Source organism: Perognathus longimembris, chromosome 3 (assembly GCF_023159225.1).
Source record: "Perognathus longimembris pacificus isolate PPM17 chromosome 3, ASM2315922v1, whole genome shotgun sequence".
NCBI classification, from domain to species: Eukaryota; Metazoa; Chordata; class Mammalia; order Rodentia; family Heteromyidae; genus Perognathus; species Perognathus longimembris.
Window position 1 is genome coordinate 52,610,978 of NC_063163.1, and position 288,358 is coordinate 52,899,335.

A 288,358-nucleotide genomic window follows, 5' to 3' on the forward strand; every position below is an offset into this window, starting at 1 on the left:
TTGAATTGATATTTTCCTGGGCTATAGATATGGTGGTGAATCATTTCTCATGCCACACTGGCAGTAACTAACAATGATCACAGCTCCTGTTTAACACAACAGTTTCCAGAGACAGCAACTAGAGTTTTCCAGCGTGCTATTTTGCTAAACTAAGATGTTTGGTAAGTGGATTCAAGGTAAGTTTGATTTACAATATTTTCAATGTATATTAGGCTTGTCAGGACATAATACTCCTGTACAGAGTTGAGAAGCATTTGTATTGTGATAGAGTAAGAAGCCTGAAGATTCAAAGCATTTGCCAGTGCACATTAGAAATGTATTAAACATAGCCAAAGTTTTTACTCATCAAAGCAGAACTCACCACTAAGACTAGATTTTGCTCCCAAGGAAACACGGAGCCCACTACTTCTTTTAAAGAACAGTTACCGTAAGTAATCCAGGGTGTTAATGTAAGAAGAATGGCAGATTCAGAATGTGGCAGTGGGGCATTACCAAACATGCCAAACAGCTTTGGTGTCTATGCGGCAGGGTGAAAAATCAGCTTCTCCAGACCTTTCAACTCCAAGGCCCTGAAATGTAGCCTGGAGCTTGTACCTAAGGAATGATTGCTATATCCTGTCTCTCTTAGGAAAGGAAGAACACACAGGGAATCAGGTCCAAAGGCTCTTGACTCTTCCATCCTGTAGCCAAGGGAACCAAATTCCTACAAGGAGAATGATTCCCCACAGCAGAACTTTGAACGGCATGAGTAATACCCCAGCCCCATGGACTTCTGGCAAAGGATTATTGACCTGGGACACGTAGAAACTAGGTTCTCTTAAGCAAGGGTTCCTAACAACTAATTATACATTGGACAGTGGGATGTGTTTCTCTACTTCCAACTAAAGGGAAATGACACCGAATCAGAGTTGAATATGCGAAGCAGGACAAAGAGTAGAAGATCCTGGAATTGCAAGTGAGTGTCATTCAGATGCATAAGGGGTGTGTACCAACTTGGTTGGCTTAGTGCCTGTGAGATGTGTGGCAATGTGATGCACCCTAATTCCACTGAACTAAAAGATGGAGAAAGAAAATTAGTCTTCCCCCCTCATTTGTTAAAGTCATTCCTCACAGAATTGTTTGCTATTTCAGAAATATTAAGGGACATGTCCAAAAGAACGAAGGCCTTAAATTATGTTGTGCATACCCAACAGAATTTTACATATTCAACAAAAGTTGTATTTTAAAAGATAATTTTATAATTGGGGGTATAATTTAAGTGAAAAAATACAAAATTTCATACTTAAAAAATTCCTCTTTATATATACAAGTAAAATCTGAAAGAAAAAGTCTTCAAATATAACCAGCTCTCTCTTCCTGGTAATTTTATAGGTGGTTTTAATGTTGCTATTTCTACTTTTCTGTGTAAAAAAGAACTTTAGACATCAACACATATTACCTTTAGATTTAAATGATCAACTTTACATAAGAACAGAGAATAATAATTAATGCAATGAATCAACACCGCATAAGCATAATTAAAAGTTGCATTTATACTAAAGTAGAGACACTAGAGGGGCTGGGGATATAGCCTAGTGGCAAGAGTGCCTGCCTCGGATACACGAGGCCCCAGGTTCGATTCCCCAGCACCACATATACAGAAAACGGCCAGAAGCGGCGCTGTGGCTCAAGTGGCAGAGTGCTAGCCTTGAGCGAGAAGAAGCCAGGGACAGTGCTCAGGCCCTGAGTCCAAGGCCCAGGACTGGCAAAAAAAAAAAAAAAAAAAAAAAAAAGTAGAGACACTAGAAACAATCATCTAAAATAATAGGCATATCCATATAGGCAGTAAATGGTACAGCAATGTGCCATTCACTGTGAAGGGTACAGAGGTTTCAGAAAGTAAAACCCTAGCTCCAACTCCAGCAGGGGGAATTCAGGAGTGCTTAGGAAGCTGAGAGGGAGCAGAATTACAAAAATGCTCTACAGTAAGTGCCTCGGCAGAGGTGATAAACAGTGAAGGAAAAACCAGAAAATGTGATCTGCAAGGCTTCCCAGAGGAGGCAAAACCTGTGGTCAACCTTGAATGCAGAGTGAAACAAACAAGCAAAAAATAGAATAATAGCATTCAAGCAGACCTATTGTGTAAAAAACATGGAGTGGGTGAGAGAAATCCCCCTTAATGTGATTCCCATTATACCAATACTCAGGAAGGAAAAAAGAGAACATGAATTGACTTAATCACGGTGAGGATGGAGAATGGGAAAATGACTGAAGCAACGTAAGGACATGTGGAGGAGTTCTGGTATATCTTTGAGATTCCTCTCTTGGACAGTAGTAGCAATAGAAACCACAGATTTGGAAAAGAAAATTTTGGAATATTCATTCAGGAGGTTAACAGTATATGATCCTGGAGCACAATGATCCATTAAATCTACAAGTACTTATTGAGCATGACCATTAGAAACTGCCCTGGGTGCTGAGAATAAACAAGCGACGAAGATGGACAAAGTCTCAGGCCTATAATACTAAACAAAACAAACAAAGCATCTGCGTGTAGTGAATGCTATTAAGAAGCTGGGTGCCATTGGAGGGAGTAACTGAAGACAGATAAAGTATCAGTATAGGCTTCTTTGAGGGACTCAAGAAAGATTTGGACTAAGCCAGTGATGTCATAATAATAGTATTATGGTTTGTAGCATAGACTGAGTCCCTTTCATGCCAAGAGGATTATGACATTTCATCCATAGGACACCATGCCTTCAGAGGGTGCTATTGAAGAGCTGAAATTTGAGAGGCAGTGTAACTCTGTAGCTCAGCTCCACACTTGAGCACACATAATTTCTGAGTGCACTACACTGAGCCTTGAGAGGGAGCTGCAGCAAGGTGTGAGAAGAAGGAGCCCAAGGAAGGTATCACCTGACCACCATAGAACAAGAGTGTGTCAAGAGGAAGGGAATGGTCAACAGTATCCACACTACTCAGAAAGGACAACCACCACCACCACCATTAGACTTAGCAACTAGGTGACATTAGTGAGAACAGGTTCAATGAGTTGGGAAAGGAGTCTAGAGGAAGGAAAGAAGACTTTTATTTTCTTACTGCTATCTTGGGGAATTGAAATCAGATACTCTGACTTGAACCATATAATAGTCATTTTCAAGATAGGGTCACAATTCATGCCTGGGATGCAATCCTCTTTCCTTTAGCTGTAACTGGAACCTGAATAAAAAGTCTAAGTCACCCTGAATTTCCATTGAGCTTGTATACTTTGCATCTGTGGCTGCTACATCTGTACAGCTGTGAGATTTCTCCAGCAGTGCCAGCAGCTGGGCCCTGCAGAGGGCTAGGGCTTGTGGATGACATGAGCAGCTCAGGCAGCACCTGTTCCCAGCAGTTTGCTTCAGTCTTTCATCTGGCTTCTTGTGGACAAGCCTCAATTCATGAACCCTTCAACAGCCAGAACTAAACAAATTTTAAATGCCAGGGTTTATCCTCAAACTTGTCATTTAAGAAAAATCCTTAGCCCCAGTCAATTAATAAAATGAATTTTAGAATTTAAAAAAATAATGGAAACCTAGGCTCTTTGGAGCTAAATAATCACTGAATTACTGGACTGTTCCTCATACAGCTCTATTGTATATACAATGCCGTAACTACTGCTTCTGATTCAGTGGGAAATCATTTTTTTTATTTTGTGATGGTTTTATAAAAGCCAGAGACATGCTGGGTGCAAAGGTAGCTCCTTGCCTGTACTCTTAGTTACTCAGGAGGCTGAGAGCTGAGGATCCGGGTTTGAAGACAGTATAGCAAGGAAACTACTCCAACTAGCCAACAAGAAGCTGGAGGTGGAGTTGTGGCTCAAGTGGTAGAACATTAACTACTCTTGAGCACAAAATCTCAGGGACAGTGCCTAGGCCCTGAATTCAAGGCCCAGGACCAGCACACACACACGTACACACACACACGCATATGCACACGCACACACACACAGATGCATGCCTGCACCCAGGCACATGTATGCACAGCTTTCCTGGGAATATCGTTGTTCAACATTTTGTTGTTATATGGAACAACAGCTGCTTAAAGAGAATGCAGAGTTTCAGAGCAGAGTATTGATACTAGCACATGCATATGAAACAGAGGAAGATGTCATCAGCAGGGTATTGGCATGGGTCCAGAAGGCAATCTGGATTAGTCTATAACTGGCTGGCTGCCATAATTTTAAGTCCACTTCTTATCCATGCCTTGTTGCATCATAACTGACAACTCCAAAGCTTTACCAAGATGGTACAAAAAAAGCTCATTTATAACTTTCTAGCTGGTGATAAAGTATGCCCCACTAGTAGGTACTTTGCAATATATAAAATGAGAAAATGAGGTAGTAAAAACTTGTTTTTACCATCATCATCCCACCCCCCAATTTCCACAATAAAACCTTCCATAATAAAAGCTGAAGAAGGAAATATTTACTAAATTATAGTCATTTGTACAGAGATACTTAGGTTGTGATTAGTTTCAACTCTACATAAGTCAGTAGCAATTTATACAATAAAAGGAAAGTTGAAATGTTTTCTTGAATTTTCAACTGTTGCATAACGCATTTCGAAATGCATATAAACAGCTGATTAAATTTTGGTGATTATTTAGCAGCCAGGTGAAAAGAAACTTAGAGAAAAATTAAATCCAAGCAATTTTACCATTTCAAAAATTTAGAAATTCTCCTAGAATTGTTACCTTATATAAGACATTAAATTATATCATTGAGTGGCATCAAGTATTGTCATAATTACTTTCTCGCAGGTCCCCAAGCATCACAGTAACAGGGCCCAATAGGCTGAAGTTGTATTACCTTCCCACTATGCGGAGTTGAAACTCAGAAAAATTATTTGTCCTTTTCTTTTAGTGTAAAGATGATGTACAGAGGGGTTACAGTTACATAGGTCAGGTATGAGTACATTTCTTTTTGAACAGTGTCACCCTGTCTCATTTTCTCCCATTGATGTATTTTTTAAAGAGCCAGTCCATTTCTTCTCTTCCCTTTCAGAAATCAGTTAATTTCTAATTATGGCCCTGTGTGTTATGCCATTTGCTAAAATACCTTAAAGTTATTTTGTCGTATTTTTCCTTCTCCTCATATCTGGGGGGGGGAGGGAAGAGTGTGGGCCTGCTGCCACTAGCCAGTACTAGGGCTTGAACTCAGGGCCTCATGCTCTCCTTAGCCTTTTCTTTCCAAGCTGATGCTCTACCATGTGAAGAAGCACATCTCCACTTCTGGCTTTCTGATGGTCTCATAGAGTTTCCCTTCTGAGCTGGCTCTGAAGTAGAACCCCTAGATCTCAGCCTCCTGTGAGCCACCAGTGCAAGGGTGCAGAGATTACTGCAACTGCACACAGATAGCAATACTTTCTCCACGTGTATAAATCGGTTTTATATAGGCTCTTTACAGTTCGACTTTAATATTTGCAAGTTCTTTTCCTCTGACATGATGGCTTATGCAATGGAAATAACATTTGGGCTCTTGGATTCATTTTCGTTTCACTGTTGATTGCACTTGGATAATTATTTCATTGATGGAACCAGGAAAGATTGACATAATGCAGAAATGCCAGTATAGAAGTTCAGCCTAACAGACTAGCTGGTTTCAAGTGACAGGAGTTATTATGGACTTACTGTGGCATATTTGAAATTGTTATTGCAGTTGTGATGGTGGCCGTTTCTGGACTGAAAGATGGAAAGTGTCAGGAAATGGGAAGAACATGGACCAGCCGGGTGGAAAGGCAGAGCGAGTGGGTGCCACAGGCCAGGCTGTCAGGTTGCAGGGGAGAGGGAGGAGGGAAGGCGCGCTCCTAGGAGGAGTGGGGCGCTAGACTGTCCCGGGGAGGAGAGCGGGAGGGCGGGGAGGGAGGGGAGCCGAGTGGAGGAGCGCGGGGCGGAGGGGAGGGAGGAGAGGGAATCGGCAGAGGAGTTGACAGAGCCCCGAGGTCCGCCAGGCTGGACGCCGCCAGGGCGGTCAGGCATCCCGCCCAGCTCAGGAGCGACCCCATGCCGCGTGCGCGGCAGGTCCCGGGACCCCAGCGGCGGTGCCACGCGTGGCTTCTCCAGGCCCCGGGAGTCTGAATCGCGGGGCCACGCGGGAGTGGCGGTGGCGAGGGATGTGGACGGATCTACCATGACCAGCAAACCCAGAGCTTTGAGAGCTTTCCAAAGGCCGCTCAGGAGGTCCATCAGCGAGCAGCTCCGCGACTCCACAGCCAGAGCCTGGGATCTGCTGTGGAGAAACGTCCGGGAGAGACGGCTGGCAGGTCGGTGTCGCCACCACTCCGGGACCCGTGGGAGGCGGGAGTCCCAGACCGCTGTGGCAGTGGGCTCCAGGGCTCGGGTTCCAAGCTTGGGGTTGGGCCGAGCCGGTCTTCCGCACTTCTCTCCCCCGGCCGATCGGGCCCCGGCGCCGCCTGCCCCTGGGGGTGTGGGCGCTGCGCCCGGCCGCGCGCGGACAGTCCCCTCCCCCTCCGCCCCAGGGTTCCGCGCCCTCGGCTCACCTGGACAGTCCGGCCATTTGGTCTGGGGTGGCCCTGCATCACCGCTATCCCTTCTCGCCCCGTAGCAGAGGTGCCCACATGGCCCTCCGCGAGGGTTGCCCTCTCCCAACTCGGCTTTTCCACGTGCTCCCTGTCCCGTGCGCGCCTGAGGGGGAGGCAAGGCGAGCAAGGCGGGGAGCATCGCCCAAATTTGAGAGATTAGACTTCCAGGGGCGGAGGGAGACGACTTAAAGGTAGACAGGTGGCCCATGGGCACTGGTCCTCCCCTCCCTGGAAGCGCTGTGCAGCTGAGGACCAGAGAAGGCATTCGCAAATGCAGTTGCCAACCCACTGCCCAAGAATCAGAGGGGAAAGGGGGACTCGCGAATTCGGGGTCCTTAGGAATTCCTGCTTAGATCAGAAGACAAGCCCCCTCCTTAGCACCTCCCCCCTCCGCCTCCCTGCTGTATCCCACTTCTATCCCACCCCCATCAAAAAAAAAAAAAAAAAAAAGCTCTTGTGGGACCCTGAGTGTATGGGGTGATCCGCCTGCTCAGAGCCCCTTCTTAGGTGTTCAGGGGTCTTGAGACTCAGCACCATAGCTGACCCTGTAAGGGAAAGTGGCCCCACTTCACCAAGTGGTCCCTGGGCTCTGGGTATGGTTTTGGTCTCCTTTGCCCAGATAGAAGCTACTGGAAAACGCTTCAGGAATTGGGGAAAGTGTGATGACCATGTGAGGTAACCATGAGTCGAGTCTTCGGACCTTGTTGTCCTCCTCCAGCCGCGGTCATCTGTGAAGTAGAGTTCTAGAGATGACCCTCTGGTGCAGAAGGAAAAGTTGCCACTGGTGAAGTGGGAGAGTCCGCCTTCCGTAAGCTCCTCCCCCTTTTCCTACTGAACCTGGAGGACAAGTCTTTTGTTACAGTTCTGTCCTTAACTCCAGGCAACCACATCTTCCCACCTGCCTGACAATATTCTGGAGCAGATGTTCTGGTGCTTATCACCTGGAACAGATCGGTTTTTATCAGGCCAACTAAACTACAAGAAGGCATTGGAAAACGATTCCAAAACTCAATGTAGTGGACACGAATTGTCTGTCTCCTATTTTCTCTTTATCAGAGTGTCTCCATTTAGTAAGCACCCAAGAAATAAACAGACTTTTCAGTCGGATCCAGAAATAAATTGTGGTCACCTAGTAGTTTCGACTGCTGATTTTTTTTTTTTTTTAAGACTTGAATGTTGGTTGTGGACCTCAATTAATAGCAAGTACTTGCCCTGATTCGTGAACTAAATTGTATAATCTATACGATGAGTAGTACTAGGGCAATCTTTGTGGTCTGGAAAGCTTGCATTGCTTCATAACTTCAGAATGCTTCCTGCAAACATCTTTCGTTGCATCTGTTATTTAAGTTTGTTAAGTTTGTTAAATCAACGAATCCTCGGGAAACAAGAAGGCGCTCTAGGAGAGCTGCCAAGGCTGTGCTAGGTTGTTGTAGAAACTAAAACTAAAAAGATGACTGCAGCCCTGTGTTTTTCAAAAGGAGAGCTGAGAAAGACTAGAATGTGATGTGAATATTTGAAACTCTTAAGGTCATCCCGAAGCCATAGATTGGACGTGAATTTTAGGCATCACAAGACAGTGGAGGAAAAAGTGGTTTGCTTGTGGGAAACTGACCATAGGTAGACATTTTAAGACCATGAATATTTGGTGATTATGGTTTAATGTGGCTTCAGGATGGTAAGTCCAAGAGTTCACTCAGAGCTGTGCAATTATTTTTTTAATAGCAGTATGGGGTTTTAAAATATTGAATCAGAATATTAATATCTGCTTACCCATAATCTGCTTACCACTCTGCTCATAAGGGATGCCAGCCAGTTATTCAACTGGGACTAAACAATCCTTGTGTAAAGCAGCCTTCAGCTTCTGCTTCTCTTTCAGCGAACTGGGGTGTGTGCCACAAAACCCAGCCAAGACCATGAAGGAGCTTTTAGATGCAAATTGATTTTCTTGGGTTTTTCTTGCTAAGGTAGCTAAAATGTGGAACTTTGGCCATGAGATACTGAAATACTTAAGTTATTAAGGTTGGCATCAGTTCCAGGTAAAAGTGTTCTTCATTTGTAAAAAGTCTTTATATGACTCAATTTGCAGTATCAAAATAACCAACTATATGAATGTGTCCCCAGAGGGTACCTACCCTCTCAAGAGACAATATAGGGCTGTTGTCTTTTTATTTTTCTTTCGCCTTCTTTCTTCCTATCAGATAAAAGGTTGTACTGGCTTTTCCTTAACTTGCTTTAAAAGTTTTTCTTCTTACACTCAGTCAATGGAAGTGTTCAAGTGCTTTACAAAATATTTATGTTTGTTATTTAGAACATTCTGGAAATGTTTGTTCTCCCACTTGCTTTTTTATATATCCAGGGAGAAATATTTTATTGTAACTCAATCTTTTCTTTATGAAAAGTTGTCTTATCAATTGAGCAAAAAGACCAAAAAAATGCAAATGTTTAAACATATGGACGCCTGTGTATTCCTGTGGTGTGGAACAGTATTCAGGGAGGAGGAGATCATACATAATGGGGAAACATTTTTTAACATAGGTTACAATGACATTAATAATGAAACTAACAAAAGGATAAGATGAGAGCGTTGTTCATACATGTTCGTTTCATAGCAAAACTATGTGAAGGAGTTAGTGTTAAAGAATTGATATTAGTAGCCTTCTTATATGTTCTAATTGCATATTCTATGTTAAATTTCCACTAGCTTATGGTGGGTGTTTTTTGTTTGTTTGTTTTTGTCAATCATGCTTCCTAATTTCCCAAGATGCTAATCTTCATTGGGTCATCATTTTTCATCTGTCATCTCAATATTCAATATTGTATTACTGGTGGGAATTGTTTATTTCCAAAATGATTCATTTAGTTAATGGTCAAAGGAGGTTCAAATTCAGTTAATCTGAACTCAGAGGACAACTATGCCCATTTCCTAGACTTTGTGGTAAAACAGGGATGCTTAAACCCCTTTGCAAGTCTTCCTATCACTTGCAGTCCGATTTTACACTCTGATTTTATTTTTTTTCAAATTTTTATTATCAAACTGATGTACAGAGAGGTTACAGTTTCATACGTTAGGCATTGGATAAATTACTTGTACTGTTTGTTACCTCGTCCCTCATACCCCCCCTCCCTCCTCCCCCTTTCCCTTTCCCCCCATGAGGTGTTCAGTTCACTTACACTCTAATTTTAAAGGCATAGCAAAAAGACAACCTTTCTTCTTTCCTGGAGTGCAAAAGATAAACCTATCCACCTAAAATACTTTGTTCCCTGTTCATCCCATCGAGCTGGCTAGTCATTGCAAGACCTTATAGGAATTTGAAACAAACAGGCATATACATCATTTTTGGAGCCCCTATATAGCTCATCCCATCTGCTGTAGCAAGGGCTACAGGAAAGGCTGTTGTAAGCCCTAAAGGAACTGCAAATTTTTCCACATGGCTGAGACAGGCTTCCCCATTTCTGTACTCAGCCACTGTGGCAACAATTCTAAACATTTATAGCATCATTAGATATTCTAGGCTGAAGACTACCCACTAGCTTTAGGTGTTCCTAAGTAGTTTGAGCTACTTCTGAAATGTAAAGGTCTGAGGAAATCCAAATAACTTTTCTAAAGCTTCCTGTTCCTTTATTTAAAAACTTTATTTTAATGGAAATTAAATCCATATATTTGATTCTTTTATACTGACATAGCAATATGTAGGTAGTTTGTGAGCTAATTGATGTCCAAGTCTTTTGATCTCTTTTATAGCTTCATGTTAAATCATTTCTTAGAGCCACAGGAAGTTATAGTGCTCCCAAGAATATTCTAACTTAAAACACTGAAAAGTTTGAATTTTATTAGAAACATTAATTCCACTAAATTTCTATGGGTCCTTGTCTTGTTAAAACAGGTCCATTCATTCTCAAAGTCAAAAGTAGCATCCTGAGATGTGATGTAAACACTAGATTGTGACTTTACTGTGAAGCAGGATCAAGAGTAAAATAGGGTCATAAAAATGTTCCTTATTAAAAGCCAAACATATTCCATGATATCACAAGTACAGGGTAGTACTGCCTGATTCTTTTCATGTACCTCATATCCCTTTTATTATTATTGTTATACCAGAAAGATTAGAGAAATCCTACTTTGTCAGAGTTCTGTGGTAGCTTCTGTTATTTGGACCGTATTGAGATGTGACTTCCATTAATAACAACTCCAAACACCTTCTAAATCAAGTAAAGGCAATAAAACCAGAGAAGGAAAGCATATCACTTAAGTCAGGGTTCTCCCCCTTTGATGCACAGAGACTCTCCTGGAGCCTTTCTAAGCAGCAATACCCTGGCTCTCTCCCAGAAACCCTGACTCAGTTCAAATGAGGTCGTAGAGTAATAGGGTTTGTTTTTTTTAAAGCTCTGCAGAAAGTTCCAGTGTGTAGTTGGGGATTTAGAACTACTGGTTTACATTAATTACTGCATGGTAAATTCCAGAATTCTGGCTCTGATCTGAAATCTGAAAATCCAAAATCTGAAATGTTTCCAAATCTGAAAAATTTGAATGTTGACATGATACCACGGGTAAAACTTTTCATACCTAACTACAAGTGATAGGTTGTAGCAAAAATTCAGGTGCATAACAAATAGTTTATTCATCATCCCTAAGAAGGAAAAAAATAAACACTCCCAGCCCCTTTATCTATGATGTACAAACTTTATCAAGCAGAAAATCATTAAACATATTGTGTAAGGTTATTTTTTATTTTTTTTTTTTTGGCCAGTCCTAGGCCGTGAACTCAGGGCCTGACCACTGTCCCTGGCTTCTTTTTTGCTCAAGGCTAGCACTCTGCCACTTGAGCCACAGCGCCACTTCTGGCCATTTTCTGTATATGTGGTGCTGAGGAATCAAACCCAGGGCCTCATGTATATGAGGCAAGCACTCTTGCCACTAGGCCATATTCCCAGCCCTGTGTAAGGTTATTCTTGAGTCATATATAGTATACACAAATAAATTTCATGTTTAGACATAGATCCATGCCTAAGATATCTTATTGTTTACATAGAAATACCCCCAAAATGTTAAAAAAATAAAACAACAAAAAAACTCTGAAAGCCTCAAGCCTCAATGATTTTGGATAAAGGATATTAAAGTTACATGCTAAAACCCCAAGAAAACTTTTGCGTAAGTGGTTTTCTCCTGTTATAGAAACAGAAGAAAAATAAACACAGTCTGTGGTGCTGGGAGAATAATGAAAGTACTAATGGGAGTCAGAGAGTAGGAGGACATAATGTCACACACACATGGACAGGCCCAAGTGATAAGATGAGGTTGTGCTTTGTTGCAAGGGATAAAAGTTTGGTTGATCCTTAAGAGAACTTTGGGAAGTGAAGTGACAGGCTTAAGTAAATTATAGTCAACAGTGGCCCAGGTGACAGTGGTGGGAAAGAAGAAAAAGAGAGGATATTGAAATGTCTTGAAAGTGGAGATGGCACTGCTGACCCATTGGTTGTTGGAAGTGAGGGAGAAAGATTCCCGGCTTAGAGTCTAATGGAGGGAGCAACTAATGGAGAAAGGTGCTGCTATTGACTAGGATGGGACAACTGGCAGATTTGCACAGAAAGGATGGGCAAACTGACCACATTACTTTTGGATGTTTAATAGGCATTAGATATTAGGCATTAGAATTGGATGTGTAAGTAAAGCTTGGAAGGAAAGTCAGAGCCAGGGTAATAAATTTGGGAGTTATCAACATATAACCACTCTACAGAAACTTGTAACTCCTTAAGAATTTAATACAGGTGAAGAGAGGGGGACAAGAATAAGTTCTTTATCTAGAACATCACATATGCTATATTCCTGAAGGGGAATTAGAAAGGTATTAGCATTGTCCTAAATTCTTCATTCTTCCAGAAAAATAGTATAGCTCTATTGAGAAATTTTTTGTGACAGACTTGCTAATTTGAGACTAGAATTGTTGATGAAAAAAACAATTAGAAAGATAAATGCCTCAGTAATAAAAATGCTTTTAAATTTACATTTTTATTGTAAGTTAAATGTTTTTGAAAATTGTGATGCTGGGGTTTGAGCTCCGAGCCTTGCACTTGTTCAACTTGCTGGGCTGGTGTTTTTGCCACTTGTGCCATGCTTCCAGCCCTATTTTTTTTTGCTGTGTGTTTTTTTTTAATGGCTTCTAGCAGATTTTCTTGCTTCAGACTATTGTTCTCAAGATCTGTCTTCTGAGTAATTAGGATTACAGGTGTGAGCCACCAGTGCCCAACAAAAAAAGTTTAAATAATATCAAGTGGGAAAGATTTCTCAAGGTATTTCCCTCTCCATTCTCATAAAAATGAAAAAATAACTAAGTTAATAATAATGGTATTAGAATGACCACTACATTTTCTGGTTACTGTACTTGTTGAGCCTGTAGTATCACAGAGTAGGAGCTTTATGTTGGACAAGTGTCTTCTTCTGGTCATGGTATTCAAAAGTAGTTTAATCAACCAAAGCTTTGCTGGTAGGAAATGTTTCCTTTATTGATTTTTTCCAATATTTCATTCATGTGATAACTTTATTAACTATACTTTGTCCATAGAAAGGTTGATTGAGGTAAAATTTCACAGAGAAAACTAAAAAAACTAATGTCTTAATCTAGGGAGTTTGTCAGAAAAGTACATAAATATGGCCCAACTTATTGGTATTATACTGGCTAGCCCTCTGCGGTAACACAGTTTCCTCATAAAATTGGAACAGAGAATAACTATGTGAAAGGCAGATGGTTACTATGAATAACTACAAGCCTACCTGGTTGGCTGAAATTCCTTGAGAAGAGCACTTTACTTTTGTTGTTGTTGCTCTGTTATGTTTTGTGAGTCACCAGTCTCATCATTTAGGCATGGAACAATGTCTGATAACATTGAGATCTACTCGTTTGTGCTTTGTAAATTTTATGTTGAATAAAACAACTTCTAAAGAAAAATATGCCTGGAGACACCATAGTTTTCTGAGGATTAGTCAACAGCATAGTTCTATTTCATTCTATCCCTTTGCAAGCTTGATGTTGCAAAATGACGACAGTGGTGGTTTGAAAAGTATTACAACATTCTTGGTCCTTGAATATTTAGTCCTAAAACAGTCAAGTTGAAGGACAAATATTTTTGTCATGTCTGTAGTTAGTCAATAAGAATTTATTGAGCCATGAAATAGCACCCTTGTTAAAGCATGTTGGGAAAGTCTTGTAGGATATTATTTCCAAACTGTGGTTATATCCTGACAAAACACATAAATTTTATTATGCTGCTCAAATCACCAAATTCATCCATTTGATCAGAAATAATCCAAGGTTCCAGAAATTGCAAAAGGACAGTATAGAATGTGCTATGACTATAAATCACTATTTTGCAAATCTGCTACGTCAAAGCATCTTAACTTCTCAGGCAGGCAGACTGCTTTATTAGCATGTTATTCAAATAAAAACTTCAGAATCTTATGGTTTTGTTATTTTACCAAAGAGTATATGTTGTCTATATTTCACTAGGACATAATGCATTCGTTGTAGATACCTTTCTCTTTTCTACATAGAAAAATAAATAAATAAAATTACCCAACTCCATAGAAATCAGTGCCTTCATTAACAATGCTATTCAATTGGAGAACCTTATACTTCTCATCATTTCTCAATATAGATAAAGTGCCAAAACTTTGAGATATACTACATGAATTTCTAGGACTTAGAAACTAAAAATCTTGGAATCCTTAGAGGATCTTTGAATATGTTTTCCTTTGAACTCCAAGATTGGTGGTTAGAATTAATGCTGTGAGAGTACAAATGTATGGTTATCTGGAAATCATGACAATTACACCAATCCATTATTGTATAGAACCTGTGGGCCATGACAAAGGCAACGAGACAGTGATTTTCTCTCCCCCCACTCCCTTACCAGATGTTGATCTCAATTGTTCATAAAACCCTTCAAAAACAGTGACAAATCACATCTTTCCTAGCCACCAGGAGCTGTTCACATAGCCTTACTGTTTCTTTCTATTACTTCATAAGTAATAGAAAAGATGAACAATTATTATGATGAAAGTAAGTTTAAAAAGTATTTGTTCTAGATGCCAATATCTCAAGCCTGTAATCCAACCTACTCATGAGGCTTAGATCTGATTTGAAGACAGTATGAGCAAATAAAGTTGAGAGACTCTTATCTCCAATTAACCAGCAGAATGCTGGAAGTGGAGCTGTGGCTCAGGCGGTAGAGTGCCATCCTTTAGCAAATAAAGCCAAACACGAGTACAACACCCTGAGTTCAAGCACTAGTACTAGTACAAAAAGAGGGAAGGTTTTGTGTATTTTTACTAGTGTCTTAAAAGCAGTCTTACATTTTCAGAAAAGAAAAAACAACAATGAAATCAAATCTAGCTCAAATCTCAATCATTGGAAAAAGTATATTTTCTTTGTATTTTTTATTAGCATGCATTAGTTGGAGAAGAGAGGTTTCGTTGTAACAGTTCCTGACATACGTACAATCTATCCTGATCAAGCTCACCCCCTCTACCATTCTCCTTCACTTCCTCCTTTCTTAAAACAATTTTAACAAGCTTCATTACTCTAATTTTATTTATGCCAATAAATTACTTAGACAAAACTCACCCTCACTTACCCTTTCTATTAGCTGTCCCTGTTGGTACCATTTCTCCAACAGAGCATGTTTTATGAGAAAAATATACTGCTTTAAAGACACATCATAATGGTGGATAAGAAATTGAAGCTATTTGGGATACATATATGTCTATAAGAATCCTGTGTAATTGGTTGTTAATGTAATCGGTGAACTTAGCACTATTCAGTCACAATGTTGATATAGATATTTATCATTTATGACCTCCATGCTCTGAGCACAGATTGTGTCCTCAGTGAAAGTTCATTCATTCTTGGTTTATGTAACCATAAAGCAAAGTATGGGGTTGGCAGGGTGGGATGTGCTGGTAGATCAGGAAAACAGCACCTAGTGGTTAACAGCAGTTAGTACAACCAAGACTGCCTCTGCCATTTACATAGCAAGCTGTGGTGTTTTAGAATTTAAGATCTATTTCACTTAGCATTATCTTATGCATTCATAGGGGCATAGCTATTAGGCTCTTGTGATCCTCTGCTGTGACTAGCCTAAACCTGTGCTAATTATTCCCTATGAGGGAGACCATAGAGTCCATGTTTCTTTGGGTCTGGCTCACTTCACTTAGTATAATTTTTTCCAAGTCCTTCCATTTCCTTACGAATGGGGCAATGTCATTCTTTCTGATAGAGGCATAAAATTCCATTGTGTTTATGGACCACATTTTCCTGATAATGCTAAGTGAAATGAACTCCATGTTATGGAAACAACTGTCATATCACTGTTGTAATTATTTTCAACATGTGATGTGAAACAGTAGCTTCTATTGTTGATGATTCTCTTGTATCCCCTTCCTGTGGTTGTACCTGCACTATCGCTGTATCTTATCTGAGTACATTGGAAACTGTATATATACTGGTATTCGAACTAGGAAAGTGAAAGGGAATACCAAAATCCAGAGACACGGGATAAAAAGACAAATGACTACAAAAGCAATACTTGCAAAACTGTTTGATGTAAACCAACTGAACAACTCATGGGGGGAGAGGGAACGTGAGGGGGGTGATGAGGGAGGAGGTAACAACAGTACAAGAAATGTATCCAATGTCTAACATATGAAACTGTAACCTCTCTGTACATCACTTTGACAATAAATGAGGGGGGAAAAAAAAGAATTTAAGATCTAGAAGCCCTATTTGCTCCAAGAATTTTTGAAAATGTTTTTCCATTACACTTCAAAATTTGGAATTAGAATAACAATGTCAGAGTACAAATGTATGATTATCTGGAAATCATAACAAGTATGATTATACTAATACATGTTACACACTTCCATACAATAATGGTAGGCTAGACCATTGAGGTAATCAAATCCCAATAGTCTTCATTTTCCTCTTCTTTCAAAAGGTGGATAGTCACAGTACTTACCTCACAGGGTTGTTAGGAGGATTAAATGAGTTATTATTTACAAATAATTTAGTTCCATGTCTGGATCACATTAAATAATATGTGAGTTTTTTTCGATAAATGGAGAGAGAGAGAGAGAGATACAGCACAGCAGAGACATGTCTTGACATGTCTACTCTTGGCATCGAGTCTTGACAAAATGTGAAAGATTATTTTAGCATTAACTTTGATCTGCACATGTTTTTCACTTCTGGATGCCTCTGCCTTGTTTATATATTTTTGAACCCATGCTAGGGCCCATATCTAGGGATTTAAAACCTTTGTCTCACTCTATTTACCCTAACTAGGATTTTTTAAAAAAAAACTTTAGCATGATTGACAGCATTCTGTATAGATTTATTAGTGTTACAATGTAAGAACATTTTGTATAGATTTATTAGTGTTACAACATAAATCATTTATTATGCTAACATTTTGTTTTTCTGGAAGATCATCAATTACAGTTTGTACATCAAAAACACCATTAGCTTCAGTGCTATGAAACTAAGAATTCATTTGCATGCCCTTGGCCTGAATGAAATTTGATGTGAAGGACTAATTAACATGAGAGACATTGGACTAGATAATCTCTAAGGTCCCATTTAGCTTGAAAAATCAATAAATCAATAAAACTCGGCTGTGGGCCTAGAAGAAGCATACTGAGAAAACATAATATCCTGAGTGTGTACCTGAATGAACACACACTGGGCTGAGGTTTCATCTCCACAGCGCCCATAGGTTCGTTCTGTGTGGAGGGCACACCCTGCACAATTTTACCCAGTGCTTCTGCAAATCATTACTCTGCAGTGTGTGGATGAAGAACTACCAGTGCGGGTGGTCATGTGACTTGGTCACCTCATACACTGGTGATACCCACAGGACTCTAGGACCCAAACTCTCAGCAGCATATTGCACTGAGCAGCCACATGGACCTATTTTCAGAGCCTAGTTCCTCAAGGAAAAGGCTGGAAAAGAAAAGGATGGAACAGAGCAAGCATACTGTAGCATTTTGGCATGCCAGTATCCCTATGCTTTTAATGACAATGATTAATGATGATTTTAAATATTGACATAACACTTCAAAGCTAAATGTTTGTCCCTTCATGGAAAATAACAGTAGCTTAAAAGGTTTCCACAAAAGTCTTTTGAGGAAGGCAGGGTAGATGCTATCATCTTTATTACATTAATAAGACAAAGGATAATAAGATAAAAAACTATGTGATACTCAAAGGCGCCATGGCCCAGGTGTGCCAATGGGATCTGAATCTAGGATTCTACTCCAGTGCTTTGCTGTTTTGGTCATGTTCCTGCCTGGAAAATGCAGTGAAGCATGGCTTGCAAAGCTGATTGGTGCATCAGAACTATTAGCACAGCTTTGTAGAAACTAAGCTTATGTATGTGTTGTGTTGTGTGTGTGTGTGTGTGTGTGTGTGTGTGTGTGTGTGTGTGTTTAAATTAGCATTCCAGGTGATTTGATTGGTGATTTGTTTGCCTGGCACTGTCTTCCCACTGAAATGACTGAGGGTGGTTCTGAAATTTCATAACTATCTCAGATGTCTGTCTTAATCTGCCTTCCAAGTATTATATTTTATCTCCTTATCCCTACCTAGAATCTACCCATGTTTAAGGACTGTCATGATTTCACTGCCAGTGCCATTCTGGATGTACCCACTCTAGCTTCATGAGGGTCACCATTTCCCCTGTGAGTGCTTTTGGAGGGTGGAAGTCAGAAGGCCCATCTCCTGTGGGAGTCAATGGGTGTCAGGTTCTTCATCCAGTGGCCTCCACATCTGTCCTCTTTAATGATGCTGAGGTAGTGATCACAGTCCCCATTCTCTTTTTGTTTTGTTTTGTGCCAGTCATGGGGTTTAAACCGAGGGTCTTAGCTTTTGCATTCAAGGCAGGCACTCTACCACTTGAGCCACCTGTCCACTTCTGGCTTTATGGTCATTAATTGGAGAGTCTCGTGGACTTTCCCACCCAGGATGGCTTCAAATCGCAATCCTCAGATCTCAGACCCCTGAATAGCGAGGATTACAGATGTGAGCCACCACTAGCACCAGATTCAAAAACTCTATTTTGAAGATGGAGTAAGTGAAGAAACTTGATTGAAGTGTGAGGTCTGCACAGGCAGGAAAATGTGAGTGGGCATCTCCAGCCTTTCTTTGTGCTCTGGTCTGTCTCACTAACAAGATTTCTTTTGTAGTAAAATAGGGAAACTTTGCCTTATACTTTTATAAAAATCCTTCACCGCTTGAGGAGCAATCATAGCAAAATGGTCCAGTAGTTTTTTGGACACTGATGACTCATGACTGTAATCATACTTACACAGGAGCCTGAAATGTGGAGAACTCTGATTCAAAGCTAGCCCAGGCAAAAAAACCTACTAGACTCCATCTCCAGAATAACCTGCAAAAAGCAAGCCTGGAGGTATGGCTCAAGTTGTAGCATATCCACTAAGAAAGCAAGCCAAGCAAATGTAAGACCCTGAATTTAAACCTCAGTAAAGTATTTAAAAATAAACTCAATTGTTGAAAAGTTAAAAGAATGTCTTCTCATACCACACTTCTTTTTTTTATTTTTTTATTGTCAAACTGATATACAGAGCGGTTTACAGTTTCATATGTTAGGCATTGGATACATTTCTTGTACTGTTTGTTACCTCCTCCCTCATTCCCCCCTTCCCCCTCTCTCTTTCCCTTTCCCCCATGACTTGTTCAGTAGATTTACACTAAACAGTTTTGCAAATATTGCTTTTGTAATCATTTGTCTTTTTTACCCTGTGTCTCTCGATTTTGGTATCCCCTTTCAGTTTCCTAGTTCTAATACCTGTATACACGATGTACAGGTCATACCACACTTCTTTGGGGATTCTTTCTTTGCACTTGTTCAAAAGATGCCACATGTGTTAAGGGCACACCTTATAAATTGTCCTTCCCAATCCATTCATTTTATTAAAGCTGTTGAATCTGAGAGATGAAACTAACCTGTTCCAAGTTGCATAGCTTGTTAATGATAAATCTGAGATTAGAGCCTGTCTTTCAATTACATCAAGTGACACTTAGAATTACAGATGATTTTGTACTTGGCCATTCAGCCATAAGCACAACATGTGAAATTGTCTGCTACAGTACAGACTTTGGGGGCTTAAGGAGGGTATCTTCTTGCCATCAGGAGCAAAGCTTTTCCTGTGAGATAAGTGTTTGTTGGAAACCTGGTTCACTGACTAAGTGATGTATTAAAGGGAGAAGGACCTGGCTGAAGGGTATTAAACACATCTGCTTGCTCCCCACTAAGTGCTGAGTTTATCTCCAGTGATGCTACAACTGCCTGGCCTGCCACAATCCCATCCCCAGGTGTTTAGCACACCTGACAGCTTTGTGGATTTATGGAAGTTAATCTTTCCCTGTCTGCCAATGTTTTTCTAAAATGCCACTGGAAATTTTCATTACAAAAAGAATAAACACCACTTTTATTACATGCTCAGGTGGGGAAAACAGGTAAGGAATTGTTGAACTTGAAACATTTAGGAGAAGGGCACAAAATCAGTAGGAAGTGGGTGAAAAAATATAGCAGAAGGTCCCATCAGCTGCAGTGAACATTGATGAAAGTGAACAAAGCAATTCAAGGGCGGTGATAGGAGGGAGGGAATGAGAAAGAGGAAACAGCTGATAATAAGCAAAAGGAAAGAAATGTACATATCACTCAATCTGGAAGAAATAGTTTTATTGTTAAGGTTCATAGAGTTCATAACTTTGTAGATTAGAATGGTGATGCTTATAATTGTGAAGTTTAAAATGGTTTGTGACTTTAGCTAAGTATAATTATGCTACAGAACCATGAAATTTATGTGGTTACTTAATCTCAATAAAGAAAGTTTGGGGAGTAAATAGTTATCATGTTTAAAACAGAAAGTTGCTTTGGGACCATTTAAAAAGTTGCAGAGTTAAAGAAAGATAAAACAACATTTCAAAAAATCTTCCAAATTTTTATTGTTCCCCCCACTTTATGGATACTCCAAGATTCTCATTAACTTATTGAAGAAATGTTTATTGAGCATATACAATGCTAAACATTGTTCGGACTACTGGAGTTTCAGTGTTAAACAAATGCACAAAATCAGTGCTTTTGTAGGGTCTTTCTCAAGTGGTAGAAACAAATCATCACAACAATAAGTGTGTTACTGTTAAGTATTAGAAATAGCACCTTATGAAAAAAGACAAAGACGTAGAGGAGATGTATGGAATGGGACACTGTTTGTGATCTGATAGGCAGCTTGGGGTATTAGAACAGAGCCATAGAATGATGCTAGCCTGGTAGCTTTCTGCTGCAGTCCCTTTCTAAGTTGCTGTCCTCTTCTGGTTTTATTTTCATACTCTAAAAGAAGGACAAAAGAGAAATCCCTCTGGAATCTCTGTTATGAAGCCACAAATTCTGTTCAGGGCTCTCCACCCTTACCATCCCCACCCATCTTTCCACCCTTACCATCTCCTAGAAGTCAGGAATTCAGTATATGAATTTGGGAGGACTCTTTGGCTAATGAGCTTTGAGGCAGTGAGCTTATAAAATGTTCTGGATAAAAGGGACAGGATGGGATTCCTGAATCAGGAACCTATATAAATGGAAGGCAAGGGAGGTTGGTGGGGCTTGAGCACAGCAAGAGAGAGCAGTGAGGAATGAAGTCTACAAATAGCCAAGCCCTCTGCAGCCTTAGGCCTCAGGATGAGTACAAGTATGAACTGGGTGATTTACTATGAACAATGGCCTGGTTTATGATGGAAAAGGTGGAAGGAAAGATAACAGGCTAAGAGAAATAGCAAAGAGATGGCTTAGAGATTTCCCTGGATTATCAAACTGCTTATGTCTCAGTAATAAAAAAGAAAAATTCCAATTTCTGATGAGAAATGTCACTGATTCAGCGGAGGAAGAAATATATACCGTGATCCTATGACTTTTACACAAATAGGAAAGCTTAGATTAACTATCAATTCAAAATCATTTATTAAGATTCACTGAAAAGTCTGTTCCTTGTGTATATTCAATTGAAAACTTTTCCCTGATATTTGTACTAAAATATAACTAAAATTACTGAATGAATATTATATGTCAGATCTTCTATTCTTTGTATTACAGAAAAAAGGAAGATGGGATTAAAAAGCTCCACTGTAACTAATCCTGAGGGAAATTTTGGACAAGTACAGTAGAAGCATAAACAGGCTGGTGAGATAGATAAGAGGAGAGTGGCTTTGCAGAGGAGAGAAACTGAGTTGAACCTGAAAAGAGAAAAAATTACATTTTATGGAGAAGAAAATGTGGAGTACATGAAAGAAACAGAGGCAGGAACAGCGTCAGTAATTACTCAACATTTCTGAGACCAGAGGTGCAACATGGAGAGCTAGCTGGGCAAAAACAAATAGGAACTTTCAGATCTGAACTTTGCGTGCTGTTCTTAGTTAGTCTGTAAGTTCTTTTATAAACTAGGATCATAGACAACCACCAACTTAATGACTTTTTGACTTTATGATTGCACCAAAGAGATACACAGTAAGATAAAATCATACTCCAAATTTTGAATTTTGCTCCATTCCTGAGCTACTGAAAATCAGTCTCATCATCTCTTAAGATGCTGGGTAGTGGCAGTGAGCTGCAGTTTTCAGGTAGCCACACAATCATAAGGGGAAATCAGTGATACCTCAGCAGTAGGTTTTTAGATGCTGCTTTTGCTGTTTTTGTATCCTATCACATCTATAAAACTATGGTCTATGTGAAGTAGTCAATAGTCAGTAGTGAAATGTGAAATAGTCAATGCTTTATTATTAAAAAAAATCAAAGCTTTGTATTTTTGTATTAGATGCCTGTACCCAATCACAGACTAATATTAGTGTTCTTACATTTTGAACTAAGGTATAAGGTTTGACAGGGTATTTATACTAAATGCATGTAGGACAATATTTTAAACTCATAGTAGGTTATTGAACATAACTCCATCATCTCATGAGTCTAAGATCATTAGGTCCTGTTAGTTTCTGTACCTGTTGTTTCAGAACTTTGTACAATAGTAATCATTAGAGCTTTTCTAACATGGATGTTGCAAAGTTTGAGGTCCTCTACAGCTTGTAGAAATGACTTTTGCTAAACTACAAGAACTACTGGAAATGGCCTGTTTCCTCCCTCTTCAATTTCTTTACTCTAAGCCTTGGTGCAGTTTCTTGGGTATGCAAGCTTTGTCAAATGTACATTGGTAGGTAACAGGACTTTGAAATATAGTTTTCACAGTGAACTCAATGTGAGTTTTTAACTTATTCTTCAGAAAGCTGTTGGATAATTGTTACTTTAAAAGGATGCTCTTGAAAAGAAATCTGAAATGCATCTCAAAAATTGTATGTATTCATTTGTAAGCATTTAGGATGACCTACTTTCAACAAGGTCATACCTTGGGAAGACAAAAACAGTATTTTTTTTCTTTTCAAGGACTTTTGGGTATCAATGATCCCTTATAATTTTTATTTTCAGCAGTACTGAGGTTTAAACTCAGGGCTTTGTGTTGGCAGGCAGGAACTCTACCATTAAGCCATACCGTCAACCCATTTTTTGCAGTGGTGTATTTTTAGATAGGGTTTTGCTTCTTCCCCAAACGCATGTCTGGATCACAGTCCTCCTATTTTATGCTTCTCATAACCTGGATGACAGCCACACACCACCTTGCTTAATTTCATTCACTGAAATAGAGTCTCTATGTCAGACTTTCTATCCAAGCTGTCCTGGAACAATTATCTTCCAGATCTTATCCTCCAGCTAGCTGGGATGACAGTCACATGCCACTGCCTCCAGCTATTGTTTGAAAAAGGGTCTCAAACTATTTGCCGGGCTACCTTGACCTGCAGTCCTCCCAACAACAACATCCCAAGTAGCTAGGATTACAGGCATGAACCACCAATGCTCAGCTAATTCTTAGAATTTTCATAAGAAAACCTTACAATCCTGGAACTTAAATATATTTCTAGAATGATTTATCAATAGCATAAGGGGTTTTATAGTATTTCATTAACATTTTTTGAACTTGTTGATGTTAACCTCTCATGGAAAGTTGTATTTATTTTTCTAACACACTATAGGCAATGGGGAGGATGCCAGAAGAAAACGTGCAAATTCATGATGTGCAACTTGAGAATCTGCAATACACAGATGCATTATAACACTCTTTTTATTCACAAGGAGTTCCTCTCTGGAGTCCTCACATACCCTTGTTCGCCTAAGGGCCCTTCAAATGTCATCAGGGCAACAACAAAGTCACACACATGAAGTAGGCCCTCTGTGACATTCTTTATGAAAAGCATTGAACTAAATCATTGCATAACCAATCATCTGCATGTGAAAGGGAGTGGACCCTTAGAGAACCCAACTGAAAACAATGCTGAGCTTGATTGCAGTCTTCACTAATAACTGCCTGGCATCCTCAGAACTCTCGTTGTGACCAAAGTCCCCAATTTGGAATGTTGGAAATATTAATGCTGCACTTATGTCCAGAAGAGAATTATGAGCTAAAATTATAGGAACTATTAAACAGTCAGAGACAGACTCCCATCTATTTATCAACTCCATTTCTCTTATCCTTTCTTGATTAACCTCTCAAAAAGATTAATGATTTTCCCCAGTTTGCTTGGAAGCATTGCTCCCTTAATGGAGATTTTTAGCAAAACTGACAATAGCTGCTATTGATGAAGTTCTTAGCATGTGCCACACATCCTGATAAAGACTTCATATGAATTATTTTACTTTGTTCTAATTCCTATAGGGTCTGTACTATACTTTGCTCTAATTCCTATAGGGTCTGTACTATTAGCATCCCTGTTTTATAATGAAATCACCGAGACTTTAGAATGTTATAGAACTATTGACCTGGGTTCTCAAAGCTAAGGAGAACTCACACACTAAGATTAGAAACAGAAGATGTATTTCAAGAGCCTATCAGTCACTATACATATTGGTTAAGAAGAGGGCTGGGGATATGGCCTAGTGGTAAGAGTGCCTGCCTCATATACATGAGGCCCTGGGTTCGATTCCCCAGCACCACATATACAGAAAATGGCCAGAAGTGGTGCTATGGCTCAAGTGGCAGAGTGCTAGCCTTGAGCAAAAAGAAACCAGGGACAGTGCTCAGGCCCTGAGTCCAAGCCCCAGGACTGGCAAAAAAAAAAAAAGAAGAAACTATATCCCATTCTCTATTCCCATTGTACTATCTGGCTCCTACTTCACATAAAAGTCATAGATAGAAATTTTTATTATAAGAACCAATGGCAATTAACTACAGAGCCCTGTGAGGAGGCAGTATATAAAAAGTAAACAACATATGATGCATTAAGAAGGATTAAACCAAAATAAAATAGATTTCTAAACATACTGAGGTATTTACATCCAAATTATTCCTCTTTTCTCTCTTTCCCTCCTTCTCCTCTCCTCATTATCCCAACAATGTTTGAAGTTCCTTTCTGGAAATTGCCAACTATTGAACCACAGGAAAATATAAACTTAATTCTTTTTTGGTTAGATTTTAATTTGAGATTCTTCAAGAATCTCTACTTCCCTTTCCATAGATTTGCCACTGAATAGCTTAACTATTTTAAATCAAGTCTGGTTTTAAATGTAAAAATTTGGCATTATTAATATATTTTGAAAGATGAGTTGTTTCCTCCTTTAAAATTATATTTATTTACAATTATAAAAATAGCATGTTTATAGAAATCAACTACAAATAATCATTGCAAACTTCTAAAGTATACTACAAAGAGTATTCTGAAAATGTTTCAAGCAAGCCAGCCTTTAAAAATACATATATAGTTTCCCAAGAGAATTCCTTTGATGGAGATAGCAGATGTATGGCTATTATGTGTGGTTTTAAATAATTACTTTAAAATTATGTATCTGATGTAATGTTCTAAGATAGAAACACTAGATATAGATAAACACACAGCTGTTTCTTAGGTGAACCATTGCCCCCCCCCCAAGGAATACTTTAATAGTTGTAACTTCTTTTTTAAATTGTAAACCATGTACCAGACATGCATGTTACTGATTTTAGTACTAGTCTGGTAGGTGAATGATCCCTTTGTTTTTCATATGATCCAAACAAATTTCAATAAGACTTGGAAACTTAAGCAAGATTGCTCATGGGTAACACTGCCTTCTTTAAGAAATATGTATTTAACCAAAGCATCAAGTGGAAGATCAGTAGTTTTTCTGCTTAAATGGAAAAGGAACCTACAAAATAAATGACAAACAGCAAGCTGATTGTTGGCACACTACTACATCTCAGGTGCGATATCCAGTCAACCCTGTGTATTTTTAGGTTCTACTTCTGTGATGTCAACCAACTGAAGATCAAAATCATTTGAAAAAAAATCCCAGAAAAATCTGAAAAGCAAGCCTTGGACTGGTTGCCCCACGAGGCCTACCCCACTTACTCCATATGAATGTGGTGATAGAATCGGACACAGGCATAGCCTCTGCCTGTGCACAGAGCCTTGCTATCTCTCTAGAACACATTAAGGATGGTTAACCTCATGTCTAGTTTGTGTACCATACACTTAGACCTCCCATGCTGTGTCTGTACTGAGCATGTTCAGATGGTTTTTTTCCTTGTTATTATTCCCTAAACAATATAGTATGACAACTCTTTACATTCCATTAGATGGTGTGTGTGTTTGTGTGTGTGTGTGTGTGTGTGTGTGTGTGTGTGTGTGTATGTGCTTGCTAGTACTGGGACTTGAACTTGGCCTGTGCTCTCACTCGCGACTGGCTGCTGCTCTGCTACAGAAACCAGGCCTCTAGTTTCAACTACAAATGGATATGGTGTTTGGGGAGTTCTAGAACCAGTTCCTCACAAATATGCCTATATTCTTAAATTAATAAATGAGATAATCTAGGTGAAAATGCTTGAGAGAAAGACCTTTAATGGATTCTCAAGTTTTAGTACACAAGAAACACTTTTTCAATGTGCATAATATATATAAATATATAGTAAAAATATGTATACCCCCACACATATATATGCTTTTTAGAATAGAAAATTGAACTGATGGGGGTCCAGGATTCTGAATTTTTAGAACTTGATCCAGGAAATTGTGAAGCAATTGATCTGTGAGCCTCACTTTGAAAACACCATTCTATCACAAAACAGATGCTCTAAACATGATTTCCTCCCCTTTCCCTGAATGCCTGAGCACAGGAAGAAATCCAAAGACAATAGTTTAAACCAGGGAACTTGGCACATGGGGTGCTTATGGCCAAAATCAGATTTCATTTCAAATTTAGCTTCTTACCTTGATTATCTCTTTGTAAAGCTTCTGTGTTTAACTAAAGGGAGAAAATTCTCACAGAAAGCTCAGTTGATAAACCTCTGCTGAACTCTCCCAGTTTGGGGAACAACTAGAGCAATGCCAGGTGGGGATGAGGGGGGATTTCCTGTTTATTTGTGTTACTTGTCTAAAATGATTTTCTACATCCTGTGATTTGTACAGTTGTTCTAACAGGAAGCTCTTATATTTAACATCATTGAAGGATAGTGCTCATGTTTTTGGAGGAAAGGGAGGAAGAGTTAGACCTCCTCAGCTCTTTTCATGAATTGATGGGTGACATGTTCTTTCAGACTCACTTTTTGGCTTCTCGGTAACAATATTAGGCTTCACAGAACTGATTTGTGACCCTGTGCAGTTCATGCTTCCACAAGGCAGTATATGTTTTTTTTTTTTACTCTTTTTTCTCTTCTCAAGTGTATAACATTTGGATAGCTTTTTTCATCTCATAGGAGGATCAAGGGAAACAAATAAAACAATTCTTTAAATTAGCTAAGATGAAAAGGCACTATGAAGAAAGGAATTCAAAACCTTAGATCACATTAACATTTCATAGTTTTTACTACTCTTTACTTTTCTTTCCTCTATACAGACAGAAGAATCAGGAAGTTTCTGAGATAAGCCATTGGCTGATGACAGAAATCAGAATTGCAAACAAAGTCCCTCATCCTGTTGTCTTATGGACTTATTGTTTAGCATTTGGAAATTTGGTGAAGGCTGGAGATAATGGTTAAACTGAATCATCACTTATTCAATATTGAGGAAATAGACTAGAGATAGATAGATAGATAGATAGATAGATAGATAGATAGATAGATAGATAGATGAAAGATGGAGAACTATGTATACCTTTGATTGTCAACAAAGGAAAAGATGAATGGCAGAAAAACAAGTTTCAGGATCTAGAAACAGTTGGCCAGTAGGAATGTCTTCATAACCCAGCCTAGAGAAGCTAAATCCATATCTAAAATGGAAGGTTTTAGGGACAAAGTTGGCATAGCTATAGAGGAGCAGCAGTATATACTAGTGAGTATTTATTCCAACTTTTTAAGGTGGTCAGAAGATACACATTATCTTTGCTCTAGGTGGTAAACCTACAAATTACCAAAAAAAAGAGAAAATAACATATAATATCTCTTCACTAACAGCAAGTTTAAAAAATATATATTATATATAAAACAGCCATGTCCATAGGGGGATATGAAAGAGGTGAAATACCACTCTTTTCCTGAATAATTTACATGAATATTTTCAAGTTCTTGGAGCAAGTTCTGGAGGATTTTCTTTTAAATAAAAAGGCAGTGAGAACCATCTAGGCTTTGATACTCAAAATCTATTTCTCTAGTCAACATCAGCTTTTGGTTTTATGTTTGGCAGACTTTGGTATAAAGATATATGTCCATATGGTCTATTTAGGACTTCAAACTCTAGATAAAATAATAACATAATGTATTTTCTAAGTTAGGTTTGGACCCTGGCCCTGAATATAAAGGGCTTTTGTTGTGTAGGCTTATGGAATATCCCAGCTGGGGAGATGCCAATGAATAGATTGAGACAGATGAATTTTGATGAGTGTCTGCACTGTTCACACCCCTTTAGCAAATGTTTTTTGAATATTCTCAAATCACAGTCTTAACTTTGAAAACAAATTTGAATTTGCTTACTTTAGAGCCAATAGTAATTATTATCATTAGTAGCCGAAAAATAAAATATTATAAAACATTATAATTGTATAATTATAATTGTATATTGTGTTATAATTATATATTATAGTTATATGTTAATATAATTATATTATATTATTTTATTATACAATAAAATATCACCATTAGCAGCCTAAAAAATATCTCTTCTGTTTTTACATCTTAATAGTACTAAATTCTTATGTCATATTATATCTCTAAACCTCTCACTGCCTTATACATTTAAAAAAGCATACTATGAATTTGAAACCAGGCTTTGGCAGAAAATTATTTCAGCTGTTGTGAAATCTCGCATTTTTTCCCCTGCCCAAAGTAGGTGATCATCAGCTGTGGAAATAGTCTTATAAAACTCCCAAGAGGAATTTAAGAGCCTATTCAATGTTGTGTTGTTGGACTTTTGTCTCAGTTAGAGACTAACAGTTCAAAATTACTAGACTAGAAATTGGACTGGCCCAGGGAGCAGTTTCATGCAGTGATATCTCTCTGCAGCCATTTGGTGGGGGTCTTAGAATATCTTCTGAGTGTGATCTATGTCTTTGCTCATATTTTACCTTCAAAGGTTGTTTTCTCCTAGCATTAAGTAACTCAAAAGTCTAGAGAATCAAGCTTAAAGTATAAGAAAACAAGAAGGCAACTGTATGGAGATACTGCAGCTAGATGATATAATTAGAGCATAAGTACATTTATTAATACATTGAGTTTCTGTGAAAAAAAAGGCATTTCGATGGGTTCTGCAGCACAGCTGGAAAGAACGCTTCATCATCCTTGCATGTGACCTCAAGGTAGATTGCCTTTATTGGACAATCTACATATTTAGCTATTCCGAGGCCATCGTGGAAGCGCGGTGGATGAGGTGGAAGGTGGTACGGGAGTGTAACAGGGGTATGGCACTATCTATAGGACTGGCTGGAGAATTCTTTTTTACAGAATTGAGCTGAGTTCTGGAGAACAGTATAAAGTCCTTAGGGGAAAAATCTGGAAAGAATTCTACCAGACTATGGGAAATCATGTGCGTAAGTTCAGAATCAGAAACACATTTGGACCAGAGAGGGGTGTGGAGCACAAGGGTGTGGCCAGAGGATCAAGGACCAATGGTTGATGAGGCAGTACACACCATTAATGCAAAGGTATGCAGTCCACCTGAGGATTTCTTCAGGAGGCTCCAGTGAGTGGCTCTTGTGGGTGCTATTCATTTTCTGGTTAGAATAAAAATCCTGGAACTCTATGAATTATATTTATATATAAATAAATACCAGAACGTGTGTGTGTGCGCGTGTGCGCATATGCCTGAAGTTCCATTTCTAAGTTTCTTTTTAAAAAATCTCCATTTCTAAAGTTTTTTTTAAGTTTGATTTTTGGGGGCCTGTGTGTGTCTGTCTGTCTTCTAAAAATAATCATACTCCTGAGCATTCATAATGACCTGACAATTTTGACTGCCTTGCTATCTGTGAACCTTGATTGGCTTGAATAAATTTTCAAAAACTCAAGTATTAGTTCAGATCAATAGAAATGTAAATCTGGTCATGTGATCGTACCAAAAATTCACTTAGGTTTTTTAAGCCAGCAGTTTGTTCTTTTACACTTCTGGAAATCCCAGTTTGTAAGTCTGAAAATAAATCAAGACTTCTGTACCAAAATAGAAGGCTTTCAGATCTTACTTCTGAATAGCTGGGGAAGATGTCTGCAGCTCCTACTTCACATCTGTACCCTCAACAGCTGCTAGGTCATGGCTACAGCTCCGGCATGTGCTCATGTTTTTCAGATGTCCCACATTTTTTGAGCAGATGTAAGCTGCCAAACTTTATTTGGAGAAAGCGTGCCTCTCCAAGTTTGCAAAATAGAATTTCTGGTTCATTTGTTAGAAAATGAAAATATCAGATAGATTTTTAATGTACTGGTGTTGGTTGACGTCCTCAACCAAAGCATGTGGAGAACGACACAAACAAGAACCGGAACAGAGGGCCTCCTTCAGCCCATGGGACAAGACTATGCCATTGCATTGTTTTGAGGGCTCGTGTTACTAAGATTGGGGCTGTTGATTTGGACGTTGTGTACATTGTGAGGAAATAGAAGCCACTCTTGTCTGACTATCACCATCAGCTCTGAAAAGTTATGTAAGTGAAAATATGAGATACTACCACAAGTTCCTTAACCACAAGTGGGTAAGGAAGTCAATCTTGAAATGAGATATTTGTTAGAGAGATGCATTCATGCTTATCTCAATACTTTGATTAATGAGTAGGGAATTGATAGTACCTGCCAAACGCCTACTTTATGCAGAACATTCTTTCGCTCACAAGTCATAGCAGAGGGATAAAAAAAAAATTAGAGGATGAAGTCTTTTCTGTCTAAATCTGACAAAAGCATAAAATACGCATCCTTTGTAATACTGAAAAGGTAATACAATGCAGCACAAATTACAAACAACTGCTGAGTTATGAATATTAAGAGAATAGAACACTTGAATCAGCCAGGATGGCAAACAGAACTCCTCTCAGAGGAGATGAACTTCGGGTTGGCCAGAGTAGGAAGCAAGCAGTGCTGGCCAGTTCCCATGGGTGAGGTGAAGCAAGTAGGAAAACCCAGTTCTTCAGAGCAGCTGCCTTACAGAGTGCTTCGTTTAGCAAGTGCTTCATCAGTGTTCAAGTTTCTCATAGGAAAAATGGGGCTAATAAAGTTTTGAGGGTCTACAAAACAAGATCATATGTTTAAGGAAACGGTAATGGCATAGGGTAAGTTCCCAAATTATTTACATTTAATATGCATTATGGTTTTTCATTGTAGGAGTTACAGAAGTTTATAAGTAATCCTCCATAGAAAAGCACAGAGGGAGAAAGCAGCCTGTTTTCGAAACATTTTATCAGTTTGGGGGGTGTTTTTTGTGCCAATACTGAGGCTTGAATTCAGGGGCTGGGAGCTGTACCAGAGCATTTGTGCTCGCAGCTAGTGCTCTACCACTTGATCCACAGATCAACTTTCCAGCTTTTTTGGATGGTTAATTGGAAATAAGACTTTCTTGCCTGGGCTGGCTTTGACTTGTGATCCTCAATTCTCAGCCTCCTGAGTAGTTAGGATTACAGGTGTGAGCCACCAGCACCTGGCTTTAGTCACTTACTTGTCTTCAGTTTTAAATAATAGAAATGATATTTGTCTGTCTGTCTGTCTATCTATCTGTCTATCTACCTACCTATCTATCTATTTATTTATTGTGCCACTACTGGGGTTTGAACTCCAGGCTTCACACTTTCTCTTGACTCTCTTGCTTAAGGCTAGTGCTTTCCCATTTGAACCACACCTTCACTTCCAGCTTTTTCTTGTTTAATTGGCCATCTGAGTCTCATGGACTTTTCTGCTTGAGCTGACTTTGAACCAAACTCTTCAGATCTCCATTTTCTGCATAGCTAAGATTCTAAGCATGAGCCTAGAATAGCTCATGCTAAACAGCTAGAAATGCTATTTTTAAACAGTATTTAGTGATCTTTCTTTGGGTGATTTCTAAATGTCTCTAAAATCTAGAAATAACACACACACATACACCTATGATTACAAATCTGATTCAAGGCTAATCCAGTTGGCTAAATTTTAATGATATATTTTTAGGGAAAGAATATGTGATTCAGACTGTGACCAATTAGTTGCATCTTGGAAATGCCCCCAAAGCATCACGTGTCAAATATTTGTCGCCATGCTATAGAACTATTGGATAGTTGTGACACCTTTAAAAGGTGGAGGCTAGTGGAAGAAAATCAGGTCACTGGGGCCATGCCCTTGAAGGGAAGGTTTGTATCGCAGCACCTTCTACTATCTTTCAACTTCCTGACTGCAAACCGGTCTCCCCTGCCACATGCCCCTGTCAGTTTGTGCTGCCTCACCCACAGGCCCCAAATCACCATGGTTCAAAGCCTTCAGCTGTGAGCTGAAATATGCCTTGCATTTTAACACATTGAATATCTCCACCAGGATTATAGCTCATGGCTGTAATCCCAGCTACTGAGAAAGCTGAGAGCTGAGGATCATGGTTTAAAGCCAGCTTTGGCAGGAAAAGTCCACGAGACTCATATTTCCAATTAGCCAGTAAAAAACTGGAAGTGGAGCTATGTCTCAAGTGGTAGACCACTAGCCTTGAGCAAAAGGGCTCAAGGATGGTACCCAGGCCCCAAGTTCAAACCCCAGTATTGGCACTAAAAAATAAATAAAAGTTATATTTTTGTTACAATGACACAAAGCAAACACATCATGCCAAGAAGCTCTACAATCCCCTTGATATCAGTACAGGCCCCAGGAATCCTGGCATGTGGCCACTTCGTGGGGAAAAAGAGCCCTAGTTTGAGCCAGGCAGCCCTTGGCTCTGGGCTCAAGTCACTTAATAAAACCAACTCTTTTTTTTTTTAACCATACAAAATAGGTACCCCTAGACTTTGTTTAAAGACCAAGAAACAAAACATGCCAATATTTGTACAATTTCCTAAACCTCCTCCAGTCACAATCTAGAAATTCAAGTACTGTATTGCACTTTAGTTTCAGCAGTAGCCAACAGCTGCTTTGAACCTTTATACATTGTGCTCTTGAACTAGTGCTTTCTGTATCCAAATCCATTTGCTATGTATAATAGTGGGTAAGTTCTGCTAGCCAATTTGACAGAGAAACTGAGGCGAAGTGAAGCAAAAAAATTTGTCAAGGGTCAGTGAGTTAGCAAGCAGCCAAGCTTTAAGGGTTTGAGCTGAGAAGGAGTTTTCCACAAAGCTGTGCTCTCATCCACTAAGCTGTAGACCCTCTTCTGTATTAGAAATACAGTTAGGAGTACACAATACTCACCTTGCCTCTGTTGGGGTTTGGTTCGAAAGCTTTTATACAGCTTTATAAACATTAAGCTTTGGAACTACCTTAGAGAACCTTAGAGCTCATCTATAAATCTCCTACTCTTTATTTTACAAGTTCTGACTGAGCACCTGAGGGGAAATGATTGTTCCCATGTTGCTCAATGGCCTTGATTACAGCAAAATGGCAGATATCCGGGTCTCTTGTCTTCTCAATCCACTGTGCCACCTCCCTAGCTTAATAGAAGATTATCTACCTTATCATTAAAATTTCTTTCATTTAGAAATTATTGAGATACAGTTTACATAAAATGCAACCTGATAAAGTATATCCTCTGATGTCTTTTGGTGTATTTACAAAGTTATGTGTTACTCCTATTTAATTCCCAAACATTACCCTCAAAAGACACCCCATCCCTATTGAAAGTCATATTTTATTTCCTCTTCTACAATTCTTGACAAATATGAAACTACTTTCTGTGCTCGGAATGAATTTGTCTATTCTGAGCATTCCATGCAAATAAAATGATATTTTGTGTCCGACTTATGTGATGTATTCAGTGTTCATCTAAATTACAGAAGTAAACATTTCATTTTTTTCCTTGTTTATTTTGTTTGGAAGTTCTGGTGTTTCAACTCAGCCTTGGGTTTACTCAGTTCACTTGTTCTGTTGGTATTCTACCATTTGAGCTATGCCTCCAGCCTGGAATTTTGCTTATTATCTGGCTCTGAACCCCAGTCCTGGAGATCTCAGCCTCCTGAGTTGCTAGGATTATAGATATGAGGCACAATCACCTGGAACTTTTTTTCCTGTTAGCATTTCAGGAGTGCAGGATATACTGATTAAACAAAAAATAATTTGAGTAAAAAGAGACTAATCACAATCAATATTTATGAGAGTTGCTAGAAAGAAAAAAGTCACTGTACTGGCAAGATGGAGATCACTAGTGAAACTGTCAACCTGACTGTCTGATTAAGAGGGTTTGTGGCAGAGTGAGGGGAAGAAATAAACGCAGTAAATAAATCTCAAGTACATTCTCAACAAAAATTATTAAAATGTATTTGAGATCCAGTTCAGAGGCAGCACAATGTGTTAGAAGGAACACTGGATTTGGAGTCAGATTTGCTTTCATAATATTATCTACTTGTTATAGGTATAACCTTAGTCAACTCATGGCCTAAGTATAAAGCTTGTTTTCTCTCACCAGTTAAGAGGATATTATAATACTAATAATATTACACTGGCATGAAGATTATAAATAATGAATAATCCAGTTGGTGACAGCTCTAGGCACACAATAAGGTATAAATCTTCTTTTGCTACTTTTATTTAGTGTTTTGTTTTTCACAAATCTGAACCAAGACTGATCCATGGGCTTTGTAATGAGATGACTGAGAAGTGGTCACAAAAGGGGGGAAATCACTTTCATGTTTTGATTGGGAGCTTTCTTGGTAAAGATTCCAAGGTTTATTTCTGATTAGCATAATCCTATACAAGGGAAAATGTGTATGGCAGGAGGCTGCCTAGGGGACTAAGAGGTTGGGTTGTAAAGAAAGGCACAACATAGGGTATAAAAATCCCTAACATAAATGTCTTCTTCATAATCATCTTCACATGACTTTTAACAGAAAAAAAATTACTACTTCATTAACAGAGCTCAATGCTTCTATAGATCTGAGTTTTAAATCAGCCATAGTTCCTAACTAAAGAGCCATATAATAAATAGCATACATAACAACAGTACAGCTCCTGGCAATTGCTTAAAGGATAAACTTAAAATCATTTGGGAAACATGAAACACTGCTTCCAAAATCCTATTTCCTTTACAGCAATCCAATGGAATCCAGGACTCTACAGAGAGAATGTTATGCTGGATTTCCAAATGGCATGGTTTCTTTTTATTTATTATTAAAGATTTTTCACTTTTATTTAATATTCAAGAAGTCAGTTGTGGTTTATTTTTGTTTTTGTTTTTGTTTTTGGTTCTCTGACTGGGAACCAAAGAAAGTCAGTTATTTTAGTGAAATGGTTGAATGCTTTGTCGTGGCAAAGTTAGAGTTGTAGGCCAAATTTTCCTTAGAAAATTTTCATAGTTAATAAAAATAAATAATGAAGTCTAGGATCCTTTGCTTTAAGACACACTGCCTCTGAAGTCTATAAACATTGGTTCTTGTCATTACAAAGACATCACCAGGAATTTCTAATGACCAGTGATGTTAATAGGTAGCTTTACCAATCAGGGCCCTTTATGATTTGCCCTTTTCTCATTCTCTGAAAATAGGTCTTTCTCCAGTTGCCAATCCAACCACTGTTCCTCATGCTGTCATAGTTGACTCTGCCACATCACATTTAATTCTAAAGACTGATTAGCCAGGGACAGGCCTCATGGCATCCAGTCATCGCTACATAGCATGAAAATGAGTAAGGATATACAAAATATAGTTGTAGAAAAGATATAGATTAGCCCCCCAAAAAGTTTTTTAAAAAGTCAGGGGGATCCGCAATTGTATATGAGTACTTGGGGGGATGGAAATAGAGTGAGTAGTTTTTCAATGCACATGTGAAAGATCTTGTATCTTTTTCTTTGCCAGTCCTGAGGCTTCAACTCAAGGCCTGAGCTTCTGACCCTGAGCTTCTTTGTATTCAAGGCTAGCAGTTTACCACTTGAGCCAAAGCACCACTTCCAGCTTTTTCTGAGTAGTTTATTGACGATAAGAGTCTCTCAGACTTTCCTGCCTGGGGTAACTTTGAACCGCTATTCTCAGATCTCAGTCTCCTGAGTACTAAGGATTACAGGAATGAGACACTGGAGCCTGGCTGAAAGAGTTTAATTGTGATCAAGTGGCTATGAAATAAATTATTTAAGGAGGATTAAAAAAAAAACACAATTTCCTCCATATAAGATGACTTGGACTAGCTTCTTATCCCTTCTTTGCTTTACGAGTATGATCATGTTACTACTAACACACTAAAGAAGAGGTGTGGAACTATGCAATATTTTTAACAAACAGCTTGAGGTTTCATGTAAGTTGCATGGAATGCTAACAAATTGGAGGAAGGCAGAGACTAGACAGAGATGTTGTGGCATGTTCTCCAGAAAAAAAAAACAACTGAAGACAAATTTTCAGACATAAGTATAAATTGCCCACGAATGGAGTAGAGAAAGCTGCTTTGGAAAGCCAGCAGTCTGTGGAAAAGCATAAAAACCTGGAGAACTGGAAGTAAAGGATCTAGAGTTACTGGCCACAAACCAGGATGCCTGGAGAATGCGCAAATGGAAATATTCATTTGGCTTGTATTTATTGGATTCATATGAATTTTTATTAATAATGCAAGCATTTATTCATGTTACACAGTCATGAAATTTCCTTATGAACTAATATTCCTATTCCAATTTCCCTGTTTGTCTATGAGAAAGTATTTTGGGCAATGCATAATAATTTTAATTAAAAATATAATTTTAAAAATATACAATATATAAAACTTTTAACTTATATGTATTTTACTGGATTTTCATATTATTCTTATTCATATTCATATATGTCCCAGATAACCTAGAGCATTTTGAAAAATTTCCAACAGCAAATTTGCTCATCTTACCAAGAAATTAAAAGCAAATTATGTTCTTGGATTCAGAACACAGCTTCAAAATCTAAACCTTTTGGAACTCATTGTAGTTGGCTTAAAGTTGCTATTACCTAGCAAGAATGTTGTTACTGAGGAAAAAAGACCTGGCTCAACAAATGCATCAGTCTTCATGGAATTTTGGTTGTTTGTTATTATAAATTTTGTTGTCACTTTGATCTGCATGAAATGTTCCACAATAAAAGTGTCTCCCAATCCAACAACAGGTATTCATATACTTAGCCAGCAGACTTGCTGTTTGTTTTGATTGGCAGAGGAAAGTCATGTTGCCACATGTCTAATCAAAATAAATTAACCTTGCCATTTAAACTGACTCATTTAGAAGGAACAAATCCACAGACCATCTACATTTCAGAAAATATTCAGAAAAAAAATTGAGAACTGACAGATTTCATAGATTCTCTTACTTTTATTTGCACCAGCTCTTGACTTTGACCTCCATTCTGAGTCAAGCAAAAGGAAGAAAAAGAAGAAAATAAAATCATAAGGTAGAAGCTGGAAAATTAGAGGATAGGGCGTGGTATTAAAGAGTCAGAGAACGAGGGGAGGAACAGGAAAAGGCATGTTTTAGTTTCTGGAGATAGGAATTTAGGCATGAAATGGCCCTGACAAAGGAATTTCAACTTGAAAGACTGTCTTTCCCCAGCTAGGTGGCATCTAGAACCTAAGATTGGCATTTGAGAAAGGGAAAAAATAAAAAAAAAATGAATGTAGTGTTTTTTCTAGGGCATAGTGAGTGGGTTGTTTTTCTAAAATAAGTGGCACAGGCTTTAAAATAGTCCCTCATATTTTAAAGTCACAGTGAAGGAAATCAAGAGATAAACATATTTTTACTGATTACACAGCTTTATGGCATATATATTTACATATATATGCAAAACATAGTTATTTCATAGTGTTCCAAGTCCCCTCACATCTTTCTTTTGTACTGTTATGTGAATCCAGGACCATCAAGCTGGCTCTACCACTTGAGTCATACTTTCAACTTTTTTTTTTTTCCGCTATTTTCAGGAGAATCTTGCCAACTTTTCTGCTTGGGCTGGCTTTGAATCATGATCCTTCTGCTCTCAGCCTCCTGAGATTACTGACATAATCGAATTGCATCCAACTTGAAGCATAACTTTTTAAAGACAAACTATAACTATTTGCTGTGACAGTAACCTTATACTCAATAGTAGACAAATCTTGCCTCATAGCATGAACATTGTTTTTCAGGAATTTAAAGAATCACACTGTTTTTCCTTCAACATAAAACTTCACAAGATAGACCCATGCAAGAAAAGCAAACTATAAACAATGAGTCTCACTTCCCAAGTTGCTTTCCTCCTGTGTGGGGCACAGGAGTTGGTCCCACCCTTAGCCTTTCCTCAGCATTGTTCCCTACTCTCTCTGAAGCTACATGTGCTCTTGATCCTCTGAGCCTTTGCGATTTCATCTTTATATTCTGGAGCCCAAAAGAAGCCCACTCAGTTTTTTTTTTTGGCCAAATGAATAAGGAAATGAATAACTTCTGACTAGAAATGGTGAAATGTGGAAATAAAAATGATCTACAATTTAAAGTTCAAATTTTCACCATCTGCCTGATGATCATGGAATAAGATTGATTAATCCAGATAAAGTAGACTATTTCAAGACCATGACTGATGAACTCACTAAACTAAGATTTGAGCCAATTTCATTGCTAAATACTATATATAGTTTCTACTATATTTTGCTGCCTATGAAAAGTGTTAATACACAGTGAGTGGAATGTGAAAAGATTACATATAATACATTAAATTTTATTCAAGGTGGAATAAGAAAGCAGTCTTTTGCCAAAAAGCTCAGAATACTAATAGCATGTCATGAATGCTCATATTGACTTGGTTTGTTATTCTTTATAATGAGAGAGGAAGAGAACTGCTAGTATTTTATTAACCTGCTCTTCGAAGTTGCCATCAATGATATATTAACTGCTATTTATCAGTCTGTGCAGATGAACTGAATTACAGTCTAGAGATATAACTTTCACTTGTTGAGAGAGAGAGAGAGACTAGAAGGGCAAAGAATTTATCATAATCCTAGGTGTATATATATATATATATAAAACATAAATACACACACATTTGTGTGTATGTATTCCTCTTTCTAACTTCCTAATGATTTTTCTTCTTTGCAATCTTATCTTTAACTGATTTATACCTAGAAGACACAGGTATAAGTCAGATAAAGATAAGATGGTTCTTTTAGCAAAAGAGAAATTAAAACCATCCATATATCCACATGCATGTGCAGTAGAAAAGAGAGAGTCAGGGCTAGGAGTGAAGCTCAGTGGTAGAACACTTGCCTTGCATGCATGATGCCCTGGGTTGGACTCTGAGCACAATATGGGGAAAAGAGGGGAAGAACAATTAAGGCTCCATTCAATATGAATAATGGATAACCAACTCTCTGGAAACTAAGAAGCAAAAAGCCTTTGAAACCTACATTTTCTCTAGTTACATCCCTTCTCTCCCCTCAAGGAAATATGTCAGTAAGCCATATATAAAGACTATATTAAAGTGAATCAGATTGGGAGAGATGGGGGAGAATGATGAATAGCCAACAGTGATCAAGACACCTTGTGCTCATAGACTGATATGTCAAATTGAACCCCCTTCTATAATTTTTTTAAAATTTTTATTATTATTTTAAAGGTGATATACAGAGGAGTTGCAGCTATACATCAGGCAAAGAGTACATTTCTTTTCAGACAATGCGTCCCCTCGCTCATCCTTTCATCCCCACCCACAAGTTGTAAAGTTCATTTCAACATAGTGTCGAGTGAGTACCACTGCTGCATTTGTTCATCCTTGATTCCCTCCATTTCTGTGCCTCCTTGCCCTCCCAAAGACAAAGAAGATGAAAAGAAAAGGAAAGGGGGAAAAAAGCAATGGAAATCCCTCTGTAATACTACTTAAAGATAATAAAAAGTAAATCAGAGGTAGATCAGATGTACTGATGAATCTCTAGAAATGTGATTCTCTATGAAGGAAAAATGTAAAGGAACAGCATTGGCAGGGCTTAAGACTAGATATTATCTCCTCTCCAAACCTCTTCTTGGAGCTTTCTGACTTCACTTCCAGACCCTTCCTGACTTTCTACCATCATCTGAAGAACAGCTATCTTTTCTGCTAATATTTGTAGTCCAAGAAACATTGCAAGTGAGAAAGAAAATGCTAGATATACTGAGTGGGAAGCAGATATTCTAAACATAGCCTTCTGTGCTTGTTACAGATTCCTTTGGGCCATTGTTCAATGTATTTAGATGAAATGTAAGTTGACCAGAACTGCTTTCTCCTGCTTTTCTCTCCTTAGCTTCACTGACTCACCTTATAAATGTAAACACTAGCAACATCTCCTCCCCTATGCTTGACCTTGGGCTACATCCTGAGGTAGTATGTGGTCAGCTATCTCTTTGCTGAGATGGCAAATGGACCCATATTTCATTTTTCCACCATCACCTCTATTGTGAAAACTCCAGCTTCTACTCCCAGCTTTGCGCAGGCCCTTGATTCATCTCTTGAACCTATAACCCTCTTATTTCACTTCAGACTCATGATGAGTTCAGAGAAGGGAAAGTAGGTGTATCACCCAATCTAGGATCACAGAGAAGGTGTAGCTTGAATTACTACTACCAGCTTCCTTTTCATCAAAACTGACCATCTAGAGCTTTTGGATTAATAAAATGTAGTCAATTCTTGGAATTCTGGGTGATGCCTAATATATATCCAGTGGGTTTTTTGTAATAAAATTTCATCTGATTATCTGAGATCAGTATGAAACCTTTAGAAAGTTGTGCTGGCTGGAGAATCACAGATGCAGTAGTTTATGAACGCTCTTATTAATGACCTGTCACTGAGGCTCATACCCATCTCTGAGACTGCTAGGATTCACAAGATAAACTGGACAGCAAGAGGACACAGTATGGAAGAAACTGGGTGTTCCCATGGGACAAATCATGTTTTGTCAAGACATCTGACTAAAAGAACTAGGTGGAAACAAGTAGTCACTGATAGAGTTCAAACTTGGCTCCTTCAAAAAAATGTTGATAGATCTTAATCTTGATAGATGTTTTCCAACACTTTAAAAATACATATATGGGGCTGGGGATATAGCCTAGTGGCAAGAGTGCCTGCCTCGGATACACGAGGCCCTAGGTTCGATTCCCCAGCACCACATATACAGAAAAAACGGCCAGAAGCGGCGCTGTGGCTCAAGTGGCAGAGTGCTAGCCTTGAGCGGGAAGAAGCCAGGGACAGTGCTCAGGCCCGGAGTCCAAGGCCCAGGACTGGCCAAAAAAAAAAAAAAAAAATACATATAAACCATATTCTCATATCCATATCAGACCATGCTGGCTTCAACACCATCTCCTGCTTTATTTTCACCAGGCACTGTTTATTACTTGTCTGCACAGGCACATTTTATTTAGAAGAAATAATCAAAGGAAGAAATAAATCACCACATGGGAAATAGACTAATTCTACAAGGTGAAGGCTGATCATTGTCAGAGGAGATGGTTATGTTTTAATTTTCCTCCCTCCAGAGACTGTGTATGAGGTGTTTTTCCCCCAGGTCTTCTGAAGCAACTACTATAAATCCTCATGTGGAGCAACATTATTGTCTCTCCAAATATAGCCCTTTGTGTCAAAGGCCAAGATGGAATGAACCAATGGAATTCTGCCCAGAAAGTTTTGTAAATATACATCCATTTGATATAAATTGATGAGTAAGAAAATGGCACAATTGTTCAGTTACCAGAAATTATTTTAAATGTTTGATTATAAATGGACAATATTTGATTTTAAATGAACAAAGGATGTGTGTATGTGTATGTGTTTGTGTGTGTGTGTGTGTGTGTGTGTGTGTGTGTGTGTGTGTGTGTGATTGCCAAGAGAGAAATGTAGGTATAGTATAAGAACAGAAAAATCCATGGACAATTTGAGCCATGAAAACAGAGCTCAGACCTTAGTAGATTCTTGTCTGGATAGAAGCACTCCCATTGTCTTACTTCCATTCCCATATGGAAGGTGAGGCTTGCCTACATGTTACCACTGATTCCTGTGTTTTAATATATCACAGTACTTACTACAGGGTATTATAATTGTTGCACTTGTTCGTCTCCCCCATCAAAAAGCAGTCTATGCCCTTCATTTCTTTATGGTTACACTTTCCTTTAATGGGAGATTAATTCTAGATCTCCTAACTGATACTAAATTCCACTAGTGCTCAGGCTCTTATTAAATGAGATAATTCTTTGTATATAACCTAAGTGTATTCTCCATTGAAATTTAAAGCAAGTCTATATCACTTAAAATACTCAATGCGAATGCTATATTATACAATATTGTTTAGAAAATCAACATAAGAATAAAAAAGCTGTACATGTTTGGTACAGATAATACACACACACCCCCAATATTTTCAATGCACGGTTGGTTAAATCTAAGGATGTGTAACCCACGGATTCAGAGGACTGGCAATTCATGACATACATGATAGATACTCATTACTAATAAATCATTACTGAATTAGCTGGTAAGCTATACAACCAACATGGATTTGTTTTGCCAAGGGGACACTTTCGGCTAACTACTATCCACTCTACAAAATCAATTTGGAGTCTTGATTAAGAACTTTTGTTAACCTATGTAAGTTGTTCTGCTGATCACTGTGGAAGACAGAGATAGAAAAGATATGTGTCCCCGTGTAAACCTAGATGTATCCTCAGGCTTCTTTGGGACCCTTTAACATACCTAAGCCTTCACCTATTGATTCTCTGAAGAGTTAGTGACTGTGATGAAGTAAGTACTTATTGTCTGGTCAAGGTATGGACAAATGAGCCTCTCTTGTGGTCAATTTGATGTCAAAGGCATTAATAGCTGTTGATGTACCAGTGAAATCATCGTGCTCTCACAGGCTTATTTTCCTCAGACTATTGTGGTTAGCAGTTTTTTAACTTATTTTTTTAGTACTGATGATGAAACCCAGGGTGTCAAATATACTAGGTGAGTGCTATACTGTTGAGCTTCAGTCATATCCCAGAACTTTAAATACTTGACTATAGTATGAGATCCATGAAGATAGATGCTAACTATATCAATTCTCTTCATCATTGTGATTCTGATTTCAATCACACTGATGATTGGTAAATGCTTTCTAAATAAAGGAAGTTTTAACATTTCCTGTTAAGTTCCTGTAAAAGAGACATTGAAAGAAAACAAATACCTACAATAGAAAACAGAGACAGATAGGTAAAGTGAAATGTTTTGAGGGTCTCACTTGTGGTTTAGACAATGAGCTCTTGTGGGTGTACAGCATTCTCATAAATACAATTCATAAATATAAATAATATTGAGGTAAATCTTAAAGAGGCAGGTACAGTTTCAATGTGTAGATGTCAGGAGGGGCTTTACTTTCACCCTTGTTTTTGAACTTGTTCATTAAGATTATAGAATTCTCTTATTCAGAGATATGGAGTTTTTAAATTATACAGAATTCTTATCTTTATGTCTGCAGGGAAAATCAAGTCTTTATAAATTGAACTTTTTATCACATGGAATGTTTCTAAATGTTTTTTTTAAAGGAGAAAGACTTGTGAATGTAATTATATGAAATTAATGTTAAGTACAAAAAAAACCACATTCCAACAAAGAGTTTAAACTCTTTGGAAACCTGAACATAGATTTTAGATATTTTTCAGAACGAAAACACTACTCTAAATCAATAAGATCTATAAGAAAAAATACTTTTAGTGATAAGTCATATTTGAAATTTGATGCAAGTGAGATAATATCAAAGCAATGCCTAAGCTATCCACTAACCATGTTAGATACCCATGGCCCAGTAGAAGATCAAACACCTCAAAATTAAGAGCCTTCAAACTGTGCTGCAGTTGGCAGATTTCACAACCTGGGAAAACCCATAAACTCACCTGCCTTGTGAATGAAAAGAAGAGACAGCACTAGAACTTCAAGCTATATTGGGTCTCAAACTTTACTGGGTCCAAGGGGGCACTTGCAGATCCTGTTAAAATATTTGTTCATTGAAAGAGGTTTGAGATTTTGCATTTCTAAAAACTTGGTAGGATGCCATGCTGCTTCTTGTTGGTCTCACTTAGAGTCACAAAACCTTAGAAGTCTTTTTGGACATAGGCAAGGAGGAGGAGAAGAATAAGAATAAGAAGGGGGGGAGGAGGAGGAGGGGGAGGGGGAGGAGGAGGAGGAGGAGGAGGAGGAGGAGGAGGAGGAGGAGGAGGAGGAGGAGGAGGAGGAGGAGGAGGAGGAGGAGGCAGACTTCTCAGTGTAAGAAAGGGGGAAATAGAGAGAGATAGAGGGAGAGACAGACAGACAGACAGACAGACACACACACACACACACACACACTCACAGAGAGAGATAAAGAGAGAGAGAGAAGTGGAGCCCTGAAAGAGCCTGCTGTAGGCTCGTGGGGGCCCCTGTTTGATAGCCCTCTTGGAAAAGTCTCAGCTGTTCTTGCATCTGGTAGGGTCTCTGTCTCCTGTAGACCCCTGAGAGTTTGCTCAAGGGTCATTTGGAGATTTGATTCCATCAGAGTCTTCAAGAAGAAGAGGAGGGGTTATCTCCACCAAGTTGCTCTTGTCCCTAACCATTTCCCTTTTGCCTCTCCCTCAGATTTGCTGTTGTTCCAGGGTCCTAGGTAAGGCTATGGGTTGAGAGCTCATTAGGTGTCACCTGGGTGATGGCGCAACCACAGAATTCTCTAGAAATCCTTCTTATTGAGGGTGTACTGTGGTGCTCATGTTTTTGCCACTTCAGGTTAAAGCAATTATCTATCTTCCCTGAGTGTTTGGCTTGCAGTATGTCTCTTTGTTCCTTCACTAAATAAATGTCAGCATTAATGGTGTTTAAATTCCAGTACCTCATAGAATATGTTTTGTGTGACTTGGTGCTCTTTAGGTGTCTGGCCAGTAGTGATCACACTAGCAATTAAGAATTTTATTTTATTGAGCCCTATTCTGTTTCATAGACTAAAATGCAAGTTTTATGGCATTCCTATTTATTTTTCGAACAAGGATACTGGAAATAGGGAAGATATAAGTGAGGTCTAGGGAATACAGGACAAACTACAATTTGAATCTGAGTTTCATTGGTTCCAAGCTTTACTCTGTCTTTTATGTCCCACAGCCTCTTTGAGGGGGGCCACTAAGCTAGAAGGGGGAAACTGAAAGGTATGTGGCAGGCAGTGGGCTTCAAGGTGTTTTGAAGAATGGAACAATAATAGGTGACACAGAACAATTTCAGAACAAAGTGTGTCACAACTGAACCAGAAGTAAATCTTATAAGGGAGTGCGGAGAACAGAGAAGGCCCTCTTACTCAAATCTTGCTTGTGTGTATTATGTGTCAGTGTGCTGGCATTGGTGCTTGAACTCAGAGACTGAGCACTATCTTTTAATTTTTTTAACTCAAGACTGGCACTCTACCACTTGAGCCATAGCTCTTCTTCTGGATTTTTAGTTGTTAATTGGACACAAGAGTGTTCAGGCTTTCTTGCCTAGACTGGCTTCAAATCACAATTCTCAGATCTTAGTCTCTCAAGAAGCTAAAATTACAGTCATGAGCCTGCTAATAAGTAGGATATGAAAGAATGAGAAGAAAGCTTCCTGGACAATGCTGACAGAGGAGGCATCTCTTTCCAATAACAAAGCATTTCAATGGACTTTAAGACAATAAGGACTTTTTGGCAATAATGCCAAATTGAAAAATTCTAGGCAGTCATTGTAACACATTCCTATAATGGAAGCTATTTAGGAAGGTGAGGCAAGAGTATTGAGAGTCAGGGTACCAGTTCAGGCACAGTTAACAAGACCCTATTTCAAAAACAAAATCAAAACCCCAAGTGATAGGGCACTTATACATGAATGAGGGCTTGGGTTCAGGAAAGAAAGAAAAGGAAGGAGGGAAGGAGGGAGGGAGGGAAGGAGGGAGGGAGGAAGGAAGGAAGGAAGGAAGGAAGGAAGGAAGGAAGGAAGGAGAAAGAAGGAAGGAAAAAGAAGAATTTGAATTTCATTATCAGTGGAGAATATTCCAATATTGATATGAAAATTTGCCTGTAAAAGAAACAATAGATCAGAAGTGTACTAAAGGCGAATCTGACCACACTAAACAAATTATTTCTGAATGAGCTTTTTTGTTGGCTTCAGGAGTAGGACAGAAACTAATGATTGCATATATTTGGCCTTCTTATGAATATGTATAAACACACATATATATGGATGTATATAGGCATATAAACTGTTTTGTAGAAAAGGAAAAAGGCCAAATAACTGCTTATAAATAGTAAGTGATAAAGGCAGTATTTGGTATTTTGCCACAGGAGAGTAGTATGACCAAAAGAAAAATATGGTCCACTGCTATCTCAAGAAACTAAACATTCTGTGATGTTCAGGAAAGATAAGAGTGAGGGTAAGACTAGACACAAAACATGAGTAGGACAAACAGAACCCTCTAGAAGGGATGGCCAGCTTCTGTGGATTGGAGACAATAATGAGAAGAAATGGATAAGAAAGGCATTTTGAAAGATGAATCACTATGCTCCTTTTGTTCTCTCTTTCTTACAAGTAATTATTTGGAACACTAAAATTTCTGTCTAATGATATTAGGCCTTAAAGAAGTTCAAACCATGTAAGAGAGTTTCTGTGATCTTTGGGCAGATTTCCTTGTCTCTCTGTCTTCCATCTGTAGTACACAGGCAGTTGGAAATTCACTGAGGCTGAGTGAAGTTCCTCCTCCTGCTCTGCCCTAATGTGAACCCTTATTTGGGCTTGATGCTTTCCTCATATACAGAATGTAATTAGCCACAAGACAGGATATTTGGCAAAGGGAAATCTAAGAAGCCCTATTCATGGTTCCACCTTATGAAACTTGGCCAGAATTATCTTTTCGGGATGCTTTCTTTTGAGCTACTTTAAATGTGCATGTTATTGCTAAAAGTTGTAAAACTGTCCATACCATACCATTTTTGTATCTTAACATTTTCCACTTACAACCATTCCACTTACTGATGAATGGAACGTGGGATCCAGCTCTTCCTGGAGATTCGTACTGAGAACCAGGATGGCCCTGAAGGACTCTGAAGTCAGGCAACAAAAGAGGACATTTTGTTTGCTGTAGATTGAGAGGAGCTCTTGCCATGGGTCCTGTGCTGGAAACACATTTCTGGTGCTCAGTAAGCATTCTCTTGTGATTGATTAGTGTTGAGTCATCTTGGTGGGGCAGGCGAAGGGGAAGGTAACCACGCCTGGCTGTTTGTGTTGCACTTGGTCTGTTTAAACAGGTCTGTGCTGTGAAGTCTGTGACCATGCTGGGACTCTAGGAGGTTGTGCAGAGGCCACTGCGGGCATTTATAACCATCAAAGCCTGACTTCTGGTAATCTCAGCAGAGTCTCTCTCTGTACAAGCACACATTGTATGCGTGTGAACTAATTTAAAAAAATCACTCTCTATGGCAGTGCTGTATAAAACAGGTACCATGTGCTAAGCACTGGTAGCTCATGCCTGTAATCCTAGCTACTCAGGAGGCTGAGATCTGAGGATTGCCATTTGAAACCAGCCCAGGCAAGAAAGCCTATGAAACTCTCATTTTCAATTAACCAGAAGAAAACTGGAAGTGGAAGTGTCACTCAGGAAGCAGACTTGAGCAGAACAGCTAATCACATTTGTATGTGTGTAAGCACACACACATGAGCACGGGCATACACAAACACACACAATCAAATTTTCAGTGCTTCCAAAAATTTCCTTAGTTAAATTACCTCTCCTAGCCCAAAAGGGGAACCTTCACTGAGCTCCCAGCCAGAAGTCTAAGAATTTGATTTCCTACCGATACCTAAATATAGATATACATTTTACTTCCTTCTTACTTTCTTAGGTGTTCTCTTTTTATAGTATGTTATTGTTCTTTGTACTATTTTCCTTCCTTGTATTAGGAATAAGTAGGGAAAATTCTATTATATTCTTGAGTGTACTGAGCTAGATTTACCCAAAAAGCCATATATTATATAAAACTTGTAATTCAATTATTAACCTTTATTCCTCCATGGTTTGTGCATTACAAATATGTCCAAATTTGATTCAATGCCCAGCTTTGCAGAACATCAGATAGGAAAGAGTTGTGTATTAAAAAGGAATCAGGATCAATACAAGAGTTCAGCAATCTTAACCATCTTAAATGGTGCACTTTTTATTGGTAATTTACAGGACAGATAATGCAGAGAATCAAGAAAGTATTTTCCAAAAGATTGATCACAGGATTTATTTAATGAATATACTTCCATTTTATACTTGAATTATCATTTAGTGATATGAAATTACATTTATTATTATTCAAGATGGAAAGGAATTTATAGAGTTATCCTCAATGTAAATGAGGGAAAATTTCTTAAGTGAAGATAGGTTATTCAAATTAAAGTAAAAAAGAAAAGTATATAGTTACCTGAGCAAGCCTTAAAGAAAGAGTCAAGTCAAGTAGCACTGGTGACTATTGACTGTAATCCAAGCTACTTAGGAGGCTGAGATCTGAAGATTAAAGTTTGAAGCCAGCCTGGGTAGACAAATCTGAAAGACTTTACCTCCAACTTACCAGCAAAAAGGCTGAATGGAGTTGTGCCTCAAGCAGTAGAGTGTCAGCCTTCAGTGAAAAAGCTAAGGGAAAATATGAAACCCTGACTTCAAACCCCAGTATCAGCACCCTCAGAAGGAAAAAAGGGTAAAAAAAGGAAAAAAAGAAAATGAGCACTTGCTTCCATTTCCAACTATGACAAAAATAAGCAGCATTTATAAAATATCAGATAGTATATTAATTACAATTTTTAGCAAAATTGTTGGAAGAATACTAAAGAGATAGATACATAACAGAAGAAACACAAGTGCCTAATTGATAACCTATAGGCAATAAGGCTCCATAAAGAATAAACGAAGCCAAATCAATGTGGTTTGCCATTTTGGTAATATAGCTAAAACTGATCAGTCCAAAAAAGATTGTGGGCAGTGAGTGATTGCTTGGGATGTTTTGCCATGATATCCCTATAGAAGCATACAGACTAGAAAACAAGGTAGCTCAATTTGAGAACTATAGCTGTTTAAATAGCTGTTCCCACAGAGCATAGAGCAATGAACAGAAGTCACCTAAACATCATCTGTAGAGGTCAGTTGAAAGTCAGCCTATCAATTAAAGACACAGCAAGCAAGCTTATAGATTTTGAGATTGATGTAAAAGTAAGGCAGGTAACTAAAATTTTTCTGATGCCTTTCAAGTTTTCTGAAGCCAAGAGTTACTTATCCCTCCAGTCTCTACAAATTTTTTAAAGGGAACTTAAATTGCACTTCATTCAATATTCAAAGCATATACTTTTGCTACTAGTCAACCAAAGAAAAATGTGTATATTTAAGCTGGTTTTTTTTTTGTTTTTTTTTTTTGCCAGTCCTGGGGCTTGGACTCAGGGCCTGAGCACTGTCCCTGGCTTCTTCTTGCTCAAGGCTAGCACTCTGCCACTTGAGCCACAGCGCCACTTCTGGCCATTTTCTATATATGTGGTGCTGGGGAATCGAACCCAGGGCCTCATGTATACAAGGCAAGCACTCTCACCACTAGGCCATATCCCCAGCCCTTATTTAAGCTGTTTCTGAAGGATAAAACTTTGAGCTATGTGTCATCCAGTCCTAACTTGTTGTATTGAAAGAAAAATGTTTATGCTTGATTAACAAAGCATACACTTATATTTCTGTAAGGACTCTAAATTTTAGTCCTTACAGTTGTATCCCATGATTCTCAACACAGCTATTTATTCAGTTATTTATCCAACCTGTTGCAATTGATGTCTACTATGTGCCTGGCCTTGAAGTAGATACTGAGGACAGAGTATGAATGAAGTAGACCCAGTCCAACCAAAAAACTAGGCAACACATCAGTGAGTGAGCAGATGTACATCATTACGGAATTGGGGAAGGTGCTCAGGGACAATAAATAAGACACTCCTACTTGTGATGAGCAGAGGGATAATCTGTCTGGAAATATGTTAGTGAAGCTGACTGGGAACGCTGAGAAGTGATGGGAAGCCTATAGGAAGAGCACTGCAGACTGAGGGGTAGGATGTTCCAAGAGAAGATTGACAATGGAGGAAGCTGATTAGAAGACTGATGATGACCAGGGAGTGGTAAGCAGGGTCCAGATTTGGCAGGACCCAGAGGGCCAAGTAAGGAATATGGACTTTGTTCTAGGTGCAATTGAAAAGTATTTGGAGTAATGATTATGAGGTTTAGTATGACACAAAGAATACCACACATACCATAATTTTGGAGGTCCTTATGGAAATTATAAACTTAAATAATGCTTTATATATAATACTACTGATATTACAGGAAATATGAAATTATAAACTAACTTTTGTCGGCCACTCTCATTGTCTTTGAAGATATTGATTCTTTATGACGACCAGGAAAATCTTCCCAAGGGTTGTAGTACCTGGTGATCTATGTTTATATTAAATTACTGTTGCTTTCTTTTCTCTTAATCTTATATGTTGAGTGTTGTAGTTGGTAGTATTTCTCTTTTGTTTTGTCTCAGAGTAATCATTCAGGGTTGCATGGTTTGTATTTCTATCAACTGTTTTCACCCTTGGCTATTATTCTTATCCTGTCTTTACCTTTGTCCATATTCGCTCCATTGTTTATTTTTTCACTTTTTATATTATAGATATTTTTGTTAAGTCACCAGGGAAAACAAGGCAGAAATCATTGGAGGAGAAAACCATAAATTGAAACTATTTCAACAATTACAGTAAGTTAAAAACATACTACTGACTTCAAAAGGTTATTTGCTAGGGCTATATAAAAGAGACAGCACTCATGAAACACTGATTTTATGAAAATAAGTAAGTGCCACACAGCTTAAGTATTTATTTAGCCTCCCATATAAGATGAATATGTGGTATAGTGATGAGTTTCTTCTGTCTTTCCTGGCAGATAGACTCTTGAGGGCAAGGGCCACTGTTACCATTGTATTTTCCATACCTACTATGTACTGTGCAGACTTTTGGTCAGTGTTAAATTCATTAATCAGTAAACATAAAGTGCAAAAAATAAGATCACCTGCAATATCAAATTGGATCACAAAAGTGCAATTAATTGAGAGGATACAGTTAATTAAGAGAATTATTTGATCTCACATGAGAACTGCAATAATAATCAGAGGGATTCAAAGTTGTTTACTATTCTTTCTAAATCTAAGATTTAAAAATTATGTGCCTTTAATCGATGATGCAATGACTAAATGGATTTCATATGGGCCTCTAAGAGCCTAACCGAATTGATAGGTCGCATAATGACTGTTTACTGATTATTAACATGACTGGAATTAAATAATAAAGATTTTTTGTATTAGTCATGGCAGTGTACCTGAAGATAAGAAGTTTTTAACTGACCTTTGTGGATGGAAAGACTGAGAATGGCATATTGTGAAAACAGCTAAGAAAAATGAAAGAATGTGAATTTGGTTGGAATGATGGGGCATGGGCCATGGTACCAGGGCAGGCCAGAGCAGATCACAGATCACATGGGCTGGAGATGATGATTGGGTTTCTGGTGACTGGCATGAGGCCAGAGAACACATTGAGAAGCCTAAAGGCAAGATTTAACCAAAGACAATGGAGAGAGCTGAGGTTTCAGTAATACCCAGACTCCATATACTGAGACTGAGTTACTGACCAAAAGACCGTATAGTTTGAAGCCTGTTATGGACAGGGCTGGGCATAACTGTAAATGTGGCTACCATTGGCTTTCTTACATTGCACTTGAACTGGTGGTACAGGAAGATTGGGGAAAAGTGTTGGCACAGGGTTAGGCACATATATCATGGCTGTTGGATATCCTCCAACACTGAGCTTCAGAGCCCATAAGAAGACTGACATAAACCCACGGTGTTTCAGCTCATGTAATTTCAAAAGCATATTTCCAAATCACTATTGCATTTTTTTCTGTCTGCCACTTGCATCTCAAACATTTTCCTACTTGGCAGCCCTACCTTGGCTCACTGCACAGCTGGACTGTTGAGGAGGCTGGAATGTCTGTGAAGGAGTAAAAGAAGCCGCAGACAGATGAAAGCATGCTGAGCCATTCCTGGCTCCCGTAACAGCAGCCCTAGCTTTCTGCCATGTGGATACAGGATTCCATTGAGTGCTAATCTGGGATCATCTGTTTTAAGATTGAAATATACTAAATAGACCTAGCTTTGTTTAGAGATCAATGTCAGATTTTTGACTGTATTTGAGAAGTTTGCAATGAGAAGAAACATCATGGCAAAGGCAAGGCATGACCAGAGCGGGCTTTGACAATGAGCAGAGAGCAGAGGACAAAGAATATATTCTACAAAAGAGGGGTTCTCAAAGAGGGGCCTGCCTCTGTGTGGGCCTGGCTGCTACTTCACTTTGGGATCAAGTACAGTGCTCAACTGTGGGCTCCTCCTAAGCAGTGGCTGTCGTTGATTAATTAAGGGTTCTGGGCTCTATCTTAGCACATCCAGGTCTCAATCTCAATGGGATTTTACACATCCAATGCTTGTATTTCCATTTAGACCTTCCAGAGTCATGAAAAATTAAACAGGATTGGGATGATTGTCGATTTCTCTCTATCTGATTTCTCCAGCACAATTTCTGTGCCACCCCTGGCCTGGCCTGCCCTTCATAGGTGACAGTGGAGAGGATCAAGATATCATTGGCTCAGAGACACACAGTGGCTTTACCCTTGCTACATGTACTAGGACATTATTTCACCTCTGTGGGTCTTAGTTTCCTTTCCTGCAAAATAGAGTACTTTTGAGGACTGCTGTGAAAATTAATTAAAAACTTGGCAGGTACTCACCACTGATAGCTCCTTTGTTTTCTTTCTCCCCCTTCCCTTCTTTTTTGCAGTCTTTAGTTCATCAAGCATCTGTTTATTGCACCCCAGAAATAGTGACTAAACACAAAGTACACATAAAGTGACATGAAACCCCCACTACATATGATAATTTAAAATATGCTCCATAGAAAGAAAGGTAAAAATAAGTGGAAAGTAGAAACTAGTACCACCCATTTCTAAGTGACAGCTCCCAAGTTCCAAGTTCAAATCCCAGTACTAGCATTCACACACACACACACACCCATAGAAATGACATTATATTAGCATAAAACAAGGAATTAGTGACACACTAATGAGAAAATAATCTTGCATATCTACTTTAAATGTTACTTATACTACTTTGGAAACATACACTGACCAGAATATGGTGAGCAGTTGAATTTGTAGATACCATTTGAATCATAAAATTAGACTTTAAGGACCTTGTATATTAATTGAGTTCTCTCTTTCTAGATTCTCTTATGAAAACATTGTGCTTTTCAAACTTCAGGCTTTATTCTAAGTAGCCTTTCTTTTAGTTGGGAATTTAAAAATCTCCCTTTCAACCCTCCAAATTTAAGTTCAATCATTGTTCTTTATTGCCAATCTATAGAAATACAGTTTTATATTGCCTTTGCTTATATGTCAAAGAGCACATATTTATTATCTTATTTGTGATGTTTTCAGAGCAAGAGACTTTCACCATATTTCTTATTATGCAAGAGAAAGGGACAATGAATCGTTTTGTTTTGTTTTTTAGTGACCTGGCTATAATATACCACAGTATAATCTTCTCATAAAGAGTCATTCCATTTAGCCTTTAAAATGAAGGCAAAAAAGCAATGATTGCTAGGTTGGCAATGGAAATGGCCAGTCTCTCTTTAAGTGTTATTCATAGCTATAAAACAACTACACAGTATTTCCTGTCTTTCAGTGTTCTTTACATGGCTTCTTGGAACATGTCCAGTGTTCTCATATTCCATGTCCTCTTCTCTTCCTTTCTTTTCCTATCTTCTATTTTCTACCAGTGATAAAGTGATAACTGCTAAGTGTTTGGCTTTGGATGGAAGGTTTGGGACCAAGTTGCCCCTGTGTTGGTCTACAAAGCCAGAAGTATGAGCACAAAGTAGCCGACAATAATGTCTCGAATAGATAGTACCCAGCTTTGACTGTGAATGTGGCTAACAGACCTTCTAGGTATCCAAACTGTAGTAGAGTGGTAAACTTTTCTATATTCATGCTGTGTTTTAACATACTAAGGGCTAGATCTTACTTCTCTTTCACCTTCTACAAAGGGTGCTGAGAAACAAACCTTCAATTAAACCCCCTCCAACATGAAGTCAAGCAGCAATGGCTCATTCCTATCATCCTAGTTACCCAGGAGGTTGAGATCGTAAGGATCTTGATTTAAACCCAGCTTTGGAAGAAAAAAAAAAGTCCACAGGACTTCCTGTCCAAAATAATTACCAAAAAAGTTGGGCTGAAAACATGACTCTAGTGGTAATACACCAGCTGAACAAGCAACTCCAACAAATGTGAGTCACTGAGTTCAAGATCTAGTACTGGAAAAAAAGTTGTTGTTTTTTTTTTTTTTAAAAAAAAGCTCCAGTCTCATGCCTGTAATCCTAACTAGAGGCTGAAATCTAAGGATAATGGCTCAGAGCCAGCCCCAGTAGAAAAGTCCTTGAGACTCTTATCTCTAGTTACCTAGCAAAAAATGTCAGAAGTACTGGTGTGGCTCAAGTGGTAGAGCACCAGCATTGAGTGGCAAAATCTAAGAGACAGCACCTAGGACCGAAGTCCAAGCCCCAGTACTGGTATTAAAAACAAAAACAACATAAAACAAAGTCCACTCTATGATCCAGAAAAATCTTTCTTTTGTACTTGAATGCAAACCTAAAACCTAGTAGTGCTTGCCTCTTCTTGCACTGTCATAATTTCTAGAACATATATTCTAGACTCAGGCTGACAAAAGTTCCCTCAAGAGAAAGTATTAAAGCTGACCAACATTAATAAGCCCATGGCAACAGAACTGAGGTCCTAACTGAAGTCCTGTTAAACTTCTAATTGAGAGTTTCTCATTATTAGGATTATAAATTCCTGGCTAGGCTCCATTTGAGTTTGAATCAATCAGACATAAAAGCAAGCTGGCCATATGCTTCTTTATCAAAGGACTTTATTCATTTAGCCTCAGGCTTAGAATTTGATAACATGTTTTCTGTAGGTTTTTTTTTCTTTTCACATCAAATAATTTTAAAGAAAAAATATGTGAGGGGGAGCAGAATTCTAACTACTCCCATATGGATATTTGAATATGGCCAAATTGAATTACTTGCCGTTTCCTTAAACACACACTTTGATTTCCAAGACTGCGCACATGTGAGTAAAAGATTCTCTTGCAGAGCCCTCCCCTGCCTCCTGCCTGTTAGAATCCCAGTCTTTTTTCTTTTTCTTATAGCTATCTAAATATCTTCCTCTATCTGGCTTGCTGTCATCAACCCAATCAGAAATAATAATAGAGCTTACCTAGCATTAGGTTTGTGTCTTTCTTGAGACACCTTACATATGCGGTCTTGTATTACAAGCTTCTGCATAACTTCTCTGCTGCTCTATGGCTGGTTGGCAACAGAACCTTTCTCTCTCTCTCTCTCTGTGTGTGTGTGTGTGTGTGTGTGTGTGTTGCAATGATTCCTGAGAGTTTTTACAGGTGATGGGTACTTGAGTAGTTTGCTTCTTGGTGATCAAAAGTGTGAGTAGTAGAAAAAATAAATGGGGAATGGATATCCCTACATTACTGTTAGGGAAAAAAATCCTTGCTCCACACTTAGCCTCATGAAATCTTCTCAGTATGAGCCCTTCAGGTACCACTTCTGAAGGGCAGGAATCTATATTGACATTTATTCTGGGAGGGAAAAACGTAATTGTCTCTAGAACCACTACACTGGATTCGATTCTTGGTGGTTGAACTCAGCTAGTTGTGCTCAGTTCAAGTCAGTTCTTCTTTAAGGTGTTCAGTCCGTCTACCTCCCTATCTGCCTGCAAGCTGCCTTGAAGAAAGTGCAGAAACTTCCCTTAACTTTTACAGTTGGAAGCTTTCCCTCTGCTTACTGGGTTCCTGGAGCCTCTCCCCTTCCCTGCTTTAGCTCTCTTCGCTGCGTTCTGCGCTCGGGCAACCCGTAGCAGGTCCAATACCTGTATTTGCCCAGGAGCCCAGCGTGGCAGGGATCCGGGCTGCGGGAGCTGCAGCTCCGCTGGGGCCTTGGGTGGATGGGAGAAAAAAAAAACTCCCAGCCCGAGTCTGCCGGGTGATTGGCTCCCCGAGGTCACGTGGGGCCCCGGAGGGGGTGGAATTCGGAGTTGTAGCTCTTGGCACTCCCGGTCTTTTTTTTTTTTTTTTTTTTTTTTCAAAATCGCTGGGCTCCGTGGCGCTCTCTCGGGCTCGGTTGCCTTTGACCGAGACTTGCAGGAGATCGCTGGCAGTCGCGGGCAGTCTGAGGGGTGGTGGCCGTAGACAGGCTGCCGAGATGTTGAGTCAGGTGCCCCGGCCCCCAGCTTCAGGCTGCTACTACCTGACTCCCCTGACACCTGAGGGCCAGGAGATGTTCCGGCGGTGGGACCAGACGACCAGACGCTCTCCATACAGGATGAGCCGGATCCTAGCGCGCCATCAGCTAGTAGCCAAAATCCAGCAAGGTGAGTCTGCAGCCAGGACCCCAGGCTGCCCGTCGGCTCTCTTTCTTACTAACCCAGTGTTGAAAGCTCTTGCTCTCACTTTGCAACACACGGATTGCTGTGCCACGCCGCTCCTCGGAACTTTAAAGCAATAATAGTAACAATAGTAATAAGTTCAGGCTTCCGGCTTGAAGCTCACCCCGACAGCACCTAGCTGTCACAGAACTCCCTAACGAAGTGCATCCAACGCCTCCCCGTATGACAGGGCATCGTTAATTCCCCAAACTTAATGTGTGTCTATAGAACCAACGAGAAAGGTTTACTCTGTGTACTTATTCTCTCTCTCTCTCTCTCTCTCTCTCTCTCTCTCTCTCTCTCTCTCTCTCTCTCTCACTCATTCAGATCACATTCAGAACTTGAACACTTGCTTGTTCAGAGAGGGGCTGGCCACTCATGTCCGCCCTGCCCAGTTTTAACACCAGCCTCAGTGAAGAAGGGAAAATAAGAATTGTATGAGGGCCATGGGTGCTGACAGCAGCAACCACCTTTTCCTTCCTGCCTTCCTGTGTGTTGATGTCCGTCGTTGCCGCCGACTTGATATTGTTTTTCTGGTACAGGATCAATGTGTCTGTCTGTTCACTTCAAAACAAATTCCTGTGACATGTACACAGAAGTACTAGCCGGCTAAAGCCAAAGGGGCAGCCTGTTCAAGCTGCTAGACTTTGCTGTTTTTATTTTCAGAAAACCAGCCCAGAAGCAGGGACATTACTAAAACTTATTATTCTCCCCAAACAGCTTACACCAATCCTTAGAGGGTAGGTCCTGAGAAGGTAAAAGACAAACATCCATCCATAAGAAGCCCCTGACTGAAGGCCATTTAAAAGATACAGACACCCAATTAATCACACACACACACACACACACACACACACACACACACACACACACACACACCCCTTCCTGGACCAAAGGGGGAAAAAAGACCCTAAATTATTACATTGGTGCTTATAAGTGCATCAGGGATTTCAAGAGCCACTGTCAAAAATACAGTTTCCAATTGAATAAATGAGCGTTAATATTACATTGAATTTTAGAGAGGAAGTTAAGGTTTGTAATCGCAAAAAAATCTTATTGGAATGTTTCCAAAAGGAACAATATGTATTCTAGTGAGCAGCATTTGATGAGATTGTTTCCTTGGAAATTGGGGTTTGTTTGTAAAGGTTCAGGAACTGGTTATGTGTGAAGGATACTGGTCCTACTTACCGGTCTGAATTCAGGAAGGATATTATGTCATTCCATAAACTCTGTGTTCGGGTCTGGATTGAATAGAAACAAAAGTATTTCCCTGTTGCTTGATTTAAAAATACATTAGGCTGAGAATAAGAACCAGCTCCATTTTAGTTTCAGAAGTTTTTACAATGGACTTTATCGGGTGCCATCACCTTTCTGGACTGAGGGGTATAGTGAATGGTTTGATGATGATCTGTCATCTGCAGTCCATAAGAGTATATGGCATTTAAAACAAAAATGGATGAAACTAGTAGAGATTTCTTTGTATACCTCTTAGATGCATTTACCATAACTTATTTTATAAAAATGATTTATATTCTTTGGGGGGGTGGGAGTTATTTTTCCAAGACTAGGAGTTCTTTTTGTTTGTTTGTTTCTTGCCAGTCCTGGGGCTTGGACTCAGGGGCTGAGCACTGTCCCTGGCTTCTTTTTGCTCAAGGCTAGCACTCTACCACTTAAGCCACAACGCCACCTCTGGCCGTTTTCTATATATGTGTTGCTGGGGAATCAAACCCAGGGCTTATATGACGCAAGCACTCTTGCCACTAAGCCATATTTCCAGCCCAAGACTAGGAGTTCTAAACACATACTTTATTGCTAAAAGTTCAGTATCACATGGGCACTCTAAGTCTATGGTGCATTTTCCTAATTAGAAACTTTAAGGGTTTCTGCCTTTGTATGCTAGGCAACAGAAATGTTTGAAGCCAGTGAATGTCAAAAAAAATTAAAAGTGACAGTTAATATCACTGGAAAGCATGATAGAATTCCAAAAATGTTGTGTTCAGAAATAATTATTTGTGAATTTCATAAAACTACTTAGTAAGACTGGGAGAGCAGGTACAAAATAATTTCACTGGGTTTTCCATATTAATTGACCTGTTTGCTATCACAGTAGAAAACAGTGATTGTGAATTTACAGTATATCAGGCATCGATGTGAGAGCTCCCTATGAATTTTGATTTTTTTCCCTACAAATTCTATACTTAGGTCCTACTGTTGTACCCCTTGTGGAAATGAGAAAAGAGTGGCACATGAAGTTAAGTAACTTGTCTAACCCATATACAATATGAACTGGGATTTGAATACAGCTCTATGGCCAATGGCCTGTTATTCTGTTTTTAGTTCTTCAGCTTTTAGAATAAAAACTGAACTATTGAAGTTATGATTGAATTCTGAATTGTGTAATATGCCCAAGAACCTTTAGCCTTTTCTACAGCAATGAACTGTATTACAAAATCAGAATTGGCCATTTATGATGAGATGTCCAGTTTAGGTTTTATTTCTGTGCTGTGGGTTCCACTCTCCCTGAATACTTGGTACCCTGTAGTACAGAAGGGCAAGTTATTTTACTAGCAATTTTAATCATTCAAATAAAGTTTTTCAAGTGCCTACTAAATTAATAAAAGTATTATTTTGCTAGTTTACCTACTAGTGTCTTGAAATGACAGCCACATGTGGAAAATTGTTTTGCATTTCTCTGCTTTTGATCTTTCAAAGCAGACTTAGTATTATATAAATACAGTTTGGGGCATCGTTGCTTATAATTTCTCATGGCTGGTGAGAGCCGTGCACGCAGGAGTCAGTTGCTCCCTACTGACCTCATTAGAGTGAGATAATCATTGAAAAGCATGGACATGATTCAAGCACAGATATACTCATGGAGAGGAAAACAAGGAGGAAATAAAGGAACTTTTCATGATACATAGGATCAGAATTCATTACCAGGATGAATCTCAACTCGCTCATCTTAAGGTACACTCTGAAATGTACATATACAGTTGCCTTAGCCATTTTTGTTGTTGCTCCGGCATTGTTGAATCCAATAAAAAGAGAAGAGATGTTTAAAACAGAGTGCTATGTTGAAGAGTGAATGTGGCTGTATTGAAGAGTGATGTCATGCTGCCCTTCACCCAACCCTCACATTTTTGCCTGAGTCAATAGGGAAATTGTTGTGGAGAGAATAGAAATAATGATGATCCTTCTTTCCTTCACTGGCAGGCACTTGGGAGAGTGATGAGGAAGGATACTGAGTGGGGGAGGAGGAGCATGTCAGGCCATGGGAAAAGAGAATTTGATTTTTTTCCATTTTTAAATTATGGTATAATACATATAATATTAAATTTATGATCCTAACCATGTTTCAGTGCATTGTTCGATAGTATTAAATATCTTCACTATTTGTGCTTTGGAGCCATCAGTACCATCTGTCTACTGATTCTTTCTATCTTGCAGAATTGAAGCGCTAAACCTATTAAACACAGAATCCTTACACTTATTGCCTCTGAGCTCCTGGAAGCTACCAATCCACTTTATAGCTTTATGAATTTAACTATTCCGGACACATAGTATAAGTGGAATCATAAAGTAGTTGTACTTTTGCAACAGGCTTATGTCACTTAATATAATATCTTGAGGCCTATCTCTGTTATAACATTTTGATAGCATTTACTTTTTTTAAGGTTCAATAGTACTCAGTTGAATAGCTATACTAAGTTTCTATATTGTATACTTTTTAATTTTTTTTTTTTTTTTGGCCAGTTCTGGGGCTTGGCCTCAGGGCCTGAGCACTGTCCTTGGCTTCTTTTTGCTCAAGGCTAACACTCTACCTCGTGAGCCACAGCACCACTTCCGCTTTTTTTATGTGGTGCTGAGGAATTGAACCCAGGGCATTGTGTATGCAAGGCAAGCACTCTACCACTAAGCCACATTCCCAGCCCTAAATTTCTATTTTTATACTATTTGCTCTAGTGGGTATCAAGTGGGAGAATTAGATTTGTGTGTTGCTATTTGAAAGGCATGAATTCTCTGATATAAGAGCATCAAATGTAATGTTTACACCCTTACCTCCCATTTGGAAAATCCAAATCTAAGCAGATACATAAATGTGATTCATTTCACTTTTGAGGGACTTGATCACATAGTTAAACTTACTTAATTTTTAAAAATCTTAGAAAACAGAATGATATGGCAGGAATAGCAGCGCTGAAGCCCACAGACATAGGAAAGGTGAGATCTGGCTAGAGATCTGGCTCTCTTTAGACATTCCCTTATTCTTTACTGTGTTGTTCCAGAACTTTCCAGGACTTCCATTTCTTCTTGAGAAAACAAAATAGGTGGTTACACAGATGTTCTGGTTCTCTTTTGGTAAGATTTCCTCTGAAGTTAAGTCAGTAGCTTGTAAATGAAAGTATAAAGTTCAGAGAAACTTAAATCTAACTTAATAAAGCCTATATAAGGGAAGCACAGAAGCTCTATTACATGTAGTCAGCCCGTGGTTTCTAAGTTTTTTTCAGTTTGTCAAAGAAATGGTAGAGTGAAAGTCAGGTTTTTTTCCCACCCATGTTGTTAACACATTATGTGACTTAGGGGAGAAGAACGCAATTTCTTTGGAACTTCTTTCATAAAATGAGGGAATTTGGATTGATCTAGCTCTAGAGTCCTCATCATCTCTGAAATTCTAGGATTCTGTGTTCACAGCTATTGCTTAAGAGAAAGGCAATTCTTATTTACATTTTTTTCTTATGGTGTCATTCAACTTTACCTGGACATGCTTTCTGATATTTGCATAACACTCTTATTGTTCATGTAATAGGAATGTGAGGAAGTCCAGTTTTAGGGCCTATTTCACTGTCAATACTATTATAATTAAAAAGAGACTTGTAGAAACTTTATTTTCTCCTGGTCTAAGACTGGAGAGGAAAGTAGTTGTGATGCTCAATCCAGTCAGCCGTGAGGTGGGAAGGGCCTGGAGAATGTGTGTTTGTGGCGCACTCACCATATTATGTCCTGTCTTCTTGATGTAAACCCACAGACAGAGAATGTCACTACTAGGGAAAGTAATGAAAGTTGGATTATCTCATATACTCTTTTATCTGAAACAAGCTTTAAATAGAGACAGCCACTGAATTGAAATAAAGTGGAATAAGCTACTTTTTAAAAATGTTCCCAGCATTGCATTGCAAATGGGAATGAATGACATATTCTCCCTCATTACTCTGTCAAATGGCATGTTTGGAATTTGCCCAACCTAAGTGGTGAGCATTGCCCATTCTTGATGAGACCCCCGGCCAACTGGGTGGTGTCAGTCTAAATTAAACTATCACTTGTTCATATGGTATTTCCCTATCTCTATGTTTAGTACTTTCTTACTTAACTATTTTCAAAACAAGAGGGTAAATCCAGTGGCAACACAGAGAGCAGGCTGAGAATGCATCTGTCATATATTGCTCAACTTCTTAAAAAAAGTGTGTGTTGTTAGGAGGGGTCAACTGTCATAAATTCACATTTTATGAATCAGAGCCTGTTTCTATTTAGTACCAATGACCGAAAAGCCTATACAGAAAGGACACTGTTTTAACCAAGCTTACGGGAAAATAAATCAAGTCAATGAACTTTGAGTAACATTTTAAAAATTATTGCATAGTAAAAAATTCTGAGCAGTCATGAGATGAGTTATAGAAAGAAGTTAGCAGAAGTTTTCATATAAACATGAAAAATTTGACTTTTTTTTACTTTAACCAAACTGCGGGTTCAGTAGTCCCATGTTACTGTTTTTATTAGCTCTGATTACATAAACACACATCCCAGATGCAAGCAGTTGCCAAATTTGGACTTTGGGACATTACTTTAAGGGAATGGAGATTTGTTTTCTCATATATTTCCCTCTATCACCTGTGCTTTAATGCTTAATAATATCGGGGCAAAAGTCAGTTCTCAAGATTCCTTATTTCCTTGGAAACTTAATCATGGACAAAGATAAAAGCACTAAAAAATAAATCAACACCACCCATAATCAATTGATGATCCTAAACATTCAAAAGAAAGAAAATGAAAATTCATTTAGCAAACCCATTGTGTAAAGAGGAATAGATAACTAGAGGCTTTAATGTAGGTAGGTTATAAATGATGATACATCTATTTCTGCCTAGCACTAGTCGTGAGAATGCACTGGAGGGACTACCAGAAAATATACACGAAGGAGGTAGGCAAGCTCAATCATAAACTTTACACCAGATATTTTAATAAAATGAAGATCAGATAAAAATTCTGCCCCCTTTGCCCAGAGGCAATTAGAATACAAATTAAACCTAAGGAAAAGAATCCTGTATTAATTTATGTGAAAGGATTTGAGGTGCTTTATAAAAGGACATATAACTCATAATAAATCTGAAGAGAAGAAAAATGTCAGATAGTTTAGGAGACAAAATAAATAGAATTAGGAAAATACGTTGACATAAAGGTACAAGGCAATGAATAGTTAATGGAAATGGGCTACAAGTCAACCTTGACATTTCCTAATCTAGGCAAAGAAGAAAACCTGCTGAAGGGAAGATTGTCCGTAAATTCTAACATTGCCACAGCTTTCCCTGGAGCTTGGTGTTTGGGAGAATTTTCTCCCAAGAACCTGAGAAATAAGAGTAATCGCATAAAGGGAACACTATAAAGTATGGTGGCTGGTGTTTCTAGCTATTGTTACAATGACTTGAATAGTGAGTTCACTTGATTTTTCTTACAATACCTGGCCATAGAAGCAAGAACACTACAACACATAATACTTCAGTAAAAATTAGTTGAAGGCAGAGTGACTAGGTAAGGAGGTTGACTGAAGCAATCGTCCCATCCTCTGTCTTAATCTAGAAATAGCATGGAGATCATCTAGAAGCCATTGTTTAAAGTCTATTTCATGGAACACTAGTCCTATTGGTTGAAAATTCCAAGGAGAAAATATTTCTGTGGTTAAGTAATTTGGGAAATGTCACATCCTTTTCCCCTTTTTGGAAATTCACACTTAAGAAAGGCTCTGAGAAATCCTGAAGAAAGTAGTTTAAGTTTGTTTAAAATGTTCTATTTCCTGTGAAGCCACTTCTCACCAGATACCAGGAAGTGCCATCTTGCAAAATCCTGGGGATCAGGTTTGGAAATGTTGATCGAGGACAGCACCCAGGGCTATGGTTTGTTTCTCTAATACTCTTTGAATAAGTTCCTACCGTGTATTAGGCAGTAAATGGGCTGAAATTGTATTTTACAGAGCTCAATTGCAACTTTTCTATGCTCTTAGTGATGGACAAGTCTATGTATATTAAAACCAACTAGGTAAATACAAGACATTAGATGTATATATGCACACACTCAAGGTCTGTGCTTGTTTGGCAGGTGCTCTATTGCTTGAACCACACCCATACTTCAGCCTTTTTGCTTTAGTTGTTGGGTTTTGTTTTGTTTTTGTTTTTGTTTTAGATAGGGTGGTATTTTTTTTTTTTTGGCGGGAGGGGGGCAGGACTTTGGATCTTGATCCTATCACCTACACCTCCTACATAGGTATATTTACAGATGTTTCCAACTATGACCTGTTTGGGGGGGTTTTCTTTGAGATGGGCTCTCAATAACTTTTGATTATCTGTACAATAGCTATCTTTTTATGAAAACTAACAAGGAAATAAAGATTTTAGCTAGATTAGGCAACCTCAGTGTGTGTGTATATATATATATGTGTGTGTGTGTATATATACATATATAGGTCATATTTTTATATATGATATATATGTATACATATGGCAGAAATTTGAAGGAGTCTAATAATTAGGAACTATTAATTAGTACTCTTGAGCTGGAGAAAAGAAATGACTGCTTTCTAGATCTGGATTAATCTACTCTATAATATAGTTGAAATCCTGGTTGAGTTCCAAAGGGGTATAATAAACTTGTAGTTAATTCAAGGATAGTCCCTGACTATTGGAAACTGGAGGCCTCGCTCAGGAAAGAAATTGGAAAGCCTTTAGAGTTTCAAACTCTCCTTAATGGTTGATGAACTGGACTTGTTGAAGCTCAGGCAAGTATAGGTGGCTCAGTATAAGCTGTGTAAGCCATCCGGTTGTATAAGCAATTTAGCAATTCCCAGGAAGCTTGTAAACATAGTTGTAAGGTAGTTTTCCACTTGCTAGTATTTGCACTATGAATGGTGATTTTTTAGATAATTCATAAAATATTAAAAAGAAACTACCACAGGATGTGAAAGAGCTTAGCTATATTCCATGTAGCGCCAAGCCAGTACTCACACAAAAATGATATAATCTACGGCAGGAGAAATTACCCTGAAACTTTACATACTAACATTTGAAAGGTTATAACTTCATTTTTGAAAAGCTTAGAATCTGAACAAATGTAAGTGGAGAACTTAGAAAATAGCTACAGAATATACTAATATGCTAATGTTATTAGATAAAACAAAACCATAGAAATAACTCCGAAGTTTCTGAACAAATGATTTCCCTCACAAGAATCCTGATAATTTCATCTGAGGGAAGCAGAGATGATTAAAACACAAAATGATTTGTGTTAGTTTGTCTTTCTAATAGTCTGATAAAACACAAGGGTAAAACTGTACAGAGAGACTGTACTGGATGGTGACAATCACCAAGTACCTGATTTACATGTCAGTATTAGTGCTGAATTAGATATTCTCTTCCTGCATGCCAACTATCTCCATCCTTGTTCATTTTGAAGGTCATACATATGGATACAAGAGCCTTTGATTGGCATTTACTCTGTGTAAGCAAATAGTAACTTTTCAATACACTTATATTCAGCAGATGACACCAAAGGACTGGAAATAAGTATATATTTTCATAAAATCATATTTTTCTCTAGGGGCTTAACTATTCTGAAATTATGTATAATATTTGAAATTACTGTGAGAAGTCAGAAATATTCAAAGATCTTTTGTTAATGATATCCCAATCACTTCCAGCCAAATAAGACTAGAGTTTTTCAGAGGTATTTAAAGGCTCTTACCCTGTAATCCTAACTAATGGAGAGGCAGAGAGATTAGGAGGATTGCATCTTGAAACCAACCAACTAGTTTGAAATCAATAATATAAGCTAGGTGTGAAGGCGCTCCTCGGTAATTCCAGCTGAGTAGAAGACTGAGTTTGGGTGGGGCACAATTCATCCAAGCCCAAGCAAAAAGTTAATGAGGTCCCATTTCAACCAAAAATTCTGGGTATGAGAGATATGTACCTCTCATCTCAGCTACAGGAGAAGTGTAAATATGAAGATCTCAGTCCAGGCTAGCACATGGGGGTGAGGGATTATCTACAAAATAACCTGAGCTCAACGGGCTGGAAGCTCTAGTGATAGATTGCCTACCTAACAAGCATAAAGTTCTGAATTCAAACCCCAGTACTGCCAAACTAATAATTATTTTTTTAAAAAAAGGACCCTCCCAGACATTTTGAAGAATACAATATATTTTCCCCAAATGCATGTTTCACAAAAGACAACGAAATCTATTCCAAGCCCCTCTTGAGTGGACTTACATTAAACCACGTGCTGTATATAACAGACTCTTGGTTATCAGACCACCTTGTTTCCACCACTGATAAATCTGCCTGTGAATCTCCTTGAAAATGTGGATCCTCATCATTTTACCATTCAATGCCACCTGTTACATTTTCAGGTTGAAGACAAGTAAATCTGATTAAATGTTTATATTAATGGCTTTCTTAAAGAAAGAGAGGAAAACAACTGGGCAAGCAGGAAAAGAAATCAGTCTTGCTGGATGTCTTAAAGACTGCAAAGGACAAACAGTACAAGAAATGTATCCAATGCCCAACGTATGATACTGTAACCTCTCTGTACGTCAGTTTGATAATAAAAATTTGAGAAAAAAAAAAAGACTGCAAAGGAATCCTCTTGTGTTCCATCCCAACACTGGGTGTAATACAATTCTGCCCTTAAGTTTTTAAACATATTATCTATCACTGACCAGAGAATCAGATGCACCATACTTACCTGGAATACTCATGATTCATGCCTTCCTGTGACAGTCTTCCAGCAATTATTCTGTTGGCCTGATATTGAAACTAATATTGCTTTTACAGGCAAATAATTAAAACCTATTAATTGCATTTCAAGAAATGCTTTCTTCCCATTTACAAATAGCCCTATAGGATCAAGAATGGACTTGAGAAATAAATCTATTCAACTCGAACTCTAAATGTTCCCTATCTACAATTTGGAATCCTGGAGTTATTCAGCTTGAATTTGATGTCAAGTCCTACATCTTCTCAGCATCCTAATAACAATAACTTGGTCCAAATGGTTCACGGTAGAGAAATGGTATCAAGTCTAAGTTATTAAAAGGATTACATGAGAGGAGATGATGCACACAGAATACAGTGTCTCGCACACAGAAAATGCCTAACATAAGAATAAGCCAAATAAACATCCACTTGTATGAGATCTTTCCACATGTCAAAGGAAGAGTAAACTATGAACTCTATACCATACTTACAAAGACAGACAAACATAATGCCACATTTCTGTATGTCCACCACAAACTTTGAAACAAGTTTTTGTTTTGTTTTATCATAAACTGTAAAGATAACCATTGCCTTTCTCAGTTGTGGTTTCCTGTGGGTAGCAGTTACCCTTTCCCAGGTACCCTGAACTGGACTGAATTGGTGGGTATAGACCAAATTTCACTTTCTGTAGATGAATTAAAACCTATCATTCTATAGAACAGACAGTTCTATAGAGAGTGTCCCTGATTCTAGGATTCACTTGATAGTTTCTGAAGTTTAAGGACTTATAAGGACAAGGCTGAGTAAAAGACTGGAAATTTTGTGGAAAAGATGTAGGAACAAAGCTCAAGGGAACTAATCATCATTAACCATTGATACTATCAATGTGACATTTAGATTTAAATTGTAGTTACTTAATGATTGAATGCCAATCCTCTCTCTCTCTCTTTCTCTCTCTCTCTCTCTCTGTGTGTGTGTGTGTGTGTGTGTGTGTGTGTGTGTGCATATGTGTATGTGTGTGCGTGCCAATACTGGGGTTTGAATTCAAAGCCTTGCAGTCTTGCTTAGCTTTTTCACTAAAGATGTGACACTGTACCACTTGAGTCTTGGCTCCACTTCCAGCTTTTTCCTGACTAATTGGAGCTAAGAGTCTCAGATTTGTCTGCCCAGGCTGGCTTCAAATCTTGATCCTCAGATCTTAGCTGCCTGAGCAGCTAGGATTACAGACATGAGCCACTGGTGCCTAGTTTTGAATGACAATCTTTTAAAAGCCATTCAAACTCTGTGAGTGCCCTTCCTCCAGGGATGGCTGCACATGCACTAGGGGAAGCCACCCGACCTGGATGAGAGGTGACCTTCGATGAATCACCTGAGCCTTCTGGACCTAAATGTCCTCTTCCATAAAGTGAATCATAAACAGATTCATCTGTAACTGATGTTCCGGAAAGAAAGCAGCACACAAGCTAGTGCTACATTAGTCATGGAAAATAACTTCGAAATTATGGAACATGGTAATGGTACTAATGGGCTGTATTAGTTTGCTAGGATAACAAAATTAGTTTGCTACCATAACAAAATGCCACAGACTGGGTGACCTAGAAAACAGGAATTCATCTCTCACTGTCTGGAAGCTAGAAATCTGAAGACCAGGTGCTGACAGAGTCGCTTCCTTCCAAGCCTGATGATGTGTGTGTACCTGGGTTCTAATTTTTGTCTTATAAGAGCACAGTCATATCAGACTAGAGTCTGCCTACATCCCCTTATATTGTGTTTATCGCTTCTTTAAAACCCTTAGCTCCAAATTCAATCACATTCTAAGATTCTAGTGCTTCTGACTTCAACATGTAAATTCTAGAGAAACAATTCAGCTCATAATAAACCCTATGTTTATTTTCCAGCTTGATTTGTTACATTGAAAGAGAGAAGGGGAACTAAGTTTTATAATGTGCGTATGCTTATAAGGTGCCATCCTAATGGTTTACATCTTTGTATTTTGAGCAATATTCATAACAATTATTGAAGTCAGAGATTAGTGCAGGTTCAGTACACTTAATCTGAAAATCTGAAATGCCCCAAACTCTGAAACCTTTTGAGTGCTGACATGACACCACAAGTGGAAAATTCCACACCTGACTTCACTTGGCAAGCTGCAGTCAAAATGCAGGTGTACTAAGACATTGCATAAAAAATTGCCGTTGGGCTAAATGTGTCAGGTGCATATGTAACATAAATGAATTAGGTCTCATCACGAGCTACCCCATCATATACATTCAGATATTCAAAAATATGAAGAAAATCAGAAATGTGAAACCTTTCTTGTTCTACAAATACTAGAAAGAATATTCAACCTATATCACTCTATTTTTTAGTAGAAAAGCTAATTATAGGCTGAAAGAAGTAGGAGTATATATCTAAAAATTTTCTTCTAAAACATATAAAATACATTTAAGAATCTCTGTAAATATATATACATATATAATCTCTAATGCCTAGTTGACAATTTTAAAATTAAAATGTTTCTCATTGCCACTTCAAACATGTTACTTCAATTGGTTAAAAGTCTGAAGTCATTTTATTTTATTTAAGCAAATAGTTTTATTTATTTATTTATATACTTATTGTAGAGTTGATATACAGAGGGGTTACAGTTACATGAATCAGATAATGAGTAATAAGTATAATTCTGTTTGAACCATGTCTCCCTTTCCACCACTCTCTCCTGGTTTTTCCCTTCTGTGGCCACCCACAAGATGTACCGTTCATTTTTCACATGGTGTCTAGTGCATACCACTGTTATATTTTTCACCCTTGTTCCATGTTTTCTGTAGCCTCCCTTACCCTCCCAAATACAAACTATTAAACAAGACAAAAGGAAAAGAAAATGGCAATGATGACAACTAAAATGTTTCTTATTTCCTTTTCTTGGAGTTCATTTCACAGAATATTATTTTATATGATCATATGCACATAGCTATCGAGCCTTTGTCAACCACTCATGAGCATATTCTCCTTTGGCCTCAGTGTGTGAATGGCTACAGTCTTATATCATTTAACATGTTCCAGTATAGATACATATATCTATATATCTATATCATTCAGTGTGTTTACATGTAGATTTACAGGCACATTATAATTAGCACAAATGAGGGAAAACATGAAGCCTTTGTTTCTTTGGCTCCATCCTACTTTGCTTAATATAATTTTTTTCTAAGTCGTTCTATTTCTTTATGAATGATACACTATCATTCTTTCTGATGGGTGAGTAGAATTCCATTGTGTATATATACCACATTTTCTTGATCCATTGGTCCAAGCAGGGACATCTAGGTTAGTTCTATATCTTGGCTATGGTAAACAATGCTGCAATGAATGTGGTTGTACTGGTGGAAGCAAATCGTTTTAATTACTCATTTTATTTAAGGATTTCATTGTTTTTCCTGTGAAGAGTTTTCTTTATATTTGTTGAATCCTTCAGCTATGGAAGACTATATATAACTGTTAGTTGCTGAAATTTGTTCTTAGCATTGAATAGATTATCATTTTCCCAAAACAAACCATATGGATGCTTTTGCTTCATTTGTTTTATAGAGTATATACTTCTAGATGCCCTTCCAGATAGAAGGTCCTTTGTAAAGAAGAGACATATGAGTTAGTAGTCTTATATATCACACTTATTAAGTATTAATCCTGGACCTTATAAAAACCTTGCTTCATAGGGTGAAATATTTGATGTTTCCATATGGCATCTTGTGAAGTTGTAATATTAGTGCCTTCACTGATGTGTAGTACTTGATTGCAGAATGGGTCTGAGTCTATTGTCTCTTTGAGTATATGTGTGAACTGCTGTTACAAACTTGGATTAGGAATCTTTGTTTTAAAATCTGCCTTTCTGAGACCTGGAGAACACATATGCAACTTTTCTTCCTTTGAGATGTTTCTGATCTCGTTTCTTGAATCATTCTCCTGAACATGGAATTAAATGGAATGGCAAAGCATGCTTCCTTGGGTAGGTTCTGTGGAAAAGTATAAACTCACTTGATAAGGAAGCTTGGCAGTAAGCAGCTGCCATTGTAAAACATTAACTAACCAGCAGAATAGAGATTGTTTCAGAGTCCAGTTTTTCGTACTCCCTCCCCCTATTCAGTAAAGGGACTTCCTCACTAGCAGCTTTACAATTGCAAGAGGCAGTTGTACTTCTGTTTGTTTCCCATGAGACTTCCTTCAATGGACTCCTTCATCTTTGGTTACCTTTGTAGATCTGGCCCTGGACACTAGCACGTCTATCCTGTGAGGCTTATTGCTTTTGTTGCATAATTCCAGGAATGAATGCAGTTGAGACAAGTTCTTTTCAGCTCATTAGCAGCCGACTGCTTGAGCCTGTACAGCTGCCCCTAGAGCCTGGAGCTGGCTGGTGAGCCTACCTCCCTGGCTGCAGGGGACATTCCCAACAGGGTCATCCAACTGAAAAGATGCAGGCACCAGCCTGGATGGTAAGACTCATTAACACTAGATGCACTTGGGGTTGGGTCATTTGACTTTTAGAGTTCATGCCACAATTTTTAGCTTTTGAAATACTTATAAACTTTGAAACATAGCAACTACACATGTATAGCTACCTTTCTTGATAACTCCCTATGATAAACCAGGAACTATTTTTAGTGCTACATACATATATGATTCTTTAGTTTTCAGGAAGACTGAGAATTAAGTTTACTCATCTGGAAAATAAACATAATCAAGAATAAAGATCAAGGTTTGTAGTTGGGTAAGAAATGTACTCACTGACTTACATATGAAACTGTAACTCCTCTGTACTTTGACAATAAAGAAATTTTTAAAAAGCTCAAGTTTTGCAGTGCGATAAATTATCAGAGAAGCCACATTTGAAGGATAGCACCTTGGAGTCTTTATTAAAGCTTTAGTAGTCAGCAGGCAGCCAGTTGTTACAAAGGCCTGCAGCTTACAAACACACTTACCGCTGTCAGGAAACAGACCAGAGAGGAAAGAAAGAACAAAAACAATACCAACAAACTAATTCAAATCCAATGGAGAGCCGAAGTGGGTCACCATAATGACCAGAGACGAGCCAGGAGACAGGACACAGGATGTGAACATGGAGTGGAGACATGTGGCCTGGTGTAATGGTGCCTGAGCTAATCTGACCCTAAGTAGGGTCAGGTCAGGGGGCAGGGTCACAGGAAGCTCCCAGCCCCAAGCACTGGACTAACAGGTTCCATAACCTATATGCCAAGTGCCCACCTTGTCTCCAGGGATTCAGGCACACCCATCCCTGGAGGTGGGACTTTCCTTCCTCTAGGAATTCAGGCACACCCAAAAAGACAAGATGCCAGACCCTACAATTCATGTATGGCCAAGATGGCAAAGGCCAGACCTGACCTCCTTACTTCAGTTTCACAGCACTCATTTTCCAGATACGTAAACAAAGTCTGTGAGAATTACATATGCTTTCTCAAAGTCACACAGCAAGTAGGGGGCAGAGTCAGAGTTGAACTCAAGTCCAGATGACCTGAGAACTCAGGTTGTTTAACACCCTGAAAACCTCATCCTCTTAATTAGAGCTGGCCATGTTTGCTTAGAACCAAAGAAGACTTGGAGTTTTGCTTTTCATATTTATGGACCTTGTTGTCCCCACATTTTCCCCTTCCAGCTGTTGGAGGGCCTCAGAGTGCCACTAAAATCAGCAGTACCATGTGACCATCCTGCATAACTCCCTTCCCCCTGCCCTCTCAGGGTTGGCAGCTCTTTATCAAGAACTCTCTGTCCAAAGTAAATGTCAAGCAGCAGGATTCCTTGCCAAGGGTCTGAAACCAGCCTGGTTAGGTAGGAGCAAGCCTCACAGAAAGGGAAAGGACAGATTCCTCCACCCCCAACCTCCTTTCTCTACTTCCGGTCCTTCAAAATGCTGCCTTTCTTCCTCGAAAGTGCTAGGGTGGAGTCCCTACCCTCCTCCACATTTCCCTAGGGCACTTGGGGTTTAGAAGCTCACATGACCTCAACAGTGGGTCTTTTCAGACAGCATCTGAACTGCACTGTGGCATGGATGGTGGAGGAGAAAATGATCATGACTAAAATTGCAAGCAAGTGTATTAAATTAAGATCCCCATTTCTGGAAAGAAGTCTCAAATGGAGATTTTTTTTTTTCTTTTCCCTTGCAGATTCAATAACTCTGCTTTCAATCACAGCTGAGGGTGGCAGACTAGAATAATCCCAGTTGTCCTCTGCACTTGTAGCTGGGGAACAGTAGCTAGTCAGAAGAAAATAACAATGTCCTGCCAACTTCTGCTGTTTGTGAAATTTTGCCAGAAGCAAAACAGGATCAAAAATAATAAACAGACCTCCTCCCTTGCTGCAAGACTGCTATTTACATAAAGAGGCTAATGAACAGAATGCTCATGGAGTGCTCAAGAAAGGCAATTTTTAAGAAGGAAATAGTTCACTTAGGGGTTTGGTTACATGTGATTTGAATTTTTCCCCTACTATTGGGTTTCCAGATAGATAATCTATCCCATAGAGAATGACATTTCTCTAATATAAACAGTCCACACTGTGGACAAGTTAGACGGACACTAGTTAAGAGTTGCTATCAAATACCCACAGGAAGGGAAAATGAATTTCAAAAACAAAGGAACAGTCCAGCCAGTCATGGTGGTTCATCCTTGTAATGCTAGATACTCAGGAGGCTGAGATCTAAGGATTATGCAGCCTAGGCAGCAAAGTCTGTGAGACTCACATCTCCAGTTACCCACCAAAAAGCCCAAAGTAGAGGTGTGGCTGAAGTGTTAGAGCATTAGCCTTGACCAAGGCAAAGCTCAGAGACAGTGCCCAGGCCTTGAGTTCTGGCACAAAATAAAAACTAAGATTTAAAAAAATCAATGTAAGCTATAAGGAAAATTGAAAATTATTGCCTCTAGTAGAAAGAATAACCTGGATAGAGTACCTAGGTAACAGAGATGCTTTTATTTCATTTCTAATGCCTCCGGGTTTGTTTGTTTGTTTGTTTTTTCATTTATCAAGTAGGAATAATATTAGCTCTTGCTAATATTATAAATAAATGTTATTGAGAAAAAAAGACATTGTGAAATCAATGCAAATAGAAGATAGTGTGCTGTGTTCTCCAGTGGCATAGCACTATTGTACACTTGCTACAGGGATCCACTGCTCTTACCTGAATACATGAGCCACAGTAAGCAAGACTCAGTTCTTCTGTACCCTCAGGTAAACACAAACCATCACACCAATTGCTACTCTTGCATAAAAATAATTCCTGTCATTCCCTAAGAAGATAAGAGATATGCTTTGAGTAAACTCTAGATTGTTAATTAGGGTCATTTCAAACTCTTGTTTTTCAATTTTGAGCTATCAAGAATTTTATTTTGTACTTTTGCTAGGGTAGTAAGCATTTGTGTCACCCTTAATGAATACCTTTTTTTAAAAATTATATTTTGCTTAACATTAGTAAGTGTACAAAGGAGTTGTATGGAATCAGGGTTGATGACAAAGCCAAGTGTTGTAAAGCATGCCCTCTCAGGGCTATGATTCCATGTGGCTAGCTTCTCACTTAGAATAAGCTTGGGTGGCAGTCTAGCTGGAACCTTAAAAGTGCTTCCTGGTATCCTAGCAGACTGAACAGCTCTGAAGAGACTGAAGAAACCTAGTGTCCCTACTTAGATGGTCTGATAAGGAGAAGTCATGCTTTGTGTCTTCCTGCTGTCCTGCTTGGCACAGTGTGGCCTAGAAAGGTAGAGCAGCAGGGTGGAAGGTACAAGATACACACACCATATATATATATATCTTTTTATTAAATGGAATATATTGATATCACATTTAAAAATTTATTCATTTCTTTATTGCCAAAGTGTGTACAGAGGGGGTTACAGTTTCATATGTAGCGCAGTGTGTACATTTCTTATCCAACTTGTTACCTCCTCCCTTATTTCCCCCCACGTCCCCCCTCCCCGTTTCCCTCTCCCCACAAGTTGTGCAGTTGGTTTATACCACATAGTTTTGTAAGTATTGCTGTTGTATTGGTTTGTCTTTTTATCCTTTGTCTCTCGATTTTGATATTCCCTTTACCTTCCCTAGTTCCAATACATGTATATACAATATCCAGGGTACCAAAATCAGTTACACATTTTTCATTCTAAATATTTGTGGAGTAGATTGGGTGGGGGGAGGTAGGTGGCTGGAAGAGGGTACATAGTATGATGAAGCCTGTGTAAAAGTCTTTGAAAACTCTTGGTGATGACTTGGTAAGGCTGGGTATCTTGCAAGCAGTATCATTTCAGAGGAACATGAATGAACCGATGGTACATGTTTGTGATGGAGAAGTGTCTAAGGTTGAGGTTTGCCAGGACCTTTTACTCCAAAATGGAACTCTAGAATTCCTCCATTGGCTCCTGTCTTTACACACAAGGCTGAGACAAACTTCCCTCCACCTCCACAGAGGATATATGATGCCTTTCAGTTTCCCCACAGCCTTTGCCTTAGCAGAGCACTCTTTTGTTTGTTGCTAGTTCTGCTCTGTGGATAGTTATTTAAATGGATTACCATATTTTGTGATTAATGTTTATGATTTGACATGGGAGTTATGAAACCTTTAGATCCTCAATTTGTCAGAGAGAATCAGACATTTTTCCTTATGGCTCTGAGAGGCTCTATGTTTTCTTTATGTTGTTGTTGATTTTTGTGTGTGTGTGCCAATCCTGAGACTTGAACTTAGCACCTGGGTGCTGTCCCTGAGCTTTTTTGGTTCCAGGTTAGTGCTTTACCACTTGAGCCACACAGACTTTTCTGCCCAGGCTGGCTTTGAACCATAATCCTCAGATCTTAGCCTCTTCAGTATCTAGGATTACAAGTGTGAGCCACTAGTGCTGGGTTTATACATTTGTTTTGAAACATATACTTTGTGGATACAATATTCATTGCTCAAACACATTGATATTTTCCAGACCTTGGCTCAAACCCCAGTTGTAGTACTTGTTAATCAAGTGAATCCTGATTTTGTTAGCCTATTTCCTCATCTAAAGTAGAAATAATAACAACTACTACAGTGACTGCAACTACTACTGCCTAAAGTTGCATGGTAACTCACCATTTTCACATGTGTAAATTGCTTAGCATACATCCTGGTTCCTACATAGAACTACAAAAAGAATATTGACATGTGCTATATGGCCTATCTTGTCATGGATTAATTACTTAGGGGGCGTTAAGGACCACTATCATAGTGGATCTGAATTTTGTGTGTGACAAATAATCCCAGAAAAGAAGAAATATGAAAAGGGCAGTTTAGAAACTGCACTTTATTTGTTTGTTTGTTTATTGTCAGTCATGGGGCTTGAACTGAAGGCCTGGGAGCTGTCCCTGAGCAATTTTGCACAAGGCTAACACTCTACCACTTTTAGCCACAGTGCCACTTCCAAGAAACTGCACTTTTAAGCCAAAAGTTTCCTAACCAAATAGATTTGTTTTTGAAATGAGATAGCTATCAAACTCCAGATATAAAGAGCAATAATTTTAGTCCTTATGCTAATGGCAGCAACCCCCACAATCCCACAATATGAGCTTCAACTCTGACCTGAAGTTAATGGAACCATGTCTAATTTTGATAATGCTTCATCTTCAAATTTCAAGTCTAACGTCTTAAAAGGAAGCACTGAGTATTTAAAACATATGCCCAGTCAGCTGAGAACACACAATGCTTCCTCCTGCCTCCTCTCATAAGACAGAGTAAGATGAGCCCAAGTGAAGCTGTTCTACCTTGCTTTAACTCCCCACCCCCAATTTCACTGCTTGCTGTGTCTAGAAGAAAGAAGACAGCCCCATCAAAAGCATCAAAAAGTATCCTCAGAGCCTAGAATTCCCTTAGCTTATTTTAAAGGAAGCCTTTTAAGTCTTCTGTGTTTACTAAGTTTTGCAAAATTCAAGACATCGAATCTCAAAATTGTTGTAACTCACTTCACTGGCTTACAAAAAATGAAATGTATCTATTGCCTTTCCCTTTTTGCATAGAATATAGGCATTCACTCACAAAATCATTTATAAAATACCTACTGAGGGCCAAGTTTACTTAGATCCTTGAGCTATCATAACACATCAAAAGACAATTGATTCTACATTTGAAGGGATGGGCCTTAAACAGATGCTGTGGAGTGTTATACGGTTGGGACTGGCCCATGAAGTGAGAATGGAGATCTATGTAGTGGAAAGCTTCCACTTCTACCTATAGTTATTGGGTTGCTGCACTACTTTATTGTCCCATTGTTTCCATCTCCAAGCCGATTTTAGAAAGAATTCTGCCTGAGATTACTGGAAAGGTGCCAGAGGACCCATCCTCGATGTCTAGGGAATCCTCTGTTGAAGACTTCATTGGTTTTTGCCCCATTCATTGGCCACATGTCTTCCTCAACATCTAGATAACTGGATTCCACTCCAGGCACCTGGAGGTCACTGCCTTTTGTGAAAAACACATTATCCCTGAAAATCTGGAGCCCATTTTCTATGGAGAACTTACCAATGCTGCTCATATTGCACTAACATTTGTTCTCCCTCTGGATGGGTTAGCATGGGATAGTGGCAGATTTCTCATGAAATCCACTTTTATTACATAGCAATGACTTGCCCAAGTACTGAAGAGAAACAACCCTTTAGAAATGAACATCCTTTTTTTTGGTATCAATTACACTAGTGAAGAATCTTATCTAGTCAATATTTCAACAGATATTTCTATAAAGTCAGTTGTGTGCAAGATCTGTGCTAGCATTGTATATGATGCATCAGTTATATAAAACATGATTGCTAAACTCAAGGAGATTGACAGTAAGTGAGATAAGACATATAAACTGTCATAAATCCAAGGAATCCAAGACAGTATATGATCCAATGACTGACAAGCAATCTACAAGTGTTTGGGGGAAGTGTGTATTGTGCATCGTCACCAGGGTGGAAAGGATAAGAGGAAAGGTCATTGAGCCTGAGCTATATTTCCAGGGGACAGAAGTCCATTGAGCAACAGAATGGCCAAGCAGGGAGGTAGAATAAGATGAAGAGCATATTGTGAGTCATTAGGACTATAGCTCAAATCCAAGACAGTGTGGGCAGAGCAGAAGTTAGGGGAAATATAGATGATAAGGTTGGGGGAAGAGGTCAGACTGCAATGAATTTGAAATGCAATTAGTATAATCTCTGGAGGGGGATGATTAGAAAAGGAATAAGATGAAAACAGTTCAGAAAGATGAATTCATAAATATAGAATTAATCAGACTGAATATAGAGTGATAACAATAGTTATTAAGCATGTATTTCATACAAGTTCTTCTAAACAAGATAAATAGCTATCATATTTAGTTTTAAGAATAGCAGGGACTTACCATAGCCAAGACATGGAATCAACCCAGATGCTCCTCAATGGACAGTGGATCAAGTAATGTGGTATATATGTACAATGTAATTCTGCATTTCCATTAGAAAGAATATTGTATCTTTCATAAGGAAATGGAAAGACTGAAAAAAAAATATATTAAGCAAAGTAAGCCATACCCAAAGAACATAGGTTGCATGGTTTCCCTCATTTGTAGTAGCTAGAATATGCTTATAAATCTACAAATAAACACCCTGGATGGTAAAAGACAAAAAAATACACTTGGACATGATAAATTGAACAGAACTCTAGACATTCACATAGTGAGACAAAAGGAGGATATTCTTAGGAAAGGCTCACAAGGGCTCAATAGCTATGTGCATATCATATAAAATTATGTCTATTGAAATGAACTTCAAGAAATAAGAGATTTGCTCATTATTTTGCTTTTGGTTTTTTTTTCTCCTTTGTCATTGTTTATATTTTTTTGTACTTTTTGTCTTGTGCATAAGTTGATCTGTTTGGGGGAGGGTAAATGTGAGCACAAAAACAGTGGGACAGGGGCTGGGGATATAGCCTAGTGGCAAGAGTGCCTGCCTCGGATACACGAGGCCCTAGGTTCGATTCCCCAGCACCACATATACAGAAAACGGCCAGAAGCGGCGCTGTGGCTCAAGTGGCAGAATGCTAGCCTTGAACGGGAAGAAGCCAGGGATGGTGCTCGGGCCCTGAGTCCAAGGCCCAGGACTGGCCAAAAAAAAAAAAAAAAAAAAAAAAAACAGTGGGACAAAGGGTGAACAAGAACAGCAGTGATACTTACTATATACTATAGTGTAAATAAACTATACAACTTATGGCAGACGGGGGTTGGGAGGGAAAAACTAAAGAAAGTAAGAGGTGATACTGTTCAAAAAGAAATATATTCATTATCTGTAGCCGCTTTTTACATCATCTTTACAATAACAATTAAAGAGAAAAGAATGCAAGTACTATTGATTTTCCCATGGAAAAGATTAAGAACATTTAGCCCCAGAGAGGTAAAAGTAACAAGCTCAAGTTAAACCCACACAAATAGCAGAGCCAGGAATTGAACCCAGTGTTGTCCAATGTAGAGTTATTATTCCACAGTACAGGTCTTCTTCACTATAGCAATTTAAAAAAAATAAGTTGGATACAGCTCTTTAGTTTGGGGGAATTGCAAAAATATTTATATGTTTTATAAAATTTTAATGTTTCAAACATCTAACTTATCTCCCGTCTTATGATCTTCCTGTGCGCACCATGATAAAAATCTATTAATTGGAATTGATTATTGCACTTTCTACTGGAGATTTTCATTCTAATTATGACATCTAGTCAGTGACCTGTGTTGTCAGTGATTCTTAGTGAAATCTGCTTCTCCTGTCACAGAACTTTCACTGGGTTGTAATTAAATTGCCCAATGAAACAATAAACACATTTATTTTGCTTTGGGCATGATCCCTTTAAAAATGTATTGGCGAGGAATAAGTGAAATGAAATACTGACAGTGAATGAATTTAATATGTGCAGTAAGAAGATTTCAATTTTAAACCCCTAGTCATAACAAATTACCTTGAACTATTTCATACTTCAATAAATAAACTTTTCAAGAGTATCATGTACCCAAATACAGATGTAATTTAGTTCCTGATTTTAGGAATGTGCATTTTAAAATTGGCCCAACTTGCTGGAAACCTCAAGATTAATTTGTAATAAAACTAGCTGAACAAAAGTCTCTATAGAATACCTGTTCTTGTTTATACCAAATTCCTAAACAGCTAGTAAACACTTGCATGAAGAAAGAGAATTGCAAATGGTAACTCTTTCAGAAGTAATTTAAAGATGTTTAAATATTTTATGAAGTATGAAATCACACATACTTGCCTCAGGCTTGCACCCCACTGATATTGAATAAAAATACTCATAAGAGCTATTAATGTAATATTTTACTGCTCTAACTGAATTTTAGTTCTTATTCGGAATCTGGCCACAGGATAAATCCAAATTAAATGAGATGACTGGCGAGAGCCTTCAGGAAACAGAGTTTGTGTGCTTCAGGGGAGAGACAGACCTGACGGAAGGTTAGAATGATTCAGAAAATGAACAGTGCCAAACTAGGGATCATGCTCTTCATTTGCTCTTCATCCCCCTACCCCTTCTCCAGCAACCTCTCAGTTCTTTACTCCTGTTCAGAAAGCAACTTTCCACCATCTCCCTCACTGAATGCACTCTACTTTCATCTCCTTCAAGACTGGTCTGCCTGCAGATCAAGATAGGCAAATGTATATGGTGGCTCATGCCAGGTCTTTCTCCTTGGCAAGTGGTAGCCACACTTGTTCCCTTGGCCTCTCCTAGCAAGCAAGAACTGAAGGCTGCTGCCCAGCTTCTGGATCACTACAGGTTATGATTTAGAACACACTGCTCCTGACCATGTCTTCTCAGGAGAGCACTCTCTCAGTCTCACACAAAACATTCTTGTCCGTATTTATTAGGCATAGGTAAGTCTGCTTTTCCTGCTGGTCAGATCTTCACAGAAGCCAGGAACCCAAAGGAGCACTCTTCCAGCAGGAGTGGCATTCTGGGCTGTGTGCCTGCTATTACTGCTATGTAACCACTGCTTCAAACTTAGTGGTATGAAACAGCCGTGTGATGATATGCGTGGGTGTTGTGGGCAGGAATGTGGAAAAGACACAGAGCAGATGGCTTGGAATCCTCTCTGTGATGATTGTGACCGGAGCTGGGAAGACCTAAGGGGGAGGCTGGCTGAGTGATTGGGTTCCAGGATCCTCTGAAGCCTCTTTCCCTTTGCGATTACCAAGGCCATGCTGTTGGCAGACCTCAGCAGAGACTGCCACTGGCATGGCGACATGTGGCCTGTGTCCTCTCTCTTTGGCTGCTCAGGCTTTCGTCTTCCCTATAAGGAGACTTTGTTTCAAGAAAGAGAAAGTTGAAAATATGTGTATTTTTATGATCTAGCTTTGGAAGTGGTATGATGTCATTTTTACTGTATTCTACTAGTCAACATGGTTACAAAGATCTGCCCAGAGCTGGGCCTGTAACCCTAGCTACTTGGGAAGCTGAGATCTGCAGATTAAGGCCCAAAGTCAACGGGGGCAGACAAATCTGTATGCCTATTATCTCCAACTAACCAGTGAAAGAAAGTTGGAAGTGGTGACTCACATAGTAGTGAAAAAGCCAAAGATGAGCACGAGGTCTTGAGTTCAAACCCCAGTACTGGCACCAAAAACGAAAACAGTGATCTGCCCAGGCCCAAAGAGAGATAACATAGTCAATAGATCACAAAGGGGTCAAAGAATTTGTAGATATACAATGTTCCCTTTTTATTCAATTTCACTTTCTGCCATTTTAGTTACCCACAGACAGCCATGGTTAGGAAACACTGGATGGAAAATTCCAGAAATGAACAGTTTGTAAGTTATACATTGAGTAGCATGATGAAATCCTGTGTTTTTCTATGTCTTGCTTGGGACATGAGTCACCCCTAGGTCTAATGTCTCCACTACCCACCTGTTAGTCACTGAGTAGCTGACTCAGTGACCAGATTGACTGTGGTGGCAACACAATGCTGTGTTCAAGTTCATTTAATAATGACCCCAAGTACAAGACTAGTAGTAATGCTGGTAATTTGGATATGCTAGAGAAACCACAAGTGCCTTCTTTAACTGAAAAGGTAAGAGATCAATGAGGTATTTTGAGAGAGAGAGAGAGAGAGAGAAGAGAGACAGAGAGAGAGAGAGAGAGAGAAAGCAAAGGGCCACAGCTTTTATTACAGCAAATGGTTATATAATTGTTCGATCTTATCATTAGTTGCTATAATCTCTTGTGCCTGTTTAATAAATTCAGCTTCATCATAGGTATGCATGAATAAGAAAAATCAGAGTACATATAGAGTTCTGTAACTCTCCATAGTTTCAGAGGTCTGCCAAGGCATGGATTAGCCCCTTAGAGTAGATAAGGAGGCCATACTGTAGTTCAAAGCAGATTTCATGGGTTTCTTCCACTCTTGTGGGCATGTGGTTTATCTGGCTGAAAGCTACAACTGGAATCATCACATAAGGTGACTTTGACTTTGCCCCCAGATGTGAAAAGCACCAGGTGAAATTCCATGTACACTTAGTAACAGTGCACTGATTCTTTGTGATTGCATTTGTATTTGAAGACACTGTTTGGACACACTGTTGTATTATGTCTCACAACCCTGTAAGGTGGAAAGGGAGAGCCTACCCCTACCTCTAACCCCAGAATCTTCAAGGGTTGAGTTCTAGAGAGGACTCTCCAAGTGAGACAAACTAGGTCTTAGTTGAATCCCACATCCTGTGTTCCACCCTAACTTCTTTCATTTTACTCAGCTATTTCCTTTGCTGCTTCCTAAATCTTTAGAGGTAGAATTAAAGTTTCTGGGTGAGGTTTTTGGAACATTTAGAGAAAATTGAATTCCTTCACATCAGGGTTCTCAAATCAAGACCATTTTGCCTTCAATGAGACATTTATTAAGATCTAGATCATTTTCATTGTCACAGCTGCTAGGATTAGAGAGTATTGAGGCTCAGGAGGATGCATTTTTACTGTGTTTGGTGTTCAGACATCATCTGAAGCTCTACACATACCAAATGATAATCTGATCAACAGTGTCAAACAGTGTCACTTGTGAAAAGTTGATAATCTTGCTTTTAAAAATCAGGAAACTGGGGCTCCAAGGGGCTGAGTGACTTGTTTGTGATTCACTAACTAGGAAGCAATGGAGAGAGAATGTAGGACCCTCTCCCCCCATTTTTTGAAGTGCTCCCTTTCATGTCTTATTTATGGAACTTCTGATGGCCATGCCACCTCACTATACAGAGAGAAGTTAAAGAGAAGGGTGTTTTCTCCTGCTCCTTGAGTCCTGGACCTACCCAAGAAACAGGCAAAGGCCTGAGGTGGATATTGCTGTGTACCTGCAGTGTTCTTTTCTCTGCAGGTAACAGGTGCAATGTTCTCATAAATACCATGAAGGCTTTGCTAAAACTGGGATCGAAACTGGACTTCAAACCTTTCAGATTGGGACCTGTAAAAAAAATATGAAAAACTGGAGAGTAAGAAGCAAATAATGTATGTGTGGTGTGTGTGTGTGTTTTGTGTCTGTTCATGTGCAACTGTACACATGTGTGGGTTGGGCACAGTGGGGTGGGGTAGGGTAGTAGGATGGTTGTAATAAGATCTTATCTTACAATGACCATCAAATAGCTAATTACATGTTAATTTTGAAGGTAATTGTTTTCTTATCCTGCAAACATGCTCAACAGGAAATAAATCTAACTCCCAGAAAGTTCAGATCATTTGTAGGTGGTCAAGAAAAATAGGCTCATTCTCAGCTTAAAATCCCAGGAAGATGTAACAGGCAGGCTAACAAATACAGCTCTGGCACAGAGCAGCTGCTGACAGATGAGGCCCAGTTACACACCAGGAACAAGAGAGAAAACTACAGTGACAAGCAAAGACAGGCCCATGCAGACATGCCTGACTCTCTGTCAACCCCATTCATGCCACCTGGTGGAGAAGTCTTTCTGCAGGTCATCCTTTCTGGCCATCACTTGGCATTACGTGTCAGTGCAAGAGCCGGCTTCATTTGGCCTAGAATAAATGAGCTTGCAGGTAATGCGTGACAGTGAAAATCTCATCTACTGACACTTATGACAGTGACAGTGGTCAGGCAACTGTCCTCTCTAGTGCCATGGCTGTTGCTCCTCAGTTTCTTTTGCTTCCCAGTTTTAAGCCTTCTCTCTTCATTTCCAAATAAGAGGATGCGTACAATCTAGATTGTTCTCTCCAATGAAGCATCTTTCACCACTATCTTCTCCCAGTTCTTGGGCTCAAATTCACCAGGGAAAGCCTTCTAGGGCTGAGCAAAAGAACAAAAGAGAAATCTGCCCTGCCTTCTGCACCCTAGCAGTTCAAACACATACAGTGTTTTAACTGTTCTGGAAAGAATGAAGCATTCATAAGCCGTTCCATTTTCAAGGGAAAAAATTTCCTGTGACATTTTAATCCCAGTTTGTGCTGGAGCATTTTTAGAGTTTTCTTCTGCCAGTCATCTCAAATGTTTTGTGTCTTTCCATTTTAGCTGAATTGCATATTATGAGCCATGACCCACAATAAAAAATAACGCCACTGTTATTGAATGAAAGTCTCGTTCTTTGGGTTATTCTGGGCTATGGGTCAGCCTATAAATGCTGACCTCTGAAAGTCCAAAGATGTTATCTGGTTGAGTCTTACTGAGAGAACAAAAATGAACTGGGAGATGAAAATCACCACCTGGGATCCCCAATTTGGTTTATATTTTTGTGAAATAGTTTCTATAAAAGACCTGAGTAAGTGCCATAGCAGTCTTCCTAATCGGAGAGATGGCTTATTTCTGAGATCACTTGTCTGCTAACTGGAATGTTCTAGAGTCTCTATTCTAAATTAGGGTTTCTGGCTGAGTGCTGGTGGCTCAATCCTGTAACCCTAGCTACTCTGGAGGCTGAGATTTGAGGATCATAGTTCAAAGCCAGCCCAGGCAGGAAAGTCCATGAGACTCTTATCTCCAATTAACCACCAGAAAATGGGAAGTAGAGATGTGGCTCAAAGTGGTAGAGCATTAGCCTTGAGTGAAAAAAATCTCATGAACAGTGCCCAGGCCCTGAGTTAAAGCCCATGGCCAACAATAAATAAGTAAATGTTTTTGTGGTTTGCCACAATTGACATTTGGGGCCCATCTGACTCTTTCTGGAGAGATAGCTGTTCTGAGCATAGTGAGATGGTAAGTGTATTTGTGATTTATATTTTCTAGATAAAAGAAGTACATAGCCACCCACGTTGCAAAAGCCTTTGTTACATTCTTACTTGCTTCTAGGATGGCAAGTTCATTCCCCCTGTTGAATTTACTGCTTATCTAGATAAACAAAGAACACAAATGAATCCATTCCTTTGTTCACACCTTTAACAAACATCTCAGAATTATTGCCGTATTGCAACTTTCAGGGAAGAATTATGTGACTCAAAATAATTACATCAGGAACATCCTCTACTGAAGATAGGAAAGGACTTGGCTGATAAGTTCCGGGGAAGAAGTCTTAAGTATGTTTCAAAGTGTTCAGACTTACTAGAAATTCTAGTTTCCCATTACTTCTAGAAGTATTTATATTTTCAAAAGAGGAAAAAATGCAATTTCCCATGATAGGGAACATTTCAAACTAAATTTGTGAATTATTTTCTAAAGATTTTGATAAGGCAAAATTTAAGATCAAATGTAGAGTTTTAAAATACCCTGATATCTGGATGCAAGTTGTACAAACAGTCAAATTAATTGATTGGATATTGGTGACCTCACTGGTCAATACACATTGTGTGAGCCCTGTGTCCAAGCTGAATCTCAGGAAGGTATGTACTGTGCATTTAAGCCATCATGTTCAACCTTTGTTCACAGTACAAAGCAAAATTGGATGTTTACATGACTCTAGGCCTCAGAGTTGATAACCTCCCCATAAAATGTGGCAGGCAGTAAAAAAAAAAGACGAGAACAGACTTGCCTCAACTGTGGAAGCAGCATTGGCCAATGTCTGCCCGCCATAAGCAGCAGCAAGCTTCCTGGTACCCAGATCCCTAGCTAGACACCCTTCCTTTTTCTTTCATTGAGAATAAATGTGAAGGATGCTAGTATAAGGGGGCGGGGAGGCCCGTTAGAATCCATGCAAATACCTGGTCACCGTCATTGGCATGTTTTAATTCTGTGGGAGCAATGTGGTTTCATCTATGAGAGAACACTGTGGAAACAGAAAGACCTTGGAGGAAACATGGCTTTCACCAGGACTAACCACTGAAACTGGACTCTACTTCTCTAAGCTCCCTGTACCTCAGGTTCTCTGAAGGAATTGAGATAACACCCAACTCAAAGAATTCCTATGAGGACATTCATTCCTTAGATAGGTGGGAGAGTTGAAAATGGCCTGAGCTAGGTATTGAGTATATAGGGTGGAGGCAGTGTTGTTAGTAACACATTACCTACATACCTTGCTGTACCCATGAGCTTGTAGTTGAAAACTGGCATTTTTTAAGAGTAGGAGTAAACAAAATCATGAAATATCCTAGCAACACTAAATAGCTCTGTTTCTTCAAAATAAGGAAGCAAACTATTGGCTTATCTCATAATACTAAGGAGTCCCTAGAGGCTCTTCCACGGAGCCGAGCTAGTGCCAGCGTGGTGTGGCACCATTGATTGCAGAGCTGACAAATTAGCAGTGAGCTGTTGGAGAGGGTGGGATTGAAGAAGTGGGGAATTTTTATAATACCTACGGAAACAGACACAGGTCAAGCCTCTAAATTTCCTTTCACTCCAGATATGATTTAGAATATCAGTGGTTTTGGGGTATCTATCCAAAAGACCACAAACAAAATCACAGTAATGCCACCAGCACAACAATGTTCATCGCAGCACAATTTGTCATAGCGAGAATCTGGAACCAACCCAGATGCCCCTCAGTAGACAAATGGATCAGGAAATTGTGTTACATATACACAATGGAATTTTATGCCTCTATCAGAAAGAATGACATTGTCCCATTTGTAAGGAAATGGAAGGACTTGGAAAAAATTATACTAAGTGAAGTGAGCCAGACCCAAAGAAACACGGACTCTATGGTCTCCCTTATTGGGAATAATTAGTACAGGTTTAGGCAAGTCATAGCAGAGCATCACAAGGCCCAATAGCTATACCCTTATGAACACATAAGATGATGCTAAGTGAAATGAACTCCATGTTATGGAAACAATTGTTATATCACAGTTGTAACTACTTTCAACGTCCTATGTGTATCTGTAGCTTCTATTATTGATGATGTTCTTGTATCACCTTCCTGAGGTTGTACCTACACTATCTCTGTAATCTTATCTGAGTATATTGGAAACTGTGTATACTGGTAATGGAATTAGGAAATTGAAAGGGAATACCAAATTTGAGAGACACAGGGTAAAAAAAGACAAACAACTACAAAAGGAATACTTGCAAAACTGTTTGGTGTAAGTGAACTGAACACCTCCGGGGGGGGGGGGGAAGGGGGAGGAGGGAGGGGGGTATGAGGGACAAGGTAACAAACAGTACAAGAAATGTATCCAATGCCTAACGTATGAAACTGTAACCTCTCTGTACATCAGTTTGATAATAAAAATTTGAAAAAAAATAGAATATCAGTGGTGACTTTTATACTACAGAAAACTGTGTCAGCCAGCATTTTAACACTATATAGCAAATGACTGAAATAGTCAACTGATCAAGAGAAAATGTTTACTTCGGTTTATGGCTTTAAAATTCCACTGCATCCGGTGAATACATTGCTTTGAGGCCTGAGAGAAGAGGAGTAGCAATCCTGGTAAGAGCACGTGGAACCTATCGTCGCATCTGCTTGGCAGAAAGGGAAGAATAGCATGGTGCCAAAATCCAACATCCTCCCAAGGGTGCAATGCCGATGCCTTACAGGCCTCCCACTAGCTTCTCCTCTTACCACCTCTTTTACCTTTACCACCTCCTAATAGTAGCAAGGTGGGACCAATACTTTAATACCCATATGTCTTTGGGAACATTCAATATCCAAAGTATAGCAATTGGCCACACTTGGTTGGGCCTAACCAACCACAAAAAGGGGTCTTTTGTCTTTGACCCTGAGACTTTTTTGTCAGTTGTGGGGCTTGAACTCATGACCTGGGTACTGTTTCTGAGCTTTTTCACTCAAAGCTAGCACTCTACCACTTTGAGCCACAGCACCACTTCTGGTTTTCTGGTCATTCATTGGAGATAAGAGTCTCTTTGACTTTCCTGCCCAGGCTGGCTTTGAACTGTGATCCTCAAATCTCAGCCTCCTGAGTAGTTAGGATTTCAGGCATGAGCCACCAGTGCCCCATGGTCCTGAGACTTTTTTAAAATGCACTCTTGCTGTTTTTAGTATTCAGTTTACATGACAAATGTGTGGAAGACATGATGATGTGATGAAGGACAATAAGATGAAGACTAGTCTCTCCCAGGAGATAAGCATATCAGATCATGGAACGGGACACCAGAGTGAATGTGACATTTAAGTGTTCTCATTTTAAAGAGGTCCTTCTTACATTCAGTGAATATACTTGCCTGGATAGCCTCTTAATTGATATGTTTCTACTAGTTTTTAATTTCTACTAAAATCTCATAAAAAGAATAGTGCCCATCCTTATGAGTATTCAGATTTTATAAATTATGTCTGTTTGTTTCTGAAAAGATCATTTCTCTGTATCTGTTCTTTCATTTTCAATGCATGCTTAGTCTGCATTCTATTATAAACTGGGAAAGAGCAGACATGGGCTCTGCTCTCCACAAGCTTCCATTTCAGTGGGTGTGGAGAGGAAGAGAGAGAGGCACAGAAGTTATGACAGTGAAGAACAGAAGTGGTGCAGAGGAAGTGCAGGGTGCACAGGAAGCCAAGAGCCCACACTAAGTGCTTAAGGATGGCTTCTGTGGTGCGTGCATGCTCTAGCTCACTGAAAGAAATAGCCAAGAAAAAAACAGAACAGAAAGGTTTTTACCTCCAACACTACAGTAGAATGGAAAGAGGTTTATGGGAGAAACATCTCCTGTGCTGTGGGTAAGCAAAGAGAAAATTAAGAGGAGGCCTTCTTTTTTTTCCCCCTCCATGGGAGCAGAAGCTTGAGTAGTTCATGGAGGTTCTGAACGGATGTGCATGATGTATAATTATGCCAAATGGATTGCTGGAGCTCGTCTTTATATCAGCCTGAAAAGTATGTGTGGCTCTATTTGGTCCTCCTGAGAAAAACTATAGGTAAAGATTTAATTGAAATTTTATTTTATTTTTTGACAGTGCTGGGGATTGAATTCAAGGCCTTGCTCTTACTAGCTAGATTCTCTACCACTTGAACCAGCCTTTTTGTGGAGGAAAGGTTTCACATTTTTTATGATATTAGCCTTAGACAGTGATCTTTCCACTATGCTGTCAGCATTACTTGGGTCACAGGCATATACCACTATACCAAGCTTGTTTGTGGAGATGGGCTGGCCTTGAACCTTAATCCTCTAAATTTCTTCCCCCAGAATACAGACATGCCAACCATAACTGCTTTAGTTTTTTAATTTTTTTTTAATCTGATCTCTGTCAATATTTGGTAGATGAAAGAGAGATACACAGGTAGATAATGAGAAACATATTTAGATCTTCACATTGTTGTTCATTGAAGGGATGATTCTAAAACATATTATGTTGCTTTGTTAAAAACAGCCTGAAATATTTTTTGTAATCCACCCAGGTGCCTTCTAAGGTAGAGAGACTCTAAATAACATACACTAAAAAGACCTTCCTTAACTGCCTTACCCCTTTTTCTTTTTCTTGACTTTCTAATCTTCAGAACAGCAGATAATGTGTTCTGGCATTTTAGGTCCTTACAGCTATTAAATTATTCCAACATTCAATTAAAAATCATCCAAAACATTCTTTTTTTGTTCTTCAGTTGGCAGCACAGAATAACTTCAGTTTAAGCACATGTATTTTTTAGAACAATGATTATGGAAGCATTTACTTCAGTAACATAGGTGGTTACTACTCTCTATACCAAATAAATGAGGAACCCTTGGCAGTTGGAACCATTGATCCTACAGTCTGAAAAAGACACTTTGAGTAAATCTTGTAGCTGGAAGGAAATTTCAAAATGTTAACTTTCACCAGCTTAACCTAAGAAGCTGATAAAAGGGAGAGCTGTCCGTTTGAAATGAATCTGAGCCTTATCTCATTGGTAGACAGCAAAATGACTAAATGAAGTAGCTGGAAGATTATAGTGAGTTTTAATTATCTCTTAATAGCCAAAGGGCTCTTGCCAACACATGCTGATAACCTGTCAGTTGCTGCATGCCATATAATCTCCATTTATGAGTCTCAGCTGTTACAAATGGGAAACTATATTTACAGCAATGATCTTTTCTGGTTAAATGCAAATTCCCCAAGATGTTCAAACTGAAATTTCGCCTAGTTGCTTTGTTTCTGTTGCCCTCTTGTGTGAACTTGGAAAATCTGGCAAAACTCTGCTCGTAATAACCAATCCCTCCTTCTTCATAATTCATGATTTATTATGACCAGTTCTGAAAAGTGAAGAATAATACCTACCAAGAGCTCATAGATTCTATTTTCTATAAGTTCGCTTGAACTATTTTTTTTTTGTCAGTTCTTGGGCTTGGACTTGGCCTGAGCACTGTCCCTGGCTTCCTTTTGCTCAAGGCTAGCACTCTACCACTTAAGCCACAGCACCACTTCCAGCTTTTTCTGTTTATGTGATGCTGAGGAATTGAACCCAGGGCATCATGCATGCTAGGCAAACACTCTACTGCTAAGCCACATTCTTAGTCCCTCAACTAATTATTAATGGCAGTCTAAACTATTTTCAAATCAACCTGCCACCTTTTCCTCCTCTATTTAATATGGTTCATTCATCTCAAATGGTTTTGGAGCTCCAAGGTAGTTATTGTCATATTTGTCATATTTCCTCTATTTCCTTGTAGCCTATAGATAGATGGATGGTAGATAAATGACAGATGGTAGGTGGATGGGTGGAAGGATAGATGATAGATATAGATAGATAGATAGGTAGATAGATAGATAGATGGATAGATAGATAGATAATGATAGGAGATATATGACAGATACAGATATACACATATATACAAATAACACATAGTTGCAAAGATATAGAGATGCACAGATATCTCTGTGTATAGTGTTTGGTATTCAGTAGCTGGTAGATCCATTAAGCTGAAGGTTTTTGAAATTATTAACCTTCATCTTCCTGTCTTCTCATTTTGATCTCACTGGTGGCTTATTTCCTTTCTCTGATGTCTTAGTAGCCACTCTTATTCCTCCTCCTAGCTTTCTGTTCTCCAAGATTGAGTTCCTGTCTATGACTTCTCTAGCTCTATTAAGTAGCTAATTCTCAGATCTACGGCTGCAGGTTAGGCCTTACACTTCACTTTCAGTTCTATGTACCGTATTGTCTTAACTGAACATCTCCAGTTGTTAGAGGATCCGAGTGCTAATAGGTTCTGAAGGAACTGAAGAGATGCTAGTACCAAATGAAGATCACAGAGGCCTGGGGCCCAGCCCTGATCTACAAAAGAGAGGAAACGGAGGTCAACACTTGTCCACAGTGTTGAATGGAAGCATAGGAGCTGCTGGGTTAGCAGAAGCCTTTCCAAAAAGGCTGAACAAATGAGACGAAGTTAATGAGATGCACATCTGAAGTCCCACAACTATGGAAAGCTGCACAACAGTGATTGGAACTCAGATCTGATGAGAAACCCAGTATATATTCAGAACTTCGAGACTCCATGAATCAGGCTCAAAAAATTAATTTTGAGATATATCTTCTTTCGTCATTGTTGAGTGTATGCTCAGTTCTTTAACATTTCAGTGGGCTAAGTTAACAGATAAAAGGTGATTGGAGGAAGGTTAATTGGGCTTAGGTGTGTAGATTTATATTCTTATTTCTACTTAACAGAACACTGACCTGAATACATGTGTTGTTTCTTTTGGTAATGATGAAAGGGTGTTGCCCAATCTGGAGCTCAACATTTGGAATGTCAGTCTGGATACTACAGAGGGCCAGTAATTAGTGCTTCATCTTCAGTTCAGTAGTAAGATCCTCTGGAGGCCTTTTTTTCTCCAAATACAATAAGTAAACCCTTAGGTATTTGCTAGGAACTAACCCTTCCTTTCCTTGCCCAGAAGGAAGGTAGCAAACAGGAAGTATGGGATAGAGATCTTCTTATATACAATATTTGCTTCTTGTTGTTGATGAATAGACATTGTCAAGTTGACCACTCTGGTTCAGGTTGGTGTGTGTGTGTGTGTGTGTGTGTGTGTGTGTGTGTGTGTGTCTGTCTGTCTGTCTGTCTGTCTGTCTGTTTCTAATGTTGTGGTGGATATAGCCCTTGTAACCAAAGAAATGAGTATATTTTTGAAAAGTTTAATTTCACTTAATTTTTAAAAAAACAAATTGCCAGCAAGGCTCTTCTACCATGACCATCTTCCCTTTCCAATCAGCTCCTTGTGCATACATTGGGGAAGGGGGGTACAGCACAGTTGGTAAGTGAGACCTACAGAATCTGTTTCATTCTAATTCTGGGTAGTTCTCTTTAGGGATAAGGTTATGTGCTGAATCTTCATCCTTAGTTTAAATTTGTAAAAATAGTGAAAGCTTTCCCAATAAGAGAATTTATATATTCCTTAGCCAAGAACATAACCCTAAAACTTGAACCCTTCTAAGTGTGGATAATATACACACAGGGTTATATTACTACCTGTGGAAGGAAGGAAGGGAGGGAAAGAAAGGGAAGGGAAGGGAAGGGAAGGAAAGGAAGGGAAGGGAAGGGAAGGGAAGGGAAGGGAAGGGAAGGGAAGGGAAGGGAAGGGAAGGGAAGGGAAGGGAAGGGAAGGGAAGGGAAGGGAAGGGAAGGGAAGGGAAGGGAAGGGAAGGGAAGGGAAGGGAAGGGAAGGGAAGGAAAGGAAAGGGAAGGAACAAAAGGGAAAGAAAAGCAAGCAATAAAAGAAAGGAAGGACTGAGCCAGATCATCCATTCCACAAGTGGCATGGAATGGGCCCATTCTTACAAATGCTCTCCTGCTTGGTAACTCATTCACCATCTTCTCTAACACCCTGGGTCCCTCATGCTCTCAGTCAAAGGAAATGTATCCCTGTCTTATATGATGCCCTCCTCCTGCCCACTGCAGGAACATCCAACATCACCATAAAACTTCTGCAATCTGCATGGAACCCAAGTTTGTGGAAAAAGTGCTTTCAGATGCAAATCTTGTGAAGTAATTTGTTTTAGGAAGAGTTAAAAAAATGTCTCAACACATGTTCTTTTTCTGGATGAAATTTCAATTGTATGATTTTTTTTCCCCCAGCAGTTTCCATTAATTCAAGTGAAACATAGACCTGCTGGGTTAACGTGTAGATAGTGGCAACACTGGTTTTCTTCTTAAAAGCACGTCATCATTGTGTTGGAAGCCTGCTGTATAGAGATGTAGCAGGTAGGGATTTAGAGAGAGCTGTTCAGAACTGGAACTGGTTGTTTAGTACCCTTGAAACTATGCGGAAGGGAGGGAGCTAAATACAGCCCTGTGGAGTGAGGACCTTCTCAGTCACTGCCTGTGGTTAAAAACAAATGACAGAGGGTTGTTGTGCAGCTATTTGAGTTCCAAATGGAATGTCTAGCACTCAGCTATCACTGCTTTTCAAGGCAGCCTCTTGAGGCCCTGAGGCTATCCCTGCCAGCCTCACCCAGCTCCTGCCACCTCCTCTTCAAAAATAGGATGTCAGGCGGGGTGTGGACACCACCCGGGAGGGATTAAAGGCAGAGAAATGCAACTAAAGGGCAGCTTTTGAGACTTCAAAGCTACTCCAGATCTTGGATAAATCATATATTTAACCAGAATAAATTGAAATAGAAGATGATGACCTCTCTCTCTCTCTCTCTCTCTCTCTCTCTCTTTTCTCCCCCCCCTTTCTATTTAGTACCAGAAGGCCATAATGATGTAGGAAACTATTAACTGTAGTGATAATAGTAATACCAAATTTAAGATGTGATTATTTTGTCTCTGAAGCCTTTCAAGATGAATTTTTGTTCTGATTTTGAGGCTTTATCAGAAGTCTGCAGGAGTTTTCAAGTTTGTCTATTTGGAAAAGGAAATGAATTTACTTTCGAAATTGTGTTCATGATGAAATGTTATTATTTCATTTAAGCACAGCATTACTTGACAAGCTAAACAGGGTGTTAAGTCTGGAGCTTGTGGGGAATATTTAAATTCCTGTTTCACATTAAAGAATGTATTGCATTGTATCTTACCATCAAAAAAGGAATGTACCAATGTATATATCTGCTTGTACTTTATCCAAACAGCCAATTAGACATGTGTGTTTTCTTTTTAATGAACAGAGAAACTTTTGGAAGTATAAAAATGCACACCTACTTACTAAGAGCCCACTGGCCTATTTCATGACGCTGACATAATGATGTCTTGTATACTTCCTCTTTTAAAAATACAAAAATAAGTGGCAGAGAGAGCAAAGCCCCACAAATTAGTGGCTCTTTGGCCTTTATAACTTAACTGAAAACATGGTTTTCTGATGACGACCACAGCTGGGGCCAATGAATCATCCTAACCTGGCAAAGTGTTGTAGTAAATCTTCCATTTTAATGAAGTGATTCATTTGGAAAGAGAGGCAAGGCAAGGAGCTTGAGGCCCAGATACCCCAGCAGCCTGGAATGGCTCAGAGCCATAGTAATCTTTTTGATCATGCTGGCAGCCCAGCTAGTGAAGGAAACCCAGGCAAGCCTGTCTAACTTCCAGCAAGTCCTACTTCCTGTATATTAAATGTCTCTGTGCACCTCCGCTCCCTTGGTTCTTACAGTTCTGAGATTTTATATTATATTTTACAATTGAAACTTGGAGGCTTTTAGAAGTTAAATAACTTGCAACTCAAGCATCTTAGATTCCAAACTCTGTATCTTATTGTTCCATGACCTTAATCTGTTCTGTCATTTCCCTCTATCTCCAGTGCCTTCCTTTCCTTCTGCTCCCTTCCCTCCCTTCCTGTCCCCATGGTCTCTTTATCCTTTTCTTCTTTCATTCATCAAACCAACACCATGCCACACTCTGTGCTAAGTAATATGACCTAGGAAACAATCCAGTGTTCTTATTCTTATGTAGCCTTACCAATAGGCCAGTCAAATAGAGATTGAGGGTGATTAGGAGAGGAGCCACATATCTTTCTTTGGTGCTTCTTAGGAAAGATGGTTGGTGACATAGTAAGAATTATGAAAGACTTCAACTGAATGGCACAATGGACCAAGACTATTGGTTGAAATTAAGCAGGAATAAACATAAATCCTTTGACTAACATTTATGATTATGTAAATGTAGACTCGGTAAGACAGGACTTCATAGGCTTCTAAGTGAAGTTGAACCCTGGATGTGTGAGGAATGCCTTGAAAAATTATTCAAACTTAGTCTGGATTCATACCAGCATTCATTCCAAAACAGAAGTGCTGATAATTCTACATTGAATCTAGAATTCTTTATAGGATTTTTGCTTTGTTTTAAGGATGACACTGGTTTCACAAGAGTATATACAGTTTATCAGACACTAAAACTCTCCAGAATCCCATTTCCTCCTTAATTGAAGGTAAGAAATATATGCTTAATTCTTATTTATTCTCCTACCCCAATGGACTTTGCCATGGGGACTTCTGGCTTGTAGATAAGAACTCATAGGAGATACTTGGCACCCTATAGCAGCTGATATTCCTTAACAATACTTAGTAGTGTCTATTCCTCATTTAGTATACAACTTTCTAGATTTTTTTCCCCTTTTTACGATGTTACTCTGACAAGACAAAATAAGCATATGTAAAGCTACTATAAGGTAGAAAATATTTAGTTTATGATGGCATAAGGGAGAAACTCAGAAGGCATATAGTATGAGCAAGTCGAAAGAACTCTGGCACTGGAAATAAACAAGTGGGTTGGAATCCTATTTCAGCCTGGATTCATTGTGGTATAGACAAGTGAGTTAACATTCTCAGAGCCTTAGTTGTCTTGTTGATGAAAGAGTGATACAAATCTCTGCATGGCAAGATTGCTGTAGCAATTAGAAATACTATTGGTCCACTGCTGACCATAGAGCTCAGCATAATGTCAGTAGCTAAGGAAACCTTAAGAAAGCACTGAACGAAAGGTGGAAAAATCAAGAAATTGCTTGGAAAAAGTGCCTTCTAAGATTCATCTCGATTGACCAAGTATTTAAAGACATATAGTCAAATTTATAGACAAAAAAAAATGACAAGGATATAAGGTAAATGCCATATAGCCGCTGTTATATCTTCTTTGTTGTTGTTTGGGGGTCAACCAGTGTGTTAGTCAACCATGTTCCACTTGGGCTGAAAGTCATTGACAGCTGTTTGTGGCTTGAAGTAATCTCCAGGTTCAGTTTTCCCACTTTTAAGTCCTGCTGCTATTTGAAGAATGCTGTGATATTGTGATATTGCTTTCCCCTGTCACTATAATTCATTAAACAAGCAGCCATATTAATGTCATAAACAAGCAGTCGTGTTAATATCATATAGAATGTCAAATATTTTTCAAGATGATATCTGTAAAGCATATTTGTGATGACTATCTTAAAATAAAATGCTCACTTCCGTTCTTTTACTAGTAATAGCTGAAAAGGGGAAAAATTGGTTACTTCTTTCTTTCAGAAACTACTGTCCCACTTATTTTAAACAAGAAAACCAAGTAACAGGTTTAACTTACCATTCATTCTAAAACTAGGACACACCAAGATCATTTAACAAACATAAATACTAATTTAAAATACTGTGCAATTCAGATGTCTCTGGTTAAAATGAGAAAGGATATTAGTGAGAAAGAAATGACCATGACTGGAGAAGTAGGGGATGAAGACAAAACAGAAACAAAATGTGAGTCCACAAAGGAGAAACAAATGAAAGGAATGCAGAAAAACACATATAAAAAAAAGATATAATAAGGAAAAGAATAGAAGAAAAAGTGGTATCCTCTGGAGTAGGGAGTCACCACTTACTGCCAGAAACCCCCCTATTTCTCCTTATCCTCATTAAGTCTATATGGATGGAAAGAAACTACAGCTGAAGGGCACAGAACTCTAACACATTCTCACAAACCAAGAACCATTGCAGATTTTTGGGATGGCATTGGGTTGGGGGTTGTTAAACATAGAGCCTTGAGGCTTTTTTACTCACAGTTGGTGTTTTACCACTTGAACCTACACTTCCTACCTACTACATACCTACACTTCCACCTTTTTGCTGGTTAATTGGAGTCACATTATTTTTTGGCCCCAACTGGCTCCAAAAAGTATTTCTCCATCTCAGCCTCCTTAGTGTGTAGGATTTTAAGCATGAGCTACTACTAGCTCACTTTTAAGTAATGCCTACACATTCCTCTTTATTAGAAATCTGCCAACTTACATTTCTCTGCTCTCTCTTTATTAATTATTTTCACAGTGGTCGGCTTACCTCATCCAAAACTCAGGATCACAATCACAATCTTCTACTAAAATGTTATCTATTCATTTATGCAAAATGAGCTCCCTTTTATCCTAGCTGTGACTTGAAGGACAGGAATATAAAGACCCTTCAGAAAATTATGTTAATTCCCCAGTGAAATTTCCTTATTATCAGTAGCTCCTACTGTCTGGGGCCACAAGCTGGGGCTGTCTGAGGTGAGATGGCTGCACCCATTTTTTTCTAAGGGCCTGTGATGTGATGTGATGTGATGTGATGTGATGTGATGTGATGTGATGTACAGCCAGTGTTGAGAATTGTGTCTTTGGAGAGATGGCAACAGTGTGTGAATTATACTTCCAGCACTTATAGGTAAGACTTCTGTATGTGTTTAGATACGTAGGTAGGTAGATGTTGGATAGATGATAGATAGACAGATAGAGACAGGTGGATAGACATGTATACAATGACATATTTAACAAATTAGAAATTTTATATGTAATAGATACATTATGATTATGCATAGATTATTTAGGAACACAGAATACAATGTATTGATAATACCCATAGGAGATTGCAAAACTATACTCTGTATGTGTATGTATATGTGTGTAAGAATGCTTCTTAAAAGCCTAGATTCAAAAACTGAGAGGAGCACTGATCAAGGGGCCTGGCTATGTTGCTGGAGAAGGCATGCTGTTGAATTTGTGTTTCTGCAAATCCCTTAGCTGAGCATAGTCCTCATCATGTTGCCCTCCTTGCCTGCCAAATAAAGCACCAGCTCCTCACTGGGAGTGCCCTTCCTTTCTGTTTGTCTTCTCAGTTTTTTGCCAGCCATTCCTTTACATGTGACTGATTTATAATTATAGCCACACCTGCATCATTGTCTGATGAAATTGTATTCATCCTTCAAGGTCTCTCTTCCAAGAAACAATCTTAATTCTTTCACCAACAGATAGTATCATTCTCTTTCTCTTCCCTCCCTTCACGTCCTCTCCCTTCCCTTTCTCTCTCTTCCTCCTCTTTTTCTTCCCTCTCTCTGTCTTGCTGTGTGTGTGTGTGTGTGTGTGTGTGTGTGTGTGTGTGTGTGTGTGGTTTATCTTAGTGAAGGTTGAGAACATTGCCTGTGTCTTTGCATCCTCTTTTGTGCCTACCAAGCTTAGCATTCTGTACAGAATACGTTTAACAAATATTTATTCCGTGGAATTGCTAAAAATCAAAACAAGATTTTGGCTACTATATGAAACTGACTAGAATTGCAATTGCATTTGTTGAAATAAAGTGGTGGCTTTAATAGAAGCTTTTACTGTTCCTGGACATACAGACTTAGGCAATGACACAGCTCTGAGAAGTTCACCATCTCTAATGCACTTCAGGCACATCGACTAGAGACCTGTTTTCTTGGGGTGCACTGAGTGTACACACCATGAAGGAATGGATAACCACTTCTCTCTCTGGTTCAAACTCAATGAGGATGGCACTTCCTTCTAGTGTAAAACATGACAGTCACTTGTTCATCTTAAATCGCTTTCCTTTGCTCCATGTTGACACTTGTGTATTAAATTACAACCCTGAGATTGATTACATTTTGCTTCAGAAGGCAAAGAAAGCATTTCTATCTGTTAACACAGTGTAATTGCCCTTCTATCCACACACCAAAAGGTAATTATAATTTTTAAGGAATAGCTGAGTCTGAGCTTATTCTTTCCACGTTCTCTGGGTAACAGGTGCACCTAGCCCCTCCCCGCACCCTCCAAATATCAGCACTAATACAGTGAGTAAATCCTGTGGTCCTACAGTATAGTGTTCTGCTGTACACCGTAATCACTAGTGTACCTTTAAAAGCAAAATCTGGCTTCTTCAGTTTATTACTAATTTAATCAGTTCTCTTCAAATTATAATTTTTTAAGCTAGGGAAGAATGAAAGGGAAGATCTATTTTAGAAACAGAAAAAAATGTATCTCTTCAGCTTTCTCTGCACCTAGAAGACAAAGGATCTTTCCAGTAGGAGCGCAAAATGACAGTTCCACTTATCTTGGCTGCTCATAAATTACGTCAGTGACATATTTTCTGTTGAAGAAGAAACCTTATCTTAGTGGCTGTATTTCAGAATCAATCATCTGCAATGCAGTCCTACCTCCCTCTCCCCTCTCCCAAGTAGGGAGCGTTATACAATTTGTACATTTCAATTAGGTTGCCATAAAAAATGAGTTTCTCAATGGCATTAGTTGATTACTGGTATCCAGCCATGCTTTCATTGCTAAATGACATTCTGAAAGCCTCCATTCTAAACATAATCACCTTAGGGCACCCACAGAGTGTGGCCCCAGATGATTCAATTACAGCAAAAAGTTGCTGCCTTTCCAGAGCACAAGTAAAACTATCTGCAGTCTTTTGCATTTACAAAGCATTTATCAACATTCCTGCAAGAATGTGATTGCAGATGAAGATTAGGTTCTGTCTTTCTTCTCTCTGTTGTTCTTTCCTGGCTGTCTGTATTTATAAATTGCAGTGTTGCTTCCTAGGACAAGTGTGTATTTCAGGTGACTCAAATGAGAGAAAAATTTCTCTTTAGAGCCAGTGGTGTAGATGCTGAGCTTCCTACTGACCCAAATAACTTATTTAACTCACACTGTACCTCAACTCCACAGGATTCATTTCTAGGAAAAAAGGAGCTGATTTTCCAAGAATTTTGGACATCAGGAACTGCCTTCAACATGTAGCAACCCCCTCCTCCCTGCCCATAAAGAGAGATTCTTTTTTCCCTATCTTTTCAGGCAGCTTCATGTGATATAGTTGAGTATAGAAATGTGCCAGTTATCTATTGCTTTGTAACAATCCACTCTAAACAATGATTGAAAATAATAATTCTTTCTTGGTTAATAATTTGGGCAGGACTCCATTAGTATGTTCTTCTGTTTTGTCTGTGGCAACTTTACAGAGCTTGGAGGCTCAGTCTTGCCTCTGTAACATGGCCGCAGGTTGGTTTCCAGATTGTCAGGTCCTTCTCTCAAGGTGGCTGCTCTTGCTCCAGCAGACTGTTATGGCTCTCTGGTCTCAGTCCCAGCAGGGTAATTGTGTTAACTAAGATACATCTTCTACCCTAAACTCTTAAAATTACTTGATACACAACCAAGTTAAGATTTAGAGACTTTTCTCAAAGAGAGCGGTAGCAAGATCAAATTGCATAGCGACAGTCAGGGATGAGCAGAATTATTGCAGTCATCTCTATAAAGAATCTACCATAGGTTACTGAGGTTGAGAGGTAAGAGACAAGAGCAAGAGGAAGGGACAGAGTAGGTGACTGATAACTTTAAAGTTCAAGGACTAGGATTCCCATGATACAGCACTGTGACCTGGGAGAAAGTATCAATCTGTCCAAGCTTTAGTTTTCTATCTCTTGGGGGTAATTTCCTCCTTTTATGATGGTTGTGGTGATTAGAGATAATATTTATAAACCCATCAAGTAAAGTTCTAGCTCCACAATAGTTGTCAGTGAGCATTTAAAGCTTCCTGTCCACCATCTGTACCACTACCTATATACTTCAACTCTAAGAACATTTTGCTATATAAAATGAGCCAGCCATGAGAAGAAGAATGCTGCATGAATCAATGTCATGAAATCTAAAGAGCCATAGAGACAGAAACTAGTATGATAATGGTCAGGAGCTGGGGGAAACGGGGATTCATTGGAATGAAGTTTCAATTTTGCAAGATGAAAAAGCACAAAATATGCATATGGATAACCCTAATGTATCGTATACTTAAAAGTGGTTAGTACAGTGCTGGGAATATGGCCTAGTCGTACAGTGCTTGCCTTGCATATAGAAAGCCCCAAATTTGATTCCTCAGCACCACATATAGAGAGAGAAAAAAAGCCAGAGTGGCACTGTGGCTCAAGTGGTAAAATGCTAGCCTTGAGCAAAAAGAAGCCAGGGACAGTGCTCAGACCCTGAGTCCTTGCCCCAGGACTGGCAAAAAAAAATAAAAATAAAGTGGTTAATACAATTACTTTGATGAGTGTTTTACTATAATTTTTCTAAAGCCCACTACTTACGATACCTTTTTGTGTCTATGAAAAAAGATCTGATATACTCCACTTAGAGATTAATTTTGGCTCACAGTTTTAAAGATTTAAATCAATGATTTCTTGGCTATATTTGTTGTTTGGGGCATGCAGTGTGAAGTATATCATGGCAGGAGTGAGTGGTAGAGGAAACTATTTACTTGATGGCAAGCAGACTAAAGTGACAGATAGAGAGAGGAAGGGGCAGGGTTTCCAATATTCCCTTTAAGGATATACTTGTCCCAATCACCTAATTTTCTCCCATGAGTCTCCACCTCTTAAAGTTTCCACCACCTCCCAATACCACCATTTTGCCATATGAGTCTTCCTTCAAGAGACATTTGAAAACCAAACCATAACTCTACTTTATGGTAATGTCACTGAATTAGAGAGAAAATATATGTAAAGCAATTACTACACTTGAGTCATAATATGAACTTATATATTGTTATTACAAATGAATCCACTCAAGCCTGAAGATGAGTGTCATTCGTATGTTCCCACAACTACTAAATGGAAGCCCTAGGTTTTTAAGACAGATTCTTCTCTCTCCAGAATGACATGGGCTTTCTACTATTCTCTATCTCCTACAATTGCACTTTTCCTCCTAAATGGCAAAAATTTGGGTTCTAGCATACCAAACCAAAAATTATAAATCTCTGATCTATTTGTTACTATGCCCATACACACACATCCCAAATAATGGTCAGTTTTTGTTGTTCCAATATAAAATTGTTTATCACTCACTTTAGGAAGTGATCATTACTTGGGAAACTGTTTGATATACTTTCCTCAAATCTTTTACCTTCTGTGACCTATCTTTACTTTCTAATCTCTAGGATAATTGATCTTTGGTCCTTTCAGTATCTCAGGACAAGTGCATAATTAGTCTTTAACCAGATATTTAATCTTACCTCTAACTCAGCCTTTGAAACTAGCTAAGGGATTGGAAACACAAAAGAATATAGGGTTACGTCTGTTACGTGTTCATTGTTTGGATTCTTGGGGCGTGATGTAGTACTGTCTTTATGTAGGAGTTAATTTTTTCAAAGGCTATCTAAACTAGAAATACCCAAGTGTCCCATAACAAGTCCAGAGAAGAGTGGCTCTCAAATATGTTTCAGCTGTTTTCTAGTCTGTTCATAAATGTTATTCACCGGCAACTCTGCAGAGTTTACACAAAATATATCCTTAAAAGACATAATTTGGTCCACTTCCTCTGATTTTGATCACTGGAAAGGGTACTTCATTTGATTCTGAGCCACAGACTCTCTTTTTCAACTCCAGTGGAATAGTTCATTTTTAAAGGGCAGTGGTGAGGGGGAACCTTAGATAGATTTCTCACTTCCCAAAGCATCAGAAGAAATTACAGCAGGCTTTTCCTTAGAATTCTTTGACAATGTCAGATGAAGTGGTTCACAACTGTAAGCCCAGCTACTTGAGAGAGGCAGAGACTTGGAGGATTGTGGTTCAAGCCCAGCAAGAACAAAATGTTAACCAGACATTTTAATAAACAAGCTAGGCAAGGTGGTCCATGCTGTCAGTACACAAAGAACACGGGTAGGAGGATCGATCACTGTCCATGACTAGTCCCTACTTTTAAAATGAGGTAAAGCTAAAGGGCTGAGGGTGTGGTTCAAGTGACAGAATGTCTGTCCAGCAAATGTGAGACCCTAAGTTCAAACCCAAGTACTACCAAAAAGAAAGTGGGAAGGAGGGGAGGGAGGGAGGTTGGTCGGAAGGAAAGAAGGAAGGAAGAAAGGAAGGAAGGAAGGAAATGATGGAGGGAGGGAGAGATGGAGGGGAAAAGAGAGAATGAAAGAGAGAGAGAGAGAAAAGAAAGGAATATTTAACAAGTGCGATGAAGTAGATGGTGAGGCCATGAGGAGAGGTTGGAAGTTTCTGATTAAGGCATCACACTGTTGCATAGTGCTGTAGAGAATTTTTTTTTTGTATAATACCAGGTACAAGTTTATGTAAAGACGCAAGAAGACCACAGGGAGACTATTGCAATAATGTAAGCAGGAAGCAGGGCTGGGACAAAGTGTGTCTATGGTGGAAAGAAAAGAGAAATAAGATGTTATAAAGGAAGGGACTTTACCTTCATGAAGGCAGAGCCCAAGTCTTAGATCTCCTGTCCTAACATAGGGCCTTCAAACACTATAGTGCTCACTCTGTAGAGTTAAGTGTATGAACTGGCTGAAAGTCAAAGCACAGGAGGAGAAAAGAAATTACAAATCCTCCTCCCACCCTATAACCACAGAGAATACACCCCAACACCCTGGTAGATATTGGAAACTGCAAAACTGAAACTTTAAACCCTACCTATATGGTATTTTGTTTCATGCATTCATATCTATGACAACACTTGGCACAGTAAGAAATTAAAAAACAATAACTACTCATAAAATGATTTGTCCATTGAATAAAATAAGAACACAAACACTGTGATATTGCCACAGTCAATCTGATCATCCAGATTCTTCAGGCAGATACCATACCCAGTACTGGATTCACTGGATCAAGGGATGACTCACATCTGTGCAGCCCAGACTGGGATGAGATGATGATATTTCATCCTGCTACTGGAGTAACTAAGAAAGTAACAGTGTGGATCAAGCGTGACTCTTGCATCCTAGGTTCATTGCCTAGTTTCCTCAGATTCGCAGTTCTATTAAGAGCATTGAACATGTCAAAAGAACAAATAGAACTCCAGAGGCAGATAATAAGTAGTTGGAAATTTGAAAGTGAAGCTTGGAAAAGACAGGGGAAGTTTCAGGAGCGGCACAGAGGAAATTGGTTAGGAATACATCAATACACTGAGCCCTTTGGTATGGAGGAGGTTGTAGAGGCTGGTTTAGGACATAAAGAAAATGGTTAGGATATAGATCTTTGGGGAAAGCATGTACATTCTAACAGGAAAAATAAGAAAACTGAGCAGAGAAAACCAAAAGGAATTTAATAAGATCTATCCAAGTCAAGAAAGACATTCATGTAGAAACCAGTAGTCAGGAGTATGAAACTCTTTATTTACTGCTTCCTGTTACCATATATGAACAATACACCAGGGGTTTCATTGTGATCATTCCATAGATACATATGGTGTATTTTGAACAAATCTTTCCTCTGTATTATGTTATCTTTTATGTTTTCTAAATCCCACTGCCCCCTTTCTCAAGCAGTGCTTGGTGGGTTTCATTGTGCTATCTTCGTGTGTGTGTGTGTGTGTGTGTGTGTGTGTGTGTGTGTCTGTCACATCCCCTTGACCCTCCAGGACCCTCTTCTTTCCCACTTTAGACAATTCCTCTAGGAGTACAAAACTTCAAAGAGAAAATTGAAATGTTTAAAGGAATCACATGAATTTGTACTGGCCTTAGAAGATAATCAGAATTTCATGAATCAGAATGAGTGTATTCAGTAGCATCACATCACTGAAGACAGCTGATGGGTAGTTGTCATGATCAGAGAATGACATTGAAGCATTATAAAAATCCAGCATTAAAGTTAGATGTGGTAGCACATGCCTGTAATCCTAACTACTCTGGAGATTGAGATCTGAGGATCATAATTCAAAGCCAGCCCAAGCAGACACATCTGAGGGACTCTTATCTCCAATTAAACAGCAAAAAGCTGGGAGTGGAGGTGTGGCTCTAGTGGTAGAGCACCAGCCTTGAGCAAAAAAGCCAAGTCCAGAGCATGAAGCCCTGAGTTCAGGACCCAGTACCAGAACAACAATGATAAATAATCCAGGACTAAAGCAATTCTGGTACCAGAGGATTTAAAGTAATGAAAATTGTTCCTCCCCTATACCTAAATAGAAGTACCTTCCTGGCAGTTTCTTTATGCTTCCTGTGTGATTGCCATATTATCAAGGACATGGTAGCTTCTAATTTAGTACTCAACAGTCTGGAGATCTCTGCTTATGTACCAAGGCTTAAGAGGATAAACTAGGATGAAATACTGAGATCTGCTACCCAGCACAGATTTTTCTCAAAATCCTTAGCCTGCAAACAAGTGTGCATTTTCACCAGACTCAGCGGCTTTCTTGCTCTCCTTCTGCTGCCCCAGTCCTTCATTAATCCTTGTTGCAGAAATGCTAACAACGTACCTGATGTCAAGTTAGACAAAGAAATACACATCAGATTCTTGTCAGGGATTTGGGAACCCGACTTACTAAAATAATGTTTGTCTTCTGAGAGAAGTGATGTGATTCTTTCTAATGGTCTGAAACATTCCATAGTAGAATGATTCATTTTCCATAGTAGAATGTTCCATTTACAGAACTCAAAAGGCACTGTGGGTTCTCCACAATGCCAGAGATAAAAGTTGAGACACAAATTATTCACAATTTGTAATGGAACTTTACATTTTAAAAATCATAGGATGACTCTATTAGGTCATTTGTTTACATTTTTATTCACATTTTGAAACTGGCCTTATGTTAATTTACCAAGCCTGGTAAAAACACAGATCGCCTATGTCTTATCACCAGAATTTCTGATCCAGTAAATCTGGAGTGAGACCTGAGTATGTTCATGTTCTTATGTCAAGATGCCTCCAACTTTGTTGGCTTATGGTGCCCTCAATGTGGCAATAATTTTTTTCACATGGGGGGTGGGGTAGAGCTACCATAATTATTTAGTAACCCTATTTCTAGACCAAAAGAAATACTCAACAGTTGTATTAATTAATGGGTTGATTAATTCTAAATAAGGTGTACTCATGCCTAAGACTTTAGTAGCTATTTTTAAAATATCCTTAAATACAAAGAGAGATAATACAGTCATCTCTTGATAGCCAGAAGAGATTGGTTCCAGAACCCTCCTGCCAATATCTAAGAATTAAATAGGGAAATAAAGAATTAAATAAGGAAGGACTCGAAGAATGAGTGAAGTTTCTGTGAAGAGTCATTTTGAAGGGAGGAATACTTGCTTTTGTTATTTTAGAACATGTACAAGGAACTTTTTTCTTCATATCCTTTTTACTTTTTTTTACTCATAACGAACTAAAGTTTCTAATCCTTGGGTTGCAGTTATTGTCCGCATGAGGGAAATGATGGTTTAGGTTTAGATTGGGTGACTTTTCTTCAGTCACACTGAGCTTCATTTGTTGGAGGCAGGATGCTAAAACCACATTATTTAGGCTGTTCTAACTGTTTGAAGAAACTGTACTCTCATGTAATGTCATTTAGAAATATCCTCAAGTGTCATAGATAGTTTTCACAGAAATCATGCAGAGTGGGTGAAGATCTCCACGCCTTTTCCTCCTGGGAAACCCAAGAGCAGCTGTGGAGAGTGGGCGTTGGAAAGTTGGTGAAGCATTAGAGACCAGTGAAGGGAGGAGAGGCCAGAAGTTGGTAAGTTTAAGATGCTAAACTAGGGAGAGAAAAAGGCTGGTAGCTACCAGTGAAAACAGCTGAACTGAATTTTTATATCTTCAAGGGCTTTTTATCAAAAGAGCAAAATTCAAGGGCAATTGTGCACAAAGGGATAGAAAGATCAGCTTATGGCAAGAAAAGCAGGTGCCAGTCAATAATAGTACTCCTTGTGGAGTGGCAAGGGCTCAAGCACCTGCTGATTGAATCACCACTTCAGCGCTGACCAGAACCAAGAAGCTCAGGAGGGTCTATTCACACAAGCAGCCTAAGCCAGTTTTTGTCTGCACAGTATCCATGTACTTAGAAGCCACAGGTGCACCCCAAACAGGGAGCTGTATATTTTTAGCTTGTCCACAATACTTCAAAGAGTGAGTGTCTTGTACTGAGAGTTGCCCATCTGTGTTGTTAAGATTCCTAGTGTATGCCTGTAAGGCTGGAGGCAGAGAGGAGAGATGATAAATGGAGCCATTGGGATGTTTTGGTCCTTTCTGGAGTATGTGAAGTTCAATGCACTAATATCTCACTCTGATGAGTAGACTGGCCATGCAGAAATCCCTCTGTATCTCCCACGTTCCTCAGTTTCAGTTCCCCATGGTCAACTGTGCTCTGAAAATCATAACAAACATTTCAGAGATAAACAGAGACCATATTCATCGAACTTGTATTATAGCATGTTGTTAATGGTTTTAGTTGTTTGTTGTTAATTTCCTATTAAGTTAAATTTATGAATTAAAATTTATTGCAAATATGTATGCCTGTCTAGGCAAAAAAAAAACAAACCAGTGCAATTGTACCTCAGAATCTGTGAGAGACTGATTCTAGCACCCTATCAGATATTGAAATCTGCTGATCCATGTTTCCTGCATTTAATGGCATAACATTTACATAGAATCTGTGCATATCTTCCTGTACACATTTCACCTCAAAGCTTCTCTTCTGACTTCTATTACTGAATACAATGCAGTCATCGTATTGTTTAAGGATAAAGGAAAGAAAGGGATGCCTATGTTTGTTAGATAAGTACAACTACTTTTCAAAGACCTTCAAGCCACTATTGCCTGCATCTGCATAATACCTGGTGATGGAGGCTTGCATAGTATCTTTGTTTTCCTGCCCCCAAGTGGGCCTTAGAAGATGTCTGCTACAAGATGCCATTGGCTCACCCCTGGAATCCTAGCTACTGAGGAAGCTGAAACCTGTAGGATCATGGTCCAAGGCCAGTCTGGGCAGAAAAGTCTATGAGGACTCATCACTAGTTAGCCAACAAAAAAATGGGCTAGAGGAATGACTGACATGGTAGACCACCAGCCTTGAGCAAGAAAGCCAGAGTACAAGGCCCTGAGTTCAAGACCTAGTACCAGCACACAGATACATACAAAGAGGTGTCTGTAGAGATGCAGGGGGGTTGGGGCGGAGGAGGGATTGGCTGTACTAAGATGACACTGAGGCATGAGGCTATTGGCAATCTTTAGTTTTGGGGCAAGCTGAAGGTGTCGACTAGTTTGAGATGTGCCGTGGGGATACAAGTTACAAAGAGAGATTTGCAATTTGAGTTCCAAGTTTGCCCAACCCAACCATCCAAGGCCATGGTCATGTTCCTCCCACTTGGATCTGCAGAGAGCTTAGGAGTGAGTTGAAAAATGTGACAGCAAGCTGCAAGTTTTGTGGTTTTCGTGATGCTCTCTTCAACTCAAGATAGTGCTCAAGTTCTGAAACACAATGACCCTTAACTCTGCTCCTACCTGATTCCTTACTCATCATACTGGACCCTCTATCTCCATGCATACATGTTAGATGCTGGCCTAAGGGAGTTCTTTATGGGACTCCATGTAGGAGTCCTTTGACCACAAAGCTCTAGGGCTCATGGCCTAAAGAGTGTCATTGAGCCACCACCCACATGTGGGTGATACCTTTCACAGTGTGCTTGCTACACAGTAAGAGGCTAGCCCTACATCTGGAATTACTCCTTTTCCCTCAGCTATTTTGTAGGATGACTGAGGCTGCCCTTTTCTAGGATTTGGTCAATCCCTCATCACAGAACTATCCCCAGCCCACTGCTATTGAGAATGTCCCTTACTTAAGATGAGCTCTAACTGTCTGCCATGACCAAAGGGAACAACTGAGGGGTTTCCTGGGATGCAAAACTTTGAATTTTGCAAGTAGAATGGCAGGTTGTGCACATGGCCCAGCCCAAACTCCCTCTTTCAAAACAAATGCCACAAGGATCCCAGTAGGAATTCAGTGTTGCTTTCTCTCTTCATTATATGCCTGCTGCATGAGGAATAGGCTTCTGTCTTAGTCCTCGTAAGTTATAGAATTCTTTCTCAAGAGTTGGTTTCCTTAACCAGATTTTTAGCATCTTACACTTGTGGTATTAGAGAATGCATCCTAGCCAGATGCTAGTGGCTCATGCCTGTAATTCTGGTTACTCAGGAGGTTGAGGTTTGAGGATTGCAGTTCAAAGCCAGCCAGGGCAGAAAAGTCTGTGAGACTCTTCTAACCAAAAACCAAGAAGTGGAGGTGTGGCTCAACTGGTAGAGCACCAAGCCTTGAATAGAAAAAACCTAGTAAATGCTCAATTATAGTACATACATCCACATATAGAAAAAGAGCACATTATCTTCCACAGTATGTAATAGTGGGAGAGAGGGGCTTGTACTCTGGAATTATTAAGAAAGAGCACTTTTCATGAAATGAAGGAATTAATTACGTAAAGACAAGATGAATAGAGACTGAACTTAGGTGTCACAATGGATTAAATAAACAGTGCTATCAAAGAGATAATGTGATTCTCAGATGAATCAACACAAGGATAACAGGAAATAGGCTGAGATTTCAGCAAAAGGGAATTCCATGCATCAATAACCAGCCCTTGACCAGAAGGATGGCAAGAAAAAAAAGTATATATAGATTTGAAAGGAGATTATAAATCTCTTCTCTCAGAAGCGTTGGGCAGTGTCCAGCTTTAGTGCATCTTATGTTAAGAAGAACATTTTCTGAATTAGCTAGACAAAGATGCTGGATGCAGAATGAGTATTCTCAGTTCTACCAGAGGAAAGGCCACACCCACTTTCCCTTTTATACCAGGTAAGGTGCATTGGTCCTGCCCCCCTCCCCCTCCAGTCCATTTGTGATGATTGAGATTTAGGAGTCATAGTAAAGCTAGTTGGCAGCACGTGGTGCCATCTCATTATCAAGTGATGACTTCTCTTGGACAGGATTGATTTGGGAGCATTAGGACTCCATGAATTCCCCTCTGCCATGGTCTTCACTGAGGGCTCCAGTCTCATTTTCACCATGTGGACTGACCATCTGTTCACGATAACTGCAAATTCCCTTGCAGGACTCATAAAGTCTCCCTGTGTACTTGCCCAGCTTTGAAATTCCTCTAGCTACTGCTCCTCTTGCCATCAGAGCAGCCTGAGCCACTCCAACAGCTGTGGAATTCACTGGGGTTCTTCTCTGCCCTATCTGGCTGCCGCCAACCACCGCCCAACCACTCTCCAAAAAAGCCAGCACATTGTAAACCCATTAAGGCTTAACTCCTAGGGGACAACAAAGAGAACTGCCTTTGAATGTGAGCCTCTGTGTGGATCACAGAACCTTCTGGCACTGGAGCTTATCCCGGGGGGCCAAGGGAAAGTAGGGAAAGTTACAAGCTTCTGAGGGAATATTTTCACAGGTTTTGCAAACAAAAGGCTCTTTCTTCCAATTCCCTACAACTTTTTTCTGATTGCTAATTAACCAAAGCTAGGGGAAAACAGGCCATATCTGTAAACAGACCAGAAGTGTGTGTGTGTGTGTGTGTGTGTGTGTGTGTGTGTGTGTATCTATGTGAGTTTTAATGTGTGTTTTTTTTTCATTTTTGTTTATTCATGAAGTGAGGTCTTGTTTTGAATTTAAGAAGATGGCACAGAACTATAGTAGGGCATCTGTTTTCTTCTAGTAATTTTTCCTGTACACAATCATGCATCTGTCTTTGCACATCAAATGGTGTTTTGCTCCATGTCACCCATTTTCCATCAGGGAGCTGCTCCCATCTCTTCTGGGTCTGCTTCAATCTGTAACTACTCAGAACACAACTCTGTGCAGACTTCCCCTAGTTACTGCCACTTTTTAAGAAATCCCATCTGTCTTCAGTTACCATGTTGTGTACTTCCCCACCCAGGCCCTTCCCTCTGTTAGTTACAGGCCTTTTGAATATAGAATGCACTAGAAGACCTGGAGACCCATGCCTGATTTCATAAAGACTACAGCAGTTTTGATGCTGGTTGAAACAAAACTTACATCCATCTACTTAGTCAAAGCCTGCTAGACCCTAGCAGGCTTTGAGGATTGTTGCTATAGTTTTCCAAATCTATTTTTAATTTTCCTCCAGGAGATAGTCACTGTTTATCATGCAAGTTTTGTGATCTTTGAGTTTTGAAAGACCATTACATTTTATTTTATTCATAGTTATGGTATGGATGGTGAGGTGACTAATCAAGGCAATCTCTGCCTTACTGATATCGAATCAATATTTCTTATTAGTTCTGGCCTTCTTTTTGGTTGACTCTAGACTGAGGGAAAAAAGCTCTTCACGGGCCTCTAGTGGACATGTGGTGGAACTACAAAAATCTTATATTCATATGTGTACACATTAGGGTGTGACCCACTAGGAATTAAGCAATCACTAAATCTGTACTTTTGATATTTAAAGATTAATAATTTGAGAGGTAAGAAAAATAGTAGGAATTATGAAATCAAACTCTTGGCTGACTTTAGCTACTTAATCTAGTTGTCAACTTTTGCTTGTGGTCAACTGAACTAAATTTCTTTGATTTGAAAATACCATCCATTTAAGACAGATAAGAGTCAATTTCATATAGTAGCTCAATTTGAAGTTCACAAATTTTTAGTCAATTGGACTCAACTTCTGTTCTATCAGGAGTTTTAAATCAAGTATTTTAAATCACACACACACACACACACACACACACACACACACACACTTGTTTAACTAAGAAACAACCAGCCTAGATTAGGAAAGTCCATGTGACTCTTACCTCCAGTTAACCAGCAAAAAGGTGAAAGTGAAGCTGTCATTCAAGTGGTTACCAGCAAAGAAACCCTGGGTTCAAGCCCAATACCAGAACATACATGAAGAAAGAAAGAAAAAAAAAAGGAAATGGAAGGGAAGGGAAAAGAACAACATAAATGTTTCATCTCAATAAAGTCAAAGATAATATGTCACTGTAAAGAAACATGAAGGGAATGAAGTATGGTCCCGAGGCAGCTCCAGCCTTCTCTAGAGGCTGAAATTCAAGATCTCTCTCTCTCTCTCTCTCTCTCTCTCTCTCTCTCTCTCTCTCTCTCTCTCTCTCTCTCTCTCTCTGTCTCTCTCTCTCTCTCTTTCTCTATCTCCTTGCCTATCCTCCTGGTTTTTCCATGTCCCCCCCATGCACCCTTGCTTCTAGCTCTTTCTTTTATGTCCTCTTTGCCTGATATAACCCCTCCCTTCCACCACATCCCCATCTGGCAGAACTCTTCTATACCTTACAAGGCCAAGTCAAATGCAGTTGTTCATTGGCAGCTCCCCTCTATCAGCACCTGAGGGCTGAAAACTATTCTGTGTGATTCCACGGCACCTTTTCACATCTACTGCGTTGTTGTAAGTTCACCTGTAAAGAGGCTGTTTGTTTCGGGTGATGGACCTTGAGCATTTCATATGTTAGCAGGCTATTTCCATATTCCTGTCATCATGTTAGTTATTGTAGTACCTAACACAGCTTTGATATTTAGTAAAGTGCTTTTTATTTTTGTTTTGTTTTAGCTGTACTGGGGTTTGACCACAGGGCCTGTCAATTACTAGGTAGGCACTCCATCACTTGACCCACACTTCTAGTCCTTTTTCTCTTTAATTTTTTTTTTAAGTAGGATCTCCAGGTTTGGGAGGGGGCCAGCCTCAGACTGTGATCCTCCGACCTATGCATGGTTGGGATCACAGATGCATACCACTATGCTTGGCTCGGGTTAGGATGAGGCCTCACCACTTCTTGCTCCAACTAACCTTAAACATTGACCTTCATGAGTTTCTGGGATTATAGGTGTGAGACACCACACCTGTCTCTAGCAAAAGATTACTTCTTTTTTAATTGTCTGCGGTCACAGGACAGAGGTGAGGCTTAGTGAACTTTCCCTTTAAATGTAGGAACTCTTCACGTAGGGTCCTTGGCTTCAATTGCAGAGTAAGAACTTCTGGACAAGTCACAATGGTAAGAAAACTTGGCAGAGATTTATTAAGTAAAGGAGGCAAGCAGACAAACAGACAAAAAGCAGACAAACACACAGAAGGGCAAGGGCACACTCTAACAGAGTGTGGGTGCTCTCATAGGGAGATAGAGTCACACCTTCTGGGCTGTTGGGGTATTTCTATGGTAAAGGTAGGGGATCTGGCTTCAAAGTTACCTAATGATAGGTGCTTTGTCTATTCACACCTCGTGCTACTTTCTGAGTTCCCAGGTGAGAATGCATCCTGCCATAAACCAATTCTTATCCTTGAGCTAAGGAGGCACCCTGTTATCTACATTGGTGTCTAAGTTTGGGGAAGCATTTTTCTCAGGAAGGCATACATCCTTTAGGACAAGTACTAATTCTTGGGGTGAGGAATGCATCCCCCAGGAAAGGATGCATCCTACTGTCTCTCTTTGAAGCAAAGCTGGCACTTCTATGTTTCTAAATACCATATTTCTGTGTTGCCTTCAGGCACCACAGGCCTCAGTTTCCTCAGATTATCCTGTCTCATTTTCCCCTAAATGACTTTAATCCCTTAATCTTAAGGGAAGTACATGAAGGACTACCTGTATTTGCTGTTAGCTGACCATACCTCATTTTCCCCTAGCCTATCTGGCTTCAACAGCTATTCCTTATGGTGCCTATTTTAGGCAATGAGAACTAGGAAGTATGACATATCTTGTCATTAAGGTCTAGGTTTACATCCAGCATCCTGCAATGCTTCTTAATTTTCCCCTCTGAAACTATTTCAAACTTAAAATTAAAGACCCTAGGTTAAAGTTTTCAGGATATTTGAAATATAAACCTTATCTTGGATATGAACTGAAATATTTTGTCCTATCATCATTCAGCAAGAATAAGAATTTCAGACAACTGTGCTAGTGAGAAAATGATTTCATGATGACAGAATGCCCAGCTTTGAGGGCTGGGGATATGGCCTAGTGGCAAGAGTGCTTGCCTCATATACATGAAGCCCTGGGTTCAATTCCCCAGCACCACATATACAGAAAACGGCCAGAAGTGGCGCTGTGGCTCAAGTGGCAGAGTGCTAGCCTTGAGCAAAAAAAAAAAAAAAAAAAAGAAGCCAGGGACAATGCTCAGGCCCTGAGTCCAAGTCCCAGGACTGGCAAAAAAAAAAAAAAAAAAAAGGAATGCCCAGCTTTGAATACACACACACACACACACACACACACACACACACACACACACACACACAGAGTCAGACATTGTCTCCCTAAAAATTAAACTAATTTCACTCGTTCTGATGGGAGACAGATATCATATTCCTTTTGGATTTAACCTGCAAAGAATTTTCAATGTGTTGACTTGGAAAGTTGCTCTGGGGAAAATTGTCTATTTAAGTCCATGTAGAGTGAAACCCACAGTTATATTTTGAGCTGGATGTCAGGAGTTCTTTGCTGGATAACAGCAAAGGAAAGGGCTGAAGAAGGGACTTGAAAGAAAAGGTTTAATGGCCATCAACCTGGGGTTCCTTCACCTCAGAGGGCTGAGCAAAGCTAGCAGGTTATAGGTGAGGCTCATCCAAAGTCACTGCTCACTGAGGCATTGGGTAGTAGCCCTTATAAGGCCATTAACCCAGAATGAAATTTGCTCTGCTGAAAAAAAACCAACTTGGTTTGTTTTTGTTTAATTTTCTTGGGAACAAAGAAACCTCCTTTCTCTGTAAACTTTGGAGATCATAAGAAAACAATAAATATGCATGTGCTACATGTCTCATGGAGAGAGCATTTGGTAAGACTCTCAAAAATGCCATAAATGACTGTGCTGAAAAATGGTAAACAAATAGTCTGTTTGATATTACAGGTCATATGAAGAGACTTTGTCAAAGCAAGGCAGTGTATTATATGTTATCCAGCATGTTTCATACATTATCTGTTTACTGCATTTTCTTATCTGAATAATGAAATTGAATTTCAGAACTCTAGCTCAAATAACATAATACTGTGTTAGTCCTGGTAGTAGCCTTTTCCTAAAGACCTCCCATGCATTATGTGTCAAAAATGAAGGAATTTGGGGAGATTGAAAGAACAATTTATTTAGAGCACTGAGAGAACTCAAATGAAATTCATCTTCAAGAATAAGTTGTTTGGAACTTAGATTAGTCTGCTCAGGCTGCCATAATAAAATACCAGAGACTGGGTGGTCTGGACAAAAGAAATTTACTTTTTTATGTTTCCAGAGGCTGCAAGATGTCTGAGACCAGAAGTGAAGTGGGGAGATGAGGTCTGGCCGGCTCCATCTTTGCCAAATGGTGGATGGTTGGGTCTGGCATCTTGTCTTCATCACAAGGGAAGGTGAAGCCCCCACCTCCCAGGTGACAGATGTGCCTGAATCCCTGGAGGCAGGGACGGGGACTTGGATGACAGGTTACTAAACCTATCAGTCCAGTGCGGGGGACAGGGAGTTTTCTGAGACTCTGCCCCCTGCCCCTCACACTATTTATACCAAAACCAGTTCAAATGCAATTGTGGCATGCCATGTATCTCCATGTTTGTGTTCTGTCTCCTGTCCCCTGGCTCTTCTCCAGTCACCATAATGTACCACTTCAGCTCTCCATTGGAACTGAACTAGCTTGTTGGTATTTTTTGTTCTTTCTTTCCTCTCTAGCCTTCATGGCTCAGTTTCCTAAGTATGTTAAGTGTATTTGTTGTCTGCTGGTCCTTGAGATGGGAATCCATTGTACAGTCACCAGCCTTTTAATAAAGACTCCCAATTTAACCTTTAATGTGGCTTCTCTATTTTCTCGTGATTCAATTTATATCTGACTTAAGGTACAACGCAAGTATGCTCAAGGTCTGGGAGGGCTCTTTCCCTAGCTTCTAGGTGGTAGATGGCCACCTTCTCTCTGTCCAAATTCTCAGATTATTTTAGCTCCTTTTTCTCCTCCTCCTCCTCCTCCTTTTCCTTCTCCTTGTCTTTCTTTCCTCTTTCTCCTCTTTCTCCTCCTCTTTCTTCTCTCTTCTTTTTCTTCCTCTTCCTCCTCCTTCTCCTCCTCCCCCTCCTCTTTTTCTTCTTCTTCCTCTTCTCCTTCTCTTCCTCCCTCTCCTCCTCCTCCTTCTCATTCTCCTTCTTCTTCTTTCTCCTTCTCCCTCTCCTCCTTCTCCTTCTCGTTCTTCTTCTTGTTTCAACCCAGGGCCTATTTGTTTTGTCTTAGTTATTTTTAGATAGGGTCTTGCACTTTTACCTAAGCCCAAAGCTAGACCAGAATCTCATTTATGGTGCTCCCTGAAGTAATTGAGGGAGCTACCTACCATACCCAGCTTATCCTATTCAGATGGAGTCTTGTTAACCATTTTTTTTCCTGAATAACAGTCTTCTTGATCTCAGCCTCTCATGTAGCTGCAAGGAGAGATACATGCCACTGCACCCAATTTTTTTTCCTGTTGAGATGGAGATGAACTTTAGTCTTTCAGGCTGGTGGCAAAACTGACCCTCCTGATCTCTGCCTCCCAAGAAGCCAAGATTATACACTTGAATCCCCACACCCAGCTTGTGGTTTCTTCTTATCAGGACTCCAACCTCATCCTGACTGTCCTAACTTCATGACCTACTTAATTCTAGTTATCTCCTAAAAGCCTCATATCAAACTGCCATAACATTAGTGGTTAGAAATTCAACATATGAAGTTGGAAGAGACTTAATTCCAGCCAGAATCAGAGCCTCAACAAGCTAATTGGTGCAAGTGTGACTCTACTTATATAATTTTTAAAGTAGTAATCAAGCACTGTTATTAGAAGTAAATCACCCTGTAATAAGAAGGTTGGGTTTTTTTAATTAAGGAAAGATTTACAGAGCACAGGAAATATATTCTAAACTATTAAGGACATTCCAAGTTCATCCAAAATTCAACTGTCATAGCACCCACTTTATAGAAAAGACTGGAAAACAAGTGGCTTGAATGCCATTGCCCCAACTCTAGAATTCTATTCATAAGTCAGCATCTGGCATGCTTGCAAAGTGGCTTGCTCTTGCTTTACAAACAGCACCAACAAGTTTGTTTTTTCAGCTTTAAGAGAACTAAATGCTAAAAATTATAAGGAAGAAGGGGATTACAGATGCACAGATAGAAGATAAAATTGGTGGCTGATTTACTGTAGTTTTGAAGTAGGAGAAAATAATATAAAAGGTAAATTTGGTCTGATGGCACTACACAGTAGCTTGTGTATACACATATTCCCATGTATTCCCAGAAGTTTCTGAGTTCTGGCCTAGCACGTGTGTGTGTGTGTGTGTGTGTGTGTGTGTGTGTGGTGTGTGCATGCGTGTATGTGCATGTGTGTGTGTAATGTGTTGCTATTTCAGCACCATGTGGTATTTATATTATTGATATTCATACTGGTAGGAGTGGAGAAGGTAAATGCAGTGGGTGAAGAAGATGAATATGATCAAGATGTTTTATGTACATGTGTGAAAACTGAGCAATGAAGAGTTGTTGGAAGTGGTTTGGGAAGTGCAGAAGGAGGAAAGAAGGAGAATGATGGTGAGAGAATTTGATCAAGATGCATGCACATGTGAACATGTCAAAATGAAACTTCCTTGTACTACAAATTGATGCTAATAAAAAAGATGGGGAAAAACATTTAGCCTTCCAATAATAATAACAATAATAATCATCTTTAGTGCTTCAGAAAAGATTAACTCATATATATGTATATATGATTTTTAAAGAAGGGAACATTTCTCTTTAAATATTGCCACTCATAATGTTATTTATTTTTTCAAAATTCAGGTTCTCTAATGAGAATGCTTTATAAAAATTATGAAGGAGAATTACGTTGATGAAATAAGAAAGTTAGCTGTTTTACATATACTTTTTAAACATAGGGTGTCAGTGGCTCATATCTGTAATCCTAGTTTTTCAAGAGGATGGATCTGAGGATTGTGGTTCAAAGCCAGCCAAGACAGGAAAGTTCATGAGACTCTTATCTCCAATTAACTATTGAAAAGCCAGAAATGGAGCTGTAGTTCAAAGTGGTAGAGCACTAGCCTTGAGAATAAAAGCTCAAGATGGGACCATTGTCTTAGCTGACTTTCTGCTGCCTGAGAGTTTGAAGGTTTGTTTTAGCCCACAGATCTGGAGTGTAGGAAGGCTAAGGACTGGATAACTGGCATCATTGCTGCTTCTAGTGAAGCCTTCCTTGCCACATTATAACACGGTTCATGATATATCACCTGGGGAGAACACATACGCCAAAGAGAGATAAATTTTGTAATGAAGCCAGTCCTGTGAAAACCAGTAAATGTTATGGATTTAGCCATTCAAGAGGGCTCTGCCTTTATAACCATGTCTCTTCCAAACGTCCTGCCTCTCAACCCTGATACACCAGGGTCTAAGTTTCCAACACATGAAATTTGGGGAACATGTTCAAATCATAGCAAATGACTTTAGAGAATGAAAGATGAGGTAAGCAATAGACCTACACAGAATGGAAAAGATGTGATAATAGTCACAAAAGCAGTTTTGAGAGATATGTACAGAGGTGACAATGCACCTACTTTGGTGTTCAACGTGGAGATGTGACTCTCCTTGACTGGTGTGAAATGAGTAAAGATAACAGGATTCACTTCCAGGAAGATGATGCATGATTTTCTATATGACAAGTCATGTTCCCTTCCTGCTGTATTGGGAATTATTATAATTAAGTCTCCTTGGGCCTATGTTCCTAGGGTTATAAGATGCTCCCTGACTCCACTTCCAACTCTTAGTGGACATATAGAATAAAAACTGTATTTGTGTTATTATTGAAGCATAACCTAGCCTATCGTGATGAAATACATTCTTTAAAGATATAGAACTGTTTGCTCAAATCTGAGACCAAGGAAGAAGAAAACAATTGGAATTTGTGAGAATTCAGATGAAAACCTAGAGTGCTTGGAGCATTATGTCCATCCCATGGCCATATCGTTTCCCATCTTCGTTTCTCTCTACAGTAAGTGGTTTCCTTTCAGTCAGCTGGTCAGACAACTTCTTCTACTTTCTCATGGTATGCATTATCACATGTAACTGCTGTCTTTGCTCCTGGCCATGAACTCAAGATTGTACTTTGGATCCCCCAGTTTCATTTCCCCAGAGCAGGAATCAGATGGGCAGGACCAAATGTATTCTGGGGTCTTTGGAATCACAAGTCCTCCCTTCTATAATAAGCTGTGAATGTCATTGTTGCTAACCCTGGGCTCCAGGAAATTCCTATATCTAAGTAATGTACTAATTATCACTTAATGACCATTTGATATTATGAGGCTCTGCTTTAAGTGTCTATATGTGTGAACTCACTCATCCTACAACCATGACATGACATATATATTATGTCAATGTACACATTTTATAAGTGCTGACACACCTTTACAGACATGTAAACTGAGAAACAAAAAATTGTTCAAGGCCCACTGCCAACCATGGCAGAAGCAGGATATGAACATAGGCAGTATAAAAACACTTGCTTTAGGGTATTTGACCTATCCAACCAGAAATGCACTAGGAGTTTCTGACATTTAACCAGATGGTCTTGTACTTTGTTATGGGGCAGCATGATTAAAGCGTTATCAGTCATGAAGAAGTGCAGGTGGAACTCTATTTCAGAACATTGAATTGCTCTCCTCAGATTAACTGCATCCTCAGATTCTCGGCCTTACCTCTCCATGCTGGCTAATCTAAGACAAGCTGGCTGACTTCCACCAAAGGTTTTCTAGTTGTCTATCAGATCTTAACTAATAAATCCGTGGTCTGTTTTCAGAAATAAAATTCTCTAGTAATAGCAAAGTAGAAAGTAGTTTCCTGTATCTACTTTCCCTGTGAAAGTTATTGTATTTATCAATCATTTAATTTATCAGTGCTTCACAGGTCAGCAATCAACATGAAATTAATCCTGTCTCAAGAAACATCAGACTAGGAACAAACATGAATTATAGCATTTTGACTCAGCATTCTGTTTCCTTGAAGGACTGAAGGCATGTTCTTTGTGATACTATTCATTACCAAAGAGGGACTGGGAGCATTTTGTTGGTTACTAAAACAAATTTCAACTGCCTGAGAATCTTTATTAAGACCTTCCTTGTGTGGCAAGCATATAGAGCTATCTTTCTTCTTCTTTATGTGTAACATAAATCCATGAAGGAAAGGGAAGTAGAAACCCAATAGAAGTGAAAAATAGCTGTGCTATAGCAGGAGACAGAAGAAAGTACTCTAGAATGTTCTCTGTTTAGGTTTCAAACAGGCTGTGTGTGTGCAGGTACAGCAATGTCACCACAGTGCTACTCAGGGCCTGCTGCCGAGGTGATAACAGTTCCTGGTTTAAGATTCTATTGTCTCAATCTTGTATTCATTCATGGTTTTATTGTGATAAAATGCACATAACATTAACTTCACTCCTTGTAATTTTTTTTTTTTTTTTTTTGCTAATCCTAGGAGTTAGACTCAGGGCCTGAGCACTGTCCCTGGCTTCTTTTTGCTCAAAGCTAGCACTCTACCCCTTGAGCCACAGTGCCTGCTTCTGGCTTTCTTTTTCTGTTTATGTGGTGCTGAGGAATCAAACCCAGGGTTTCATGTATGCTAGGCAAGCACTCTACCACTAAGCCATATTCCTAGCCCCTCCTTATATCACTTTAAGTGCACATTTTCTTTTTAAGTCTTTAGCCCACTTGTTGAGGGGACTGTTGGTTCTTTGAGGTTTTGTTTTGGAGGAATTTAGTTTTTTTAGTTCTGCATATATTTTAGATATAAGGCCTTTGTCCATTGAATGCCCGGTAAAGATCTTTCCCCAATCTGTGGGCTTTCTGCTTATATTTTGAGCCATGTCCTTTGCCCTGCAGAAGCTATGAAGTTTGATGCAGTCCCATTTGTCCATCCTTTCCTTTATTTCATCTTTCCTTGATTTCCTAGCATTTCTGGGTCTTTGTTAAGAAGTTTCGTCCTGTGCCAAGGAACCCAAGTGTTTCTCCTACTCCTTCTTTTAGTGTTTTCAGGGTATCTGTTTTTATTTCGAGGTCTTTGATCCATTTGGAATTGATTTTGGTGCAGGGTGACATATAAGGATCTGGTGTAGCCACTCTGGAAAGCGGTATGGAGATTCCTCAGAAGGCTAAACACAGAGCTCTACTATGACCCAGCAGCCCCACTTTTGGGCATCTACCCAAAAGACCACAAACAAGAACACACTAACGCCACCAGCATAACAATGTTCATCGCAGCACAATTTGTCACAGCTAGAATCTGGAACCAACCCAGATGCCCCTCAGTAGACAAATGGATCAGGAAAATGTGGTACATATACACAATGGAATTTTATGCCTCTATCACAAAGAATGACACTGTCCCATTTGTAAGGAAATGGAAGGACTTGGAAAAAATTATACTAAGTGAAGTGAGCCAGACCCAAAGAAACATGGACTCTATGGTCTCCCTCATAGGGAATAATTAGCACAGGTTTAGGCTAGTCACAGCAGAGGATCACAAGAGCCTAATATCTATGCCCCTATGAACGTGTAAGATGATGCTAAGTGAAATGAACTCCATGTTATGGAAACGACTGTTATATCACTGTTGTAATTATTTTCAACATGCGATGTGAAACCGTAGCTTCTATTGTTGATGATCCTCTTGTATCCCCTTCCTGTGGTTGTACCCACACGATCACTGTATCTCATCTGAGTACACTGGATACTGTATATACTGGTATTAAAACTAGGGAAGTGAAAGGGAATATCAAAATCAAGAGACAAAATCAAGAGATAAAAAAGACAAATGACTCCAAAAGCAATATTTGCAAAACCATTTGGTGTAAACCAATTGAACAACTCTTGGGGAGAGAGGGGAAGGGGGAGGAGGGAATGAGGGAGGAGGTAACAAACAGTACAAGAAATGTACCCAAGGCCTAACGTGTGAAACTGTAACTTCTCTGTACATCACTTTGACAATAAATAGGGGGGGGGGGAAGACTCCAATTTATCACAGAAAAAGCTGGAAGCAGTGCTGTGGCTCAAGTGGTAGAGCACTAATCTTGAGCAAAAAGGAGCCCAGGGACAGCACCCAGACCCAAAGTTTAAGTGCCTAGGGGAGGGTGGCAGGAAGTGGAGGAAACCTGTGCATTCAGCCCTGTCAAGGTCTAGGGTGAGAGTAAGCTGGAGTTAGGGACGAGTCACCTTGGCCCCCAGAGGAGCAGGAGGGCTCTATTTAGTATCAATGAAAACTAAACCAGGAGGAAGAAGGAGACACCTTGCAGAGAAAAAATGATGCCTCTGCTCCAATATCAGTTTCCAGTTCCAACAGATTGGGAAAGTAGGTGGTGTTATTTATGCAGGCACCGGGGACTGATGGTATGTTTTGGATAGTGTATTTCAGGCATATGGCTTTAAATTGGTACCTCTGCCCCTTAGCATCTCAGTCAATAACCTCCCAGCTATCTGTTTTCTTATAGGATCTCTTCCCTTTCCTGCATTCATACACTTGACCTATAGTGCACCATGTGGTGCTGTCACCCTTAGCAAAAGTTATTTAGAAATGTCTTTAATTATTCTCTTATCTGTCCCCTAGCATTGTGGTACTCTGTATACAGTAAGCTGATGTCTGCTATATTTAAAAAATTACAGAAGAAAACATGCTGTCTCCAATGCTCTTATTTTAAGATTCATCCACATTCTAGATTTACCCTCAGGTTCTTGGGTTTCTTTTTCATGCATGTTTTTTATTATTATAGAGGTGATGTACAGAAGGGTTACAGTTCCATAAATCAGAAAAAGAGTACATTTCTTTCTGAACAATGTCACCTCTTCCCTCGCTCTCTCCCAGTACCTTCAGGTTCTTATTTTCAAAGAAATTATCTTACAGGCATTCTGTTCTTTTGTTTTTCAGTACCATGTAATCTAGTGTAAGCAAGCATGGACTGATATGATCTAATATGTATTTATCACAATGTCCTTCTCTGTCTTTTTAATATCAAAATCTCAAGCTGAGTTTCACGTACATACGCACTGTAATCTCCTCTTCACAGGCAACCAAATGAAAGATAAGTAGCTATGCTGTGATGGTACCATCTTGAATTTATAGTGCTCCTGCTGAGTGAAGGTGTTGGCAGCATTTCTCAGAGTGCCTCATTTAGCAGAGAGGATAAACAAAGTTGTTAGAAGGCAGATGAGTAAAGTAAGTGAGCCTCACCATGTAGGAGCAGTGTGGCCTTCAAATGACACAATTTTGGCTAAGTTTGAATATAGAGTACTTGTATCTCTGAACTTTTTTCCTCCTGTGTAGAACGAGGTTAAAGTGAGGTGTGTGTGTGTGTTTGTGTGTGTGTGTAAGTGTGTAATATAGCCTTCTCCATGCTTTGCCATCAAGTAGATCCTCAGTAAATGTTCATATCTTAAATGTTTTGTTTCTCCTTGGAAATAATCACTTCCTTGCTTACTTTTCCTGTTATACTTAAGACTTTCCTTATAGAAGGAATTGTGACTTATCTATGGCCCCAGCATACTTCTTATTCTTGTAACTTTTCAATAATGCTACATTTTAAATAAATTAACATTAAGCTTATGTTATATTCCTATGAATTTCTATTGCATATTTTTGCAACAGTATTTCTTATTTCCAGCTCCTTGACAAACTTCACAGTAGGGGCAACACTCTCCTCCTCTTCTCCACTCCCCACATCTTCTCTCTTTCTCTCTCTCTCTCTCTCTCTCTCTCTCTCTCTCTTTCTCTCTCCCTCTCTCCCTCCCTCCCTCCCTCCATCCCTCTCCTCAGGCATTACATTTTGTATCTTTCCAGTGTGTAAGAACCAGTTGATAGGGCTGGGAATGTGGCTTAGCAGTACAGTGCTTGCCTAGCATGCTCAAAGCCCTGGGTTTGATTCCTCAGCATCACATAAACAGAAAAAGCTGGAATTGGTGCTGTGGCTCAAGAGGTAGAATACCAGCCTTGAGCAAGAAGAAGCCAAGGACAGTGCTTAGGCCCTGAGTCTAAGCCCCAGGACAGGCAAAAAAGAAAAAAAAGAAAGAAAAGAACCAGTTGATAACAACTCAGTAACCCTGTACAGCAAAGACTGGATAGGCCCAAGGACATAGTCTCTGTAAGTGTTCCTGTGCTTGTACCATGAGTACAGAGATGTCACAGCTGCCATATAGCTTCTTGGTCAGAAACTAAAAGCTTCTTTTCCCAGAGTAATCAATAGTCTATTGGGTAAGAGCAGTCTGGATGGAGAAGACTTACAGAGTCCAAGTAAGGGAGGTATGAAGTACCTCTCACCTTGAGGCACAAGGGTTGGGCAAATGCCTGCTTGGTCCTCTTCTCACCAACTCGTAGGCCAATATATGATTTTCTCAAATCATCAAAGGCAATGAGCTGGGGAGATAGGAGATAATCTTCAAAACTCATGACCTGTGGGCTGTTATAGCTGGTGAATGGTCACATGTGGCCTCGAAAGCTACTGGATCCATTTTTCAGTTTGAAAATGGCCTGCATGCATATGCTTCAGGAAAATGATATACTCTCTTTCTTGCAGGATATCCAGAGGTAAGATTTCTTCTCTACTTCCCATAGTCTTCCATTTTAGTATCTCTTATATCATACATGTTGCCTTATCTCTGGGTGGTAAAACTGACCTCCAATCTGATGCACAATAAGATATCCAAGATTGTAGCTCCAACCCCTGTGCCATGATTAAATGAGCAAAGCCTCACCCAGGTTTGGTTTTCAAAAGTCAGTAGATAACTTACAATACATTAATGAAAGAAAGTTTACAGGATTCCAGAGGACACAGGAGAGTTGGCTGGGAGTTCAAATAGAAGAAGAATCTTCACTGTTTTTGTTTGGTAGGAATAAAGCAAACATGAGCCATATAAGTTGGGTTTCTATTACTGTGACAAAATACTTGTTTATTCTGTTTATAAAAGATGTTTATTTTAGCTTAGTTCATTGTTGAGGGGATCCATTGCTTTTTGGAGTATGGCAAGACAACATCTTACTTGAGAGATTGTGGTGGGACAAACTACTTTCCTTTTAGCAGATAAGAAGCAGAGACAGACAGAGACAGGCAGAAACAGAGGAAGGGAAGAAGGGAAGGAGGGAGGAACGGAAGGAAAGAGGGAGGGAGAGAGAGGGGAAAGAGGGATGGAGGGAGAAGAGCAGGAGTACCAATACCCCTTTTGAGGAACAGAGGAGCATCAATGACCTAATTTCCTCCCATTTGGACCTTCCTCTAAAGGTCCATCACCTCCCAATAGCTCCACAAACAGGCAACCATGCATTTGACACATCAGACTTTGAAGGACACTTAATCAAACCACACTTGTGGAGCAGGGATGGATTGGGACAAGCAGAGGCTGTATTTCAAGCATGAAACCTTGAGGATAATTTCAACAAAGCAGAAATCTGCTTGCTGATGAAGCATATGGTCTTTTTAAGGAGTTTTGCCAAAGTGCAAAGCAAGAATCTACTAACCAAAGACCGGAAGATTTTGTTCTGAGTGCTCATTTCTTCCCCTCCCCTCCCCAGCAAACTCATTCTATTCCTGGATCCTCTGACTCACTCACCTCTGAACTGGATGAGCATTTTGTTTTTGTTGTTCTTATAACTGTATTCTTTTGCAAGAAGTAAAGGTTTATCTGTCTTAGGGAGAAAAGGACAATTAGAACCAGAGGCTTCCAAAAGATTTACACATAATCTTTCTGTTTCCCTGGAAACCAGGCCTGGTGACACACATTTATCATAGGAGAGCAGTAGTACCTGAAGCTCTGGATAGTGAGGACCACCTCAAAACTCAAAGCCCCTGGGAGGTATAGAAACATGTCTATGTTATGTAAAAACTCATACATCACACAACACTGCTAATGTTTGACCTTAGTCATTATTACAGGAGAAAGGGTGTGTGTGTGTGTGTGTGTGTGTGTGTGTGTGTGTGTGTGTGTGTGTGTTGATGAGAAGGAAAATGTAGGATTAATAAAAGCTACGGTTTTTAATAAGTGTTGAAGTCACAGAGGGGAAAGGGAGCTGGCACACGCTGCTCTCACTGGGCCTTCATGTGCCTGCTTTTGGATTACTTGGGCATCACAGGAGAGCAGCTAATCTTTTGTGGCCAGTGCTGCTTGCCTGTGTTGATAAGTGTGATTAACAACTTTAAAGTCAAATACATTAGCAAACGCCTTATAGCTGCCAGGAATGTTCCAGGCCACCCAAGAGCCTGAGATTCCCAGATTTTTCGAATTGCACATGCCTCTAACTTTCATTTTTTTAGGTTAGTTTCAATCAAATAGTGGAGAGCTATTGTTAGAAAGAAGTCAAACATAAACCAAAAATTAAAAAAAAGAAACCAACAACAACAAAAGTGGAATGTTCTTTCTGTTTGTGAGGTCCATTTAAAGATGATGTTTGCTAAAGCTTCAGAATCTTCTTTTGGATCTGCCTTTCCCCCCCTCCCCCAACTGCAAAGTGAACAGCTAGAAATTTTATTGCATAATGCAAGTTTTGAGGCTAATGCTGGCCAAAAGTCAAAACAGTGGGCTACCTGGTTTGTCATGTGACTTAGGGTTTCAACTTTCCAAGCATCTGCTTCACTGAGGATATTCATTAGCATGTTGCTTAAAGCAAGCCCTGGTGCTGGGTGTCATAGCGGGAATCTCCACCTAAGGTAAAAGATACAGCCACTGAAAATGCAAAGGTGTACAAGATTTGATATTAACAAGTTTAGGGTCAGTGGAAAAAACAAGAGAAATAGGTGATTAGATACCTATGGCCTGTTTCCATAGACAGAACTGTTAATGTATGGGTGCGTGCACAAGTGCATATGCCAGTATTGGGACTCAAACTCAGGGCCTGGGCTCTGACCCTTAGCCTTTCGCTCCAAGCTAGTGCTATACCAGTTGAGCTACTCCTCCACTTCCAACTTTGTGGTGGTTAATTGGAGAGCGTTTCAATGACTTTCCTGACTGGGCTGGTTTCAAACTGTGATCCTCAGATCTCAGCCGCTTGAGAAGCTAGGAGTACCTGGCTCCAGAGCTGTTCTTGTCCCAGCTTCATGAGCATAATGCAAGAAATAGGCTCTCAGCAGGAAGGTTAATCTTCCTCACTGGTGACTCCCTGGTGGTGGCTACTGGATAGAGAACTTCAAGAGAGAGAGAGAGAGCAGAGCGCCAGTCACAAAAGAGCCACAGTAGGTTTCATTCTTCCACAGCAGAAGCAGAGCCAGCATTCCAGAGTACCTGATTTGTGGGGGAAATGCTGGTGGGACACAGGTTCGTTCCCCTTCCTCCTCTTTGTCCTCCTGCTCCTCTTCATCTTCTCTATCTGTTCTTCTTCTTCTTCTTCTTCTTCTTCTTCTTCTTCTTCTTCTTCTTCTTCTTCTTCTTCTTCTTCTTCTTCTTCTTCTTCTTCTGCTTCTTCTTCTTCTTCTTCTTCTTCTTCTTCTCCTTCTTCTCCTCCTCCTCCTCCTCCTCCTCCTCCTCCTCCTCCTCCTCCTCCTCCTCCTCCTCCTCCTCCTCCTCCTCCTCCTCCTCCTCCTTCTCCTCCTCCTCCTCCTCCTCCTCTTCTTTTTCCTCTTCTTCTCCTTTTCTTCCTCCTCTTTCTCCTCCTCTTCATCCTCTTTCTTTCTTCTTCATCTTCTTCTTTCTTCTTCTCATCCTATGTCCCAAGTCTATTGTGAACAGCCCTTCTTTTTCCACATGCTTGTGTTTGCTCTGTTTTTGGAACCACTTGGTTGGCTTCTTGCCCCTCCCCCACCATCTCTGTCTGTCTCTTTGTAGGTAATATAAGCCAGACGTCTAGAACTTTAGGAATTTTATAGAATTTTCAATAGAAATCCTATATGTTTAGTGAAACATCTGCAGAGAAGGAAAAAAAAAAACAGTGCTAACATTTTCGCACCTGCTGTGGAATTAAGTTCTTACCATTTGAATTCCTTGCCCAGCTGTCATTTTATGCCTGTGGTTCTGTTTAGAGCCCTCAGACTACCTCACTTTGTTTTTGTAATCTTCTAAGACACGGGAAAGAAAAACAAAAAAATGAAAATAAGATATGCATAAAAAAGAAAAGGAAGCTCAGAAAATCAGTCAGTAATCCAACTAGCCAAGTGCATTACCATGCTTTCCTTCAAAATAAGAACATACAGGTAAGCACACTGGTAACACACATGTAGTTCCAGCTAAAGGGAGGCAGAGTCAAGAGAATACAAGTTTGAGCCATCCTGGGAAAATGTAATGAGACCCTGTCTCAAAACTAAAAAAAATCCAAAAGGGCTGGAGGCATAACTCGAGTAGCAGAGTGTTTGCCTAGCATGAATGAAGCCCTGACTTTAATCCCCAGTAATACTAAAGAAACAAGCAAAAATACATGAGTAAATATTAATAAGTAAAAAAGAGAACATATCAGAAATAAGTTTCACAAAACTTTCTGTTTTAGGGCTGGGAATATGGCCTAGTGGCAAGAGCACTTGCCTCCTACACATGAAACTCTCGGTTCGATTCCCCAGCACCACATATATGGAAAACGGCCAGAAGGGGCGCTGTGGCTCAGGTGGTAGAGTGCTAGCCTTGAGCGGGAAGAAGCCAGGGACTGTGCTCAGGCCCTGAGTCCAAGGCCCAGGACTGGCAAACAAAAAAAAACTTTCTGTTTTAAATATCATTCAATACGAAGTTCAAAACATTTCTACTTTTGTAAGAAAAGTAACCATTTTTCCTAGAAAAAGGATTTAATCATGGTAGAGCTTGTGTAATAGATTGTTCTCCCTGTATAAGAATATGAAACATTGGCTAAGGAGTGGCAGTTTCCCTTGCAAGCGCACTGTACATGTGGTCCTGTTTGGGCCTCAAACATTCCCTAGAATGCTTGCTGCTAAAATTGTGACACAGTGTGCGCGGTATTTGGAGAACCCAAGACCCATGAGTCGCAACTTGAAAATAGCTTCCATGACCCTGGATAGTGTGGAAAGTCCCAAAGCCTTCCTCATACACATTTGCACCTGCCTGTCATGTCGCAAGACCCCTGTGCGTCCGTCCACATGCCACCACTTGCCTGTGCCCTGGATGAACATACGACCAAACCCTTCAGCATCCAACTCTCTGCAGGTTCAGTGTTTCCATGGCTAGTGATAAGAACAACTCGATAGTAGAAGATGGTATTTATTTTCTGCTTAAAATAGGATAAAAACCCAAGGCAGGCACTCTGAAAACCTGTGGGCATGCTAGAGGGTTGGACCGTCTGTCATTTCTCCAAAGGAAGGAATTGATTTCTACTCCATTTATTTTTTTTTTAATTTGTGCTTTACGTATTCCCTTATCTATCCATCTATTCTACAATACTGCCCAGGAAGTAGGTCTACTGTATATGAACAGAGAAACAGATCTGCCAGCTTGAGGGTGGTAAACCACTCCACCCCCACCCCCACTAGCCCACATTAGGAACCTCAGTACTCACCTCAAGCCCTAAGTGAACCTCTTACATTAAGGCCCTGATGAAGTGTTTAAAACCTAAATCACTAGAAGCCTTTGGCTCACATCTCGCCACTCAGGAAGCTGAGATCTGAGGAGCAAGGTTTGAAGCCAGCTGGGGAAGACAAATCCATAATACTCTTAGCTCCTACTAAGCAGCAGCAAAAAGGTGCAAGGGAAGCTGTATAGCTATAGCTCAAATGGTAGAGTGAAAAAGCTAAGAATGAGAGCAAGGCCCTGAGTTCAAGCCCTAGTATTTGCATACACAGATGCGTGCCCACGTGTGCGTGCACACACACACACACACACACACACACACACACGAATGTGAGACTAAGAGCCCAGCTGGGACTTTTCAAGCCTGAACACTATGTATGGGAACTGATTTGAAATTGCATTTGCTTGTTTGTTTATTAATTTATTGGTGCTGAGGATTGACTCTAATGTCTTCTGCATGCCTCCTCACCCCTCACCTGTTAATAGACAATTGTTAACAGGTGAATTTTTGACAAAATGTGGTCTTATGTCAGTATCAATACGATTTGTCATGAGGTTTTGGGGAGAATAGCTATCTCTGAAGAGATTCAGACATGGAAATGATTATCAGACAGGTAATGCTTTTATAGAATGTTTACTGAAATAATTTGAGCCTGTCAACTTTTGCACAGTACCAAAATTTGAATTCAGTGTCTTTTGTACTTGCTTGCTAGGCAGGCCCTCTAATACTTGAACCATACCTCCACCCCCACTTTTTGTTTTTAGTTGTTTTTCATCTAGGGTTTGTTTTGGCAGGGTGATCCTGCTTCTTACACCTCCTGAATATCTAGAGTCACCTGCACACTGTACAATGTCCAGTTTACTGGTTGAGATGACATCTTGCTAACTTTTTGATTGGGCCAGCATTGAATTGGAATCTTCCCAATCTCTACCTCCTGAGTAGTTGGGATTATAGGCATAAGCGGCCATGTCTGGCTCAGTCTATACTTTTTAAATACTCAGTTTTTGACTGAGAGACAGTAACAGCGGTGTCTGTAATAGTCAGTTTTAAAGTAAAAGCTCCATGTTTAATCTGCAACTTGGAATGCCTGATTAGATTCTAACACCCTAGGTGAAACTTGGGGTATAGCTTGCCTTAAGTGACAGACACATGATATGGGGCCCTAGACATCCAAGTTTATTGGGTTGTTTTAACTAGACTACAGACAAAGGCTGCAATTAACTGTCCTTGCAGACAATTCTGTTTCCTACAATGAAAATAATCCAGTTTCACTCTTAAACTGTTACTATAACCACCAATATTCTTTTTCAAATTTTTATTATCAAACTGATGTACTGAGAGGTTACAGTTTCATACGTTAGGCATTGGATACATTTCTTGTACTGTTTGTTACCTTGTCCCTCATACCCCCCTCCCCCCCACCAATATTTTTTAAAATGCCAATAACATGTGTTGGATGTTTTGGGCCAACCTCTGCTATAAGCATTTTAACATGTATTAACCCATTTACTCTGCCGCAGTACTGCCAGGATGAGTATCAATTAACGATGCAAGATTGGTTCATGCAGTTTACCTTGATTCCTCTCTCTTTGCCTTCCTTGAAAGACAGTCTCTGCCTCTACAGGTACTGCCTAGATTCTCCTATTCCCACTCCTCAATCTACATGCAGTGTCTCCTTTGTGTACCTACTCTGCACTCTTTATACCCGTCACTGTGCCCAACTCCACTGCTAGATTATACAGGACGAACATCCTTAATACAAAAGTCCAAACTCAAAAGTCTTCCCAAGTCTCAAAATTTTTCTGCACTAAACATGGCATTATATAAATCGAAAAATCCACGACATGAAATGTTGTTTCATGCACAAACTTCTTTTTAAAATATTGTGTAAAAGTGCACTTGGAAGCTGGGTACCAGTGGCTCATGCCTGAATCCTAGCTACTCAGGAGGCTGATATCTGAGGATCATGGTTCAAAGCCAGCCCTGACAGGAAAGTCCATGACACTCTTCTCTCAAAATTACTCAGAAAATCTGGAAGTGGTGCCATGGCTCAAGTGGTTGAATGTTCACCTTGAGCAAAAGAAGCTCAGAGTGCCCAGGCCCAGAGTTCAAGTCCCCAGACTGGAGGGGAAAAAGTACACTTGCAACCAATCGCTGGTGGCTCACATCTGTAATCTTAACAACTGGAGAGACTAAAAATAGAAGCATCACAGCTCAAAGTCAGCCCAAGCAGGAAACTCACAAGACCCTTTCTCAGCCTGCATATACTGACACCTGCCTGTCATGCCAAGCCACATCAAAGGCTAAGATGGAAGGCTCATGGTTCCAGGCCATTCTGGGCAGGAAAAGTCAACAAGACTATATGGAAAGACACGGGACAGACTGGCTCATGTCTGTCATCCAAGAAAAAATGGGAAACCTAAAGTTAGGTGGTTGCTGCTCAGGCATGAGCTCAGGCTGGAAACAAGGTCCTACCCCAAAACAAACAAACAAACAAAAAACTGAAAAACAGGACTGCAGTCATGGTGTTGCTCAATAGTATTGCACCAGCCCAGCAAATGTAAGGCTCTGGATTCAAGCTCTAGAACAAAAGAACAGAGGAGGGAAGGAAGGAAGGAACCATTGAACAGGCTAGAGTGATGTGAACCAGTCTCTTAGTCAACAGCTAAGGGAGGGGAAAAGAATGAATGGAAGGGGGCTGGGAATATGGCCTAGTGGTAAAGTGTTCATCTCCTATACATGAAGCCCTGGGTTTGATTCCTCAGCACCATATATATATATATATATATATATATATATATATATATATATATAGAGAGAGAGAGAGAGAGAGAGAGAGAGAGAGAGAGAGAGAGAGAGAGAGAGAGAGAGAGAGAGAGAGAGAGAGAAAGCCAGAAGTGGCGCTGTGGCTCAAGTGGCAGAGTGCTAGCCTTGAGCAAAAAGAAGCCAGGAACAGTGCTCAGGCCCTGAGTTCAAGCCCCAGGACTGGCAAAAAAAAACAAACAAACAAAAAGAATGAATGAAAGAATGAGAGCTAGATAAATAGAAAGAGAGAGGGGGGGAGGGAGGGAGAAGGAAGGAAGGAAGATAGAAAGAAGAGGAGAGAAAGAAAGAATAAAGGAAGAGAAGATGAAAGAAATAGATGGAAGAAAGACAGCAAAGTAAAGAAGGAAGAAAAAGAAAAAAAGGAGAGATATCTCACTGTCTGAAGGGACACAATCTGTGAAACAGCAGTTCCAGAGACCAGGTAGTATGAATCCTACCCGGTTGTTGAGTATATAATTATGGAAGTAGATCAATTTGTCACTGTCTCCTGGAACCGCATAGATTAAGAGCTCTTTTGGCCCCTACCATGGACTTTGCCTTAGTCCCAAGTACCAGCTCCTCAGCTCCCCAACCCCACGTGGCAGAGACTCATGATTTGGGGAGCCCACAGCACGCAGGGACTTGTAACATCATTTGGGGAATTTGCCCTAAGAATTCAAATACTTTTTGTTGAAGAGATGTTTACAAACATCCTGGTTCTTGACTCAGCTCATTGTGGGCTGGATGACTTTCACATGGGAGGAAGTGGGGAAGGGGCGGGGCCTGGAGCTGAGTGAAGAAAGCAGGATCTTCAGGCATCCTGGAACAAAGTCTCTCCTCCTATTTACCCACGACCCACAAAGACTCCCTGCAAATCCCAACCTTCTCATCTTTGAAGAATTTGCTAGGGTACACAAATGAGGTAGCTGACTTTCAAGTTTCAAGCTGAGGTTGCTCATGGTGATCTCTACTCCCTCCCTTCCAGCCAGTGGCTCTTCTGTTCTATAATATCTAGATCACTCATTCACTAATTTCACAGACACCAACTGGGTGTCTCTAAGGGATCACAGATTAATGGAAGATGCAAGCTCCAAGGCTTTATGGAGTGAGGCAGATGAAGGAGAATTAAAGAAACAAAAAGTTTCCCTTCTGACCACTATACATATCCTCTCCCCATAGAGTTCAAATATTCAAAGCCCACATACTGCCTCCTTAGCAAGTGCTTTGTACTCTGGACATTATTCCCACTCTCCATGTATCTTCAAATCCCCTTATCACAGCCTGTGGTGTTTAGCTTGGTCCCATCCTCTGCAAGCTTAAATATTTATACTGATTTGATATTCTCTCTGTTGTTGAGAAAGAATATAAATGTTTGAATTGTAACAACAAAGTGCTTTACCATGTTTATCTTTCAATCACCTGTGTGACCCCAAGGGCTTACTATGTCCCTTTCGTGTTCCAGGATGCTATGAAATAAAATTTAAGGCTTAAAGGCAGATCTGCTCATTGAGATATCTAGTACAGAATTAAAATCTCTCTCCTTGGCTTAGTAATATTCACATAGGCTGTTCTTACAAAATGCATAGCCCCTCACTAGTGGATAAGATTTGACTGTTGCTGATTTGTGCAGAATAGGAAAGTGTAGAAAGTGTCCTTTGTCCAGATTCACAGAGCAGATAGAGTGTTACCTAGTCACATGTTCAACTCCACCTGGTAGCAGTTAACCCAGCAGTACAGTCTTCCTTCAGGAAATTTAAGAACCTGACATGCATCTCACGTGGCATCTCACACATTCACGTGATTCAACAAGGCCAGTGATAACTATAAACACCAGCATATCCTGTTGCATAAGGATGTAAAGTCATCTGAATATGAATAATGATTTGAATTTAGGATAGAAAGTCATATGTGCACCAGTATTGCAATGCCTTAAAAAAAGCATTTCTCCCTTTTCTCCTTTCCCTTTGGAATTACTTTGCACAAAATGAACATGTTACAAATTATTCAGTTGTGATGTATGTGGGGTGTGTATGTGTGTGTGTGTTTCCATCATGGGCATGACTCTTAGTAGGCATGGCAACATGTAAGTCTGGTTTTAAGCAGGTCCTCCCTTCCCATGTAGTATTGAGCTGCTTAAACAAGACTTGTGGGGTGAAGACACAAGCCTGACACCAGTGGCGGAGAACTGAACACAAGGAGCGCCCCTCTTGGACTGTGATAGACTGGCAGCAGTTTGCCTCTGGTATGTGCCAGAGCTACGAAGCCAGTTTTAAAAGAGAGGATTTATAGGAAATCCAGCTGTGAGTTTTCCTTTTTTTTTTTCCTCTTAGAGATGTGGAGGCGGAGCCAAAAACCAACCTCAAACCAGGCACAACCATTGATCAGGCTAGAGTGATGTGGACCAGTCTCTCAGACAACAGCTAAGCACAGGGAAAATATTAGCTGGCAGAGATAACGAAGAGGAAACACTCAGTTGACAGATGTACCATCTGTCAGGTTCTGAGGAGCAGTTTTCAAGAAGGCAGAACATGAAGTAAAGAAGACAGTGGTTTTGTTTCAAAGGGACAGCACAGCCTAAGGACATTTTAAAACAAAGTAAGTTTGTGTTTCAGAGAAGGAGAGGTGGTGGTGGGAGAGATGGCACTTATTCCTATTTGGGCCGTGCGCTTTGTTGTAGATGTATGAAGTTTTCTTTGTGGTGAAGTTGAGATTTAGAAGAACATTCTTGTAAGGGGAAAATGATTCAGAATGTAAAGGCAGTGATTGTCATTTTCATTATTTACTTTCAATGCATTAGAAAGTTACAGTAAGGTTTATTTTGCTTTTCTTTCATCTCAGAGAGACTACTTTATTTCAGATTAGAGGTACAGATAAAGACTTCCTTTCTACCTTTCTCCTTTCTATCCGTCCTTCTTTTCTTCTTTTTTGTTTCCTTGGACCCTATGGGCAAAATTAGTTTTATTTTTCTTTCCTCAAAGACAATTTAGTTTAAATAAAGTGATCCACCTTTAAAATTTACAAATCTGGCAGAAAATATTGTTTTAGGTTGCTTCATCTCATAAAACAAGTTGTTTAATTGCCATGAATCTTACTTATGCTTCCTATGGAGCTTCCAAATAATGTTATTGGTGTTGACAGAGATCTTTTAAAAAAAATTAAAGAAATATGTTTCTGGATCTTCCAGTAGTTTCTTCTCTAAAGTCCATATCCCTCTTTCAGAGTTAATCGATGAAACATTCCTGCTGCTATTTATGTTTAATATTTTTTCCACAAGATTTGTTTCTCCTCTCACTCCCAGAAAAAAAATGAACTTCTAGTGCTGTGTGTACATTGTACACATTGTCTGTTACATCCTCATAGTTTTAATATCAGAAGTGGGATGTGTGGTGAAACTGAGATTTGTCAAATTGCAAGTGGAGAAATGGCAGCAAGAATGATGTGATTCTATGACCAATAGCAAAAAGTTTCCCTTGAGGGGAGAGGGGGGAGAAATCACAGACATCCCTTTACCGGAAAAGGGCTGTTCTCTTACAATTTACACAGGCAACAAAGGGACTTGATTAGCCTTGGCCTGAACAGCCTGTCTAGTCCAAACCAGAAGTGGAACTTCTTGCTGAAAGCTGGCCGAAGCAGAAACCACTCAATGTTATGGCCCAATATGGATGTCAGTGCGCTGTAGCATGTGTGGGAAAATGGCCAGAGTCCAATGTCTGCAACCATTTATCTTCTGCCAGAGTCTCGAAGACAACTGTTTTGTGCATTCTACAGAAATCCTTGCTGATTGATTTCATTTCCATGGTGCAGGAGCAGTGAAGGCTGGTGGGGACAGCTACGTGTGTTTGGGGGGGAGCGAAGAGAAGGGGAGATACTGACCTATTTCTGTTCCTCTGACATTCTGCTCTCATTACTGTCCTTAGCACCTGGAGTGAGATTGTGCCGTTCTTGACAGCATTATGGTTTCAACAGAGCGCTTTCCACACATTTCATAATGAATGCCACATCTGTCTTTTCTTATTGGGGGAATCAGAAACTGAAAGTTGAAGGTGTGGTCTGCCTGTCTTTTCTGCCTTATAACCTGTTTCCTGCAGTTTTGAAAAATGACAGGAAGAAAATACCAGTAGACAGAGGACTCCCTGTAACCTAGGCAGTTGTGGAAAAGACAAAGCCAGGATTTTCTTGGTGAAATACTGAAATATGCTGTTGTTTGTATGAAAGGGGAATTGTATCTACGCCAGTCAGTATATTCTGAGAGATAATCTCGCATGTGCTAACTGAAGCTGACACATCACATTCGGTTCTGTTTTTTTTTTTCTAATGTATGAAATAATATTGGTGAGCCTCTGACAATACCCATGTCAAACCTTATGGAGACATTTTAAATTTATTGCAGGGACCAAAGTCAAGTTAGAAGCTCAGGATTTCAACCCTCGCCTTATACGGCCTAACTTAGTAAACTTGAAGAAGACAACTAGCCTTTCAATAAATCTCCCCCACTGCTTACAAAGAGAATGAATAATTCTAACAATCTCTCTTTCTCAGAAACATTTCAGAAAGGTATTTATAACCTGTCTAACCTGTCTTGTGTTATTATTAGTTTTTAGTACATAGACTATTTAAGAAATTACCTGTTTCATTAGGGTAAACTTCTACATGACACACACAAAACAGCTAAGGAAAATGATGTACCTCTAAACCATTGAAAAAATTCTTTCATGGTGTGTAGTAGTTGATTGTGTAATTGTCTATGCTGTGTGTGTGTGTGTGTGTGTGTGTGTATGCCAGTCCTGCGGCATGAACTCAGGACCTGGATGTTGTCCCTAAGGGTTTTGTTTGTTCAGGCTAGCCCTCTACCACTTGAGCCACAGCTCCACTTCTGAGTTTTGACTAGAGATAAGTCTCACCAGACTTTCCTGTCTGAGTTTGTTGTGAACCACGATACTCAGATCTCAGCCTCCTTAGTAGCTAGGATTAAAGGCATGAGCCACTGGCACCCAGTACCTGAGCCAGCTCTTTTTTCTTCATGTAGAATTATTGCTTTATTTTCTCACCACAACTCTTAACCTTGTGAAGTCTAGTCATTTCCTCAAACAGGTGAAGCATTAGAAATTGGGTTAAAATTGGTGTTAAGTGCTGCTTTGATTTAGTGGCATTTTAACTTTCTAACATAACGAAAATGGGTAATAGGATGAATTAAGATGCTAAATATTTTCTTCCATTATATACAATGTAATATGTATGCTATATAATGATATACAATGGTATATATTTTATAAGTATCATCTAAAACACTTAATATATAACCTTCTTAAAATATTATAATAAAGTGAGAGTATATAAATTATTAAGAGTGAAAAGTAGAAGGTATGAAGTCAGATCTCCTCAGTCTACTGCCCACACCCACAGAACTATGACACCCATAGCTATAGAGGGCAAATAGAGGCAGCCTCTGAGACTATGAAGAGTAGGAATGAGGGAAATTACCCATCCCCCCCCCACACACACACACCACACACACACTCACACATTCAACTGCACACACTGGGACAATGCTTATTCTTGGGGAGAAGACTGTATGCCTCAACACACCAGATGTTTATGAGTTTAAATGATATCATATACATGAGAATGCTTAAAAACATTTAAAGCCACCAATAGAATTTGTACATCTTTCTTTCTGGTTCCTTCCTTCCTTCCTTTCTTCCTTTCTTCCTTCCTTCCTTCCATTGTCTTAATAAATCCCTCCCATCAGTCAAAGGTTTCTCTTAACCCTTTTCTAATCTCCTAAAAGATATCTTTATGTTTATGTGTATCTGTGTGTGTGTGTGTGTGTGTGTGTGTGTGTGTGTGTATGTATGTGTATACATACACACAAGTTCTGGTACTGGGGCTTGAACTCAGGGCCTGAACTCTTGCCTAACTTTTTGCTCAAGGCTAGCATTCTACCACTTAAGCCACATCTCCATTTCCAGCTTTTTGGGGAATAATTTGGAAATAAGAGTCTAAGATTTTTTTTGTGTTCCCAGGCTAGCTTTGAACCTCAATACTCAGATCTCAGCCTCCTGAGTAAGTAGTATTGCAAGCATGAGCCACCAGTGCCTGGCTTAAGGATGTCTTCCTTTTGAGGCCCTTCCCTTTCTGGAAGTTGGTCACTCATGTCTTTCCACCCCCATCCAGCAATCAACGCTCACTATTACACCACATGATTTCATACCTCTATACTGTGCTCATTTCAGTCCTGGATCTAATAAATATATTCCCTACTACATCTTCTACCTCCTCACATGCCAAAGGTAGCGAAATATTTCTAGTCTTTGAATGCTTCTCAAGAGTCTGTCCCTCCATAGGAATAGTCTTACACCCTAATTTATTCATGGTTCCCTTAGTGTAAACATTATATAAGTCCTCACCTTGTTCTAGTCTGTTCTTTATTCACACAATATCCTCACTTCCTAGGCTCCTCAGAGACAAGGAAGGTGTGTTCCATTGATTCCTCAGCATTTACCATAGCTTCTCATAACAGATTGATGGCCAAGAAATATTTGCTGAATGAAGTCAGTCTTTCCATACCAATTTCTTATGGTATATTACCATTACACACCTTTTGAGATACAGTCCAGGTACCCATTTGTGTATGTTATAATAACACGTAGACCATTTCTAAGATTTCAAGAACAGAAAATGATTGGATCACTATTATATAAACAGAGAAACTACTAATTCTAACTCAGTCCTGCTATTCACACTTAGATGACTAAAAATGAAAACTATAACCCAATTATGATTTTTTTTGGAGAGAACATTGATACATCTATGGGCCAGGTATTTAAAAAAAACTTTTGCTTATCTTTTTGGAAAAAAAATGATCTTCCAGTATTTATGAAGAAACCTCTGATCTAGCAATTTCACTCCCAGGAAATTATCCTACGGAAACAGTTCAAATTAAAGTAGACAAAGTTTTATGGAGAAAAATATTTCACATCTTTTAAACAAATAAAATGAATTTTTAGTATTTAATTATAGTTCATTTTATGCTATATATGATATAGAATTTAATTTATATAGTATTCATTTTATTTATTTAAAAAATAATGAAAAAGGGGCACTAAGTAACTAATATGACTTTTATAATTCAGACACAATCTCTAATAGTCCAAAATTGGCATGATTGGTTAAATATTAACTGTTTTGGCCTAAGGACCATCTTCTCTAGATAATTAACTTAGCACCAAGGGAGATGCTTGAAGCAAACAAGTTTAACAATTTCTGTCCAGACTACTAATTTTGCAGCTATTCTTTTGTGTAATTTAGAAAATGTTGAATATTAACCTTGAGGTCAAAATTTGAGACCTCTAACAGAATAATAATCTTATCATCAAGGAGGGCCCCCAAACCTTGTCTCATCCATTTTCATTCAACAAAATGCACTGTCAATAAGAGATGGAAATTCCAGATGATTTAAAAGTTTCTCTTGAATTGAGATGAAAAATAGCTAAAAAGAGGAAAACTTGAACCTACTTGTTAAATGACTGTGGAGAAAACTATGTAAATGATGGAAGCTTTTTATAATCTCTAAGTTAATCTCTTTTTACATGGGAGAGCTGGCAGAGGTAGAGCCATTTTATCATAATGGTTTCTGCATGTTATATCAGGAAGAACCACAAGAATATTGGAAATAATCTCCTGCCAGATCACAGCTGTGTAGTCAGCTGAATATAGGACTAAATTGGGTTCTGTCTACCATCCACTGTAGATGTATTTAACAAGAGGGACTCTCTGCTTAAGATTCTTGGATGAGGCTTATAACGTCTCCCCACTAATAGTGCCTCTCCCTGAAGTTCCCCAGAAGGTAGCCAGAGCAAAAGCACATTTCCTTAGGAGGATCTCCCTTGTTCCTAGATGATCATGTTTATCAGTGTGTTTATTGCCCCTCAGAATAAGAGAGGCAAAGGCTGGGCTGGGTAATACACACCTAGAATCCCAGCTACTTAAGAGATAGATCTAGGAAGGTAGTAGGCCAGTCAGTCTCATACAAAAGTTTGAGATCATATCTGAAAAACACTCAAGCAAAAAGGACTGAGGGCATGGCTCAAGTGGTTGCCTAGAGTGTTTTTCTAGCAAGCATGAAGCCCTGAGTTTGAACTCCATTATTATTTTTAAAAATAAAGTAAGATTATTAAGTCCTCTCTCTCCACTTCAAAAGTGAATACAAGCAAATGATAGGTAGGTAAATAAATTCCCAAATGGACTGCAACTAGATGTTCACGCACTGTCAGTGCAGACAGTTTATGGATATGAGGCAGAAGAAGGCGAAGTCCTGGGAGATTAACTTCATAGGAAAAGAAAGTCTTAACAGTTGGGAAAATTGCTTCCAGCCTTATCAGTTCTCAGATGCTTTGTGGGAGACTAACTGGACACTTCTGCAGGGTGACATGCTAGCTATGCCATGCCACATGCACAATGATAGGCAGAGAAAGGCCTTGTAAGCTGATCACTTATCTGACTTGGACTAAGCAGAGCCAGTTCTGGGTGCTAGAAGTGAACAAGAGCAAGATGCTGGCTGAAGGACTTGCAATCCCCTGTCGCAAGAAAGACCTGAGGTCAGTTAACAATCCAGACGGGCAGGAATGTGGTTGGGGCAGAGGGGTGCGGTTATCTTTCAGCCTCTGTTTAGGACTCCCTGAAAGACTTGTTTATTATGCATCCAGCTTAGGGCACGAAAATCCTGTCTGAATTTGTCACTCATGAGTCCTGGAATTCAAACTCAAGTCTGCTTCGACAGATATTGTTATAAAAGCTTCTTGGAATTATTGCTTCTCTACTCCCCACGAGAAAACAATGGTTTAGAACAAATCTCCTAAGAGCCATTGTTCTTTCTACACTTGCTTAATATTCTGTGCCCTGGGCCACTGGTACTGGGCCCGGCTAGTGACTATCTGAGCCCCTTTCTGAGGAAATTGGGGGTAGGGGTGAGGAGAAACTCAACAAGCAGCTAAGGTGCAATTTCTTGAATTAACCATAAAGTACTCCATAAAGAACACTTATCTAACACTGAGCTATCCTGCCTGGTATTCTTTGGGCCTTGCAAGTACTTGAATAAAGCCACAAAATAGTTAAACAACAGTACGACAGTGGGGGTTCAGTTTAAATAAAAGCAGCTTATCTTTAACCAAGGATCAGACTCCAAAATGAACTGATCCTTCTATGCCAAGCAGTTCAGCCCAGAGATCATACCTGTGTCTTCAGAGTTGGCTGTTAGTGTCCTGTGATTGCTTAAATACAATCTATTTTTTTCTTACCAGTTTCTTCAATAGTCATTTATTTGATGATGGTCTATTGCTTCTAGAGTGAATCTGTTTGTCTTCTCTTATCTAAAGCCCACACCTAGTGACACTGTGTATTTCACTTCAACAAATAGGTATTGAGCAAGTAGGTGTTGAAAAGGAAAACAGATGTAAATGCCTTCTCAAGGATGCTTAGATCCATATTGGGGACAGACATGGAGAGATTCAAAGGAGAAGGACTCTTGTGCTGATTGAAACTTTAAGGCAATGCACTGCAAAGCGCAGGTTTGAACCTAACTGGGAGAACAAGGAAGTTTCTCAAATGATGTAAAGTGTGGCCCAGCACCATGAACAGATTTCAGTAGAAGGCAAAGGAGGAAGTAGATACTCAAGGCCACAGGGTGTATATCTGAAAGCTCAAGACTCTCAAGTGTCATGATTTGCTTAAAAATAAGTGAGTGGGGGCTGGGGATATGGCCTAGTGGCAAGAGTGCCTGCCTCATATACATGAGGCCCTGGGTTCGATTCCACAGCACCACATATACAGAAAATGGCCAGAAGTGGCGCTGTGGCTCAAGTGGCAGAGTGCTAGCCTTGAGCAAAAAGAAGCCAGGGACAGTGCTCAGGCCCTGAGTCCAAGCCCCAGGACTGGCAAAAAAATAAATAAATAAAAATAAGTGAGTGGGCCACCATGTGACTATGCAGAGAAAGACCATTGTGTTGGATTCCGCCTGGAAGCAGAGATGGAGATGGGATGATTGGAAGGATTGGGGATATTATTTAATAAGTCACCTTGGTAACTGCCTGGGCTAGCTTCAAACTTGTGATTCTCCCTGCCTCACCTCTACAGTAGCTGAGATGATGGGCATGCACCCCATTCCATTTCTTATTTGAAAACGTCTAAAAGTGACTCAGAGAGGAAGCAATAATAACATGTATAGGCCCATTGTAATACACCATCAATCCCTTCACTCAACAAATGTTAACAGGTTAATGTTAACCAATGTTAAAGGTATGCATCAGGCTCAATTCTAGTCTACTGAGATACAAGAATAAACCAAGGAGGAAGAGAAAGTTCCCTGCCCCTGTGGAGCCTATATGCTGGTAAGAAAGGCAGACAATGAGCAACATACATACATAGACTGTGCTTATATTATTGGCACAGTTTGATGAACAATGTGCTTAGAAAAGAGAGGCCAATTTATCTTCTGGTCAAACACATGTAGGCATTGTGTGAACAACATTTTACCATGCTGAAAACAGAGCACACAGCAAGGTAGAAAGGACTTACTGACTGGAGAAGAAAGAGGGCATTTTATAATACACAAAGTTTGTCTCCTACTTGGATTTGAAGTATGAACTCTGAAAATACCCCACTTTCAGCAAGTTTTATTAGGCTAATCCTGAAAGTCCAATTTTTTCAGAATCATGGTCTGTCATGCGAAGTGCATTGGGATACAATAATTTTTATAGCAGCCTTGCAGTTTATTCAAGCACTCAGTTCAAAGACAACACTTGTCCTGTGGTGGTAAGAGGTAAAAATATACCATATGTAATGACTCCCCAAGATGTCCACTTCTATGCACTGGTCAGTACAATGACTACCCCTTTTTGTAAATATACAAGACTCCTCTTTGCCCAAGCTTTTATTTTCCATGTTTTCAGTTACCCATGTTCAACAATGGCCAGGAAATATTTAACGTAACACTCCCGAAATAAACAATTTGTGTTAACTTGCACACCTCAGAGAGCAGCATAAAGGAATCTCATGTCAAGCCCTGTCCCATGTGTGCTATGAATGAGTCCTTTTCAAACATACCCACACTGTATATGTGACCTACCCTTTAGTACCTTGGCAACCATCTCTGTCATCAGATCAGTGGATGTGGTGTTGTATGGGCTCAAGGACCCATGGAAAGTCCTGGAGCACATCCCCCGTAGATGGGGGACCTCTAGCAGTATTCCTAATATATCTACCTTTATGTACTTTAAGTTATAGCTATGTCCCATGGTCACTAATATCTCAAGTTACAAAGGCCAAAGGTTTTCAACAGGTGTATAGATCCAGATCTCAAGTCATGTTCCCAAAAAATTTAAATTAGTTCAGCTGACTTTTGGTCTAGTCTAAATATTTTCTTATCATTCTTACCTTGTTAGAAGAGCTGGTATTGGGTATAAGGAAATGCTATTTGTGTCTCTTTCCCAAGGACTACTCTCTGCTGGTAATATTTTCTCCCCAGGACTTTGCTACAGTAATCTTTTGAAGTCATTTCTCCATTTTTCAGGGTTAGTTTGGCTAAAAGTAAGCAATGGAGCCAGGCCCTGGTGTTACACATGTGTACTACTCAGGAGGCTGACATTGGAAGATAAAGGTTTGAAGTCAGCCTAGGCAGGAAAGTCCATGAGACTTTTATCTCCAATTGACCATCAAAAAAGCCCAAAGTGGAGGTGTGGCTCAAGTCATAAAGCACCAACCTTGAGCAAGTAAAGCTAAGTAGAATGTGAGGTCCTGAGTTCAAGCTTCAGTATTCTCTCTGTCTCTGTCAGTCTCGCTATCTCTGTCTCTGTCTCTCTCCTTGTCAATGTCTCTGTCTCTCTCCCTGTCTCTGTCTCTCTGTTTCTCTGTCTCTCTGTCTCTCTGTCTCTCTCCCTCCCTCTCTCTGTCTCTCTCTGTCTCTCGCTCTGTGTGTGTGTGTGTGTGTGTGTTTCTCTTTCACAATACCACTTCTGTGGCTACTAGTGGCTGCTGTCTGGCAACACTAGCCAGCACTAGGATGGCTGGTCTGTGTGTCTGTTACAGATCTGGTTGCTATGGGATCCTTCACATAGGAAAATATTTGTCCACTCCAGGTGGCTGGGACACCAGGCAGGCTTCCCGACCATTCAGTGAATGCTAGTAATGATTCTATGAGTTACACAGTTGTGCCAGAGAGAAAAACAAAGTCTCCGGGAACTTGGATGAAGTCGTCTGGAGATGTTCACACTGCGTCTTAGCTGTCTCAAAATTTCAACAGCTGAGTTTCAGAGAGTGTGGCTAAGTCTGCCAGGATGAAACCAGAGGTTACTAAAAGAGTGTTCCTTCATGGGGGAAAAACCTACGTTGCATAAGAATAATGCAATAAAATCAAATTGCTGTATAGAACACAGTGGCCAAATGAAGCATTTTAATTGTTAGTCATCGATTTAAATAATCTCTGTAGTCACCATTTATTCTCATTGGAGATGATTATGTCCAGATAATGTTCTCTTCCAGTCAAAACGGATGAACAAAGGACAATAAATAAATACAGCTTACGTGGGTCTCTTCGAAGATCTTGCACAAGAAGTAGAGCAGCATGGGAAAAATCTGAGTTAAAAAAAACTTTCTTTGAAGTATATGTAAGATCACAGTTCACATAACATAAGGGTGCTTTTATATGTTTATACAGAGGGGATGGTCACCCCAGAAAAATATGAATTCAAGTCTCTGTGGTAGCCGTGACCGTTTTTCACACTGACAAACAACATATATAATCTCCTTCTTAGGAAGCAGTTTATTGTTCATATCTGATCTTTGAAACGAGCCATTTTCATGGCCTTCAAAGGAGCTGTGTTTGGGGTAGGAGAACCATGTGTTTCTTTTCATTGTCATTCTTTACTATTTTGAATCTGCTCTGCTTCTTTCTGCCTGACACTAACAACACATCCGTCACAGCACTACAAAGTTCCTTGTTAACAAACACGACAGATGGATAGCCCGTCTATTTAAATCAATGTCCTTCTGAGCTAAATACCTTAAAATACGACATTTAAGTGTAAACCTGCTTTCAAACTTGAATCCAGTACTGATTAACTTTGTTTAGCTGTTCTTAACAAAAGAGGATCAATGTTTACAAGATAGGTAAATCTGGTTTTAAAAGATTCCCTCAAAAATACTTACTTGAAAGTGAAAAAGCTTACCCCATAGTCAAGTGAATTTAATAGAATACTTCTAAAATGAGATCTTTGCCATTTTTTTCTACATTTAAAGTAAAGTTTATTCATAAAGCTTCATTAATGCACGATTTTAAGAAAATCATCTGCTTTTCAAAGAGAAGAATATTTATGATTCAAACATCATTAAATAAAAATGTGGTATTAGGCCCTGTGGGCTAATTTCTACTCCTCTCACTTTCTTCTGTGTTGAATCCACTCACAATAAATCCAGACTGAGGTTGCAAGAGCCTTGCTATGTTTCTGAGCAATTCCTTCTGCTTAGCAAAAATTCTTTCTGTTTTTATCCCTGGATACGTGAAAATAAGCTTGAACAATTCTTGAGGTCTCTAGGATGATTTGGACCCGTTACTAATAGGAAAAAAACCCCACAGAAATCTTGGCTTGAAGGAACTTTTTTTGCTTCAGCTCTAAGAAGAAGAAAAAAACATAATCCTATTGTACTTAGTTACCAATGCCATTTGAAAACCGGACAGCCTTGATAATCACCACAGAGCTGCATAGGACTTAGCTGGGAGATAGATAAATTTAATTAATAGTACAGATGACCCAATAAACCTCCTTGTTTATTCTAGTGATCCTTTCTCTCCTGCCTCCAAAGTTAGCATTTTAAGCAGTGACTTTATTTGGCAGTACTGCAATTTGAATTCTCACTTTCTGCCCAGGATGGCTTTGGCTTCAATCCTCTTTGTCACTGGAGCTGGGATGACAGCTGTGTACCACTGCACCATCCTTTTCATTGGTTGAGATAAGGGTACTCTGAACATTTTATTCAAAATGGACTTGAACTTGGATCCACCCAATCTCTGCCTCCTTTGTACTGGAAGCTTGAACTCAGGACCTAAATACTGCCCCCTGAGCTTTTTTTTTTTTTTTTCCTCTCAAAGCTAGCTCTCTACCACTTCAGCCACAGTTTCAGTACTGGTTAATTGAAGATAAGAGTCTCGAGGACTTTCCTAACTTTGAGTCACAATCCTCAGGTTTCAGCCTCCTGATTACAGGAGGGAGCTTCTAGCCCCTAGCCTCCCTTCCTTTTTATCCATAGCATTCCTCACTTTCATCAGAGTTTGAAAAGCCCACCCATACAGATTACTTCTTTTTCCACTCCTTGTCCTGGTGCAGTATTAAATATATATTTAGTGGATGGCGGTTATGGATATATAGATAAATCATACGAGCAAATTTTTGACTTATCACTTATGCACTGCCTTCTTTCAAAAACACTTGAAAAATCTTTACTTTTCTTTCTTTTGATCAGGCTTAGTTTTGTTTTGTTTTGCCAGTACCCGGGTCTGAACTCTGAGCCTCCTGCTCTCTTGGCTTTCTTGTTCATAACTAGTGTTCTACCATTTAAGCCATACATCCAGTCTAACTTTTTGCTGGTTATTTCAGAGATGGAGTTGCACAGGCTTTTTTTGCTTTCACTAGTTTCCAGGATCCTCCATTTCTCTAGTAGCTGGGATTATAGGCATGAGCTACTGGCGCCTAGCTAAACTTTGCTGGTTTTCATCTTTTTATTCCCCTATAGTTGTGATTGAAGATTAGTATTAGGATAGATGTTCTTGATTTGAGTTACAGCATCCCCAGGTGTGACCTTGAGTGTCTTATTTAACCTTTTCTAGCTTCCTTTTATCCCTGTGTATGATTGTGATGGCATTTTCTTTAAGTTCCTGTAGGATTAATGAGCCAATCTACACAAAGCATTTGCATCAGGCTTGACACATGATAACAGCAATAATAGTAATAATATAGATTTCTCTTAGCAGATTTGAACAGCATATATTTGAACTAATTTAAAAAGAAACACCTAGCCAGGTGATTGTGGCTCATGCCTGTAATCCTAGCTACCCTGGAGTCTGAGATCTGAGGATAAAGGTGCCAAGACAGCCCAAGCAGGAAAGCCCATGAGACTCTTATCTCCAGTTAACCGCAAAGAACGCAGAAGTGGAGCTGTGGCTTAAGGGCTAGAGTACAATCTTTGATGAAAAATGCTCAGGAAAAGTACCCAGAGCTTGAATTCAAGCCCCAGCACCAGAGGGAGAAGAGGAGGAGGAGCAGGGGGAGGGGGAAGAGGAAACATTAGATTTTGTGGACTTTATAACCCTTCCTTATAAAATTTATATCAGAGAAAAAATTCTAGGTTAGTCCTTAAAAATAGAAAAAAAAATACCCAGCATTCTAGCAAATTCCAAACCATCAACAAATTCCAATAACAGTGTGCATAACTGTGATGAATCGGTTGGTTAAGGGATTATGGAATCAAGGCTACCAGTGTGCAGTGTCAGCTTCTGGATAGTAAACACTGTAGCTCTAACAAATAAGAGGATGAGGAAGAGGAGGCGGGGAGGAGGAGGAGGGGGAAGAGGAGGGTTTACATGCTATGTAATGTTTCTTTTGGGCTTCACACTCTTGCTTAGCTTTTTCTTTCAAGGCTGGAGCTCTACCACTTAAGCCACAACTCCACTCCCAGCTTTTTGCTAGTTAATTGGAGATAACAAGTCTGTTGAATTTTTTTTCCCCCGGGATGGTTTTCAAACACAATCCTCAGCCTCCTGAATAGCTAGGATTACAGGAGTGAGCCACTAGTGCCTGGTCATATTGGGTTTTTGTTGTTTGTTTTACTTTTTAATTATATGTTTCTAGTGAATTACCAGAAAGTTTTGCCATGCTACCTTACTGGTGATGGATCAGGTGCTTTAGGAACTGCTAAAAGATGGACACTCAAGTTTACAGATACTAGTTATTATTGCTTTTCACAGGAAGCCATTCAAAGCAAAGTATACCAAGGGCTCACTTGCTTGGCAGATGTGCAGGCTGGGTGCTGTCTTAAGTCTTTTACCTAGACATCTTAGTACTTATTTTGTCTGGTTTAAATTGCAGCTTTATCCATCTCTCACCATTGGAACCCCACCTTTCTTCTCACTTTTATTACGATCAGAGTGCCAAACAAGGAGAGCTCAGAAATGCTACATCGAATAATATATAACTGAGAAAAGAGGAATCAGTAGGCTGACGTCAGGGCCCCAATCTGTAGCATGAGGCTCTGGGGCCCTGGAATACTTCGTCTCTGTGTCAGAGACCACAGTGAAATCATAACCACGAGCAAGGCTTTCTTAGCAACTGAGAACCATGCAAACCCCAGACTTCCTGCAGCATTGTGAGTTTTCTTGGATTCAGTGGGCCTGGGTGTGGCAGTGATCTATACAACCAGGTAAGGGGACAATTCTCTTTCTCTGGACTTATGTGACAGGTCTCCAATGAGAACAGCTTTCCTGATTTCAGCTGCTGCCAGCATAACAACTATAGATTTTTGGAGTAGTAAAAGTCTGTAAAAGAGATTTCACTTCCTGGTGAGAAGGCTAAGATCCTGAAGGGTCATGTTTTATGCACAAAGTCATACAACCTAGAGAACCATTTTGCCATCCTGCCTGCCTGCCTTCTCTCTCCTTCTCCCTTTTTCCCTACTTCCTTTCTTATAGCTAAAAGTTGTTATATCTAGCCATTAAGTACTAGTTTTCAAAGATATGGTCACTTTAGGAGCCATCTCAACTCACATGTGCCTGCTGTCAACTTGAAAACAAACACCCTAAAGAAATAAAAAGTTGCCAGGCACAAGTAGTTTGCACCTGTAATCCTAACTACTCAGGAGGCTGAGATCTGAGGTGAGAAAAACTCTTAAGATCATATGTAGATTGCTTGATGACTCACAAAGTATAAGGAACAGTTATAAAGTGGCATTTTTATTTTTCATGTTGGTGGTATTGAGATTTAAATTCAGGGCCTTGAGCTTGCTGGGAAGACATTCTACTACTTGAACCATACCCCTCGCCTACTTTTGCTGTTTTTCAGATAAGGCCTCAAATTTTTATCCTGGGTAGCCTTGAATTACTGTCTTACCTCTGCCACCTATTGTAGCTGAGTGTAATATATAACACCACACTCACATTGTTGGTAGATAGGGAGGCTTCCTACCCCTTTGCTTGACTGGCTTCAAACTGTTACTCTCCTCATTTCTTTCACTTGATTAGCTTGGATGACTGGTATACCCTGGTATACAAAAACATGCCTGGTTGGGGCTGGGGATATAGCCTAGTGGCAAGAGTGCCTGCCTCGGATACACGAGGCCCTAGGTTCGATTCCCCAGCACCACATATACAGAAAACGGCCAGAAGCGGCGCTGTGGCTCAAGTGGCGGAGTGCTAGCCTTGAGCGGGAAGAAGCCAGGGACAGTGCTCAGGCCCTGAGTCCAAGGCCCAGGACTGGCCAAAAAAAAAAAAAAAAAAAAAAAATGCCTGGCCATGTTTTGTTTTGTTTAATTTTTTTTTCTCTTTAAAAAAAGTTTTGCCAATATTGGGATTTGAACTCAGGGCCACACTCTTGCTTGACTTATTGGCTTGGCTAGTACTCTACCACTTGAACCATACCTCTAGCTTGGCTTTTTGCTGGTTATTTTGGAGATGGTTTTTCTGTTGGGCTGGATTTAAAGAATCTTGATCCTCTATATCTCAGCCTCCTGAGTAGCTTGTATTAAAGGCATGAGCCATGGACACTTTGCTTTGTTATTTCTTTCTTTCTGTGGGGGACTTGAACTCAGGGCCTGAGTGCTGTCCTTGAGCTTTATACTCAAAGTTAGCATTTTACCACTTGAGCCACCACTCCACTTCTGGCTTTTCTGGTGGCTAATTGGAGATAAGAGTCTTGCATGCTTTCCTGTCCAGCATGGCTTCAAACTATGATTCTCAGATCTCAGCCTTCTAGGTAGCAAGGATTACAGGCTTGAGCTTCCAGCACTCAGCATGAACTTAGTTTTTAAATAATACAAAGCAAAAGGATGAAACACTTTAAAATGATCAAAGACAAGCATAAATACAAGGCCTGGAAGTTATGATGTGTACCTAATCAATAATAAATGTCTGCTCCAATAAATAGTAGCAATTAGTTAAGAAAGCAAAGAGAAATGGTCTTTCTAGTCTTCAGCCTAGAAATCAAGTTTAGATGAAAAGTAAGTACAAATGTATAAAGGATTTAGTGAGATTCGTTACGTCAAAATGTCCTACCTTTTGTGATTTTTCATGCATTAGGCACAGGGTGTTTTTTATGGATAGATCTGGAGGCCAGGAAACTTTGTCTACCTAATCAGAATCCTCTTGAGGAATCTGCCATCAAAGTCTTGAAAACCCAAATTGTTGTTGCTGTTTTTAACATGCATTTGATTCTCTGAAATGGAAGAGCATTAAAACAAACCTATTCGGGCAACTGAAATAGTGTTTCAGAGAGAAAAAGAAATCCTTTTCAAAAGAAGTTGTTTCACATCTATTCTATTGTGCTTCCAGCTAAAGTTGCATGACTTCCACAGAAAGTAAAAAATCACACGAAAATTGAAATAATTTTTACTTGTTTTTATCTTTTTGTACTGGGTACTGAGGTTTGAACTCAGCCTCATTCTCACTCTGGTTTCCTTGCTCACAGCTGGCACCCTATTATTTGAGCCATGTCTCCAGTCCAGCATTTTGCTAGTTAATTGGAGGCAGAGTCTCAAGGGTTTTCTTGCCCTGGCTGCCATTGAACTATGATGTCAGATCGCAGCCTCCTGTGTAGCTAGTTACGGCTGTGAGCCATCTGCACTGTGCTTGACAATTTTTTTTTCCTTTTTCTTTCTTTTTTGATTTTAGTCTTAGGGCTTGAACTCAGGGCCTAGATGCTATCGCTGAGCTTTTTTTCTTTTCTCAAGGCTAGAGCTCTACTACTTGAGCCATAGCTTCACTTCTGGTTTTTTGATAGTTTTTTTGAGATAAAAATCTTATACACTTTCCTGCTTGGGTTACCTTTAAACTTTTATCCTCAGATCTTAACCTCCTAGGATAACAGGCATGAGCCACTGGCACAGGCAACAAAAGAATTTTTGAGTCATATTTAAAGTCAGGTTGAATTTGTGTGTGTGTGTGTGTGTGTGTGTGTGTGTGTGTGTGTGTGTGTGTAATGGAAGCAAAGCATAAGGAAAACTTTTCTTCAGAAGTGAGTGTTCATTTTTACTTTTTATGCACACATTCATATAACTCATTCACATGTATTGTTTTCATACATGTTGGCCATATACCAACTCTTTCCCCAGCATTTGCTTCTCATTGTGGATTCAGCATCCAAGGCTCTGTCCTTGTGCAGGACAAGTACCTGTCGTCCAGGTACTTGTATATTTTTGTTGTTGTCATCCTGGACATTGAACGCAGGATCTCCTACTTGCTAGACAAAGCGCTACCACCACTGGAGCCACACTGCCAGCTCATGTGTATAATCTTAAGCAACTATACTTTGTTTCTCATTCTCATTTGGGACAGGAAACTGCTTCACATCCAGTCATACTGAAGCTCCACCCCCTCCACAGCAGCATCTGAGGTCACGTGGTCACTGTCACACTCCTTGGGAGATAGGAAAGGAGGGCAAGGGGGAGATCAAGTGGCCAGTTCACCTATAAGTGACTTTGGCCAGAACTACTGTCAGTGGCTTGACTGTAAGAAGTGCTGGGACTCAACAGTCCATTTTAAAGAGTTACTATTTTTAAATTCTTCATTTTAATTTTCTTCCGTAGTTAGAAGTAATTTGGGAAGCTGACTCATGTACTTCATCTAATTAGTTTGTCTACATATGAATAAATAGTTAATGGCAGATAAGCATAAGAGTCACAATAAAAATTCATGGTCATTAACTCTTTATTTTGATTAGGTCTCCGATCTGTTTAATCAGACTTTTAATAAATTAAGATTAATGGATGTATACTTTATTTCTTTTCCCTTTCACACTCCCTGAAGTTACAAATAAATAGGAGAAAGATGAAGGATACAATCAAGATCATGGGGGTAAATCAAGTATTAAATAATGCATATCTTGGCTCCCTACTACTATGGCAACTTTTATCTCCTAAGGAAAAAAAAATTAAAGAGTTGGCAGTGCTGGGCAGCTCTCCCCACCACCCCCATGCAGGGACCCTTGTTTCCTCTTTACTTCCCATCTGATCTGTCGCAGCACACCCTGGGTCAAGGCTTTTTCAGAAGGGGAAGTTTAGCAGCAAGTTTAAATGACAGGAAATGGCTTAGTGGTCCCCAGGGTGAGGTGTGTGGGTAGTGAGAGTAGTAAATTCCAGATGAGAAAAGTCTCCCAGAGGGGAGAGTGGCCAGGGCTGGAATGTCAGAAATGACGATGACATCAGCCTTAGTGATACTCCTCTACTTTCCCAGACAAGTGTCTCAAAACTCTTCTGTGACTTGGTCCCTGACTATTTTAACAGCCGATCTAGAAATAAAGAAATAGTGAGGCTATCAAGAATGTCTGTAAATACTCTAGAGAAAGTTTCTTAGGATCTTTCAGGCAAAACATGTTTACAGTTCAATGGTGTCTAGAGTAGGCTCAGAGAAGTCTTCACATCAGACAGAACTTGAAATTCTAGAATTTTGCCAACCTAAGATGTGTATATGAGTGTGTGTATGTGTGTGTGTGCATGTATGCATTTTATTGAGGATTTTTTTATTTCAAATATTCTAAATTTGCTGACAGCACTGTTGTTATGAAGAAAGTGAAGTCCTTAAGTATATAATTAATAATATATTGCTTAGAATGTAAATAAAATGTACATTTGACAGAAAAGCATTGGGACATGTTGAAGAGCCCATAGATACCCAGAAAATGGAGTCAAGAGGACCAGACTGAACGCTTAGCGAAGGGTCTCACAAACATAAAATGAAAGCAGGGTACCAGTGGCTCACTCCTGTAATCTTAGCTACTCAGGAAGCTGAGATCTGAGGATGGATGTTGTAAACCAGGGGAAGGTAAGTCCATGAGACTCTCGTCTCCAGTAAACTACTTAGAAAAGGCCAGACAAGGCTCTGTGGCGCATGTTGTAGAGCACTAAAAAGGAGTTCAGGAACAGAACCCAGGTCCTAAGACCAAGCCCTAGGGCTCGCAATAAATAATAAAAGAAAGAAAGAAGGGAGGAAGGAAGGAGGGAGGGAAGGAGGGAAGATGGATAGCTTAGGAGAACAGAATAGAAATGAATAGTAAAATGAAAAAGAATACACAATATGAAAATAAAGAGGCATAGATATGTTTCTAAAGTCCCACATTCATCATGGCTACTTCCAGTCAACTGTGGGACCAATACTTTTTCTCTTGAGATACTAGAAACCAAACTCAGCCTTCTGCATGCTTGGCAAAGCCCCTGTACCCGAGGAACGTTTTCAAAGAGTGTTTTTGGTCTTAAAAGGCATGTAAGAAAAGATGTGGAAATTTCAAACAAAAGCTTTAGCATGGGGCTTATAGGATGCCTCCTGAGCTGGTTCTTTCTGTGTAGAGTTCTGTTTGCTCTAACAAGAAACTTTTGACAACCTCTCTGAGTGGAATGTACTCCACCTCTCATTGTAGGCCCATTGAGAGGTTTGGTTCATTGGGAAGTGTGTGGCTCTTCCTGTTGCACACAGAAACCTTTCTCTCTGGGATTCCTTTTGAGGCTGAGAGGCAAAGCCTTGGTGTCCTTTTTTTTAAATGTGAATGAAAACAAGGAGGAGGAAGTGTGGAGGTTTGGAATCTCAGCTGAGGCCCGAAGGTCACTTGGGGACCATTGAAGTTTCTCTCTGCTGTTGGTGGGGGCCGGAAATGGAGAGAGAGCATGACCATCTGCTCCCTGAGCTCAATTTTTCTGAGCCTCTGTACTGGAAGCTTTCTCAAGCTGCCTGCAAACATTCAGCAGGCCCCCTTTGGGGGTGCTGAGCACTGAAGCCTAGGATGCAAAGATGATGGTCCTGGAGGGGAAGAGAAAAGCAGAATAAGTGGAAAATTCCAGTGCTGGGTAAGTGCTGGGTCAGGACAACAGCGAGTGGAAGGAGAAAAGGGCAAACTTTCCTTTGCTTTTCTGTGGCAGCACTGGGGGACTCCACAGGCAGATAAAACTAGGATGAAATAAGCAAAGGGAGGAAGAGTAAGAATTGACTCATCAGAGGAAGAGAAAGAAGGTTAGTCCAGAAAGAAAGTATCTACAGGAAACAGGGTGGAAGAGGGTAGGGTAGAGGGTAGAGAATGCTCAATGGTTTAGCATCACTTGGGACATGTGGGCAGCTGAGGTACAGAATGACATGTCCAGGCCAGTACTGAGAGAGTCATCAGATTCAAGATCTGTGTGTGAAGTTCTCACTTGCTTTCTTAAGTAAAATTCATGCCCTGGTTCCTCCTTTTTTAATGGGAACATAGTCAAGAACATCTTCATTTCTGAGGCAGTATATTATATGTTGTTGAGCAGAGATTCCGCCTTTCTTCCTACGAGATCGTAAACTTAGCTCTCCCCCATTTTTTTAAAGTCTAGGTTCTTTATAAAGTCACCCTAACATCTACAGAATCAGAATGTGTGTCATTCAGGGGGAAGGGCTGTTATTAAACATAAATAAATAAACAGATTATATATCTCTCCCCAGGAGATTTTGCTTTGTTTTGTTTTCCAGTCTTAGTGCTTGAACTCTGGGCTTGGGCACTGTTCCTGAACTTTGGCTAAAGGCTAGCACTCTACCACTTGAGCCACAGCTCTACTTCTGGCGTTTTGTGGTTAATTGGAGAGTCTGATGAACTTTATTGCTTGGGCTGGCTTCCAACTGCGATCCTCAGATCTCAGCCTCTTGGGTAGCTAGTATTACAAGTATAAGCCACAGGCACCTGGCTGATAATTTTTCTTTTTAAGTGTACATCTGTGTGTCTTCAATAAAAAACTCAATAAGACCAAAGGTGCAGGAGTCTTTAGACTCTTGGAGCATGGGTTTTCTCAAATTTGAAGGAAAGATTTTTGTATTGAAACAAGTATATTCTATTCTAAGAATGTGTAGGAGGAAATCTTAAATGAATTCATCAGAGATACCTTAATTTCCTTCTACCATTCTGGTAGATCAATGGCAACAAGTGGAAAAAAATACTCATTTCAGTTACAAATAGTAGCTCTAATTGTTAAGTTCCTGCTCTTTGTCAATACAGAACATTTTATTTGTTCAGAGTCAAGACACAGTGGTAAACCAACTGCCCTCTCTTTTCTAGGGTTCTCACATAGCTTCTCTAATATGTGTATGTAATATTATGCACATATTGCAGATGAGGAAACTGAAGACTTGTAAGGTGTGAAAGTATGTCACCACATGGTATTAGTCTGCCATTTTCCTCTGTGAAAGTTTTGTTTCGTTTTGATGGATTTCAGTTTATTTTTTCTCACTTTGCCATCCCTTCTATTTTCCTGGCCCTGCCTTTTCTCTAGCCACACAGGATATTCTACCCTTCCTCATGGCTCTGGTTCTTTTCTCTCTACCTGTGAACAATGGCCATCTGTTATCCCACAACTCTGTCCACAGACAAGCTTGTTTTTTCTTAATAATTTACCATCGCCGGCACAACCACAACCACCACAGACCTGCATGAAGCCCATACTATTTCCAGGTTTACTGGAAATAGTCCAGATGTTGAGTCTACAAAAGGATGGATACCTTGGTGCCAGTGAACAGGTCAAATGACCATAAAGGATAGCAAGGAACTGTAGAGTGGAAGTGACTATTGGTGTTAGAAGGTTCATGGAAGACTTCTTGCAGGAGGTGTCCAACATTCTACCTCTCTGAGAAATAGCTTTATCTCAACAGAGTAGAGAATCATTGAGGCAAGACCAGGCAGCTCAGTACCCTAGAGACACCCTATTATATTACCAATTTTCTCTCTGCTTCTGAGAAACAAAATAGTCATAGCTGACCATGGTTATGTTTCAAGGGATAGGAGGCACTGGTATAATTAGAAACATCTCCACCTCTCCACTCATGGACTGGCCAGATGATTTCCTTGGGGGTATAGAAAGGGCATCCTTGGGAGTTAGGTTCCCTCCGGGGCATATCCAGTGAGACTGGGGACAAAGATGTGTTCCAGCCTGAATGAGGCTTCAGATCTGCTCATGAGGTTACCTAATCCTGTACCCATTGTTGGAACTTCCCTGTTTTCTCCCAAGGCCTAGCAGACTGGAAATAACTGAACCAAATCTGACTTCCCAGTGCTATTCCTAACCCACATCTGGAAGGCCTCTATGCTCCATGATGTTTCATGGCATTTATTTGTTATTGATTAGGGCTGAGGTCTGGCACTCAGCCCAACCTCAGCTCTCACAACAGTAGCAGTAAGGTTCTCAAATATAGCAGAACAGAAAGCTATGAAATCTGGCACATGCCCCTCTGCCTCCTTAAATCAAACCAGGAACAGAGATAGAAAGCCAAAGAGCTTTTGTAGGGAGTAGAAGGCTCTATCTTCCATTCCATTCTTTGACCAAAGTCAGTTTAGGGTCCATTGCCAGGACTAAATCTGGGATTTCGGGCCATTCTGGCTTGAGATTAATACAAAGAAAGAAATGCAGTTCCAGATGCTCATCAGCATGGATGGAACACACACCAGGTTGCATATTGTGCTGGGCTGATATCAGAGGTACAAAAAAGTGACTAAGGCAACCTCTCCCTTAAAGAGCTTGTGGTTGCATGGGGGAAACAAACATGCATTGAGAACATTCCAGAATAATACCATAAGTACTATAATAGACATGTGCAAAGCCCAGAAAACAGTCAGGCCAACCTGGGATTCAGGAGATGATATTACCACTGACTCATGCTGGAAGACAAATGAGAACAAGTCAGAAGAAAGAAAAGGAGGAGGAAGGTGACCGATTGAAATGGGGAAGGACAGGAAGCTGAGAAAGCACAAACATGGGCTGTGTGCCAGCAGCCTGGGCTGGTGGACTGCTGGCAGTGCTGGGAAGCTGGACATCCACCTTGGTAGCAGGCAGCTATGGGTCGGTTGGGGAGACTCTGTGTGAGGTGGTGGCAGTGGGCTGACCAATTGTTCTACAGGTGACAGGAAGAATGAAGGGTCTTTCTGGAAAAGGATCATAATTGTTTGAAGGGGCAAAGAGGGCTAGAAGTCATGCAGAATACCTGTAGGGGACTCTATACTGCAGTCCTAGGGACAATATGAGGACCTGAACCAAGGCAGAGGGAATGGAGTGGGGAGGAAGACAAACTAAACGTTTTCAAAGTGTATTTAAGAAACAAATTCAGCACATCTTGCAATTGTGCCATGATATAGGAATGAAGAGAAGGGAGAAGTCTAGAAAGACTCAAGTCTCAGACATGGAGAAGAGTTCAATTGATCCATTAATGTATTCAATGAGATTCTCCATGTATCAGGCAGTACTCTGTAAACTAGGATAGCACATGCACATAAGTCAGACTTTTCATCTGCATGACACATACTTAAAAGAAGCAATTTAGCAGAAAGAAGTGTCACTTTGGCTCCTAGTTTCAGCCCATTATGGCCAGGAGAACTGAATTGGGGGCTTTCTCCTTTTCCTACTTTTATTCCATCCAGACACCCAGCCTGTAGGATGATGCTGTTCACATTAAGGGTGGATTTTTTTCCCTCTCGGTAAGTCTTCTCTGGAATCATTCTCATAGACATATACATACAGATTGCCTTACAAGAATCTGAGACTCGGGCTGGGGATATGGCCTAGTGGCAAGAGTGCTTGCCTTGTATGCATGAAGCCCTGGGTTCAATTCCCCAGCACCACATATATAGAAAATGGCCAGAAGTGGCATAGTGCTAGCCTTGAGCAAAAAGAAGCCAGGGACAGTGCTCAGGCCCTGAGTCCAAGGCCCAGGACTGGCCAAAAAAAAAAAAAAAAAATCCCAAAAAAGAATCTGAGTCTCATGTCACTCCAACCAAGTTGACAATCAAAATTAACTGTCACATTAATTTTAGGTGGAATAGGATAGGGCGGGAATATCAGAAAGTGCCAGTGGTCTTGCATATATAAAGTGTAACTTATTTTATGAAACTTTGTTTAAAGCTATGTTATGTGTATGCATGCCTATGTGGGTTTGTTCCCAATTATATGAAATCTATTTCTTATGTTTACCTCAAAAAAAGATTGTGATAAAAATGTGTAGAAGGCCTAGAATATTCTCTTTCTATGGTTGTGACTCAAGTGTGAATTATTTTCAAGTACGAATAAGTCCCAGTCATTTTGATTATCTTTTAAAAAAAAAGGAGGTAGAGACCTTTATGGAAAAACAAAACAATTGTGTGTGTATGTATGTGTGCGAGCACACATGTGTGTTATGTGTATATATGTGTACTGGAGCTTGAACACAAGGTTTTATACTCTTGTCTGGCTTTTTTGCTTTAAGACTAGTGCTATACCACTTGAGCCATGCCTCCACTTCCAGCTTCTTGCTGATTAATTCTGTCTGGGCTGGCTTCCCACCATAGTCCTCAGATCAGTCTCCTGAGTATCTAGGATTAGGGACATGAGCCACAGTTCTCTCTGTACTTGAAATTCCCAAGGATTTGGGACAAAAGAAAGATAAACAGGACCAGACACAACAGAAATGACCTTCCCAATCAGTACCAGGGCAATGTGAAAATACCTTGCCCTTCATAAAAATAGGGATAACATTGAGACGTGCAAAGACACAGCTGCCAAGGACATCTATAGGCCTGCCCACCCCCAAGCTGGAATCACAACTAAAATCATGTTACCTCATTTTCATGAGGTTTTCACTTTGTAAACTATTTTCACAATGTATCTTCCAGTATTCCAACAGCCCATGAGTTTTGAAAGGCCCTGAATATCTAAGGGATTCTTTTGGTTTATGAACTTCCATATCTCGAAGTATTTTCCTCTTAATGTAATCACTTGTGCATTTAATCAACATCACTAAGCAATAATCATGTACAGGGCTCTAGGCTTAGTACTAGAAATGTAAAGCTGCTATCTAGCTTCTAATCTGGCAACCTGTACCTGCAATGTCATACTTTAAGAAGATGCAAAGCCATATGTCTATTAAAAGTTGCTTGCAGTCTTACTTTTGACATAGTTACAGAATGCATGCACATGAATAGGTGTGAGTGTGTGTGTGTGTGTGTGTGTGTGTGTGAAAGAGAGGAAGACTGTTTATTTGTCCATATCCTAAATTTTTTTTAAAAAGGTAGTCCAGAAAGAGAAGAGCAGGTACATAAAATTTTCTCTTTCTTGAGCTAATATGGGTACTTTATAGAGATAGAATGAGTATCCAGTTATGAAAGCTGTGGGGCTGAAGGCACATACACAATAATATTTACATACAAAGGCTTCCCAGGCTGCTGATTTTTTAAAATTAAATTCTTAGCTAACCCCCATCACGCATTCATTTGAGCAAGACAGACTTCATCTCAAAGTAAAAATACATGTCAATATTTACTTTTTTTTAAATTTTGAAAAAGCAAAAGATTCAAAAAAGAATGATTTCCCAAGTTTCTGTTCAGGCTTCAGTACAATTTGAGCAACGATGATCACATGTTAATTATAATTAGTTAGGATAAGAACAAAACAATTTTATTTTTGCTTTTGAAATCAGTGACTTGAAGTTCATTTGAGTGGTATTTGAATGACTTTCCCAGTTTCCTCCTGAAGGAATCCTGGTGTGCACACCTGGAATGTTTCTTACAATGAGAATGACCTTGGCATGCAGCCTACCTGGGAGACTCCTAACTCCTGAAGTCAATGACCTTGGGCTACACATGGACCCCTGACTTCTCCCAGTCATTAATCCACAGGAAGTTCATATTCCTTGCTCACAATTTACTTACTTGTGTTCGGCTTTTTCTTTTCTCATAGCATGGAAAAACAACCTTTTGAAAGCCTTTCCCTTAACGGAGCCCACATGTCTGATAGGGATTTCTTTCCCAAGCTTTGGTAATGTTTGATTATGTTTTAACACATCTTTGACCTTGAGATCACTACCTATCAGGCATGGGAAGGCTAATATGTTACTTTTTCAAGCTGATAAGCACATTGTGAACTATAACTGCAACACAAACTTCCTCAGCCTCCTGTTTATATCCCCAAACTGGCAACTTCTCAGAATAAGGCCCTAACTACCATCTTCAAACATTGTGTTTATGATTCTGCCACCTCTTGCTAAACAGTACTTTGTGTGAAGTATACTTCCTATAATACAGCATGGCTTAACAGAAAGAGTGCAAGAAAACCTATGGAATATAAAAATCAATGTCCTTGTATGAACCAGATGCTTGTAGAAGCAGAATCTGAATGTAGGATGCAGTGATGCTCAGCATAAGAATCTACAACCAGGAAGGCACTAAATTCACAAAAAATAATCCCACTTCCCGAAGCAATCAGTGGATAAGAGAGGGGCAATCTGTGGTTGAACCATTTAGCTAGCCTCTGGCTCATGTTTCAAACTCCACATTGTCTGCCAGGCTTCTGCTGGTCACCTTATCTAAATCCCCCCCATGCTGTGAGCTCAGAGGGCATTGTCATTGTCCAGAGGACTTTGGTCATTTCCTGTTGTAGTGAAGCCTAGGCTAGCCCTCATTTTATCTGCTTAGCTTAGAGATTGAGAGTGCAGACATACAATACAATGTATTCTCTCACATTGCTGAAAGGCTTTCTCACCAAAGGCACAGCACATGTCTGCTGAGTAAATATATAGGCAAATGCCTTCCATTTCTGCAGACCAATTGAAGAAGTGAGTGGGAAGAACTGGAGACCATGAGAATCACTTTTCTATTACATAAACTCTTTCTCTTTGTGCCAGGTCACTCTGGGGTAATATAATTATTTAATACACATCTCAGAGGTAGCTGCTGTTGTTTAGCCCCATTCTACAGCTGAGCAAACTGAGTGATGCTGAAGCTAAACTTCCAAGGTCAGGAAAGTAATGAATGAGTGGAGAAGCCAAAATTTCTACCCACACCTGGAAAGACCCAGCCCTTGTTTCTAACTGCTTTATGTAATATCACCTCTCGCATGTGGTTAGTCTGCTATGCTCTCAAAGACAAGAACATTTTCTAGATCCATTGACAAGCTCTCTTTCAAAAGTTAATCTAGAAAACTATGAATATGAAATAAAAAAGTATATAAGATTTCTGTGTGATAGTTAAGAGCAAAATGAAATTAAAATGCATCAACATTTTGTCATTGTTGTTTGGCAGTACTGGGGTTTGAACTCAGGACTTTAGCCTAGTTAGGCAGGCCCTGTACCGTGACTGAGCCATGACTGTTTGACACTATTTCACCCTGGTTATTTTGAGACAGGGAAGACCTGTACTTAGACTGTGATCTGATTGTTTTGTGCTCCCTGTTAGAGCTGGGGTGGTGGGTGCACACCACCATACCCAGCTTCCTTGTTTAAGAGGGAATCTTATAAACTTTTCTACTCAGTTTGGTCTGGAACATTGGTCCTCCCAATCTCAGCCTCCCACAGCTCTATGACAGACAGATGCCACTGTGCTCCATGACTGAGAAGGAGTCTTGAGTGTAAGCCCAAACCACAGTCTTCTCCATCTCAGCTTCCCATTAGCCACCTGGCTTCATTGCCATTTAAAAACCAAACAAAGTACTTCACCTTTTGAAACAATGACATTAACCCTGTATAAAACAACAGTGTCTTGTCATCAAGAGTTCTTTTTCGTGACTTGGTTAGTTTGATAAAGCTGTGTCACACTGACTGTTTAAATGATTTGGGGAGTTATATAGATTACTGACAAGATGCAGATTTGGAAGTCATTAAGACAAGATGTAAAGTTTTCCTTTATTTGGTTTCTTTTTTGGTTTGTTTTCTTTTTCTGTTTGTTTATCTTAAGTGAAATTTTCAGGAAATACCAGTTTGTTATATAATGCAAAATATCTCCTTGAAATTGTCTTAATATGTACATAGGAGATCAAAGTGGAGCAGCTGTTATATCAAACCTCCACCTCCCAAATATCTAAGATTTCTAAGCAGGAAGAGGTGGGAACCTGGTCCAGGATCTAACCTTGACTGTGAACTTCCTGGTTTGTGTTAGTTTAAGATATCCTGGTAGCATCTTTTAAACAATTCTGGTATATGAATAGCTTCTACTTCTAATTTCCTCTTGAATTTGGCTGAGAGTATAAAAATCAAAAGCATATGAGATATGTCTTAATCCAGAATGTAAAATAACGTGAGAAATGTCAACCCAGAAGTAGTTACTGAAATACATTCACTAGGGTGTTCATTCTGGTACAATTCTTTATTTAGAATAAAAGCCTCCAGAAATCTGGATTTATTATTTTAAACTCAGGATTATGAAAGTCTTAACTGATGAAAAGAGGGTTTGAAAATAAAAATAATGGCGGTAGGGATATTATTCAGCCATCTAGAATATTTGGAAAGGATGACCATTGGTATTACCAAGTAATTTTATTTAAAGACTATATAAAATAAGTCATATACTTAAGTTTGATATATGTATACATCCTTATAATAAAAGACTGGGAGACTTGTGCCCACTAAAAACATTGCCTCTATGAGGAGGTTATTTTCCTCCTTCCTTTCATTATTTTTCTTTTACTCAAAAATTAAAAGTCAACCTTAAAATCCTCCCTTGGTATCTCATGAGTTTCATTCTTAGTGCATCGCAACCCTTCTGTAAACAGGAAGATCCACAAGATTCAAATCCTCTATAGAAAAGAACACAGCATTTATGCATAACATAGGCACACTCTCCTGTACCTTTTAAATAATCTCTAAATGGTTAGTTCTTCCCATAAAACTTGAAGAAGCCCACTTAAGATTTTGGAACAATTAGCCTCAAAGTATTGTTTGGAATTCTGAGTTACCTACCACACAAAATGAACAATTCAGGAGTTTTTAAAGTTTTATGATTGCTTAAACTTGTTGTTGTTGTTGTTGTTGTTGCCAGTCCTGGGGCTTGAACTGGGGCCTGGACTGTCCCTGAGCTTCTTTTTGCTCTATCACTTGAGCCACAGCACCACTTCTGGCTTTTTCTGTTTATGTAGTACTGGGGAATCAAACTCAGGACTTCATGCATGCTAGGCTAGCATTCTACCACTAAGCCACATTTCCAGACCTTCTTAAACTTTTAAAACATTTTTGTAGTTTAGTTTTTCTTACCTATGATGACTTTTTTCTTATCTATAGAATGTTGCTTGTTTATGGGCTGCCACCATTGCCTTTAATATTAGTATGCGATGTAGTTAGATCATAGGTTGGCACAAGTCATTGATATTTCATTTTGCCCAATGAAAATGGAGTTTGCAAGTTTTTTTTCATTTCTGTACAAATGATACAATATTGTTCTTTCTAATTAATAACTAAAATTCCATTGTGTAAACATACCATATTTTCTTGATTTCATTTGTCCACTGAGGGGCATCTGGGCTGATTTCATACTTTGGCTATAGTGAACAGTGCTGCAATGAGCATGGTTGTACTGGTGTCTTTATTGTATCCTGATTTGTAATATTTTAAGTATATGTCCAGGAGTAAAACTGCCGGGTCATAGGGTAGTTCTATGTTTAAATTTTTGAGGAACCTCCAGACTATCTTCCAGAGTGGTTGAACAAGTTTACATTCCCATCAACAGTATAGGGGCTGGGGATATGGCCTAGTGGCAAGAGTGCCTGCCTCGGATACATGAGGCCCTAGGTTCGATTCCCCAGCACCACATATACAGAAAACGGCCAGAAGCGGCGCTGTGGCTCAAGCAGCAGAGTGCTAGCCTTGAGCGGGAAGAAGCCAGGGACAGTGTTCAGGCCCTGAGTCCAAGGCCCAGGACTGGCAAAAAAAAAAAAAAAAAAAAAAAAAAAACAGTATAGTAGAGTTCCCTTCTGGTAGTATCTGTTGTTTGTTTTCCTGATAATGGCCATTCTAACTGGAATGAGGTGAAATCTTAGTGTTATCTTGATTTACATTCCCTTTCTGGCCAGAGATGTGAATCAGGCCCAGAGAGACAAAGAATCCGTGTTTTCCCTTATATATGGAAGCTAAATTTAGCTTACAAACTCATGAGTAAACAGGTTGGGTGGTATGCAAGTGTATACAAATGTATTAACTGAAATACAGAAGATTCAAGGGAGCTCTCAAATAGTGTAATTCCTTAGAAAGCCAAAATCAAAGTTCGGCTTTTAAATAAAACACCAGAAAGCTGTATGCAAAAGGGGAGGGGTGGGGCCGAGGGGTAGGGATAAACAAATGGGGGTGGGGGGTGGGGTACAGTCAAAAATCCAATGCATATCCTACAAAATTAGGAAGAACGAAGGAAAGATTGGGTTGGGGAGGGATAGATGAGAATGTTGAAAGAGGTAATATTGATCAAGATATATTGTATTCATAAACAGCTTTGTTAAATGGAAACTGCCTTGTACAAGATAATAATCTTTTTTTAAAGAAAGAAAAAGGCAGGTGGAAGGGGTGGCTTGCAATCCTGGGTCCAGTTTCCCACCTGTTCAATGGGGAGCTGAAATACCTTCACTCCAAGTCATGTACAGATATTTCAACTACCTGGACCCACTTTTAACTTCCTTCTGTAAGAAATGAAAAATAAACACCCCAGTACATAGAGAGCAAATATCTCAGCTCAATAGTCTCTTTGGCCTTGAAGGACATGGAAGGAAGAAAGAATGAATCTGCTACTGGAATCCTAATAACAACATAATTTCTTGAATCTGACTCTCATTTTCTGGGATGAGTGACAGGTGTTGAGAAAATCATTCAAAGATCCAGTGCCACCTACATTCAGCAGCCAAATAGAAAGTATTCCAGTAAACTGGCAAAGACACATTGAAAAATTCCCAGCAAATGCTGAGCCTGTGCCAACAACTAAAAGAAAACACATGAACACACACAATATCAAGTTTTTTTTTAATGTACAGTCAGAGAATAAAAACTGTTCTTATTATGTTTCTTTAGGATTCAATTAAGCAAAAAGTGGTTTTGATGGCTCCAGGTATTCCAGTGGCACATAAGTGAAATGCAAAAAGCCTGTAAACAAGAGTCAGGAGCTTTAGCCAAATTGTATCTTGCTGTTCCAGCCCTGGAGGCCTGGAGAAGTCAAAGGATGGAAAAACCTCTGCTAGATTCCTAGAGCTCTTTATCCTAACACAATCTGTACTCTGTCTTTTGTCTACATGGCAAAGTCTTCCTTGACATCATACAAGTTTCTGGTGTGGAGTACCTATAATTCTAATAGAATTGAAATAAACAAGTTAAAAGGCATATAACCACTTCCACATACAGACTCCCAGCTATGTCCTGAAAACAGATATAACCTTTAGGAGTCCCTAAAAACATGCATTAAAAATTTTTTTAATAATATTTTTAAGCCAGATGCCAGTGACTCAGAACTATAATACAAGCTACTCAAGAAGCCATAATCTGAGAACTGAGGTTTAAAGTTAGTCCCTGAAACAGCTGGAGACTCTGACCTCCAATTAACAATCAAAAAGTTGGAAGTGGAGCTGTGGTTCACATGGTAGAGTGTAAGCCTCAGTATCAGCACAAATAATTTATTTAGTTAGTTATAAAAGTTAAAAAAAATGAAATAAAACTTTTAAAGCAATGTAGGATAGGGAAATGTTACTCCAAATCCAAGAAACCAACTTCCTAGATAAGTGGTAGAAATAGCACAAAGCAATTGCTCTTCTCCAGGCAAAAAGCCATTAGCATGAGTGAAAATTACACAGGGCCCCTTAGAACCTGACAATTTAGAACTTGTGAGGTCATAGCTATTTTGCAGAAGTTAGAATTTCTGCCCCTGAGAACCAATATTAGAAGGCAGGGGGGAAAAAATAGGGAGAGACCATCTCCCAACTCTCATGATCTTGTCCAAAGAAGTTATTAGAGACCATTGTCTTGGTGGATCAACAAGGAGGCACTTGGACCAATGCTTGCTATACTCTGTCCCCACACTTTGCATTTCAGTTGCTTCACTAACTCCATCTTGAAAAATCTCTGGAGAATTAGTGGCAGGCAATGACTTCATGACTTCAAAAGCCTGGAGATGTTCGAGGTTGTGTATGCATGCAGCCTCCCTGGGAAATACCACAAGTGCCTGATGGGAACAATCTGTACCAAATGAAAGAGAATAAAGAATTACTCTGCCTCATGGAAAACTTGAGTCAAAACAATCTGGTCAGAAACTATTTGGCTGAGAAGAACATATATTTTCTGCTTTCTTTTTCTTTGATATTGGTTAGAGAGGGGAGTTAAATTTTTTTCCCTTTTAAATACTACTATGGACATGGATGTGGAGATTTGTACTTACATTCCTGAAGTTTCTTTGTTCAGCTACAACTGGATCTTTGGTTTTCGGTGGTGCAAATGTGAGTGGATGTGAGAAAAGAGTCAATCGGTTGCTTTCAATGTTTTCTGTATTCTGTAGGCAAGCAGACATAATTCTGTGCAGAAATGATTACTGAGATGTGTTCATCTGTATGTCATACTAACAGCCAGCCAACAACAGTTTCAAGTTTAAATGAGGGTCCATAGTGTCTTCTGTATGCCTCATCTGTGTAAATGAATAGCATGCAGCAGTGTAGAGTTAGTTTACACTGTGCCACCTTGTCAAATTTTCCCATGTGGTAGAATCATAAAATGCAAGTCAATGTCTTGCTCACATTTCACTGGGCAAATGGATGAGTCTCACAGCCGACCCTGCACATCGATGGGGTGGGAAGAATATGCTCCAGACCAGAGTTAAGTCTACTTAAAACATCCTTGCTTTTGCTTTACCTTATTCGAAATTATATTGTGACTAAATTTGCTATGAATTCAGCTTGCTGAAGATATTTCAAGAACTGGAAAATAGAGCTCACATTAAGAACATCATAGCCCCATGCTGGTGACTCTTGTTTGGGGGAAGGAAATACTCATTCAGCTGTGCATCTGTCTTAGCTGAATGAGACTAGGTGTCACATGAAATAGGCATATGTGCAACATCTAGATATCACTATGCTTGTATATTTGCTTACAGTAAGGTATTTTGCTATATATGAAGAAAAACATTGCTGCAAATTGGAATGAAGAGAGAAAATGATTGTCTATCAGCTGGCTCTGTGTTTTGAAAATTCAGTTATCAATTACTTAAACTTAGCCTAAATAAATGTATTTTTGATCCTCTTTGTATCTTAGAATGTCGTGGAAAAAAAATGTTATGCATGTTAGGAAAAAAACTATTCTTATTATAAATTTAATACCTATTTAAGCTTTTTGCACATCAAAACAAACTTAAATCTAATTCAAAAAGTACAAAATGATAAGTTATGGTCAACACAATGTCTAGCTCCTGTAATCCTTGCTACTCAGAACCCTGAGACCTAGAGGACAGAGATTTGAAGCCAGCACAGGCAAAAACGTCCTTGAGACTCCATCTCTTATTAGCCAGGAAAAACAAAACACCATGTTGGAGGTAGCTCAAGTGGTAGAGCTTTATCCATGAACAAGCAACGTGGAGTACAATCACAAGGCCCTGAGTCTAAGCCCCAGCACAATAAGAGAGAGAGAGAGAGAGAAAAGTCTTGACATCATGCCATGGACACAAATCCAAGTCTATTGTAACAAAAATCTGATATTCCACACCACTAAATGTAAACTCAGGCCAAGAAGCCCTCTCAGGAGAAGGATTGTGGCTGTGGTATATAGTTTTATGTGATATTAATACGAACATCATGACTTTATAGAAATGTGATGTATAATCTGGAGTGAATGACCAAATGATCAAAGCAATACACCTTTAGTACATAAGGACTTCACTTGAGAAATGCTCTCTGAATACAGTGGTATGTATCATTTGCCTTAAATAGTACCTTAAAGGAGGGTAACTCATCCCTGTGAATTATCCTAAGCTAACAACCATGAGCCTGCTGAAATTTTAATACCTTTCAGATACTTTAATGGTGGTAATTGCATCCATTGCAGACATTTAGCAAAGGCTGAGTCATCCCAAGATGCTGGAACCCTTTGTCCTCCAGAAATAGAGTGTTAGTCTCAGTGATAACACAAAATACCTGTATTCAGCCATCTCTCCTAAATCACATGGAGATCTTGCTGCCTTTGCCTGCCCAACTTCTCTTGAAGTTAATTTAATGAATATATAAGACAGAAGGACTACTTAAACTGGAGCCAGTTTGTCCATGAAAATTCAAAGAGATTTGTAAGAACTACATAAATGCCTATGCCTTCATACAGTGATTTCCTCAAGCTTCACAATAGAACCAGTTCCTTCCAGACAGCTAAATTTCTGATGAAAATAAATTCTAATCTGACTAGAATTCTCAATACCTTTTTGGGCTAGCTGTGGGGGAAAAAATTATTGCTCTGTGGATCACTGTGAAAACCAAAATGTACTTAGAATGCTTAGCTAGGAGAACACACTGTCCCTAAGCAAGCCAGAAGCACCGGTGTAAAAATACAATGAGATTGTAATTTGAGATGAAGCCTATATGGGTGGCAAATCCACTGAGCTCAGTCCAATTCCTTATTTGACTTAAGGTCAATCCTTGTCCACTAGACTGTCTGTACTCCAGTCCCTAAACAGGATTTATTAAAAGAAGCGGGATGTAAATCTAGCTCACACACACTTCCAGTTTTCTGCCATGCTCAGTCTGTACTGGGGAGGCCTTACTAAATTCTTTATTCCAGCCTTAGCAGCAAAATGTAATTCTGTGGTGTTCAAAAATCAAGTACTTAACAAAATAAGCTTCATTCCCCAAAGTAAATTTCCCATTTTTGTAAACAATACCATGATATGGGCAAATACTCACAATATATAATTTTGTAAGAAAGCAGTCAACCGAGGATACCATTACCCTATTACCACTCTGACAAATAACACATCAAATGATGTGTTAGTAATGCATCGAGTTGACTTCTTTTCTTTTCTTGTGACTTTCAGAATTTTATAAGGTTTGAAAACAATATATACAAAGGGTGAGCAAATGCAGCAGTGGTACTCACTCGACACTGTTGAAAATAAACTATACAGCTTGTCAGTGGGGACACGAAGGAAAAATAGAGAGAAGGAAGAGGTGACATTGTTCAAAAATAAATGTACTCATTACCTGAATTACAAAATGGTAACTCCTCTACACATCACCATTATAATATTAATAAAAATATTTAATAAAAAAACACATATACTTAAGAAACATGATAATACTTTGTCATATCATAGACCAGGATTTATTTTACAAGCCATTGTAACATGACACCTCAGGTCATGTTACAGACCATACACAGGTCTGTGTTGGGACCAAAGTCCCATCAAGTCCTCAGCAACAGGCTGTTAATCATATTATGAGTTATAGTGTTCTGTATGAGGAGTTCAGTTAGGTCCCAGGTGTAGTGAGCACAACTGAGGCAAAGCCAGTGACTTTGTCTCAAGTGGAATCACAGATAGGTGACAGGAGAGGAGGCCTAGCATCAAACCATCTACTAAATTTGTTGAGTCAACCAGTGAAAAGGCTGTTGTTTTTGGTACAGATCAAGCCACTCAGTCAAAAAAAAAAAGAGTATTTTCTTTTCAGTCAGTTGTTTTCAGCCACCAAATGACTCTTAGCTTGAGATTTCAGAGCTCCTGATCTCTTTAGTCTGAAGGGAAGGCCATGGATTAGAAGTGGATCATCCTCACAGTCAGTGGCAAAGGTGAGGTCAAGTATGATGAGGGGAGAGGGCTATCAGCCTCACAGAAGTTCAGAGAAGTTCTGTTCTCAAAAGTGAGGAAAAGTGTTGGGAAAACGAAATGGACACCTGCTATATAGGAAAAAAATGATTATTACATAGGCTACATTTCCTACAGAAGAGTAAACTAATCTTCACTCCCCTGTTTTTTAATTTCACTTTCCACCATTTCACTATTCACAGTGAACCTCGGGAAGAAATAGAAAATGCCAGAAGTAAACAATGTAGAAGTTCTGAACCTTGCACTGTCATGAAATCTCATCCCACTCTTTCACACTTGGAATGTGTGTGCATATTATATATGCTACCTGCCTATTAGACACTTAGGAGTCATCTTAGTTATCAGATTGAAAAGCATGACACATATTGGGATTGCTCATATGCATATATATACATATATACATATATGTGTGTGTGTACACACACATGTACTTTTTCAGGCATCCACTAAGAGTCTTGGACCATCCTTCTCTCTGATGATAAGGGAGTACTACTGTAGAACAATAAACTCAAGTCCCCCTGTCCAGTGGCATTCTCTGCTTTTACGACACAACTTGTTGTTACAGCGAAAAGGTTGCATTGAGTTGATGCTTTGTTTTGTAGCCCAGAAGCTACTACAGGAAAAGTAGAGTTGCAAATGGAGAACAAATAAAATTGTTAAAATGTGATTTTAATAGCTCTTAATACTTTTACATAATAGAATACTAGCTAACAAGAGCACATTAAAAAAGAGATTTTCCTCCCTTTCTAATCAAATACCATTTAAATCTCATTAGGTAGATCTTTGTAAAATGAGAGCACTGACAATATGATCTCTTTTTAATTTTCTTATATTTTGGCCACTGCAAACAAAGGCCCCGTGGAAAACATTAGCCCTTGGATGATGGGTGTTAGTAGGAACTGTAGGACATCAAAAGCAATTGGAAGATATCCCTTTCAACTCAATTGGACAGGCAAAATCAAGTTTGATAGTGATGGTTATGCTAGATATCTTTATTTGTTTACTTTCTCACTGGCTGATAAATAAGACTTTGAAATACCAAGAATCAGGGCTAGCAATCCATCTCTCCTACTAAATCTCTTAATATTTGCTCAATGTGTTTATGTCTTAGAATGTTGGACACGTAATGTTGGGCATAGATATTTACAATTATTTTATCCTCTTGATGAGCTAATTCCTTCATTGTAATCTAATGGCCTCTTTGTCTCTCTCTCTCTCTCTCTCTCTCTCTCTTTCTCTTTTTTTTTTTGGGGGGGGGGCCCAGTCCTGGGGCTTGGACTCAGGGCCTGAGCACTGTCCCTGGCTTCTTCTTGCTCAAGGCTAGCACTCTGCCACTTGAGCCACAGCGCCACTTCTGGCCATTTTCTGTATATGTGGTGCTGGGGAATCGAACCCAGGGCCTTATGTATACGAGGCAAGCACTCTTGCCACTAGGCCATATCCCCAGCCCCTCTTTTTTTTTTTTTTTTTTTTTTAACAATTTTTGGCTTAATGCCTATCTGATAAAGTTGAACTATTCCTGATTTCTGGTTTCCATTTTCAGAGAATAACTTATTCCATTTTTTTTCACTTTCACATAATGAATGGGGTGAATGGGGTTATCTGGTAGGTCAGGTATAGTTGGATATTATTGGGAAATGAAATGAAGAGCATGGGTCTGAAGGACATTTTGGCAAATTGCGTGGCAATTGAGTATGGGAAGTGGGTGATGACTCAAGGAGCTATCTACCATGACTGCAATGTGACTTCTAACTTATTGGATTTATTCATTGTAGTTTTTGTTGTCATTTGATTCTGAGATGTGAAAGCTCAATGTCTACCCATCACTAAAATTTCAGCTTATGTGAAGGGTTGGCTTATATGAGTACTAGTTTAGATCTGATTATTTTATGTGTCTGTATTGATAAGATTTCACTTTATTATCAAATGTTGTTCATGTGAAAAACATAAAATGAAAGGTTTCTTTTTCCAAGCAAAGAATCATTTTATTGTGAATGCCATCTTCTGTCAGCATTACAAACCTTACTGTACATTTTCACTTATCTTGAAAAGCGATCCCTAACCAATGAGATGAATGCTTGACAAAAATAAACTTTCCTAGACCTTAAAATGAACTTATTCTGAGATAAATAAAACCTCTCTAACTAGCCTCACTTCCATCCCACTGTTCAACCACAGTTTTCAGTTCCAGAAGAGTTTTTCTAGAAAGATCTCTGGCTGCCCTCCTCTACATCTTCTCATCCTTTCCATCTCTGTGGTCTGTGCTTCCTCTGTTGCTCTGTCCTGGTGGTCACATACTTATTCATAAGCCCACTTCCTGCTCTTCTTTGAGCTTTCTTTGCTGTGAAAACCCTATCTTCATTTTTTCTTTATTACCTTCATTCTTTGAGACCAAAACTTGCTCAATGCCACATTTTTTAACATACCAAAAGTAATAGTAAAACAGAAAAAGGCATGGTACTGATGTAATTCAAACTTCTCTCCTTCCTTCAAAGACTTAATGACTCATCTTCGAATGTGTAGTGCATGTCTGGCAATAGGTATTTTCTCATTTCTAATCACTGTATCAGAGTGAAGAAAAACACAAATCTGAAGCTTAAAAATTTATAAGGCCCACATTTTACTGGTGACTCAGTACTCAGTACATTTTCCCAAGTATTACAAACAAAATATGTATTTCCTCCTAGCTTTGAAATATTCCTGTGGTTACCAAGGTAATTGCCTTCACATAAGGACTCCAGAATGACTACTACAGCAAATCTTTGAGCAATATATTAATGGCCAGTTGAAGTTTCCAGAAGAAAGGCCCAAGTTAGCCAGTGTAGTACAAAGCAGCAGAAGTTCCATTTGGAATGGCCCTAGGGAATCACGGACTCCTCTCTTGATAGAAATACTTGCCTAAGTTTTCATGTCCAGCTATTGTGCCCACATTATTTCCAAACAATGGGATGGGAGAGGAATGAGAGCATGTTGGGTCTCTGCTGGTGGAAGACCCTCATATCAGTGACAAAACTTGGAGTTTAAAGTGATCAGTTCCTGGGAACAGCAGATTAGATGATGCTAAGAAAATCAGACACTTTGGAGTAAGAGTCACTGAAGTTTCTACTTCCCTAAATTTACTGACAAGTTTCAATCTAGGTCCAGCCAGATCAGTGAGAAGTGGGACAGGACTTGTAGCTTTTGCCCTGCCTTTGGGAGCTTGGTAAAAATCTGGCCATTGGTCTTAATATTATACCAAATGGCTGAATCATATGATACGTAGTGCTGTATAGACACTGAGTTTTCAGTGTAGCGGTAAAGTCTGAGGCCCATAGCTGATGTTAGTGTAAATTTTTTCTTTGGTGCAGCAATCCTAAAAAGCCCCTGTAACTATGAGGGAAATGAACATCAGAGTAAATGAAAATGTGACCCAACAGGAGTCAATAACAACAGCAGAGGAAAGCCTTGGTAAAGACCTGTTATGTTATGCTGTTAAATTTTGTTTGGAAAAAGCAGACTTTTGACAGAGGTACTTTTCCCTTGGATTCATGTTTATCTAATGGAGTTGTGGGTTGTGAAATGAACCAGGATTAAAAAGGTCAAACAGTGACCTGGTTCACACACTGTAGACTCCTCCCATCTCACTCATAATTTCCCCAGCCAGGTGGTCAGGCTGGCTGTTGGTACATTCACTCCTTGAATGATCACCCAGGGACCCATCAACCTCTAGAACTTGGCCTTCTTGGTTCCGGAAGACCCATCTAACACAGGTTTCAATGTGCTTCAGTTCAACACAGCACTTTGAGCTTGAAATCATTCCAGTGTGTTTGATGAATGGACATCTTGTTATAATGCACTAGGAATGAAAACTATCAATGAAGTAAAAGAAATAATAATACATTAGATTTTCATGATACCTTTCTTCATGAGAAAATACATTTTCACAGACTTACATGATTATGATCTCTCATTATCCCAAGTGTAAAAAAATAGAAAAATGGTAAATAAATATTCTTGGCCTTTTTTCAATATTTGGAGTGTATAGAGCATGTCTGGAAATTAGGTATTTTCTCATTTCAACTCACTGTATGATTTTAAAGCAAAACACAAATCTAAAGCTTAAAAATGTGTAAGTCCACATTTTACCAATGACTCAACACATTTTTCCAAATAAAATAAGATAAAAACCTTTGTTTTAAAAATTCATTAAAAAGAGAATTGTAAAGATTTTCCTGGGGCTGGGGATATAGCCTAGTGGCAAGAGTGCCTGCCTCGGATACACGAGGCCCTAGGTTCAATTCCCCAGCACCACATATAAACAAAACAGCCAGAAGCGGCGCTGTGGCTCAAGTGGCAGAGTGCTAGCCTTGAGCGGGAAGAAGCCAGGGACAGTGCTTAGGCCCTGAGTCCAAGGCCCAGGACTGGCCAAAAAAAAAAAAAAAAGATATTTTCCTTTTTCCATTTCCTTGGTTCCCTGATGTATAAATAAGACATTTTGTTTTCCTGCCTAAAACTCAGCCTTTGTTTTCTGTCATGTTTGGTTTTGTTATTAACCTTGTACTTATGGGCCCCCAGTGAAGATAATCTCAGTTAGATATGTAACAAGCTCTTTTGTGTTCCCTGTCCATTTTATGCCCCGGCCGACTTGCAGACTTACGTGGAAACAGTTTTGCCTTGTAAAAACTCTCACAGAGCTCATCAGACTCTCTGTGGTTAATGAGGCAGCATGTAGCTATTGTACTCACCTTGTTTTTTTCCTTGTATTTTTCAGAAATTGAGGCAAAGGAAGCATGTGACTGGCTCCGTGCGGCTGGGTTTCCACAATATGCTCAGTTATATGAAGGTAAGTCAGCCTTTCTCTTTGTGGTGGGGGATTACTGGGGCTTGAACTCAGTGCCTTGCACTCTTGCTTGGCTTTTCTGTTCAACTTTGCTCTCCCATTTGAACCACAGCTCCATTTCCAGCTTTCGTGTTGGTTGATTAGAGATAAGAGTCACAAGAACTTTTCTGCCTGGGTTGGTTTCACCTTGATCTTTAGATCTCAACCTCCTAAATACCCAGGATTCCAGGTGTGACCCACCAGCTCCTGGCTATTTCTCTTCATTCTTTATGAAAAGAATAAAAGTGAGCTAAGTGGAGCCTGTGGCTTGTTTTGGTTTCCAAGTCTTTTCTTTTCTCCTACTTTGCCTCCTTTCCCCTCACTCTGTGCAGTATCAAAGCTTATTTTGATAACACTTCAGAAATGCAAATCATTTCCCAAGCTATTTTACCTTTTAACCATCACTGATTCTTGTCAGGCTCTACTTTAATGTGCTTCTACCAGCAGCTTTTCCTTTCTTCTGTATCTTTCACTGTTTTTTTTTTCTTCACTACTCTTTGGTTTTCTTTTTTAACTACAATGTTACTTGTTAATTTTTTTCTGGGAAGTGTCAAGATAATTCATTTCACTTATGTAAAACATGAAGTGTCAGGTTCAGTGGCTCAAGTCTGTAATCCCAGCTACTTGTGAAGCTGAAATTGGGGGATTGAAGTTCAAGGATAGCCCAGTCCTAAAAGTCTCAGAGATTTCATCTCAGCCAGTGACTAGGTGCAGTAGCGTGCACCTGTCATTCGAGCTACAGAGGACACACAGTGGCTAGGTGCAGTGATGCATCCGTGTCACCTCCCCAGTGCTGTAAGGGAGCACAGGTAAGAGAATAAGAGCCCAGGTCAGCCCAGGCAAAAAGTGGAGCCTTGCCTTGAAAATAATCACTGCTATAAGAAGCTAGAAGTATGGCTCAGTAGCAAAGTGCTTGCCTAGGATGCAAGAAGCCCTGAGTTCAATCTCCAATATAAGGGGACGGTGGGGAGAGAATGTTAAGGAACAATTTGAGCCAGATCTCAATCTCCTCAATTTCACATATATCTAATATCATAACCAAAATTGGGACTCCTTTTTGAGTCATTCTTACATTTGTGAATTAGTCACATGCCAGCATAGGCAGCTGACACAAGTGGGCTCTTCATTGGAGGACTATTACTAGTTGCGTTAATCACAAAGATGGGAACAGGATATAACTGTCATCAATTCAGGCCACACAGCAGCAAGCTGTCACTATATTAGACACAAGTGGAGGGAGTAGGTGCTGGAGCCCAAGAGAAAGGCGCCATGGAGCAGATGTGAGGAATGAACACACAGCTGGCCAGGGGTGCCCTCTTCTGTACGTAAACATCCTGACCTCATCTGCCTCCTCCAATTTCAGTCAAAGCTTCCCACTGACAAATACAAAAGGAAGGCAGAGGGCATGAGGCCCACTAAGATGCTATCCGGCCACAGAGGGGAATTTCAGGGCACGAAGCAGGATGCAGAAAAATGGAGTGTGCATGGGCCTGCAGAGGTAAACAGGATACCTAGCACTGAAAACATCCTTTCCTGATGACATGAAGATGGTGTTGGAGGGAAGGAATCAACAAAATCAGCCTGTATTTACAGGTGACTCTGTCCTTTCATCTGGAAGCTCAATGTTACATTTAAAAACAACAACTAAATAAAATACTCTTATCTAATTCCTTTTTCAAATTGTGTGAAGGCACAGTACAGCTTATCTCTGAAAGTTCTAGAATCTCCGGTAAAAATCTTAATAGAGTGCCTTTTACACAGGAAGATTCTGTGTGTGTGTGTGTGTGTGTGTGTGTGTGTGTGTGTGTGTGTGTGTCTGTTTGCCTCTTTGGTACTGACACTTGATCTCTGAGCCTAAGCACTGTCCCTTAGCTTTTTCACTCAGTGCTAGCCCTCTACCACTTCCAGCCTGTTGTCTTTGTTGTTGTATGATGGTTAATGGAGACATAAGTCTCACAGACTTCCCTAAGAGACTAGCTTCAAATTGATATCCTCAGATCTCAGCTTTCTGAGTAGCTAGAATGACAAGTATGAGCGACTGGGGCCTGCATAAACAAGGAAGATTTTTGTATGCTATATCTCCCCACTAGCATTTTCTACCACCAATTTATTGACTAGAAAGAAGACCAGACAGGTTAAGGCAGACAACTTTAAAGTCCCAGTCCCTTGACATTCAGAGAGTACCTTTTCTATACTGTCACTTCTCTACAAACTCAGAATACCATGAGACTTAAACATGACGAGTCCATAAAGGTCTATGATACAAACAGAACTTGTGCCTTAGGAAGGGAGTAAATGTGATAGCAAATAACAACAAATACTCTTTACAGGGCTTCCAACATGCCAGGTACTACTGTTCGGAATACTTACATTATTCATTATTATTCACAATGCCACCATAAGTGAATGATTATAATTATGATCCTCCAGTTTTCCCAATGAAGACACAGGGCCACAGGGAAATTAGGTGACAGGCCTGAAACTCTATAGCTAAGAAATAGTCATGATTCAAAGCCAGGGCAGCTGGGCTTTCTGTCTGCATTTCTTGCTCTAACCCCCTCACTTGCCAGTAGAATGAGACTGTCTCCATGTGGGGACCATCTAGAATTTAATAATTTATTTCACCAGAGGGGGAAATCTTATTTTCTTACTGTTATTTATTTACTTGCTGGGAATTGAACCCAGGGCCTCAAGTAAATTCTCTACCACTTGAGCCAAGCCCCAAAACACTTTTGTTTGTATCTTGTTTCTGAGTTAGAACCTTAATAACTTTTCTTTCATTGAATTTAATTCGAAGTAGCTGGGATTACAGGCATGAAACACAATGCCTGGTAGAAATGTTACTGCTTCCAGTTCACACTAACAGTTAAATATTTAAATGTTAAATACACTAATATTTAGCTTGATTAGCAAAATCTAGATACTACAAAACAAAAACAAAAAAACTTGAGAGTTGGGCTTAGTGGTTCATGCCTATAATCTTTAGTGGAGGATGAGATAGAAAGGATTGTAGTTGCAGGCCAAGCCAGACCTAAATAAATAAATAAATAGACCCCCATCTCAACAGAAAAACGTGGCTTGGAGAAATGCCTCTGTCATCTTAGTTACAGAAGGAAGGATAGATAGGAAGAATGGAGATTCAAGTGGGCCCAGGCAAAAAGCAGGACCTTATTTCAAAAGTAGCCAGACCAAAAAGGACTATAGACATGTCTTTAAGTACCTACCTAACAAGTGCATGGGGCAAACTCAAACCCCAGTACCATCAGATATTTACATGTGTGTGTACTCATATATATATGAGAAAGAACATCAGGAAAATTATATATAGTATATATGTATATATACACATATACAAAATATGTGTATGTACACATATATGTATGTACATATACACATGTGTATATATGTACACACATGTACATATACATATGTGTATATATGTGTATACATATGTATGCACCTATGTATGTGTATATATTATATATGTATATATGAAAGAGAAAGAATATCAAGAAAATGATCATGAACCAGCACTGTTAATTTTGACCCTGACTTCTATTGCCAATGATTTCCAGAGTTCTGCCTACAGAAATGAAGTACCTAAAATTAATTCCATGCTCTAAATATTGCCAATGACCTTCTAAGCTGGCACAATTGGGCTGTTGGAGAAAAGTCATGGTGCTGGAATTCCATCTTCCCTTTTCTGACACTTCAAAGTGACCCAGAATGCCGCTACAAAAGAAAAACATTTGAGAACATTGAACTTGGGGTATTTTGGGAAATGTCCTTTCTGAAAGAAAAAGAAATCTGCTAAACTAAGTATTCCATGATATCATTAGGATAAAAGCCAGTGACCTGTGCTTTAGGTGATGGTGAAAATGGAAAAGCTCTTCTCCAACTCTCCATCACCAGCTGTCTGCAATAAGGATGAGCTCGAAAAATGCAGGCACTTAGTGTTTAATCCCATCCAAGGTCAAGCTCTTGATTATTCTCATATTTCCCACTTACATCGTACTCTCAAAAGCATTTACTGTGATAAAAATAAAATTGCCTGCTATTTTAAACACCACCAATAATGATAATGGGCCGCATGGGCAATAACTGCAATTAAGATTTGTAGTTTATGCAAACCTTGGTGGCCTGAAAAATGTTAGTACCCATTTAGACACAACCTGGTGTGTAATCCTCTTTGCCTCCCCCTTTTCCTTTTAGATTCACAATTTCCCATCAACATTGTGGCTGTCAAGAATGATCATGATTTTCTTGAAAAGGACCTTGTAGAACCTCTTTACAGGTAAATCATGTGAAGTATTTTTTTGTTTCTTTCCATTAGTCTCCAGTAGATAGGTATCACTACACTGAGGGGCAAATGTAACAATTAAGTGAATATTTATCATGTGTCTATTAGGTGCCAGGCACCTAAGATCCAGGTTCTAGGTATACTGCGATGAACATTACCAATTTCTGCTCTCATGGGGCTTATCTATACTGCGATGAACATTACCAATTTCTGCTCTCATGGGGCTTATATGCTAGAGGAGATATTTGTATATTGAAGTAGAATAAAGCCAAAACAAAGAAGAGAAAGGGAGATGGAAAAGGAAGAAAACTTTTCTTTTTTATTATTTATTATTATTATTAATTTATTTGTTTATTGTCAAAGTGATGTACAGAGCGGTTACAGTTTCATACATACATTTCTTATCAAACTTGTTACCTCCTCCTTCATTTTTCTCCCTCCTTCCCCCTTTTCATTTCCCTCTCCCCATGAGTTGTGAAGTTGGATTACAGCATATAGTTTGGTAAGTATGGCTGTTGCATTGGTTCACCTTTTACACTTTGGCTCTCCATTTTGTTCTTCTCCTTCCTTTCCCTGTTTCCAGTAAACATATACAATACCCAGGGTACCGAAATCAGTAACAGTGACGTCAGGGGTAAAACCCTGGGGAAGAAAAACAAAATAAAGTGATATACTTTCAGATGGCACATTGAAAATAATGACAATGGTAAACTACTTATTTCCATAACCTGCAGTTCATTTCCCTTAGCATCATCTTATGTGTTCATATGTACATAGCTATTGAACTATTGTGATCTTCTGCTAGGACTACCCTAGATGTGTACTAATTATTACCAATGAAGGAAACCAAAAAAATCTATGTTTCTTTGGGTCTGGCTCACTTCACTTAGTACAGTTTTTTCCAAGTCCTTCCATTTCCTTACGAATGGGATGTGGGATGAGATAGAATGGATGGCCACAACATGAGTGGTCAAGGAAGGCTCTGGAAAACCCCATGAATATGTCAGACTTGACAGTTTTGTTTGCAGAGTTAACGATTTTATCCTCATATTGGAAAATGGAAGGCCAAGTAATTATATCAGTAATCTAGTATATTTAATCTTTTGGTCTATGTTAGATGCTATGAGGTGGCAAAGACATATGTATGAAAAATTCTCTCCCCTTAAAAATATTTTGTAGCCTAATGTCTTCATTCATGTGACAGGAATGCATGAAAAATTAGTAACAGTTATAATTTGGTAATAATAAAAGATCCAGTGGAATCTATATCTCAAAAAAATTCTGTCGTAGGACTTCAGTTTCTTTTTTTTTTTTACTTTTTTTTTTTTTTTTTTTTTTTTTTGGCCAGTCCTGGGCCTTGGACTCAGGGCCTGAGCACTGTCCCTGGCTTCTTCCCACTCAAGGCTAGCACTCTGCCACTTGAGCCACAGCGCCACTTCTGGCCGTTTTCTGTATATGTGGTGCTGGGGAATCGAACCTAGGGCCTCGTGTATCCGAGGCAGGCACTCTTGCCACTAGGCTATATCCCCAGCCCGGACTTCAGTTTCTTGACTAAAGCCAAGGAGAGAAGTCAGAGATAGAAATGAGTATTAATTATGGCATATAATCATTTCATCATGGTCATATATAGTCTGCTCTGAGATAAAGACTTATAAAGTTCAGTACTGGAAACCCTCCCCCCACTATTCTTTCTATTGACTTCTCTATTTGACATGCCAAAGGTGATAATTTAAGGAGAAAATAATGATGAGTAAAACTTTTGTCAACACAGAAGAAACCACTATACATTATAATAGTACCTTAGAATTATTCTACATTTTAGGTTGCTGAATCTTCATACATGCATATTTTTGTGTTCACAAGTTGGTCTGTCATTCAATAGTTCCCATATGAAGAAAAAAATAGATTTGTGTTAAGAAATAAACACTTCTGTCCATGGGAAAGTGATACCATGAGTTTGTATAACAACGCTATGGTACAGAAAAGCAAAGAATTCTTCTTATAAGTTAGAAAAGTAAACAAGCACTAATTGCCACTTCTGAGAGTTGGTGAGATCAATGGATGATTTGGTTATTTTTTATTTATTTATTTATTTGTTGTTGTTGTTGTTGCCAGTCCTGGGCCTTGGACTCAGGGCCTGAGCACTGTCCCTGACTTCTTTTTGTTCAAGGCTAGCACTCTGCCACTTGAGCCACAGCGCCACTTCTGGCCATTTTCTGTATATGTGGTACTGGGGAATCGAACCCTGGGCTTCCTGGATATGAGGCAAGCACTCTTGCCATTAGGCCATATTCCCAGCCCTGGTTATTTCTTTAAAGGTAATGAATTGGAAAAGTGATGCTCCCTACTCTGCATGTCAAAGGTACCTGCTAAGCAAGAGCAGAGCCCTCTTCAGAAATATTTATTCCATTTAGTACTGCTCAACCAGTAATTCATTCTATTTCCTCTCTCAGTACTGAGTGTATCATAGCTAGTTGGCATTAAAAAATAACTTCTATTTATAAATTGTATTTCATTGTATTCTTTCTATTAAATTTGTAATATTTGTATTTTCTTTAAATTGAACTGCAACATATGCATGAAAAAATTCACTATTTTCAGTATGTAGGTTTTTTTATTTGGTTTTTTTTTTAGTTCTTTGAATTTCTTTCAAGTTTTTTAAATATATATTTTTATTTCTTTTACATAAAAGCAATAATGAGATTGTGGGAGCATATAATAAACCACTTTTGCTTTGGTGGTAAGTGGTCATGGGTTTGAACTCAAGGCCTGGATGCTGTCCCTAAGTTTACGGGGGGGGAGGGTGTTTGTGTTGTTTTCTTTTTTGCTCAAAGCTAGCAGTCTACCACTTGAGCCACAGCTCCACTTCTGGCATTTTGGGGTGATTAATCGGAGGTAAGAGTCTCGCAGACTTTCTTCCCTGGTTGGCTTCAAACCATGATCCTCAGATCTCATCTTGTAAGTAGCTAGGATTCTAGGTGTGAACCACTGGCACCTGACTCCTCTTTTACTTTTATAAGAAAAGAGTAAACATTCTCAAACTGATCCTACTTTTGTATTGAATCAACAAAGTATGAGAGTTCAAAATCTTCTACATTTTACTATTGTTGATTTTTGTTTTGTTTCTAGACATTCTATGCTTCACTGTTTAGCACATTGTGATTTTAGTTTGCATATTCTTAAGCATTTTTCATGTGCTTATTTGCCATCCTCCCTCTTTCATAAGGTATCTGTCCTAATCTTATATTCCTTTTAAATGGTATTGCTTTCTTGTTACTCAGTTTTGCCAGGGATTGTTTTGACTATTCGGGATGTAAGGCCTTTGTCAGATATGTTTTGTATTTTCTGTTTGTCTTATCAGTGTCTTTTAAGAAAAATTCATTGTCAAAGTGATGTACAGAGGGGTTACAGTTCCATGCGTAAGGCAGTGAGTACATTCTTATCCAATTTGCTACCTCCTCCCTCATTTTTCTCCCACCTTACCGCCTCCCCACTTCCTTCCCCCTTGGCAGTGTCTTTCACAGAAGGAAAATCTTTAATTTTGCTAAAATATATTTGTCTATTTTTCATATTTTAGTGCTATATCTAGGAAATTTTGGCCTAATAAAAAGTAGGTAGTTTGTTACAATGTTCTGTTTTAATATTAAAGTCTATGATCTGTTTTGAGTTCTTTTTTATGTGTGTGTCAGTCTTTGAATTCAGGACCGGGGCACTTTCTCTGAGTTTTTGTGCTCAAGGTCAGCACTCTGCCACTTGAACCACACCTCTACTTCTAACTTTTTCTGCTTCATTGGAGATAAGACTCTTTCTTCTCTTCTCTTCTCTTCTCTTCTCTCCTCTTCTCTCTCTCTATATATATATATTATATGTATGCATATATATGTGTGTGTGTATATATATATGTGTGTGTGTGTGTGTGTGTGTGTTTCTTTCAAGCTACAAGAGTGAATCAAAATTCCTTTGGGGCTGTGAATGTGACTTAGTGGTAGAGTACATGCCTAGAATGCATGAAGCCCTGGGTTCAATTCCTCAGTACCACTTAAACAGAAAAGGCTGAAGTGATGCTGTGGCTCAAGTGGTAGAGTGCTAGCCTTGAGCAAAACAGAAGCTCGGGACTGTGGCCAGGCCCTGAGTTCAAGTCCCAGGACTGGCAAAAAAAAAAAAAAACCACCTTTTTTTTTTTCTGTACATTAACGTCAGTTGTTTGTGCTCTAGGTTGATAAGGCTATCTTCACTGAATTACTTTGACCATGTAGTAATGTATTCACTCTTCTGCTTTCCTCTCTGTCAACCCTTTTATCAGTATGACACTGTCTTGATTAGTTAGCTTTAGGGTAAGTCTTGGAATCCAATACTGTGAGTCTTCCAATTTTATTCTTTTCCTGTGGCTTGGCTATTGTAGTGCCTCTGACCTTCCATTGTAAGTTTTGAAAATGGCATATCTGTATCTGTTGTTGTTGTTTTTTAATTTTGGTGTAATTTTGATTTGAATCTATATGTTAGTTTGGAGAGATTGATATCTTCACAATATGTAATTTATAGAATTTAGGTTTCCTAAGACTTATCAACAGTGATTTATGTTTCTAGCATAGTTTCACATTATATAGTTTTCATATGTATAGTATTTACACACATGCTTGATCGTACATAAGAATTTTTTGTTTGTGGTGCTATTGTAGAGGGGCTGCTTTTTATCATTTGCTGATTGCTAACATGTAATTTATTTTAGTATGTTATCATTATATCCTACAATCTTCCCAACTTCACTCATTACTTCTGGTAGTTTTGTTGTACTCTCCTTAGGATTTTATTTTTAAAATGTTAAAGATTTCATTTCATGTTTTTAAGTCAAAATTTAGCCATAAAAAAACTGTCTGTATAGTTATATTGACAGAATGACCGATGTGGCTCTGAGGGCTGAGCTTTGAATCTCAAATGCCTTGAATAAGTTATAGACTCTTCCATCAAAGTCTATACTCTTAAACACAAAAGGGTTTTCAGATACATTAGAAGAATGAGCTCAGACTGTTAGGTTGAAGTACCATGGAGAAATAAAGTTCCAAATAATAACACTAGTTTTAATCAGAAAAATCAAGAAGGTTTTTCTTATAACGTACAAGACCCATTGGGACACAGCAGTAGCTGGATCCATCCATATTCCCCCCCAAAGACCTTACTGTATCAGCAAGAGGAAGGTCAGCAATGCTACACACCACGGCTCTCTTGATTAGGGCCTACTTTGTGAAGGGAAAAATGGTTAGAGTGGCAGGAGGCTGTTGTAATTGGAACAATTCTTAGGTCAGCTATGTCTCCGAAAATATTATGAAGCAAGAGAAACATTTGGCTTGAGGTGTGTGAACTGAGATGCTCGGGGCATAGGAGACATGGGTAAAACCGAGGCCAAAGGAATGGTCACACGGGGTGGATCAAAGGAAGTGGGTGGAGTAGGTAGACAGAGGAGATGGCTTGGCCAACAAAAAAAAACAAAAACAAAAAAAAACAGCAGCAATGTGGAATTCTTTCCCTTCCTTGTGAGTTCTTCAAGACACAGACTTCCTGCTTTGCAGGAAAGCAGGCAGAAGGAAGCTCTCCAGCTCCAGGAGAATGACAGCGCTTCTCAAACTTTGAGACTGCTGAGTCGTTAATTAGACCTTCTCCCACTCAGATGGTAAGTCATGATAATTACCAAAAGAGCACAAAAGGGGAAGTGATTTTTTTTAATGTTCTGTGTGCACTATAGACACAGAGATTTATTTGACCTCCTGCTTTATTTTAAAGCATCCCCATGCATATTTGAAATGAAGAGGCACTGCAGGATGGTAGAAAGAATCACAGCTGGGGGGCAGGTAGCTTCTGCGAAGGTAGATCGAGGCAGGCAAGAGAGCTGGAGTCCACTGTTTTGTTTTGTGTTGTTGTTGTTGTTGTTTTTAAAAGCATCCATGACAAGAATTGTACTCAACTATGGTTTTCTGTAAACGCCTCTCCTTATTTTTTTTATTTTTTTTCAAATTTTTATTATCAAACTGATGTACAGAGATGTTACAGTTTCATACGTTAAATGCTTTTCCTTATATAGGTTAAGTGATTGATGTCTCAAGTCCCAGTTTAGTGGAGAGTTTTTTTGGAGTCTTTTTAAAAAAAATTACCTTCAACATATATATTGTGCTAAGAGATACACTATTGAAAGCAACCAGATCTAGCACCAAATATGTGGATGTGTATCTCCCATTGTTTTTTAAATTTAATTTTGTAGCTGTCATTTTTTTACTTCCCCCAAACTAGACAGATTTACTCCTCTTTCTGAAAGATGTGAACGTTCAGAATGAGAGCTGACCAGCTCTCACAGCAGCACACAGTAGGCACTTAGTTAAAGGTTTGATATGGCAAGCTGGAAGAGCATGCATCCTATTATTTCAGTGAAAATTCATTTTCTATGTTTTGAGTGAATCCTTCATTGCAAACTATATCTCCTGTGAGTCATGACTTGCTCGCTGCAAATCTAATTGACTAGGTAACCTGAGTGAAACTCTAATTCTTTTAGAACGTAGAAATGGCCCAGTCATCAACGTTTCTTGCAAAAGCTGTCACCTTTAAGGCAAATGGCAGCAAAGCAAAGTTCCAGAATGAGCATTTTTTAAGAAGCAATACATTCTAATAGCATTGTACTATATATGCTATACTTAGTTGGGCTACTAACATAGGACCTCCAAGCCCAGTATGATCTTTGTTTGGGGGAGGATTCTTGTGCTTACCATGGGGCTTGGACACAGGATGTGGGAACTGACCCTGAGCTTCTTTGCTAAAGGCTAGCGCTCTACTACTTCTTGAGCCACAACTCGACTTCCAGCTTTTTTTGCTGGTTAATTGGAAACAAAGAGTATTCAGACTTTCTTGCTCCGGTTGGCTTTGAGCCATGATCCTTAGATCTCAGCCTCCTGAGAAGCTAGGATTACAGGCATGAGCCACTGGCACCGGCTTTTATAGTTGAGTTTCTAAGTTAGGACAGTTACATAATTTGTGTTGTTAATAAATACTAATTAATTATAATATGTGTAAAGTAAGGGCATCTCTAATGTTCAGTATTGTTTGGTATAGCTATAGAATTGGTTAGAACTACATGGTAGTTCTGCCCTTCATTTTTTTTCTTTTTATTATTATGTTTAAGTAGTTGTACAAAGGAGCAGCCATTTAACTAAGAAGTTTATGAATAAAATATATCTTGATCAATGTCATCCCTTTCAACATTCTCATCCTTCCCTTCCCTACCCATACCTTCCCTTGCTCTTCTTATATTTGTAGAATATACATTGGATTCTTGATCGCATTCTCCTCTTCTCCTCTTTATTCATCTACCCTTCCCCACTTCATTCAAGTATCTGCTTCTTGGTGTTTTGTTTTGCTAAACTATGTCCTTCATATTTAAATGAATAATAAATGAGTATGAGTGAGAGGGTACTAACAGGAATACTTAAAATTTGTCACCATAACTCTATGGTCTCTCTTATTGGGAATAATTAGTACAGGTTTAGGCAAGTCATAGCAGAGCATCACAAGAGCCCAATAGCTATACCCTTATGAACACATAAGATAATGCTAAGTGAAATGAACTCCATGTTATGGAAATGATTGCTATACCACAGTTGTAACTACTTTCAACGTCCCATGTGTATCTGTAGCTTCTATTATTGATGATGTTCTTGTATCACCTTCCTGTGGTTGTAACTACACTATCTCTGTAACCTTATCTGAGTATATTGGAAACTGTGTATACTGGTATTAAAAGTAGGAAATTGAAAGGGAATACCAAAATTGAGAGACACAGGGTAAAAAAAGACAAACAACTACAAAAGCAATATTTGCAAAACTGTTTGGTGTAAGTGAACTGAACACCTCAGGGGGGGAAAGGGAAAGGGGGAGGAGGGAGAGGGGTATGAGGGACAAGGTAACAAACAGTACAAGAAATGTATCCAATGCCTAACGTATGAAACTGTAACCTCTCTGTATATCAGTTTGATAATAAAAATTTGAAAAAAAATTGTCACCATACACAAAGGCCTATATTTGATTTGAATGTTAATAATATTAATGAATGACAGTCTTCATGCATATTCATCAATACAGTAAATATTTTCCCTTTATGAATCATCACCGAGATTGCATAGGATTATTTATTTTATACATTTATACATTATTTTTTACATTATGTAAAATATGGAACCATTAATTTGGGCAAGTCACTTAGAGAATGAAATTGAAGTTTATACAATTCTTGTAGTCCCCTCTACCTTTAAAATCTTGAGAATATAGGGCTGGGGATATAGCCTAGTGGCAAGAGTGCCTGCCTCGGATACACGAGGCCCTAGGTTCGATTCCCCAGCACCACATATACAGAAAACGGCCAGAAGCGGCGCTGTGGCTCAAGTGGCAGAGTACTAGCCTTGAGCAGGAAGAAGCCAGGGACAGTGCTCGGGCCCTGAGTCCAAGGCCCAGGACTGGCCAAAAAAAAAAAAAAAATCTTGAGAATATAAATAAGTACACACCCCAATAAGCAGTTCTTCTATTTATATAAAATACAAAATTGTCACTGTGTACCAGATACTTCCCAATTTATAAGTATTTACTGACTGAATGCTCAGAGCAGCCCTGGAAGACAAGACCTTACAGCATTCTCAATGTACCCAGAAGGAAATGAAGACTATAAAAATAATTTGCCCACTAAAATCTACAAAACAGTAGTAGGAATTACCCAGATAGAAACACCTGCAATTTTGATGTGGCTGTTTTGAACTTTTAGTTTTGTTTTCTTTTAACTAATTTAATGATTAGGAAAGGTCTCTTTATCCCCAACCCCAATCCTGCCATGAAAAGTTATCACGCCACCAATGTATACAGTAAGGGAGTAGACTGGAGGTACAGATGGTACAGACATGAAGTGCTCAAAGTCACAGTGGAATGGAATAGAATGGAATATCAGTTATGGAAACATTGATTTTTGTATTCTAAAATGACTACTCAAGCATGTTGAAACTTTGATCAAAAATGCACAAGAAACTATGCAATTAGGCAGGAATTAGAAAAATACAGTTTATCTTTTTAACTTTTTAAATTCACTTTTCTGTCTCTATTTTTTCAACTTAAGCATTTGAATTATAGTATCAGTATTTTTAGAAATTCCTTGCTTTGCTATAAGACACCACCAGCTAGCATTCAGTGTCATTTTGAGGGGAAAGTTCATTGAGCTCCTATTTAATGTTCTGCTCAAGTTATGAAGAATGAGTCTGGCAAGGCACTCCTGTAATCCTAGCTAGTCAGGAGGCTGAGATCGAGGTCTGTGGTTCGAAATCAGCCCAGGCAGAAAAGTCCCCATGAGACTCTTATCTCCGATTACCAAAAACTGGAAGTGAGGCTGTGTCAAGTGGCTGAGCGCTGACCCTGAGCAAAAGAGCTCAGGGACAGCACCTGAACCCAGGGCTCAAGCCTCACAACCAACACCATCTAGGACAAAAAGAATGAATCTGTGTTTGTTATTACTGTTCAGAATGACAGTGAGCAGACTTCTCCTGGTAGAGCAGCTGAAGTGGAGACACAGAAAATCCCCAGAGGGCAAGGGAGGATCCCAGGAGAAGCTGAAGGGAAGATGAGGCAAAAAGTGTCTGGCCAGGCCTGTGGTGTGGTTGAGTGTTCACACCCAACCATATGTTTATATGTATGAATATAAGATTGAGCTGGGAAAAAAATGCCAAAACTGAAAAAGTCTGAAAGTAAAAAAAAAGAATTCATTCAGTTTTATTTCATTGTTTATTTATTTATAGTTCTTTACCCTTGGGCCGCTTTGGTTATCATCATTTATTGATTAGCCAATAGCATTTATGCTCATCTTGGAAATATTAATGATTACACCATAAAGCCCACTTAAAATTATTTTCATCTGCAAGCTAAATAGCCTTGCACCAGTCCACACATATGTCTTGTCCTGACAAGATTCACATACTTAATTTTCTTTCAAATAGCTCATCTTTGCCTCTGCTTTTTTCCCCCACAACTTAGATAACATCTAGAAACAGTTGAGGTCATCTTTTTTTGGTAATATACTGTAAGCTGACCATTGGGTGGGACAGCCAGAGGGGAAAGGAGAGTGGAGGGCAGCCTTCCCTGACTGGCTCTTCAGTGGCCTGACGACAATCACTTGCTGACTTCCTACTCCATTCTTATTTGTCTCCCTGGTCACCATAAAGTCCTACGGCCTGTGGCTACTGGCTTTAGAAATACCCATGTCTAGGGAGTTACTGACTGGAGTCGTGTGCTTGGCATAGCATATTCAACCTTCTCCCCATGTTGGCTGAGCTCCCTGAGCTGGGAGACCTTTCCCATGCCCTGCAGCTAGCTACAGCACAGGGAGGGGCTGCCCCTGGCCTGCTGGCCTTTGATGCCTAGGTCCAGAGCACATCTTCAGTGACTAGTTCCTAAATGTCTCCAAGAGCTCCACCTAGAACACTCCTTAGATGCTAGGGCTTGCCTCTGACACCGGAACCCAGGGTGAGAAGTTCAGGCTGCTGGAATTGAGTCAGAATCCCCTGGAATGGATGAATTTATAACCCTGCTTGTTATTCATCTCGTGCTTTTGGCAGGAATACTAGAACCACCCCACAGGAAACTGGCCATTTTAAAATCAGCATGGGAGACCTCCTGACCAATCTGAAGTCTGTTTAAATGTTAAGATCTGAATCTAAATTATGAATGTGGAAAAGATATTACAGTTTTCCTACAGTCTGTAAGGAAGACTCTGTGTGTGACCCCAGCCTCCTGGATAGTGTGTTAGGCCCCTGAAATTGTGTGCTGAGCTTCTCTCAGTCACCCTCCAACTTCCCTGGCACCTGCTTTTCTCCAGCCCTGGTCCCCATCCCACCATTCACTGCCCTGTGCTGCCTCCCTGCTGCTAGCACTCCCTCCACTGTCTCAGTCCTCCTCTCCCTTCATTCTCTTTCCTGTATTGTAGAGTTCATTCTTTCCCTGAGCACTATTTCACTCCTGCTGTGGCCAAATGGACAGTACATTCTCACCAGCAGTTGATATTGTCACTGTTTTAGATGTATTTTTGGTTTTTTTTGAGAGGTGGAGTCAGGACTGTTTATTGGAGAATAGGCAGACACGTGGCCCCAGAATACACTTAACACTGTATGGAAACTGAGTCAAGAAAGGAAAAGAGCAGATAAATCATCCCAACAACTCGATCAGCCCCAACGGAGAGCTGAAATGGGATGCCACAGTGAACAGAGGAGAATCAGGAGACGTGTCCTGCTTTAGATTTATGTTTAAAATATGTATTGGTATCTCATGACTATTTTAATTGGAAACTTCTTAATAATATGTGTCGTTAACCACTTTAATTTGCTTATTTGCTATCTGTGTATCTTTTTTCCCCTTTGGTAAGGGTGTGCTTACATCCTTCACCCATTTTTAAATAAGACTGTTTTCTTATTGTTTTAAGAACCCTTTGTATATTTTAGGTAACAGTCCTTTACCAGATGTCTTTTGAAAATATTTCCTTCCAGTCTATGAGCTTATATTTCCATTCTCTTTATATAATATTTCTCAGAGCAAAATTTTGAATTTTAATGAAATCCGATTCATTGATCTTTCCCCATAGACTCTGCTTTTGATTTTGAAAAGTCATTGCCATATACACAAGGCCTTCTACATTTTCTTCTGTTTTCACTTTGAAGTTTTACAGTTTTGTGTTGACATTTAAGTCATCCATTTTGACTTAATCTTTGTAAAGAAACAGAGAACATGGAACCCAGGGTCTTATATAAGATTCGAGGGTCTGTTTGGTACATGACAAGACAGACATGTATGTTTTTCATATGCTGCTTGACAGCTACCCATGGACCATATATCCATCTTGATAATTTTAGAAATATCCAATGGACTCTTGGCAGAAAAAAAAAGTTCCCTACCCCAGGAAGGTCTGTTTCAAAAAAATTTTTGCATGAGAAAATCTATTTCTACATTATTTGTTGAAATGTTACTTTGTATTTCTGTATTGTGTTTCTTAGCCTCTTTATAAAGGTCAGTTGGCTATATTTGTGTGAATCTCTTTTGGGTTATCAATCCTGTCCCATAGATTTGCTTCTCTATATAAGTTTCCAATACCATCTAACCTCTGAATAGTGTTCTTATAGTACACCTTGAATGTAGTTAGTGTCACTCTTCTGATTTTGTTCTTCTTCAATATTGTATTGGCATTTCTTGGTTTTTACATCTCCATACAAATGTTAAAGATAATTGGTTGATATATACTGTCTTACAATTTTTTTGTTTAAAAGTGGATATTTTAAATATCATAATGTGAGAATTCAAATCAGAATCTCCCCTTCAAGGCTTCTTGCTGTTATTTGTTTGGTGATTTCCTTCATCTAATTCTCTGAAGTTAGTATCCATGGTCACTTATGACCATGGAAGTTTCAGTTAACTTAGTTGATAACATAAGATTATATGGAATCTTCCTTAAATATCTAGGGTCAATACATCTCCTAGGCCTCGCCAATGAACTTTTTATGCTTGGTACAATATGGTTTCAATACTCAAGCAGGAAGTAGACAATTTAGCCTTGGTCTTTACTTCCTGCTTAGGTTGAGGATCTCATCAACATCAATTGAAAGTGGAAGATTAAGGCCTTCTCAGATTTTTCCTCAGTTATTTCAGTCACCTCCATTATTAAAACATTGCCACTGCTTTTGACAAACATCTTGGGTAAAAGCTGTTCTCAGTGTCATGAGCTCAGAGTCAGCTTAAAGATGAACCCAAAAGAAGCTCTAGTGGCACAATCAGCATGCAGTACTTATAAGATGAATCCTATAAATAGGAATTCCTAGACAGCACAAAAAGTGACAATTTGGAAGGAATGGCGCTTTTAAGGAGCTTGACTTACCCTGCCTTCTCCAGTAGCTGCTAGTCTGATCATTTTCATTGCTATTCTAATTGTGAAGTTACTGGTTTTTAAAGTTCTTACAGAGCAGGGAAAAGATACATGGGAATAGTTCACTGTTCTGAGATATAATCAGCTGTTCTTCTTAGATAGATACAACTTACTTTGTTGCAAGCCTATATTAATTTCCAGCATTCTATTTTTGTTTTTTATTTTTTTGTACCAGTCCTGGGGCTTGAACTCAGGGCCTAGATGCTGTCCCTCAGCATTTTTTCTCAAGGCTAGACCCACAACTCTGCTTCTGGCTTTTAGGTGCTTAGTTAAGATAAGAGTATCACAGACTTTCCTAATGAGCCAGTCCTCAGATCTTAGACTGCTGAGTAACTAAGATTACAGGTGTTAGCCACCAGTTCCCAGCTCCAACATTCTCTGAAAGTTGAGTTTTTCTGTTCAACATTTGCCAATGTTCTTGTAGCTTTTATGAAAGGGCAGTGTATTAGAGATCTATAATTTGTCATCTCCACTGATAACCCTCCCACTAATCTCTACTCAGCTTTATTGAAGTATAATTTATGTTTGTAAAAAATAATCAAAGTGTACATTTTGGTTAATTTTGCCAGTTGTATTCAGTTGTGAATAGTTATGTAGCTGTCATCACAATCATAGATAGAACCATTCTGTTCCATTGTTACTAACATCTGACAAACACTGATCTAGTTCTTGTCACTATCATCTTATCTTTTCTAAAATGTAACATGCAGTGAATCATGTGGCATCTATTCACTCTGTACTATGTCATCTGGTTACATTATCAGAAATTAGTGACATAAACTGTTGAGTGTTCGTCTCCTTATATAGATATATCACAACCTTATATCCATGTACCAATATATGGACATTTTGGATATACCTACTTTTTTTTTTACTATTAATTACATAAATAAAAATACCATGAACATTCTAGTAAACATCTTTTCGTGGACATATGATTTCTTTTATCTTGAATCAGTAAGAGTGGAGTGAGTGATTGAATGCTTATGTAAGGAATTACCAAACAATTTTCCAGAGATTACATCCTTTGGAGAGGTTCAGTTCTATATCCATGGAAACTCTTATTGCTGCCAATGATTTTTAACTTGGGCATTCTAATATACTTATAGTTGTACCTCATTATTATTTTAGGATGATAGTTATCAAGATTGAAGATCTTTGCATGTGCTTCTTGGCCGTTTGTATATTTTCTCTTAGAAATGTCAGTTCACAACTTTAGTCCATTTTAAAAAAGCAGATAATTTGACTTTTGAGTAAAAAGAATTATCAGATATTGTATTTGCTTTCAGAACATTTTCTTCAAACTGAGAAGCAGTTCCTCAAGTAGATGTGCAGACAGATTTTTGATCTTAGGTGTGATTAAAGGACTCAAATCCAACAGACAAATCTGGTTAGAATCTCTGGCTTTCAAAAATAACAAACTCTCTATGTACCAGAAATATAAAGCATTTGGAGCCCTTTGATGTTTTTGTGTTGTGTGTAGGTAAAACTTTGTTGTAGACTGGGATACTTTGTTTGTACTTCCAACCATAATGGAAGAGTTACTGCATTAGGAAAAAATATTATAAAACCAACAATCCTTCTGTAAATAAATGCATGACAGAGCTGCCAAGTTAGTAACTGTTTTTAAATTTTTACATTTTTTTTTACATAAAGATGTTAACACATTAGGAACTGGTAAAGAAGACAGCCTTTCGATTGTAGCAGCAAAGGCCAAGAATTCACTAAAGTCAAACTGTAGATCAAATGATCAACTTCTAATCCAGAATTGTCTGTTTTATTTAGCACTATCAAAAATGGATAGTGACTAGACAAAATGAATGGCTGCAGATGAAGAGAATCATCATATACTTTTAATCAATGAGTGACATATGATAAGAAGCAGAAAAGTAGAAATGGTTTCAGAGTGAGACATTGGAAATAATAATATAACCATTTAAGATGCTGTTACCTGACTCTAGGTGGAAGATGAGCAAGAACTGAGTTAGGACTAAAAGAGAGGCAAGACTTTTTCAAAACACAGAGATAATAGCATTTTATTTTGCCAGATCATTGCTTGTTACCTGTCTCTTCTCTCATTATACAGAGCTTACATCTTTTAACATCTAGAAGGACAAGGGAGATATAGATAGTTCCTTTGTATCGCCTAGTGATGTAAATGAAAGAGGGAGCTAATTTTTTTCTTTTTTCTTTTTTGGTTTTAATGTCCAATCCTTTCAATATGCATTAATTTTTCATTTCCCTGTCTCCTCATTTATATATCTTACCTCAATAATAGGACTCAATTCTCATTTTAGGAACCCTAAAATGCTCAAAAATTGATGGTGAGGGTGACAACATGCTAAAGAGGGCTATTTTTTAATTTGAATGTTTCTGTGAAGGTGACATACAAAGGGTTACAGTTACATAAGTAAGGTAATGAATACATTTCTTTTTGGACAGTGTTAACCCCTCCCTCATTTTCTACATTTCCCCCTCCCTATCCCCTCTTCCCCAAGTTGTAAAGTTCATCCTTAACATTGTGTCTAGTGAGTTTCATTGTTGTATTGGTTCACCCTTTGTCCTACCATTTCTGTGTTTCCCCTTCCCCTCCCCAAACCAGATAAACTTAAATACAAGACAAAGGGTACAGAAATCAAACAGTGACAACAGGTAATAAACCAAAGAAAAGAAATAACTGCAAACTACATTTAAAAAACCTTGAAGAAGGCTATTTGTATTTACATTTTAAAGTAGATAGAAGCCTACATCTACTCTCTTACTTTTACCTAGAAGTTGATACTTAGAAGTTCCTTAGATGGGGGAAGTGAAGGTGGGATACTTTTCTAAAACAAAAGCCTACTGTGACTGTCTACCTAAAATATCCCCAGGCCTCTCTTATTACTCAGCTCCAGATCAGTAGGAAAAAAAAATGCTAATAAGGGGTTTCCGTTCTAAGAGATGGGATCATCTCATGATGAAAAAAGAATTTTTTTAAAAAACAAGAGCAATGCCAGGCGCGCCGGTGGCTCCACCTGTAATCCTAACTGCTTTTCTGAAGCCAGCCCCGGCAGGAAATTCTGTGAGACTCTTCTCTCCAATTAAATCACAGAGAAAGCCAGAAGTGGTGCTGTGGCTCAAGTGGTAGAGTGCCAGCTTTGAGCAAAACGAGATCAGTGACAAAGCCTAAAGCCCAGAGTTCAAGCCTCAGGAGCAGGGACGGGGAGGGGAGAGAGAAAAAAGAAGAACAGCAAACCCTAAGAATTGCTCAGAAGGTTCTCAGAGACCTGTCTCTAAGGAAACTAAATTGATAGAATATCTAGTGATAGAGTGTTATAATTAGGGAACTATTTGGGTTTGAGTTCAGGAATAAGCACATAGAAAATGAAGGAAATAAATGAGTTATCTATTAACAAAATAATAATGAATGGTTGAGAATAAAAGAAAAATGATTTAAATGTGACACTGTGTCAGTAAAATTTCCATGGTCATAATAAGCCATGAATATTGATTTTTCAGAAAATTATGAAATTATGTGGATGAGGCAAAGAGTTGGGGTGGGAGGCAGGAGTAGATAAGAAGAGACAGATCTTCATCTTCTAAAATAAATTTCAGTAGATAATTACATAAATTTTTTTTTTTTTTTTTTTTTTTTGGCCAGTCCTGGGCTTGGACTCAGGGCCTGAGCACTGTCCCTGGCTTCTTTTTGCTCAAGGCTAGCACTCTGCCACTTGAGCCACAGCGCCACTTCTGGCTGTTTTCTGTATATGTGGTGCTGGGGAATCCAACCCAGGGCCTCATGTATACGAGGCAAGCACTCTTGCCACTAGGCCATATCCCCAGCTCCCATAATTACATAAATTTTTTAAAAAAGAAGTAACAGCATAAGAGATAGGAGCTTGCTTCAACAGAAATAGTACTTGCCTTAGCGTGCATGGGGCCCTGAGTTCAAATTCCATTATTGCCTGCAAAAAAGAGTAATAGCATTAGTGTAATATCAGAAGAAAACACCAATAAAAGAGTTTAAGAGAGCTACTTACCAAGAGTGGTAAGTAGAAAAGGAGATTGGCTCTGTATACTAAATGCAGTTCATAATAGTGATTTTAAAAAATGAAACAAATAATAAAAGTTTTTTCAAAGAGAATTTCATCAAAGAGAACTAAAGATGATTATAGAGGCCTGGGAATATGGCCTAGTGGTAGAATACTTGCCACATATACATGAAGCTTTGGGTTCGATTCCTCAGTACCACATATATAGAAAAGGCCAGAAGTGGTGCTGTGGCTCAAGTGGTAGAGTGCTAACCTTGAGCAAAAAGAAGCCAGGGGGGCTGGGGATATAGCCTAGTGGCAAGAGTGCCTGCCTCGGATACACGAGGCCCTAGGTTCGATTCCCCAGCACCACATATAAAGAAAACTGCCAGAAGCGGTGCTGTGGCTCAAGTGGCAGAGCGCTAGCCTTGAGCGGGAAGAAGCCAGGGACAGTGCTCAGGCCCTGAGTCCAAGGCCCAGGACTGGCCAAAAAAAAAAAAAAGAAGCCAGGGACAGTGCTCAGGCCCTGAGTTCAAGCTCCAGGACTGGAAAAAAAAAAGAATTCATTACAGAGTAATGAAATTTGAGGATATTCTCCACAAGCTGAGAAAGGAGAGTCCTGCAGTGATTAGTAAAGACTGTGATGGAAATAAGATTGAGAAGAGATTGGGAGCTTGCTTGCTCAGGGATCTTTTGGTAATTAACTGGCTAGTCAGCTTGTTTTTGACAGGAATGAGCTTAAAGAGGAGAAGGGAGTGGGGAGAGTTGAGAGCTGAGCTAAGAAAGAATAAATGAGATATCTAGTCTCAAGTGGGAAAAGTTCTGTCTAGTTGGTCAGTATTGGGAAATGAGCTGTATGACAACATGATTTCTATTCTAAAAGGTAGTTATCCCTTTGGTAATTTAAATATGTGTATATGTATCCATATATAAGTATATAGAGAGAGGATACACACACACACACACACACACACACACACACACACACACACACACACACAAAGAAACTTAGCTGACTTAGAATCATGCACCCAAAAGAAATAAATACAAGTCCCAGATGAAGTGGTAGATTAAACAAACATGTTTGAAATAAAATTTTAAAAAGCTAATGGGTTAGCTTTGAAAAAGAATAAAATCACTATGTTTTCCTATACTACAGAAGAGAAGTGCAAATGAACAATGAGCCTACAGATACAATTGATGATGAAGGAATGGGTTGCTTTTCAAATTTATTATTGTTGTTGTTGTTATTTGTGCCAGTACTGGGGTTTGAATTCAGGCCCTTGTGCTCTTGCTCAAGGTTGGTGCTCTACCACTTGAGCCATACCTCCACTAAATATGAGCACTTTTTTTTTTAAATGCAGCACTGGGACTTTAACTCAAGTCATGGTACAAAAGGATTGTTAAAAGAACTCAGGACTGATAGCTTCTGTTTCTTCACTGGCAGCAGTGGCTGGACCTGGCCAAGGAACTGAATCTTTTTGATGTCTGCCAACTGGGGGTGGGGTGGGGTGGGGGGAATGAACGGAACTTTTCTAGGTACTAACTTGGGGAGCCTAGCTTAGGGTAAAAATGAAAATGCATGTTTCAGTCAGTGTGGGCTTCCATGACCCAATACCACACAGGGGCTGGCTTCAACAACAGCAATTTATTTTCTCCAACTTCTGGAAGCTACAACTGAAAAGGAACATTTTCCTGACTTGTAGATAGCCACCTTCTCCAGTGTTTGGGGGTGGGTGAGTGGGGAAGGGACATGCTCTGGCATTTTCTCTTATAGGGAAACGAATCTACTGGATCTAGGCTCCTCCCTTTTGACTTCATTTACTCCTAATGACCCCCTTACTCCAAATCCAGTCACACTGGGTGTAAGGCTTTAACATATGTTTAATTCGGTGGTATAACGTAAGTCATTTTCCATGTAACCCAACTTCCCAAAAGAAAGAGAAAAGACAGATGGTTGAGTTCATTCATATTTGGTAATAAACAGGATAGATTTGATGGGCGATTGCTGGTGAAAGTATAACTAAAATGATTGAGATAGGTTCTAAGAATGGTGGAAAGAAACCAGAAAAGAGCTGGGTTAGGGTTACAGAAAGGGCAGAGATTAGTAAACTTGAAGGCAGATTCCTATCAGGTCAGGAGACAAATAGAAACTCCCTTCTAACTGATTTTTTTGGTATCTAGCACTGTCTTGAGACAAAATTGATTGTTCCTTCACTTTCAGCTTTACTGAAATTAAAAGATTATCAATGCGAAAAGAAGACTTCGTTTCATTGATGGTAGTAATCACCTCATTTTTCTTTCTTTTTAGACGATTAAATACATTGAACAAGTGTGCCTCAATGAAACTTGATGTGAACTTCCAAAGAAAAAAGGTAGGTGCCTAGACCATGAAAAGACCATAAAGCAGCTTGTGTTTATACATTAAAAACAACAGACCAAAGCAAAAACTCACAAAGGACCCATATGTTTCTTCTCCAAATAGCTACCTTATCATAAACGTCATATATAAATCTATTGTAAGCCCAGACTAAGATCTGCATCTCTTGCCCTGTTTCCATTTGCTTAATCTTTTCTAAAAATCTAGGAATGTACATAAAGATGTACATTCTTTAGAGTGATCTTCCAGAAGTGTATGTAGATGTAAATCTAAGGCCTATATTAAAGTATTCCATCATTATTAGTAGGTTAAGCGATACCAAAAAAAAAGAAAAACAAAGAATCCATGGGCCTGTGACATTAAGAAACCTCTGGAACTTTATTTCCAGGTGTACTTTAGCTCAAGCATGCCAGGTGTATATCCATTTCCAGGCAGGTTTATCAGATAATGAAGTACAGGACATGGGAATAGTGTCATAGACACTGTCTCATCCTTTACCTTTCTCTTACTTGGTGCTTCTCTCCAGTCAGAAAGAATTGGGTGCATCTTGAAAAATCATGAAAGTCTCAGCTCCTTAGAGGACTTTGCATGTACTAATCCTTTCTGTATGGACCAGACTATAGATTTCAATTTTGAAATGAAGCTAGACAGGGTGAGCAATCCAAATATCTAAAACCCATAACACTCAAAAAAATTCAACCTTTTCCACTGCCTATTAGGAGTTTGATTAAAAGTTTTGAACTTCAGACAGGCCCCGGGGGGGGGGGGGGGGGCGGGGTCACACCTATAATCTTAGCTACTCAGGAGACTGAGAGCTGAGGATTATAGTTCAAACCCAGGCCCAGCAGGAAAGTGTGTAGAATCTTCTCTTCAGTTAACAAAAAGACAGAAGTTGGGCTGTGGTTCAAGTAATAGAGTACCAGCCTTGAGCAAAAATAAGAGATAAGGAATAGAGCCCAAGATTTATTTTAGTTCAAGCCTCAGTAAACACAGAGAGAGGGTGGGGAAGGGAGAGAGAACATCTTTTGAACATTCAGAGCATTATCAATTTTCTGATTATGGATGTTCGAGCAGTTAACTCTATACAAAGATTATAAACAACATCAAAAATCAACTCCAAAATCAGTATCTCAAGTACTTGTTCCAGATATTTGGGGGAAAAGAGTGTACTTATATTCATTGAGCAGTTAGTATTTTTGAGAAGCTAGAATACCAAACATTGTGCTATTTAATCCATTCTTGTAGGGCCTTTCTGTTTTCTAGATAAGGAAAATAAGCCTGTAATTTGCCCTGGACCTTTCAACTGGTGACATAACAGTATTGCAACGGCAAAGCTCGGCTAACTGGCTCCTAAGCACACTGCTGTTCTATTTAACCTTTCTCACTGAATTGATCCTTCTGTTTATAGGAGCTTCAAAAATAAAATAGTTAACTACTTTTTTCACTTCATATTCATACTAGGTAACAAATCAAGCCTTGGTATATTGTGCAGCAGAGAAAACTTAGTGTCAAAAGAAAGTGTTCTTTGTCCTGATTTAAACATAGAAATCATTACATCCAATGGATTTTTAAGTCACTCCTGGGTAATTTAACCTTTAAAAACAACTTACTTAAATTTCTGCTCTAAAATATCACCCCCTTCAAAAACATGGCAACTGAATGTTCCTGGATTTTCCCTTAAAAACAATTTTGGGGCTTGAGCTAGGAGCCAAAGATTTCAGGTACAGAGGTTAAAGGAGTAAAACACAGTATCTAGAGACACATTAAGACATGAGCAATTCATCTGGGCCAAAGACATATTTAAAAATGTAGGAATAAACCTGGCAACAGCTATCTATCTGAATAGACCCCTTGAGAAGCATACATACTATTTGAAACATAAGGGTCAGATGTTGTTTTGATTGGAACACATGGTTCATATTAAAATGAATACAGCCATGCCTGTGTCTTCGAAGCCTGGGTCCTCAGATAGCTGGTCTTTACCATTGCCTATGCAAGATTGCTAGCTAGAGCAAAACACAAAAGAAAATGCCCCAAAATAATGACATGATTTGTTTCCCACAATGTGGAATGATTAGATTTTTTTTTAACCCTGTCACCAGCTTTTCAAAAACTCACAGGCAAGAGAGTCTGAATAACATTCGTTAGGTTCTTTGTGCATTGCCATCACAAAAGCTTTTCTGTAAATCGGTCACTTTCCTATTCTGACAGTCTTGGTGGATCTCTTGTATTGGCTGTACTGACACATAGGCTTATAGACCCCACTGACTGATAGGCCTCACAAACTCATGCACTTGGATAAAATACTGCTTTTCGCATTGTGAACTAGAGAGCCATGGCCAGTCTTTTCAAATAAAAACTCCTCTGACATGTGGTCTGCACCCACATTTGAACCTCAATAATAACCAGCTCCTGTGGCTGGCTCTAAGCAAAGATATAGAAGGCACTGTATGGATACGCCCACTTCTCTGACTTGCCCCTTACATATAGTTCTTTCTCTGACAGCAAAAAGCCCCACATATATGCAAAAACTGAATAGGGATCAAGACTGGGCTGAATGATCAAAAGTGTAAAGTGAAACTGAAACACAAGTACCTCCTGAAGCCCCAACCAACATTGGAGTTCATGTATTTAAAAATAAATAAATAAGGAATACTGTTTCTTCTACATCAATCCATTTTAAGCGCCTTGTGAAAGAGAAATAGAATCCTCTAGAAGCCCTCATCTTTGATCTGCAGAGGCTCTGGCTTTAATTCCACAGAATGTCATTCCCAAATGGATCAATTGACCAGGATCACAGTCTCTTTATTTGAGGTGGTTGAACCTAGGAAAACACTGTGTGGGCCTGCTTGGGAGCTTAGATGGCTAGCAAATGCTGACACAGAGACTCTCTCTGCTCTATTGCCCCCTCATTAACTCCACAAGTCACAAGTACACAAATTGAAGAACTCAGTTACATGCCCAGAGCTGTACAGAAAAAAATGCAGATGTAGGATTTGAACTCAGATATCCTAATAGCAGCACACTCACCTTTTAAGGACCAGAAGTATATCAGAGCCTTAGTATATTTTTAGCCCTTGACCTGAGAGTTGACAAGGTCTCATTGGATTTAGAAGAATATGCCTTCTGTTGCTGCTAATGTCCACAATTTGCTGATTGTCTTCGTGGCAGTTTTTAACTCTGAAGATTTGGGTGGGCTGGAAATAAAAACTGAAGAAGTATATATATATATGTGAAGAGAGTGAATGAATAGTAAGTATTCATTCTTCATACTGGGGCTTGAACTCAGAACCCCTTGCTTGCTTGCTGGGCAATTCTTTAGCCACTTGGGCCACATGTCCAGTCCAGGTGTGCATTTTCCTGTACATCAGGTACAACTTCTAAAGCAGGGCATACCAGAAGAAATGACAACACACACACACACACACACACACACACACACACACACACACACACACACAGGTTCAGGGATACCCTCCTTGCCTCTAGATGCACATTTTGGTGTCTCTTTGGACATGTACCTCACTGACAGGCTAAAATAGTGCAGAGAGGCATTTCTGGCTCCTGAAGTTAGGCCACTTGTGGCCTCAGGTTCCTGGGCCCTGCCCTGCTACATTCCAAGTGGCACATTCCAGCTTCCAAACAGGCTGACTCAGCTCTTGAGCTCTGGTTGACTTTAAAGAAACATCCGCCTTGCAATGTCTTTGCGACTGTGGTGGATTAGCTGCTTCTTCCAACCAAGGAGTCATTTGTGTGGCTCCCTCCGTCCTGAGTTAACATAAGACCAAATTCCAGTTTGACTTTTTTAAATTTAAATCCCTTCTTTGTGGAGTGTCTGGTTAGCATCTGTCTCTGAAGACTATATAATTTCAGTGAAGAAAGTTCTTTCTGATTCCAAAAGGGGCGGGGGGGCGGGGGAACAAACATCTTAGACCCATCGAAATTAAAAAAACGTTAAGGCATGTACCAAGCTGCCTGTTCTTTAAAAATGTTCCTCCCTTGTTGCCTACCAAATGTACACTGGCTTATGATGACACTGAATTCTCCTGATTATGACTCCCCTCAGAGAGACAACTTCTTCTGCAAGGAAAGGTCAAAAGACCCCAATCAGGTGATTAAGGAAGAATGGAGGATTAGGCCTACCCAAGTCTCTTTCCTTGCCTCTCCCTGCAGATTTACTAAGAAGGAAAGAGCAGCCTCAAAGGAAGGTTCAAGAAAGCCACAGTTCAATAAGGTGTTCTGAAGTCATGACCAAAGGTGGAAAACGACACAGAAACCCTAGCTGACGACTACCTTACAAGCAGCATGCCCTGAGCTACTATTAAGGGTCTGCTCACCAGCACCTGCCTTTTACCTACCTATGGCTCCCACCAAACGGGACTTTTCTTGGCAGCTTTTAGCAGCATAGTCCAAAAAAAAGGAAACTGACATTGTATTTCACTATTCATTTGGCAGAGGAATATTAACAGTCTTAAATTGCTGACATGTATGTGTGGATGTCCTAAAATTTAGGGTCCTCTGCATTGACAGACAGGATCTGCTGTCATGTTTTCTGCACACTGCAGGATTTGCTTCTGAAAGTATGCGCACACATTCACTTAGCCTCTGCCTGTGGGCTTCTCAACAGGGTGAGCACTACATTACAAGACAGTTCGTTGATTCTAAATGTTAGAAAAAGTCTTCGGTGTTATATTAAAAAAATCTGTAAAAGCCTAGCTAAAAGCTGATCTGACATAAAGTAGCCTATCTGATCCTCGCTCTTTGCTCCAGAGAGAGACAGAATTGCATTTCCTCTTCAACATGCACACCAGACCTCAGACCTTCTCTGTCTTCTGTGTCAGGGATTAGCAAACTGATGGTCGTGTGTGTGTGTGTGTGTGTGTGTGTGTGTGTGTGTGTGTTGGTCTTGATCTTGAACTCAAGAGCCTGGGCACTGTTCCTGGGTTTTATGCTCCAGTCTAGCTCTCTACCAGTTAGCACTTAGCTCCACTTCCAGCTTTTGGGTGGTTAACTAGAGATAAGAGTCATTTCCTGCCTGGGCTGGTTTCCAGCCTGCTGCAGTACTCAGACCTCAGCCTCCTGAGTAGCTAGGATACAGACATAAGCTGCCAGCACCCAGCTTGGTTCTACTTTTCTGAAGTTTTATTAGAACATAACATATCCATTGAGGCAATGCAGAAGTGGAATAATCGCAACAGGGACCATATTCATGAACCTAAAATGTTTACTCTGTGGTCTTTCATAGAATTTCTTGACTCCTGCTCAGTCTAACACCAAATTTCCCAGATTATCTGTAGTGAATTACCTTTTTAAAAATTTCATGTTCATGTCCAGTCTGCTACAAATACTTTTGTAAAATTCACTACAAAGGATTTCTAGAAATATGAATGTTTTTAAATCATAGAAAATGTAATCTAATGTTCGATGGACACTAAATACGTTCAAATAAATATAAGCAGAACAAGGGCTGGGAATATATAGAAAACGGCCAGAAGTGGCGCTGTGGCTCAAGTGGTAGAGTGCTAGCCTTGAGCAAAAAGAAGCCAGGAACAGTTTCTCAGGCCCTGAGTTCAAGCCCCAGGACTGGCAAAAAAAAAAAAAAAAGCAGAACAAATAGGATGAGAAAGAGATTAAATGTCAAAAGTACACATACTTTTTGTGTGTGTGTGCTGGTCTTGAGGCTGGAATTCAGGGCCTGAGTGCTCTCCCTGAGCTTTCTTAGCTCAAGGCTAGGCCTCTACCATTTGAGTCACAGCCCCATTTCTGGCGTTTTTGGTACTTAACTGGAGATAGGAGTTTCACAAACTTTCTTTTCTAGGCTGGGTTTGAACCTAGATCCTCAGATATCAGCATACTAAGTAGCTAGAATTACAGGTGTGAGCCACCAGTGCCCAGCTATATTATGAATACTATAAAAAAAAATTTACCCCTGTAATCCAGCTACTCAGGAGGCTGAGACTTGGAGGTTCTTAATTTGAAGTTAGTCTAGGCAAAAAGTCCGTAAGATTCTCTTCAATTAGTAAGCAAAAGAGTTGGGCTAGAGGTATATAACTCAAGTGGCAAAGTCCTGGGCATGAGCAAGAAAACCATGAGAGTGTGAGGTCCTGAGTTCAATACCCAGTACATGCAAAAACAAATATTAATAAAATATAATGTATGAAGAATCTTAATGATCTCATGATTTTTCATTATTCTATCATTACAACACTTCCATTGAAATAGGAGTAATCTCATTTCCTATATTGAATAACTATGCACACTCTTTGATCAAACACTGTGGCTTATATATATTTTTTGTTCGTTTTTGTTATTGTTGTTGTTGCTGTGTCTGGGGCTTGAAATCAGGGCCTGGGGGCTATCTATAAGCTTTTTTGCTGAAGGCTAGTTCTCTACCACTTGAACCACAGCTCCATTTCTGGCTTTTTGATGGTTAATTAGAAATGAGTCTCACAGACTTTCCTACCCAGGCTGGCTTTGAACCACAAGCCTACAATCTCAGCCTCCTCAGTAGCTAGGATTATTTTTAATGTGAAAATGAGTTTGTTATCTAATTTTTGCTAGCTGGCAGCAGATAGGGTCCATAAGGAATTCTAAGAACAAATGCTTCTAAAACTGAAACTGTTCCTAGTAAGCTATCATATCACAGAGTGCTTTTCTAGCATGGAAGTGTCTCAGACTTGTAATTAAGCTTCCTTTAGAATAGCAGTTACATACTACTTTGAATTACTACAACAGTCCTCATAGGGAATAATGTGTATCTAAGATCTTTTGTTTGTTTTAATACCAGCTATTATAATGAAACTAGATGAATTAAAACATTTTCAAAACTTAAGATACTCCTTCAAATAACTTTTATTTAGATGAAGCAAGTCATGCTATCCTTTCCAAATTGATCTTCCATTCTTTATCATATCCATCCCCTACAGTTATAAATATATACTTATATTTAAACTTATCTTTATATGAAAATGGATCCTAAAAGTGGTACAGTGTAGATTATGGTAAATAATCTAGGTCTCTTCAGACATGTCCACCAATCTTGACCTTGGACAGCATAGCCCTGTGGCATGGTGATCTACAGTTTTAATGCTTACTCAATGTTCTGTGCCTGGCTCACTGGGAAATTTGCTCACTGGAAGCTCCCCAGAACATGCATTGAGTTTCGCTGTGTGCTAGTCCTCATTTCTAAACTAAGTTATTCATTCTTTCAATCAGCTTTCACAATAAGCAATAGCTCTGAAATCCTTGGCTATTCTGATTACTCTTTAGAATTGTACCCCATACAAGGTTGACCTTAAAAAGAGCCTGCTGTTCCTGATTAATGTGACCAAGGACAATACAGTGGGCTCTGACCTTTAGAGTGTTCAAGTCCTACCTTCTATGGTTGGCATCTTTAGTAGACATATTACATGGTTAGCTAACATTAAGATTAATTCTGCCAGAAGTCTCAAGAACCAGCTGTTCAACTAAGTCTATTCCATTCTGCATATCCTATAGTTGATGTGTGTGTGTATTCTGGTATTGGGACTTGAACTCGGGGCCTTCTGCTCTTGCTTGGCTTTTTCACTCAAGACCGGTAGTCTACAACCTGAGCCAGGCTGATTCTAAACCATGACCCTCAGCTCCTGAGAAGCTAGGATGGCAGGTATTAACCACAAGTATCTGGCCCATAGTTGATTTTTTAAATTAAGGTCTTTATATTTTGCTATTTCAGCTTATTTTTAACAGCAAGTCTTCAACTCTGTTTTTTTTTAATCTTCATTCATTTCAACACAGGTAGAATATCCCTTATCAGCAATGCAAGGAGTATGTAATTTTATTCAATGTATTTGCATATACATAACAAGCTATCTTGGAGATGACGCCCAAGTCTAAACATGAAATTCATTTAGTTTCTTAGGTATACTTTAGACACATAAGTGACAGGTAATTTTATACAGGTTTGTTTTGGGCAGTTTTATACATGAAACCAAGTTTTGTGGTATGGAATGTTCCATGTGCTGTATAATGGCCTTCAAATGGTTTCAGAAATTAAAAAAAAAAAAAAGTTCAGATTTGAGAACAGGGATGCTTACTCTGTATTGTTGTTCCTTATAACACTTAACACTGTAACACTTTGATCACTTTAAGGTTTAGATGTCTTTGTCATATGTAACCTCACTTGGTTCTGTTGATGACCCATGATAGATGAGCATTGTTATGATTTTCATAACTGAAGTCACCCAGAGGAAGTCTAGCCTGAGATCCTTTAGCTAATCCCTTGTGCCACCTTTAAGTGTTCATTTTACTCATATTCATATTATTTGGCAGTACTGGGGTTTGATCTCAGGGCCTTATGCTCACAAGAGAGGCATTCTATCACTTGAGCCATGTACCCATGTCCTTTTTGCTTTAGTTATTTTTCAGATAAGAGTCATGTGCTTTTTGCAGGTGAGGGAGGAACTAACCTTAAACTACGGTTCTCTTACTTTTGCCTCCCACACAGCACCACTAGCTTCTTCTTGTATTTTGCCTACACTGGCCTCAAACCACAGTCTTTCTGATCTCCATCTTCTGAGCAGCTAAGGGTGCAGTTGTGAGCCACCCCACCCAGCCTCCATCTTAACATTTTACAAACAGAAGTGCTTCTTGCCTAAAATGGCCATAATCCTGAGGTGTGCCTCCACAGATCCCTCTTCCAGTCTTTTGAACACAATTATTGGTGTAGTTACTTAGCCACTTTACTAACAACATCTACATAGTGCCAGCGTATCCATACCATGTCCATAGTGTACTAAACCATGGAGAATGGAGTACAAATTAGCTTACTGTGTCTTATTCTTCACAAACACATCTGTTAGGAAATCTCCATTTTGCATTTCTAAGAAATCAAAAACTGTTGTTTCTCAACCTCAGAAATGATCAAAAAATGAAATCTGAAAATATTATAAATAGATGAGTGGATCCAAAAAGTGTGGTACCTACATACAATAGAAATTTACACAGCAGTAAGAAAGAATAATATTGCATCATTTGCAGGGAAATAGATGGACTTAGAACAAATCATGTTAAATGAGGTAAGCCAAGCTCAGAAAGACAAATGGTGCATGGCTTTTCTCATATGCAATACATCGGGGCATAACAAATTATACAGACCTCTAGGCATCCACATACAGTGAGACCAAAGGAGGATACTCTTAGGGGAAGAACAGAAAGGCACAATGCCTATGTGCATCGGATCATACAGAATAATATTTATCAAAATAGACTCCAGGAAATGAAAACAAAAGGTTTTCTTTCTTTTTGCTGTCTTTGTTTTCTTTTCTTTTTGTTCTGTTTGTTTACTTGTTTGTCTTTGGGAATGTAAAGAGAGGCACAGAAGTAGAGGGATAAATGGTGAACAAATGCAGCAATGGTATTTACTGGACACTGTGCTAAAAACAAATTATACAACTTGTGTATGAGGATGAGAGGGAAAATCTGAGGAAAGAATGAAGGAAGGGGTGACATTGTCCAGAAAGAAATGTCCTCTCTTGACTTCTGTAACTGTAACCCCTCCATACATCACCTTTATAATAATAAAAAATTAATTTTAAAATATCATAAATAATTAATACTCTTCCACAAATACGATAAGTCTGTCCTATACCTGCTATTTTGTTCATTCATAAAAACTGCTTAGACTCTAGTATAATGGGTTCTCCTATTGGTGTGTTCTCAAGTGAATGTGATAGGTCAAGAACAGGGGTCTTTTTATTTTTAATAAAACAGACTAGACTAGATTACAAGCTGAGTATCCCTTATTCAAAATGCTTGGGGCCATAAGTGACTCAGAACATTGTTTTGGAGAATAGAATATTCTGATATTCATAATGAGATATCTTGGGTATGAGACCCAAGTATAGACATGCAATTTATATACACCTATATACAGGGCCGGAGGCAGTTTTGTACAATATTTTTGTTGTGGCTACAGTTTGACTGCAACCCATCATGTGAGGTCAGGTGTGAAATTTTCCACTTGTGACATCATGATAACAAGCAAGAAGTTTCAGATTTTGGAGCATTTCACACACACACACACACACACACACACACACACATACAAATCAGACAATAAATAAAGATAATTATTATAGCATAATTTTTTATTCATGTACTCTGCATATACACTCTAGATTATGATGGAAACTTTATCTTTCATTGTGTGTTACTACCAGAGCTTAGAAAGATCCTGCACTAATATCAGGAAACAGACAGAGCTATTTCTTGAGGATGTTCAGTTATCATTGTAGGCCTGAAAGGAAAATGGTTATTTGTTTTCTTGTTTTTACATTTAGTTTTGGGGCTTGTTTGCTTTGGTTTCAACAACTAGATAATGCAGGATTTCTCTGTACTGTCCTCTCTTCCTAGGAGTTTATCTTCTCCCTGCCCCATGCCTTTGTAGAATTGTAAATATCTTGTTCACTAAAGCTAGGGTAATAAGCTCTTAGTGCCCATCAGACAGAACTTGCATTTTGCCTCCAGTCCACAGAGCCTAGCTTAGTTTACTTAATCTAAACAAAGGTATCCTTGTCCCAACTGCTGTGTAGTTTGCTAGCATCAGTGACTACATTTCAGAGCAGAGTTGGAGCCAATGTTAAATATTATCATTTCTATTTTTAAACATCTATGTTTTCTTTAAAAGTAGTGACTCCTTCTTTTGCCTTCTCTAAATTTGTTTGCTGAAAGGGCTTTTTCAGAATGCTTCCTTAATGCTTACTTCTCACGAGCTTCCTGAAATGTAATATGAAATCCAACAAGCTCAGCCTTTGAGCTATCATGTGCCTTGTATGGAAATGGACCTCAGATGTTGGTTTTTATGATAACCATCACAAAAAAAAGAGGAAGTAGAAAGTATCCCAGCAAAAGTCTATTTTGAGTTATCACCCCGGCCTTACCTTTTTTTTCCATGTACACAATTAAAAATTGTTCATTTTTTTCATCAAATGGCTAAATAACTTTAATTTTTAAAGCCAAAGATATCAAAGTTGTGGAATTCCTGTTAGGACCTTGACTTCAGACTTTCTTCTCCCTCATATGTGAATGTTCAAATCTAGTCCATCCCAGATAGAACCTAGACTTGGAAGGAATAAACAAAGCTTAGAAGATTTTAATAATTATAAACTGCAGGTAAGGTTATGTTTCAGTGAGAACATAATGTATTACAGAGTAGAGAAGTGAAGCTAGATGTTAAATATATTAAAAAAAATTAAGACAATGGAACGAATCTTGAAGAGAACCCAATTGGGGACTACTAAATACATTGTCTTATGTAATCCCCTGAGGAAACTTACAAGGCCAAGCCTCTATTTGAGGTAGGGTTTCCATTTATCCTTTATGCTTGGAGTGACCTCAACTTCTAATATTCCTACTTGTGCTTCCCCAGTAGCTAGACATGAAAGGTGCTCACCACTGAGCCCAGCCATTGATTAAAATGGCTGACCTTGAATCGCAATCGTCTATCTCGGCCTCCCAAAAGAAGTAGGATAAAGGCTTGTGCCATTGTGCCCAGACAGAAGGGCTGATTTCTTTCTTTCCTTTCTTTTCTTTGGGCCTTGAATTTAGTGCTGAGTGCTGTCCCTTAGCTCTTTCACTGAAGACTGATCCATAACCACAGGAACCATAGCTCCACTTTGAGTTTTGTTTTGTTGTTGTTGTTGTTGCCAGTCCTGAGGCTTGAACTTAGGGCCTGGACACTGTCCCTGAGCTTCTTTTGATCAAGGCTAGTGCTGTATCACTTGAGCCACAGCACTACTTCTGGCTTTTTCTGTATATGTGGTACTGAGGAATTGAATCCAAGGCTTCATGCATGCTAGGCAAGCACTCTACCACTAAGCCACATTCCCACCCACACTGCGAGCTTTTTGCTAGTTAATTGGAGATAAGAGTCTCACAGACTTTTCTGCTTGGGTTGGCTTTGAACCTCAATCCTCAAATATCAGCCTCTGGAGTAGGTGGAATTACAAGTATAAGACACCTGCACCCAGCTAGCAGAGCCTATTTCTAATCACATTTAAGATGGAAACTTGGTTTAGAGAAGGTAAATAACTTGTACATAGTTACATAGGTTCTTAACTGGTAACACTAAAACTCAGAACCACATGTTAAAACCAGATGCCAAAGTAAGATAAGTTTAATTAACAACAGCAACAAAAACAAAAAGTATGTGCTCAGTATTGAAGATGATGTAAATAATGAAGAAAATGCAGAAACACTGGCCCTAATCTTGCTGCTCCTCCCATAGCACATGGGAATGGAAGCCCTCAAACTGAGCTGAGACATCCTATGATCAGATTTGGATTGCACTGTGGGAAGCTGGTTAGACAAGAACATGCTGGAGACCAGGATTCCAGCCAGGTTTTTTACTGTAATAGATCCAGAGAGAGATGGCTAGGAACAAGATAGACTAAGGGAACAAGAATGAAGATATAAACAAGTGAACAGATTTGAAAAACATTTCCACGTTAGGTATTGGGGGCAGGCATAGCGAGGGGGAGGCAGTAACAGATGTTTCCATTCATTTTGGGGGTAGGGGTAAATTATGTGTTCTAGGTCAAGCTCTGTGCTGGGCCTAAGGGATATCCAAAGATAAACAAAGACATGTCTGGCCTCTGGGAATGCAGAAACTCCTCTCTCAGAAGCTACAAATTCAGACCCAAACCAGACAGGTGTGGGCAAGGTGTGAGACACTGAACGCAGGACCTTGCAGAGTCCTGGGAAAGGCGCACAGCAACTGGGAGGCACCTGTGCAGACAAAGCCGTTGAGATTCAGCCTGAAGCCAGTTGAGCGAGCACAGTGGCTGGGTTGGACTTTGTTTGCATGGGATCTCTAGGCTGACCCTCAAATTTTTACTGCGGTAGAAATTGCTGTTAGCTTACACCGGGAATAGACGATAAGAATCGAGTTTGGGAGACAATGGTAAGGACTGTTTGTTTTGAGAGCTACTGACATTCATGTCCAGAGTAGGGAAGCTGAAAGTGGTGGTCCTGGAAAACTCAGGGAAGTGGTCTTGGAATCGCAGTGAATGTCATTGGTGGCAGGGTTGTTTCTCAGAGAAGAGGACTGCTGGTGTTTTAGATTTGTTTTAGACTGTCTAGTCAGATCCTAAGGGCACCCACTTTGTAATCGGTCAGGGAAAACTACGTATTTAAGGAAGAAGGAAGGATTTTTAAATACCATGAAAATGTAAAGTAAGAAAACTAGGCAAGTTGAGAAGAAGTCACTTTGCACCCATGGAGACAAGGACACACAGGACAGTGATATGGTAGAGGGACCAAGCAGGGATGCCCTGGAAAACCCTGTGTCATCTGGGAATGGAGGTGAGCACATCTGGCCGCCACACCCACCATTCCTGAGCATCCTTCTTCATGTCTTGCAGGGTGACGATTCCGATGAAGAAGATCTTTGTATCAGCAACAAATGGACTTTCCAAAGGACCAGCCGCAGGTGGTCTCGTGTGGACGACCTGCACACACTTTTCCCAGGGGGCGACAGGAATGGGTCCCCAGGAGGCCCTATGATGAGAAACACGACCAGCAGTGAGAGCGTCCTCACAGACCTGAGCGAGCCCGAGGTCTGCTCCCTCCACAGTGAAAGCAGTGGGGGCAGCCAGTCCAGCCAGTACTGTGCCGACAGCCCCGTCATGCTGGAGGCCACTCTGGTCGGGAGCAGCTTCCCACAGTCCCCTCGAGAGATTCTCCATCACCCTTTTCACCTCAAGAATGAGAAACCCACCAGGGCCAGGGCGAAATCATTTCTGAAACGCATGGAAACTCTCCGAGCCAAGGGAGCACAGGGAAGACCCAAGGCCCCGGGGAGGACTGGGGTCCTGGTGATCAGCGGGCCGGTGCTACAGCAGGAGCCAGAGTCCTCCAAGGCCATCATGCAGGGCCTCCACATAGCCAACGGCGATCTGCACAACTCCCCCCCGGCCGCCTGCAGAAAAGGGCTGCTGTACTCTGGCAAATCAAGCGGTGAGAGCAGCCCATCGGAGCACAGCAGTGGGCTGAGCACCCCGAACCTGAAGGAGAGGAAATGTCACCATGAGACCAACAAGCGTGGGGGCATGTACCTGGAGGACGTGGATGTGCTGGCAGGGACAGCAGAGCTTCGAGATGCTGGAGACCAAAACCACACGCACAGCTTTCACTCTCAAGAGAACTTGGTGGTACATATTCCCAAGGATCACAAACCCGGAACCTTCCCCAAGGCACTCTCGATCGAAAGCCTTTCACCCACTGACAACAGCAATGGAGTGAATTGGAGGACAGGGAGCATCTCCCTAGGAAGGCAGCAAGACCCCTGTACGAGGGAGCCCAGGCTCATGACATCCTGCCACAGAGCCAGCCGGGTCAGTATCTATGACAACGTCCCTGGCTCCCATCTGTACGCTAGCACAGGCGATCTGTTGGACTTGGAGAAAGATGACTTCCTCCCACAATTGGACGACATTCTGCAGCATGTCAATGGGCTCCAAGAGGTGGTTGATGACTGGTCAAAAAATGTCTTGCCTGAACTACAAACTCATGATGCACTGGTCAGGCAACCTGCTTTGTCCTCTTTCCCATCTCCCAATCAGCTTACCTTGGACTTTGAAGGCAACTCTGTCTCAGAAGGACGGACAACACCCAGTGACATAGAAAGAGATGGAACATCCCTGAATGACTCTGAGGCCCCTGGGGTCAGAGAAAGGAGGGATTCTGGTGTAGGAGCCTCTCTAACCAGGCCAAATAGGTAGGTACCATAATTTGTTGAGTTTATGTTTTCTTTAATTCTTTGACAGTCTTAGAGTCACAGAGTGCTTAGTCAACACCTGATGCAGTGCTAAGGTGTCAAATGTGATTAGGAATTATTTGAGTACAAGAAGGTCTTTCGTTCCGTTATGGTAATTGAATCCATGTCAGTATGCATTCATTTCCTTGATTGTTTACCTTTTCTTTCAAACTCAATTTTATTCAAAATATTTGTCTCTTCCTATGTGCAAAGCTCTGTGCCAGGCAGTATAATGAGCGTCTCAGATAACTGAGACCCAATTCCTGTGCATATGCTCTGCCCAAGACCTGGCACTTCCTTTAACTAAACTGTCTCTACCTCCGATTGTATAAACTTCTTTTTAGCCTCCATGAAATGAAGAGATATAAATCAAAGGAAAAACAATAACTACTGAGATATTAAGATTAGCCAGGCACCAGTGTTCCACACCTGTAATCCTAGCTATTCAGGAGGCTAACATCTAAGGATTGTGGGTCAAAGCCAGCCTGGGCAGGAAAGGCCATGAGACTCTTATCTGTGATAAATCAGCTTTGAGCCAAAGAAGCTCTGGAACAGCATCCATGCCCTTAGTTCAGGCCTCTGGACTAGCACACGTGTGTGTGCACACACACACGACACTAAAATTAAAATTAATATTATCTCAATTACTATTTCTGGGATTTAAGGCATATATTTCATAAATTGTGCTGGCATAAGCAGATTACACCACTGTAAAAGCTGGTTTGCAAAAACTATATTTCAGAAACATCCTAGAAAAAATGGCTCTGAGAGGGTTTAACTGGTCAGAGTCAGTCCTGTGAGATGTGCTACTGGGGTTCTGTTGAGGCACTGATGTGCCTTAAGGATCACTGGGCTGACATCATCTGTACCTGTCACCTTCAGACTTCATTTCAACATGAGCAAGAGTTAGAAACTGGCACTGGTAGTTCACGCCTGTAATCCTAGGTAATCATGAGGCTGAGGTCTGAGGATCATGGCTACAAAGCAAGCCTAGCAGATAAATATGAGAACTTCTTATCTCCAATTAATTGGCAAAAACCCAAGTCTAAGGTGTGACTCAAGTGGTAGAGCACCAGCCTTGACCTAAAATGCCAAGCAAGAATGCAAGGCTCTGAGTTCAAGTCCTGAGTTCAAGTCCAGAAACGAAAAGCAAGATTTGGAGTAGGGAAGCAGGGAAGACAGAAAGAAATGACCTTGGGGCTCAGATGTCTGAGAACTTTACCTGTATGGCTGTCTACCCCTCCTTTTCTCTCTTTCTCTTTCTCTTTTTCTTTCTCTTCTTTTTCTTTCTCTTTCTCTTTCTCTCTCTCCCTCTCTCCCTCACTCCCTTCCCCCTCTCTTTATCTCTCTCTATCTCTCTCCCTTTCTCTCTTCTCCTTGCCCCACCTCTATATCTATATTTTTCTCTTTTCTGTATCACTGTTTTCTTCTTTTTTCTTTGTCTCTCTCCTTCCTTCCCTCTATGTGTATGTGTATATTGTTTTTCTTACTGACTTCTCCTTTTCTCCTCCTCTTCTCCCTTTTCTTCCTCCTCCTCCTCCTCCTTCTCCTCCTCCTCCTCCTCCTTCTCCTCCTCCTCCTCCTCCTCCTCCTCCTCCTCCTCCTCCTCCTCCTCCTCCTCCTCCTCCTCCTCCTCTTCTTCTTCTTCTTCCTCTCTCTCTCTCACACACCACACACACACATATCATCATCATCATCATCATCATCATCATCATCATCATCATCATCATCTTTATCATATCAGCTGCTCTCAACACTAAGGGAACAGATTTAGAAGTGAACAAATAAAATCCATTGTATCACTTGTTTCAGCCTTACAGTAAAGAAATAATAACTTCTCTGGATTTATTAACTTGGAAAAATCATTTCTCATATTCCCTTTGCACATTTGTGTCAGGCATTCCATTTGCTTTGTGATTTTCTTGGCTCATTTCCTGAGCTTTCTTTCTCACTATCTCTGCACGAGGGACATCTTGTGCTACCCAGTAATAAGTCCACGGAGTGACTGTCGCCTCTGCCCATCTCTCTGCCCAAGGCGACTGCGATGGAACAGTTTTCAGCTCTCCCACCAGCCGCAGCCATCCCCAGCATCGCCCCACATCAGCAGCCAGACAGCCGGCCAGCTGAACCTCCTCCAGCGCTTCTCACTGCTTCGCCTCACAGCCATCATGGAGAAGTACTCCCTGTCCAACAAACACGGCTGGACCTGGTACGTAGCACAGTCGTGGAGCTGTGCATTAAGTGTGCAGCTACAGCAGCCTCAGAATTTACCCTTTGGGGAATGCACTCTTGCCTGCAGTGCCCTCTCTGAAAGGCACACGCATAGTTCTGCTAGCTTTCTGTCCTCTGAGCAGCCCAGCTCTGCCTGACGCAGCCCATGAGAAACTCTGCTGTCTGTGTAGCTATCAGTTGGTTTCTGGGGAGGGCAGTCAGGCTCCCAGAAAGCAAAAAGTGACAAGTAAAGGGTGATTAATTGTGAACAGAGGAATTAAAAATAAACTTGCCATAAAATAATTCTGGCAGTCTGTAGAGAAACATCTGTCACTTGTACCTCCTGGCCCCATGAAGAACTCACTGGGTAGAGTATTGATTTATTTGAAGAAGAGTGAATTTTTCAGATACATGTCTGTTTTTATTTCCCTGGTAAAATAATAATGGGAATATGCCATAAACCTTAGTAAATAAAGAACTGACAAAAGTATACGTTGGAACTTGTATATGGACCTATTGTAGGTGTAGATTTGAAAAAGGAAGGAAATGTGCCCCATGATTGTCCTATGCTGTACATTTTATATATGGAGAATCAATGGTGCTTTTTATAAAAACAGTTTACAAGGTCCTAAATTGCCAAGTCAAATCAATATATGCTTGCCTATTAAAATACCCTTCATAAAATAGAGCTGGCTCTAGAAAACTAAGGACATGGCCACAATTTGTGGTTTATCTTTCCTCCTCTCTTTTTCTCTTCCAATCCCAGCCAGATTTCTTCTGCCTCTTATAAGTTTTACCTGTCATGTCTTTTCTTCAAGTGTTTGTCACTTGAGAGATGTGTCAGTCACAACATAACTGGAAAATTGTCCCCCTGTCCCGAAAGCACAGGTAAAACTTTAATCTGCATTCATGAATCATGCTATCTAATAGACATAACACATAGGTGAGGGCCACACGTAGCATTACCGCGGGGTGATTAATGTGCAGACAATGTTGAATGCTGCCTGTGCCTGTGGGGGTGTTCAAACAGGATGGCAGCCTCCCTCCCACTTGGTTCCATCACCTCTCCTCACAGAATGCTTTGCATGACCTGGTTTCTGTGAATTGTAGGTCCGTCCCAAAGTTCATGAAGAGGATGAAAGTTCCTGACTACAAAGACAAGGCTGTCTTTGGTGTTCCTCTTATCATTCACGTCCAGAGGACAGGACAGCCCCTGCCTCAGAGCATTCAGCAGGCCCTGAGATATCTCCGCAGCAACTGCCTCGATCAGGTAGGGCTGGAAATTGCAAACCAGGGCTTGGCTTGGTAGGATGCCAGACTGAGCTGGAACTATCTTTTTTTTTTTTTCTTTTTTTTTTATTGTCAAACTGATATACAGAGTGGTTACAGTTTCATACTAGGCATTGGATACATTTCTTGCACTGTTTGTTACCTCCTCCCTCATTCCCCCCTCTCCCTCCCCCTTTCCCTTTCCCCCCATGAGTTCAGTAGATTTACACTAAACAGTTTTGCAAGTATTGCTTTTGTAGTCGTTTGTCTTTTTTACCCTGTGTCTCTCGATTTTGGTATTCCCTTTAAGTTTCCTAGTTCTAATACCTATATACACGGTTTCCAATGTACTCAGATAAGATACAGAGGTAGTGCAGGTACAACCACAGAAAGGGGATACAAGAGGATCATCAACAATAGAAGCTACGGTTTCACATCGCATGTTGAAAGTAATTACAACAATGATATAACAGTCGTTTCTATAACATGGAGTTCATTTCACTTAGCATCATCTTTTGTGTTCATAAGGGTATAGCTATTGGGCACTTGTAATCCTCTGCTGTGACTAGCCTAAACCTGTTGTATCAGGCAAAGCCATGTCTTAGTGAACGGCACTGTGATCTCTGTGTGTCTAAATGTAAGGTGCCCAGGAGTTACATGCTTCTGAAGCTCTTTGAGCCTGTTTTGTTGCTACCTACTTGAGTGAAGAGGGAAAATTAATGTGAATAGTTTCTACCTGTAATGTCTAATTTATATTCTCTGAGAAGTCAGGCTGGGAATATGGACTAGTGGCAACAGTGCTTGCCTCGTATACATGAAGCCTTGGGTTCGATTCCCCAGCACCACATATATATATAGAAAATGGCCAGAAGTGGCACTGTGGCTCAAGTGGCAAAGTGCTAGCCTTGAGCAAAAAGAAGCCAGGGACAGTGCTAAGGCCCTGAGTCCAAGGCCCAGGACTGGCAACAACAACAACAAAAAAAAACCCCAAGAAACTGAGAAGTCATGTGCTACATTTTCTTTCTGTCTTTCCTTTATGTGATTGGTTAGTTGGTTGGTTGGTTTGTGTGTATATGAATGTGTTGTGTGTGTGTGTGTGTGTGTGTGTGTGTGTGTGTGTATGTGTAGCACAGCACTTGAACTAGAACTTGAACTAAGGGTCTCATGCTCTTGTTTGGCTTTTTCACGTAAGGCTCATACTTTACTACTTGAGCCAGGCTTCCATGTCTGTCTTTTTACTGATTAATTGTAGATAAGAATCTCATGGACTTTCCTGCCCTGGATAGCTTTGAACTTTAGTCCTCAGATCTCAACCTCCTGAGTAGCCAGGATTACAGGCGTGAGCCACCAGAATCTGGCCTACATTTTCTTTCTACTTAGTATAAGGCTAACATTGACTTCACAGCATTGTTTCAGCTCTGTTGCTTTTGCAAAACATTACATTTGATTTTTATGTCTCTTTTTGAAATTATTTTTTAAGCAGAACCATGACTAGAAAAACTTAAACCAAAGACAGATTTATTTACATTTTTAATGTGTAAATAAAATATGAAATGTGTAACATCAAATAAATCAAACATCCCTCATCTGAGAAGACTGATTAAAAGTTTACCCTAAACAGAATTTCCAGGAATTACTTTCTGCTCCTGGTATTGTTTGAGGACCACCATCATGTTGGGCTGTGATTTAGTCTACAGTGACATTTTCCTATAATTTACAAAACACAGTTAATATCCCTCCAAACTAATACTCATTCATTTCTTAGGCATCCTGTACAGAGTAAAATCATATTCTTGATTTACAACTTGCAGTCGTGAGTGGTAGTGAGAATATATTCAGACATGTATTCTGAGACGGTCTTTGTTCTCACACTGTAATGATGTGTGGAAGATTTGTACAAACCTCCAACTATTTGCACTTCTTATTGGATTCTTTTAAATTGAGTTTTGTGCCATGGGCACAGTGAAAAGGAGTAAGCTAAGCTACATGAACTCAAAAATCTTGGCTATGAAGGCATAAAGAAGACAGCCAAACTGAGACCACACTTGGAATCGAGATGATCTCTGGAGAAATCAAATACAAGTTTTCAGTGGAGCAAAATACCAGCTATATTGTTATTTGACATCATCTTCGATGTAACTGAATCTGTGTTCTCCTTGAACTTTCTTATGTAAAGAAAATATCAAGACACATTTCTGTATATTTGAGTGTTATATGAAGAGCAGAGTGATCACTATTGTTTGTTGTTGCAATGATGGTTGTTTGGGCTTTCTTTGAGAATTATTTGATTGTCTATTCCTCTCTTTTTTTATACTTTCTGTCATTCCTTTATTTTTATTTGATTTGATTTCATTTTGGTAGTACTAGGGTATGAACTTAGGACTTCATGCTTGCTAGGTAGGTGCTCTAATGCTTCAGCCATGCATCCAGTTGCTTTCATATTCCTCAGTTGTACAACATTGATTGATGTGATAACATACCAGAACAATAAGCCATAGAATCTGGTTACTTACATAAAATTGGTGTTTGGTTTGGTTTTGTACTGGTACTAGGGCTTGAACTCAAGGTCTGGGTGCTATCCCTTAGTTTTTTCACTGAAGGCTGGTACTCTACTACTTAAGCCACAGCTTCATTTCTGGTTTTTTGCTACTAAATTGGATAGTAGAGTCTCACAGACTTTCCTGCCTGGGCTGGCTTCAAACCATGATCCTCAGATCTCTACCTTCTTAGTATCTAGGACTACTGCTTAACCCATCAGTGCTCAGTTTCTTCACATAACTGTATTGTAGAGGTTCTACCAAGAATACTCATTAGTCAAAGTAAATATCCTAGGATGTTTTACTGAGAAAAAATTCACAGATAGATACTCCAGTGAGTATTTGGGAATACCCACTCTGATCTTATTGCTACTGCTAAAAGTATTACAACCATACCCTTTCATGTTGGATTTTATAGCCCCAATTATATTTTATTGGTTTGTTGGTAGAGATCACAGATTGTGTTTTGTTGGGGTAGCCTTTTATTGAGACATGTGTTTTTCTAGGCTTCTCAACTTTTCTTAACATATACACCGGCCTCACCTCCTTCATGGCTCTCTGTAGAAGTTTTGGCTCAGTCAGTCTACAAGCACAGATTACATTTGTATCAAAAGCATGGCCAGTTAATGCTTTGTAGCCAAACCTCACTCAAGAGAACAGTGTTTGTTCAGGAATGCCCAAAGGAAATGTAGTCCATCTATGCCATCAGTTCAGTAATAATAACCTTTCTTGACTGCCTGGCACAGGTCAGATAACCATTCTGTGTGTTCTACTTTCATTGCTTATTCACACTCACGTTTACCCTGGGCTGTGTTAATAATACCCAGTCTCAAAGCTGGAGCCAACATTGCTTGTAAATGTCTGACTGTAGAGTCCAAGTTTACATCGACTGCCTGCTACTGCACTGTTAGAATTGCTTTTTCCCCAGTGGACTTTGGGGTGATTACTGACTGGCTCCAGAGCTGAGGGACAGGTTAGGAATTGGGCCCATACAATTCATTGATGAATTCACTTGAGATTTCTTAATGATGTTGGATATTATGTGAGTTGTGACTTTTTCTATGACAATGGGAGGGGAAAAAATTTTCTGCTCTGGCTCCAGCATTTGAAAACACTATTTCTTTTGGACAACTACTCTATGCTTTATATTACAGATAACAGGTTCATTCATCTGGGTGTGTTTTCCTCTTTGTATTGGCTACTGGAAAGCTTAGAGCCAAATGTGTATTCTGCCTGTAGTAAATACATGTATTCTTATGGCACAAATTCTCTGTCATCCTCATTGTAGCTACTGTTGTTACTTTTATTTTCCTTTTACTGTAATATTCTTATCTGTTATCTTTAATTGAATGTTTTTGTATTTCAAAAGTCACTGTTACCTTAAATTCTTTCTCAAACAAGATTGGGTATAAAGAAATGAGTTATGTGATACCACCATTCTGTTCCTCACTACAGAGTGGTGTAGAAACCATCCCATCCTTTGTAGATTCTGAATTTATACCACTGTCATTTCCATAAGTAAGTCCATAAGGTGCCAGTGGCTCATGTCTATAATCCTAGCTACTCAGGAGGCTGAGATCTGAGGGTCGCAGTTCAAAGCCAGCACAGGCAGGAAAGTCTGTGGGGATTCTGATCTCCAATTAACTAACAAAAACCAGAAGAGGAGGTATTGCTCAAGTGGTAGAACTCCAACCTTGAGAGAAAAAAAATGAAAGTATGAGGCTCTGAGTTCAAACTCCAGTACCAACACACACACACACACACACACACACACACACACACACACACACACACCAAGCCAAATCTGTATTAAGAGCTGAAAATCATATGAATAACGAAGAAAATGAGCCCTCAGTCCTCCTCAATCCCTGCTCACTGGTGTATTCCCAGTATCCATCTCAAGTCCTTACCAATCTTTGAAATCTGAGATTCCTATGTTGAAAAGCTACAGGAGCAAAGTTCTCTAGGAAGAAGCTTCCATTCAAGGGTATAAATACAGATTCTAAATGTAACAAAACTGCGTATGGCCGCACTTTTCTTGCATCAGTCACAGGAAACACCTGCAGCATGGCAAAGGGACTTTCGCTGTACCCTGTTGCGTTCCTGCCTGCACCCTGGCAGCACTTCCCAAACCTTGCCTATCACGTACTGGAGACCATGGCCAGAGGCCACCCCTCTGGTTCCTCTGGGAAAGGGAAGAGCTAATAAGAAAGAAACAAGGGAAAACTAGGGAGAGGAGAAAAAAGAATCCAGGCAACTTGGGCACAGATGAAGACAGTCCTAGAGAATTAAGCTAATGAGCCAGAAAAGAGTGAGGAGAATGGAGAATGAGAAGCAAGAAAATGAGGAGATGAGTGTTCTATCTTTGCTTCACAGCATCCCATTGGAATTGAAAAGATTTGCCATCCCATCCCAAGTGTTTAAAAAAAAAAAAAACAAAAACAGACCTTCTCCAACACCTTCCTCTAAACCTCTACCCTGGACAGGACGCAAGACTTGGGGAGATTCTGGCCTTGATCTCCAAAAGCTTTCTGCAGTGAGCCAGTTGGGCCCCTTCCCTTTTTCCGGCATGCTAAGCATTCAGAAGCAATCAGCAACAGACAGTTGAATCCAGCCCACAGAGCCCTGAAACACTGCCAGCTTTTCACCTCCCACACTCCCCAGTGCAGAGCCATTCCTATATGATGAAGCTCAGTGCATCTATCCATTTGCATCCTTGCAGATGGCTGTAGCTGAAATGAGGAAGTTTCAGCCTTCAATTAGGAACCATTTGTATTCAGACATAGCAATGTGGGAGAGGAGCCTTGCTTTGTTGTCTGTGCTTTTATTTCTGCCCTAAATCAACTGCAACCAGAAGCTTAGGTTAGACCCAGCTCCTGATGAATGTGAAGCCACTGTGGTAAGTGGCTAAACCTATATTGCTCCAAAATCAGAGCCCACTGTGCGCTCTGCTTATGAATCGCTTTCTGAATAAAGCCAACCTTTCTTCATTAGCTGAGCACATTTCTAGAGAAGAGGAAATGGAAGTCCTGATAAACATCATTAAGCCCAGAAAGGATTAGCATAAACAGGATGCCAAGAAGGAGATTTAATATTATTTAGATGAAATTTGAATTCTAATGCAGCACTCATGCCCAACTGCTCCTTCTAATGGAGCAAGTCGTTTTAAAAGCCTAATTGTGCTGGGAAGACATTCCATTCTCAATGTGAGAGTCCTCACCCGCCTGCTCATCACTTTGCCTACAGCCTACTTCAGATAAAATGACTCATGTCCTGGGGCTGTCTGGTTAAATTATACCTTGAGCCCATTGCCAGGGTTTTAGGTAAAAAGTGATGGGGAGAGAGAGGAGAATGAAACTAAGGCCAAGGGACACTCAGCACTACTTGTATCCTGAGAGTATTGAATGGATTTTGTATTCTTGGCCACCACTGTTACCCTTTTAGAGAGTTATGAATTAGCTTGGCTTGGAAGACAAGCGAGGGCAGGACATTCTTTGTCATTTGTATCAGATATTACTGAGAACTTCAGAACAGTGCAGCCAAATGTTTAAACAAATGTGGGGGATCCTGTGTGGCAGCCTAAGCCACCCAAACACTAGTGACAGACACAGTGGCAAATCAAAGTCTTGTCACCTTTCATTGGGTCTTGCGCATCATGATGCTGAAGGACCCAGGGTCCAGTCTGATCAGCCATGCTGCTGCTGCTAGGTTTCTTCAAGTCTCCATATTGTGACTTAAAAAAACATCTTTAGTCAAAATTCAGATTTTATTTTGGCATTGAAATTTTTTTGAAGGCGAAATAATGATTGGCAATCCGTCATGTGTGAAGACGGTGAGAGATGCTTACCTGCACACCATTAGAAAGACTTGCTTACGGTGTGCAGGTGCCATCTACTGTAGTTCACAGAGGCCTCACCCCAAGCGGCTCAAGCATTAGAAACTCAATCCCCAAGGCAGTGGAGCTGTAGCTCAAAGTGGTAGAGCACTGCCTTGAGCAAAAGGGCTCAGGGACCACACCCAGGCCCTGAATTCAAGCCCTAAAACTAGCACACACACAAAAAAGTAACTAAATCCCTAATCAAAACAGGAACAGAGTCAGAAAATAGGCTCGATCCAGACTTACTTATTCATCAGCTCATCCATATACTTAGACTTACTCTCTGATTCCTTCTTTAACCACTACATCTGTAATCTGGTCTGGTTGGAGGTCACTCTTCTTTTATTAGGTTTAAGAAAGAAATTTCCTTCTGGGCTTTCCACAAAACTTTACAGAACACACAGATATTTCCCATATCCCCTCCACCCCATGGAAGATGAGAGCAGGGCAGAAAGGTTATGGTCAGAAATGTGGAGTAGAAAAAATAAATTCCTGACAACCCCTTTGGACATCCTGTGAGCTCCAAGTCAGAAGGAGCGGCTCAGGGCCTGCAGCTGGCTAGCTCCAGACATGGCAAAAATAATTGAAATACAAATAATTTCTGACACAGGGAAGAATTTGGGAAAGTAAACAACACAAAGAAAGCATTGTTGGGATGTAGGTGCACACAACCATCAAAACAGCTTCAGATATAGAGATGGCAAGATATATTACATCAAGAGCCTTTGCCTATAGACACAGAGTAATATTTCTCTGCTGTCTAAAAAAAAATAAGAATTCTCAAATGGAATAGTACCAACTCACATTAAGATAAATATTTGTGAGTTATACTTAAAAATTCACTTTTGGGGCATTGAAGTCCTGAGAACTCCTGTACACCACAGCTCTGTGTTGTACACATTCCTGGGCCGCCTTCCAGAATTTAAAATAAATAAATAAATGCAAGGATGTAAACAAATCAAAGATGTCTCTCACTTCAATAATCACCCATTCAACATCTTCAATCTTTCTTCAGACAATATGTTCTTCCTTCCCCATGCACTTGGATGTAATTTCAAGTAGTTAACATACAAAGGAAGATAAATGTCCTATAATTCATCAAAGAGAATCATCTAAGCGTGGCAGAGTTTTAACATTTTTCTAGACTTCCCAAGCTTTAAGAATTAAAAAAGAAAGTAATTAACATTTTTAGTGACAATTTGCCTGGCTACTCTGATCTGTGGAATTAGAATGATAAGCCTTGAAATGCAAAGAAGTGTTACTAAGAATTTGGTTGATATGGCCACAAAAAGTAGCAGTGTATAATTTCCCCTGTGACCCAATGAAACCAAGATTGAAACAACAGCAACAAAAAAAAAAGTAGAAAAGTAGTCTCTATGGCTTGGAATCCTTCCTTTGCTGTCACTGCGATTTAAAAGAATTAGGGCTGTTCTCATTTATAGCAACAATCAAGAAAGCTTTCCGTCGGACACTGGACTTGGGCCAACGCCTGAAATGTGAATTTGGCACACAGAAAGGGTGCTGAGACAGCTGTGCTTGTGTTATTTCTTCTTACATAGGAGGGAAAACAATGGCCAACTCTGGTAACACTGTCTACCTGTAGAGTCACTTGTTAACACTTTTGCCTTGCATTGAGAAGTGGGCTAAACAGCAAGCCACTGCAGAGTGAGGCAAATGGATACTGAGGATTGAAAGACTGACATATACGAACATTTGGTGCACTATAGGTGTAGATATATTACATAAAATGGCAGACATATTGTTTATTCTCAGCTGAAGCTCCCAACACCGCCCAATTATTTTTATTTGTTTGTTTTTATTTTTAATAGAAACAAGTTGAGGATGGGGAAGACTACTCAAGGGTCTGAGCTTAACCTACCCAACCCTGGAACTATTTGGGGGAAGGAGAGCAATACTGGGGCTTGAACTTAGGGCCTAAGCATTATCCCAGTTTTTCCTAAAAAGCTAGTGTTCTACCACTTGAGCCACAGCTCCACTTACAGCTTTGGTGGTTAATTGGTGACAAAAGTCTCACAGACTTTCCTGCCCCAGCTGGCTACAAACCACAGTTCTCAAATCTCAGCCTCCTGAGTAACTAGAATTGTAAGTGTGAGCCACTGGCACCTGCCAAAGATCTTCATTCTTTCAATGAAGTGCTGTTTACCTGACACATTCCTATTATCTGTTTGGTGTCTTATAGCTCTGTGTTGGTTCAACAGAAAAGAGTTAAGTCCTATGGATTAAGAGGACTTAGTGTCTTGATAATAGTTTGTTACACTATATATTTGAATTCTAAAAAGAAAAGGGAGTTATATGGTAATGTCTTTTTTAAAAGCCACCTAGGTATCATTCTCACTAGAAACTATATTGTCTTATAATAACTAACCTGGTAGAGTAGTAGGCACAGTATGAGAGGCATTTAACACAGGGGTCTAAGATTTCAGAGAATGAAAACAAATAAGATTCTTAAATCAAGCGGGCCATCATTGACTCATGCCTGTAATCCTAGCTACTCAGGAGGCTGAGACCTGAGGATCATGGTTTGAAGCCAGCCTGAGCAGGAATGTCTGTGAAACTCTTCCTCTCCAATTGCCCAGTAAAAAGAAAGAGGTGAAAATGTGGCTCAAGTGGTAGAGTGCTAGTCTTGAGTGAAAAACCTAAATGCCAGTGCTCAGTCCTTGAGTTCAAATCCCAGTATGGGCATGAACCTTCAGTCAAATGATATGCTTATAATAATGTTTTGTTTAATATACACATGCTCTATAGATTTCTTTCTCAAAGAGGCACTAGGTTATGGTTGCTTATCTGGGATAATTCCATCTATCAAATTACTCCCACCAATTTATTCATTGGTCAACTTGCTCAAAAATCCCTGAGAACATGTAAATTCTAAATAAAGAGCAGGGAATATTGTCTACTCTGCTCACTAAGGACTCTGGGTATAAAAGTGCATTGTATATAGTGAGTACTTAATCACTACTTGTTTATAAATAAATAAAATAATAGCATCTGCAACATGATTAGACTTTACAAGTCATAAAATACAGCCATGAATGCTTTCTCATTTAATCACAACAGCCCTACATGGTGCCATATTATTCTTATCTACATCTTACAGGAGAAAAAGTCAGTGTTTGGCTTCTGACTAAAGTAGCTACTCTAGTAATTCAGGATTTGCCAGTTAGATGCAATCCTAGGTCACTGAATCATGGCTCCAAGCCTCCTCATCACACCCAAGGTGCCAAACTTAAAGAAGAAGGTATCAGGAGAGAGATTATCTAGCTAACATGTTCTGCTTCTGTGGTTTATTGCAGGTGGGCCTTTTTCGCAAGTCTGGAGTAAAGTCTCGAATCCAGGCCCTCCGTCAAATGAATGAGACTTTTCCTGAGAATGTCAACTATGAGGATCAGTCTGCTTATGACGTAGCAGATATGGTGAAGCAGTTCTTTCGGGATCTCCCTGAGCCACTTTTCACCAACAAGCTCAGTGAGACCTTTCTCCACATCTATCAGTGTAAGTAGGAGTAATACCTGTGTTCTCATCCAAGCCCTGAAAACATCCCTGTGGGTAGAGTTTTAATTGTACAAGTAATACAGGAATCCATCAAGAAGTTTGTAAATGTGATAATTCAGATGTAGCCTTTTTCACACTTTTCTATGGAGAGCACAGTAAAGTTTAGCAGCTGAATATATCTTTTTGGCATCAAAGAATTCCTTCTTAACAGGATTTTGTGTAAGATCTCAAAGTAACTTCTAAAAAGTAAGCATTAGGGACCATAGATATAGGTTCAGTAGTAGATGCTTGCCTTGTATGTGTGAGGCCCTGGGTTCATTTCACAGTATCATGAAAGAAAAGAAAAGAGGGGTTGGGAATGTGGCTTAGTGGTAGATTGCTTGCCTAGCATGCATGAAGCCCTGGGTTCAATTCCTTAGCACCACATTAACAGAAAAAGCTGAAAGTAGCACTGTGGCTCAAGAGGTAGAGTGCCTTGAGCAAAAAGAAGCCAGGGACAGTGCTTAGACCCTGAGTCAAAGCCCTAGGACTGGCAAGAAAGAAAGAAAGAAAGAAAGAAAGAAAGAAAGAAAGAAAGAAAGAAAGAAAGAAAGAAAGAAAGAAAGAAAGAAAGAAAGAAAGAAAGAAAGAAAGAAAGAAGAAAGAAAGAAAGAGAGAAAGAGAGAAAGAGAGAGAGAAAGAAAGAAAGAAAGAGAGAGAGAGAAAGAAAGAAAGAAAGAAAGAAAGAAAGAAAGAAAGAAAGAAAGAAAGAAAGAAAGAAAGAAAGAAAGAAAGAAGCCACCAGATGCTGGTGGCTCATGCCTGTAATTCTAGCTACTCAGGAGGCTAAGATATCAGGATCATTGATACCAGCCTGGGCAGGAAACTACATGTGAGTCTTATCTCCAGTTAACTACTAGGAAACCAGAAGAGACACTATGGCTTGGTTCAAGCCCCATGAATGGCCAAAAAAAAAAAAAAAAGAAAAAAAGAAAGAGATGGAGGGAAGGAAAGAGAGGGAGGAAGAAAGGAAGGAAAGAAAAAAATGTTTTCCTGAGACTATAATAAAAACAACTAGAAATTTAAAAAAGCAAATATACTTTAATTGATGAAAAGCAAGCAACCCAAACCAAATTAATGCTTCAGCTTAGCACATCTAATGTTTATTTTCACTTGAAAATAGTAAACTGATATTTTTGTATATGGATCAGCCCTGGCACTTGAATTCAGAGCCTGGGCACTGTCCCTTAATTTTTGTGTTCATGGCTAGTACTCTACCACTGAAGCCACTGTACTACTTCCAGCTTTTTGTTGGTTAACTGGAGGTAAAAGTCTCACGAACTTCCCTGCCCAGGCTAACTTCGAACTGTGGTCCTCAAATCTCAGCCTCCTGAGTTGCTAAAATTATAGGCATAAGCCACTGATTCCCAGCATTTAACTGATTTTCTAAATTAACAGTTATAAGCAAGGCCACTATAATTAAACTGATCACAGAAAGCAACAATTACTAATTAAAATCCTATCCTGCTGAAGACAGATGTAATGAGGGATGTTAGAAATAAGTATGAGAATCTTTCCAGGCATGATAACATTAGGATTCAGAGTTGTTTTTATAACTGGATTCTCAATTCTCTAGAAAAACATTTGGCACAATTTTACTGTAAAATCAAAGTCCACCAGCCAAATGGGCTTGATAGAATTTGAAGATCCCTGCTGTAGGGATTTCAGCCTTAACTATGTTTAAAGAGTCCATGATACTATAAATTCAAAACCTATTTTTAACAAAACAGACACCACTTGGAAAAGCAGAATCGACTGGTGACCCACTAAATAAACATTATTTTGGCAAAGTGAGTAGGTTAACTTGAATTAAGAATCTCCATTGCTAAAGCCCAAACACAAAGTACTCAGAGTGGCATTGCTGTGAGACATGAAACTCCACTTCTTTTCAATTAACCTTCCCTTATGGTTTAGAAATACCACATACGAGTCTTTACATTTAATCAATGTGTGGATTGAAGCTGACACTAGTCTAAGGCTAAAGATAGATTAGATCCACAGGATAAGTGTCTTTAGCCCTTTCTGAGACTTAAAACCAAGAAGCCAGATCAAAGCAGGGCTTTCTTTTAGCTGAGCAAACATTTACAGAATGGGGCTGATGTACAGGGTACTGTGCTGAGTATTGCAGAGCATATGGGTATGTGAGATCCAAGCTGTGCTTCCTAAGATCATATAAGTGAGAGAGACAATGCCTGAATAAATGATTGCAATGCATGATGGGAGAAAGTCCATTAAAAGGTTACAAAGACAAGCCCAATGAGGCTTAAGATAGACAAAGAGAAGGTAGAGAAAGTCACAGCCGAGGCTTAGATATATAAGGAACATATTTTGGGTGAAACAAATTGCATGAGCATATGTGTCAAAGGAACACAGGGCCTAGATGACAAATGCACAATATGACACCAAATAACACTGGAGAATGAGACTAGGGCAGTACAAGAAGAGGCATTGCAAATTAAATAAGGGATTTGATCTATCAAGCAGTAAAGATAGAATCAAATATCCCCCAATGAATTGTTTAAACAAATAAAGACATTTAACTATCTCACAGGACAAGAAATCTGGAATTACGCTATTCCTGTGTTAGGTAATTCTGCAGCTCACTTGTACCAGGATAGAGCCAGGTTCTCTGGGCTTTCCCCCTGAAGTCACAACATGATTGCCACAATGTATAATTATCTTGTCTTCACTAAATCACATTCAAAGGCAAGAAGAAATGTAAGGGCTTCTCCTTGGGCATATGTCCCTTTTAGGAAGGAAGATAAATCTTAAAAGAAGCTCCAAGAAATTCTTTCAGCCCTATCAGTGAAAAATGATCTTATCTTCTCCCCTAAACCAATCAATGGAAAGAGGAAGGAGATTACTAGTCACTCTGAACAACTCACTTGCTCCTCTGTTTAGATATTTGTTTTAAGCCAACATGATTCATCTCTGGATTGAAGGAAGTGGCTCATTTTCCTGAGAACATTACAGCCTACTCTTGAACAGAATATTTGTTTACTTAGTGACAAAGAGGGAAAGAATAGGTATGGAGTAGATAGCCAAGCTTCTACCTGCCACAAAGGTAAAAGTTACTCAGAACTGCTATTTTGATCCATGAGTCTAGACATAGTGAACAGGTAGTTTAGAGTAAACAATAAGGGAAGCCCATTGACCAAAGTTCTGATTCACCTACTATGTATAAGGAGAGTGTATTATTTATTTTAATTCTTTAAATATTTTGTGATTGACTATGATATACATCACAAAGTATACACAATCAATATTTTAATGGATGAGAGAAAACATAAAAACAATTGGAAGGTCTAATATGTCTTCCTGCATCTCAAGCACATTTGTAGCTCCCCCTTGACAGTATAGAACATATCTTTTTTGGTTTTTGTTTAGGGAAGGATTATTTTTTGGTGCTACTGGAATTGGAATTCAGAGTCTGGCATTTGCTTGCTCTGCTGTTGCTCTACCACTTAGGCCACTCTTTATCCCTGATTTTTGCTGGTTATTTTAGAGATAGACTCTTGTAGACTTTTCTGTCTGGGCTAGCCTCGAACCACAATCCTCTGGATCTCAGCTTCCTCAATAGATAAAATAACAGATATTAGCTATTAGCACCTGGCTTCAGAACATGGTCTTTTAAAAGATGACAGTATTCACTAAAGTGAGCTCCTGGACTCATGATTGAATCAAACTTAAACCATCTTTATACTAACCCAGCCAGCAAAATTCAGCACCTCACACCAACTTGATGTGATCTTTCTCTTTAGCTAACTTCTTATTATTGGGCCATTTTCCTCTCAAGCTTGTATAACCAGTTCTTATCACTACCACTCTCAAGGAGAATAGGAATGTGCAGAGGGCCCTTTCCTCCCCTTATCTGTAGAGGGCCTGGTTCTTCCTTCCCCCAAATAACCTAAATTTCCATGATCCCAGGATTGCACGAAAGGTAACGTTGAGGCTTCATGAGCAATGTCTGAACTAAGTCTTGATGACTTAAGGAACAAGGCTTGGCTATCAAGGCACTGGTCCTCGAGAACAGCTAGGACAACCAGACAAACCCATCATTTATGTGGTTAATTGTGCCGTGTTGGTATCGTGGCCTGTTCGCTCTCCACTTTCCCAATGGCTTTAGCATGTCCCACAGTACCCAGCAGGACCTAAGAAGTACTTGTGGAGTTGCCTGAAGGAGGATAACAAGAGAGAAGCCAGGTTTATAGAGTCCCAGTCCATCCCTGGCTCCCACCAGAGCAGAGGAAACACCTACACAGGAGCAAGCTTATTGTGGGGCCAGAAGGGTAGTCTGACTTCATAATATGGCCGTGGCATTCACACACGCACACACACTGAGGGTTCTGGAGTTTGAGAGATGGAATTCAAGTTCTAACTCTGCCCCTCAAGTAGCTGTGAGGCCTAAGCAGTTAATTCTTCTTGCCATCAGCTACTTCAGTTGATGACTCTGAGCATCTCTATCCAGGGAAGTAGAGCCTGTGAACTCTCCTTTCCTCACTCACTGGCTCTGCAATATGCCCTTAATGAGCTGGTGACTGATTTTCCTTAGATGTCCCCAAAGAGCAGTGGCTGCAAGCTGTGCAGGCCGCCATCCTGCTGCTGGCAGATGAAAACAGGGAGGCCCTGCAGACACTTCTATGTTTCCTGAATGATGTTGTGAACTTGGTGGAAGAGAATCAGATGACGCCCATGAATCTGGCTGTGTGTCTGGCCCCCTCCCTCTTCCATCTTAACTTATTGAAGAAAGAAAGTTCTCCAAGGTGAGTTTTCCTCAGTATTGGTAGTCTTCCCCCAAACAAGCCCTTTCCTTAATTTATTAAAGAAAAGAAGAAACAAAACTGTTCACATGCTGGGTTTTAGCTGGAGGATTTCTTAGCACTCATTTTTATGTCAGGATGTGATCCAGAGAAACCTTATACACAGGCCACAGGTTCAAAGAATCATCAGGGTAGCATTGAAGTTATTATCCAGAAAATCTGGCTGGGGAAGAGGGGAAGGGGAACAGAAGAAGGGCTGCTTTGTTTCGTTGGGAGGAATAGGAAGAAGAAGAAAAATATATAAAGTAGTATTTTACAATCCTTGGTTTTAAAAGACTATATTTAAAAACCAAGGTGGTTTCAAACTTTAGGGAAAAACATAGATTAATTTCTTTTCCCACAGTTCTTTCTGCCCTTGTATTTTTCCAAGGTTTCTGGCTGTGGACTGTCAGACTGTCTGCCTTGGAATATCTGAGACATGTGGTCATTGTTTTCATTTGGAAAGCAGAAAAAGTCTGGGGTTTGGATAGCATCTGGGGATGAACAGCATACAAATGGGATATGAGCTGGGAAATGGAAAGCGCTTTGGTCTGGGATCTGTTCAGTACACTCTCATGCAATTACAGAGTCAACCAGAAGAAATATGCCACTGGAAAGCCAGATCAAAAGGACCTCAATGAGAACCTGGCTGCAGCTCAGGGGCTCGCCCACATGATCACAGAATGCGACAGACTTTTTGAGGTGAGTAAAAGGCTCTACTCACCTTACTTTTAGGTCTTAGAATTAGGTAAAATGGTTGCTGCCTTTATAGCTTATATGCTGTTCTGATTTTTCAGTGACAGTTGTACACCCTCTAACTCTGCTCCTTGACTCCAAGGTAAAGTTACTTGAGGTCACTGTGATGATGGTTTGCCTCCCATTGCCTCCCATTGTCAGGCTCATGGCCAGTGAGCCAATTATGTTATCTTTGAGTTTACATCAGTATCTGATTGGGCTCTACGTGTGTGTGTGTATGTGAGAGAGAGACAGAGAGACAGAGACAGAGACAGAGACAGAGAGACAGAGAGAAAGAGAGAGAGAGAGAAAAGAGTGATATTGGTTACTGAACATCAGTGATAGCATCTGATAGCCACAGATATTAAGTGATTGCTGAGTGCTGATGGCTTACTCTCATAATCCTAGCTACAGGAGACTAAGATTTTAGAATCAAGGCTCAAAGCCAGTCCAGATAATTCATGCAACTCTTTCACCAATTAACAACAAAAACCCAGAAGTGATGGTGTGACCCAAGTGGTAGAGTGCCAGCATTGAGTAAAAAGCAAAGCAATGATAAAAGACCCTGAATTCACGACCCAATACTGGCACCAAAATAAAACAACAACAAAGAAAATTATCTACAGTAAAGGATTCACTTCTTGACAAAATTCTGTATTCCTAGAATGCTAAAAGGCATATGGAGTCCCATGAAGCTTAAAAAGTTACTCCAAGCTTTCCAGATGCTTTAGCCAACAATTAGCATAGAAATAAAAACACTAAAGAAAAAAAGAAGAAGGCAACATCTAACATACCCTTCTGTGGTAAAATTGACACCCATGAGTGAGAAAACTTGCCAGAAAGGTACAGCTGATCACATCTGATGTTTTCCTCAACAGTGGAATGTACATTACATTTACTAACATGGAGTGAAGTTGTCTGAGCCCAAAGTGAATAAAAATGAATTAAAAGAAAAATGGAAAGAATGGTTAGGGAATCATTACAATGTTTTGAATAATAAATATAGCCTCAAAAACAGTTATGTTTCCTAACTTTAGGAGGGCTCCTCCCAGCCTTGGCACTGATCTTAGTAAAACATCTCCAGCCCTCTGGCCCTGGGCTTTTTGTTCAAATCTTGGTGGTTGATGGAATGACTTTGCTTCCTCTGACTACAAGTCCCAGCATTTCTTTAGTTCCATGTGTTGCTCTTTCATGCATCTTTTGGCTCAGGTCCCGCATGAGATGGTGGCCCAGTCTCGTAGCTCCTATGAAGAGGCTGAGATTCACGCACCAACGCTGGAAGACTTGGGGACACAGGTGGAGGAGAGCGGGGCAACTTTCCATACTTACCTAGAGCATCTCATCCAGGGCCTTCAGAAAGAAGCCAAGGAGAAGTTCAAAGGATGGGTCACATACTCCAGCTTGGACAATACAGACCTTGCTTTCAAGAAGGTAATCCCCCACAACCTGCATCTCCCCCTAGGACTGGCATGTGGTTCTTCCATGAGGGCTTGTCCACAGGTGAGAACAGTGCCTAGCGCCCAGCATGCACCACACAGTGTGTGTACTAGTGATCGTTATTCTTGAGTATCATTACTTGTAAGCACAAAGATTAAAATGTCACAGTGTCAGTTAAAGAAGGGGTAACATTGTCCAAAAAAAGTAATGTACTCATTACCTAATTTATGACAGGTATAGCCCTAATAAGAATAATGAAATTGTATTTAAAAAATTAAAAAGCCAGGTGCTGGTGGCTCATGCCTGTAATTCTAGCTACTCAGGAAGCTGAGATCTGAGGATTGCAGTTCCAAGCCAGCCCTGGCAGGAAGGCCTGTGGGATTCTTAATCTCCGATTAACCACCAGAAAATGGAGCTGCGGCTCAAAGTGGTAAGAGAGTTAGCCTTGAGCAGCAAAGCTCAGGAACAGCACCCAGGGTCTGAGTTCAAGCCCCATGCCAGATAGATGATAGATAGATAGATTGATAGATAGATAGATAGATAGATAGATAGATAGATAGATAGATAGATAGATAGATGGTTTTTGAACACTTGATACAATAGGCTAAGTTCTTGTATACCCCCATGACTTCTTCAGCTCTTACCGGTATCTTTCCCAAGGTGGGGGACGGGCACCCCCTGAAGCTGTGGAAGGCCTCTGTGGAGGTAGAAGCTCCACCCTCTGTGGTGCTGAATCGTGTGCTGAGAGAGCGTCACCTGTGGGATGAGGACTTTGTGCAGTGGAAGGTTGTAGAAACTCTAGACAGGCAAACAGAAATTTACCAGTACGTGTTGAACAGCATGGCCCCCCATCCTTCCAGAGACTTCGTGGTTCTCAGGTAAGCCAGACTCCATGGTTTATGAGGCCCTGTTCCAAAATCAAGATGGGAGTTGCAGATTTAAGCACTTCTCAGAGCCTTACCCCCTAAATTCGGTCTCTACCGGGAGCACTCAGGAGGCCCTGAATTCACTGTATTTATGCCTGACTTCCTGCTTCTTCACCCAATTTACAGCTCCGCTCCAGCACTCCCATGGCCCTCTCCCTGTGGAGCACACGCTTTATTAGGCTATAAATACCATTCATTTCCTCAGAACAGAGGCTCCAGAAGAGCTGCTGCTTGTCTAGTGGCCCTTTCTGCCAAATTATGCAAAGCAAATCAGACTGACTTTTCTCCCAAGTTTTGCCTTTCTCTCCAGGGAAAGCAAATCTTCATGTTGTGACTATCAGAAATGGGGGTGTGTATGACTTTAAACCCCAGGTGCATAACTTCACATGTTCATAGCTAATTACCAGGCATGCGTGGAAACACCTGCACAGCCCTCACAGGTCCCAGTGTGCTGAGACACTGGACACGCAGTCAGATTTCAGGACCTGGAAAGGCTTGCTCGGTCCTTGTGGCTGCCACTGAAATACTGTTTCTGATTTGCTTCCAGCCTTTCCCTCTGGGTTGGGAGTGGAATGTTCAGTAAATAATAGGCGGTTTACTGGGTAGAAATGCAGTATTTCAGTAGCAAGAATGGGGCTTGGGAATATGAAAGAACCTGAATAAAATGTAATTAGATCAATATATCCTTTTTTATTAAAAACATAAGCAAACCCAGTCTTCTCTCCTTCATCACTAATGTAAAAGGAATCACTACTGAAATCTTCAACTGTGTATTTAAAATGGTTTCTTGATGACACTAGCTTTGACTAGAACAAAAGGTTACTTTTCACCTGAGTTCTTTATGGCTTTGGTATTCCTCCTTGGGACATTGTCATTAAGGGTGGTTTTCCCCAAAGTATATGTATGTATCCTTGTGACCTTGAGATCCTGGTGGAAAATGTGGGCAGTCATAGAGTGGACTGTTAGAACTGTTATTAGGATGTGAATCATCTTGGGGAGTTAAATTTCACACCTTCCTTCTCATAAGCAGAAAACCTAGTATTTGCCCTGGAAAGCAGCTGTGGGATGGACCTGGCCATGGTGGGCCTCTTCTTTCCTGGAGAGGAGGAGGAGAGGAGTCCTACAAGGAACCTCCCTCTTTCCATCCATGTAGCAATCCATCAGTAGTCCCAGGTTAGTACATCATTGTGTCAGCTTTACCGCAGGCCCTGCTGCAGGCCCTGCAATCTGAGGTTTATATTTTACTGGAGAGATAAAGTCAATAGTAAGTTGGTAAAGCCAAGTACCCGCAGCTCCTGCCTGTAATTCTAGCTACTCAGGAGGTTGCGATCAGGACAATAGTGATGCAAACCCAGCACAGGCAGAAAAGTCTCTGAGACACTGTCTCCAAAATAATCAACAAAAGGGTATGTTGGAGGCCTGGCTCAAAAGTAGAGTGTAAACCAAGTGCCAGTGGTTTATACCTATAATCCTAGCTATTCGAGAGGCTGCGATCTGAGGATCAGAGTTCAAAGCCACCCCAGTCAGGAAAGTCTATGAGACTTTCATCTCAAATTAATCGCCAAAAAACTAGAACTGGATCTGTGGTTCAAGTGTTAGAGCACAAGCCTTGAGCAGAAAAACTCAGGGACAGTGCCCAAGCCCTGAGTTGAAGCCCTAAGGCCAGGAAAAAAATAAAGTGCCAGCCTTGTGCAAGCAAGTCAAAGAGAGTGCAAAGTCATGATTTCAAGCTTTGGTATCTATCTAACTATCTACAAATGTATATATGTATATAAACACATGTGGGTATATGTGTATGTATGTGTGTACATACATGTGCATGTGTTACATGATTTCTGATGTGTATCTGTATATGTCCCAAACATAGGGAGACAGCAAGAATGGATAAATATGGTAATCATGTAGTCTTACTACACTGATATTTAATACAAGAACTGAAGGAGAAAGCAGGTGAACCATGACGCCTATATAGGAGAATTTGGCACTTCAGAATATTTGCTAAATATGCATAGACCTGCTTCACAGAGACGGGAACCCCTACATCTGCAATCCCAGAAAGTAGAAAGTGACCAGTGGGTCACGGAAGCCACAGGGCTGAGCAGCCTTCTTTCTGACATGTCAGACAATGCCATCCCCAAGTTCTCACCAAGCATATCATAGCTACGTTCTGTTTCAACTACAAAATGTCTGAGACTGGGTAGTTTATAAAGATTGGAGATTTATTTAACTCGTAGTTCTGGACAAGGGGAAGTCCAAAAATATAGCAAGGACATCTGCTGAACACACTTTAAGTACTTTCCTCCTGGGTTATGGTGCAACAGAGGCCTCCATTCCCATCTCTGGATGGTTCACATGTGCACACACTAGCACACACATACACACACACACACACAGAGGGTAGAAATGTCTTTCTTGCTTCTGCCTTCTAGAGTTAAATCAATTATATTTATTCTTCCCACTTAGAGCCACTCGGATATCTGAAGACAACTAGCAGGTTCCCATAGATTGTATTTTCTTTTGATACAACATTAGCAGATTGTGCATTTATTAAGACTTGAGGTCTTCCTCTATGAATCTACATTCCAGGGCTATAGTGTACAACTGTAACACTGCTCACCATGGCATTGTCAGAGTTCTCCTGAGCTGTCAGTTTCTCCTACTAATCTGTGTCCTTGGAAACATCTCAGTCCAGCACAAGGATGTGCTTGACAAATGAACAGAAGACTCGAATGAGAGTAGAGTGGTGGTAGCTAGCACCTGTAATCCTAGCTACTCTAGAAGCTGAGATCTGAGGATTGAGGTCCAAAGCTAGCTCAGGCAAGAAAGTCCATTGGCCACCAAAAAAAGGCACAAGTAGAACTGTGGATCAAATGGTAAATTGCCAGCCTTGAGCAAAAAAACTAAGGGACAGTGCCCAAGCCCTGAGTTCAAGCCCCAGTACTGACAATTTTTTTTAAAGGCACCAGTGGTTCTCATGCCTGTAATCTTTGCTTATTCGGGAGAGTAAGATCTGAGGATCATAATTCAAAGCCAGTCTAGGCAAAAAGTTTATGAGACTCTTACTTCCAATAAACTACTAATACTGTTGGAATAGGAGCTGTAGGTCAAGTGGTAGAGCATTAGCCTTGAGCCAAATAGCTAAAGGACAGCATCCAGCCCTTAAGTCCAAGCCCCAGGACCAGCACACACACACACACACACACACACACACACACACACACACACACACACACACACACAAATAGAATTGAATGAGGCCTGTTCCCAAAACTCTAAGCTTGCCTCTTTTAAAACAAGCAGACACTTTTACAAAGGAGCAGGATAGGACCACAGTTTGGGGTCCAAATGCCAATCTGAGGCCTGAAAAGACCATTTCCAGCTTCTGAGTCCTAAAGCTGAGACCTTTGCTTTGAACTGTGCTCTACAAATTTTACACAACTTATGGAAACCATTAGCTTAATCCAAGCAGCTAGCATTTGGAACTGCAGCCCACATTTTTGGCAGGAAAACCTAAGATAAACCTTAGCTCTTGGGTTCAGGCTTTGTCTTCTTTCTCAGCCAAAACTCTCATGAGTGGATTGTTTTGCCTCTAGGACCTGGAAGACTGACTTGCCCAAAGGGATGTGCACTCTGGTGTCCCTCTCTATAGAGCATGATGAAGCCCAGCTCATGGGCGGCGTGCGGGCGGTGGTGATGGATTCTCAGTACTTGATAGAGCCATGTGGTTCTGGAAAATCAAGACTGACCCACATCTGCAGGATTGACCTGAAGTAAGTGGCAGTCCACGCGGGACAGGTGGGGCTCAGGAGTCACAGCACACAAGACCCAGTGACCATGGCCTGTATATCAGCTCAATTTCTTATTTGATTCCACTGCTTTCCTCACTGTCATGAACAAGATTTCATGGAAGATTATGTATGCCCCTCTCTCTTTTCCCATTTCCTTAAAGTTTGATATTTCTCCTGCAGTCTTTACTCCTTCTTTTCTTTTTCTAGTTTTTTTTAAATGATAAGTAAAGTTCATATATACTTAGTGAATACATCGTGATATTTTGCTATACCATTTGCATGATGGGATCACCAAATCAAGCTCCTCAGTTTTTGTTAAGTAAACACTGAAGATTTTTTTTCTCTTGGCAATGATAACAAACACAATACCTTGTCATAACACAACCACATATTCTCACCCATTTGGGGAAACCATTAAGTCAATCTTGTGAAAGAATGGAGTAGAGTAGTGACCACTAGAGCCTGGGAAAGGCAGGAGAAAAGGGGAGAGAATAAATTCTTATAGTAAAGGTACCAAAAATATGAGGTGGAGGAGTTGAATCCCTTCTGGTTCTTCCTTAGCACGGTAGGGTAAATATAGGTTAATACAACCTAAAAAGTATTGCAAAATTTTACAGAATTCTCAACTCTTATAAAAATGATAAGCCAGGCACCAGTGACTCATGCCTTTAATCCTAGTTACTTAGGAAGCTGAGATCTGAGGACCAAGGTTCAAAGCCAACTCAAGCAGGAAAGTTTGTGAGACTCTTATCTCCAATTAACCACCAAAAAGCAGGAAGTGGACCTGTGGCTGAAGTACAAGAGCACTAGCCTTAATTTAAAAACAAAAAAGGCTTCAGGGCTGGGGATATAGCCTAGTGGCAAGAGTGCCTGCCTCGGATACACAAGGCCCTAGGTTCGATTCCCCAGCACCACATATACAGAAAACGGCCAGAAGCGGCGCTGTGGCTCAAGTGGCAGAGTGCTAGCCTTGAGCGGGAAGAAGCCAGGGACAGTGCTCAGGCCCTGAGTCCAAGGCCCAGGACTGGCCAAAAAAAAAGGCTTCAAGAACAGTATCCAGGCCAACAGTTCAAACTCCAGGATGGGCAATGAAGCAATGCAAAATCTACATGCCGTGACTTGATTACACATTGTATGTATACATTGAATGACCCTAATGTCCTCTATGAAAAATGTTTAATTTTTTAAATTAAAAAACAGCTATAGTGGGCTGGGGATATAGCCTAGTGGCAAGAGTGCCTGCCTCGGATACACGAGGCCCTAGGTTCGATTCCCCAGCACCACATATACAGGAAATGGCCAGAAGTGGCGCTGTGGCTCAAGTGGCAGAGTGCTAGCCTTGAGCGGGAAGAAGCCAGGGACAGTGCTCAGGCCCTGAGTCAAAGGCCCAGGACTGGCCAAAAAAAAAAAAAAAAAAAAAAAAAAAAAACAAAAAACAGCTATAGTGCCCATATTATACAATAAGTCTCTTCAACTCATTAGTCATAACTCTCAATCCCAACCTTACCCCTTGTCTCTGGTAACCACCATTCACTCTCTACTTCCATGAGTCCCACACTTTGATTGCACATGTAAATGAGAACATGTACTATTTGTCCTTCTATACCTGACTTATTTCATTTAAATTAACATCCTCCAGGCTCATCCATGTTGTGACAAATGACAAGATCTCCTTTTTGCCCAAGACAAACTAGTATGCCATTGTGTATATGAGCCACTGGCATAGTATATGTACATTGTATGTATAAGCTATTTTCTTTATCCATTCATTCACCAATAGACACATAGGTTAATTCCATGTCTTGGGTATAGTGTATAAGCTGTAGTATACACAGGAGTAGAGAAGTATTCATCTTCCCTATTTCATTTCCTTTGGATATATTCCCAGTGGTGGGATCACTGGATCATACAAGAGTTTGTTTGTTTCCTAGTTAGTCCTCACTTGCATTTCTGTACTTAATGCGTAGAGCACAGAGAGACACATAGTAGATGCTTGGTAAATCTTAATTTCTCTTCTCTTGCATTTCCTTTATCCCTGTTTCTATTTGCTGTGCCCTCCAAGTGTATCTATGAGAAGAAATTAACTTATCAAACTCCTGGGGGGCATTCATGTTCCTAACCCAAGTTCTGTGTTTAGGCATAGGTCAATGAAAATTTAGTTTTCTCAGTAAATTCTAGATTCAGGGTAAATCCCCCATTAAATCCCCAAGGAGTGCTATTATTTCAAAGCACAAAGTGAATGCTTGGTAACCAAGACATTTGCAAGATACCTGCTTGTCGACAGAATGAGTCCTCACCTCCTCGAGGCAGCAGCCCTGAGTGGTTAGGAAGTGTTCTGGTGACCTGAGCCCAAGGACAGCTCTCTCCTCCCTGACAAATTGCTGTAATTTGGAAAATTACTTTCTCATTTCCTTTTTTATTTCTTCCCCTACAGAGGTCACTCCCCAGAATGGTACAGCAAAGCCTTTGGACATCTTTGTGCAGCAGAAGTCGCCAAGATTAGAAACTCTTTTCAACCCCTCATTGCTGAGGGTCCAGAGACTAAAATCTGAGTTTTGCTCCACTGTGACATCAAACTCAGGGAACAGGAAGTGGTATCAATGCTTATAGCTAAGAGTATGCACATGAGAAAGCAAGGGGGGAAATGGACATGGTTAGTGCTTAGAAGTGCAAACACTGAGAAGTCAGAACATTGAAGATGCATGAATTTTCTGAGAACTTTTCTAGCCCTCCTGGAGATGGCTAGATCCCTACTAATATAATATTGTTAAAAATCAGAACCTATATCTATGTTACTTAAAATGAAATGGATTGTTCCTAGTGCGATGCCTAATTTGCTATTTAAAGGCTTCTAAGAAGCATATACTTAACTGTAAATAAATGTATTGTATCATATGTACATATAACAGTATAGCTCTACCTTGACTGTATATATGTAAGCTATTGATTTTATATACAATTGACTGACTCCGTGAGTCCCTTCCTCACCTAGCTCTCCCCAAGTAGCTCTGGGCCCTATCTCCCCACTGGCCTATAAGCTGACTAGAGCCTGCTGCTAATGCCAAGGTGTGAAAAAGTCTCGTCTCTCCATTTGCCCCAATGTCTAACCAAAGATCAGCCAACCAAAGGAAAATAGCATTAACAGCTTATTATGAATTTGGACAATTGGTTTCTGTTGTTCAACACTGATAGTGGAGTGTTAAGATACAGCAAGAGAAAGAATAATTGATTCATCTTTAACCCAAAGCAATAGATGAGAAGTTATCACCAAATTTAAGGCTAGATTGCAAGTTTCCCCTGGACCGTACGATATGCAATTTCTGTGAGGTCTCAGCTGGACCACTGGAGTCAACTTAGTGACAGTGGGGCTGAATACCTGATCCTGTTCATATTCAAAGCCATAGGAAGCCTCTGTACTGTCTCAAGTTTGCGCAGATAATTTTTCATAATGTTATTAAAGGTTCTTCTATTTGACCAGTGGCCTATATGGTCACAGTTGATTGACCTTTTCTTCCCAATGTATTGCACTGAATTTGACTCTGGGCACCAGACAAAGGGAGATGGTAGTCCTTCAAGAGTCCTGGCTCATCACAGCTTCAGGGAATTTATATTTTGCTATACATGATACTCTTAAAATATAACTCACTAAAATCTTGCAGTCTGAAAGACAGGTTTTTTTTTCACTAACATAAAACCAAAAGTGTATTTTTTAATGAGTCTTAGAAAATATAAACAGAAATATGAATTCCATGTTTCTTCATTAGCTGCCAGCTCAAGCTACCTATGCATTTGACCCCCACCTTATTTATTATTGTATAGACTAAGCAAATTGATTTTTCTTTTAACCAATTGTGAGTGGTTGGTTGTAACTCAACAAGTGTAGAGAGAAAGATAACTTATTGTGCTTGGTTTCATGGAGACAGATTTCTTTGCTTGTCTGTGACAGAAATGGATACCATGATTTAGCAACTGGCAATAGAGAAGGAAATAAATATGTTTTCAGTTTCTTGTGTTTTATGCATTTATGCAATGTTTATCAGAAATGTGCAATTTTTTATTGAGAGAAATAAAAAATACTATCTATGAGGGTAATATGGTGCAAGGAAAAATCATACTAGGAATTGTTTATTCATGTGTCTACCTAGGAAATGCAGCAGACAGGCTACTAGTAAGCCTATGGTTTACCATTTGAGTCATATTCTGGGAGCAAAACAAATACTCTTTTACCGTAATATCTGAACTGTGTAGGTAGGATTGTATTTCTAGGCATTGACAAGATCATTGGTGAAATGTAATCTCAGTACTGGTCCTTCTCCAAAGATGGGGCACTATGTGCTTGGAAAATAGGATGGGCACTGGAAGACAAATGGCATTGTGTCTTATTAGCCAGTGCTCCTCCAACTGGACCCAAAGACTAGATGGACATAGAAGAATAAAAACAAATACAACCTTATTTCTGACTTCTTCTCTTCCAGTTACCTGACTTTTTAAATTTTTGTACATCTACTAATCATGTCACTGTTGCCTTAAAAACATGGTGCATCTTTAAAATAAAGGGGGGAAGGGTGGGGGGGAAGATGCATCAAGCTTATTTGTCGAGTACTACAGTATTTTATTCCTTGTTATCTTGCCAATGAAAATAAAAATAGGATACTACATTTAAATATTATATTTATACCTCATGTATATTTTTACCTCAATTGTTGCTATCAATCATTAATTGTAAATAAAGAATTGCTAAGGCAAATAAATTTATATACATTAAATATTTGCTATTTTCTATAAAATACATGGTGAATTTCATGCTTCATTCTAAAAGTGGAAAGCGAGTTCATGAGGAATACTTCTTTCAAGGATACTTTGCTATGAACTTGACTCCTTTGGATTGTCTATGGTCAATATTGTCTCCAAAATGCAAGGATAGACATTCATTAGCTGACTAGATATTAACTAACTAAAACATGAAAGTGATAGGAAAGGATTTTTTAAGCCCTTCTTAAATCTAGAAGATTATAAAAATAAATTCATAGTATTTCAAACTAATTTTTAGTGAACTCATCAGCTACATTTTATTTTTGTTAAGCGGACAAGAAATAGAGATTTGCTGGGCAACAGTGGCTCATGCCAAGAATCCTAGCTACTCAAATGCCAGAGATCTGAGGTTTATGGTTCCAAGCCAAGTCAGGGCAGGAAAAATTGTGAGCCTCTTATCCCCAATTAGACACCAAAAAGCCAGAAATAAAGCTATATCTCAAATGGAAGAACACCAGCTTTGAGCTAAAAACTTAAGGGGTAAGACATAGACCCTGAGTACAAGCCCCAGTACTGGCAAGAAGAGAAGGGAAAGAGAAATAGGAAATGGAGAAAAGAGAGAAGGGGAAGGAAGGAAGGCATAATTTTTTTAAGAAAATGGAAGGAATAGAAAAGGAAATGAAAAAAGAAAAGAAAAAAGGGGACATGCAATTGCACCAGGAGGCCATGGGAAGTAACCATCAATGACTCTAAGCCCCTTCCCCTCCATCATTGTATTTGGTTTCTATAGCCTTTACTTTTAAAACTCAACGAAGACCCTATAGCCAAGCACCTGGAACATTGTCAGCTATAGGTTTCAAAATCACAGTAACCACCAAAGACCACATGACCAATGAAAAATGATCCCAATTCTGCTTTGCTTATCTCTTTCATGCCTTGTCCCCATTAGGTGAAAGTTTTACTTACATACACAGAGGAGGAATTCCATGACCTCCTTTCCTCTTCTATGTGAAAGAGAACATGGTAATCATTGTACAGCTTCAGGCTACAAGTGTCTTCTTGGGAATATGTATCATAAGAATACAAACTTGCCTAGAAACATTTGTTTATAAAATCTTACATATGAAATTGTCCTGATGCTATGTCTTGACACTTGTCCCAGAAAAAAGTCATGTGACTTACCAAGAAGATAGATAAGGAGATAAAATTAGACCAGAAGTAAGTGTCACATGCTGTCACAAAAATGAAAAATCACTGAAACAATAAATTCCCACCATTACAACATTGTTACCGTGTTGCAAAGCTGTACAACTTGAACAACTGATAATGAGCTATTTGTGACCTTTCTTAGACAGACTACATCCTTTGCAATATTTTTTACAGTGTATACTTCCATTCTAATAATGCCACCCATCAGGCCACTTCAGTAGGTTCACAACTTCCCTTTGTACAACTAAGCCTTAAAATTCCCACAGTGTACCTCTGAAGCCAGAATCCCTGTAGATAGCATTTACTAATTAGAACACATTCATTCAACACAGATTAGGAATGATATATCAGTTGACAGAGGTACTGATACAAAGAAGATATGATATAACCTGGAACCAATGATACATGATCAATTCTCATTATTCTACAAAGTTCTATTCTATGACATCTCTACAAACACTGAATTAGTGAATACTAAACCATTCCTCCTATGAGAAACACAGGGCTACTTTCCTATAAACCTCTGATCATATTTCTGTCAATCTATTAACATGTAACTTAGTTTCATTATGTTTTTGTACAAAAGTGTGTGTGTGTGTGTGTGTGTGTGTGTGTGTGTGTGTTTGTGTGTGTATAATGTGACTGTTAATATCCTGGCCTTTTGCTTTCCAACAATATATAGTTTCTAAGTAACTGCTGTATCACTGTTCTACATACCTAGCATCCAGCTCACCAACAGCTTTTTATACTACACTTGTTTTTGTTGTGTGGTTGGTTGGTTGGTTGGTGTTTTCAAGGAGGGTCTTGCGATATATCCCAGGTTGGCCTTGAATTCATGATGCTCCTGCTTCAGAATCCTAACTGCTGTTTAGCTACAGGTATTTACCACAACACCCAGCTTGTTACAATTCTTTAAATCAATTTTGTCAACTCACAAATTCCACAGAACAAGAACCCATACACTCATGTGTCACCTTCTCTTCACCTTGTTAATAATTAATTGTCTAATTAGTCCATAAAACTCTTTTTTACTCCATTTCTTCCATTAACATTCCTGACAACCCTTCTCAAATCCACTTTTTTATACTTCTTTTATTATGCAAATCCTATTTCCTTTAGTTATTGTCAGTAACTCTAGGTCTTCCATTAGACTATAAGCAATTGAGAACCTAGACCACATCTAAGTTAACTCTGAAACCCCATCTTCTTGGATACTTCCTTCTACAGTGTCTTGCAAACATCCATTCAAATGAATTAGGAATAAGAAAACTGTGTATACAAGGGTAAGAGTCAGAGAAATGATCAGAATTACATAGGGACACTGCAGAGGACATGTGCACTTTGCATTTTGACTACTTCATCCCTCTCCACATGGATGAAGAATTAACTAACCTTCCAACAAGCTAAACATCAATGTTTCTTACATTCACCATGCATACCTGCTTACTATAAACAGAAACTTGATTTGCTCATCCATTCATCAAATATAAACAGAGTATTGATTATGTGCCCAGATACTGATCTTAGATGTTCAATTAAACACACACACACACACACACACACACACACACACACACACACATATTCATGTCCTCATGAAACACCTTTCTCATAGTGAGAAAGCAGCCAACCAATGTAAATACTTGACTACAGCAGAGGATCACAAGAGCCCAATAGCTATACCCTTATGAACACATAAGATGTTGCTTAGTGAAATGAACTCCATGTTATGGAAACAATCGTTATATCACTGTTGTAACTACTTTCAACGTGCTATGTGTAACCATAGCTTCTATTATTGATGATCTTCTTGTATCCCCTTCCTGTGGTGTACCTGCACTATCTCTGTATCTTATCTGAGTACATTGGAAACCACGTATACTGGTATTAGAACTAGGAAAGTGAAAGGTAATACCAAAATCGAGAGACACAGGGTAAAAAAGACAAATGACTACAAAAGCAATACTTGCAAAACTGTTTGGTGTAAATGAACTGAACAACTCATGAGGGGAGAGGGAAAGGGGGAGGAGGGAGGAGGAATGAGGGAGGAGGTAACAAACAGAACAAGAAATGTATCTAATGCCTAACGTATGAAACTGTAACCTCTCTGTACATCAGTTTGACAATAAAAATTAAAAAAAAAAACCAATAGGCAGTGGGAGGTTTTTCAGGTACAGGTAAGATGATTAGAAGAGGGTGGAGAAGGATTCAAAATGATACCCTATCTGGGTATTTTCACCCTGCCCCACTACAGCAGCTAAATTTATATGGGTGGGAATAATCAATTCCTCAACTTGTTGAGGACCTACTCCTCATAAAGGAGAAGAAGGACAGAAACCCAGACAAATGGATGTTCTGAGAACCATACATGCTGATGGCAGATGTTACATCTTCCCAGCCAGGCAGACAGCAGGGCTGGCAGCAATGCACAGATGCTGGAGACCTGCATGTCCCAGACCACAAGATTGTTATGCCTGAATGGTAATGGAGAAAGCCCCTAGTTGTATTTATTTCAGGAGCTAGCACAGCTTAGCAGTCCCTACAGATCCTTCAGGAAGATCTCAAGTACACACTCCCACTACTCAACTTTGGTCTCTTCATTGACCCCACACACACACATGCTGCCCATGCTACGGGTGACCTTGTCAGCTTAGTGTCCTCATCCACACAGCTCCCTCTAGTCTTGTCACACTGACACATTACAGGCCTCAAGGGGTGGATCTGGCTCTCCCTGGAGTCAGCTGTGTAGAGCTCATCACAAGTTTGTCACTAGATCTCCATAGCACAGCTAACACCTGGATATCCTGGGAATGACTCCAAGGATGTATCAGAAGAACAAAAGCATGCGCAGGGCTTAACTGAAAGCTGGTGACAAAAGTAGCTGCTCATGGGGTTGACTGGCCAAACCCTGACCTGAGCAGCCCTTCTCTATCCACTCTGCCCTGTACTGGCCTCAGCTCCACAGATGCTTTGGACAGGAGTAACCATCTGGCTCCTAGCAGGAATGGGGAATGAAGGATCTCAGTTCCACATCCATCTCAGGCTCAAATCCCTCTAGCCCATATGATGTGATGATGAACACAAATGAGATGGGAGATGGAGTGGGAGATACCCATTTATCCTGCAAGAAGACCTGCTTTAATCTGCTTCTCAATAGGCTGTGACTCAAGCTGAGGACCCCAGGAGGTAATTACACCATGAATCACCATTGACTCAGCTGCTAGAATCTCCTTAGCAGGAAACAATCCCTAGACCCTTTTTAAAAAATTTTATTAATTAAATTTTGTTGACAAGGTGTTGCGCAAAAGGGGTACAGTTACATAATAAGGCAGTGAGTACATTTCTTGTGATATCTTACACCCTCGTTTTTCCTTCCCCGCCCCAGATCATGCAGGCATATATACAATTCCCAGTGCACCAAAATCATATACAGCAACCACATAGTGTACGCCAAAGGAAATCCACCTAAAACTTTAAATGTAATGTCAACAACAGAATCCCCCTGTGTCCTTCTCTTGGAGTAATTTTTGCTTATGCATAATATAAAGTCGCTGACCCAAACCTGTGGAAATACCATTTGAAAAGAAGTTTTTTGTTTTGCAGACCTGGTCTCTACTGTCCTCCTCCCTCCCTAACAGTCATATATCAAGGAGACCATGCCCTTTTGTTCTCTGTGTTCTAGGCTTGTCTCGCTCAACATTACTTGTTCAAGTTCTGACCATTTCCCTGCGAATACCAATATTTTATCATTTCTAATCGCTATGTAGTATCCCATTGTGTATAGGTACCACATTTTTTGTATCCATTCATTTGTAGTGGGGCATCTGGGTGGTTTCCATATTTTGGCTATTGTGAATTGTGCAGCCATAAACATGGATGTGCAGATGTCTTTATGATATGCTGATAGCTGTTGTTCAGGATAGATGCTTAGGAGTCGTATGGCTGGGTCATAAGTTATGTCTATGCTGAGCTTTTTGAGGAACCTCCATACAGTTCTCCAAAGTGGTTGTACTAATTTGTACTCCCACCAACAATGGAGAAGGGTTCCTTTTCCCCACATCCCCTCCAGCATTTGTTGTTGTCTGAGTTCAGAGTATAGGCCATTCTAACTGGAGTGAGGTGGTATCTCAGGGTTGTTTTTATTTGCATTTCCTTTGCTGCCAGGGATGTTGCACATTTCCTCATATGTTTCTTTGCCATTTTTATCTCTCCTCCTATGAAGTTTCTCTTTAGCTCCTTTGCCCATTTAATAATTGGTTTACTGGGTTTGGAGGGGGTTAGTTTTTTGAGTTCTCTGTAGATGACGGATATTAGGCCTTTGTTGCTGTGCTGGTGAAGATCCTTTCCCATATGGTTGGCTCTCTTTCTAGTTTGGTGGCTATGTCTTCAGCTGTGCAGAAACTTTTTATTTTGTAGTAGTCCCATTTGTTGAGCGTCTCCCCTATCTGTCATGCCCCTGGGACTATATTCAGGAAGTTCCTACCTGTGCCTATAAGTTCTAGCATCTCTCCTACTTTGTCCTTCAGTAGTTTCAGGGATTCAGGTCTGATGTTGAGGTCCTTAATCCATTTTGAGTTGATCCTGGTTCATGGTGATAGGCTTGGGTCTACTTTGAGTTTTTACGTGTGGCTGCCCAGTTTTCCCAGCACCAGTAGTTGAAGAGGCTATGTTTTTTTCCATTGTATGTCTCTAGCTCCTTTGTCGAATATCAGCTGACTGTAAGAATGTGGCTTTATTTCTGGGTCTTCTATTCCATTGGTCTTCAGGTCTGTTTTTATACCAGTACCAGGCTGTTTTTGTTATGATGGCTCTATAATAAAGCTTGAAGTCTGGTATTATGATTCTTCCTGCGCTGCTTCTTTTGCCTAGAATTGCTTTGGCTATTCTAGGTCTTTTGCTGTTCCATTTGAATTTATGGGTTGTTTTCTCTTTCACTGAAGAATGTAGCTGGGATCTTGATGGGGATTGCATTGAATTTGTATAACATTTTGGGCAATATGGCCATTTTCACTATATTGATTCTGCCAACCCATGAGCATGGGAGGTCTTTCCATCTTTTTGCATCCTCTTTGATTTCCCTTTAAAGATTTTTATAGTTCTCATTAAGTAGGTCATTCACGTCTTTAGTTAGGTTAATCCCTAGGTAATTTATTCTTTTTTTAGCTATTGTAAATGGTATTATTTCCATAATTTCCTTTCCTGCTTGTGCATTGCTGGTGTACAGAAAAGCTGCTGATTTTTGTGGGTTGATTTTGTGTCCTGCTACTTTGCCAAAATGGTTTATTAGGTCTAGGAGTTTGGGGACTGAGTTTTTTGGGTCCTTTAGATATACGATCATGTCATTTGTGAATAGGGATAGTTTGATTTCTTCTGGAGAGGAAACACAGCCTAACAGGAAAATGGAAGGGGAAAAAAAACACACCTATCCATGATCTCTTTGAACATAAATGGTATTAATTCTCCAATAAAGAGGACCAGACTGACAGAGTGGATCCGTAAACAAAAAATTGCTATCTATTGTCTTCAAGAGACCCATCTTACAGCAAGGGACAAAAACAGGCTCCGAATGAAAGGATGGAGCAAGACCTTCCAAGCAAACGCACCTACCAAAATGGCAGGGGTAGCCATCCTGATTTCAGACAAGCTAAAATTCTCATTAAAATCAGTTCAAAAAGATAAAAAAGGACACTACATTTTAATACAAGGAAAAATCCAGAATCAAGCTATCACAGTGATATTTATACTCACCGAACAAAAGAGGCCCTAAATATGTTAAACAAATTCTTTCAGAACTACAGAACAGGATAGACCCAAATACAATCATAGTGGGAGATTTTAATACTCCACTCTCTCCAAGAGACAGATCCAACACACAGAGGATTAGCAAGGGAGCCAAAGACCTAAGGAACACCATATCCCACATGGATCTGACAAATCTGTACAGAGTTTTTCACCCTAGAGAGACCCAATACACATTCTTCTCAGCATCCCCAGACCCTTTTGTGTCCTAGGGCATGGCTGAACAGCCACCCCTTCCAGCCAGCAGTGAAGGGAGGTAGGAAGGTAGGGGGAAAGTACATGTGGCTTGCCTATCTGCCTACCTTCTCTTTCTGGGTTCCACTCAGCAGGTCTGATCAGGTGTCTATGAGTGCCATGCTGTTCTAGATCACCTTGTTATCCCTCGGTATTTCAGTCATTCCACCCACTGAAAAAGCCAGCTGAGGATATTTTAATATGAATGAGTTTCTGAGTACTCTACTGTATATTTGCATAATTAAGCCTTTTATCTCTTTATTGGGAATCAGAGGCTTTGTCTACCAGTTCTGGGATTTCAGGCATCTGCAGGTAGCTGAGAGCTATTTTTAGAATAAGGAAAAGCTTAGAAATTAGTCTACAACATTAAATAGCCCAAATCTGAATGTCAACCTGCCCTTGTCTTCTCAGATGATGGGATGGGCAGAAGGATTGTTTCTGGCCCCACCTGACCCTTCTCTCTCCAGGGGGCTGGGCCCTGTACTTTCCTTCCCAAGCACTATGGGGCAGAAACCACTGTCTTGAGGTCAGAGGGCTTTTCTTGGAAGCCATCTGGTTTTTCTCCTTTCTTTTGTTACAAAGAGGTTCAAATCTCACTTTTTAAAAATTTTAGGTGAATCCCTGATGCCTTTGTTTTTTCAGATTTTCCACCCCATTAAACATTTGCTGAAGACATGTGGTTTTGACCCTGTAGGGCATAGCTTTGTCAGCTTCACTGTATACCAGGAAAACCTAGGGGAATGCCTCCCTCAGAAGCCAGTGATGAGAGCCAAGGGAGGAGGGGTCCTGTCCTGGGGTCTTGCTCCATGGATAAGAGTAAAATCAGCTTGTAAGTACTTTAGAGACAATTTCCTATGCTGAGGATGTGAGAGGGCTGCTACTGCCCCTTTAAATGACTGTTAACATGTCTTCAAAGATGTGTTTTCTGTTTCAGATAAGGTCCTCCAATGAAACTTCTAAGAAGCTAAACTTGTTGAGTCTTTCTAACTTGTATTAATGGGGAGATCTTGAGTAAACTTAGCTCTGTCCAGAAGCATTCTCAATTGCCAGTTTTTGAACATGCTCTGAATAGCCTCAACATGAGCATGCTTGAGAATGTTCCTACTTCTTGTGTGTGAAAATGACTCCTACATGAATATGCATGAACTTCCCCCAATAAAACTTCCCCTTACTTTCTTTGTTGGAATAGGGACTGCTTTAAGGATCATCTCCCGGTGTGCTCTTCAGTCACTGTTTGATCTTCTGGTTCTGTTTATCAATTTTGCATTCACCAAGGGAAAAATCCAATGTATTCCATCACAGTGTAAGGAAGAACCAAAGTGAGGAACAAGGTAAGATAAATAATACAACTAGATCCTTCTGTTGTTCCTTAGTTTTCCTTGTGGTTCTCTGTTCCTGTTACTCCCTCATCAACAGGGGATTATAGCTACAACAACCAATCCTAACTGAGCCACAGATATAGCAGTGCCCCTTTATCTTTTGGTTTTGGGCTCTGTGGTTTCATTTATCTTCAACCAAATGTGGCCTGGAAATATTACATGCTGTATTCCAGAAATAAATAATTCATTTTTTTCTTTCTCCATTTAATTATTTCAAACCATGTGAACAATTCAATAAGACATGTGGAAAAAGCAAGGACATATTCAGTGCTGAAGGACCTGGGTGAGGGCATGTGGCCCTTCTGCTGGTGAAGGTGGTCGGCATCCAGGAGCCACATTTAGATGAATGCAGACAGGGCCCTCAGTGACACAAGCAGTTACCTGTAACAGCCCTCGGAACCCAAATTATGGAAGGCAGGGCACACAGGGAAGACAGCAGGATGGTATAAACTCACAGACACACTCAAGGCACTGAATCACTGGAAAAGGTTTTAGGTGGATGCTGGTCAGGATCTGATAGTTTTAAATAGGTTTTTCTCTAAAAATAAACTTCACAGGCTTTATATTGAACATTGTTCTGAGTAGTATGATGAAAACTCATGCCATCCCACTCATCCCACTTCAAATGAGAATTGTCCCTTTGTCCAGTTTTGGCACACTGTGCTTGCTACCCTCCCATTTGTCACTAAGTGTATTGGTTACAGATAGACTGTTGAAGAATTGTTATTGTTGTGGAATCTCTCCCTATGGCTAATTTATCAATCAAATGTTATTATAAATGTGGGTGTAAGTAATAGGAAAACAATGCATAGTATACAGAGAGTTGGTTTCCGTCCATAATTTTCTAAGAGGTACTAAAAGCCAGTGGTTCCCATGTGTAATCCTAGCTACTCAAGAGGCTAAGATCTGAGGATGGTGGTTCAAAATCAGCCTAGGCAGGAAGACTCTATTACTTTTATCTCTAATTAACTACTGAAAATCTAGAGATGGAGCTGTGAGCACAAAACCTCAGGGACAGTGCCCAGAACCTGAGTTCAATCCCCAGGACCAGCACAGAAAAAAAAAAAAAAAAGCAAGAGCTTCTTTTCCTATAGGGTTTGTCCCATCTGTTGTTTTGTAACTTTCACTAGGCCGATGAATTAACAAAATCAAAAGAAAAGCTTTGCATCTCTGTTTTCACTTTTGTATGAATCTTTTGCTTGAAGCCATTCTCTCTGGGGTCACTTTTCAATCACCTTGGAATCTGGAAAATACAAGACTTAACACCACATATATCTTTATGGGGACCAAAACTACCACTAGGAAACAATACAGCTTCCTCAGAACTGGTCACCTACTAGGAAACAACCAGGACTTTCCCCTGACCACTGACAACAGCAATAACAACTTCTCTGAAACCACTCTCAAAACAAGGAACGTAATAATGATTGATCAGGCCATAATTTGTCTATGACTGTTTAATAATTATGCATACCTCTATTCCCTTTCCCCTTGATGTTTGTCTCTACAACTTAAAACTCATGTCTGCCAGTAGTTCATGCCTGTAATCCTAGCTACTCAGGAGGCTGAGATCTGAGGATCACAGTCCAAAGCCAACCTGAGAAAGAGTTCACAAGAACCTTTTGCTGTTATTGTTATTGTTTGTTTAACACATTAATCTTTTTTTTTTTTTTTTTGGCCAGTCCTGGGGCTTGGACTCAGGGTCTGAGCCCTGTCCCTGGCTTCTTTTTGCTCAAGGCTAGCACTCTGCCACTTGAGCCACAGCGCCACTTCTGGCCATTTTCTGTATATGTGGTGCTGGGGAATCGAACCCAGGGCTTCATGTATAGGAGGCAAGCACTCTAGCCACTAGACCATATCCCCAGCCTAACACATTAATCTTTATGAGACTAGTATCTTCAATTAACCACCAAAAAACTTCTTAAGGGGCTGGGGATATAGCCTAGTGGCAAGAGTGCCTGCCTCGGATACACGAGGCCCTAGGTTCGATTCCCCAGCACCACATATACAGAAAACGGCCAGAAGCGGCGCTGTGGCTCAAGTGGCAGAGTGCTAGCCTTGAGCGGGAAGAAGCCAGGGACAGTGCTCAGGCCCTGAGTCCAAGTCCCAGGACTGGCCAAAAAAAAAAAAAAACTTCTTAAGAGTAGAGCCCTGGCTCAAGTGATAGAGTGTTAGCCTTAAGCAAAACAAAAGGCGCAGGAACAGTGTACAGTCACTGAGTACAAGCTCTAGGAGACTCCCACACACCTCCATCCCCCCAAACCCTCATATCTATACCACAAGACAGCTAAAGGTGAGCTGAAGTTCTGTCTTACTATAGAATGTACTACCTTGCAGTACATCTTTCTCTGCTCTTCACTATGTCTTTATTTGGCCAATAAGGGTGAATACCCACTGAGAACTCAAAACTGGAATTGAAACTTGGGGTTTAAAAGCCTAGGTTTCAGTTTAGCATCCTCTTGAGAGATTTTGGAATATAACTAAGGATAGGAGAAAATTCCTATTTTATCTACCATGGAGATGGGTAATTCAAAGTTATCTTGAAGAAATATACTATCCATGCACCCTGGGCTCTGCTGAGCTGCCATCCATGAGGCTGAGCTTCTGCCATTGCCAAAAAGAATACACACACCAGAGCTCTGCATTTTTTTCTTTTCCTTCCTTTTTGTAAAATTTTATTTTTATTGGCAAGGTAATGTACAGAGAGGTTCAGTTATGTATGTAAGGCAATGAGTACATTTCTTGTCAAATTTGTTACCTCCTCCCTCATTTTTCACCCACCTTCTCCCTTCCCCAACTCCCCCCCTCCAATTTGTACAGTTTACAGCATATTGTCTTGTAACCATTGCTGTTGCATTTGTTCACCTTTTACCCTTTGTCTCACCATTTTGATGTTCTACTTCCCTTCCCTAGTTCAGATAAACATATATACAATACCCAGCATACCAAAATCAAATACAGTGTGTTAATGGGGTAAAACCATAGGGAAGAAAAACAAAAGAAAAAGGTATAATTTCACATAGTACATTGCAAATAACAACCACAATGATAAACCACTTATTTCTATAACTTGGAGTTCATTTCCCTTAGCATCATCTTACGTGATCCTATGTACATAGCTATTAAGTTATTGTGATCCTCTGTTAGGACTATCCTAGAGATTTACTTATTGCCAATGAGAGGAGCTATAGAGTCTACGTTTCTTTGAGTCTGTTGGGTTTTTGTTAGTTTTCTTGATAATGGCCATTCCTACTGTGGTGATCTTCCTTTCTTTTTGTGTTGGTATTGGGGCTTGAATTTGGGCACTATTGCTTACCTTTGTTACTCAAAGCTAGTACTCTGCCATCTAAGCCACATCTTCACTTCCAGCTTTTTGCTAGTTGATGAGAGATTACCTCTCAAACTCTGCTGCCTGGCCTGGCTTGGAATTGCAATCCTCAGGTCTCAGCCTCCTGATTTTGCAGGCAGGAGCTGCCAGCATCCAGCTCTGCTTCTCTTCTAAAACTACATGAAGCAGGATGCTCAGCCTCAAAAGAAACATGGAAGCAGGAAAGCAAAGCAAATTTCTTCCTAGTTTTTTTTTGGAGGGAGGTCAGTTTTCAGCAGTACCTGGATAAACCTACAGTGTATTTACATGGAACACTCAAACACACAAACACACACACACACACTCCACAAAATTCACCAACTGAATGGGTAGGAACACCAAACCAGCTCTGTTGCATCTCAAACACAACACAGCAGCCAGCCCTTTGGCTGCATAGCTTTTGTCCCAGAAGGCCAGGAGACTTTCCTGATCTTCCCCATAAATCTCAAAGCCCACACATTTAGGGGGAAAAAAAAAAAACCCTCTTAGTCTAGTCCTGGTGTGTAGATTTTATTCCAGACTCTGACGCAAAGCAGGCGTCAAGAAGGATACTCAGTTCCAAACTAAGGGGATTTCAAACAATCGCACAGGCAGCAATGCTGCTGCTTCATGGGACTGACTAGGAATGGGAGGGGGGACCTGCTTCCTCTGAGAAGGCAGAAGAACATTCTGTAATTCTGGCTCAAGGGTTTGACAGTGCGAAACAAACTGCTGTTCCTCCTGTTCCCACATTCCAGAGTCAAGATGTTATGCAGATTTTGGAACTAGATTTTGCTCAAGGTGCCATTGTGAGCTAAGAAAACCTGGAAAAGAATCTGAAATTTCCAGGCCAGGGTTAAGGTCATGTTATCATGACATGAGAACAGAGATCAGAAGAGGCACCCAGGGTTATGGAGCATCCATACATCATACTGCAAGACGGGAAGAACATCCCATCCAGCAACAGGCAGGGAGGGCTATTTGGGACAGCATGTCTTAATTGGAGACAGAGGTTCACAGACAGAGAACTAGAACTTCAGACCCAGAAATACAAACACCTACATGGCAGGGCCAGGCAGGACTCTTCTGATGTCCTACATGACATGAGCTCTGTGCTTTCTTGCCTTTGTCACAAATACACATAGAAATAAGCTGTCACAAATATGCACAGATATAAATCCCTCTTTAAAGGAAAAAAATGAGAAAACAGAAGCAACTGCATGCATTGAGGTTTTGCTGTTTACCAAGAGATTTTTATTTGAACACACACAATCCATTTATATATGTGTATATAATTTAAATATATGCGTGGGGGGGGGGAGAGAGAGATCACAAGAACTCAGTACTACTTCTACTTTTAAAAAAGTAAATTGAGGGGGCTGGGAATATGGCCTAGTGGCAAGAGCACTTTCCTCCTCCTACACATGAAGCTCTGGGTTCGATTCCCCAGCACCACATATATGGAAAACGGCCAGAAGGGGTGCTGTGGCTCAGGTGCCAGAGTGCTAGCCTTGAGCGGGAAGAAGCCAGGGACAGTGCTCAGGCCCTGAGTCCAAGGCCCAGGACTGGCCAAAAAAAAAAAAAAAAAAAAAAAAGTAAATTGAGGGCTGGGCACTGGTAACTCATGCCTGTAATCCAAGCTACTCAGGAGGCTGAGATCAGAGGACCACATTTTTTTTTAATGTGCACATTTCTTTTTTTAAATATATATATTTTTTGTTATCAAACTGAATTACAGAGAGGTTACAGTTTCATACATTAGGCATTGGATACATTTCTTGTACTGTTTGTTACCTCGTACCTCATTTCCCCCTCTCCCCTTTCCCTTCCCCCTCCCCATGAGTTGTTCAGTTCATTTACACCAAACAGTTTTGCAAGTATTGCTTTTGTAGTTGTTTGTCTTTTTTTACCCTGTGTCTCTCGATTTTGGTATTCCCTTCCAATTTCCTAGTTCTAATACCAGTATACCCGGTTTCCAATATACTCAGATAAGATACAGAGAAAGTGTAGGTACAACCACAGGAAGGTGATACAAGAACATCACCAATAATAGAAGCTATAGATACACATGGGACGTTGAAAGTAGTTACAACAATCGTTTCCATAACATGGAGTTCATTTCACTTAGTATTATCTTATGTGTTCATAAGCGTATAGCTATTGGGCTCCTGTGATCAGAGGACCACAATTTAAAGCCAGTTCAGACAGGCTTTCATCTCCAATTAATCACCAAAAATCCAGAAGTGGAGCTGTGGCTCCAATGACAGAGCACCAGACTTAAGCATAAAAGCCAAGGAAAAGCAAGAGGCCCTGAGTTTAAGCCCCAGTAGTAACATTAAAAAAAAAAAAAAAAAACACGAGCAAATTAAGGAATTACTAAAATAATCCACACAAGACCAAAGCCTAAGCAATCTAATCTGTGCTCTGCTGCCCCTTAATGAGAAGCTAGGTTCCTGTCTGGCAGGGAGATGAAAAAAACTCTCCAGTGCAGACATTAGGAAGCTTTGCTTGCTGAGAAAAGATGCAAGGCCCAAATCAGTGAAAGTAGGTCTATGATAGAGTAAAATGTTGAATATATTTGCAAGTAGCTTCCATAATGAAGACTGTAAGGACCAGGACTCACACATCAGGCTCTTTGATGAGTTCTGTGCTCACAATCTTCCACACCTCTTCAGCTAGCTTCTGCCCTACCCGTCCCAAGACCTGCTAGGGGCAGACAGATGTCAGTGTAGGTTGGTCCCTTGGTCCACCATGATGTTTGGATGATGTCACAGTATTGTTAAGTAGTTCACACCCACATTGTATGCACTCCTTTGAACCAGAGACAGTAAATAAACCTGACATACTGTGATTCACTCTGCCCCCCATCCATCTGCAGACTCCTCCCTGATAGCATTTCTGCTTGTATCTGGTCCTATGATTTCCATTCAGAGCAAAAGCCCTTGCCTTTTACTATGATGTATCTGTGGATATTAGAACAGCTATATATACAGATGTCTTTTGATTTCCTCCTGTGGTTGTTCTTCTGCAGAGATTCTTCAGAGTCTAATAGGAGAGATCAATACAAGATGATCAGGATTTCAGCAGCTCTGGGTCCTTCACAATCTAATTGCATTTGAATGATGCCTTAATTCTTAGGTGGAAAATGCAAACTATTGAGACCAAATTCAAGAGATGATATGACCTGTAGAAGTGACAACAGGAAGCTTGAAGTCCAGAGTGTACAGAGATTTGCAGGATATAATGAGACTAGAGTTTGAACTCAAAGACTCGGTAGGCACACTACTGTTGAGCCATGCCTTTTTTTATATTGATTGTTTGGAGATAGGCTCTTGCTTTTTGTCTGGGCATGCACCTGGATGATAATCACCCCCCCCCTTTTTTTTTTTTGTCCATTCCTGACATAGCTGACAGGCACATGCCCAACTTCTTCCACTGAGATGGAATCTCACAAGATTTTTTATCCCAGGCTAGATTTCTAATCTCGGTACCTAGGATCATAAAGGCTTTTTCATGGCATAGTTAGTGCAAGAACAAAGCACTAGTCACTGCTTACAGTGGATGGTATAATGGCAAAGGGAAGACAAAGAAAAACTCAGTGAGTCCTTCTTTCAAATGCTCTCAGCTTTCATCCACACACATCTCCTCCTGCAACATGTATGCTAGAACTTGATTTTAAAAGTATAGTGTCTTTAAAATAGATCCACAAATATTTGGTGTTCTTCCCTTCAAAAGGTAGAGCTAGCCAAGTACAGTGACTCAAGAATGTAATCCTAGCTATTTGGAAGATAAACCTGGAGGACCAAAGTTTGAAACCAGCCCAACCAATTTCTAGGTGAGGTAAGAAGCTACCCAGAAGTACAAATAATAGTTATTTGTACCAGGCTGGCCAAGGCGTAAGGCCAAGATCATATCTCAAAAGATAATGTCAGAAGGGCTAGTGGAATGGCTTACATGTTAGAGTACCTGATTAACAAGCACTAGGCCTCAAGTTCAAACCCCAGGAGTTTAAAAAAATCTGGGGACCAGTGACTCACACTTAGCTACCAGGAGTCTGAGACCTGAGAGTCATGTTTGGAAGCCAGCCCAGGTAGGAAAGATTGTAAGAATCCTATCTTCATTGAACCACCAAATATCTGGAAATGATTCTATAGCTTAAGTGGTAGAGGACCAACCTTGAGCCAGAAAAGCTAAGAGAGCCCAGACTCTGAGTTCAACCCCCAGGCCAGTATTTGCAGGTTAAAAAAAATAAAGGGAAAAAAAGAGGAAGGAAGGAAGGAAGGAAGGAAGGAAGGAAGGAAGGAAGGAAGGAAGGAAGGAAGGAAGGAAGGAAGGAAGGAAGGAAGGAAGGAAGGAAGGAAGGTGCTGATGGCTCACACCTATATTCCTAGCTAATTAGGAGATTGAGATATGCAGTTTGGGGTTGAATCAAGGCAGGAAAGAAAAATCAGTGAGATTCTTATCTTTGATTAACCACTAAAAAGCAGAAAGTGGAGATGTGGCTCACATATTACAGCACTAGCCTAGACTGAAAAAACTAAGCAGGAGTTCAAAGCCCTGAGTTTAAAACTCAGTACCAGCAAAGGCAAAAGAAAAAGAAAAGGAAAGAAGGAAAAAAATGGAAGGAAGGAAGGAAAGAAGGGAGGGAAGAAGGGAGGGGAGAGAGAGAGAAAAAGAGAGAAAGAGAAGGAAGAAAGGAAGGAAGGAAGGGAGGGAAGGAGGGAGGGAGGGAGGAAGGAAGGAAGGAAGGAAGGAAGGAAGGAAGGAAGGAAGGAAGGAAGGAAGGAAGGAAGGAAGGAAGGAAGGAAGGTGATGCTTAATCCTCCTCCTGCTGTGTGGGAGATATGTGTGTGTGTGTGTGTGTGTGTGTGTGTGTGTGTGTGTACATATTCATAGTGACTTGCTTTAAGAGTAGAAAGTGGCCAAAATAACAAAAAGTAATTCCAAGGGTAGATCTAAGTTCCTCATGGAAGATACCTAAGAGTGAAATTGTTGGACCATATTGTATATTTTGTTTAACTTCTTAAGCAACTTCTTAAGCCACTAATTTCCAAAGTAGCTGCACTATTTTACACACCCACCAGCAAGGACCAAGGATTCCCACCTCTCCGCCTCCTCACCAACACAGCATGACAGCTGTGCTTGTAGGTGTGCCAGGCCATTGTTTTATATGTTAAGTAAAGATAGAAGTGCCAAGTGAACACAGAAACTGGTAGAATTCAGTTAACCTGAGTTGTGGTCCTTCCTCCTTACAATCAGTAAGTTACCATTGTTCATTTAAAATATGTGGTCTAAAGAAATCAGAGACTGGAAATGGGAACTGAATTATGCACAAAGCTAAGTAGAACAATTCCTGATTCTTATTTTCTCCTGAAATCAAACTATGTAGCTGAATCTGTGTGCCAGGAGCTGACTGAACAGGAAATTCTCTGAATCAACTTCTCTATAGATAAACATGTTTATTAAAAGATACATACTATAGCCTAGTGGCAAGAGTGCCTGCCTCGGATACACGAGGCCCTAGGTTCGATTCCCCAGTACCACATATACAGAAAAAACGGCCAGAAGCGGCGCTGTGGCTCAAGTGGCAGAGTGCTAGCCTTGAGTGGGAAGAAGCCAGGGACAGTGCTCAGGCCCTGAGTCCAAGGCCCAGGACTGGCCAAAAAAAAAAAAAAAAAAACAAGATACATACTAAGATATGCCAACTTGAAGCTAACATTTATGTCATCAAAATCATGCAGTAACTGTGCATGGAGACCATACCTCTAATCCTTGCACTTGGGAGGATGAGAGAAGAAGATCACAAGTTCAAGTCCAACTTGGGCTATGAAGAAAGAACCTGTCTCCTCTCATAAATAAATAAGTAAATACATACATACTCAACACTAATTACAGTAATAGCAGTAATTTGTTAGACTTTATTGGTGTGTGTGTGTGCGCATGCGCACTCATGCCATACTAGAGTTTGAACTCAGAGCATTGTGCTCTCAATTGGCTTTTTTGCTCAAGGCTGATGCTTTACCACTTAAGCCACACCTCCATCTCCAGCTTTTTGCTGTTAAATTGGAGACAAGAATCTATCAGTTTGTCTGCGTGGGTTGGTTTTGTAGCACAGTCCCAAGATTTCAGCCTTCCAGAGTAGCTAAGATTTAGAGGCACAAGCCACTGGCCCCCAGCCAACTTGCTAGAATTTAATACAACATTTTTCTTAGGAAAAGATAATTTATCACTCAAATAATCTGTGATTGTCAGTTTCTAATGGATGGTTACATTTTAAATTTTCTCTGATAATGTAGTAATGGGCTTTCCTTGCTTATGCAAAAGCTTCTCCATCCTAACTGTGGTATCCCCATAGAGGATTGTCCTTATCTCTCATGAAAATGTTCATTCAAGGACACTGTGACTTCTTATTGGCTGGTGTGAATTTAAACCGAGGGCAATGATAACTGTTGAACATTTTGCTGCTACAAATTGCTGTCCTACTGTGGCCATTTGATAGATCATTTGTTAGCAAGTGGTGATGGCAGGATACAGGGTATATTCCTGCTTTTGCTCACCAGCCCTTTCTCTGAGATCCACCGAGGCCCATGCTTACCTTGCTTTGTGTTCTATCTTCTTTTTAAAATTCCCACCATGATTGAAGAAAAGAAACACACAACATGAATATACCTTCCACGTGACCCAGTCATCCATAGATGTGATTTTAAGGCAAATAAGAGAAAAGAAAGTCAAATGATTTTCTTCCCAGCCGGAGATACTGAACATTAATGAAGTGGGGGGCACCTGGGCATCCTTTAAATTTAAGAACTTAAGTGCAGTTAATCTTTGGGAGGCACAACAGGGGAGCCATCAATGAAGTACAGTCCCTTTAAAAGCACAGCATGGCTCCCACTTCAAAATGACAGAAATTTGGTTCTTTTGTTTACAGTTTTTGTGTGTCAGTAGACTTGAACTCATGGACTCACACCCTTGGGTTGTTTTGTTGTTGTTGTTGTTTTCACTCAAGTCTAGTGCTGTACACCACTTGAGCCACATCTCCACTTCTGAATTTTTGCTGGTTAACTGGAGAAATGAGTCTCAAGAACATGGTCTTCACATCCCAGCCTCATGAGTTGCTGGGGTTACAGGCTTCCAGTGCCTGGCTAGGAAGCTTGAACTTTTAAACCATAAAGAATGTTTTTCTCGGGCTGGGAATATGGCCTAGTGGCAAGAGCGCTTGCCTCCTACACATGAAGCTCTGGGTTCGATTCCCCAGCACCACATATATGGAAAATGGCCAGAAGGGGCGCTGTGGCTCAGGTGGCAGAGTGCTAGCCTTGAGTGGGAAGAAGCCAGGGAGGGTGCTCAGGCCCTGAGTCCAAGGCCCAGGACTGGCCAAAAAAAAAAAAAGAAAGAAAGAAAGAAAAATGAGGTAAGGCTTCAATGCAGGCGACAGATAGAAACTTGGAGTAGGGGGAGCAAGGAGAAGGAAAATAAATGCAGACACACCCCACAGATGGGGATTCTTAATCACCAACAGCAGTGTCCCTCCTATCTACTCCCAGAGCCACTGCATTCACACCTTCTGAGTCATCAGCACTGCTTCTGCTAGGTTATTAAAGCACTTGTTTGTTTGTTTGTTCATTTGTTTTTAAACTGGCTCTTTACAGCTGAGTTCTGATGGCTCACATTTGTAATCCTAGCTATGCAGGAGGCTGAAATCTGAGGCTCACGCACAGTTCAAAGCCATGAGACTCTTATCTCCAATGAACTAGGAAAAAAAATGCTGAAAGTGGAGGTGTAGCTCAAGTGGTAGCATATCAGCCTGAGAAACATGGCCATTCCAACTGCAGGAGACATTTGAATGATGGGGCAGTCTCAAAAACAGGAGCTTATAAAGGATAGTGAACATCTTGAGGACTTGTGCCCAGCTCCAGCAGAGGGAATCCCACACACTGAGACCCCACAGCCTCACAGTCCAGCCATTCTCAAAGAAATTATGCTCACAACAACACCATGTAAAGTTCAGTTGTGTTGCCTGTTCTTCTTCTGGATATATGAACACTTGTAGAATTTACATGAAGGAGGATTGCACCAAGAGGATTTTGGTGGTGGTGTTTAATATGGCCATACTCCCAGAAACTACTTTCCTAAGATGACTCTGCAGGAATGGAATAGCTCTCAGAAGCAGGCTAAGCACAGTTCCCGTGGGCCTGAGTCTTCTCAAAGTCTGTTTTATTCAAGGACAGGTTCAAACCTTGTCTTGAAGCCGAGTGTTCTTCTGAATCAACGAGTACCAGCCATAGGTACTGCTGGAGACATGCCCCCAAACCCATTTTAAGTTGAAAATACTGAGTTCACCTAAATGACAATTATCCCAGGACATCCTAACCCATCCAACACTCTTAGTAACCCAGGACACAGTAAGCCCCGTTGGGCCCCACGTGATGGGGGCTGATGGGGAGCTACAGCTGTTGCCCAGCATGGCAAGAGAGAATCAGACCAAGTGTCACTAGCATGGGGGATTGCAACTCAGGGTTCCAAGTACAATCTCCAGTAAGTGCATCAGCCTTGCCAAGTCGCACCTTTCTTGTCAAAGAGCATCTCTAAATCAATCAACTGTTTTCTGGAAGGGAGGAAGGGTAAAGGAAAGAAAAGGAAGAAAGGGAGGAAGGGAGGAAGGGAGGAAGGGAGGAAGGGAGGGGGGAGGAAGGGAAAGGAAAACTGGGTTTTTCTCAGGATAGTCAGAGGTAGGCAAGGAAGGAGGGCGATAGAATATCATTGTGGAAGAATAGAATAGGACTCCCCCAAAATGAAAGGATTGAACCCCAACACACCCTTTTGCTTTCAGAGTTCTTCTACCTGGAAGTAAATATGGAGGTCCATTTGCAAGGTTTATTGTGGGTTGAGGTGTGGCCCCAGTGGTAAAACACTTGCCTAGTGATGAGGAGGCCCTAGTCATACCAGAAAGAAAAAACAGAAAAACAAGAAAGATAAAAGCTGTACTTGGTTTAAAGGTTAGGAAATACAACAGTGCATTTAAAGTTAACCACAAGATTTATCAATCAGGGAAAATGGTGGTTCTTCAACATTCCTAAGATTTCTATGAAGGAATGCAATCCTTTGGGAGGAAGGACTAGCCCAACAGAACAGAGAGCATCAGGAGGGGGGTAGTGATGGACCAAAGGCTGATTTGATTCCCCTGCATCAGTGAGCCCTATCCTGGGGCATCACCCAAAGCCTCCCCCCCCACCCCCGCCCGCCACCCCCAGGCAGAGACTCCTGCTTTTCTTCCTTGTGTTCTAGAATGCCAGGAACTAAGTGAAATGCAGCTACTGAAGTTCACCTATATACATTTCTGTTGGCCTTTAATCAACCAGCAACATGGTTATTCAGTGTTCATTTTCTTTCTGTGGCCCAAACACAGCCTGGAAAATGGGGTGATCGAGAAACCTGAAGCTCTTGTGATGATTAAAACAGCTGGAAACATGGGAGGGGGGAAAAAAAAAAGATTCTCCTTGGTATGCCTAGGGGAAAATAATTACAAATAGCAGCTACAGAAACAGGAAAAGCAAGTCACTTATGAAAGTGGTCAGAAAGTTTCTTTGTGCAGCTCAGATCATTTCATATTCTGGGAAGAGAATTAAACGAGGATTCTGTATGTGCTGACTTTTTAAATAATACAGTTGCCTCCTTCCTGTTTCTTTCTCCCTCCATCATTTCTTCCTCCTTCCATTGCTCTTTCCCTTTGTCTTTTCTTTCTTTCCCTTCCTTCCCTCCATTTTCTCCCTTCTTTCTTTCCTTTCTCCCTTCCTTCCTTCCTTTTTCCATTCCTTCCTTCCTTCTTTCTTCCCTTTCTAGCTTTCTCCCTGCCCTCCTTCTATCCCCTTTATTTCTTTTGGTATTTTTGCTTGTTTTGTTTTGTTGTCTCAGTCATAGCCTTGAACGCAAGGCCTGGGCACTGACCTGAGCAGCACTTTTGCTGAAGGCTAATTTGAGCCATAGCTCCAGTTCTAGCTTTGTAGTAGTTAATTTGAAATAAGATTCTCATGGACTATTCTGCCCCTGCTGACTTTGAACTGCAATCCTCAGCTTTCAGCCTGAGTGTTGAGTGTTGAGTATTGAGGAGCACAGGCATGAGCCACCTGCACCCAGAAGGTTATTTATTCTTAGGCCTCACTAAGAACCTTGTGTCAACAATCTGGTGTTGTAAATAAAAGAACTTTCACAAACGCATACAAATGTATATATATATTTATGTAAATATGTATTTATATGCACGTCTTTAATGCATACGTATATATACATCTAGTATATGTATATCTGTGCATGGACACATGTATTATGTTATATACATTCATATAATACACACATATATACATATGTTGTGTGTACTTGTATGTTTGTATACACATATACACATTATATATGCATCTCTGTACATGTGTATATGTACATACATATGTATATATGTGCATATAGAGACATACTTTCACTATTTGTCTATTAGTCCTGTGGACAGAAAGGCAGTGTTCCACGCCTCTGTGGCTAGTGTTTCACACCATGGGAATGCTAATTAACTGAGGTAACTAGGCTGTGGTACATCCCTTCCAATGGCTGCATGGTGTTATACAATAAAGACTGATTCAACTTCCTCCCTGTTGATGGGACTACTATATCAGAATTGTAATGGTCAGAATAATGCTGTAATTAATATGGGTGCACATATCCTTATGACATTATATCATTATGTGTCTTTATTTCTTTGAAAGAGCTTCCCATGAAAGCTGATAAGACTAGCTGATCAGAGTATATGTAAATGTTTAGTTTTAGAAAAATGATGTACTAGCCGGGTATCAGTGGCTCACATCTGTAATTCTAGTTCCTCAGGAGGTTGAGAGCCATTAGCATTGTGGTTTCAAAGTCAGAGTTTTAGACCCCAAGCTCACAGTCTAGGGTTCCTACTTAAGGTCCAGCCACTTACCTCTCTCTGCCAAAGAGACATGGTGAAAGACAGAGAAAGGGATACAGATATTGGCTTGCAGGTTAAATTGGGAGAATTGGGGCAGGAGGTAAGAAAGGTATGCACAATTAAAATTTCCAAGTCCCAGGTATGGCCTAGTTGACCTTTAGCTCAGTCTTCTACTTAGGTCTCTAGAGAATCCTTATCATTTTATCTTTGTAATGGGAACAGGAACAAGTTGCCTGGTGATGATCTCCGGAGTTTTTAGCTATTTCCTTGAAGATGATAAGAAGGAAGTATTGCCAATTTGAGAGGCAGGTTGTCTCGCACAAGAGACAGTTCTAAGTACCAGTGAGTCTTTCCAGGAGCCCAAGGTGATTGCAAAATGATGAAAGGGCACTGATAAGTTGGGAGAATTTTAGTTAATTCACAGGACCCAGCAAAAACATTTTCTGTTTTAGATTGTCTCTTACAGTTCCAGGCTAGCCCAGCCCCAACCCCCCCCCCCAAAAAAAAGAAATCAGTAAGACCCCCATCCCCAATTAACCAAAGAAAGAGCCAGGGCACAAGTGGTACAGCATCAAATGAAGCAAGCATTAGTTCAAACCCTGGTAACCACCATGAATAAATAAATACAACAAATACAATAAATACAATTTCTACAAAAGAGGAGAGAGGAGGGTAAGAGAAGGGGAGTTATGGATTTGTATCAATTTTCTCTTGCCCATTAGTAAGAAGTCTTGTTATTTAAAAAATTTTAACTCTTGACTGTCATCTGTGATACAAATACATTTAATTCCATAATTTCTCAATGACCTTCTTTAAATTGCCAACAGTTTTTCATTTAAGTTAAAAAAAGTAAAACCTCTAAATAGTATTGCAGGCCCCAAGATTTTCTTCTGTAATTTAATTGATTTATCCATCCAGTTCTCTGTTCTTAAGTCAAAGGCTTCAGTTATCTAGAACTTATTTATTTCTAGGCTCTGAGACCTCCAGTTCCTTGTAGATGGAGAGTCACTGAACCAACATATTCTTCTCAAGCTGAACTGAAATAGCGACATATTAGATTAAAACTGCTTATATTTTACAGTCTACATCTAAATTGGCCACTTTTTTTAAAACTAAAAAGACTGGTGCCTTTATAGAGACTTTATGATATGTGTTTACATATATAGTATATATTTACTTATTTAGTACAGTACTGGGGCTTGAACTCAGAGCCTGGGCACTATCCGTGGGCTTTTTGGTTCAAACCTGGCACTCAACCACCACTTGAGATATTTTTGTGGTTAATTGAAGATAAGCATCTCATTGAGTTTGCTGCTCAAATTGACTCTGAACTTCCATCTTTAGATCTCAGTCTCCTGAGTAGCTAAGATTACAGGGTAGAGCCATGGTGCTCAGCTCTTCTTTTTATACATTCTTGGCAATTTTGTTTTCACAAATGAGCTTTGAGGTCATTTCATATTATTTTATAATACTTTTCAAATTTACTTCAACACATCATCAGCATGAGACATACATTTATATAGTGAATTTGAGACTATCTAGCATTTTAATTACTTTCAGTATATACATCTAAGTCCCCCAGCATGCACATAAAACTTAGTATGATTTCCTATTTATTCATTTGAGTCTTGTTTTGAGGACTCAGAGTTTACTTCATATAGTATTCATTTTCATTGTATTACAGCCACAAATCTGTTTTCCCTGCTCCAAGTGATTTTTGTATTTTATTAAATTCTCTTACCAATTCAAGGACTTTCTCTCTTAAGTGCAATGGTTGGAGCTCACCCAGTCTTCATGCTGAAATGTAACTGTATTAAGAGGTAGGACCACTGGTTAGGCCGTGAGGTCTCCACTTCATCCAGAGCATGAGTTCCTGAAAAAGGATAACTTTTTCTCATCATTTGTCTCCATGGGCTCACTTGTCCTTCAGCTACTTGATGATCATACCTTGAGGCCTTTGCTAGACTGTTGCTCTCAGCTTCCCAGTCTACAGAACCGGGAGTCAAATAAACTCCTTTTCTTTATAAATTACCCAGACTGTATTCCATTATAGTATATAGGTATTCCAATATAGTGGCAAAAAAAATGTAGACTTTAAGTCAATTGACTTTTCCAGGAATTTAACAATATTATCAACAAAATCTTTATTTTTCAATTGCTTACACAAGTGACTGTAGTGCCTTTATTGCATTTGCTAAAACTATTAAGACAATAACAACGGTAAGAGCAAGCAATTTTACCTACTCCCTGATCGTAATTGAAGTGATTCTAGTGTTTTGCTGTTTAAATGATTTTTGCCTATTTTAGTAGTTTTTATTATATTTTAAAAAGTTTTTCATGTGTGTATTTTCTTAAAGTTTATTAAGAATGCTTGCTGAATTTTTAACAAAATGACATTTCAGTATCTTTTCACTATTTAGTCTTTTTTCATTTCTTTATTGTCAAAGTGATGTGCAGAGGGGTTACAGTTTCATACATAAGGCAGTGCATACATTTTTTTATCCAACTTGTTACCTCCACTCTTTTTCCCCCATATTTATTATTATTATTATTTTAATGCTAGTACTAGGGCTTGAATCCAGGACCTTTTACTTTAAAAAATATGATTATAAAAGTGATGTACAGACGGGTTACAGTTAAGGTATGCTTACTTTTCTTTTCGAACAGAGCTATCCCCTCCCTCTTTTTCACCTGTTCTCACCCTCCTAGCTCCCCTCGCTACCAAGTTATAAAGTTCATTTCCATCATAGTGGAACCTTTCACTCTTATTTAGCTTTTTCACTTACGACTGGTACTCCGCCACTTGAATCACATCTCTACTTCTGTGTTTTTGCTGGTTAATTGGATATATGAGTCTCACAGACTTTTCTGCCCTACGATGGCTTCAAACTAGGGTCCTCAGATCTTAGCCTCCTGAGTGTCTAGGATTATAAACATGAGCCAATATTTCTAGACTAGTCTTCTTTGATATGTTAATTTAATGAATTATATTTCTAATTTTCCTGATACCTATGCAACTGTGTGTACTTTTGTAATAATCTTTACTTGGTCATACTGTATTGGCCTGTTAATATTATATGGGATTGTTCTAGCTAATAATTACAGAGCTTTATGTTTGGCTTGTTTTGCATCTAACTAATGATATTGATCTTTGTTTTATAATATTTGCTTTCAGGTGTAGTAGTAAGATTAGGTTCATGAACACAATAAGAACATGTTCATTTTCTAGTCTTAGGTAGTTTAAATCCATCAGAAGTGCTCGTCCGTTAAGGTTAAACAGTATTCACGTACAGAATGATCAAATCCCGTTAATGTCTCCAGTATTACATTGAATCATTTTTCTCTTCCACGGTGTCCAGTTTTCTACTTCCTGCTTGCACTTGTTACTTTTGTGTTGCTATGACCAGTGCTGGAGAAAAACAACTCAAAGGAAAAAGGAATTGTTTCAGTTCTAAGTTTCAAAGTGTTCAATTCATGGTAACTTGGTTCTTTGTCACAGTGGACAGGATAAGAGAAAGAGAGCAAACAAACAAAAACCAGGTGTGACCTACAAAACCACACCCACAGTGATCCACTACCTACAGGCCAGTTCCCACCTCCTAAAATTTCCACCACCTCTCAAAATACCCCTAGCAGGTGAAGACCAAGTACTCAATACATGAACCTGTGGGAGACATTTCATATTCAAATCATACACTCTTTCCTGAATTTTAATACTTTGTATTTTCCTAGGAAATCATGAATATTTTCTCTAAGTTTCCAGAGGAAATCATGCATTTGGGGGAAGAGATGTTCCAAATTATTTTTTTGAGATTAAAATTTTCTGTGTGGTCAAGCATTTGATCAACTATTTTTGTAAAGACAAGATGGACCAAAGAAAACTATGTTGTAGGGCTGGGAATATGGCCTAGTGGCAAGAGTGCTTGCCTCCTACACATGAAGCTCTGGGTTCGATTCCCCAGCACCACATATATGGAAAACGGCCAGAAGGGGCGCTGTGGCTCAGGTGGCAGAGTGCTAGCCTTGAGTTGGAAGAAGCCAGGGATGGTGCTCAGGCCCTGAGTCCAAGGCCCAGGACTGGCCAAAAAAAAAAAAAGAAAAGAAAAGAAAACTATGTTCTATAGGGTCACTAAATACATTGGTATTAAATAATTGAAGTTTATTGGACCTGCTTTAAACTAGACATTCCTTCTAGGCTTCAGTGGAAAGAACAAAATCCTTCCTCAGTTACCAAACATTCCTATGGTGATTTTCACCACATGTGTCCCTATTGGCTGGATGATTCCTGTGACTCCCTTTCTCCAGGACATCCTCTTTACTGTCCTGACCCAGGCTGGGGGACACTTCCACAGCACAGACAGTGTTTTCTTCTTGGCATTTGTCTTATTTTTCATGATATAGTTATTGTTATAATAAGAAAGTAATATCCTTCTCTCCTAGTTAGTAAGCTCCATGAATATGGGACCATGTTGTTTTATCTTAACTTTTGACTCTAACTAAATATGTAGCATATCTAGTACACTGTAGATAGGTAATCTTTGTTTGTTTCTTTCTTTTTTGTGCTGATGCTGGGGCTTGAACTTAGGCCTGGGTGTTAACCATTCACATTTTCACTCAAAGCAGGTGCTCCACCACTTAAGCCACAACTCTACTTCCAACCTTTGCTGATTAATTGGAGATGAGAGTCTCACAGACTTTCCTGCCTAAGCTGGCTTTAAACTGCAATCCTCAGATCTCACCCTCCTGAGTGGCTAGAATTATAGGCATGAATCACTTGTGCCTAACTGTAATAAATATTTCTTATATGAATGACTGAATGAACAAATGGTCATTCATTAGAGGGCATGTAAGTTCAAGAACTGTCATTGGCAGTTTTCCTTATGTACTTGTAAAACCTCACTACTACATCTATGATGGCTGAAGCAGATATGTAAGAAAAAGAGATTGTTGAGAGATGAAGGGAAACAAAATGTCCTGGCTCACAACAGCATACCCGTAGTTCCTGTTCAAAGCCTGACTCAAAGGGACAATGGCATCCCAAATCATGGATTTTCTGAGACTTGCTGTAGCCATGTAATTCCACTTAGTGTTAAAGCTAAAAACCCAAAGCAGATTGTTTTAGGTTTTTTGTCTAATAGCCATTTTCTGTTTCAGAACTCCATCCAGAATACAAGACTGCCTTTAGTGGTCCTGTAGAATAACTCGGGTTTCTCTGAAGCTATTGACTTTCCTTGTTTGTGATGACCTCATTGTTTTCTTTGTAAATCATTTTTTCCTTCTAATTGTATTTACTTTGTATTAACTCTGGTTTACTTTGTTGTCTTCTCCTTTTCCTATGGCTCATATTTGCTGGGTTTCATGTCTTTTTTCATTGTCTTCCTTCTTTTGTTAACATTGCTTTTCTACTCTAATTTTCTATTGTATGAATTTCGCCTTCCAGTTCCTCGGAGCTCAGAGGAAAGCATACAATTATGTAACTTGGCAAAATGAATAAGATACGATTTATTTCCTTCACCAGCATAATCTAACCAAATAAGATTTGTTTTGTAAAATATTTCCTCCCCATTCTTTTCAACTCTACACTTATTTGGACCAGGGTCAAGTCCTTGAAATCTTTTCCTTCATTTCACCTTTATCCTTTCACCCCTAATGCACTGGTGGCTTATGCCTATCATCATAGCTACTTGTCCTGAGACCTGTGGATTGTAGTTCAAAGTCAACCCAAGCAGGAAAGTCTGGGGACTCTTATCTCCAATTAATCACCAGAAAGACAGACAATGGAGCTGTAGTTCAAGTGGTAAAGTGCCAGCCTTGAGCAAAGGAGCTAAGTGACAGTGCCCAGGCCTTGAATTCAAACCTCAGAGTTGGCACAAAAAAAAAAGATTAGCATACGTGAATAGTATATGGAGATTTCATTGTCAAAATTGCATGTGTGTACAGTATACTTTGAACAAGTTCATCAGGTAGTCTAAGTTTTAATCATTCCATTTAAGGACTTGCCAGTGTGGGCATTATTTTCCTCTCACCAGACCTGGGCCCTCTCTGAATGCAAGGGACTCTAGTCTAGCTGTGGAAATCCTTCAAATGACACCTGGAGACAGGTGCTCTCAAGCACTGTCTGTAGGGGTCTGCAAGATCACAGCTGTGCTCTATACAACAACACAAAAGCAATGGGAGGAAATCCTGGTGGTTCATTAGCATGAATTGAAGCCATGTCACCAAATCTGAGAATTAAAGACTTGAGCTGGCTGGTGAAGGTTTGTTGCAATAAGCAACAAAGCTGGGCTCTCTTCCAGCATGGCGGCCACCAGGCTGCTTGGGAATCTCCCATTCTTTGAGAAACCAGCTCCAATTTGAGAGAAAGAAAAGAGGATGCAAAGAAAAATGCACATAAAACATACCTGTACTTTTTTAAAATATAAGAATAGTGATTGAGGAATATATTTAAGACTCCAGATTTAATGTCATCTGACACCTAATGTGCTGCTTTAGCAGCTAGGAAAGAAAGCACAGGCTGAGCTGAAAGGAAGGTTTGGCCTGGCCAGAAGCCAGGGAGAGTCACGTGATCCCCATGAGTCCTGACTCCAGCGATTTCCTCCCTTCCCAGTCTGTACTTTCCATCAGGATGAAGGCGAAGCTTGGACTCTGCAGAGAACCAAATATTTCTTTTGCTTTTTTCCAGTAATAAATTTTTCCTTTCCAGGGAGGAGAGCTGGAGTCAGAATTTGAAGGACCTAGTGGAAAAATAAAAGTGCTATTAAAAAGACCTTTCCTTGTAAAAATACTTCATTACTTAGGGATATACAACAAATAACATAACAATTAATATCAAATGCAGTCATGCAACAAATAATAATTTAATAATGTGATTTCTGTTGTTGTTTTTTTTTGGGGGGGGGTGTATGTGTTAGTACTGAGACTTGAACTCTGGGCTTCATACTCTTGCATGGCCTTTTCTGCCGAAGCCTGGGGCTCTAACACTTCAGCCACACCTCCACTTCTAGTTTTTACTATGTAATTGGATATGAGTCTCTCCAATTTGTCTGCCTAGGTGGTGAGCTTTGATACTTAGATCTCAGCCTCCTGAGTAGGATTACAGGTATGAGCCACCAGTGGTGCCTGACTTATAATATATTATCCATGGCTCACTATCCTTTTTATTCTGGTTACTAAGGCTTGCACTCGGTGCCTGGTGCTCTTGCTTGGCTTTTTCACTTGAGGATGGTGTTCTGCCACCTGAATGCTGTCTCCAGCCCCTAATGTGATTTCTTGATTAATCATAACGTATTTCCATTCCATTTCTAACAACATAAAATTAAAAGATTTTTTTTTCCAACTCATGTTTCGGGAAACTTATTAGATCATGAAAACTTGTAGGCAACTTTATTTGTAATAGATACAATTGAAAGTAGCATTGATCAAATGAAGGATTATTGATTTTGGTCATTTTTAATTTTGAGAAGGGTCTTTCCACATACACTGCTGTTATTGGAGCCATAAAAAGTACTTCATAGGTTATGATAATATTGTTGCAATTATTTTAGGATGCATTTGGAATACATTTATTTTAGGATATAATATTGGGATATATTTATTTTAGGATGTAATATTGGGATACATTTATTTTAGGATGTAATATTGGGATACATCTCAGATAAATTATGTTAAAATATAAATGTTATTGCATGTAGAAAGGAGGTATCTTTCAGAACAATTTTCTGTATACAAATTAGCTCTATACAAATCAGTGTCATGTAAAGCTGAGGTTAACTTTAAATGTAAATGTATACACTATCACTCTATATAATATTTCAATTTTGACACGTCTTGCAAGTTGTAGAGTTTTGATTGCCACTTTTGCGGTGACTGCTGACACCACAACTGCCAATTTAGGCTCAGGTCCTGGACTGGCTGTCACCTCAGGACTCCTTGATTTGTTCAAGTTAAGTGACAAGCAGGTAAGACCTGGGCCCATTGCTGTGTAGGTGAGTACTGCCTGTCTTGTCTGTGGGCCACTGCTGGACCATAGTTGTGCATGCATGTACTGGCCCAGATGATTCAAATATATGGTTAAATTAAGCATGTCAAGAGCATGGAAGTTCAGTCACATTTCAGTTGCAGTTTCTGCTTTCCCACTAGTAGTTTGGATTGAGAATGTTTAGTGCACTTTCATGTACAATCTCATAAGTAGTTTGTCTTTAGAATCTCCCACTTATAATCTCTCCTAGAAATAGTTGAGGCTTTGTGCAACTCTCTCTGCCAGTGACTATTTCTTCTCCCCTGGTAAATCAATTGGCTATCTTCCCTAGAAAATCCACTTTTAAATACTTACTAATGACTTAATGAGTTTCTGGGTCTTTCTGATCTTCCCCAGGAAGGCATGAGCTCAGGCCCAGATGACCACTGGACTCATCAAGACACTCAGCACCTCCAACCCACCATTGCCACTCATAGCAGAATTCAGAGCACACATGCTGAGCAACCTCCCTGTTCAAATCCCTCTTCTACCACCACTTGCCTGCTGTGAGCTTTGAACTGTTGGTAATCCCCATAAGCCTCAGTTTTCTCATCTGTAAAATGGCTTGATAAATGTCTATTGCTATCCAGGTCTAAATAAATGGGCTACCATATCTCTCCTTAAACTTAGTGATGTTACCAAGAAGACAAAAACACTAGCTTTGCCCAGTGCTGGTGGCTCACACCTGTAATTCCAGCTACTGAGATCTGATTATCACAGATTGAAGTTACCCCAAACAGACAAATCTACTAGACTCATCTTCAATTAACCAGCCCTTCCCCCCCACACACACACAAAATCAAAAGTAGAAGTGTGGCCCAAGTGGTAAGGACCAGCCTTGAATAAAGACGACAGAGGAGATCATAAGACTCATATTTAAAGCCCCAGTACTGGCATGCACACGCATGCGTGCGCACATGCACACACACACACACTCAACACTAGCTTTTACTACATACTGCTTTTACTACATATTGTGTGTGTGTGTGTGTGTGTCTAACCATAGAAGATACTTCCTAAAGAGATCTACCAAGAGGTAGAAATTGGAATCTAATTCAGTAGGAACTTGTGAAAGTACAACTCAGGAGAGGCTGTTGCAGTTGAAGGAGTGTGTGTGTGTGTGTGTGTGTGTGTCCATGAGTGCACTCCTGTGAGTACCCACAAAGAAGGTATATATTGATTTGGCCTGTACATACTTGGAGGAGTCCCTCAGGGTCCATTGTCCACCTGTCATATACACATAGAGCCTATTGTACAACCATCGTGTACACATCACTCTCTTTTGACAGCTGGGATTTGGCCTCTTGTTCACATGGCAGCCATGAGCAGAGTTCTAATAAGATGACACAGTGAGGAGTACCCATCAGAATGCCTCCTCTGGCCTACAAGACAGAGATCATCCACTTTTGAAGCACCTTGCTTTGTTTTCAGGTGGAAGGAGGTTTGTCAAAACCTACCTATGTTTGGACATGAATGTGAACCATAAGCCAACATCAGAGATCCAAGTACACAAAAAGGAGTTTACACTGAAGTTTCATCAGCTTTGCTAATAGAGACTAGAAGGTTAATAAATCATCCATATTAATTTCCATTTGGTATGGGACTTTATGAAATAGAAGTGTGACCTGCTAAAAGAAAATTAAACCATCAAAAATGATTTGTATAAAAATCAGTCAATTTCACTAAATTCTCCCAAAAGATTTGTGGGAGAGCCCTAGGCTGGGCTGGGAATACCTTCAAGGTGTGCCTTCTGCTAAACAAATGGCTTCTAAAGAGGACCACCAAGCCCATTCTCCCAACTCTGGAGCCTTTCTGGCCTTCCCAGACCAGTCTAGGACTAAGCCTGACAGGCCAGAGTGGCTCAAGAGTATGCTTGTCTTCTTTGCCATCTGGGTTAGGATCTAATGAGAACTTGAAGAAAAGAAATAGGAACCACTTTGAGGTCTTACAACAGAAGGAATTTTATAGAGGAATTGGTTAGGTTGGGGGAGGGTGGAGGAAGAGCTCAGAAGCAGACAGAAAACAGTGAGGGAATTCAGAAAGTATAAGAGCAGGGAGTATCTCCCACTCCTGTTTCTAATCTGCAGAGCTGGGGCATCCCCTGAGGTCCATGTGTTAAGAGCCTGACCATCAGGATAGTACTACTGGGAGGTGATGGGACCTTTGAGAAGTTGAGACCTTAGTGAAAGGTCATAGGTCAGGGGGCGTGCCCTGAAAGGGGAGAGCAGGACTACAGCCTCTTGCTATCTCTTTCACTTCCTACCTGTGAGGTGAATGACATTGCTCCTTTATGTGCCATTATGTGCTGCTTTGCCAAGGCCCAAAGCAATAGGGCCAACTAATCCTGTACTGAACCCCTAAACTATGAACCCAAATAAGCCATTCTTTTTTTTTTTTAAGTTGATTAGCTCAGATTATTTGTTGCAGTAACAGAAAGCTGGCTAAAACTTGAGGGTCATAGGAGGAGGAATAGGTATTACCAGGCTCCAGGGGCCAGGCTCACTGGGGAGGGACTTTCAGGCCTACCCAGTGAGAGCAGAGCCATAGGAGCATGCAAGGCAACATCCTAGATCTATTGGATCAGATTCCCTGTGAGTGGCTTGTAAAATGCCTCCAGAAATTGCAAAGTGCAACCGTGTCCAGTCCAATCTAAAATTCTAGAACTGTATCCATCCCAAGCTGGATAGATTGGACACAACATCATTCAAGGTTCATGTGGGACACACCCGCCCGGATGCCTTGGATTATTAAGAGGCGGTTCTAGCTTGGCCCCCCAGCCTCGGACCGCATGTGAGCCAAGATGGCCACTGGTGGTGAACCCAGAGGCAGTCCTGGGGGCCATGACGGTAGCTGTAGGCCTCCCCTTAGGGAGGTCCCTCGGAGCTCCACCCTGATGGACAGCTCAGGCATCAAATCACAGCCCCTATGTAGGTGCACGTACCCCTCCCCTTCCGCCGCCCACCGATCCACATAAAAGAACAGCTCATTTTCTGAATAAAGGAGTCTTAGCTGACTTTGCTCCCGGACTGTCTTTGTGTCCTCCGATGAAAGGGGGGCTGGGTGGCAGTTCATCAGCCCTTTCCTCTTCCTGGCCCCTCAGGGTGGGGAGTGTTTTCCCGTCTCTCCTGCAGGGCTTGAGAGCTCAGGAGGCTAAAAACCTCGGACAGGTTCAGAAGGAGAGAGCAAAGATTCCAGTAGAACAGGCAACTAATGCACTAGGTCAAGGACAATCTTAAGAACTTCCTATCACAGGTAATTTCTTTTTAGTAAAAGCTCTATTTAAAGTAGTATTTAAAAGAATCATATTTTACTTTCTATTTTAAAATTATTTAAAGGGCTGGGGATATAACCTAGTGGCAAGAGTGCCTGCCTCGGATACACGAGGCCCTAGGTTCGATTCCCCAGCACCACATATACAGAAAACGGCCAGAAGCGGCGCTGTGGCTCAGGTGGCAGAGTGCTAGCCTTGAGCAGGAAGAAGCCAGGGACAGTGCTCAGGCCCTGAGTCCAAGGCCCAGGACTGGCCAAAAAAAAAAAAAAATTTATTTAAACATCATCATGCCAGGCACTGGTGGCTGTTATCTGCAATCCTAGCTTCTCAAGATGCTGACATCTGAGAATCCTGATTTGAAGCTAACTAGGGCAAAAAAAAGTCCATGAGACTCTTTATTTCTAATTAATCAGCCAAAAGCTGGTAGTAGAGCTGTGGCTCAAGTGTTAGAGTGATAGCCTTGAGCAAAAAAAGCCAATCAAGAGTGCAAGACCCTGGGTTCAAACCCCAGTACCAGCATAAAAATAAATAAAAAAATCAACATAAATAAACAACTTGGTACGTCAATTACAGTTGATCGTTATCCAGTATAATTTTGATGTAGAGTGCATTTTAAACATACATAAATTCACTAGAGTAGGCTATCTTGCTTAATAACTCCATTAACTTGCACACTTTAAGAATGTGCTAATTATTTGTTGCATTAATTAATCATCAAAGGATAAATAATGTTCACTGTGATATTATTGTGATTTTTATTATAGTTTAATTCTTTGAAAACTGATAATCCATGATGAGACATATAATGAATCTGTTAATGAGAAATAAACATCTTAATATAATCTTCTTCAAATGACTGAGAAGACAACTCAAGATTTCTTACAGCCTTGGGGTAATCACCATGAGCACCAATTACCATTATAAATATTGTTAAAGAGAGGTCTGATTGGCAAAATTTCACATAAGAGAGTTCTGCTAGGCACCAGGTGATTGAAAAAGCTATTAACTTCTTTTAAAGAACTACCTGCAATAAGTTTCTATGGCCTTCTCATTAAGCATTTATACATACAAGACATGATTATTAAGTAATTCATAAAAGGATCTTAGAGAATAACAAGACAAATACAAGCTCCTTGCTTGACTGTACCTTCTGAACTAATAGGGAAAATAAAATCAATATCACACTAGATCATGAGGTTTAAAAATGAGTGACCAGCCCAGACAGATTTGAGAGGGAATATTAGCTGACTAAAGAGAACAAGCAGGCTAAGCACCTTTATGTAAAGATGGAAGTGAATTAATGAAAATGGTCATCTACCAAACACTGGTGGTTCACACCTAGCCACTCAGAAGGCTGAAATCTTCTGATCTCAGTACAAATCCAGCTCAGTCAAGATAGTCCCTTAAACTCTTATCTCCAATTAATCACCAAAAAGCCAGAAATGGAGTTTGACTCAAGTAGCAGAGCACTAGCACCCAGGAGCTCAAGTCCCAGGACTAGTATCAAGAAAAAGGAAAAAGAAAAAAAAAGTGGTCATTAGCTGCTTTACCTACAGAATGGACACAAACCAGATAAACAGTCAAACACTCTTGGGAAAAATCTAAGCAAAGGATTTAGTGAGGACAGCTTCAGTGAGTATTCAAGTGAAGGATAGAAGTTAGAAATATTAGAGAGAAGGGGCTGGGGATATGGCCTAGTGGCAAGAGTGCTTGCCTCATATACATGAGGCCCTGGGTTTGATTCCCCAGCACCACATATACAGAAAATGGCCAGAAGTGGTGCTGTGGCTCAAGTGGCAGAGTGCTGGCCTTGAGCAAAAAAGAAGCCAGGGACAGTGCTCAGGCCCAGAGTCCAAGCCAAGCTCCAGGACTGGCCAAAAAAAAAAAAGAAATATTAGAGAGAAAACAGCTCAGAGATTCATGTCTGAATATCTCTAATGGTTAAGTGGGAGAAATTAGGTGAAAAGAACTTTTTAGAAGGGAAAGATAGTGAGCATATATTGATTAAAGCTGGATAGATAACCAGCAAGACACTTGTCATAAATGTACTAAATAACTCACACTAATTTTAAAGTAGTTTTCTGATGACATTGTCATTATGGTAACATAACATAACTCTTATCACATATCCCAAAATACTCTGAATAAAAATAGTAGTGTATCTTTGTATGTATCAAACGCATGTTTCTTACACTTCTCTGTAATAAAATCAATGTTATATATGTTTATTGCTGCACCATTTACAATAGCCAAGATATGGAAACAGCCCAGATGCCCTACAATAGAGAAGTGGGTGAAAAAATGTGGTATCTATATGCAATGGAATTTCACAGAGCCACTAGAAAGAATAATATTATGCTACTTGCAAGGAAATGGATAGACCTAGAACAAATCATGTTAAGTAAAGTAAGCCAAGTTCAAAGCGAAAAATGGTACATGCCTTCTCTCACATGTGGAAACTAGACCTAAAATATCCTGGGATATAACAAATTATATAGGACTCTAGACACTCAGTGAGATCAAAACAGGATACTCTTAAGGGAGAAATACAAAGGTGCAATGCTTATGTGCCTCTAATCATATAAAATAATGTATTTTGAAATGAACTCCAAGAAAAGGAAACAAAAGATCTTTTCCTTTGTTGTTTTTGTTTTCATCCTGTCTTGTTTGCTCATTGATCTGTCTTTGGGAGTATAAGGAGAGGCACAGAAATTGAGGGACAAAGGGTAAACAAATGCAGCAGTGATACTCACTGGACACCATGTTGAAAACGAACTATACAACTGTGGGTGGGGATGGGAGGGAAACATGGGAAAGAGCCAGGGAAGGGGTGACATTGACCAAAAAGAAATTACTCATTACCTGATTTATGTAACTCTAAACCCTCTGTACATCACCTGTATAAGAACAATTTTAAAAATAAGCAATCTGCCTGAAAAAGGGGGAAAAATCAATGTTGGTTATAATGTCTTTCAGGCTTTTAGGTTTCACTGAAGAAAAAAATCCTAGATCAGCATCCATGAATAAGAAGAAGGAACAGGGTTGAGCTTGACTCGGCATATAAACTTGTGCTCTATAGGCAAGAGCTGGAGACAGCAGGGTGGTAGATTGTATTTTACAACTGGGTTGATAGGAGTCTTTTGCAGTTTACTTTATAAGGACCACATTTAATTGGTTTCTTTGGTTTTCTTCATCTCACTATGTAACAAGTGACTTTAGTGTGAAAAGAGACAGATAATAAATTACCTGGACAGTGCTTGAACATTTACAAACTACTTTCTCATATGACATTGACACATTTAAGCTTTACAATGTCCCAAGAGATAGGTGACATCAATACCTTACAGATGAATGCTCTGAGCACGGAAAAGAAATGACAAATAATTAAACCCAGTCAGCATGAAAAAGTAAGAAAAGTGCTCAGCTAAAGACGGAACCCCTAGGCTAGGAGAGAAATTAGATGAGAAACATTTGAAGACAAGATTGACAAGCCCAAGGGCTGCCAGGACCTGTCAAGAGAGAGAGAAAAGAAGGTGTTATGAAATGTTGTGCTATGGTTGTGAACTGGGGTCTTTGGATGTTCATTAAGAAAGTCTTGAACTGGCTCACACCTGTAATCCTAGCTACTCAGCAAGCTGAGATCTGAGGATCGAGGCTCAAAGCTAGCTTAGACAGGAAAGGCCGTGAGACTTTTATTTCCAATTAACTACCAAAAAACCAGAAATGGTGTTGTGGCTCAAGTGGTAGAGCACTAGCTTTTAGTTGAAGAGCTCAGGGGCAGTGCCCAGGCCCAGAGTTCAAGCCCCATGACTGACAAAAAAGAAAAGAAACAAAGTCTTTAATTGGATTTCCAATTATTTTTTTGTTCCAGAACTTCTATAGAGCCTGGACCACATAGGGTCCCTGGTTAAAGCACACACACCCTATTTAGGAGTTGACTGAGCCCCTAGAAATGTAGATGGTGAATAAGTTACACAGAATTTGAAGCAAATTCGTCTATGCCCTCATGAATAGGTACCTCCATTCCAGTCATCTAAGTGGGATCTACAGTGGCTTCAAAGTGTTTGTTCTGGAACTATATTAATTAATTAATTAATTTGTGTTTATTTAGCAAATTACAAACTGCTCAACCTAGAAGTTCTTTGAAACTCTTCTTTCACACTACAAAAGCTTGAATTCTAATGCTCTCAGTCAGCTTTCTTGCTCATCCAAGGATCTACCATTTGAGCCATACATACCACCAGCCCGGCTTGTGGTTGGTTAATTGGTAATGGAGTCTCCCAAATTCTTCTGCCTTGGTTGCCTTCAAAGTTTGACTCTTCAGATCTCAGCCTCCTGAGTAGTTCAGATTACAAGCATGAGTCACTATCACCCAATTCAAAACTAGGCTCTCCAAAGCCTTTATTCAACAAACATTTTAAAATAAAGTATCAGGAGAAAAGTTCTGATGCATGTGAAACTTTGATGTCTCATAGCTCACATCTTTATTATCAAGATTATCAAGTAATTATTTACAAAATTTTATGTCGCAATATGGATTTGCAACATTTCATGGCCTTTATCATCTAATATGAAAAAGATATCAACATAAGATATTTGATATCACAGGAGGTCATATAATGCTCCTGATTCAATTATTCCTCTAACATGACTTTTTTAACAAAAGAGAAGAAAATGTGGATATTTCTTTTTCTCCATTTTTATGTGTACTTAATATTTTTTAAATCTAGTCATTTAGATTTCAAAGACTACCATTTTAGCTTCAAGACATGTAGTCAGCTAAACCTAAAAGTTCTGCTTCTAAAAATAAGATATGCATTTAAAATGAGAATTCATAGTTAGAACCTTGTGTTATCAAGGTGTTGGGTTTTTTTTTTTTAATTGTAATAGCTTTAAGTTGTCTTCAATTGACAGAACCTGCTTCTCGCTGGCCATTTGAACCATTCCAATACAAATGAACTAGTTAATTCATTTCTCTTTGTCTTGTGGACCCATAACAAATTCTACTTTGTATTCAATCAATCACAGAGGGCTCTTAGCATCTTGCTACTCAAAATGTGATCCACAGAACAAACAGCACCCTAGGCACTTTGGGAAAAAATGCAAGATCTCAGGCATAGTCTAGCCCTACCAAATCAGAATGAATTATTTGCCAAGACTCCAGGTAATTAGCATACACTAATTAAAGTTGAAGAAAGGTGATTAAGATTATGGCTTTCAATTTTAAATTTTTTCATGCTGGTCCTGGGGCTTGAACTCATGGCCTGGGCACTATCATGAGCTTTGTTGCTCAAGGCTAATGCTCTACCTTTTTTTTTTTTTTTTTTTTTTTGCCAGTCCTGGGGCTTGGACTCAGGGCCTGAGCACTGTCCCTGGCTTCTTTTTGCTCAAGGCTAGCACTCTGCCACTTGAGCCACAGCGCCACTTCTGGCCATTTTCTGTATATGTGGTGCTGGGGAATTGAACTCAGAGCCTCATGTATATGAGGCAGGCACTCTTGCCACTAGGCCATATCCCCAGCCCTAATGCTCTACCTTTTGAGACACAGTTCTACTTCCAGCTTTTTGCTGGTTAATTAGAGATAAGAGACTCACGAACTTTTCTGCCTGAGCCATCTTCAAACCACAATCCTCATCTCTCAGTCCCCTGTGTAGCTAAGATTATGGACGTGAGCCACCAGCACCCAGCTGGTTCTCAATTTTAGAGATTCTGTTATCTAATCACCTGAGAGGGAACTGGATTGCATCCCAGAGAAGCTGGTTAAAATGGCCTGGGGATTTCATTTTAAGCTCTCAGATGATTCTAATATATATAAAGAAGGTTAGAATCCACAACTCTTTAATTCCTATTCTTTATACCCAAGAACAAGGTCCAGTGAGGTAAATTTCTCCAGTTTAGAAAGCAAATTTGTCAGTAGATGTAAGAATGGGAATATCTGACTTGAGCCTGCCTCTACTGTATCAGAAAGTGTTCCTTCCAAACCCTAGCACCTCACTTCCTATACACACAGCAGCTGACATTATACACCCTTGTTTTTGGAGTATTTTCACCCATCTGCTTGCTATCTCCTCCCCACCTCCTCCTCTTGGTTTCTCTTGCTGAACACATTTACAGTTTTGTCTCTCTTACAGTTTTGTCTATATTTTGCTTTCCCCCCTTCTTCCCTAGCCCACATGAAAGGTTCAGAATCCATCCTGGTGCTTCCCAGAACCTGCTCTCTGTGAATGCTCTTCGAGCACCCTGAACAACTCCAACAACCTCATTCTCCTCCTCCAATGGTGTCCTCCTGGCCACAAGCTTGAACTCAGGGCCTGGGTGCCATCCCATAGCTTTCTCACTTGAGGTTAGAATTCTACCACTTGAGTTACAACTCCATTTCAGCTTTTTCTTTTTTTTAAAATCCTGAATAAATGGTGATGGAGTTTCCTGCCTGGGCTGGCTTTGACTTGTTATCTCCTGGTCTCAGCCTCCTGAGTAGCTAGAATTACAAGCATAAACCACCATCTCTAACTCTACATGTGTTCTTGATGACACTTTTCAAAGTACAGGCTTTCCAAACAATCAGAAAGAGCCACCTTGCCAACCTGCATTGCTCCTGCCAGGTCACCTGCATGGTGATACCCACCCCAGACACCAATATCCAGAAGTACTGATCTGCTCAGGATTCAGTCCTCACATGTCAAGCCTTTCATCTTCTTTCTGCTTTCTTTCATCTCCTGCCTTCCTCCCCGGGAGAAACTTTGCAGCTGCTGTGTCCCCAGCACACTTACAGTACAGATGCCAGTTCAATGGCTTGACTAAGTCCCTCTGGGCTTGCCTTGGTGACTTGGGTAAGACCATGACAGGCCTGAGTAAAACAAGAACATTTCAGAATGGCACCAATTTGGAATAAAGGCCCCGTGGATGTGTTATTTTGGAAATGTTGAAATGTTACATTGGAAATCTTGGGTCTATATAAAAACTCATGACCACCCATGTCGGGGTCTCAGCCCCCAGCGCTCTCCCCGCCTGCGGGAGAGACGGGGAAGCTCGCCCCGACCACGGCGGGCCAAGAAAGGAGAAGGGTCCACCGACCGACAGCAGCCAGCCCCCCCTCACCCGAGGACAATCAGACAGAGTCCGGGAGAATGTCTGCGCACTTCTGGCTATATTGAATGAGCTCCGCTCTTAAATAGGTCAGAGAGCCGCAGGAAAGGGAGGGGTGTACATGCACCTATCTAGGGACTGTGAAGGGAGGCCTGAGCTGTCTGTCAAGGGTGGAGGGCCGAGGGACCAATCCTAAGAGGCGGCCTAATTCTACCTCACAGCCCACAAGACGGCCTCCGGGCTCATCACCTGGCCATCTTGGGCACACATGGTCCCAAGGCTGGGAGGCAGGGCCAGCTAGAACCGCCTTTCCAGGTTCCGATTAATAGCGACACGGGGCCCGGGGCAGAAGCCAGGAGGGGCCAACTAGGACCACCTTTCCGGTTGCGGTGTGACAGCCACACGGCCCCGGGGCTGGGAAACAGGCGGGGCCAGCTAATTGCCTCCGGCCATGCTCCACAAACCCATACTTGAAATTGCAGCACTATGTCCTTGAAACCTGACAGGATTTGCCATCTAATCCCTTGGATATCAATTAGCCCAAGCTTTGATTGACATGCAGTTGGTGACCAAAACAAGGTGAAATACCTCAGGAAACATTAATAATGCTTTAGGCCACAATTAGATAACTGCCACAAAATGTAAAATTAAAAGTTTTAAAAAATAATTAATCTATTCCAATATTTTTTCTTTCTTTCCTTTTTTTTTTTTTTTTTTTTTTTTGGTGCCAGTACAAGGTTTGACCCCAGAGCCTGGGCACTCAGCTTTTCACTCAAGGCTGGCACTCTACTACTTGAGCCATAGCTCCCTATTATAGGAAGCAGAGCTGACTCCATCTTGATTAGGGAAACATGGTAGCAATTATTAAAATGAAGTTAAATGTTAGGTCAACCTGACCACAAAATTCTGCTTCTGTAAACGGCTTGCTTAATTTGTTTGTTGCTTGTTCTACCCACTGTTTCAAACCGCTACATCTGTGCTACACTCCACCTTTATAAACCCAAACTCAAGGACTGCTCGGGGTCACAGTGTTAGCTCCCAAGTCTGCACTGTGTCCCTGACTGGTCAGCCTGCTTTTTAGGGTTGCAATTTCAGCTCCCAAGTCTGTGCTGCATCCCTGGCCAGTCAGTTCACTTTTTGCTTCCCCAATAAATCCATCTTTTTGCTTGACACTGTCTCTGAGTGGTAGACTCTTGGAGGGACAAGGAACCCCCTCCCTCAAACCCTGTAACACTCCCCTTTCAGCTTTTTATGTTGTTGTTGGTCATGGGTCTTGAACTGTGGGCATGGGAGCTGTCCCTAAGAGCTTCAGCTCAAGGCTAGTGCTCTACCACTTGAACCACAGCTCCACTTCTGCTTTTCTGAGTGGTTTATTGGAGATAAGTATCTCACAGACTTTCCTGCCCTAGCTGGCTTTGCTCTCCCAGCTTTTTGGTGATTATTGAAAATAAAAGTCTCACAGACTTTCCTGCCTACTGTGGCTTGAAGAGTGATCCTCAGATCTCAACTTCCTGAGTAGTTACAATTACAGAATCTAGTAATATCCTAAGGTACCACATTTCAATTTAAAGTAAGTTAAACAAAAGAAATATAGCCACCTAACATTACTGTTTCTACCATAAATTAAGCATACTAAATGATCATACTAAAATGAAAACCTCTACCAAAGGTTTTCAAAACACAGAAAAAAACGACTTTCAATATTTACCAACTAAATAACAAATACACAAATTTTAAATGTTTGGTCTGTGTCATTAGATTGTTTAAAAAGAGCAGATGGCACGACATGCTGGTATAAAAACATCTACTAAATTATCTTCAGAATAATGCCACCAATTTAACATTTGTAAAATTCAACTCCAAGAAAATAATTAGTATCATGAACTAAAGTAGAGGTTGATTTTTCTTTTTCAGTTTAGTTTTACCCAGGGATTCTATAAAAACATATTTGTGAAGTCAAAAATAGGATAACTAAATGGCTTCAGGGTAAATCTTTATTACTGTAATCATCTCTGATTTTACAATATTGAGCTCTAAATATCCAATTAGCAAGATATCTCAAGCACATTTACAGTAAGTAAAATTAATCTGGAAATAAAGATATACATGGTTATTTTAGGCAGACTTTTTATCACTGTGACAAAAACAGCTGTGTGTCCATTGCTTGTGTCTATAATCTTAGCTACTCAAGAGGCTGATCTCTGAGGATCAAGGTTCAAAACCAGCTAGTTTTGATTGTTTGTTTGTTTTGTTTTTTGCCAGTCCTGGGGCCTTGGACTCGGGGCCTGAGCACTGTCCCTGGCTTCTTTTTGCTCAAGGCTAGCACTCTGCCACTTGGGCCACAGCGCCACTTCTGGCCATTTTCTATATATGTGGTGCTGGGGAATCGAACCCAGGGCTTCATGTATACGAGGCCAGCGCTCTTGCCACTAGGCCATATTCCCAGCCCTAACCAGCTAGTTTTGAAAACCCATGAGACTCCTATCTCCAACTAACCATCGAAAGGAAGTGGAGCAGTGACTCAAGTGCTAGAGTGCCAACCTTGAGCATATAAACTAAGGAACAGTATTCAGGTCCTGAGCTCAAGCCCCAGTATCTGTACCAAAAAATGGAGGGGGGGGTGGAGAAAGAAGAAAGGAATGAGAGAGAAGAAGAAAAGAAAGAAAGAAAGAAAGAAAGAAAGAAAGAAGGAAGGAAAGAAAGAGAAGGAAGGAAGGAATTTGAGTAAATACTGCATGTTCTAGAATATTATAAGTATAATGAAGACATAAAGATAAACTTCTGAGTTTATGTACAATAAAGAACTTAGCCAGAGATAGCCTACTATTCAGTTAAGAGACTATGAATAATGAAGACAAAGTTACCACCTTCCACTCAGTACTTAGTGATTAGTCTAATGGCTGTTTTGCTGCCTCATTACCAGGAAAAAAAATTCTCAAAGGTTAGTGTAAGCTTGTCAATCCTTCCTCTCCCTCCTTAGCTTGAATTGAGGACCTCAAACAACATCTCCATTTCTGATTAACATCCGATTCGCCTGAATTTGGTCTCTGAAAAAAAGTAATGTTGATGAGATAATTATATTTCTTTATTTATTCCATTACTCATCTTATATTTATTCAATTCATTGACCCAGTTTCAAATATTAAATATAAGACTGTTAAACACCAAAAATTAAAAAATAAGTAGAGAAGATTGGCCTCTATTTTCCTTTCTAGCATGGAGGCCCTCATGTCAAGGTGCTTGACATCTTCTAAGTTAACATTTCCTCCCAGTCAAAAATGTCCAACACGGCTGGGGATATAGCCTAGTGGCAAGAGTGCCTGCCTCGGATACACGAGGCCCTAGGTTCGATTCCCCAGCACCACATATACAGAAAACGGCCAGAAGCGGCGCTGTGGCTCAAGTGGCAGAGTGCTAGCCTTGAGCGGGAAGAAGCCAGGGACGGTGCTCGGGCCCTGAGTCCAAGGCCCAGGACTGGCCAAAAAAAAAAAAAAAAAAATGTCCAACAGCATCACCCACTAGGAAATACAATAGAGATCCTGTAGGGTGATATGATTACTCTAAAGAAATCAGAAAAGAGAGGTTTGGCCAGACACTAGTGGCTGGTACCTGTAATCTTAGTTATTCAGGAGGCTGAGATCTGAAGAACAAGGTTCAAAGCCATCCAAGCACACATATCTGACAGACTCTTATCTCCAACCACCAAAAAGCAGCAATGGGAGGTGTGGCTCAAGGGGTAGAGCACCAGCATTGAACAAAAAAAGGTAAGTAACAGTGTAAGACCCCAAGGTCAAGCTCTAGTACTACTGGC

The 288,358-nt window shown here is 39.8% G+C and overlaps 1 protein-coding gene and 1 long non-coding RNA gene across 6 annotated transcripts; one reads left to right on the forward strand and one right to left on the reverse strand.

Annotated features, from left to right (window-relative positions):
- The first annotated feature begins 5,913 nt into the window (after positions 1-5,913).
- On the forward strand, positions 5,914-243,279 carry Stard13 (StAR related lipid transfer domain containing 13). 5 transcript variants are annotated; one of them, XM_048341522.1, is made up of 14 exons: positions 5,914-6,281; positions 174,802-174,873; positions 179,122-179,203; positions 198,510-198,573; positions 211,979-213,333; positions 215,408-215,581; positions 216,694-216,853; positions 226,581-226,779; positions 231,371-231,581; positions 232,205-232,319; positions 233,562-233,783; positions 234,450-234,667; positions 238,309-238,485; positions 240,938-243,279. In XM_048341522.1, exons 1-14 carry the CDS (start codon positions 6,149-6,151, stop codon positions 241,053-241,055), a joined length of 3,300 nt encoding a protein of 1,099 aa, XP_048197479.1. In that variant the 5' UTR covers positions 5,914-6,148; the 3' UTR covers positions 241,056-243,279. The 5 variants fall into 5 exon arrangements, with proteins under 5 accessions (XP_048197479.1, XP_048197478.1, XP_048197480.1 ...); XM_048341521.1 differs by lacking the exon at positions 5,914-6,281 and adding an exon at positions 56,419-56,727; XM_048341523.1 differs by lacking the exon at positions 5,914-6,281 and adding an exon at positions 132,766-134,844.
- LOC125348357 lies at positions 101,204-104,735 on the reverse strand. Its single transcript, XR_007210352.1, has 3 exons — positions 104,725-104,735; positions 103,737-104,301; positions 101,204-101,401 (listed from the first exon to the last, which is right to left on the reverse strand). It is a non-coding gene; the product is annotated as an uncharacterized LOC125348357 (long non-coding RNA).
- Positions 243,280-288,358: the final 45,079 nt, after the last annotated feature.

Excerpts from the sequence above, each read along its gene's own strand:
- Stard13 (XM_048341521.1), top strand. The coding sequence starts at position 56,559 with ATGTTGAGTCAGGTGCCCCGGCCCCCAGCTTCAGGCTGCTACTACCTG. Across the intron at positions 56,728-174,801 it reads AGTAGCCAAAATCCAGCAAG|AAATTGAGGCAAAGGAAGCA; the intron begins GTGAGTCTGCAG and ends TGTATTTTTCAG. Across the intron at positions 174,874-179,121 it reads ATATGCTCAGTTATATGAAG|ATTCACAATTTCCCATCAAC; the intron begins GTAAGTCAGCCT and ends TTTTCCTTTTAG.